General features: G+C 42.6%; 2 protein-coding genes across 5 annotated transcripts; one reads left to right on the top strand and one right to left on the bottom strand.

Annotated features, from left to right (window-relative positions):
• The first annotated feature begins 25,454 nt into the window (after positions 1-25,454).
• Positions 25,455-211,348, top strand: LOC112253060 (inositol polyphosphate-5-phosphatase A-like). Of its 3 annotated transcripts, none has more exons than XM_024424939.2 (16): positions 25,456-25,918; positions 97,698-97,739; positions 108,032-108,132; positions 109,122-109,209; positions 140,397-140,460; positions 142,208-142,311; positions 149,941-149,993; positions 150,873-150,992; positions 159,041-159,125; positions 182,154-182,249; positions 182,624-182,698; positions 197,115-197,188; positions 205,506-205,617; positions 208,548-208,616; positions 209,422-209,458; positions 209,685-211,348. In XM_024424939.2, exons 1-16 carry the CDS (start codon positions 25,847-25,849, stop codon positions 209,720-209,722), a joined length of 1,230 nt encoding a protein of 409 aa, XP_024280707.2. In that variant the 5' UTR covers positions 25,456-25,846; the 3' UTR covers positions 209,723-211,348. The 3 variants fall into 3 exon arrangements, with proteins under 3 accessions (XP_042178993.1, XP_024280707.2, XP_042178989.1); XM_042323055.1 differs by having other exon boundaries at positions 25,458-25,918; positions 209,422-209,509; positions 209,685-209,816; XM_042323059.1 differs by lacking the exons at positions 208,548-208,616; positions 209,422-209,458; positions 209,685-211,348 and adding an exon at positions 206,054-208,444 and having other exon boundaries at positions 25,455-25,918.
• A 2,088-nt stretch (positions 211,349-213,436) lies between these two features.
• nkx6.2 (NK6 homeobox 2) lies at positions 213,437-215,609 on the bottom strand. 2 transcript variants are annotated; one of them, XM_024424918.2, is made up of 3 exons: positions 214,799-215,609; positions 214,263-214,456; positions 213,437-213,888 (listed from the first exon to the last, which is right to left on the bottom strand). In XM_024424918.2, exons 1-3 carry the CDS (start codon positions 215,208-215,210, stop codon positions 213,640-213,642), a joined length of 855 nt encoding a protein of 284 aa, XP_024280686.1. In that variant the 5' UTR covers positions 215,211-215,609; the 3' UTR covers positions 213,437-213,639. The 2 variants fall into 2 exon arrangements, with proteins under 2 accessions (XP_024280686.1, XP_024280694.1); XM_024424926.2 differs by having other exon boundaries at positions 214,263-214,435; positions 214,799-215,608.
• Between the last annotated feature and the right edge of the window lie 34,164 nt (positions 215,610-249,773).

Below are 249,773 nucleotides of genomic sequence, written 5' to 3'. Positions count from 1 at the left end.
GATACGTATACGCCAATAATAGCTATAGGCAGGATTATTGTTGAGAGGGGTGTGTGCGTGGTTTTTCCTTTTCACCACGATACTGGTAGGTAGAGAACCACTCATGTTGTATATCTGACGAAAATCAGTGTGTGTGGGGATTTACTGAATGCTACGAGCTAGGGCAAATGTACCAGCCGATGCAGGCATTCTGAGAATAATATTAGTTGGGCCCAACATAGTGTTATTTCTGTCGATCGCATTCAGAAGCAATTAGACTAGGTCATAAGTCATTTCTAGAGCAGAGGACATATGAGCCGGCCATTACGGAAATTTGAGTAGATATATTTGTGTCACCGAAGCAAAGCATTATCTCTCTACCTCTCGCGTTTTGGTAACGTGAAGAGCTCAAGGGTTGAACGTGAGATGTCCCTTAGTAAGCCTGTTCCCTTGTTGGAGGGACATTTCCTTGTGCTGGGAAAAGGAAATCCCGCACAAGTGATGCTAAGCATTGCACCAGATGCTAAGCTAACAAAGGGGGAGCATCCATTTTTGTTTTCTCCCTTTGTTCAAAGTGAAATCCCCCCGGGGGGATCCCGTGTGATATCAGCTTGTGCTATCAGTGACCTCTGGTGAAGAATTGGCAATAATAGCTTTTAAATAATTTGGGTTACACTGTATGGTATCCAACAAATCTCAACTGATTGGATACCATTGTCTCGTTCAATGTAATACATAAGTTAATTTACCATACTACCTTTTCAGGTCGTTTATTGAGATAATACACAAACTGATGTGTTCCAACCAATGAGACATTGTTAAACTTTTCCACATGAACTTAGAACTTAAAGTTTTCAGGTTAATTAAAGTTTAATCCCCAAATAGCCTAGACAGGTATGATTCATTAATAACATTGATTAATCAATTAAATTTGCATTTACCAGCTCATTGGTGTCTACGACCACATTACTAACAGTACTGTAAAATTCCACCTTTGCTGGTACCAGTAATTGTTTTGAAATAGTACAGGTTACACTATATGGCAGGTATTCCCAAACTGGGGTACGCGTTTCCATCGGGGATACGCCAAATAAAAATATGATTCACATTTAAAAAATGTATAATTTTAAGTAACTTTTCTTGAACATATTTTTTCTTCACATTTTCAAACAGTCCATTTACATTTTCCAACGGGGCTATACATTTTGGTGAGTTTTTTCTCTCGCCTGAGTAGCCTCATTTCACTGCCAAAAAGAAAATTACACCATCTATTGTTCAGCAAAATAACAACACAATGTCAAATACAGGTAGCCTAGTCAAATAATTAACATCCAATCACATTAAGTGTCACTCTCTCACAGGAATTCTACTAACCGTATGTAGCCAAACTTAGCTGCTGCTCATGTTGGTATCTGTACTGATGGTGCAAAAGTGATGACAAGGTGACATAGTGGAGTGGTAACGCGCATGCAAGCAGTTGCTCTCGACGCCACTTGGGTACACTGCAGCATCCACCGGGAGGCTCTTGCTGCCATGGGAATGCCTGACAGCTTGAAAGACGTTTTGGACACTACAGTGAAAACTTTGTTAAAGAAGGCTCCTGACCTCTCGTGTATTTTTTGCACTATGCAATGATATTGGCAGCAACCATGTAAAGCTTTTACAACATACAGAAGTGTGCTGGTTATCAGGGGGCAAAGTATTGACAAGTTTTTTAGAATTGAGAGACGAGCTTAAAGTTTTCTTAGCTGACCATAATTTTCACTTGTCTGACCGCTTGCATGATGACGAGTTTCTCACACGACTGGCCTATCTGGGTGATGTTTTCTCTTGCCTGAATGATCTGAATCTAGGATTACAGGGACTCTCCACAACTACTGGCAGCTTCATTAAATAGTACCCGAAAAACACCCGTCTCAACGTCAACAGTGAGGAGGCGACTCCTGGATGCTGGTCTTCTAGGCAGAGTTCCTCTGTCCAGTGTCTGTGTTCTTTTGCCCATCTTATTATTTTATTTTTATTGGCCAGTCTGAGATATGGCTTTTTCTTTGCAACCCTGCCTAGAAAGCCAGCTTCCCGGAGTCGCCTCTTCACTGTTGACGTTGAGACTGGTGTTTTGCGGGTACCATTTAATGACACTACCAGTTGAGGGCCTGTGAGGCATTTGTTTCTCAAACTAAACACTAATGTACTTGTTCTCTTGCTCAGTTGTGCACCGGGGCCTCCCACTCCTCTTTCTATTCTGGTTAGAGACAGTTTGCGCTGTTCTGTACACAATTTCTTGCATGGAATAGTCTTCATTTTTCAGAACAAGAATAGACTAACGAGTTTCAGAAGAAAGTTATTTGTTTCTGGACATTTTGAGCCTGTAATTGAACCCACAATTGCTGATGCTCCAGATACTCAACTTCTCTAAAGAATCCCAGTTGTATTGCTTATTTCATCAGAACAACACTTTTCAGCTGTGCTAACATAATTCCAAAAGGGTTTCCAATGATCAATTAGCCTTTAAAAATGATTAACTTGGATTGGCTAACACAACGTGCCAATCGACACAGGAGTGTTGGTTGCTGATAATGGGCCTCTGTAAGCCTATGTAGACATTCCATAATATCCAGCTACAATAGTTACAATAGTCATATACAGCATTAACAATGTCTACGCTGATCAATTTGATATTATTTTAATGGACAAAAAATGTGCTTTTATTTAAAAAACAAGGACATTTCTGAGTCACCCCAAAATTTTGAACGGTAGTGTATATTCAATGTGCGGGACAAAATTGAGGCTATGATTAAGAAGTTGGAGCTCTTCTATGTCTGTATTAACAAGGACAACACACAGGTCTTTCCATCATTGTATGATTTTTTTGTGTGCAAATTAACTCAAGCATATGGTCAATGTCAAATGTGATATAGCAAAAAACCTGAATGATGTTGTGTCTTTGTTATGCCGGATTAAGTGAAATGACATGCTATTCTATAAAATAATTTCTCTGTAATTAATATTACCTGATTGAACTAATAATGTAAATGTAATTAACTAGAAAGTTGTGGCACTACAAAATAATGTTTATATAGCTGTTATCTTCCGAATAAACTCTTAAAGACCTGGTAATCTTTTACATCAATAGTAGCCAATTCTTAATCGTCACCTTATTCAGTCTCATCTGAAGTCGTAGAATTCTTGGTTATCTTTACGAACCCTGGCTAAGAAGTTGAATCAGTAATACAAAATTTGGTTTAATGATTTATTTACGAAATACTTTGGTCCTCATCATGTTATGGGTATGCTTGTAATCATTAAGGACTGGGAAGTACAGGCAAAATCCTAGAGGAAACCTGGTTCAGTCTGCTTTCCACCTGACAGTGGGAGATTAATTCACCTTTCAACAGGACAATAACCTAATCTACTCATTCAAGGGTTTTTCTTTGTTTTGACTATTTTCTACATTGTAGAATAATAGTGGAGACATCAACACTATGAAATAACATATGGAATCATGTAGTAACCAAAACATATTTTATATTGAGATCAGAATATATATATATATATATATATATATATATATATATATATATATTGAGATCCTTCAAAGTAGCCACCCTTTGCCTTGATGACAGCTTTGCACACTCTTGGCATTCTCTCAACTAGCTTCACAAGGAATTATTTTCCAACAGTCTTGAAGGATTTCCCACATATGCTGTGCATTCGTTGACTGCTGTCCAAACTTTTGACTGGTACTATATGTAAATTTGATATTTCTGTATTTCATTTCAATACATTTACTAAAATGTCTAAATACATGTTTTCACTTTGTCATTATGTGGTATTGTGTGCAAATTGGTGAGAATATAAATCAATTTAATCCATTTTGAATTTGGCCTGTAACAATAAAACGTGGAATAAGTCACGGGGATTCATTATTTCTGAAGGCACTGTATGTACTGTATGTGTGTGTAGAACCTATTACAGTAATTTACTGTAGCTCATTCAGCCACACTAGTTTGTCCGCTGTAGCCTATGGGCTCTTGAAAACGTTCTAGAACCTGCATCCTCTAGCTAATCTGTACTCTTTTATCAAGGAATTTGACCGGAGCATTGTCCTAGATCAAACAGTCAAACACAATGGGAAACAAGCATAGCATACAAGTCAAGAGATACCACGGAAACTTCACCATGAATCATATAGCCATAGCCAGCCAATCCTAATATTTGATAAAACCTGATATATGAGCATTGCGCATGGGTGTGATGTTAACAAGATCCAGGGGAGGGGGGTGTGTGTCCCTGCATGCGTGTGACATTATGTGACATTATCTTACATATCAACAACCTAAATTGATTTTACCCAGCACCCATTGTGATAAGTTGATACCACCCTGTCTCAACCCAATACACCTGGGGTTAACCAGGTTTGGGAAGCCACTTCCATTGTGTAGGCTACTGTAGGCTAAATAATGTGAAATTCCAGTTTAGTATCTACATCTCTGTCCATCAAGCTACTTTATTGATACACAGCAAATTGTAATGCATGTTATAGGAATACACTTCATATGTTAGCATGGCAGAGGAAAACTCACAAAAACTGAAACAAACAACCCGTAATGCTTTAAGGCTGGGAGCACACAGGTTGAATCAACGTTGTTTCCAGGTCATTTCAATTAAATTACGTTAAACCAACGTGGAATAGATGTTGAATTGACATCTGTGCCCAGTGGGGAGTCTATGGCCTAATGTTATTTAGATTACCTCCTGATTACTCCGTTAGCCAAAGGTTTATTAGAGCCTGTGAAGAGACTGCCACCCAGTGGACATAAAGGGGAAGCGACGTCAAAAAGTAGTCTCGGAAATTGCCGGAAACTTGTTCATGTAGAAGGCAACCCGCATGCCTAGGAAGACGGCCTTTCTAGGGTTGCAAAATGTCATAAATGTTCCCAAAATGTCCAGGTTTTCCAGAAAACAGGGTTGGAAAATTCCAACAATCAAGAGGAAATACGCAGGAAATCCGGAATACTCGAACCAGGATTTCTGGAGAGAAAAAAAATACATTTTGTGGAAAGTTGCCAGACTTTTGCAACGCTATGCCTGTCACTACCACATAATTATCCTCCATTACTATTCCAGTCTTAAATAGATCATAAATCAATTGACTGATCAGATCAAGGGAGAGGGGGCTTTCTTTGATGCTGTCGGGGTATAGAGTTGTCTTGGCTATGATAAAGCACATAGGTGTGGAGTTGAATGGACCAAAATACAGAATGGACCAGTACAGTATAGGGCCTATGATTCTACGATAAATCCTGTGATATACCTAGGATTCCCCAGGTTCTTCCCTTCTCTTTAGGGGCAATATGCACCTCTGTGGCAACATAAACAGCAACAGTATAATGTTTAGGTTGTATCCTTTTGTCTCTACCTCTTGTATTTGGTGAACAATTATAGTTGTAGTTGGTGGCCAACACTGTTGACTGTGTTGTGTGTGTAAATCATTACTGCCATCCCCTGGAACAGTACGGTTATTGCAATGATAAAAATGCTCACTTACTTTGTCTGAAAGTCACAAGCTGTCAAATCTTTGCTTCCTCCATCCTTCATTCCTTAATACTTCTCAAAGCTCGGTGGAGGAGAGGATCAGAGAAGAATGGGATAAACTCTCAAAATACAGGTGTGCCAAGCTTGTAGCGTCATACCAAAGAAGACTCAATGCTGTAATCACTGCCAAAGGTGCGAAAACAAAGTATTGAGTAAAGGGTCTGAATAGCAAGAATGTAAGCTTTTCAGACAAAGCCATTGAGTGTAATAATTGACACAAGTGGCACACTAATGTAATGGACATCTTTCACCGGTATTTGACATGATTGGCTATGATTTGACATTTATGTCACACTGTCTTTCTATACAAATTCAGCTTGTTTATCGTAGCAGTGAAATGTATACCAATTCAATGAAATAAACAGTGTCCTGTGTAAGGATGTTTATAACAGTAAAGACTCAAATCAAATGTTGTCCCTTTTATGATTATCCAGTTTGGTATTGTCTGTGTGTAGTCATAATGCTTTATCTGCCAGAATCAGTTGACGGTTGACTAAAATGAGCTGCAGCGCAAACATCTGTCAGTCACAAGGTGGAACAAGCCCATACATTTTTATCTGGGCAAGGCCATAAGTTAATGTCAATTAAGACTAACTCTGTTGGGCATAAAGGGTCTGAGCAGAGCACAGAGAAGGGTTTGTTTCCAGTTTGGCAATAGTGGTTACCTAGCTACACAAGCCAGTTTTCAACACCTTCACGATCCCTTAGCTAGACAAGCGGCAAAAAGTCTAAATCCTGTAGAGTATATTTAGAACACACCTTCTCATTGCCGGAAACCTTCTCAGGAGAAGGTCGCAAGTCATTTGACAATTGCCAGTTAAGGTTTTGAATGAGGCGGAAAATAAATAAGAGAGTGGGAAGGGGGTGGTCTTGGTCTGAATGCTACCTCCTCTCTGTTTCTTAGTAAGGGTGGCTATTTCTCTAGGGTGGGAATGACAGTGTGAGATTGACTGTTTGCTAATGAAAGCGCACCAAGTGTGAGAAGCTTGTCTGTCCTTTGGTGAAATATATTTTGTACAGTTATAGTTTTGAACAATTCCCACCCCAAATAGTTGTTTACACATTTCTTGCAGCCAAGAATTGGTATGGCAAGACAACAACAGGTCAAGCATGTTCTCTGTGCTCCCAATTACAGTGCATTCGGAAAGTAATCAGACCCCTTGACTTTTTCCACATTTTGTTACGTTAATATTTTGTTACGTTACAACCCAAATCTAAAATTGATTAAATAAAGAATTGTCCTCCATCAATCGACACACAATACCCCATAATGACAAAGTGAAAACAGGTTTATAGAAATGTTTGAAAATGTACACTTAAAAAAAAAAAACTGAAATAACTTATTTACATAGGTGTTCAGACAGTTTGTTATGAGAGTCGAAATTGTGCTCAGGTGCATCCTGTTCCATTGATCATCCTTGAGATGTTTCTACAACTTGATTGGAGTCCACTTGTAGTAAATTCAATTGATTGGACATGATTTATATTGACACCTGTATATATAAGTTCCCACAGTTGACAGTGCAGAGCAAAAACCAAGCCATGAGGTGGAAGGAATTGTCCGTAGAGTTCCGAGACAGGATTGAGTCGAGGCACAGATCTGGGGAAGGGTACCAAAATATTTCTGCAGCATTAAAGGTCCCCAAGAACACAGTGGCCGCATCATTCTTAAATGGAAGACGTTTGGAACCATCAAGACTCCAGCCGCCCGGCCAAACTGAGCAATCAGGGGAGAAGGACCTTGGCCAGGGAGGTGACCAAGAACCCGATGGTCACTCTGTGGAGAACCTTCTAGAAGGACAACCATCTCTGCAGCATTCCACCAATAAGGCCTTTATGGTAGAGCGGCCAGACGGAGGCTGCTCTACCAAGCGGGCACATGACAGCCCGCTTGGAGTTTGCCAAAAGGCCCCTAGACTCTCAGACCATGAGAAACAAGAATCTCTGGTCTGATGAAACCAAGATTGAACTCTTTGGCCTGAATGCCAAGGGTCACGTTTGGAGGAAACCTGGCACCATCCCTACGGTGAAGCATGGTGGTGGCAGAGTCATGCTGTGGTGATGCTTTTCAGCGGCAGGGACTGGGAGACTGAGATCCTTGATAAAAACCTGTTCCAGAGTGCTCAAGACCTCAGACTAGGTCCAAGGTTCACCTTCCAACAGGACAACAACCCTAAGCACACAGCCAAGACAATGCAGGAGTGACTTCGGGACATGTCTCTGAATGTCATTGAGTGGCCCAGCCAGAGCCCGGACTTGAACCTGATCAAACATCTCTGGAGAGACCTGAAAATAGCTGTGCAGCAACGCTCCCCATCCAACCTGACAGCGCTTGAGAGGATCTGCAGAGAAGAATGGGATGAACTCTCAAAATACAGGTGTGCCAAGCTTGTAGCGTCATACCCAAGAAGGCTCGATGCTATAATCACTGCCAAAGGTGCGAAAACAAAGTACTGGGTAAATGGTCTGAATACTTATTTAAATGTTATATTTCAGTATTGATTTTTTTTGCAAAAATGTCCCAAAAAAGTTTTGTTTTTATGGGATATTGTGTGTAGATTGATGAGGGGGAAAAACTATTTTTCCACATTTTGTTACATTACAGCCTTATTCTAAAAATGATTAAAGTCAATGGATCTGAATACTTTCTGAATGCACTGTATAAACTCTTTAGCACAAATGAGGGAGTATCCATAATTTACAAGTGGAAACAAGAGGTTTACACAAGACACAAACTCATGATTTCAAGAGAGTTCAAACCCTCCAAATGTTCCTTCATTGGTTCAGATAATATTCTGGTGAAAGCCATGTGGTGGAGCCCTTGCATTCATCTGTCAAACCATGCTGAATTTGTGAAATTATAAAATAAGTACAGTAGCCACTTTACAGAAGCAAGTACATCTCATTAGTCACAATCCCTCTCGAATTAACCTGATTTAGTCCACCAGCCTCTTTCAGAAAATAACTGACATTTTGTCCCACTAGAATGCAGCGTTCCAAATTAATTGGTGAAAGAGGGTAAATTTGAAGGGGGGATATTATAGACCTCTCCTAAGGGAGCACCAAAATAGGTCGGCCTCACAGTGGGATCCACCCAAGCCAAGAAAGGGAGTAGCAGAAATGTGTCATCAATTTAAGGGTACAGTTCAGGCAGAGAAGGCAGACTTTGTGAACTGCTCAAATTGAAATCATGGATGGGGTTAATTGCCGCCCCCAGCATCAGAAAATAGACTTTGTGGCTATGCTGTGTGGAGCGGGATGGGGGCTGTTTCCAGGTTCCAGATCAGTAGAGGGACCTCCCTAGTCACTCAGAGTACACGTGCTGAATCGTGTGCATAGTGTGTAGGAAAAAGACATGAATAGCCTCAGTGTAGCCTAAGCCATAGATCTACTTCAACAACTATGTGGAGAGTGAGAGAGAGACCTAATTGTTTGCATGAGAAACACACCACATCACAGGCCTTTATTACCTACTACAGTTGAAGTCGGAATTTACATAAACTTCGGTTGGAGTAGTTAAAACTCATTTTTCAACCACTCCACAAATGTATTGTTAACAAACTATAGTTTTGGCAAGTCGGTTAGGACATCTACTTTGTGCATGACACAAGTCATTTTTCCAACAATTGTTTACATACAGATAATTTCACTTATAATTCACTGTATCACAGTTCCAGTGGGTAAGAAGTTCACATACACTGAGTTGACTGTGCCTTTAAATAGCTTGGAAAATTCCAGAAAATTATGTCATGTCTTTAGAAGCTTCTCATAGGCTAATTGACATCATTTGAGTCAATTGGAGGTGTACCTGTGGATGTATTTCAAGGCCTACCTTCAAACTCATGGGAAAATCAAAAGAAATCAGCCAAGACCTCAAAAACAAAATTGTAGACCTCCACAAGTCTGGTTCATCCTTGGGAGCAATTTCCAAACACCTGAAGGTACCACGTTCATCTATACAAACAATAGTACGCAAGTATAAACACCATGGGACCACGCAGCCATCTACCACACAGGAAGGAGACGCGTACTTTGGTGCGAAAAGTTCAAATCAATCCCAGAACAAGAGCAAAGGACCTTGTGAAGATGCTGGAGGAAACAGGTACAGTAAAACGAGTCCAATATCAACATAACCTGAAAGGCCGCTCAGCAAGGAAGAAGCCACTGCTCCAAAACCGCCATAAAAATGCCAGACTACGGTTGGCAACTGCACATGGGGACAAAGATTGTAATTTTGGGAGAAATGTCCTCTGGTCTGTTGAAACAAAAATATAACTATTTGGCCATAATGACCATCGTTATGTTTGGAGGGAAAAGGGCGAGGCAAAGAACACCATCCCAACCGTGAAGCACGGGTATGGCAGCTCATGTTGTGGGGGTGCTTTGCTGCAGGAGGGACTGGTGCACTTCACAAAATAGATGGCATCATGAGGTAGGAAAATTATGTGGAAACATTGAAGCAACATCTCAAGACATCAGTCAGGAAGTTAAAGCTCGGTCGCAAATGGGTCTTCCAAATGGACAATGACCCCAAGCATACTTCCAATGTTGTGGCAAAATGGCTTAAGGACAATAAAATCAAGGTATTGGAGTGGCCATCACAAAGCCCTGACCTCAATCCTATAGAACATTTGTGGGCAGAACTGAAAATGTGTCTGCGAGCAAGGAGGCCTACAAACCTGACTCAGTTACACCAGCTCTGTCAGGAGGAATGGGCCAAAATTCACCCAACTTATTGTGGGAAGCTTGTGGAAGGCTACCTGAAACATTTGACCCAAGTTAAACAATTTAAAGGCAATGCTACCAAATACTAATTGAGTGTATGTAAACTTCTGACCCACTGGGAATGTAATGAAAGAAATTAAAGCTGGAATAAATCATTCCCTCTACTATTATTCTGACATTTCACATTCTTAAAATAAAGTGGGGATCCTAACTGACCTAAAACAGGAAAAACTAGGATTAAATGTCAGGAATTGTGGAAAACTGAGTTTAAATGTATTTGCCTAAGGTGTATGTAAACTTCCAACTTCAACTGCCTCTTATTTACCGTCTTTGTAGTTAGGTGTCAGATGAAGATATACAAGGAATATGCTGCTTAGAACATAATATGTTTATGTAGATTCCCAAGTTGATAAATAATGAGGCACACTGTCTTTATCAGAGAGTTTAAATGATTTTATGCTGCAGGTCATTCCCACGCGATTGAAAAAGTTAATGTCTTGAGACTGGGATTTGGGACTCTGAAGTATAGTGAATTCCAAAATAATATAAATGTACAGATGAGACATTGTTGTCACAGTCTTAAAAGGGCTGAATCACAGCTCTTGAAACCTGAGAAAGTGTTATTATTTCCAGGTTTTTCTATTTTTAGGTGAGTGAATTTTAGCAGTGGAGGGATAGGGGTCAAAGTGCACATATTTGCTCTCAGACTGGAATCCGTACATAATTTTTTCCATTACCCAAGGTGGGGAGGGAGGGGCTGCCTTCAGCCAGTTGGAAGTTGGAGTCCGATATCAGCAAAAGGGACAAAAACACACACACCCACGCACACACAAACACGCAAATGCAAACAACAACCCTACTACCCCCACCCGTCATTCCCCTGTGGGATATCCTGTCCAGGGCTAACAATGTAGTATTTAGTGGGGGGCATGGAAAACATGACAGTACCTGAACCGTTATCACGTTCTACGCAAACCTCCTCACATATCTATACTGTTTTTTTAGGGCCATTTCCACTTGCTTTCCCCCCCTCTCTGTTTGAATAATAAAAGGAAAGAGGCAGAAGGCTATTATAAGCTTTGCAAAGACAACCCTCCTAGCCTCAGCTAATGTAAATGGCAAATCACCAACTTTATTTTCCTCTACTCCTTCTCTCTGCCTCACTCCCTCCTCTTTTCTTCTCCCTATTAAGGGCACTGTTAATGGTCTCTTTTCTACACAAAACTGTTAACTCTCAATCACCCAACCACAGCGCAATTGCAGTGAGTGTGCCGAGTTGCTGACTAAATGTTGCTAACTTTATGAGAAACATCAGTCAGTCTGATTACGAACCCTTCGGTAGAGCATAACCAGTTTCAACAACTGGACTTGTACTTGGCTTCAAAGGAATAGAGATATCAATATCATATACATCAGAACTATGAAAGAACATAGGCTACTTTGTCATGTTCTGTACTGTTTACTAAGTAAAAAGTAAAAACATCTGGTGAATTAATCACTTGAAACAAATAGAAAAACAAATTAAATGAAGAATGATTTGGCAATACTTAATAGGCTACAACACACCCACAACAACCAGCTCTGACTGAGAACAGCAGGATAGTAATGGAGTGTTATTACCCTCCTCATGTCTGTGGTTGAGAGGCCAGCTGCCGGTCACACCTGGTGTGCCATGCCAGCTCCAACACATGCAAAGTAGCTGGAGATCGTGTACACCGTCCCGTCTGCAGCGGCTGTTCTACAGTGTAAGGGCCTGGCACCCAATCTTCTCTCCCTCAACACACACACACACACACACCAGGGGAGAAGGACTGTCGGTAAGACGAGGGGTGGGGGTGTGTGTCTATGTGACAATAACAGCTGGAGAGCAATGTCTAATATTAAGATAGGCTAGCAATACCTTGAGACTGAGGTAGAATACCTCATGATAAGCTGTAAACCTCACTATTACCAAGAGAGTTATCTATATTTTTCGTAGCTGTCTCTTTACCACCACAAACCGACGCTGGCACTAAGACCGCACTCAACGAGCTGTACAAGGCCATAAGCAAACAAGAAAATGCTCATCCAGAATCGGCACTCCTAGTGGCCAGGGACTTTAAAGCAGGCAAACTTAAATCTGTTTCACCTCATTTCTACCAGCATGTCACATGTGCAACCAGAGGGGGAAAAAAACAACTCTAGACCACCTTTACTCCGCACAGAGAGACACGTACAAAGCTCTCCCTTGCCCTCCGACGATACCGGGAGCCGGGGTCCAGTGGTGGTCCACTTGTTGATACCTGGAGGTGGTCTTGAGAAGGGCCAATCGGGCTCTCTTCCAGGTACCACGACAGCGGCGGACAAACATCTGGGTCGAAGGTATTCCAACATCTTCCTCTTGCTCAGGGAAGAGCGGGGGGTTGATAACCCAGGGAACACTCAAAGGGCGAGAGACCCATGGCAAAGCAAGGAAGGGTGTTGCGGGTGTATTCGACCCACTTTGGTTGCTGGCTCTAGGTGGTGGGGTTGGAGGAGACCAGGCAGCGAAGAGTCGTCTCCAGGTCTTGGTTGGCTAACTCCGACTAGCCCTTGGACTGGGGGTGAAACCCGGAGCACAGGCTGGCCGACGACCCAATGAGTGTGCAGAACTCCTTCCAGAACCGGGACGAGAACTGAGGACACAGGTCGGAGACCATGTCCACTGGGAGTCCATGGATCCGTAAGACGTGCTGCACCACGAGTTAAATTAAAGGTTACACTTTTTTTAAATGAGCTGGGCCGGCTCTTTGCCAGAGGGTAGCTTGGGGAGAGGAATGAAGTGGGCGGCTTTGGAAAACCGGTCCACTATTGTCAGGATGGCGGTGTTGCCATCAGATGGGGGGAGACCCGTGACAGGGTTCCAGGGATATGCGAGACCAGGGGCGGTGAAGGACAGGCAGGGGTTGAAGGAGACCAGCCGGAGCTTGCCGAGGAGTCTTGTTCTGCTCACAGATCGTGCAAGCGCAGAGGAACGCAGAGACATCAGGAACGATGGTAGGCCACCAAAAGCGTTGTCGCACAAAGGCTAGGGTCCGACCGGAGACCATATGGCAGGCAAGCCTGAAGGAGTGGGCCCACTCCAGGACCGAGGAGCGGACCATGTCAGAATTTGCATTTCTGTGCTTTCACAAAAAGCTAGTTCTCCAGGATGTGTTGGATAGCACGTATAGCACGTGTTCTTGGGCGGAGGAGGAGAAGACGAGGATGTTGTCGAGGTAGACGAAGATGAACTGGTTCAACATGTCGCAGAGAACATCATTAACCAGAGCCTGGAACACAGCTGGGGCTTTGGGTTAGCCAAATAGTAGTGACCGCTGGCTGTGTTGAAGTCAGTCTTCCACTCGTCTCCTTCCGTATCATCACCAGGAGGCATACGCAGGTCCAGCTTCGAGAACACAGTGACCCCTAGAGTGGAAGGCCGAGGAGATGAGTGGTAGTGGGTATCAGTTCTTCACCGTGATGTCGTTGAGGCCCCGGTAGTTAATGCACGGGCACAGGTTTTTGTCGTTTTTCTCCACAAAGAAGAACCCTGCGCCGGTGGGGGAAGCAGAAAGATGGATGAACCCTGCAGCTAGGGAGTCCTCAATGTAGAGTACAGTCGTCCCGGGGGGGGAGGTCAATCCTGCAGTCATAGGGTCAGTGTGGTGGAAGCCGGAGTGGCCCAGGCCTTACTGAACACGTCCCGGAGGTCCTTGTACTCTGCAGGAAAGGTGGAGAGGTCCGGGCTAACTTCTGAGCCCCCAGGAAGACGCCCCGGGCAGGCTGTGCTGACTTCAGGCAATGAGCATGGCAGAACGGGCTCCAGCTCATGATGGAACCAGCAGACCAGTCAATAAAGGGATTGTGTTGCAGGCACCAGGAGAATCCCAATACCACGGGAACCTGAGGAGACTTAATGAGCAGGAATTGGATCGTCTTGCTGTGGTTGATGGGTTGATAGGTTGATGGGGGTGGTATTGTGGTTGACCCGGCCTATACAGCACCAGTCGAGCGCTCTAAAGTCAATGGGAATGGAGAAGGGCTGAGTGGGGATGACCAGCTCGGACCCAGGGTAACGTCCATAAAGCTCTCATCGGCCCCAGAGTCGATGAGTACCCGGAGAGATTGACTGGTTCCCCCACAGCGAAATGGTATGAAAAGGGGTGGAGTAAGGGGAGAAAAAATCTCCTCTCCTTCCTTATCCGTATGGCCCACCAGAATGGTCGAGATCCGTCGAGATCCGTCGGTAGTTCCCGGGCTACAAGTTTGTCCTTTACTTCCTCCGAAACTCCGTGCAGGAACATGTCGAACAGCGCTTCCGGGTTCCAGGCACTCTCAGCTGCCTATGTGCAGATCAGGGTGTGACATTCATCAATAAATGCATTGACGACGTCGTCCCCACAATAACCGTACATATCCAGAAGCCATGGATTACATGCAACATCTGCACTGAGCTAAAGGCTAGATCTGCCGCTTTCAAGGAGCGGGACACTAATCTGGACGCTTATAAGAAATCCCACTTTGCCCTCAGACAAACCATCAAACAGGCAAAACCTCAATACAGGACTAAGATTGAATCCTACGACACCAGCACTGACACTTGTCGCATGTGGCAGAGCTTGCAAACAATTACGGACTACAAAGGGAAACCCAGCCACGAGCTGCCCAGTGAGGCAGGCCTACTAGACGGGCTAAATCCCTCTTGTTCTCCCTTTTGTGCTCGCACTGAGGTATGCAGGAGAGCACCAGCTGTTTCGGACGAGTGTGTGATCATGCTCTCCGTGGCCGATGTGAGCAAGACCTTTAAACAGGTCAACATTCACAAGCCCGTGGGGCCAGACGGATTACCAGGCGTGAACTCAAAGCATGAGCGGACCAAATGGCAAGTGTCTTCGCTGACATTTTCAACCTCTCCCTGCCCGAGTCTGTAATACCTACAGTACCAGTCAAAAGTTTGGACACACCTATTCATCCAAGGGTTTTCTTTATTTTGTACTATTTTCTACATTATAGCAGTGTTAAACAAATTAAAATATATGTTCTATTTTAGATTCTTCAAAGTAGCCACCCTTTGCCTTGATGACAGTTTTTCCAAGGAGTTCCTACATGTGCTGAGCTCTTGTTGGTTGCTTTTCCTTCACTCTGTGGTCCAACTCATCCCAAACCATCTCAATTGAATGATTGTGGAGGCCAGGTCATCTGATGCAGCACTCCATCACTCTCCTTACTGGTCAAATAGCCCTTACACAGCCTGGAGGTGTGTTTTGGGTCATTGTCCTGTTGAAAAACAAATGATACGCCCACTAAGCGCAAACCACATGGGATGGCGTATTGCTGCAGAATGCTGGGGGAGCCATGCTGGTTAAGTGTGCTTAAATCACCAACAGTGTCACCAGCAAAGCACCCCCACACCTCCTCCATGCTTCACTGTGGGAACCACACATGTGGAGATCTGTTCACATACTCTGTCTCACAAAGACAAGGCGGTTGGTACCAAAAGCCTAACATTTTTACTTTCCACCGGTCTAATGTCCATTGCTCATGTTTCTTGGCCAGAGCATGTCTCTTCTTATTGGTGTCCTTTGTGTGAATTGCTGCAAAGAATCCACTACTAGTCTCCTCTGAACAGTGTCACGAACCGGCTCGCAATTCGTAACAAAAAGGGAGACAACGTGGAGATAAGGAATAACAAAATATATTTATTAACTGAAATAACCTAAATACAATAAACAATGGTGTGTGTATTCAGTAGTGTAAGTGAGTGTTTGCATGCATAGATGTGATAATGAGGGTTGTTGAAAGGTGCCTAAACAAACAAAATGGACAAAAAAATGCCACAACCAAAGTCTATCAGTGTGTCTGCATGGAGAGAGTCCCCTCAATGAATGGGGAAGAGGTGTATTTATCCCGGGAGACACCCGGACCAAGGTGTGTCCCATGTCGCTGACGACCCTCCCAGCTCTGCCCGCCAACACCCTAATAAGGAAAACAAGAGCAAAGAGAAAGAATATGGTAGACAGAGTGGGAGGGTCGTCACAACAGTTAATGTTAAGATGTGTCTGTTATTTAAACTCTGTGAAGCATTTATTTGGGCTGCAATTTATGAGGCTGGTAACTCTAATGAACGTAGCCTCTGTAGCAGAGGTAACTCTCCGTCTTCCATTCCTGTGACAGTCATCCTGACAACCAGTTTCATCATAGTGCTTGATGGTTTTTGCGACTGCACTTGAAGAAACTTTCAAAGCTCTTGAAATATTCCGTATTGACTGACCTTCATGTCTTAAAGCAATGATGGACTGTCGTTTCTCTTTGCTTATTTGAGCTGTTCTTGCCATAATATGAACTTGGTCTTTTACCAAATTGGGCTATCTTCTGTATACCACCCCTACAACACAACTGATTGGCTCAAACACACGAAGAAGGAAATAAATTGCCACAAATTAACTTATAACAAGGCACACCTGTTAATTGAAATGCATTCCAGGTGACTACCTCATGATGATGGTTGAGAGAATGCCAAGAGTGTACAAAGCTGTCATCAAGGCAAAGGGTGGCTACTTTGAAGAATCTAAAACTTGTTTTTATTTGTTTAACACTTTTCTGGTAACTACATGATTCCATGTGTGTTATTTAATAGTTTTGATGTCTTCACTAATTATTCTACAATGTAGAACATTTAAAAAAATAAAGATAAACTCTTGAATGAGTAGGAGTCCAAACCTTTGACTGGTACTGTACATGTTTCAAGAAGACCACCATAGTCCCTGTGCCCAAGAAAGCGAAGGAAACCTGCCTAAATGACTACCGCCCTATAGCACTCACGTCGGTAGCCATGAAGGGCTTTGAAAGGCTAGTCATGGCTCACATCAACACCATCATCCAGGAAACCCCAGACCCACTCCAATTCGTATACCAACACAGATAACGCAATATCAATCGCACTCCACACTGGTCTTTTCCCACCTGGACAAAAGGATGTGAGAATGCTGTTCATTGACTACAGCTCAGCGTTCAACACCATAGTACCCACAAAGCTCATCACTAACCTAAGGACCTTGGGACTAAACACCTCCCTCTGCAACTGGATCCTGGACTTCCTGACGGGCCGCCCACAGGTGGTAAGGGTAAGCAACAACACATCTCCCTCAACGTGAGCGAGACAAAGGAGATAATCGTGGACTACAGAAAAAGGAGGGCCGAACACGCCCCCATTCACATCGACAGGGCTGTAGTGGAGCGGGTCGAGAGTTCCTTGGTGTCCACATCACCAACAAACAATCATGGTCCAAACAGACCAAGAAAGTCGTGAAGAGAGCACGACAATGCCTTTTTCCCCTCAGGAGACTGAAAAGATCCTCAAAAAGAGCTGCACCATGGAGAGCATCCTGACCGGTAGCATCACCGCTTGGTATGGCAACTGCTCGGCATCCGACTGTAAGGCGCTACATAGGGTGGTGCGTACGGCCCAGTATATCACTGAGGCCAAGCTTCCTGCCATCCAGGACCTATATTCTAGGCAGTGTCAGAGGAAGGCCCAAAAAATTGTCAAAGACTTCAGTCACCAAAGTCATAGACTGTTCTCTAGCTACCGCACGGCAAGCCGTGCCGGAGCTTTAAGTCTAGGTCCAAAAGGCTCCTTAACAGCTTCTACCCCCAAGCCATAAGACTGCTGAAAAATTAATCAAATGGCCACCCAGACTGTTTGTATTGACAATCCCTCCCCCCTTTGTTTTTATACTGCTGCTATTCGCCATTTATTATCTATGCATAGTTACTTTACCCCTTCCTACATGTACAAATTACCTCAACTAACCTGTACCCCCACACATTGACTCGGTACTGGTACCCTCTGGTACCCTCGGTACTGGTGCCCTCTCTCACTGAAGCCACGGAAGTTCAAGTCCGACCGCGGTACTGCAGGCATTGTTAGCAGGAAACAGGGGCTGTGTTTCAAACTCATACAAAAATACCCCCCTCCACTTACTCTCGCCTTATGCCCTTGGGGGAATCCCTTTGGCCATCTTTGCCATTGGTCCAAATGATTAGCCAAGCAAGGGAAGTTGGCAATATAAACCCCTTAGCTCTCGTTTTTTGATCGAGTTTGAGAGTGTACAATTATGTTCACTCCGGGCCTGAAATGCCCCATAATTCAATTTGTGATGATTGTTCATCCGCTAAGAAAAGTCAGCCAAAACTTAAAACCAACATTAATATGGAGAAGTCAACATACAAGTGTAAGTAATAACAAATGTAAATAAGTTAGACATTTTGCTACTAATGCACATGACGGCTCAAGCTAGTATCATAAAAATAATGATGTTTTTGTTTATTTAGCTTTTGGAAAAGTTAACTTGTGCACATAACTTTTCCTGACATCACACTTGTACATTGACATTTTCGATTTACCTGATATAGTAGGATGGCTAACATTCTATGTCTTCGGATGCGTTGTCTTCTAGCCAAGATATGAAATGCAATCATAATTGACTGTAGCGCATATAAGGCACACACAACAGTTCCATGATCACTGAAAACACAACCGTGGGATGAACGAGCCACAACTTTCCGGGCAAGAGCGGTCCATTTCAAATGAATTAATTCTTCCCTCGCCCTGCAAATGTCAACTCGTCAGACGTCACGATACATCATCAGAAGTGTTCACTTAATTTGAGGGCTGAGGGGAGAGGGTGTGTCTTTTAAGTGTTTGGAATCCAGACAGGATCCCCCAGTATAATTAATGGAAAAATGTCGATCTTCGTGGTCAATCCTCATGAAAAAAAACAAATCAATGAGAAGACAATCATGGTACTAATAATTGCTTCTAATACACCGGATGTATGTCCTTGAACCGTTTTTATCTCACACAGAAGAAGTTATAAGCATACATTTAGTTGCTAATGGCAGCTGCAGTACTCTGGTCGGCCTTCAATTTGAGTTACTAGCTGCATTTCAAACTCAAAGTAAACAGCCCTTGGCCCTTGGCCCTTTGCCCTTTTTATTTTTTATTTTATTTCACCTTTAACCAGGTAGGCTAGTTGAGAACAAGTTGTCATTTACAACTGCAACCTGGCCAAGATAAAGCAAAGCAGTGTGACACAAACAACAGCACAGAGTTACACATGGAATAAACAAACATACAGTCAATGACACAATAGAAAAGTCTATATACAGTGTGTACAAATGAGGTAGGATAAGGGAGGTAAAGGCAATAAATAGGCCATAGGGGCGAAATAATTACAATATAGCAATTAAACACTGGAGTCATAGATATGCAGAAGATGAGTGTGCAAGTAGAGATACTGGGGTGCAAAGGAGCAAAATAAATAAATAGCAGTATGGGGATGAGGTAGTTGAATGGGCTATTTACAGATGGGCTATGTACAGGTGCAGTGATCTGTGAGCTGCTCTGGCAGCTGGTGCTTAAAGTTAGTGAGGGAGATATGAGTTTCCAGCTTCTGTGATTTATGCAGTTCGTTCCAGTAATTGGCAGCAGAGAGCTGGAAGGAAAGGCGGCCAAAGGGGGAATTGGCTTTGGTGTGACCAGTGAAATATACCTGCTGGAGCACGTGCTACGGGTGGGTGCTGCTATTGTGACCAGTGAGCTGAGATAAGGCTGGGCTTTACCTAGCAAAGACTTATAGATGACCTGGAGCCAGTGGGTTTGGCGACGAATTTGAAGCGAGGGTCTGCCAATGAGAGCATACAGGTCGCAGTGGTGGGTAGTATATGGGGCTTTGGTGACAAAACGGATGGCACTGTGATAGGCTGCATCCAATTTGCTGAGTAGAGTGTTGGAGGCTATTTTTTCAATGACATTGCCAAAGTCAAGAATCGGTAGGATAGTCAGTTTTACGAGGGTATGTTTGGCAGCATGAGTAAAGGATGCTTTGTTGCGAAATAGGAAGCCGATTCTAGATTTAATTTGGATTGGAGATGCTTAATATGAGTCTGGAAGGAGAGTTTACAGTCTAACCAGACACCTAGGTATTTGTAGATGTCCACGTATTCTAAGTCAGAACCGTCCAGAATAGTGATGCTGGACGGGCGGGCAGGTGTGGGCAGCGATCGGTTGAAGAGCATGCATTTAGTTTTACTTGCATTTAATAGCAGTTGGAGGCCACAGAAGGAGAGTTGTATGGCATTGAAGTTTGTCTGGAGGATAGTTAACAAACTGGCCAAAGAAGGGCCAGAAGTATACAGAATGGTGTCGTCTGCATAGAGGTGGATCAGAGAATCACCAGCAGCAAGAGCAACATCATTGATGTATAGAGCGAAAAGAGTCGGTCCGAGAATTGAACCCTGTGGCACCCCCATAGAGACTGCCAGAGGTCCGGACAACAGGCCCTTCGATTTGACACACTGAACTCTGTCTGAGAAGTAGTTGGTGAACCAGGCGAGGCAGTCATTTGAGAAACCAAGGCTGTTGACTCTGCCGATAAGAATGTGGTGATTGACAGAGTTGAAAGCTTTGGCCAGGTCGATGATTATCGTGGATTTATCTGTAGTGACAGTGTTTCCTAGCCTCAGTGCAGTGGGCATCTGGGTGCTCTTATTCTCCATGGACTTTACAGTGTCCCAGAACTTTTTGGAGTTTGTGCTACAGGATGCAAATTTCTGTTTGAAAAAGCTAGCCTTTGCTTTCCTAACTGCCTATGTATATTGGTTCCCAACTTCCCTGAAAAGTTGCATATCGCGGGGGCTATTCAGTGCCAATGCAGAACGCCACAGGATGTTTTTGTGCTGGTCAAGGGCAGTCAGGTCTGGAGTGAACCAAGGGCTATATCTGTTCCTGGTTCTACATTTTTTGAATGGGGCATGCTTATTTAAGATTGTGAGGAAAGCACTTTTAAAGAATAACCAGGCATCCTCTACTGTCAGAATGAGGTCAATATCCTTCCAGGATACCCGGGACAGGTCGATTAGAAAGGCCTGCTCGCTGTATTTTAGGGAGCGTTTGACAGTGATGATGGGTGCTCGGTTGACCACAGACCCATTACAGACGCAGGCAATGAGGCAGTGATCGCTGAGAGGTGTATTTTTTGGAGGGCAGGTTGAAATGCATTGGAATAAATTACCAAACTATAAAACTAGCTAGCCAGCTATGGGTAACTGTAGCTAGCTACCTGACAGGAGTGCTAGCTAGATACGTTAGCTTACTTGGTACATTAATAGCTTTAGGTTGGTTGTTGTTAAGCTCAACTTGAAGATTTCAACCAAGGACGTTGCCTCTCCGATCATCGCTCTCCCAACGCTAAAATCAATGTATATACACTACCGTTCAAAAGTTTGGGGTCACTCAGAAATGTCCTTGTTTTTGAACGAAAAGCTATTTTTTTGTCCATTAAAATAACATCTAATTGATCAGAAATACAGTGTAGGCATTGTTAATGTTGTAAATGACTATTGTAGCTGGAATGTTAATGTTTATGGAATATCAACATAGGCGTACAGAGTTCCATTATCAGCAACCATCACTCCTGTGTTCCAATGGCACTTTGTGTTAGCCAATCCAAGTTTATAATTTTAAAAGGCTAATTGATCATTAGAAACCCCTTTTGCAATTATGTTAGCACAGCTGAAAACTGTTGTCCTGATAAAGAAGCAATGAAACTAGCCTTCTTTAGACTAGTTGAGTATCTGGAGCAACAGCATTTGTGGGTTTGATTACAGGCTCAAAATGGCCAGAAACAAAGCACTTTCTTCTGAAACTCGTCAGTCTATTCTTGTTCTGAGAAATTAAGGCTATTCCATGTAAGAAATTGCCAGGAAACTGAAGATCTCGTACAACGCTGTGTACTACTCCGTTCACAGAACAGTGCAAACTTGCTCTAACCAGAATAGAAAGAGGAGTGGGAGGCCCCAGTGCACAACTGAGCAAGAGGACAAGTACATTAGAGTGTTTAGTTTAAGAAACAGATGCCTCACAAGTCCTCAGCTGGCAGCTTCCTTAAATAGTACCCGCAAAAACACAAGTCTCAACGTCAACAGTGAAGAGGCGACTCCGGGATGCTGGCCTTCTAGGCAGAGTTGCAAAGAAAAAGCCATATCTCAAACTGGCCAATAAAAATAAATGATTAAGATGGGCAAAAGAACACAGACACTGGACAGAGGAACTCTGCCTAGAAGGCCAGCAACCTACAGTTGAAGTCGGAAGTTTACATAAACTTAGGTTGGAGTCATTAAAACTCCTTTTTCAACCACTCCAAAAATGTCTTGTTAACAAACTATAGTTTTGGCAAGTCGGTTAGGAAATCTACTGTGTGCATGACACAAGTAAGTTTTACAACAATCGTTTACAGACAGATTATTTCACTTATAATTCACTGTATCACAATTCCAGTGGGTCAGAAGTTTACATACACTAACTTGACTGTGCCTTTAAACAACTTGGAAAATTCCAGTAAATGATGTCATGGTTTTAGAATCTTCCCATAGGCTAATTGACATCATTTGAGTCAATTGGAGGTGTACCTGTGGATGTATTTCAAGGCCTACCTTCAAACTCAGTGCCTCTTTGCTTGACATCATAGGAAAATCAGCCGAAGAACACCATCCCAACCGTGAAGCACGGGGGTGGCAGCATCATGTTGTGGGGGTGCTTTGCTGCAGGAAGGACTGGTGTACTTTACAAAATAGATGGAATCATGAGGAGGAAATGTATGTGGATATATTGAAGCAACATCTCAAGACATCAGTCAGGAAGTTAAAGCTCGTTCGCAAATGGGTCTTCCAAATGGACAATGACCTCAAGCATACTTCCAATGTTATGGCAAAATGGCTAAAGGACAACAAAATCAAGGTATTGGAGTGGTCATCACAAAGCCCTGACCTCAATCCTATAGAACATTTGTGGGCAGAACTGAAAATGTGTCTGCGAGCAAGGAGGCCTACAAACCTGACTCAGTTACACCAGCTCTGTCAGGAGGAATGGGCCAAAATTCACCCAAGTTATTGTGGGAAGCTTGTGGAAGGTTACCTGAAACATTTGACCCAAGTTAAACAATTTAAAGGCAATGCTACCAAATACTAATTGAGTGTATGTAAACTTCTGACCCACTGGGAATGTGATGAAAGAAATAAAAGCTGGAATAAATCATTCTCTCTATTATTATTCTGACATTTCACATTCTTAAAATAAAGTGGTAATCCTAACTGACCTAAGACAGGGAATTTTTACTAGGATTAAATGTCAGGAATTGTGAAAAGCTGAGTTTAAATGTAATTGGCTAAGGTGTATGTAAACTTCCAACTTCAACTGTATGTAGATATTCCTTTAAAAATCAGCCGTTTACAGCTACAATAGTCATTTACAACATTAACAATATCGACAATGTATTTCTGATCAATTTAATGTTATTTTAATGGACAATTTATTTATTTTTCTTTCAAAAACAAGGACATTTCTAAGTGACCCCAGTATTTTTTTTAGCAAGCTAGCTCCATACTTTTTCTGACATGCTGAAATTGCAGCCTTGTTGATTACATTTGACACTTCACACCCACCAGAGTTTACATGTGACAACAGTTTGCATTGAATTGTGGGTAATATCAACCCCGCTAGTGACCAAAGTTGTTCAATCACTCCCGCGATTCCTAAATTGAGGGCCGAGGGAGCAACGTTAGTGAATTGGACTTAAGATGGCAATCAAACTGTATCCGGTTTCGATGGGGATTCCCTCGAGGGAAAGTGGATAGCGCAAGGGCTGAGGGGGTGTTTGGACTGCAGCCACTCAATGAGAAGCAGCACTGAGCTAGCCTGCAACGTCACTTCCTGGATTAGCTCCATCTGTGCGAGTTCTGTCTCCATTAGACACCATCTGGACAGTTTTAATTTGGCTTCAATGTGCTATTGAGTCTTCACCTAAAAATGAATGGTGTCATGTGATCAGTGGCTTTGTCCATTCATATACAGTCATTGACACACACACACACACACACTGCCAGACACAGCTGTTGACGCTGAACAATTTATGGTGATAATCTTCTTGCTCTCTTCACAAAATCTCAATGAGCCATGTATCCTTCCCCACTATCCCACAACCCCCAAAGTTGGAAACACTCCAAAACATTAAGGAACTTCCACCGTGTCCCCGTTTGCTTATCTCCCCTCCCCTTTGGATCATGCCTCCACCATCTTGTCATCTCCTCACAAAATATGACCCTCCCTGATTGGTTCTTGTATGTTCTCATGTATCTAACCTCTTGCCAGCCGAGAACTATTTGAGCGAAGAGGCCAATTTGTGACCTCACTTGTTCCTCCAGACCATTAGGGGAGGTAATGGCGTGTAACAGGAAAGTCTTATTGGACTACAGCAAATCACTTTTATGTCATGGGCCATTTAGTAAGATGAAGGTTGCAAGGCCTTCACAAACTTGTTGTCTTTTAGGTAAATTTTGAATAAGCATTGAGAAACCATCTTAAAACTGAATGACGATTAGAGATAAAGGCCTCTAACCACTTTGATAACTTTTGAAGAAAAGAAAAAAAGTCAGGTGGGCCCCACCAAATTCATACAATGAAATGGCATGGGAGGCACTGGTCTCTTAAAGAGGTAAACGTTTCTATTTCCCAGCTTGTAGATGTAGAAATGATGGTAGCCTATATACGCTACTCAATGCTATCTAGGCATATATGTAAATTGGAAAACAAACAGTGTATCTATTATCAGGTCAACAATAACTACTGGTTTAGAAAGGAACATTAAAGATAGTGTAATCTGCAATAAAAATGTATGTAGGCCATTCATATCTCCTACACTGAATCAAGCACACTGCAGCTGCAACACCAATTGCTTGCAATTTCTAACAACCCCGTTTTTAGGCAAGGTGTTGACTATAGTGCTTTCATCTTGCTAATTAGCTTACCAGCAGAGTTTTCTATCATGTAGTTTCTGTGTCACTACAGCAGGTCAGTAATAACATGTCTATGTTGTCTTTGTTATGATTGTCATGACAGAAGCTTCATACATAGGGCATTAAATTGTTTAGGTAGGACAGTTATATTCTTCCAATTTTAGGTGAATTGTTTTTATTGAGCAACAACAAGTCAAGTGGCCTATGCAAGCGCTCTGAAAGGCAATCTCTTGCTCGGCGTGTCTAGTGGTGCGTTGCCCTTTTAAAAAAGCTCCATCTTTCCATTCGCTTGGTGACGTCAGGACAGTGAAGGACTCTAGCCTATCCTCTCTAAACAATCAAGGCAATGGTCCTGACTGAGTCGCGGCTTACGAGTGAGACTTTTTCACTGCAAAAGCCAGGGAAAAACACTCCACGTTGAAATGAACCAGAGGCCAGCAGTCGCTATGGATTAAAACGAAAACTTTTACGATGGCTGTTAATGTGAAAAAGTAGGCAAAACATCAGCAGACCTTCAGCAAGCAACTAGATGCACGAGCCTTGCTAGTATGAGCGAGCAGAGCGGTCACAAACCTGGCTGCAGTATTTTCCTCTGTATTTTAACCGAATCAGCCTCCTTAAACCTTTAACGACTTGTGTTACTTTAAATTCTAAAACAGTCAAAGTCCGGTACACTTTTGATTCTGAAAGAGTTATGGCGGGGAAGGTGACAGCAGGCTCGGGAATACTGCTCGTGACAGCCAACGTTGGATCGCTCTTTGAAGATGTGAGTTGCTGCGCCTGCGACAGCTTGAAACATGGTGTCTGCTGCACTATTTCTTTGTAACTAATGTGAATGTTGTCCTCATTTGTTGGTTACAATGTATTCAACAAAGCCGCTTTCAATTTGTTTTCCCTGGGCCCTCGATATGTCAGGTAGTCTTTATTATAGCGTCGTAAGTAACCTACCTTACTTCACGTATGAGCACAACCACAGCGTGGGCCTCTTTAAGCCATCAAGATTGATCATGTTTGTAGCCTCTATCATTGCAGTAACAGTGATTTGGGGAAACCACGATTTGTTCATTCTGTCTTGCAGCTTGCTGTAAAATGGTAGAAGTAGTCTACCATCATGGCCTAGACTACTTGAAAACATTATTGTGACATAGCTAAGGAGTGGAGGCGGAGATTTAGCGTGCCTGTTTTGACTTTCACCTAGGGGCTTTAAATTCTCATAGAAGTCCACTATTTTGTAAAAAAAAAATATATATATATATATATATATTTTTAATACAGATATAGGTTTATTTTTTGTTGTTGTAAATGTTTATCCATAGATAATACATTTTTCTCATGCATTCAGATGGGCAACATATACATTGCCTTCAGAAAGTATTCACACCCATTTACTTTTTCCAAATTGTTGCAGCCTGAATTAAAAATGTATTAAATTGTGTGTCACTGGTCTAAACAATAACCCATAATGTCAAATAATTAAGTTTTTAGAAGTGTTCACAAATTAATTAAATGAAAAGCTGAGATGTCTTGGGTCAATAACTATTCAACCCCTTTGTTAAGACAAACCTAAATACCTTCAGGAGTAAAATTGTGCTTAACAAATCACATAAGTGTGCAATAATATAGTATCTAACATTCGTTTTTTAATGACTACCTCATCTCTGTAGCCCACACATATAATGTATCTATAAGGTTCTTCAGTCGAGCAGTGATTTTAAAACACAGGTTTAACCACAAAGACCAGGGAGTTTTTCCATTACCTTGCAAAAAGGGCACCTATTGGTAGATGTGTAAAAATAATTAAAGCATTGAATATCCCTTTTAGCATGGTGAAGTTGTTATTAATTACACTTTGGATGGTGTATCAATACACCCAGTCACTACAAAGATACAGGCATCCTTCCTAACTCGGTTGCCGGCGAAGAAGGAAACCGGATTTCACCATTAGGCCAATAGTGACCTTGAAATAGAGTTTAATGTCTGTGATAGGAGTGACCTGAAAATAGATCAACAACATTATAGTTACTCCACAATAAAAATATTCCAACATATGCATCCTGTTTACAAAAAATGTGGCAAAGAAATTAACTTGAATACATAGCGTTATGTTTGAGGCAAATCCAACACATCGCAGAGTACCACTTCATAGGACTAGTTTATACTTGTTCAGTCTGCTTTCCAACAGACACTGGGAGACAAAAATCACCTTTCAGCAGGCTAATAACCTAAAACACAAGGAAAAATATACACTGGAGTAAGTTACCAAGAAGACATTGAATGTTCCTGAGGGAATGTTCCTGAGTTTTGAATTAAAATACTTGAAAATGGCTGTCTAGCAATGATCAACAACCAACTTGACAGAGCTTGAAGAATTAAAAAAATGAATAAAGTGAAAATATTGTACAATCCAGGTGTGCAAAGCTCTTGGACTTACCCAGAAAGATTCACAGCTGTAATTGCTGCCAAAGGAGATTCTAACATATTGACTCAGGGCTGTGAATACTTATGTAAATGACATTTCTGTGTTTCATTTTCAATACATTTGCAAAAATGTGTTTTCTCTCAAATTTTGTGCATAAATTTGTTTACATCCCTGTTAGTGAGCATTTCGTCTTTGCCAAGTTAATCCATCTGACAGGTGTGGCATATCAAGAAGCTAAATAAACAGAATGATCATTACACAGGTGCACAAATGTGCAGTTTTGTCACACAACAAACACAATGCCACAGAAGTCTCATGTTTTGAGGGAGTATGCAGGAATGTCCAACAGAGCTGTTGCCAAAGAATTTAATGTTAATTTCTCTACCATAAGCCACCTCCAACATCGAGAATACAACCGCAGACCACGTGTAACTGCGCCAACCCAGGACCTCCACATCAGGGTTCTTCACCTGCAGAATCGTTTGAGACCAGCCACCCATTTGAGACCAGCCACCCAGCTGATGAAACAGTGGGTTTGCAGAACCAAATAGTTTATGACAGTTTGTAGAAATTGTCTCAGGGAATTTCATCTGCTTGCTTGCCATTCTCACCAGGGTCTTGACTTGACTGCAGTTCGGTGTCGTAACCGACTTCAGTGGGCAAATGTTCACCTTCGATGGCCGCTGGCATGTCAGATAAGTGTGCTCTTCACGGATGAATCCCGGTTTCAACTGTACCGGGCATATGGCTTTGTGTGGGTGTGCGGTTTGCTGATGTCAACGTTGAACAGAGTGCCCCATGGTGGGGTTATGGTATGGGCAGGCATAAGCTATGGACAATGAACACAAGTGCACTTTATCAATGACAATTTGAATGCACAGAGATACTGTGATGAGATCCTGAGGCCCATTGACGTGCCATTCATGCGCCGCCATCACCTCCTGTTTCAACATAACGCATGGCCCCATGTCGCAAGGATCTGTAAAATATTTGGAAGCTGATACTGTCCCAGTTCTTCCATGGCCTGCATACTCGCCAGACATGTCACCCGTTGAACATGTTTGGGATGCTCTGGATCAATGTGTACGACAGCATGTTCCAGTTCAAGCCTATATCCAGCAACTTTGCACAGCCTTTGAAGAGGAGTGGGACAACATTCCACAGGCCACAATCAACAGCCTGATCAACTCTATGCGAGGGAGATGTGTTGTGCTGCATGAGTGAAATTGTCACACCAGATACTGACTGGTTTTCTGAGCCACGCCCCTACTTTATTATAATTTTTTGAAGGAATCTGACCAACGGATGCATAGCTGTATTCTCAGTCATGTGAAATCCATAGATTATAGCCTAATGCATTTATTTATATTGACTGATTTCATTATATGAAATTGTTGCGTTTTACATTTGTTGTTCATTTTTATATTTCTTCCATTTTGAATTCCGGCTGTAACACCACACAATGTGGAATATGTCAAGGGCTATGAACACTTTCTGAAGGCACTGTATCTGCTATTCTGTATGGGTCCAGTGAGAAGGATTTGGAATCCTTTTCTTGACAGGTATAGCCTGTAGGCAAATCATAGTGAAGATGTACAAAGTGAAACCGACATGTTGTTGGAGTAGACTGTAGATTATTTGAATTCGAGTTTTGTTGAAGTTTCTCATGCTGTGTTCAATAAACCGGTTTCTATCCTAGTTCCCTTCAAATAGCTGCTGGTTCATCATTTTCACCACCATTTGATGATCATAGAGGCATATTTGGCAAACGACTTGTTATCGTCTTTGCTTCGGCTGCTCCTACAACTTCAGCATTCAATATAATCTTTGTTAACACTTTTTACATTACCATGTTCTTATTACTGTGTATTTCCTTTAAGTAAATTGCAATAACTATGGAGTACCACGGACCCTCGCCCTAACCCTAAGTACAGCGTAAGCAGTGCAATGACAATTGGATGGGTTGGAACAGAATTGCAAAGTAAGCCCAGTTAGGAATAAGAGCTGTATTTAAAAAAAAATCTACTGGTATAATTACTGTGTTAATACTGACCTTTTTATATGAGCGCTACATCTCCAAACACCTTGTATCACTTTCAGTGTTGTCAACATTTTTAAGAGCCTCTCTCCCTCTAAGGGTTTTTTCACTCTGGCTATTATTAGACTGCCTGTCATGACTGCTGAGTTATGGGTGACTTATGGATACTAGGCTATTGTTTTTAGAACATACTTTTAATGTGAGCCATAATGTACATTCAGCTAGTAAACACTGGGCATGTTTTTAGTGGGCGTGCAGTTGTGTGCAGTGACATTGAAACGTTAAATGTTTTTCCAGACTCCAGACGTTGAATTTGGGCATTTGGATGGACTCTTTGACTGTAAGTTGTTCGTGTTGTTTAAAAAAAATGACACACATGAAACAAATACAGGCTTTGTGTTGAGATCACAAGTTATGGTGTTTTGTGACCTATTTGGCAGAATCTAACATTAGGGGATCAGCTGATGTTAAGGCGGTACTGGTGTCAAACGCGCACTCTTTCGAAATTTAGACTTATAAAATCCAGCGCTCTGCTTTTTTCCAACCCTGGTGACAGGATTGGTAATTTACCTGCCTTAGATCAGCTCGCTTGTGCTGAGGGGTGGAAATATTTGAGGTGTGTACTTAATGTGTGCCAATTTCAAGCAGCGCTACTGGTGATATTTAAGACACACCAAAAGCTTGTCTTAGCAGTAACGTAATTGGTTATGGCATCGATTTTTACCAGCGGAGGCGCACGGTAGCCTAATTGGTATTGTTTTATTAAAATAGGAAAATCAGCAAAACTGTCAAGACATTCCTCTTTTTTTTTCTTTATTGGACACTATTTTTGTCCATGCAGCTTCTGTGAAAAGTTTGGACTCAGTAGGCCTATGTACGATTCCCATTGAATGAAAGGTGTCGGTGACTGTAGGAAGTATGTTCAGGGACATCCAGTTATTGTTTTTCCTTGATCATTTTGTAAAATAATAGCATCTTACACTTTCATCTGTTGGACCTAACTGTCAAATCGCAAGAATTCCGATTGCTGTCCTTGGTGCTGAATCCGGCCCGGGCCTAGTCTACACAAGAAAAGGAAAGTAGACCATCAATGTAGGGTGTTCCAGCAAGAGTGGACATCAAAATATTTCTTTATTGAGCATCGCTGTCTTGAAAGACTACAACTTGTCCTGACACTTCCAGACGAAGCATGCAGAGAAATATAGGAATATGTCTTCTGAGCAGAGGGAAAGTGCATCGAAATAGTTGCTTTCTCAGTTGCAAAAGCAGCAAGAACTTTTCACAAAACTGCATTCAGCAAATCATGGAATTGCAAGAGGTAGCTATGTACTGTCCAATAAAATTGCTGAACATAGCAAACCATTCGCTAATTCATGAATGAATACTTAATTGACTCAAGAAACAAGAAAGAGCTGTTTGAAAATGTTTCCCTGTCAAGATGAACAATGACACGGCGTGTTGAGGACATCACAGAGAATATGGAACAACAGGTGAAAGACAAGGTAAAGGATTTCTCCTTGGCCCTGGATGAGAGCAGTGATGCACTTGACTTGGCACAGTTGTTGATATTCTTACGAGGCATAACCCCAGACTTTGAAATTACAGAGGAGCTTGCTTCAATGCAGTCAGACCACAACCACAGGGATATATTTATTGGAGGAGGTTAATAAGAGTGTGGCAAGCTGGGACTGAGTTTTGACAAGTTTATCCAGTGTGACCACTGATGGGTGCCCAAACTTGACAGGAAGAAACGTTGGCCTTTTGCAAAGGATGCAAGATCAAGTAGCTGAGCTGAACATAGATAGGAATGTTTTCCTGCATTGCATTATTGATCAGGAGGTGTTCTGTAAAGGTGTTCTGAAAATGAGCCATGTTGTGGATACAGTCACTAAAGTGGTGAACTTCATAAGAGCAAAATCTTTAAACCACAGGCAGTTTGTCTCACCTTTTGAAGAGACAGAGTTGGGTCATGTAGATCTCCCCATCTACACAAACGAGAGATGGCTGAGTTTCGGAAATGTGCTTAAAAGGGTGTGTGACCTGGAGTCGGAGATTGGTGGGTTTTTACAAGTGAAAGGAAAATATGTGGATTCCCCTCAACAGCAAGAAAGAATGGTTGGCTGATTTTTGCCTTCACCGTGGACATCTTGGCCTCATGAATGAACTGAATTCCAAACTACAAGGGAAGGGCCTTTTTGCATATCAGATGTACAGCCTTGTCAAAGCCACGAGAAAATTACTCCTCCTGACCCGCCAAGTAGAAGCCAAATATCCCACACACCTTCTGACACTACTAGTCTGTTCCCTATCAGATGACCAGTGGGAGAAGTATACATCGCTTCTGTGTGTTCATTTTGAGAATTTCAAAGTGTTAGAAAATGACACGCTGTTGGTTTCCTCTCCTTTCACCTTCAATGTGGATAACGCTCCCACTGACCTGCAACTTGAGCTTATCCATCTTCAGTCTGATGCAGTGATTGGAGAACTATTCAAAACAATGTCACTGACAAGGTTTCATGCATCTCTCGATGAACAGAACAAAGATTAGGAGTCATGCTCCGATGTTTGGGTCAAACTTTGTATGTGAACAGACATTTTCAGTGATGAAATATAACAAGTCAAGGCACAGATAATCTCTTACTGACTCACCTCTCAGCAGTCCTGCGCATAGCGACATCAGAAACTATACCTGACTTCACTGCTCTAGTCAATGCCCATCAGAGGCTTCACTCCTCACACTGATTGAGTAGTTTAAATGTAATGTTGAGCTCTCTTTCTTGTGCTGAATGCAGTGTACTTTTCCCTCCGTGTAGATCATTGCATGTTTAATAATGAAAATACCAATCAAAAGGAGAACATGGATGAGGTTAATTTCTGTGAATGTAAAAAAAAAAAAGTTAAATAGGTAGCATATCTGGATGTGATTTACAGTAGATAGATCTGCCAACACAGTCATACACATTATGTAGAATCCTGTAATATGATTCTGGCCCGCGATGGCTAGAATATATACTAATGTGGCCCGCCATGGAAAATAATTGCCCAGGCCTGCTGTAGATGTTGTTGAAAGACATTTGATTGACTACATGTTTGTTATAACTAGGCCTATTGTAGGGTTAGTGTATACTTTAAAAAATAATTATATGGGCAATTCCACAGTAATGGAATTGCGCTGAGACTCAGATTTGTCACTTGAAATGTATGCCAAACAACCATTGATTTCAAAGTTTAACAAACCATACAACTCTATGCACAAGGACTACATTAAACAATTTACGCAGATTTCTTTTTTACAAAGACACATTTGTTGGAGGAACTTTGCAGGTGCGAAGTTTGGTAACAGGATTTTGGTAAAATCTCTCAATTTGTGACCACGCTTCCAAAACTGTGTTAAAAATCTGCTCCGAATTAGGATTAAATATGTCTGCTGAAAGAATGGGATGTCAGCTATGACGTGACACCTTGAGTTAGATTTTTTTTCTTCTTTTCGTTATTGTAAGTGAAGTGGATTTACTCTCTGTAACAGAATTGCGGTAACAATTTCATCATGGGTCGCTGATCTGTACTACACAGAAATGCAAAAATTATGGATATGAATGTCATTCTCTTCATGGTAATATATCCTAAATAGGTACAAAAGGTAGAAATATGTTATATCCTCCTTTGCATATTTGGGTATTCTTCTACACACTGGCTATTATTTTAATGAGCTCCACAACCAAACAAGACCAAATTTGGTTGTACCGGACCAAATCTGAACCAATCATAGATGTCTGTTTCACAAGTTTGGACATAAAAGAGTACAGTAGTAGGACTGGGAATTGTCAGGGACCTCACAATATGATATTATCAAAATACTTAGGTGCCGATACGATCTGTATTGCAATTCTCACATTTCTATATGTATTGTGATTCGAGGGTCGAAACATATTGCTCACCATATGTCTGCTGCAGAGGAGCAAGAGAGAGCCATGAGAAAATTAATTTTGATCAGTCATGGAAATAAGTGCTGAAAACATATTGCCTACCTAATTTGAAAAGAAGGGAAAATACTGGTATTTTGGTTTAGGTGAAGGCCAACTAATGAATAATATTGAGATATTGTCAAAATGATACAATATGATATCGTCAAGATAATACTCTGACTTCTAACTGTATCAACCCCCCCATTTATAGTGTACTCAACTCTAGTATGAGCTGTGTACTGTACTGAACTATACTCTAGCGTGTTCTAACTGTTCTTTACTGTACTCAACTGGGATCTACTGTACCGCAATGTACTGATCTGAACTATCATACATTGTCTTTACTGTGCTCTACTGTACTGTCCAAACATGTGAAACATATGATTGGTTCAGATGATCCGGCCAAATTAAGGCCTGTCCAGACATCTGTGGTCCAGGTGTCTGTGCGTCTGCGGACTGACCAAATATCAATGTCCACGGACGTCCGGTGCCGGTCAGTCCACAATGAGCAAGAAGAATGGTTGCCTAAAGAAGTGTTAAACAAATCCAAATATATTTTAGATTTTAGATTCTTCAAAGTAGCCACCCTTTGCCTTGATGAAAGCTTTGCACACTCTTGGCATTCTCTCAACCAGCTTCACATGGAATGCTTTTCCAACAGTCTTGAAGGAGTTCCCACATGCTGAGCACTTGATGGCTGCTTTTCCTTCGCTCTGCGGTCCAACTCATCCCAAACCATCTCAATTTGATTGAGGTCGTGATTGTGGAGGCCAGGTCATCTGATGCAGCAATCCATCACTCTCCTTCTTGGTCAAATAGCTCTTACACAGCCTGGAGGTGTGTTGGGTCATTGTCCAGCTGAAAAATGATAGTCCCACTAAGTGCAAACCAGAAGGGATGGCGTATCACTGCAGAATGCTGTGGTAGCCATGCTGGTTAAGTGTGCCTTGAATTAAATAAATAAATCAGTGTTACCAGCAAAGCACCACCACACCATAACATCAACTCCTCCATGCTTTACGGTGGGAAATACACATCTAGAGATGATCCGTTAAACCACACCGTGTCTCACAAAGACGGTGGTTGGAACCAGAAATCTCCAATTTGGACTCCAGACCAAAGGACAAATTTCCACCGATCTAATGTCCATTGCTTGTGTTTCTTGGCCCAAGCAAGTGTCTTCTTCTTATTGGTGTCCTTTTAGTAGTGGGTTCTTTACAGCAATGGACCATGAAGGCCTGATTCACGCAGTGTCCTCTGAACAGTTGATGTTGAGATTAGAGGTCGACCGATTTATGATTTTTCAACGCTGATACCGATTATTGGAGGACCAAAGAAAGCCAATACCGATTAATCGGCCTATTTATTTGTAATAATGACAATTGCAACCATACTGAATGAACACTTATTTTAACTTAATATAATCAATTTAGCCTCGAATAAATAAAGAAACGTTCAATTTGGTTTAAATAATGCAAAAACAAAGTTTTGGAGAAGAAAGTAAAAGTGCAATATGTGCCATGTAAGAAAGCTAACACTTAAGTTCCTTGCTCAGAACATGAGAACATAGGAAAGCTGGTGGTTCCTTTTTAACATGAGTCTTCAATATTCCCAGGTAAGAAGTTTTAGGTTGTAGTTATTATAGAAATTATAGGACTATTTCCCTCTATACCATTTGTATTTCATTAACCTTTGACTATTGGATGTTCTTATAGGCACTTTAGTATTGCCAGTGTAACAGTATAGCTTCCGTCCCTCTCCTCGCTCCTACCTGGGCAAGAACCAGGAACACAAAGACAACAGCCACCCTCGAAGCAGCGTTACCAATCACTCCACAAAGGCCGAGGCCCGAACAACCACTCCAAGTTTCAGAGCGAGTGATGTTTGAAACGCTATTAGCGCTCACCCCGCTAACTGGCTAGCCATTTCACATCGGTTACACCAGCCTAATCTCAGGAGTTGATAGGCTTGAAGTCATAAACCGCTTCTGGCAAACGCACGAAAGTGCTGTTTGAATGAATGCTTACGAGCCTGCTGCTGCCTACCATCGCTCAGTCAGACTGCTCTATCAAATCATAGACTTAGTTATAACATGATAACACACAGAAATACGAGGCTTAGGTCATTAATATGGCCGAATCGGGAAACAATCACCTCGAAAACAAGACGTTTATTCTTTCAGTGAAATACGGAACCGTTCCGGGTGGCATCCATAAGACTAAATATTCCTGTTACATTGCACAACCTTCGATGTTATGTCATAATTACGTAAAATTCTGGCAAATTAGGCAGCCCAAACTGTTGCATATACACTTACTCTGCTTGCAATGAACACGAGAAGTGACACAATTTTCACCTGGTTAATATTGCCTGCTAACCTGGATTTCTTTTAGCTAATTATGCAGGTTTAAACATATACTTCTGTATATTGATTTTAAGAAGGGCATTGATGTTTATGGTTAGGTACACATTGGAGCAACAATACGCACCGCATCGATTATATGCAGCGCAGGACACGCTAGATAAACTAATATCATCAACCATGTGTAGTTTACTAGTGATTATGATGGATTGTTTTTTACAAGTTTAATGCTAGCTAGCAACTTACCTTGGCTTACTGCATTCGCGTAACAGGCAGTCTCCTCGTGGAGTGCAATGAGAGGCAGGTGGTTAGAGCGTTGGACTAGTTAACTGTAAGGTTGCAAGATTGAATCCCCCGAGCTGACAAGGTAAAAGTCTGTCTTTCTGCCCCTGAACGAGGCAATTAACCCACCGTTCCTAGGCCGTCATTGAAAATAAGAATGTGTTCTTAACTGACTTGCCTAGTTAAATAAAGATTAAATAAAGGTGTAAATTTTTTTTTTTATCGGCCAAATCGGTGTCCAAAAATACCGATTTCCGATTGTTATGAAAACTCGGCCATTCCGATTAATCGGTCAACCTCTAGTTGAGATGTCTATTACTTGAACTCTAATGAACTTGAACTTGTCCTCTGCAGCAGAGGTAACTGGGTCTTCCATTCCTGTAGCAGTCCTCATGAGTGCCAGGTTCATCATAGCGCTTGATGGTTTTTGCGACTGCACTTGAAGAAACTTTTAAAATTCTTGAAATGTTCCATATTGACTGACCTTCATATCTTAAGGTAATGATGGACTGACATTTCTCTTTGCTTATTTGAGCTGTTCTTGCTATAATATGGACTTGGTCTTTTACCAAATAGGGCTTTCTTCTGTATTCCACGCCTACCCTGTCACAACATAGTTGATTGGCTCAAATGCATTAAGAAGGAAAGAAATTCCACAAATGAACTTTTTAAGAAGGCACACCTGTTAATTGAAATGCATTCCAGGTGACTACCTCATGAAGCTGGTTGAGAGAATGCTAATAGTGTGCAAAGCTGTCATCAAGGCAAAGGGCGTCTATTTGAAGAATCTCAAATTTAGATTTGTTTAACTTTTTTAATGTTGGTTTCTATGTGATTTCATGCGTAAAATAATAACAGATTTGAGCTAAACTAGGTGACCTGTTACACCAATATGAGGTATTTCATGAGTTGAAACGAAGTAACTAGCCTACTTGACAAATGAGGCCACAAATTGCTGTTCGTTGATAAGATAATTACAATGTAACGTTAGAACTACTGCATCTCCATTGTGAAAGGTTGTCATGGGTTGGCTGATTTGAAATAAAATCTGTTAATTGCCAGTACTAGAAATAACTCATTTTTTAGCTAACATTAGCTACTGTAGCTAGCTAGTTTCTAAACCAAGCTAGCTAGCATACAATGTTATTTATTATTGTCATTACTTAACGTTTTTTAGCCATTATTTGTCCGCTAGCCGCCTGATTATGGCACGTCAAAGCAGTTCAGATTTCTGGGCTGATGGAAGTATTTTGTAACATACTGGAGGATAAAAAGACGGACAACACGACCGTCAAAAAGAAGATCGACACCTGAGACATTTTATGCAACAAATGTAATAGATCAACACAGATTTTAAAGAGAGGAGGGACTCAAATCAGATTAAACAGTGCTGGAAAAAAATGACAAGCGAAAGCCAAAAACAATGCAGCAGAGGAGAAGCATGGGCTATTTCTGACCGGAGCCGGAGGGGGGCCTCCGTCCAAGGGAATTGATCCTATCACCCAGAATAGATGCGAGATTTCCCAGCAGTTTGCTCCTCTCTATAACCCCTATGACGATGACCGACAACTTGACCCACCATTATTTAGTAAGCATAAATAACTGGTAAATATCAATGCCTATAATGCACGTTAAAACTAATGTTAATGCTACTTCACTACAATGTTATCAGGCCTTTTACAGCATGTTGCTTAACATCATAATTCGTACCAAGGCTGGGCATATAATAAGCCCCAATTCAATTGTTTACAAAATGGGCACGCAAATAATTAACTAATTATCAGTAGGCTATCAGAAAACTCAACATGATTCAACTTGTCTAATTATTCTCTTAGGAATTAGTTTTGGTCTCTCCACAGTAAATATTATCAGTTAAACCACCTCAGTTTAGAATTAATCTCCAATCTACATTTATATATTTTTAATTCATGAGCAACAGGCTTAAATTTAATCTAGGTTTAAAGTGAACTAAATGTAGATTAGAGGAAGGATTTCATTTCACTAGGATTCATTTAAAACTAGGTTTAAAATTTGGTGCAACAAGAAAAATAGATAATCCTTTTAACCCAATTTACGAGTTAATCCATATTGGTGCATCCCACCCCATATGTGTTATTTCATAGTTTTGATGACTTTACTATTATTCTACAATGTAGAAAATAAAGAAAAACCCTTGAATAAGTAGGTGTTCTAAAACTTTTGACCGGTAGTGTATGTATGTATGTATGCATACGTATACACATACATACATGCATGCATGCATAAACTCAGCAAAAAAATAAGTTCCTTTTTAAGGACCCTGTCGTTCAAAGATAATTTGTAAAAATCCAAATAACTTCACAGATCTTCATTGTAAAGGGTTTAAACTCGGTTTCCCATGCTTGTTCAACGAACCATGTACAATGAATGAACATGCACCTGTGGAACGGTCGTTAAGACACTAACAGAAGGTAGGCAATTAAGATCAGTCATGAAAACTTAGGACACTAAAGAGGCCTTTCTACTGACTCTGAAAAACACCAAAAGAAAGATCCCCAAGGTCCCTGCTCATCTGCGTGAACATGCCTTAGGCATGCTGCAAGGAGGCATGAGGATTGCAGATGTGGCCAGGGCAATACATTGCAATGTCCGTACTGTAAGATGCCTATGACAGCGCTACAGGGAGACAGGACGGAGAGCTGATCGTCCTCGCAGTGGCAGACCACGTGTAACAACACCTGCACAGGATCTGTATATCCGAACATCACACCTGCAGGACAGGATGGCAACAACTGCCCGAGTTACACCAGAAATGCACAATCCCCCCATCAGTGCTCAGACTGTCCTCAATAGGCTGAGGGAGGCTGGACTGAGGGCTTGTAGGCCTGTTGTAAGGCAGGTTCTCACCAGACATCGCTGGCAACAACGTTGCCTATGGGCACAAACCCACCATCGCTGAACCAGACAGGACTAGCAAAAAGTGCTCTTCACTGACCAGTCACGGTTTTGTCTCACCAGGGGTGATGGTCGGATTCGCGTTTATCGTCGAAGCAATGAGCGTTCCACCGAGGCCTGTACTCTGTAGCGGGATCGATTTGGAGGTGGAGGGACCGTCATGGTCTGGGGCGGTGTGTCACAGTATCATCGGACTGAGCTTGTTGTCATTGCAGGCAATCTCAACGCTGTTCGTTACAGGGAAGACATCCTCCTCCCTCATGTGGTACCTTTCCTGCAGGCTCATCCTGACATGACAATGCCATCAGCCATCCCGCTTGTTCTGTGCATGATTTCCTGCAAGACAGGAATGTCAGTGTTCTGCCACGGCCAGCGGAGAGCCCAGATCTCTATCCCATTTAGCACGTCTGGGACCTGTTGGATCGGAGGGTGAGGGCTAGGTGCCTTGGTGGAAGAGTGGGGTAACATCTCACAGCAAGAACTGGCAAATCTGGTTTAGTCCACGAGGAGGAGATGCACTGCAGTACTTAATGCAGCTGGTGGCCACACCAGATACTGACGGTTACTTTTGATTTTGACCCCCCCCAGTGTTGTTCAGGGACACATTATTCCATTTCTATTAGTCACATGTCTGTGGAACTTGTTCAGTTTGTCTCAGTTGTTGAATCTTATGTACATACAAATATTTACACATGTAAAGTTTGCTGAAAATAAACACAGTTGACAGTGAGAGAACGTTTATTTTTTTTTGCAGAGTTTACATACAGTGCCTTCGGAAAGTATTCAGCCCCCTTGACTTTTTCCACATTTTGTTATGTTACAGCCTTATTCTAAAATTAATTGAAATTTTTATTACAAATAAAAAACCTGAAGTAAGTTATTTCCATAAGTGTTCAGTCCCTTTGATAGGAGACTCGAAATTGAGCTCAGGATCATTCTGTTTCCATTGATCATCATTGAGATGTTTCTACAACTTAATTCAAGGGGACTTTCAATGCTGCAGAAATGTTTTGGTACCTTTCCCCAGATCTGTGCCTCTCGTCTCAGAGATCTACGGACAATTCCTTCAACCTCATGGCTTGTTTTTTTTGGCCTGAAATGCACTGTAAACTGTGGGACCTTTTATATAGACAGGTGTGCCTTTCCAAATCATATCCAATCAGTTGAATTTGCCACAGGTGGACTCCCAAGTTGTAGAAACATCTCAAGCTGGATCATTGGAAACAGGATGCATCCGAGCACAGTTTCGAGTGTCATAGAAAAGGGTTTGAATACTTAAGATATTTCTTTTATTTGTAATTTTTTTTGTAACAATTTCTAAAAACCGGTTTACGTTTTTTCATTATGGGGTATTGTGTGTAGATTGATGTAGAGAATTATTTAATCCATTTTAGAATAAGGCTGTAACGTAACAAAATCTGAAAATATCGAAAGGGGTCTGAATATTTTCCGAATGCACTCTAGGACTAGCTCCTGGTTCTGCTGGATTGGAACCCTGAATGACTCCATAATCATGCACAGCGTGTGTATTTGGAGGTTAAGAGGATTTTTCATGTTGCTACCGTAGGTGGGCCCACTGCTAACACTTTGTTAACAATCGGAGAGGAGGGCCTGTGGCGAGAATTGTGCTTTTCCGGTAAACATATAAGAATGTTATAGTTCAATCTCAGATGGAACAGCAATAGCTTGTGGAAAATCTGTGTTTATATTTAGTCCCAGGTCACATGGTTGATGCTAGGTAATGGTGCAGGCTAAGTGAATAATATGATATAATAGTCTGCAGTAAGTCTTTAGAGTGGTGGAGGGGTATTAGACTGCAATATGTGTGTTTGGTTTATGGTGCTGAGCATTAAATCTGTTGTGAGCATGTTTAGAACATTTTGTTTTGTTTCGTCACGTCTAGAAGGGCTGGGCGATATGGCCTAAAAATCATGTCAATTTTCTTCTTCAAACTTGTGTGATTCAAGATGTACAGTATATTTTCTCTAAATAAGCGTTGTTGTACAATTAAGGATCAAATCTGCATTACAGACAGACAGAAGTAATGTAATGAATTCAGGGCTTGTGAAATTATACCTAGGCATAATATAAGCCTCCAATAACTTAAGACCCATATTTAATTTATAAAAAATATTTTAACCTGCTTTTTTTTGCAATTATCATTGATTTGGCTTTCAAGTCTGAAAATTCCAGTTTTGTTAAACATTTTACCAGAATGCATGCAGAATGCACATTCACCAATAATGATTACCTTCTTCTTGTTGCAGTCGTTATAAAAAATTAACACAGGTCTCATACACTCGCTCAAGCCTAAGCCTACATGCTAGTGTGTAGCCAGCTAATCTTATTTTCCATGTTTAGCAAACCTTTTTGCTAACTAACAATTTAGAACAGTTGAATTGTTTTGAACACACCCTTCTGTCTCCAACTGTTTGAACAGCCTGTCCACTTTGTTCAGATGTTGAAATCAAATGGCTTAACTTATTTCACAGAATGAGAATGAGTAGCCAATTCCTTATGTAATTGTGTTTTTATGCTTCTTGAACATTTATGAAACAGACTAGACAGCTGGTATAACCGTATTTGGCTAAAATGCTGCTAGCCGTGCATGGTACTGCAATGCCGCGCTTGACAAACTATGCCTACATTTTCCAGAATCAATGTTCATTGATTCTCCCATTTTAGTAGTGTCTGCTCTGCCCACAATTTGAGTTGAGACATAAAAAGTGTATCGTTAGAAAGGTTAACTTCTCTATTACACTAAAATAATGTCTCAATGCTTTTCGGTGTCCATATGACCGATTTTCTGTTGAACCAAAGCTCAAATGCAAATATCGAGTTGAAACCACTTGTCAGAGAGGAAGAAGCGATCTCTCGTCTTTGTTGTGAGTGGCAGAGGGAGGAGCTTGGTGTGTGTAAGTGGGAAGGTGCACACAGCCTACAGTCATTGTAAACAGCACAGAACTAGCAAAAGAAACGAGACCAAAGACAACATACACGCTTGTAAAAAGGAGCCAGCCCTAGTGTCTAGCCCAAAGTTCAGTCAGATTGAAGAGAGTTCAAGGCTAGCTAGATATGCTTAATAGTGTATTTGCAGCGAGGAGGTTGACAATGAAAAGTTTTGACAAAAGGGTAGCTAATAATGAACTCTATAATGGGTGAAGAGCTTCATGTGTCCTGACCAATTGACTTCAAATGACTAGGCTAGCTGAATCACTGACCTTACCAGCCAATGGTTGACTTGCCACATTGCAGAGTTCCTGAAAGTTGAGACTTTAAACAATTGCTTTTGATGACACCACCATCTCCTTATGTTTTCAGTCTTAGAGTTCCAGTATGTGTTTAGATGTTGGAATGGAAGGTTTCTGAAAGAAATATCAGATGGTGCTATTTTGGTGCGCTCTCCTCCTGCCCCCTCAGAACATGAAATTAGAAGGGAAGATTGAGTAAGATGAATTGTGCTGGCATCTAGAAGCCAGAATAATCCGTGTCTATTGCCTGAGCCCTCTTTTATTCCTTTCCAATGTTATTTATTTAATAATATGTTGACTTTTTGGGCCTAGATTATGCTGCGGTGATTATACACCATTATAATTTTCCATGAAAGAATACTGAACTCTTACGTCGCTGCATTTGTACAATTCACTTAATAAGGAAAATGGTGAGTTGTCTGGACATTTAGTTGATTCTTCTCTAATTGGTACAGCTGGGAGTTCAGTTACCACCCATACTTTCTTTGGATGAGAATATGAGCTGTTCAGCAGATCTCTTCATATACCTGCCATTACATTGATAAGTACTAGGCCTATATGAAGTTTGTGGTCATATGCACATCCTTAAAACCATAGGTGCTGGGCTAATAAAGACTTCTAGTAAAGAACAAGCCCATGTTGACCTGAACTCCTCTAACAATACCAGCTTTAAAACTGTATAAGATATCCCACTTTGATAACTTCAGGAATTTCAGCAGCATTCAGTAAACTGAGCATTGTTATTGAGGAGTCCACCATTCAAAAGAACCATGAATACATTTTTCTTTCAGGGGGTTCTGCTCTGTATCTGCATGGGAGGTATTCCCTTTCTGTGTCACTTAGTGCTTTCCTGTCATTTCCATGTAGTATGACCCATGATCACCAATGTGAAGTTCATAGGAGCGTATCAAAATGGGTGTCAAATGAATGCTAAGAGTCTATATTTTGGAGAAATGAAGGCACAAACAAGGTTTCCATCCAACCATTTCATGCGGATGAATTATTTGACACATGAAAAAGTCACGACCGGGCTGAGGGAAACGTTTGGTAGACTCGGTGTATATACAGACAGTTTGTGGGCCTGGTAACAGATAAAGACTGACTCTGATGCTGTTGAAATGCAGTTCTTGAGGAGAAACGACCACACAGGATGTGTGTACATCTTGCCAGCCAAAGATGACAAGGCTTGGGTAGCTGTAGGTCAAGTTGTCCAGTCCCTGTGTCCTTTTGTGGACAACGGGGAGGAGGTACCATTTCATAGAGCCTGTACTGGCAGATTAAAAGGTGTGAGATTAATACAAAGCATGAGTTTATAGAAATACTTTCAATTGAGTTTGCATGTTTATTCTGTTATTCAGTAGGTGATTGATAATAACATTTAATATTTAAATAAGACATTTGTCATTAATCTAGAATATCATTTATATGTTTGTGCTTTTCTGTAAACCAATTTCTGTGTTCATGCAAGTGACTGACTGAACACCTCACTTTAGTATCTGCAATTTGGCAGTACGCTCAGACCCTTGTTTTGAGAACAATATCTCAGTTTCAAAGTCTCACCTTGGCGAGAAGAAGCCTCGTGAGGTATTGGTCTGCCACATACATGAACCAGTATTGGCCGGTCATATGAATGAGTTAATTCTGAGTGATGAATAAGCTTAATCATGCAAATATGACTTGTCTGCAGTATGTAAGAGAACTGCCTGAGAGAGCTCCTGACAGACATTCACTGGTGCATTGAGTTTGTTGGAACCTCTCCAGAGCGCTGATAATAAACAATGATTAATTTACTGTTGACTGAGTGTCCCTGGGTAGTATTTCCACGACATTTTGTTGAAGCATCTTTGGCAGCGATTTCAGCCTTGAGTCTTCTTGGTTATGACGTTACAAGCTTGGTACACCTGTATTTGGGCAGTTTCTCCCATTCTTCTCTGCAGAGCCTCTCAGGTTGGATGGGGAGCGTCGCTGCTCCGCTATTTTCAGGTCTCTCCAGAGATGTTCAATCGGGTTCAAGTCCGGGCTCTGGTTGGGCCACTCAAGGACATTGAGACTTGTCCCGAAGCCACTCCTGCATTGTTTTGGCTGTGTGCTTAGGGTTGTTGTCTTGTTGGAATGTGAACCTTCACCCCAGTCTGTGGTCCTGAGCACTCTGGAGCAGGTTTTCATCAAGGATCTATCTGTACTCTTCTCCATTCATCTTTGCCTCGATCCTGACTAGTCTCCCAGTCCCCGCCGCTCAAAAACATCTCCACAGCATGATGCTGCCACCATGCTTCACCGTAGGGATGGTGCCAGGTTTCCTCCGCACGTGACTTTTGGCATTCAGGCCAAAGAGTTCAATCATGGTTTCATCAGCCAAGAGAATCTTGTTTCTCATGGTCTGAGATTCTTTAGGTGCCTTTTGGCAAACTCCAAGCGGGCTGTTGTGCCTGTAACTGAGGAGTGGCTTCTGTCTGGCCACTCTACAATAAAGGCCTGATAGGTGGAGTGCTGCAGAGATGGTTGTCCTTCTGGAAGGTTCTCCCATCTCCACAGAGGATCTCCGAAGCTCTGTCAGTCACCATCAGGTTCTTGGTAACCTCCTTGACCGAGGCCCTTCTCCCCTGATTGCTCAGTTAGGCCGGTTGGCCAGCTCTAGGAAGAGTCTTGGTGGTTCCAAACTTCTTCCATTTAAGAATGATGGAGGCCACTGTGTTCTTGGGCACTTTCAATGCTGCAGGAATGTTTTGGTACCCTTCACCAGATCTGTGCCTTGACACAATCCTGTCTCGGAGCTCTACGGACAATTTCTTCGACCTCATGGCTTGGTTTTTGCTCTGACATGCACATTCCAAATCATGTCCAATCAAATTGAATTTACCACAGGTGGACTCCAAGTTGTAGAAACATCTCATGGATGATCAATGGAAACAACAGGATTCACCTAAGCTCAATTTCGAGTCTCATATCAAAGGGTCTGAATACTTATGTAACTATTTCTGTTTTCGTTTTCATACATTTGCAAATATTTCTACAAACCTGTTTTCGCTATGTCATTATGGGGTGTTGTGTGTAGATTTTTTAAAAACATTTTAGAATAAGGCTATAACGTGATAGTCAGAGGGTCTGAATACTTTTCGAATGCACTGTGTGTGTGTGTGTGTGTGTGTGTGTGTGTGTGTATATATTTATTATTATTATGCTAAACGTTTAAACTTTTTATTTTTAATTTCTCGCACAGAAGGACAGGCTGGCCAATAGAGTAGGTGAACTTTTTTACTAATAGGGAGAGTAGATAGACATAGGCTAGTGCTTATGCTAGTCGTTAGGTCTGCTCATCTTATTGGTTGACGAAAGGGAAATGTGGACAGTTCTAGCATCTTCAATATGTGCCTTCGGAATTCGATAAGACATCCCCGATGTGTCTGTCTTCATTTGTAGCCTACTTCGGAGCTGAGATGCCTGTGAGAAGGACCTGAAAACGTGAGGGGCATTGGCTAATGCCTGTTGGCCACAGCAGGGCTAGTATAGGGACTGTATAGGGCTATGTCCAGTGCAGGTCCAGTGAATAAGCGTCCGCTTAGGCCCCCGCGGCTGCTAGGGGGCCCTGACCAAGAGGTGGGCCACTAAAATGTTTAGCCCGGGAGGTGGTGGGCCCCCCATTAGCCTGGCTGACTCTATCCGTGATTCACAGCTGCAGGGAGAGCTGTGACACACTGGTCCCTCAGAAATGTAGCTACGGGGTTTGATTGGTTTTCTGAATTTTTCATTCTCTTTTTCTCAGGTGTTGAGACCTCCATTGTTTGGATTAGAAAATCCAAGTGTTGTAATGAAGAGGGAAGAGGGCTCTGTGTGGGTGTTTGAGTGAGAAAGACAGAGGAGAGCCAACCAGTAAAAGCACAGCTCCCTTCATTATTAACTCATTGTGTCGACAATATCAAAGAGCCATTCCAGACTCTGAAGTTAAGTGTTAGGTGCAAGCCAGACTAGTGCCCCCCCAACCACATCTAGTTTAGGGCCCCCAAAAGGCTGGGGCGTGCCCTGGCTATGTCCATGCACTCCTATAGACTGCACCGAATCCTGCTTTCTTGTGTCTACTGAACCTTGTGAGAACAGCTTGACTCAGTGCTCCTTTAATGACATGCATGTCGATACTTGCCTTGTCACAAGAATGTCAACATTTTTATTTTTTTACATTTTAAAATATAACTTTTAACTAGGCAAGTCCGTTATGAACAAATTCTTATTTACAATGACGGCCTACCGGGGAACATTGCGTTAACTGCCTTGTTCAGAGGCAGAACGATTCTTACCTCTTTAAATTTTATTTTTATTTTTTAACATGTGTTGCCCATAATAAATAAAGCAGGTAAAATAGAGATTACTTCTGTGGAGGCTTGCTGATTAACCTGACTGGGGCTTGTCACAACTGGAATATAGACTACCCTACTACATGACTAATAGAGTATCGCAGTATGAGTCATAATACCCAAAAAGCCTAGTGGTCAAACAGGGAAATTGTTCCAACTGTTTTTCCACTATTCATAATTCACACAGGGAATTTTAGAAGCAATAACAAATAAGGGCTGTGTTTTGTGTAGGCTTACCATGGCGTAATGTTTTGCTAACTGTAAATATTTCAAGAACAAGGTGACTTTTTAATCAATATATTCGCCTGTATATACCCCAACAATGTGGCTATCATAAAGAACTACAAATGTTTATGCTGGTGCTGGGGACTGCTATAGATAGTTCCGCTAATACAGGACTATTGAAGGCCCAGTGCACTACTTTTGTGATTTAAAAAAAAAAAATTGTGTGTGTATATATGCATGTAAGACACACACACACACACACACACACACACACACACACACACACTCACACACACAGTTGAAGTCAGAAGTTTACACACACTTAGGTTGGAGTCAATAAAACTCGTTTTTCAACCACTCCACAAATGTCTTGTTACCGAACTATAGTTTTGGCAAGTCGGTTAGGACATCTACTTTGTGCATGACACAAGTCATTTTTCCAACAATTGTTTACTGACACAGTGAATTATAAGGGAAAAAGTCTATCACAATTCCAGTGGGTCAGAAGTTAACATAAATTAAGTTGACTGTGCCTTTAAACAGCTTGGAAAATTCCAGAACATGATGTCATGGCGTTAGAAGCTTCTGATAGGCTAATTGATATCATTTTGAGTCAATTGGAGGTGTATCTGTGGATGTATTTCAAGGCCTACCTTCAAACTCAGTGCCTCTTTGCTTGACATCATGGGAAAATCAGAAGAAATCAGCCAAGACCTCAGAAAAAAGTCTGGTTCATCTTTTGTGAGCAATTTCCAAACGCCTGAAGGTTCCACGTACATCTGTACAAACAATAGTACGCAAGTATAAACACCATGGGACCACGCAGCCGTCATACCGCTCAGGAAGGAGACACGTTCTGTCTCCTAGAGATGAATGTACTTTGGTGCGAAAAGTGCAAATCAAAAGCAAAGCACCTTGTGAAGATGCTGGAGGAAACGGGTACAAAAGTATCTATAACCACATTAAAACGAGTCCTATATCGACATAACCTGAAAGGCCGCTCAGCACGGAAGAAGCCACTGTTCCAAAACAGCCATAAAAAAGCAAGACTACGGTTTGCAACTGCACATGGGGACAAAGATCGTACTTTTTGGAGAAATGTCCTCTGGACTGATGAAACAGAAATGAAATATTTGGCCATAATGACCATCGTTATGTTTGGAGGAAGAAGGGGGAAGCTTGCAAGCCGAAGAACACCATCCCAACGGTGAAGCACGGGGATGGAGCATCATGTTGTGGGGGTGCTTTGCTGCAGGAGGTACTGGTGCCATTCACAAAATAGATGGTGTCATGAGGAAGGAAAATTAAGTGGATATTTTGAAGCAACGTCTCAAGACATCAGTCAGGAAGTTGAAGCTTAGTCACAAATGGGTCAGCCAACTGGACAATGACCCCAAGCATACTTCCAAAGTTGTGGCAAAATGGCTTAATTAAGGACAACAAAGTCAAGGTATTGGAGTGGCCATCACAAAGCCCTGACTTCAAAACTAAATAACATTTGTGGGCAGAACTGAAAAAGCGTGTGCGAGCAAGGAGACCTACTGACTCAGTTACACCATCTGTCAGGAGCAATGGGCCAAAATTCACCCAACTTATTGTGAGAAGCTTGTGGAAGGCTACTCGAAACGTTTGACCGAAGTTAAAGAATTTAAAGGCAATGCTACCAAATACTAATTGAGTGTATGTAAACTTCTGTCCCACTGGGAATGTGATGAAAGAAATATAAGCTGAAATACATCACTCTACTATTTTTCTGACATTTCACATTCTTAAAATAAAGTGGTGACCCTAGCTGACCTAAAACAGGTAATTCTTACTCGGATTAAATGTCAGGAATTGTGAAAAACTGAGTTTAAATGTAGTTGGCTAAGGTGTATGTAAACTTCCGGCTTCAACTGTGTGTGTGTGTGTGTGTGTGTGTGTGTGTGTATATATGTATAGATAGATATGTGTGTGTGTGTGTGTATGTATATATATATATATATATATTCAGATTTTTCAGGGGGTGCTGCAGCACCCCTACTTCCCGCTGCAATGAATGTAGTTAATTCATTAATTGGCTAAATGTCTTTTAAATTGGGAATTCTCTTAACTGTCCTGGGCAAGTTCTAAATTGGCTCAATATCTGTCAGCAACTGTGTCAGCTAGAGATGACATGCATGAGCTTGCAGGGATTTGATGTCTTGAATGATGTCTTCTTTGAATGAAATTAGCATTTTTTAAATCAGAGTAAATGGCACCAATTATGTTGACTAAAGTCACATTGTCCGAAATGGTTACATGGTTTTCAAAACGTCATGCCAGGGTTAGCCTACACAAAACACAGCCATTATTTTAAGTATTTCTAAAATCCCTTAAAAAAAAAATGAAAGGTTGAAAAACAATTGGAACAATTTCCCTGCTTGACCGCTAGATTTATGGGTATTTCGACACCTTCACTGTTCGTCTCTATAGCCTGTATTGAAGACCTGTCAGAGGGAAACATGACACATTGTATGTTGGTCTATTCTTCCATGGTATTTTTCTTTCACTTGAAAAATAGAGGTGAGCCGCAGACCCTACGGGCTCAGATGCAAAAATGTTCTTTATTTCACCACCTTTATTCTTCTGTTTGTTAGTAATGAGACCGTGTGGTAATCATGGTGTTTAGCTCAAGAATTAACTTTAGTGTCCACAAACCCCCACCCCCAGTGTGTCTTCAGATTATTAATGGCCTTTAGAATGTGTTGTAATGTTTGTCCGAGGAATTTAGCAACGTCCCCTCATGTAAACTCAATTTGTATATTTGAAAGTGTGACATCCCTGTGTTTTTATGTTTATGAATGTGTATGAACCACGCGCGATGATGCCACTAGTATTGATGTCATACCTGTAAACACACCACCCCATACACGCCAGGATGGACACAACTACAGTGTAATGGCGCCAGAGGGGATGGCTGCCTTTTTACAGGCTCCTAACCAATTGTGCTATTTTGTCTGTTTTTTCGCATTGTTTGTAACTTATTTTGTACATAATGTTGATGCTACCGTCTCTTATGACCATAAAGAGCTTCTGCATATCAGAACAAACACTACACACCTTGAACTGGACAAAGATATTTTTTTCTGGAATGAGTCTGACGTGAAGGATATAATGCTGTTCCCAGACAAGGCCCATATCCCTGTCATTCGCATTAAGGAAATACAGGGAGGGTGGGAGATCAGGGTGCCTTGTGAGAATTTGTCGGCGAGTGGGTAACCCGCCTCAACCATCTGTTCTATTGGCCAATGTGCAATCGCTGGAGAATAAACTGGATGTGCTCCGTTCGAGGCTATCATTAAGTTTGCTGATCACCGACAATGATGAGACCGCTATAGGGAGGCCAGAGACCTGGCAGGGTGGTGCCAGGACAACAAGCTGTCCCTCCAACGTGAGCAAGACAAAGAAGATGATTGTGGACTACAGGAAAAGAAGGCCCGAACACGCCCCCGTTCACATCAACATGGCTGTAGTGGGTCGAGAGTTTGAAGTTCCTTGGTGTCCACATCACCAACAAACTATCATGGTCCAAACACACCAAGAAAGTTGGTAAGAGGGCACGACAACACCTTTCCCCCCTTAGGACACTGAAAAGATTTGGCATGGGTCCCCAGATCCTCGAAGTTCTAAAGCTGCACCATCGATAGCATCTGGAATGGTTGCATCACCGCCTGGTATGACAACTGCTCGGCATCCAACCGTAAGGCGTTATAGAGGGTAGTGTGTACGGCCTAGTACATCACAGGGGCTATTTTATTAGACTTTTTAAAATGTAGATGTTCCAAATGTCTGCATCAGCAGCTTAGAGGCTGTGTGTGGAAGCCAGGAGATGTTAAATGTCTGTTAATGAACTATCAATTACCGTGAGACCATCAGTTATTTGCTTGACAATCACCGGCTGTTGAAATTTCGTGACCGCCACAGCCCTATTTGCACATACACCAAAGTTACCGTATCTAATGAGTAATAGATTCAAATGAACAGGTGGATGGGGTTAGTCCCCTTCACCTGTTACATGCCTCTTTCCTCCACCTCCAGTTTGACTCCTGTTGTATTTCAGGTCTGTTAATGAGAGAGGGAGTGCCCAGGGCCCATGTGCTGCTTCTCTCTCATTCCAACCTGGCCTGGTTTACACGTCTTCAGAGACCGTACAGGGATGTTCAGCCAGCCACTTTCAGTGCCTGTATAATCTGGGCCCACAGCATGTGCACATGTTATGTATGTTTTGTCATTATGGTGCTGAGTTAAAAATAAAAATGTTTTTGCTTGTCCAGCCAACTCATTAAGAAGTAGGCTACTGGTATGCCCCTATGACATACCTTTACTCATATTCAGCCTATTGTTCTGACTCCCTGAACAGAAGTGAAGCGTACTCTGTAGTAGGGCTGCCCCCAAAAAAAAAAATACAATAAGATAAAATGCATCTTAGTCGACCAAGAGTTGTTGTTATATAACATATTTTTTTCCATATACAGTGTATTCAGAAAGTATCCAAACCCCTTGACTTTTTCCACATATTGTTACGTTACAACCTTAATCTAAATGTATTAAATTGGAGTCTTTCCTCATCAATTACCCCATAACGACAAAGCAAAAACAGGTAACTTTTAAATAAAAGAAAAAACAAATTACATTTAAGTATTCAGAACCTTTACTCAGCACTTTGTTGAAGAACCTTTGGCTTCGATTACAGCTTAGTCTTGAGTATGAAGCTACAAGCTTGGCACACCTGTATTCTTCTCTGCAGACTTTCTCAAGCGCTGTCAGGTTGGATGCGGAGTGTCGGTGCACAGCTATTTTTAGGTCTCTCCAGAGATGTTCGATCAGGTTCAAATCGGGGCTCTGGCAGGGTCACTCAAGGACTTGTCCCGAAGCCACTCCTGTGTTATCTTGGCTGTGTGCTTACGGTTGTTGTCCTGTGGGAAGGTTAACCTTCACCCTAGTCTGAGGTCCTAAGCGTTCTGGAGCAGGTTTTCATCAAGGATCTCTCTGTACTTTGCTGTACTTTCATCTTTGCTTCAATCCTAACTAGTCCCCTATTCCCTGCTGTGGAAAAACATCCCCACAGCATGATACTGCCACCACCATGCTTCTGAGAGTCTTTAGGTGCCTTCTACTGAAGAGTGACTTCCGTCTGGCCACTCTACCATAAAGGCCTGAGTGCTGCAGAGATGGTTGTCCTTCTGGAAGGTTCTTCCATCTCCACTAAGGAACTCTAGAGTTCTGTCACAGTGACCATCGGGTTCTTGGTCACCTCCCTGACCAAGGCTCTTCTCCCCCGATTGCTCAGTTTGGCTGGGCGGCCAGCTCTAGGAAGAGTCTTGGTGGTTCCAAACTTCTTCCATTTAAGAATGATGGAGGGCCACTGTGTTCTTGTGGATCTTCAATACGGCAGACATATTTTGTTACCCTAACCAAGATCTGTGCCTCGAAACAATCCTGTCTCGGAGCTCTACGGACAATTCGTTCAAACTCATGGTTTGGTTTTTGGTCTGACATGCACTGTCAACTGTGGGACCTTTTATATAGACAGGTGTGTGCCTTTCCAAATCATGTCCAGTCAATTGAATTTAACACAAGTGGACTCAAATTTGTGGAAACATCTCAAGGATAATCAATGGAAACAGGATGCAGCTGAGATCAATTTCGAGTCACATGGCAAAGGGTCTGAATACGTATGTAAATAAGGTGCTTCTGTTTTTTATTTGAATACATTTGCAATAATGTCTAAACCTATTTTTTCTTTGTCATTATGGGATGTTGAGTGTAGATTGCTTAGATTTGTTTATTTAATCCTTTATATAATAAGGCTGTAATGTAACAAAATACTGAATACTTTTCAAAGGCACTGTACTTAATTGAAATGTAGGCCAAAGTGATGGTATTAAGACTAAACAGGATGTGCTCTTTGTCCTACAGCTTGATGTTTGTTATACAAGGCTGCTATACTAAGCCTGCTAATTATACTGACAGTACTTATTATAATGTGGATCAGTATAAAAATAGTCACAATGAGACTAAGAAAAAGGACAATTATTATTATACATATTATTTTTTGGACAATTTGGAACAGTGTAAACAACACAAAATAAATGATAGACAAACTGTACAAAAATAGTAAGTAAGTAAAACATGCAACAATTTGAAAGATTTTGCTGAGTTACAGTTCATATAATGAAATTAATTCATTAGTCCCTAATCTATGGATTTCACTGGGGTGCAGCCATGGGTGGGCCTTGGAGGGCATAGGCCGATCAGAATGAGTTTTTCTCCACGAAATGGCTTTATTACAGACAAATACTCACTTGGTAGATCATGGGGGACCAGTAAAAAAACAAATGATGTACTTACTACTGTAAGTCGCTCTAGATAAGAGTGTCTGGTAAAATGTAAATATTTTTTTTGCTAAATCTCAGTCGACCAACAGTCTATAGACCAAACAATTGACCAGTCGACTAAATTGGGTCAACCCTACTGAAGTCATAGCCAAACCACCTGCTGGGTGATACTTCATGTCATTTTTTTCTTTACTTTTGCAAACGTCATGTCTGTCTTTTGGTGTGTGTATGGTGCATTTTTAACAGATGTCAAATCTGCATGTTGGAAAAGGTGATGTGTGTGTTTGTGTGTGTGCTGCTGCCGTGCCTGGTTTCCCTCACTAATGAGCAGAACCATAATCTAGATGAACATTATCTCATTGTTTTGATATATACAGGTGCCCATTTTTAAGGAAGAATATACACTTACGTGGCAATACATTTACGCTTGTCTGTGACCACACACACATGACGCATGCTCAAACTTATGCACACAGACACACACACACACTGTTTGTACTCCATCTTATACGTTCTATTACTTTTATTTTGATTTTACCTTTTTTTAACCAGGTAGGCTAGTTGAGAACAACTTCTCATTTGCAACTGCGATCTGGCCGAGATAAAGCAAAGCGGTGTGACATGGACAACGACAGAGTTACACATGGGGTAAACAATAAACAAGCCAATAACACAATAAACAAGTCAATGACGTAGTAGAAAAAGAACGTCTATATACAGTGTGTGCAAAAGGCTTGAGGAGGTAGGCAATAAATAGGCCATAGGAGCGAATATTTACAATTTAGCGATTAACACTGGAGTGATAAATGATAAGTGATGATGATGTGAAAGTAGAGATACTGGTGTGCAAAAGAGCAGAAAAGTAAATAAAATGAAAACAGTGAGGTAGGTAGATTGGGTCTGCTATTTACAGATGGACTATGTACAGCTGCAGCGATCGGTTAGCTGCTCAGATAGTTGGTGAGGGAAATAAGTCTCCAACTTCAGTGATTTTTTTTTTTTTTAAAAAATTTTTGCAATTCGTTCCAGTCACTGGCAGCAGAGAACTGGAAGGAAAGGCAGCCAAATGAGGTGTTGTCTTTGGGGATGATCAGTGAGATATATCTGCTGGAACGTGTGCTACGGGTGGGTGTTGTTATCGTGACCAGTGAACTGAGATAAGGCGGAGCTTTACTTAGCATAGACTTATAGATCACCTGGAGCCAGTGGGTCTGGCGACGAATATGTAGCAAGGGCCAGCCGACTGGAGCATAAAGGTCGCAGTGGTGGGTGGTATAAGGTGATTTGGTAACAAAACGGATGGCACTGTGATAGACTGCATCCAGTTTGCGGAGTAGAGTGTTGGAAGCTATTTTGTAGATGACATCGCTGAAGTCGAGGATCGCTAGGATGGTAAGTTTGGCGGCGTGAGTGAAGGAGGCTTTGTTGCGAAATAGAAAGCCGATTCTAGATTTGATTTTGGTTTGGAGATGTTTAATATGAGTCTGGAAGGAAAGTTTACAGTCTAGCCAGACACCTAGGTATTTATAGGTGTCCACATATTCTAGGTCGGAACCGTCCAGGGTGGTGATGCTAGTCGGGGGGCGGGTGCGGGCAGCAAACGGTTGAAAAGCACGCATTTGGGTTTACGTTTAAGAGCAGTTGGAGGTCACGGAAGGAGTGTTGTATGGCATTGAAGCTCATTTGAAGCTCATATTAATGCCTAGCTGCTGTCACATGCCTGTTTACAAAGTTTGGTATAGTCTGTTGTGCTCAAGAAAGAAAATGGTGTGTTTTGTATGGGTGCAGGTGTTTTTGTGTGTTGATTGTTTGGTGGGGGTTGCCAGTCCTCATGCTGTATCTAATCTGCCAACGCTGTGGCTTTATTCAGGAGTGACACAAATAGAAGGCCAGCTGCAGGAAGAAGGAGGGAGAGAGGCGAGAGAGAAGCAGGGGACAACTAATGGTTCTCTCTATAGTATTACTCACCATGGATGTGGGGCTGTTGTATCCTGGCGCCACGCTTAATTACTGCATCATTACTCCTCCCACTGAATCCTGCAGTCCCTTGTTAAGGCCCCTCCTAAGTGATGTGAATGTGTGTTGTGCATGTACTCAGTCATGAGAGGGCAACTGAAATAGCAGGATGTCTAACTGTAAACCATTCTATGTGCTGATGATGGTCATGTGTAGTAACACAGGCTTACGTCAGTGTGTAAATGTCCCACTAGAAACCTCCCAGTAGTAGAAATACCAGTAGGGGGTTTAAGCCTTCCATCACGCGTCGGTGTGTGTCTGTCTTACTGTGTGTGTGTTTGACTGTGCGTGCCTATGTGTCTGTGTAAGTCCGTATTATGTTTGACTTTGTGTGTCCGTGTCACTCCAAATCAAATTTTATTTGTCACGTGCTTCGGAAACAACAGGTGTGAACTAAAAGTGGAATGCTTACTTACTAGCCCTTCCCAACAATGCAGAGAAACTAAAGAGAAATAATAGAAAAGTAAAACATGTAACAATAAATAAACAATGAGGAACAGTAACTTGGCTATATACACTAGTACCAAAACCGAGTTGATGGGCAGGGCTCGACATTAATGCTTGTCCCCTTCTCCGTAGCAATTAAAATTAATTGCTGGACAAGAAGTTTGTAGATTGTTGTCCAGATGGACAAGCAACAAAAAAAATTGTGTCAAAATCACTATATTTTAATTATTATAATTTTTTTTACCCCCTTTTTCTCCTCAATTTCGTGGTATCCAATTGTTTTTAGTAGCTACTATCTTGTCTCATCATCTCCCGTACGGGCTCGGGAGAGACGAAGATTGAAAGTCATGCGCCCTCCGATACACAACCCAACCAAGCCACACTGCTTCTTAACACACCGCGCATCCAACCCGGAAGCCAGCCGCACCAATGTGTCGGAGGAAACACCGTGCACCTGGCAACCTTGGTTAGCACGCACTGCGCCCGGCCCGCCACAGGAGTCGCTGTTGCGCGATGAGAGAAGTATATCCCTACCGGCCAAACCCTCCCTAATCCTGATGACGCTAGGCCAATTGTGTGTCACGCCACGGACCTCCCAGTCGCGGCCGGTTACGACAGAGCCTGGGTGCGAACCCAGAGTCAAAATCACTATCAAACAATTTGGCTACTCCGATCAGAATTGTATTGAAAGTGTCCTTCGGATGCGATGTGTTACGCACTTAACACCCAATCTCTGCAGACCACATTGGAGTCAGAGTATTTGAGCGGAGCTGGAGCAGAACAAACCAAATTATGCCTGGAGACCCCAGCAAGATTTCCAAAGGCTGGAGCATCTGCCTTTTCGCCCGCTCCAATAGCGCTCACTTCATGAGCTCAGGGCATGCCTGGCCCAGCATGCATTGCATTTGTAGTCTACTTTTGTAGTCTGCTGCTATAGCCCCTTGCTTTAGCTACTGTCATGGAGTTCGTTACATATTTTCATAAAGAAACTGAGAAAACCACAGGTGCGAAATCAAGTTGACTGACAATGTCTTGTCTAAAAACCTTGAGGCCTACACACACACACACACACACACACACACACACACACACACACACACACACACACACACACACACACACACACACTACTGGTCAAAAGTTTTAGAACACCTACTCATTCAATGGTTTTTCTTTATTTTGACTTTTCTACATTGTATAATAATAGCGAAGACATCAAAACTATGAAATAACACATGGAATCATGTAGTAACCAAAAAAGTGTTTTTAAACAAATCAAAATATATTTTATATTTGAGATAATGCAAATAGCCACCTCTTGCCTTGATGACAGCTTTGAACACTCTTGGCATTCTCTCAAACAGCTTCATGAGGTTGTCACCTGGAATGCATTTCAATTTAACAGGTGTGCCTTGTTAACCTCTCTAGGGTATGTGGGACGCTAGCGTCCCATCTGGCCAACATCCAGTGAGGTTGCAGAGCGCCAAATTCAATTACAGAAATGCTCATTATAAATATACATAAAATAAAACATATTTTACATAGGTTTAAAGATGAACTTCTTGTTAAACCAACCACAGTGTCATATTTATAAAATGCTTTTCGGTGAAAGCATACCTAGCCCAGAACATACCTAGCCCAAAACATAGCCCAGTTGACAAATTATTACACACAGTAACCAGCCAAGCAGAAGCGTTACAAAACTCAGAAATAGAGATAAAATGAATCCCTTACCTTTGATGATCTTCATATGGTGGCAATCAGAAGACATTAATTTACTCAATAAATGTTCCTTTTGTTCGATGAAGTCTCTTTATATCCAAAAACCTCTGTTTTGTTAGCGTGTTTTCTTCAGTAATTCACAGGCTCAAACTCAGTCAAAACAATCAGACAAAAAAATCCAAATTGTATCCGTAAAGTTCATAGAAACATGTCAAACGATGTTTATATTCAATCCTCAGGTTGTTTTTTAGCCTAAATGATCTATAATATTTGAACCGGACAATAACGTTGTCAATATAAAAGGTAAACAAGAAATGCACATGCACCTGAAAAAACTCTTGTCACGTTCGGGTCCACTCGTTCAGACTGGTCTTACTCCCTCATTTATAAGAATACAAGCCTGAAATCATTTCTAAAGACTGTTGACATCTAGTGGAAGGTATAGGAACTGCAAATGGAGTCCCAAATCAATGGATACTGTAATGGCATTGAATAGAAAACGACAAAACAAAAACTACTTCCTGAATGGATTTTTCTCAGGTTTTCGCCTGCTAAATCAGTTCTGTTATACTCACAGACACTATTTTAACAGTTTTGGAAAATAGTGTTTTCTATCCAAATCTACCAGTTATATGCATATCATAACTTCTGGGCCCGAGTAGCAGGTTGTTTAATTTGGGCATGCTTTTCATCCAAGATTCCGGACATCCTACCCTAGAGAGGTTAAAAGTTAATTTGTGGATTTTCTTTCTTTCGTTAATAATCTTAGGGCTGCAATCCCATTAACGGGATCGATATGACAACAGCCAGTGACAGTAAAGGGCACCAAATTCAAAACAACAAATCTCATAATTAAAATTTCTCAAACATACATGTATCTTATACCGTTTTAAAGGTCATCTTGTTGTTAATCCCACCACTGTGTCCGATTTCAAATAGACTTTACAGCGAAAGCATCACAAACGATTATGTTAGGTCACCACCAACTCACAGAAAAACCCAGCCATTTTTCCAGCCAAAGAGAGTCACAAAAAGCACAAAGACATAAAATGAATCACTAACCTTTGATGATCTTGATCAGATGACACTCATAGGACTTCATGTTACACAATACATGTATGTTTTGTTTGATAAAGTTCATATTTATATAAAAGCATCTCAGTATACATTGGCGCGTTACGTTCACTAGTTCCAAAAACATCCGGTGATATTTCAGAGAGCCACATCATTTTACAGAAATATTCATTATAAATGTCGATGAATATACAATTGTTAGACATGGAAATAAAGATATACCTCTCCTTAATGCAACCGCTGTGTCAGATTTCATTTTTTTTTTTACGGAAAAAGCAAACCATGGAATAATCTGAGACGGCGCTCAGAAAAAAAAAATATCCGCCATGTTGGAGTCTACAGAAATCAGAAATAACATAAATATTCCCTTAACTTTGATCTTCATCAGAATGCACTCCCAGCAATCCTAGTTCCACAATAAATGTTTGATTTGTTCGATAATGTCCATTTTTTATGTCCAAGTAGCTACTTTTGTTAGGGTGTTTTAGTACACAAATCCAAATGCTCATGCAGGTCCAGTCGGACAAAAAGTTCAAAAAGTTATATTACAGGTCGAAGAAACTTGTCAAACTGCAAGACCCATCCGGTCCCACATCACAGTAGAAGCCTCATTCAAGTTTCTAAAGACGGTTGACATCTAGTGGAAGCCTTAGGAAGTGCAACATAACCAATATCCCACTGTGTATTCAATAGGGGCTGGGTTGAAAATCGACCAACCTCAGATTTCCCACTTCCTGTTTGGATTTCTTCTCAGGTTTTTGCTGCCATATGAGTTCTGTTATACTCACAGACATCATTCAAATAGTTTTAGAAACTTCAGTGTTTTCTGTCCAATACTAATAATAATATGCATATATTAGCAACTGGGACTGAGGAGCAGGCCGTTTACTTTGGGCACCTTTCATCCAAGCTACTCAATACTGCCCCTGAAGCCATAAGAAGTTAATGCGTTTGAGCCAATCAGTTCTGTTGTGACAAGGTAGGGGCGGTATACAGAAGATAGCCCTATTTGGTAAAAGACCAAGTCCATATTATGGCAAGAACAGCTCAATTAAGCAAAGAGAAATTCCAGTCCTTTATTACTTTAAGACCGGTCTGTCAATACGGAACATTTCTAAAACTTTGAAAGTTTCTTCAAACGCAGTCGCAAAAACCATGAAGCGCTATGATGAAACTGGCTCTCATGAGAACCGCCAAAGGAATGGAAGACCAAGTGTTACCTCTGCTGCAGAGGATAAGTTCATTAGAGTTAACAGCCTCCTAAATTGCAGCCCAAATAAATGCTTCACAGAGTTCAAGTAACAGACACATCTGAACATCAACTGTTCAGAGGATACTGTGTGAATCAGGTCTTCATGGTCGATTTTCTTCAAAGTAACCACTACTGAAGGACACCAATAATTTTGCTGACTTGCTGAGGCTAAGAAACACGAGCAATGGACATTAGAACGGTGGAAATCGGTCCTTTGATCTGATAAGTTCAAATTTGAGATTTTTGGTTCCAACCGCCGTGTCTTTGTGAGACGCAGAGTAGGTGAATGAATGATCTCCATGTGTGGTTACCACCGTGAAGCATGTGGTGGTGTGGGGGTGCTTTGCTGGTGACAAAGTCAGTGATTTATGTAGAATTCAAAGCACACTTAACCAGCATGGCTACCACAGCATTCTGCAGCATACGCCATCCCATCTGGTTTGGGCTTAGTGGGACTTTTGTTTTTCAACAGGACAATGACCCAACACACCTCCAGGCTGTGTAAGGGCTATTTAATCAGGAAGCAGAGTGATGGAGTGCTGAATCAGATGACCTGGGTTCCACAATTACCCGACCTCAATCCAATTGAGATGGTTTGGGATGAGTTGGACCGCAGAGTGAAGGAAAAGCAGCCAAAAAGTGCTCAGAATATGTGGGAACTCCTTCAAGACTGTTGGAAAAGCATTCCACGTGAAGTTGTTTGAGAGAATGCCAAGAATGTGCTTAGCTGTCATCAAGGCAAAGGGTGGCTACTTTGAAGAACCTCCAAATATAAAATAGATTTAGATTTGTTTCAACTTTTTTTGGTTACATGATTCTGTATGTGTTATTTCATAGTTTGTCTTCACAATTTTTAGAGAATGTAGAAAATAGTAAAAATAAAGTAGGTGTGTCCAAACTTTTTCCTGGCACTGTATATTATCTATGTCCTTACTCAGCCACGACTCTGTTCTTCAGGTCAGGTTGATAGGATATTCTCAAATGGAGCTCATCCAGTTTGTTCTCCAGTGACTGTACTCGCCAACATAGTTTCGTCAGCGTACCCGCAAGTTGACCTCTTACGCCTCGGGTGTGAGCAGTATGTTCTTGAAGAAGAAATCTTCATCCAAAACAAGGTTAAAACTCTTCTCGGTCATAGGAAACTCTGGCGGAAACCTTATGTACAAAAAATAAATAATTTGAGGAATTTGCCAGGAGCCTGTAAAACAGCTGCTGTGTATGTGTATCCGTGTGCATGTGTATGAGCGTGCGTGTATAGTTTGTCCCCCTCCTGCCCCCTGGCCTGAGGGAGCAGGTAGCTGCCTGGTGTTGGCTATTCAGCAGCCTTATGGCCTAGGGGTAGAAGCTATTGGCCAGTCTGACAGCTTTTGTCATGATGCTCCTATAGTGCATCAAGAGTAATGGAAGCAGGGAGAACGGGCAGTGGCTCGTGTGGCTGAGGTCCTTGATGATCTTCTTGGCTTTCCTGTGACACCTGGTGTTGGTGTCATGGAGGGCATGCAGTGTCCACCCTCTGTAGAGCCTTGTGGCGCTGGAGTTGCCGTAGCAGACTGTGATGCAGCCGATAGTGTGCTCCTGTAGAACTCTGTCACGGCACTCGGGATAGGCCAAATTTCATTGTCATGCTTTTCTCACCACTGTTAGTGTGGTTTGACCCTTTCAACTTCTCGGAGATGTGTTCACCGAGGAACTTGGAAGTTTTTGATTGTCTCCATGGCGGCCCATTGATGAGGATGGGAGGGTGTTCACGAGGCTGGTTCCTCCTGAAGTCCACAATCAGCCCGTTTTTTTGGGGGGGGCTGACGTTGAGGGAGAGGTTGTTTACCAGGCGCCATGGCGTCAGAGTTTCTTCGTTTTCTCTGTAGGCCGTCTAGTCGTTGTTGGTAATCAAGCCAACTATTGTTGTGTAGTCAGTGAACCTGATGGCGCTGAAACTGCGTGAGACCCTCTCTCCCACCTATATCTCCTCAGCTTTTTGGCCCAGAGGGTTTATCCCTTTACTGTTTCACCCAGCCCTGTTTAGTCTGCACGCCAATGTTTCTACTCTGGACCACTCAAACAATACACGACCCCCTCTGAAACTCTTTATCCCCCACCCTTCCTCTCTCTCTCCCTCCCCCTTCTCCTTTGGGTCTATTTAAAGCTTCCACAAGTGTATCTTTGTTGAAGACGTCCTTTTATTGGGCGTTGGCGGCAGCAGACAAGGTCCCTTGGCCCTTGCCCTGGGAAAATTGACTGACAGTGAAGAATTAGTCCCTAATTTCCTCTCGTAGTGAGAGGAGAATAAATAGAAGTTTTGGGGTCATCTGCATTTAGCTGAGATTTGGATTGTACAAAATGTAGCTTCCTTGTTTTCTCTCTTGGTTGGATTTCCCTCTTATACTGTGACATGTTTTCCCCCTTGTGCGTCATGGAGCACAGATGAGCACTTCCTCACAGCTTGGTAGAGTGAGAAGGCCCCATGTGCATTTTTGTTGTTGCTACACAGAATACGGTTACATGCACACAATAATGCGATTATTGTGCATAGTCTGATAATAGTTTGATTAAAACATTTACATGCTTTGCAAGAAGACTTTCCCTTATAATCGATTTCCCTTATAATCCCGTTTACATGGACACATCTGAAATCAGGCTACCTGATGGCACTCTGATTAATGCAGAAAATCGGCAATCAAAAAAAACTTTCTGCCACATCAACATTGATTCTGATTCTGAGTTCGGACGTAGTTCACATGCAAACTTTCTATTTCTAAGACGCATACATTTAGTTGTTCCGAACTCACTTCACTCGTGCTAAAGAGTGAGGCTCGCTCGGATGGTGCAGATGAAATACATAGCTGGAATTCTGATTCAGGTGTTTACAGGTCCTAATAATTTGTAAGATTGCAGAGTAAGGTGTTTTTTTTTATGACTATTGCATAATCTGCCTACTGCCATGATCAGTTTAATATCAAATTATTATTGTGCGTGTAAACATGCTCACTGAGTGGTTCTAAGCAGGACTGTTCCCTCTCTGTGACTTAGTTTAGGGCCCAATATATTGTCCTTTTTTATGGTGTACTGGTATGGATTTTTTAAATACCGTTTATGAAGTTATTTTGATACAGTGCTAAATAAATGAAACGTTGTGCAAATTGGACTACTTTACTGTCAGTTTTGTCCTAGTTTGGTTGAGTATTAAACAATCATAATGGAGAGGAGCCCATTAAAACCACTTACAATTCATTGGTTGTCATCCAAGGGTGATGCTCTACTCATGAAACATATTTAGAACTTTACTATTCAGAAAAAAGAATACTGATATATTTTGGTTATATCTCTCAGCCCTAGCTCAGTTGTCTCATGTAACTTGAGACCTGTCATTGTTGTTTATGTTATATGTAGACCTTTAGTTAATTGGTGTCTGTGAGTGTATAGGCTAGCATCTGTGGTTTGTGAGATGTCTAAGTATGGATTTAGAGAGCAGCTGGTGGCGAAAACCAGTCCCACTGATCAAAGGTGGATGGATTGGACAGATGTTGTCAGGGTTGGGCAGCAGCCACTGGTCACTGTCCTCATAAATCTCCCTTGCGCACACTGACAGACAGATATGCTTCATTCTAGGAAGTGCCCATTTCATCTATCTCAGGGCAGTAGGAGCTCCTCAAACTGTCTAGCTGACTGGAATTTCTGGGTGGGTGAGGGCCAATCTTCATACCTCTTGGCAGATGGTACTCGGCTAGCATTTCTGGTAAACATTGCAGTCATTGGATGGGGATAGTTGGATTGGCTTAAATGCTTTCTGGAACAGTAGTACAACTGAAAATAGTCATGTCAGATGTATCTACTGTTATTTGGGGAGTTGGGCAATTCCAAGCTGACGGAATTATGCAGGAACTCCAATTTTTCATTTTAAAATGTATGTAAAAAAAACTATTGGTTTAGAAGTTGAACAAATGTGTAACTTTATGCACTAGAATGACAGAATAACATAATTATGTTAATCTCCCTCAATCTTTCAAAAAATATCTGCTCTGAATTAAAATGTAAAGATGTCTGCAGAAAGAATGGGGTGTCAGCTATGACATGACACCTTGAGTTTGAAAAAAATATATTTTGGTTATTTAGCTACAGTGAGTGAAGTGGATTTACACCCGGTAACGGAATTGCATCATGGGTCCCTGCTCTGTACTACACGGAAATCCATGTCATTCTCTTCATGGTGATGTGTACCTATTCAAGACAGAAAGGTAGAAATATGCTATATCATCCTTTGCTGAATATGGACATTAGTCTACATCAGTGGTTAGGCAACCCTGTTCCTGGAGTGTCACAGTTACTGCAGGATTTTGTTCCAACTAGGCACCACACCTGGCCAACTGAGCTAGTTCAGTGATTGCCTGAATTCAACACACCTGGTCTTTCAGGTCGGTTAAATCAAAAACCTACAGCAATTTTCGGACCAGGGTTGCCTACCCCTGTTCTACACACTGACTATTATTTTAATGAGCTCTGACCCCAAACAACAATTTTTTACATAGTTTTATTCACCCATCATGGAGAGGAGTAGTTAATTTATTTGCTTATATACCATCAGAATTAGGTTTTTATTCTTTAAAACCCCCTTTACCCCACGTGGCCTTCACATGAACAAAATGGCTAAAAAAGGTCAAATTGGGGAAAAGTCTGGTAAAATGTTTTAATAATTTATTTTCAAAGTTATGTTTAACTCAGGCCTTTTCGTTAGGGGAGCAATGTTCAGTAATGAGAGTGGACACTTGTAAAAGTCACAATAGAAAGAAAACAGTTATGAGCTGAACATAGCAGTATGCCAGTGGAAGGGAGGACAGTAGCAGCTGACCCAACCATGGTTTGTGACTATTATGATTTCCCATTGTAGCCAATTCAATTGCAGTAATTCCGTTAAAGATTTTTCATTAAATCTGTCCCCAATTTAGTAAACAGAATTAAGTTTTAATAACTTCATAATTCATAAACAAATTGATATCAGTAAAAACACTAACTAATTGGTAGGTTTTCCTTTACTTGTTACTTCTGGGAACTCTCATTATCCTCCTTCCTCATGAGCGAGAGAAATTAGAAAATATCTTAAAGGTATGTGGGTTTTTGGTAACGGAATTACAAGGCAAATAACTTGTCAGGGGTTGTTATTTCAACATGATTGTGTTTTGATGCATTTCTAATACCTTTAAGACTTTTACTGGTAGATGTTTTCTAAGACCCCTTTTCTACCTGTTTGACCAGAAATCGAAGCCATTACATATGCCTTGTTTTTAAGATTTGAAAATGGTAGAAACACGTGTCTGACTTTATCTTCCAAAAATGTGGACTCCTCGCTTTTGATATGCTCGTATGAACTTCACGTTGGTACCCGTGGGTCCTTTTACATGGAAATGCCTATTCTGGTTTCTCTCGTTGGAAGAGGCAAAGCAGGTGAAATTCCTCTAGTCCTACTCACCAGCTGCACCAATAAATTTTGACTCTGTGTATGGCTGAAATGGTTTTACTCAGGAAACCTATATAAACCTATATACAGCTGCTTTGTTGTACATTTATATAAGCTAATGTAAATAATAAGTCAGTGAAGCAAGGCAGCCCTGGGCTTTGAGTTTCCACCTCTCTGAGGTGTTGGTGACAGACCTAGTCTTCATGTAGCGACTATTAGGGCAGGCTAATGAAGCAATAACACAGGAGAGGCTTCCATAAGGCTCTCATAAGACCTGGGTCCTATTCATTAGGCACCGATTGGAAGAGAACTGACTGAAACAGGGAAGGGACTCCCTGGCCTAGTCTAAGAGTCACTCATTATTGTTTTCCGTTTGCGAAATGTTTTAGACCGTTTTCCATTGCGTGCTCTAATGAATTAATTTTTTTATTGAACCTTTATTTAACTAGGCAAGTCCGTTAAGAACAAATTCTTATTTACAATAACTGCCTACCAAAAGGCAAAAGGCCTCCTGCGGGGACGAGGGCCTGGGATTAAAAAAATAAATACAATATAAATATAGGACAAAACACTACATAAAGAGAGACCTAAGACAACATAACAAGGCAGCAAAACATGACAACACAGCATGGTAGCAACACAACATGGTAGCAGCACAAAAACATGGTACAAACATTACTGGGCAGTCAACAGCACAAAGGTCAAGAAGGTAGAGACAACAATACATCATACAAAGCAGCCGCAACTGTCAGTAAGTGTCCATGATTTGAGTTTGTGTTTGTTGCAGCTCGTTCCAGTCGCTAGCTGCAGCGAACTGAAAAGAGGAGCGACGCAGGGATGTGTTTTCTTTGGGGACCTTTAACAGAATATGACTGGCAGAACGGGTGTTGTATGTGGAGGATGAGGGCTGCAGTAGATATCGCCGATATAGGGAAAGTGAGGCCTAAGAGGGTTTTATAAATAAGCATCACCAGTGGGTCTTGCGACGGGTATACAGAGATGACCAGTTTGTTTACAGAGGAGTATAGAGTGCAGTGATGCATTGGTGGCAAATCTGATGGCCGAATGGTAAAGAACATCTGGGCCGCTCGAGAGCACCCTTACCTGCCCATCTATAAATGATGATCAGGGATGCATACTGGTGAGGGCCCAAAAAGGTGACACTTTTTGTTGTTGCACTGAAACTGGTCCAAATAATCCCTGCTGGGGGAAATGCAGGTTTTAATGAATTAAACAATGAGTATGATCTAAATGATCAGCCTCTGTATGTAAAATAAAAAAGTGGTTGATGCGAAGCTAACTCACAGCTATACAAATGTAAAGAAAGCAATCCAATGTCATTTGTTGCCTAGACTTTACTGCAAATGACACTCGAGTCTTGAGAAAAAAACGATACTAATATTGCAGTTAGCCATGACAGCCTTTTATAATAGAATGCTTGTTACCACACACATCTAAATATTGTACATGGGGGAAAAAAGTAGAAATAGAATGAAACAAATTGGCATTCTATTTTTGCTCTATTATGGTGGCCACTATAGTAGACATCGATCAAGTGCACATGTGTGCAAAAATAAAATTCACTGAGTAAAAAAATGTAAGCCCCCCTCACTCACACACGTGTTACTGTCAAGTTCAACACAACAAAAGCAATATCTTTGGGCTACACTGCATTGTATACTTTCTGGCTGTGGACATCTGTTCTACAATGTGCCAGCTGAACATGATACCCTTTTGTTAGCATAATTGATCTCGTTCAGGACACCCTTTTTATCCACTGTATTGAAAAGGTTTTGAAGAGGGAAAGTGTGTGTGGGTGTTCCTTTCACCTAGTGGCATCCAGCTTAAGCCAGGCCCAGCTCCAACTACACTTGTTTAACCTTTCTGGCGCAGGCGTTCCGCTAGCAACCCACCTCGACAACATCCGGTGAAATTGCAGAGCGCCAAATTCAAAATACAGAAATAGTCATAATAAACATTCATAAAAAATTGAAGTGTTATACATCAGCTTGAAGACTAATTTCTTGTTAATCCAGCCGCTTTGTCAGATTTCCAAAAAGCTTTACGGCGAAAGCATACCATGCGATTATCTGAGGACAGCGCCCCGCTTACAAAAGCATACAAACATTTTACAACCAAGTAAAGGAATTACAAAAGTCAGAAATAGCGATTACAATTAATCACTTACCTTTGAAGATCTTCATATGGTTGCTGTCACAAGAGGCCCAGCTACACAATAAATGTTTGTTTTGTTCGATAAATTCCCTCTTTATATCCCACTGGGTCGAAGGCGGTCAAAACATGCAGATGAATACATCCTAATAGTATCGGTGATGTTTGTCGAAACATGTCAAACGATGTTTAGAATTAATGCTCAGGTTGTCAATTGTCTAAATAATCAATAATATTTCAACCGGACAATAGCGTATTCAATAGAAAGAAAAAAACAACGAAGGGCACACACTCGGTCACTCGCGCAAACCAGCTCTGCATTCTTCCTCAGTCCACTGACAGAAAGGTCTCATTCTTATTTATTTTTCAGAAAGAAAGCCTGAAACAATGTCTAAAGACTGTTGACATCTAGTGGAAGCCATAGGAATTGCAATCTGGGTCCTAACCCTTAGATGCTCTATAGGCATTCAATTGAAAATACCCACATAAAAAAAACTCAGGTTTTCGCCTGCCATATCGGTTCTGTTAAACTCAGACATTATTATTATAACAGTTTTGGAAACTTTAGAGCATTTTCTATCCAAATCTATAAATGATATGCATATCCTAGCTTCTGGGCCTGAGTAACAGGCAGGTTACTTTGGGCATGCTTCTCATCCAGACGTCAAAATACTGCCCCCAAGCCATAAGAAGTTTTAACAAGCAACATCTAATTTTCACCTAATTCTCTCATTCTGAAAATTAACCACATACTCTATAGGGAAAATATTAGTTCACAGATAGTTCGTTAGCTAGTTAACATGTCACACAGATGGCCAGGGTCCAGTAAGCAACTAACACGTTATAACTTGAGGAACGGCAAGGAGTCGTACAAAGTTACCAGTTAATATTATACCGAATTGGTTAGCTAGCTAATGTTAGCTGTCTGTCTTTGTTAGCCAGCTAATTTTCACACCATGAACTCAATTCTTTGATCAGTAAAGTTGGCTAATGTTCCTCAACATTTACCTTGCTAGCAAACGGGTCATTAACAATGCTAACAATACTTGTTCCACCACACTTTCTCCCTCACCTCAAACTTTCCAAATGCTAGTTGTTTTCCGGTTACAGCTCATGAAGTACGCTTCATCACCTTCTCACCCCCATCTCCGTGGTCAGGCTTCTCACCTACCTCTGAGTTATCGTTCAGGGGACGCGCTGCTTTAAGTTAACTGGTAAACTGCCTTTCAACTCTCCCGCGGTCATTGTGGAGCGAATGCTGATGCTGTAACTAGCCAATCTCTTCTCTCTTCAGTCACGTGCTACATTCTGTTATGTGAACGATTGGCTGAGCCTTGGATACAGCCAGTATTGCTCCAAATGCGCATCACTAGTTCGCATACAGCCAGTTGTCATCCATATTTGTATTAATCAAGCTTTAGAAAACCCTGAGTGTACCTAGCTTGTATCGCACTGTAGTATAACCCTCAAGTCACTTATGAACCGTCTTTGTTTATTGGACAGGATAGAAGTGGAGAGGAAAGATGTAGGAAAGAGTTGCAGAAATAGCAGTGAGCTGTATTCGAACCCATGCTGCAGCAGTGTATGTGCTCCAGAGGCAGAGGCTTAGACTGCGAGACCACCCTAGGCCACAGTTTTGAACCAAGTCAGCTAGTCACTTTAGATACTGTATGTTCTTTACACTCTTTTAGTGTGGCATTTTCATCAGCAGAATTGAATGTAAACCGTAACGTGTACATATTTTTAAAGGGTCAGGCATAGGAGTGGATGACCTCTCAGGAATCCATAGGTTCTTCCTGTTTCATTGTTGGGTCATCATCACGTCTTCCTTGAAATGCGCGAGCACACACACACACACACACACACACACTGTGTGTTATCTCTGACTGGGCATTAGTGCTGGGATGGTTGACTCTGACGATCAGTATTTGTTTACAAAGGCATCTGGAAGATGAGCCGCTTGCCGCCCGGCTCTCCAATCGACCGTGTCATGTTTGTGATAGTTGGGATAAGTGTGTGGAGCGATAGGCTAGCTACTTGAGACTGCCTGACTGAGCTGTGATGTGAGGAGAGCAGCTCACCGTGATGAGAAAATACTCTCTTCTGTGTGTGCTTTCACAGCTCGATAGACTGTAGCCACTTTTGAATTGTTGAAGAGTTCAGCTGAAGTAATAAACAAGGTTAAACCATGCAGTGGTCCTGCTGTGTCAGAAATAGTCTGCCTGCCCATTGGGGTTCAACACGTGTGTGTGTGTGTTTAGTACCTCTAGGAACCCAGCTGTCCCCCTCTCTCTGTCGCCTGGCCTCAGTCAGCACAATGTGTGATACACACCGTAGTGGAGGTTTAGGTGCTTTGAGATTTACATCTGTCGAAATGACTTTATTTGCTTCGTGTGTGTGTGTACACTTGTGCATCTGGAACCCAGAGATTAGACAACACTTTGTCTCTCAGTTCCTGTTTGCGACTCTCTCATGATATTAAGTGTGTACTCCACATCCTGTGTGTGTTTTCCATTTCATTCTGTTTTATTCCTGGTCTAGATGTTGGGATGTCAGTGGAGACCGATAGGGCTGTCAGTGGTGTGGTTAGAGCAGATGAAAGATGGGAGCAGACATCTGCGGTGAATAGGTGGCCGTCTGGTTGGACCTGTGAAATTGATTAGGCTGAATGTGAGCGAAGGCCCACGGCACTGAGCTGAGATGCGAGGTGACCGTCACAAATAGCGTGAAGATGGTTTCGCTAGATCCTGAAGCACAGTTGTAGGGCAGGGATAGAAATGAGCCTCCCCCTAATCCATTCTGTCACATATCTCAAGTGACCAACGGCTATATGAGCCTGTATTTCTAAATGACACGAAACGTCTAGCTCCAAAATAATCCTTTTATTGATGTAAAGTGTCTCAGACAAGACCGTTTCCACAGAAACTTAGACCGCCTAGCACTTTCATGACTGGCTTTCCTGTGATGACAGAGTTGTGACTTGGAATTGCAACATTGCTAAGTTGTGTGTCATCATACACCATTTCATTAAAAGTGGAAACAGCGCACCTTCAAAATATATTTGAAATTGTACTATAAGATTAGGGGTTGTGTTCGACAAGAGGGAGTTCCTCAAGACTCATATCAGACCATTTGCGTACACTCTGAACCACAGCGTAGTTCAGATAAACAACAGCTTACACAACTCCCGCAGATGGGAATTCTCAATATCAAAGAACGGGGCTCACCCCTCTTTTCTAAGTTTGGGCTTCTGAAGCAGTTCAATGTTTTTTTTCTAAATATATTTTATAGGAAATGTCTGAAAATAGCCTGGGAGGGGCCAGTGGGAATGAGTGTGAGAGGAAAGACAGGAATGGGGGAAGAGGGAGGGAGGGCTAGCTAAGTTCAGTGACAGGGCACAGGCCATGGGAAATAACCAGCAGACAAGGACACACGCACAGCCGAGTGAGAATAGAGAGTAGACGCAGCTCACAAGTTCCTTTCCCCTAGCCTCAGTAGCCTGGGCTATACTGAGAACCACAGCTGCTAGACCCATCCATGATCCAGCATGCAGACATCCACACCATAACCACTCCCATCACAGTGGGGGATAGACCCAAGCTGTCTGTCCGGTGTCTTTGCCCAGGTCCCGAGCCCTCTACTGTGGTGGTGTCTTGAGGGCATGACTCATATAAAGGGCGGCAGGGTAGCCTAGTGGTTAGAGCGTTGGACTAGTAACCGGAAGGCTGCAAGTTCAAATCCCCAAGCTGGCAAGGTACAAATCTGTAGTTCTTCCCATGAACAGGCAGTCAACCCACTGTTCCTAGGCCGTCATTGTTCTTAACTGACTTGCCTAGTTAAATAAAGGTAAAAAAAAAGAAGATATACAGTGACATCGGAAAGTATTCAGACGCCTTGACTTTATCCACAATTTGTTACCTTACAGCCTTATTCTAAAATGGTTTTTCCCTCCTTAATCTATACACAATACCCCATAATGACAAAGAAAAAACAGGGTTATAGATTTTTTTTTGCAAATGTATAAAATAAAAACTGAGCACATTTACGTACGTAAGTATTCAGACCCTTTACTCAGTACTTTGTTGATGCACCTTTGGCAGCGATTAGGCCTCAAGTCTTGGATATGATGCTACAAGCTTGGCACACCTGGGGAGTTTCTACATTGTAGAATAATAGTGAAGGCATCACAACTATGAAATAACACACATGGAATCATTTAGTAACCAAAAAAGTGTTAAACAAATATATATTTGAGATTCTTCAAAGTAGCCACCCTTTCCTTTGACAGCTCTGCACACTCTTGGCATTCTTTCAACCTGCTTCAGGATGTAGTCACCTGGAATGCATTTCAATGAACAGGTGTGCCTTGTTAAAAATTGATTTGTGGAATTTATTTCCTCAATACGTTTGAGCCAATCAGTAGGGTTGGTATACAGAAGATAGCCCTGTTTGGTAAAAAAACAAAAACAGGTTCATATTATGGCAAGAACAGCTCAAATAAGCAAAGATAAACTAAACCACTAATAAAGGACACCAATGAGAAGAAGAGACTTGCTTGGGCCAAGAAACACAAGCAATGGACATTAGACCGGTGGACATTTTTGGTTCCAACCGCCTTGTCTTTGTGAGTTGCAGAGTAGGTGAATGGATGATCTCCCAATGTGTAGTTCCCACCGTGCAGCATGGAGGTGTGATGGGGTGGGTGTGGTTTGCTGGTGACACGGTCTGATTTATTTAGAATTCAAGGCACACTTAACCAGCATGCCTACCGCAGCAATATGCCATCCCATCCGGTTTGGGCTTAGTGGGACTTTTGTTTTTCAACAGGACAATGACCCAACACACCTCCAGGCTGTGTAAGGGCTATTTGACCAAGAAGGAGAGTGATGGAGTGCTGCATCAGATGACCTGGCCTCCACAATCACCTGACCTCAACCCAATTGGTATGGTTTTGGATGAGTTGGACCGCAGAGTGAAGGAAAAGCAGCCATCAAGTGCTCAGCAAATGTGGGAACTCCTTCAAAACTGTTGGAAAAGCATTTCAGGTGAAGCTGGTTGAGAGAATGCCAAGAGTGTTCAAAGCTGTAATCAAGGCAGAGGGTGACTACTTTGAAGAAACTCTAATATAAAATATATTTGGATTTGTTTTAACCTTTTTTGGTTACTACATGATTCCATATGTGTTACTTCATAGTTGTTATGTCTTCACTATTATTCTACAAAGTCTACATTTGTAAAAATAAAGAAAAACCCTTGAATGAGTAGGTGTGGCAAACTTTTGACTGGTACTGTTCGTGTGTTTGTGTGTGTGTATGTGGTTACCTAGCCTAGCTCTGGGTGAGGTCTACTAAACCCACTGATTTCTCGTGTTTATTTTGGAAGGCCCTTTATGGCAGGATGTGCCTAGGAGGGTATGAGAGAGATTTGTGGGTGTTTGGACCAGATTTTGACATATTTTGGACATACATGTAGATGGGCTTATTCTTTTCTGTGCTGGTCCTGTTTTGGGTCTTAGGCTCCTCGGGGGGGTAGACGTAGCTATTACCTTATATAATGATATGGAAACAATGTTGATTTTCGTGAGGGTAAGGCCGTGTGTGATGATGGAAAGACTTGTGGAAAATTAATGTCCTTGTCTCCATTTCTGTCCCTCTTCACTCACTCTTTCACACTCTCTCTCATATCCCCCCCCCCGGCCAGCAGGAAGGGCCCAATTATAGAGATATCAGGCCAATGCAGAAAACCTGATACCCTGTGAAATGTCTTCCGCGCCACAGAGACGATGTTTGTCCTGCTCCAGTGCAAACAGGATACAGTGTGCAGGAGAGCAGCACCAGATAAGAACAACGGACAGTCAACTTAAGGACGGAAAAAGGGAGGAGACTGCGGAATGGGACAGAGAGAAAAAGTAGTGGAAAACAGGGGTAGTGACAGATAGCTGAATCCACTAATTTGAAGGGGTGTCCTCTCGCTTTAATGCTATTCTAGCCACACCCATTGGTGACGGATGTATAAAATCGAGCACACAGCCATGCAATCTCATAGATAAACATTGGCAGGAGAATGGCCTTACTAAAGAGCTCAGTGACTTTCAACATAGTTCCGTCATATGATGCCACCATTTCCAATAAGTCAGTTCATCAAATTTCTGCCCTGCTAGAGCTGCCCCGTCAACTGTAAGTGCTGTTATTGTGAAATTGAAATTTCTAGGAGCAACAACGGCTCAGCGGTGAAGTGGTAGGCCACACAAGCTCACAGAACGGGGACCGCCCGAGTCCCCGGTTGCAACACACAATACCGAGTTCCAAACTGCTTCTGGAAGCAACGTCGGCACAAGGGAGCTTCATGAAATGTGTTAACATGGCCTTACAGCCACACACAAGGGCCCCTTAGTTCCAGTGAAGGGAAATCTTAGCGCTACAGTATACAATGACTATTAGTTTTGTGTGTACAGAAAACTGAGTAGCATATTTGAGTTACTTGTATAGTTTGTCAGAAACTGTACAAAATGTTTGCAATGCACTCGTTCCTGTTTCAGCATGACAATGCCCCCGTGCACAAAGCAAGGTCCAAACAGAAATGGTTTGTTGAGATCAGTGTGGAAGAACTTGACTGGCCTGCACAGAGCCCTGACCTCAACCCCATCAAATACCTTTTGGATGAATTGGAGTGCCGACTGTGAGCCAGGCCTAATCGCCCAACATCAGTGCCTGACCTCACTAATGCTCTTGTAGCTGAATGGAAGCATGTCCCCGCATTAATGTTGCAACATCTAGTGGAAAGCCTAACCAGAAGAGTGGAGGCTGTTATCGCAGCAATGGAGGGGACCAACTCCATATTAATGCCCATGATTTTGGAATGAGATGTATGACAAACAGGTGTCTGCATACTTTTGGTCATGTAGTGTATCTCCCATCTATGAATTATGCATGGACTGCTAAGTATAGCCATGTTTGAAACAATTTCCACTTTGAACATAGAGGACTACTTTTGGTAGAATCTGGATTTGACACTTACTGCACCTCATTGATTTTGGAGACTGAAGTGCCTTCTTGAGAGAAGTTTTTTGATGGGCCTTGTAATTTGAGGACATTGGAGGTCAGATGGTATCTGTCCTGACCTGGGGTTACTAGAGGTAAAATGATTAGGGGGTGAAGGCCCTGCACTCTCCAAATGCATTTTAAAAATACAATGACCTGGTTGTGGCTTAGGTAATAAGATTCATATGGGTAATTCCATTTGAATTCAAGCACTTTTTGCCAGCACCCCTTTTTGATTTGAACTAAACATACATATTTGCACATTGTAGAAAACGTTGAAGAGATAAAGGCGCTCAAAGACGACCCATTTTTCATATCCCACCATACCATGAGACATCCCTGTCTTCATCACTGAAAAAGGTAAATGGTTTGAGATTGATATCATTTAAAAGCTTACAAACAGTTATATGAAATGGGGACAAATTTGTACTCACTAAATATGATATTTTTTATTTTACAGTTTATTAAAACCTCAGCAATTTATTAAAAAAATTACTAGAAAGGTGATTTCCAGATCTTTTTAGAATTATGGTTGCTGGTCATTGTTCATGGCCATCTCAGGAAAAATAAAGCCGGCTGTAAAGCTTGGCTTGCGTGGTTACATACACGTGGTCTGCGGTTGTGAGGCCGGTTGGACGTACTGCCAAATTCTATAAAAAAGAATTTGGAGGTGGCTTATGGTAGACAAATGAACATTACATTCTCTGGCAACAGCTCCTGCAGTCAGCATGCCATTTGCACATTCAAAACATGAAACATCTGTGGCATTGTGTGACAAAACGGCATTTTAAAGTGGCCTTTTATTGTCACCAGCACAAGGTGCACCTGTGTAAAGATCATGCTGTTTAATCAGCTTCTTGATATGCCACACCTTTCAGGTGGATGATTTATCTTGGCAAATGAACACTACCAGGGATGTAAATACATCTGTACACAACATTTGAGAAGAATAAGCTTTTTGTGTGTATGGAATAATCCTGGGATATTTTATTTCAGCTCATGAAACATGGGATCAACACTTTACATGTTGCGTTTTATTTTTATTCAGTAAAGTTCTCTATGGGTCTGCAGTTTTGATTTAGGACTGTAATTGCATAGCCTACTACTTTGGGGGGGGCGTCCCGTCCCACCTCGCCAACAGCCAGTGAAAGTGCAGGGCGCCAAATTCAAAACAACAAAAATCTCATATCTCAAGTATTTTACACCATTTTAAAGATAAAATTCTCGTTAATCCAGCCACTGTGTCTGATTTCAGAAATGCTTTACAGCGAAAGCACCACAAATGATTGTTTGGTCACCACCAACTCACAGAAAAACCCAGCCATTTTTCCAGCCAAAGAGAGGAGTCACAAAAAGCACAAATAGAGATATAATTAATCACTAACATTTGATGATCTTCATCAGATGACACTCATAGGACTTCATGTTACACAATACATGTATGTTTTATTCGATAAAGTGCATATTTATATCAAATCTCATTTTACATTGGCGCGTTATGTTCAGTAGTTCTAAAACATGCGGTGATTGTGCAGAGAGCCACATCAATTCACAGAAATACTCATCATAAATGTTAATGAAAATACAAGTGTTATACATGGAATTAGAGAGATTCTTCTCCTTAATGCAACCGCTGTGTCAGATTTAAAAAAAAACTTTACCGAAAAAGCAAACCATGCGATCTGAGTACAGCGTTCAGACAACAAAGGAGCCAAAAAGATATCCGCCATATTGTGTAGTCAAAAACAGTCAGAAATTGCACTATAAATATTCACTTACCTTTGATGATCTTCATCAGAATGCACTGCCAGGAATCCCAGTTCCACAATAAATGTTTGATTTGTTCGATAAAATTCATAATTTATGTTAGCGCGTTTGGTAAACAAATCCAAACGTGCGTTCAGGTCCAGCCGAACGTCGGACGAAGCGTTCAAAAAGTTATATTACAGCCCGTAGAAACTTGTCAAACTAAGTATAGAATCAATCTTTAGGATGATTTTATCATAAATGTTCAATAATGTTCCAACCGGAGAATTCCTATATCTGTAGAAAAGCAATGGAACGAGAGCTAACTCTCTCGTGACGCGCCTCAGAGCCTGTGGCACTCTGCCAGACACCTGGCTCAATCAGCTCTCATTCTCTCCCCCTTCATAGTAGAAGCCTGAAACAAAGTTCTAAAGACTGTTGACATCTAGTGGACGCCTTGGGAAGTGCAATATGACCTAATTTACACTATATTGGAATGGCAAAGAGTTGAAAAACTACAAACCTCAGATTTCCCACTTCCTGTTAGGATTTTTCTCAGGTTTTTGCCTGCCATATGAGTTCTGTTTATACTCACAGACATCATTCAAACAGTTTTAGAAACAGTGTTTTCTATCCAATACTACTAATAATATGCATATATTATCATCTGGGACAGAGTAGCAGGCAGTTTACTCTGGGCACCTTATTCATCCAAGCTACTCAATACTGCCCCCCTGTCACCAAGAACTTAACAGAATGTGACTGGCAGAATGGGTGTTGTATGTGGAGGATGAGGGCTGCAGTAGATATCTCAGATGGGGGGAGTGAGGCCTAAGAGGGTTTTATAAATAAGCATCAACCAGTGGGTCTTGCAGCGGGTGTACAGAGGTGACCAGTTTACAGAGGAGTATAGAGTGCAGGGATATATCCTGTAAGGAGCTTTGGTGGCAAATCTGATGGTTGAATGGTAAAGAACATCTAGCTGCTCGAGAGCACCCTTACCTGTCGATCTATAAATTATGTCTCCGTAATCTAGCCTCTAAGTCTAGATGTAACTTTAGCCTGCAGCTTTGATATGTGCTGAGAGAAGGACAGTGTACCGTCTAGCCATACTACCAAGTACTTGTATGAGGTGACTACCTCAAGCTCTAAACCCTCAGAGGTAGAAATAACACATGTGGCAAGAGGGGCATTCTTCTTACCAAACCACATGACCTTTTGTTTTGGATGTGTTCAGAACAAGGCTAAGGGTAGAGAGAGCTTGTTGGACACTAAGAAATCTTTGTTGTGGAGCATTTAACACAAAATCCAGGGAGGGGCTAGCTGAGTATAAGACTGTATCTACATACAAACGGATGAGAGAGCTTCTTTCTGCCTGAGCTATGTTGTTGATGTAAATTGAGAAGAGCGTTGGGCCTAGGATTGAGCCTTGGGGTACTCCCTTGGTGACAGGCAGTGGCTGAGATGGCAGATTTTGTGAATTTTTTTACACTGCACTCTTTGAGAGGGGTAGTTAGCAAACCAGCCCAAGACCCCTCAGCGACACCAATACTCCTTAGCCGGCCCACAAGAATGGAATGGTTTACCGTATCAAAAGCTTTGGCCAAGTCAATAAAAATAGCAGCACAGCATTTCCTAGATTCAACGGCAATGGTGACATCATTACCAGATTGCATACCAGAGAGAATACTATAGACATCAAGAAAGCCAAGTTGATTATTGTCAAGTTTTTACAACACTTGATAAACATGGCAAAATAGAAATAGGCCTACAACAGTTAGGATCGGCTTGATCTCTCCCTTTAAATAAAGGATGAACCGTGGCTGCCTTCCAAGCAATGGGAACCTCCCCAGAATGGAGAGGCAGGTTAAAAAGGTAGGCGATAGGGGCTGCAACCTTAACCTCACTCAGGGACGTGGGACGGTAGCGTCCCACCTGGCCAACATCCAGTGAAATTGCAGAGTTCCAAATTCAAAAACAGAAATACTCATTATAAAAATTCATGAAGCATACAAGTGTTATACATGGGTTTAAAGAAACTTCTTGTTAATCCAACCACGGTGTCAGATTTCAAAAAGGCTTTACGGTGAAAGCATACCATGCGATTATCTGAGAACAGCGCCCAGCAAACAAATCATTACAAACAGTAACCAGACATGTAGAGGAGTTACACAAGTCAGTCACTTACCTTTGATGATCTTCACATGGTTGCACTCAGAAGACCTTAATTTACTCAATAAATGTTTGTTTTGGTCGATAAAGTCTCTTTATATCCAAAAACCTCCGTTTCGTTTGCACGTTTTCTTCAGTAATCCACAGGCTCAAACGCAGTCACAACAGGCAGACGAAAAATCCAAATAGTATCCGTAAAGTTCTTAGAAACATGTCAAACGATGTTTATAATTAATCCTAAAGTCGTTTTTAGCCTAAATAACCGGACAATAATGTTGTCAATATAAAAGGTAAACAAGAAAGGCGCGCTCTCGGTCTCGCGCATGAAAAAGCTCTGGGACACTGTAGGGTCCACTCATTCAAGGTGCTCTTACTCCGTCATTTTTCAGAATTACAAGCTTGAAACTATTTCTAAAGACTGTTGACATCTAGTGGAAGGCATAGGAAGTGCAATTTGAGTCTTAAGTCAATAGATACTGTAAAGACATTCAATAGAAAACTACAAAAAATAAAAATAAATCCTACTTCCAAAGATGGATTTTTCTCTGTTTTTCGCCTGCCAAATCAGTTCTGTTATACTCAGACATTATTTTAACAGTTTTGGAAACTTTGGAGTGTTTTCTATCCAACTCTACCAATTATATGCATATCCTAGCTTCTGGGCCTGAGTAGCAGACAGTTTGCTGTGGGTGCGCTTTTCATCCAAAATTCAGAATGCTGCCCCCTACCCTAGAGAAGTTAAAGAAGAAGGGGTCTAAACCATCTGACCCAGATGTTTTTTTGGGTTCAAGTTTCCGGAGCTCCTTTTAGCACCTCGGACTCAGTGACTGTCTGCAGGGATAAACTTTGTTGTGGGGCGGTGGAAAAAGAGGATAGTCACATTAGAAGGGGTGGGTGATGAGGAAATGTTGGACGGGCAAGGAAGCATGGCTGAGTCAAATAGGAATCCTGACTTATTGAAGTGGTGATTAGAGCTCAGCCATGTACTTCTTGTCTGCTACCATAAGCTACATAATAATGTGACAGGTGAAATGAAGAATGCAATGTTCTTTGTCTCCTAACATATTGCACAATTTCACTGCAGGTATTTACTTAAACATTAACTACAAATATTCACATTTATTTAAACTTCAAAGAAATGGTTTCAACATCCTGGGGCTTTTTCCAAATACCCTGGTATACGGTATACCGCCCAAGCTTAAACCACACCTTTGTTTTAAGATGCTTACTTTTTTTACCAGGACATTTGACTGATAATGATCATGGCCTGGTTCGGTTGGGCAATGCTTGCAGGATAACTATTTCAACATGGACCCCCTTTTAAGAATGAAGGCCTATTTGTTGTTGAGCCCTGAACCCTATCTCTGAAGTATAGTTAATATGAAAAGACAAGAGGGGATTCTAAAAACAAATGGTCCGGGAAGACTTAAGAATAATGGGTAAATTTAGTAAAGACAAGTGTAATCCGATTTCGTTACATTAGACACAGCTTGCTAAAGAATGAGTCACCTAAGCATGCCGCCTTCTGAATGGTTTTATTGATGTATTGTTTTATTCGGCTCCCTGGGGTTCACACAAAAACAACGACAAGTAACAAAACCCTGATAGACGAGAACAGTCACTCAAATTTAAAATACGATATACAAACAGTACAACTAAAGAACGTTCGTGTAGATTGTGTGCATGTTTGAGTGTAATTTCAGTCCCTGTTGCTCTTGAGCAGTGTGCGGGTTTCTTCTAATTTCTCATCTTATTCAACTGTTACCATGCATCCGCAAAGAAGATAAGCACTCGCACATCTGAGCTTTTTGAATTACATTCCCTGTTGTGCCATGGAATGTTTTATCCATTTTCTTTAAAGGTAATTTTGCTGTTTGCTCGAGTAATTGAAGATGGGAGTTCCATGTGATCATGGTACTGTATAAAAGTACCATTGCCGTTCATTTTTGGGGGGACTTGGACCGCGAAGAGACCTCTGGTGGGTTTTGTGGGGTATGTATGGGTGTCTGAGCTATTTGATTTGAGCTTAGTCAGTAAAGTTCTCTACTTTTTATAGATAGTCAACTCCATCTGCTAGATTAAGATGTAACATATTTGAACCAAAAGGCATATTCTATTTAATTAGGTTTTAAGTTTAAGAACAAAACAAAATTGCTACTTTGTACAACACTTGAATTAAGAAGAAAACTTGCATTTTTAGTCAACTCAGTAAAATGTAAACCGTGTCAAATTTTTGTGGAACGTCAACTCCGTCAGTGCTGAAAGTTCTAATAGAATGGTTGTTTTTATTGCTTATTTTCAAATTAATACTAATACTAATACAAATTAATATCACTGTTTGAAGCATTTTCTCTGTTTGACTTAAGGGATAATGTTTGCTTTATACATTTTTTAATGTTCGAAATCTACATGGAGTTGACAAATCCAGTTAGTTTCATTTTATGACAGAGGCCTGTGAAATGGTGTGATAGCTGATACTTTGGTCTAACAAAATATATAGTTCAAATTTTGTTAATATTAAGAAAAATGTTTGTGGAAAAAAACTGAGATTGTTCTGTTTTTCACGAGTCCCTGTAAGAGCAGATCTAAAAACCAAGCAGCTCTCCTGTCAGCTGTACAGTCTGTCGCAGTGACACCCTTTAATTACACAATCCTCCCATACATTGTGTGTATAGGATAATGAATGGGCTTGTGAGCTTCCAGACACTGCGGAGACCTCGACTGACCTCACATCCTCAGTACTTTCTCACAGGCTCTTGTCTTATGTGCTATCTATGGTTGTCTTAGACCCTCCTAGGAGACAGACCTGGGTTCAAATACTATTTGAAATCACTTCAAATACTTTAGCTGTGCTCGATTAAGCATGCCTGTTGCAATGGGACCAATTGACAAGTCCCAAAATTGCAAACCCCGCCCACCGGGCACTCCAGTTAGGCTAAAGCAAACACTCAATGTATTTAAAGGATTTTAAGTTGTTTGAACCCAGGTCTTTTGGAAGAGTTGTGCTTATTCTTTAGATGTCTCTTGTGCCCAGAGCTGAGTGGTATGCACATGCCTGCTCCTCAAGCTCTCATAAGCTAAATGACACACACCATTCATTTGGACTTTCACAGGCCTCTGTCATATTTTTAAACTCATGGGTCTCCATGTGTAAAGCTTCTGATTGAAGCATTTATTTACTGTAAGACTAAATGCATGTCTGATAGATGCTGTATGACAGGGTTTCCTGTTGCTTGTTTGTTTAATGTGGGCATAGAGAGTGAAACTACTGACAATTCAGGCACTTATTTACTGTGAGGAAAAATGCTCATTGATGCCTTGTATGTCTTTAAATCTTTGTTTTGACGTCTTCGTTTCCACCTTACTGTGGTTGGCAGAGGTGATTTCTTAGATACAGTAGCTGCAGCATATTGATTGTGGGAGACCTAGCATCTGTGTTGAATCACAAGTGGCTAGCAGTGTCATTCTCTGGTCTAGTGTTTTTTTTTGTGCTGTGATGGCTATTGTATTCATTTTTGGCAAAAAAAACAGGGGAAGTCTTCCTGCTGCTGTAGAGACGATGTTGTGAGACTGAGCCTGTATCCGCCTTCACCAGTCACCACACAGCTGTTGTTGTTCTCTTTGCTGTAATTTCCTGTTCGCATGACACTCACCTACTCAGCCTAGCTAATTGCACTATTGATTCTCTCTGAGGTCTACAGTGGGAGTCTCTCTACTGAAAGGATGTACACTAGTACTCCACCTCCCGGGATACAGTACAGGGGCCAAGGGCTCTTTTTCAATTAACAAAAATCTATTCTCTTCTACAATGCGCTGATATTTAAAGAACTGACCAGATGAAAGCCAGCCTAATGATGAGTTTACACCATCACTTGTCTGTCTTTTTTCAATAAGTGCAGATGAAGGGTTTGAGACGACGAGACCATTTGAGCTAGACCCATGCTCTACCCTCTTCCATACTGTCTACCTCCAGACCCCTAGTCCCCCACCCTGTCAGTTGGGTGGGGAGACCCCGGAGGAGGCGGGCTCATTGAGGTTAATTCCGAATGGTCTCCGAGTGGCTCTGTTCTAATTAATTCTATAATGAGCTGCTCTATAACGATAGCTAATGATTATGCAACATTGTGAAGGAAACCCCTAGTCACTCGGCCTTTACGGTTACATTAGAACCGCTAAAGCACTGATTTGGACTGCTCCTAACATTTTAATTATCGGACATTTTTAAAGTTATACCCCCATCCGACAGAACTGTAATTCTAACCAATTTTAGGAGGGCATGGCATTTTTTGGAATGGTTTTCCCCTCCCGACAGTAGGGCCTGCTCCTCTCCTTCTCCTGACAGCTGGGGGTACCCTGCCCAGTTTATAATCATCCCGATAATTGCCTCAACTGAACATAAACTATTCCAAAACTAATTTCACAAATATAACGGATGATGTAAAGTATGATATGGGGGAATGGGTGAGTTGATGAACGAGGGAAAGCGAACAATGCATAATTATGTAATCACCAATTGTGAATGATGAACAGGGCGGGCCATTCTGTTGTTTTGATGTATTCCTATTCCAGTCCACCGAATCCAAGCAGTCTTATAAGTCTACTCTCACAGTGAGTGTCTGTCTAATTTACAATGGCAAGAAGACAAATGGATGCACATGCTGCGTTAGCGTTGCTACAAAATCTGAATGAAAATGTTTCAGATGGTGGGAAGAAATTAATCATGACATTTCTGATTATTCTTCTGTTTCTGAGCCTCTGTCTGAACCTACACCTCTGTGATCTAAGCAACAAAAAAAGCCAGAACGATGCATACTAAGCAGGTGCCCACGCCACCAAATTCAATGATGAGACCGGAGAGAGGAAGGGACCGCCCCATTTGGATAGAACAAGCTGGTGACAATACTACGTACCTATTATCGCTTAAAATTATGTTTAGGTTACTGATGTTTTCATAATTTGACACAAGTCTTGCTGACCATCCGTCTTGGTGGTAGGGGTATTATATTTTGTCGTTATTAAAAAGCAGTTACCGTGTTCCAACATATATGCTTTCTGTTTAATAGTTGTAACAAAGGCACTCCACAAATAAAGCTGATTGAACACTTAGATTTTTTGTTTTGTTTTTACATTCAGTTAAGTCGGAAGTTTACATACACCTTAGCTAAATATATTTAAACTCAGTTTTCACAATTCCTGACATTTAATCCGAGTAAAAATGCCCTGTTTTTGGTCAGTTAGGATCACCACTTTATTTTAAGAATGTGAAATGTCAGAATAATAGAGCGATTTATTTCATCACATTCCCAGTGGGTCAGAAGTTTACATACACTCAATTAATATTTGGTAGCATTGCCTTAAACAATTTAAACTTGGGTCACAATAAATTGGGTGAATTTTTGCCCATTCCACCTGACAGAGCTGGTGTAACTGAGTCAGGTTTGTTGGCCTCCTTGCTCGCAGACACTTTGTTCTGCCCACAAATGTTCTATAGGATTGAGGTCAGGGCTTTGTGATGGCCACTCCAATACCTTGACTTTGTTGTCCTTAAGCCATTTTGCCACAACTTTGGAAGTATGCTTGGGGTCATTGTCCATTTGGAAGACCCATTTGCGACCAAGCTTTAACGACCATCCTGACTGATGTCTTGAGATGTTGCTTCAATGTATCCACCTAAATTTCCCCCTCATGATGCCATCTATTTTGTGAAGTGCACCAGTCCCTCCTGCAGCAAAGCACTCCCACTACATGATGCTGCCACCCCTGTGCTTCATGTTTGGGATGGTGTTCTTCTACCTGCAAGCCTCCCCCTTTTTCCTCCAAACATAACGATGGTCATTATGGCCAAACAGTTCTATTTTTGTTTCATCAGACCAGAGGACATTTCTCCAAAAAGTACGATCTTTGTCCCCATGTGCAGTTGCAAACCGTAGTCATTTTTTATGGCGGTTTTGGAGCAGTGGCTTCTTCCTTGCGACATAGGACTCATTTTACTGTGGATATAGATACTTTTGTACCTGTCTCCTCCAGCGTCTTCACACGGTCCTTTGCTGCTGTTCTGGGATTGATTTGAACTTTTCGCACCATTCATCTCTAGGAGACAGAACGCATCTCCTTCCTGAGCGGTATGACGGCTGCGTCGTCCCATGGTGTTTATACTTGCGTACTGTTGTTTGTACAGACGAACGTGGTACCTTCAGGCATTTGGAAATTGCTCCCAAGGATGAACCAGACTTGTGGAGGTCTATAATTTATTTTCTGAGGTCTTGACTGATTTCTTTAGATTTTCCCATGATGTCAAGCAAAGAGGCACTGAGTTTGAAGGTAGGCCTTGAAATACATCCACAGGTACACCTCCAATTGACTCAAATGATGTCAATTAGCCTATCAGAAGCTTCTAAAGCCATGACATCATTTTCTGGAATTTTCCAAGCTGTTTAGAGGCACAGTCAACTTAGTGTATGTAAACTTCTGACCCACTGGAATTGTGATACAGTGAATTATAAGTGAAATAATCTGTCTGTAAATAATTGTTGGAAAAATTACGTGTCATGCACAAAGTAGATGTCCTAACCGACTTGCCAAAACTATAGTTTGTTAGCAAGATATTTGCGGAGTGGTTGAAAAAGGAGTTATAATGACTCCAACCTAAGTGTATGTAAACCTCCGACTTCAACTGTATGTTTCAAGAAGCTAGGCGTATGTCGCATGTCACTATTTCACAGGAGAGGCATTTGAACGTTATTTAATTAAAAAAAATATTCAAAATGCTTTTTTTTGCAGAAATTACTTCACGAACATGTGACATTTCATGTGTCTTAATAATGAATGTATGCCATCTGTAAACATGAATTCAATTGTTAAATTATGAGCCTAGTTGGTTTAGCCATGGAAGAAGGCAGGAACCTTCCCACAAGCTATGATTGGCTGAGATAATGGATGTGCTGGACACGCCGAGAGATGAGTTCTGATTGGTCTGCCATGTAGTATGCTTCTGTCTATAACGTGAGCTGCTCAGTATGTGAAGAGGATCCTTGCTCCCGTGGCTTTTTGGAAAGATATAACGTTAGCCATGGAGAACTGCAAAAGTGTTGCTGCTGCTCTCAATAACATTGCTGCCCAGAATTTAGCAGGCACTATCGACAAAGATCAGTAGGAAAAAGTTGACTTTCTGCACATGGTCAGTGTGAACCGGAGTGACTTCACATAATGGGCTAAACAAGCTGTAGTTTGCTACGAACCAAACGTAAAAGACACGCTGCCGTGAAGCGGTCATCCATGTATACGGGTGAGAGTCTAGCTAAATGTTCAGATATTATACGTTACTAATTTAGTTTTCATTATAAGTTAAAGTGTACTGTTAGCTCGCTAGCTACCATTATGATCTGTGTAGTAATATTATTTGTATCTCAGAAAGCCGTTTGGATTGCTAGTTAGTTATAGCCTAATGCTTGCTAGCTAGCTAACATTGACCCTAGTTGGTTAGCTTTAGCTTCCTGCAGATTCATAGCCACCATGCATGAAATGCTGTACTAACTATGACAATCTGTTTGTACTGTAGTTATGGGTTAGTATTATAATACATTTTTTAGCTAGCAATGTTTTAGCTACAAGTCTAAACAAAAGACTCCACTTCGCTCAATGTTAGTCAGGTGTGATATAGGGCTCCAGAATTATATATATTTTTCAATAGACATACATTTCCCTTCATCTTTATTTGCGCTAATATTCTATTTAGGCCTGTATCAATTGGTGCTAATTCACCACCTGAGGAAGTGGAAACTCAAAACACATTAGCTAAATCTCAAACTTTAAATATAACACCTCCTACTGCTAGTAGGCATTTATTAATCTAATAGTACATGTAATGTTGCTATGAGGTCTAGTGCACTTGCAATGGCCGATGCGCAAACAATTAACACTGTTTGCCAACATTTCTTGACACAGGCTATATACAATGGGTGTTGAGTGTTCGTAACTCGTCAAATGTTCTTTGCTCTGGCACACACAGATGAGAGTCCTCTGAAATTGGAGTAGACAGCCAGAGCAAATTTACCAGCCACGTCTATCAACAGTTGTCGAAGTGACATTCTATTGAAATGGATACTTGCATAGTGGAGTCTTTTGTTAAGACATATGGCTTGCTTTCTGTCAAAATTCAAAATGTGTAATATCTTAAAATGTAGCTAGCTAGACTATGGATGGATGCTTCTCGCTGTCACGGGTGCCATGGTTGCCCTTAGTTTGAAGATGTAATCCGGAGACAGGTGTTTTCTCAATCTCCTTAGCTATCATACTCTAATTCCACTGATTTCAAAACTCGGTCCTCCAGAAAGAGGATTTCAAAACTCAGTCCTCCAGAAAGTGGAGACCAACACCTATGCAGTTCTGCTACGCAAAATATTTTTTTATTTAAAGCCTCGTTAGACAGGATTACCTACACATACGGACCAGCTCATATTATAGACCGATGTGTGCTACATGGCAGACCAATCCAAGTTCATCTCTCAACATTTCCAGCCCACTCATTATCTCAGCCAATCTTGACAAAGGGGGAAGATTGCTGACTTTTTCCAACTAGGCTCATAATTTAACAATTGTATTTGTATTTACAGATGGCATACAACTGTGTTATTAAGGCATATGAAAGTTCACGTGCCAGAAGGCATTTCTGCCAATAAAACGCATTTTGAGAAAAAAAGAAGTTTATGTTCAAATGGCTCTCCTGTGTAGTAGTGACCCACGACATAAGCCTAGTTTCCTGAAACGAGTCACATATCAGATATCTGGATTGTAAAACAGTGCTTTGAGCTCAATAATTATTGTTAAAAAATAGAAATTATACCAACAAAGTTAAGACCATCCTCTCTTTAGTATGGACAACTTGTCTTCCAAAATTGTGTATCCAAGCAGATGTGGCCTATTGCTTGGATTCCTGTACTGTACTCCTATCCCATTGCTGTGGTTGTATTCTACAGTGGTTGATGCAAAGGGGTGAATGCGGGGCTACGGTTGTCGGGGTAGGGGGGGGGGGCGAAGAATGGGGTTTGGGGAGTCGTGAATGGATTTGAGACTCAAAGATTATGGCCTTGTCGAGCCTGTACTCTTTTATAGCGGAAAGTGCAAAAATAACTCCAGTCATGGTTTTATTGCATGTCTCTCACCTCTTCCTGACACATGGACGTAAACAACTCCTCCGACCCTCACGTTCTCACCCGGTGACGTGAAGAAAAGAGGAAAGAACACAGAGAGCAAGAGTGATGGGAATAAGAGAGTTAGACGATTATCAAGAAAGATGGCGCAAAGTACGGGGGAAGAAGTAGAGGGATCGTCAACATGCCCAGATTTGACAAAAGTGATAAGAGGTGAGAAATGGAGTGAGGGAGAGGAAAATAGGAAAATAAACCTGGGAGAAAGGATGATTGAGTGACCTAATGAGGCTCATGTGGTGACCATGTGTTCCCAGCTGATCAGCGTGTCGGTCTTTGATGGGCAGAACCATGCCGTAATTTCCCATCTCCACAAATCTCAAATTACATGCTTTATGTCCGAGCCAGGCACGTCATGCATGGAAACATAGAGGAGGGCCTCAGCGGGAAGCAGCATGAGAAGGCTCTGTTATACCTGGAACAGGGGGTCATGACCTCTGGTTGACTTGTTGGGCTCAAAATGTCATGGTCAAGTTTATTATTTATTATATACAGTATGTACAGTAAGTTACATGCGGTGACGAGCTCGTATAGATGACCTCTTTTGACTTGTTTAATAATGAAGCTTTAGATAGCTACTCCGTGGAAAAGCTCAGCGCAAACCCAAGAAAGTAAAAAAAAAAAAGTTCACCCAAGAATTTAAAAAAAAAAATGCTTTCGCTTACTGTAGCCTCTGATGTTCTTTGTGGACTGAACCCAACAAGTTCCTACAAACTTGCTTATATTCTGCTGAATTATGTACTCGTCTTTTGCGTCACCATTGTGCTGCTGAGCTCAGTTCAAGGTTGCCTGTCAGTGCTCTTGACCACTGCCTCTCTCTCTCTCTGTGAGGATAGTTTCACGCTTGACAACACTGAGCATCTAGTACTTTTATAGTCGCTTTAAGAATTTACCACTTTGACGACAACCGAAGAAGATTTTCACTAAAACCAGAGTGGAATATTTAATTCCCCGTGCTGTCTTGGAGGCAGGCCATCGGCCGAGAGAACGGAAGAGATGGGCAAAGAAAGAAAGAGAGGGAGAAGGTAGGAGAAAGAGAGGGGGTTGTAAAAAAAGATAAATAAAAATAGATCTTCCTTTCCCTCTGTCTGCCAGTGTAGCCCGTCTCTAATTAACTGCCAATTAACTTTTGATAAGCTGTGGGAGGGTACCGAGGTGCAGGGCTCACATTTAGATATCACCTAGGAGAAGCCCAAAATGTTCCTACTTTAGCCCTGTTCTCTTTCTTTTACATTGCAGAGGGAGGGGCTGGCTCTCCTTAGGGCCGGCTCTCCTTAGGGCCAACATGCCAAGGTCATTGTCTGTTCCTCAGGACCATCACAGCCATCAGAGATGGTTCATCATCCTAGTTGCCTCAAGCTAGGAAAGAGTTCCTGCCCGGCCACCTGAAATTAGTTGGGCTTTGTTTTCTCTTTCCTCTAGATCACTAGGATGGGTACTTTCAAGTCCTGATTTACTCTAGGGTTTGTTTGGAGGACTGTCAACAGTTGAGGTTTTATTGTCTCATTAGTGTGTTATGCCAGAGCTGGCTCATTGTGAACACACTGCAGATGTACCAAGTGGGACGGCTCATGCAAGGTTTTTTTTAAGCTGTAGAGTTTTAATAGACAGACTCGCATTGATTAGCCCAGTATAACTACTGCGGTGGACTATTTGTGTGTACATGGTTGTTATACACAGATGGAACCCTTTGAAATGGCAGATCGGTCCACTATTTTAGATCCTAGAGGGAACTAAACAATAGAAAGACTTATAAATAGAGAATAAGCCCTAGTTAGTAATGGACCGGATGACCATGGTGTACACACAATGGATGGTGGTATTAGGGGAGATGAAGTGAAGAGAGGGGTGACTTTGTTAAAACCAGTCAAACATGTAACTACACACACACACACACACACACACACACGTGCGAACACACTATACTGTACATGGGTGACAATTGGTCCACCTGACCTGTCCACACACAGGGGTCACTGCGTTTAATCCAAACACCATAAACAGACAGTCAGGTGGCTTTAGACACTTGTTCACTGTGAGACCCCCACTACTTCTGTGTTTCTATGTTTTTCTCTCTTTTTTTCTTTCTTTCTCTCTCCTTTTTTCTCTCATTCTCTTCCTCTGTGACTAATGACAGGGTCCAGTGCTCATGTCCTTATATAGCCCTATGTTGTGATCTGGCTGGGTCCGGGACCACGGCTCTCACCCTGGCACCTGTGGGACACAGATGGCGCTCAGGCTCTCTCCAAACACACACACACACCAAACATACGGCCCTGTAGTGGCCATGATGCTGATGCTAGCTTGCCAGGCCACTTTCTCTCCCTCAGTGGCCAGTGTACTCTGTCTGGCTCTGGAGAGGCTCTGGTACTCCCTGAAACATCAACAGACCGACGGACCCCCTAGTGACGGTCCGCTAGTTCACGTGTAGGGAAATGCTAGCCTCCGATCAAATTTGACAGTAGGTTCAAGGATAAGCAAAGTGTGTTTTTAACGGGAAAACAAAGGCCTCATGGATGGTTACAGTGGGCCGATGTTGCATAAGATAATGTTTTTAATTTGGATTTAAGATGGTTGCCATGGTGACATTTTTGTTGTCTTTAAGATTTAAGAATGTAAAGGTATGCTTTATCCCCTGTTGATGTTTTCCAGGGGTATTGCACCACAGCCTACTACTTACTGTACAGTACTCTGAAGTCACCAGTTGCAGGGCTTGACTTTTCTCCAGCATTCTTAATATAGTCTCTCTGCTGCAGAATGAACTCACAACACACCAGTTCATCAGAGCCCAGTTATCGACATGGGGAGATCTTTCCTTAAATGGTAGACTGCCCTGGGCTTTATTTCCACCACAGCACAAATGAAATGAAGTCCAGGTTCCTGGGAATGGCCTTTTAGAGTGGAGAGGCAGAGTGAATGGGAATCTGTTTGAAAGATGGACAGTAGAGCCAGAGCAGCAGACTGCATGGATATTGCCTTCCCATGGAGAAAGGCAGTTGATTGGATGTGGGGCGGCTCTGTTAAAACAGATTATAGGTCTAATAGATTTATACTGTGTATGGGCGATTTCCGGCATTATGGACATCATATATGCATGTACAATTCCAACTTTAATGTCTCTCAAAATGGACAAACAAAATATAAATTAAACTGTTGGTGTGTGTGTGTGGGGGGGGGGGGACTTCAAAATAGTGACATGTTTGAAACATAAAGCAAATAAGAAGCATTATGGATGTTACATGAACATATCAAAACTCTTGAGTTTGTAGTTTAAGTCTTAGGTCAACACATGGATAGCCATTTCAAAGGAAATGTGTATTTACAGATGGCATACAAGTTTGTTATCAAGGCACATGAATGTTCACATGTTTCAGAAGGAATTTCTGCCCCAAACCTTATTTTGCTCAAATTAAAATAATGACATTCAAATGCCTTTCCTGTAAAGTAGTGACGTGCGACATACGCCTAGCTTCCTGAAACAAGTCACAAATTTCTTGGTACTTGGTAAAGTTCAAGATGCTGGTAACCGTAACAATGGTCCCAGGACCAGAGGAAGCAAAATACCACAATAACATCAGATTTGTCACCATATTATACATTAGGGATGAGGTATTTTCTGCATATGCATTGCTCTTTTAAAGGCCTAACCCACCGCTGGTGTGCATGTCCAAATACCTCTCTCTTCGTGTCATATGACCATAAAGTATTACTAGTATTACTATTAGCAAAATCTCATATGTGTGTGTGTGTGTGTGTATTTTTTTTTAAAGCACACAATATAGCTCAGTATTAGAATTATTTATTTTATACTGTCGTTTTTGCAAATCTTTTCAAGGGTGTCAATCATTTCGGACCCCACTGTGTGTTCTAAGATGATCTTAGCTATAAAACATAACAATTTTCAAGATATCAACAATGGCTTCAGTTAGTCTGAAAAATAAATCTCAGAGCAAGCACACACAATTTGGTCAATGCACAAGCTTCTGAAGCTAAGATATGATACATCAATATCTCTCACATTGACGACCGTTACGGATTTAACTGATATCATGATGCTGAACACAATACTGACAATGAAAAGAGAAACAATTATAGACCGTATTAAACTTGGATGGTAATTAGCTCTACGTGAGAGAGTTTTAATATGCTCCAGTGGAAGGTCTATGTTTTACAACAACAAAAAATCTTTAAAAATGATGTACAGTATGTTACATTGCCTGTCCTGGTCACCACCTATACTCCAGAGAAATGTAGAACTCACAAAGGCACTTTAATTTTGTCTGTGTTGCTTCATTAACATCTCAACTTCATAACTAACATGACAGTTGTGAATGGAAAAACAAGCTCTGTGAGCCATTTCTAAAAGCCATGAAATTTGATTGACTGAAAAGTATTTTTTTAGACTTTGCATCCTGCTCTGTAATGGTTAAAAGTCATACAATTTCCTATTTAAACTTTTCAAATAAAGTCTACACGGCAACATATGTGACTCGTTTCAGGAAACTATGCGTATGTCGCGCGTCACTACAAATTGCGTTTTTTGCCAGATATGCCTTCTAGAACGTGAACTTTCATGTGCCTTAATAACAAACTTGTATTCCATCTGTAAATATGAATACAAAATGTACATTTCGAGCCTAGTTGGTTTAGCCATAGAAAAAAAGAGCAACCTTCCTGCTAGCCATGATTGGCTGAGATAATGAGTGGGCTGGACATGCCGGGAGATTACTGGATTGGTCTGCCATGTAGCACTCTTCTGTCTAATTGAGCTGGTCAGTATGTGTAGGTAATCCTTTCTAGCACAGCTTTTTTTGAAAGATATCACGTAGTAGAAATGTAGAAGTGTTGCTCTCCACATTCTGGAGGTCCGAGTTTTGAAATAAGTGGAATTAGAGTATGATAGCTAAGGGGATGGAGAATATGATTGCAAATATGCAAACGGAGTCGAAAAGAGAACACACAGAAGGCTGTTGTATAAAACACCCGGATTACATCTTCAAACTAAGGGCAACCATGGCATCCGTATAAGAGGGGGAGAAGTGTCCATCCAAGTAAGATAGTCTAGCTAACTAATATTTTCAGATATTACACGTTTCCAATTTTGTCAGAATGTTGTTTTTATTTTTGAATTAATACGTACTGTTAGGCAGTTAGCTAATGTTACGTGCATGATATGTGTAGTAATATTATTCGTATTTCAGAGCCATTTGCTATTGCTAGTTATAGTCTAATGTTAGCTAGCTAACATTGAACCTGGTTGATTAACTACCTGCAGATTCATGCAGGGTAATAACGTAATGAGTTGGGATTATGGTTCATTGTTTAGCTAGCTAGCTACATGACTTAACAAAACTCCACTATGCAAGTAACCATTTCGATAGAATGTTCATGATGTCACTGTGACAACTGTTGAATTTGTTCTCAGAATAACTGACACATTTATGAACGCTCAACACCTGTTGAATATGGCCGGTGTCAGTAAACGTTGGCAAAAAGCATAATTACATTTTTGCCTGCATCACAGTTGCAGTCACCATCACCCTGGATAACATAGACAAAGCCTAACCATCTCTGCTAGGGAAAGTAAAATGATCAGTGAACTGTTCTCTCATTTGTCTCTGAAAGTAGCTAGCCAGCATTAGCCGACGGTGCTGCTGTTAGGACAGAACGCTTGGATCAACCCTACTCCTCTGCCAGAGCGTCCAGTGAGCACTTCAAGAGTGAAACACTCTGAATTTACAAACAGACAATCTGACAGCGCTCTGAGTTTTCGAATGCCCAGAGCACACTTTTAAATTGACAAAAACACCCATAGTATATACCAGCCTTTAGACTTGAAGTCTTTGGTTGTTTAGTACATGGCCTCATGTGCAAATCCTTAAAGAGATGAGTGGGGCTAAAGCATAAGAGGGTGTGAATGATGCTGAATGGGTATAGACATAGAAGAGCTCTCTAGTAGGTGAACCAAAACATTCAAAAGCAGAATTACTTTCCCATTGTTCCTCAACTGTAGTGTACGAATACACACTTTTCTAGCTCGGAGTCTCTACTTTTATCCAATGTAAAATACACCATTTCAAATTTTGCTACATAAGACCAAATCGAGTTGGTTGGTACATATAGACCTTCAGGATGATTATGAACATGGTTTTATTTGGAAATGACTCACTTTATTTGGACATGCTCAGGTTGACTTTTCCATGGAATCGGCCGCATGCCACTAGGCTATTGTCCTGTGTATTACCATGATATGACTGAATGCTAACCGTCCCCTCATTTGTTAGACGTGTGTGTGTGTCAAGAAAAATAAAAGAGATGTGTTATTATCACAAACACCATATAGGTGCAGTGAAATATGTTGTTTTACAGGGTCAGCCATAATAGTATGGCGCCCCTGGAGTAAATTAGGGTTAAGTGCCTTGCTCAAAGGCACATTGACATATTTTTCCGCCTTGTCTGCTGGGGTATTCGAACCAGCGACCTTTTGGTTACTGGTTCAATGCTCTAAGCGCTAGGCTACCTGCCTCCCGCCCGTCTGTGTGAGAGAAGTATATGAGAGTGTATTTGCAACAGTGAGAAAAAGGGAGGAGAACAGAACGCTTCTCAACAATGTGTCATTTAACCCTATTCTCAACCAGCTGGTAGAGCATGTTTTAAAATGGATTTTGAAAAACATTTTCACTTGACCTTGATTGGTCAACTCCTCCAGCCCTCCTGCATCAATTAGTATAATTTCTACCCGATCGGTTACTGCAGTTCTGTGTCATGGCACTTTAACTTTGCCCACTCAGAGGGCAGTAAGAAATCTCAATCATCACCAATGGGATAAAAAGGCAGGAATTCAGATGGTGAGGGATTAATATTGCACCATTCCTGTTAGTAGTGACCTTGAAGAGTAGGAATATTACAATAAATAGTTAATGTAAAAATGTGCTTAACCATATGTGACTGACGATTTGGTCTTATGTAGCAAAATTTGAAATGGTGTGTTTTTACATTGGATAAAAGTAGATACTCGGCTAGAAAATTGTATATCATACACTGCAGTTGAGGAACAATGGGAAAGTAATTCTGCTTTGGAAGTTGATAAACTTGTAACCCCACTTTTGAGAAAATGGCTCTTGAATGTTTTGGTACACCTACTGGAGAGCTCTTCTTTGTCAACACCCATTCGGCATGGTTCACACCCTCTTAAGTGTTATCCCCACCCATCTCTTTAAGGATTCACATGTGAGGCCATGTGCTAAACAGAGTGTGTATGGTAGTGTACTAAACAACCAAAGATTTCAAGACTAAAGACTGTTTAATACTACGTCTATCTACATGTCTGTAGACAGTTGTCGCAGGGACATCGTGAACATTCTACTGTCTACGTCAAACTTGTCGTTATGAAAAAGCATAAACACAAAAACAATATAGCATACCTGGTGTATTTTAACACCAATAAACCCATCAATTTAAAAATGAATTTACTATGTCAATCTAACAAACCAGGCAACTAAAATAAACTTTCTAAACAATGTTTAGGTTTGTTTATAGTTTAAGTTAGCTGATTAGCCAGTTCAAATAATGACCTTACCATATAGCTGACATCATCTTAACTTTAGCTCATTTTTATTCATTATTACATTAAAATGAACTCACAAGATCATTACTTACAAGTTAATGGCGAGCTAATTACAGAAAATATTTTACCGTTCTGAGTGTGACGAAATAAAAGCAGAGCATTCTACCGGAGAATCTTAGAACTTGGACACTATCGTTGGCCTAACGTTATATCCTTATTTGACTTTGATGCAGGTCATGTTGTTATTCACATTACCCTCTCTGGTAAACACACACTGTATCAACATTTATTTGTCATGTGCACAGGATACAGAAGGTGTAAACGGTACAGTGAAATGGTTACTTGCATATTGGAGACTTTTGTTTAGACAGCTAGCTAGCTAAAGAAGAAACCATATACCTATCTCATAACGTTACTACCCTGCAGGTAGCTAACGCTATCCAACTACGTACAGTGTTAGTTAGCTAGCTAACATTAGACTATAACTAGCAATGCAAATGGCTCTGAGATATGAATAATATTACTACACAGTTTATACATGTAACTTTAGCTAGCTAGCTATCAGTATGCTTTAACTTGCAACAAAACAACTTTCTGACAATTAGAAATGTATAATAAAAGTATAACATTTCGCTATCTAGACTCTCTTCTTACCTGTTTATATGGATGAACTCATCTCCCTCTCTGTCACAGAGGCCATGGTTGCACTTAGTTTGAAGATGTAATCCGGAGACGTGTTTTATACAACAGCCTTTCTGTCTGTTCTCTTTTCGTCTCCCTCCACACATTTGCAATCAAATGCCAGAATTGTCTTTACTATCATACTCTGCTTCCACTGGACGTTCCACTGATTTCAAAACTCGGTCTTCCAGAAAGTGGAGAATAGAAGTGGGATGCCCCGGTGCACAACTGAGCAAGAGGACAAGTACATTAGAATGTCTAGTTCGAGAAACAGACACCTCACAAGTCCTCAACTAGCAGCTTCATTCAAAACTACCCACAAAACACCAGTCTCAATGTCAACAGTGAAGAGGCGACTCCAGGATGCTGGCCTTCTAGGCAGAGTTGCAAAGAAAAAGACATGTCTCAGACTGGCCAATATAAAGAAAAGTTTAAGATGGGCAAAAGAACACTGGACAGAGGATGATTGAAAAAAGTGTTATGGACTGACAAATCTAAGTTTGAGGTGTTCGGATCACAAAGAAGAACATTTGTGAGATGCAGAAAAAATGAAAATATGCTGGAGGAGTGCTTGACACCATCTGTCAAGCATGGTGGAGGCAATGTGATGGTCTGGGGGTGCTTTGGTGGTGGTAAAGTGGGAGATTTGTACAGGGTAAAAGGGACCTTGAAGAAGGATGGCTGTCACTCCATTTTGCAACACCATGCCATACCCTGGCTTAATTAGAGCCAATTTCCTCCTACAACAGGACAATGACCCAGAGCACAGCTCCAAACTATGCAATAACTATTTAGGGAAGAAGCAGTCAGCTGGTATTCGATCTATAATGGAGTGGCAAGCACAGTCACCGGATCTCAACCCTATTGAGCTGTTGTGGGAGCAGCTTGACTGTATGGTACGTAAGAAGTGCCCATCAAGCCAATCCAACTTGTGGGAGGTGTGCTTCAGGAAGCATAGGCTGAAATCTCTTCACATTACCGCAACAAAATTGAAACTAGAATGCCAAAGGTCTGCAAGGCTGTAATTGCTGCAAATGGCGAATTCTTTGACGAAAGCAAAGTTTTAAGGACACTTATTATTTCAATTAAAAATCATTATTTCTAACCTCAATGTCTTGACTATATTTCCTATTCATTTTGCAACTCATTTCATGTATGTTTTCATGGAAACAAGGACATTTCTAAGTGACCCCAAACTTTTGAATGTTAGTGTATGTCAGTAAAAAGTATGGGTTAAATCTGGTGAAAAATATAATTTGAATTGTTGACAACACACTATATTAGTAACAAATTGGTTAAACCACATTTCATGACCCATGTGGTCAATTAATCAATATTCAGATGAAGAGGCCTATAAAATAATGCCTATAATAGTAAAAAAAACACAAAAAAACACATGTATTGTCTGAAAATGTAGAAACATGGTGGAAGAACCTCAATCGTTTGAAAGTTAAGGACATTACACTATACACCATCTGAAAACACATTCATTTCAATGTAATTGAATATTCATGTTTAGACATACTACATTTGCATAATATGTTACAATTTGAAATCAGTTCTCATTTAACAATACTTACCTACCTGTAAAAGCCGTTGAAGCAGACCCAAAGTAATTTTTGTAATATTGTTGAGATCTATTCTATTTTGATCAAGAGGAATTCTTTTTTTATACTGGAAGTTCTTATTTGAGTCACTAGTAATAGGAATTTAAGGTTGAAATCATGTTTTTCAAGAATAGACAAAGTAATTTTTTCTAGAGTCATAAAATACATGTCAAAATGACCTGACTGACAGAGTTTATCTTGTGTTTTCAGCCTGATAACCTACAGAAGACATGGCTGCGGGAATTCTACCAGGTACGTTGAACCTATCGTCTTCATATTGACACAGTGCTGAATACAGACATGTACAACTCTTCTCTAGGCCCATCTGCTCTTTGCATTTCTAGCCCTCTATCGTAGACATGTGGCTGTGTTTGACTCATTGAGTGATAGTTGCTTTAAGGAGAAAAGAGCACAGGCTGTGTCATATCTTACCTTTGATCTACATAGGAACATCTGAGAAACCACAACTTTTTCCACTCTAGCAGGGGAAGTCAATTCAGATAGATAGACAGGCAGACAGCTGTTGCACCAGCCTGGTCTCATAGACTATACGTAACATAGTATAAGTCAATTCGGGGCACGCAAATTAGTATAATATGTTATGGTTGGTATGGTTACTTAAGACCGATGGTTACTTAAGGCAAAAAACAAAAGTAGGGTGGTTAGTCGGGGTGGATGGGAACCCAAAGGTTGCAAGTTGGAATCTCATCACGGGCAACTTTAGCATTTCAGCTAATTAGCAACTTTTTAACAACTTACAACTTTTTAGCTACTTTGCAACTACTTAGCATGTTAGGTAATCCTTCCCCTAACCCGAACCTTAACACTTTTAGCCACCGTAACCCTAACCCCTAGCCTAGTTAACATTACCCAACTAGCTAATGTTAGCCACCTAGCTAGTTACCATACAAAACTTAACATATACTAAATGGAATGTCTTGGATTTAAATTTTTCTCGTATATTTTCTTTACATATTTTCCTCACCAGCACCATTCCAGCAACTGTAGCAGATGCGTAACCAAGCGAGTGCAGTACAGCTCAGCTTGATCTGGCTTAATTTGGCTCAGTAGTGTGAAGAGGGTACTCCTGTTCTGTATTCCATTAGGAAGATGGACCATTGCCTTATATGCCAATAAGAGTAGCATGAGTTTAGTTGTCAGGTGTGTATTAGAATTATGCATTTTTGTGCCTACTGGTTATGTGCCAAGCCAAGGTTGTGGAAGCACAGAGAGCAGCTACAGGTCAGCTGTTTAATGGTAAGAGGATTAGACCTAGGCTTAGTTCAGGTTAACTGCACACACACACACACAAACTACACTGCATTACACCAAAGACCTTGCCATGTAACTTACAGTAGTACGCCACAGGTTAATGTCTTGGAACAGTGCACTTCAAGGTGTGCGATTTCTCCCTTAGTACTGTGTTTAAACTTAGACACAGCTGGGCTGTAGTATCACTATGACCGACACAGTGGAGAAGTCATGGTGGCGATGAGTGAGTAGAGATGGTGTACTCTACAGTGGTGTGCAGTGAGGGGTGACTCTGACTAGAAAGGGAGGGCTTCAGTCGGCCCATGTCTCTCCTAGCTTGTGGAACGGAATCACTGCGGTAGCAAGTGGCAGTGAGCGAGTAGAGATGGTATCCATGCGCAGTGGTGTGCAGTGCGCGTATCCAATGAGTGATTCAGTGGGCCCTGCGTCTCTCTTGATCTCCTATCTGGTGGAAGTAAGGGATTAGAGACCGCATGCTGCCTCTCCTTATCGTCCCTGGTCGCCATCTGGCCATGGTGTGTGTGATAGTTATGTCTCTGGGCTGCTGAGGGCCCTGCTGCTGCCTCGCATCTATGGATACATACTCAGTCACACACAGCCAGAGAGAAACGTTGATGGCGCTACCCGTACTGTTCACTGAGTCATGAGACGCTGATACACACGTTCACAGACAACCGTAGAAACACGTTGATAATGATATGCATCCATTCGCACAGAGCCATAGAGACGTGTGGATACAAGCACAGCCGTAGACACAAGGATAAGCACACAGTCACATTCACAGTGAGAGATGTGGATTTACACAGAGCCAGAAAGACCAGGATATATATAGTTACACATGCAGACAAACAGCCCGAGAGATACACTGATACACGTGGAATGTTAGACGTCACACACCGTATACATGTTTTACACAGGAGATCTGTGTGTAATGGCTGGTGATGCATTTTTATCAGCCTTTTTGAAGTCCTTTTAGAACAAGCAAGCATAGATGGTCTGCCATCGGATCAGCCTCATTTTAATTTTAATTTTTAATTTTTTTAAATACACTGTCGCCTGCTTTAAACAGGTGTTTGTGCTGACAGAAGTATTTTCTCCCTAATGCTTTCTGTAGTCATCATTCAAGTCACCTGTTCTTTGATTTAAACTGAGTAGGTCAAAAAAAAAGAGGTTACTGTATGGCTTATTTAAGACTCAGGTAAATCAACTTTTTTGTTGGTTCAACACACATATATACAGTGGGGCAAAAAAGTATTTAGTTTGTACATTATGGTGGAAAATAAGTATTTGGTCAATAACAAAAGTTTATCTCAATACTTTGTTATATACCCTTTGTTGGCAATGACAGAGGTCAAACGTTTTCTGTAAGTCTTCACAAGGTTTTCACACACTGTTGCTGGTATTTTGGCCCATTCCTCCATGCAGATCTCCTCTAGAGCAGTGATGTTTTGGGGCTGTTGCTGGGCAACACGGACTTTCAACTCCCTCCAAAGATTTTCTACGGGGTTGAGATCTGGAGACTGTCTAGGCCACTCCAGGACCTTAAAATGCTTCTTACGAAGCCACTCCTTTGTTGCCCGGGCGGTGTGTTTGGGATCATTGTCATTCTGAAAGACCCAGCCACGGTTCCTCTTCAATGCCTTTGCTGATAGGAGGTTTTCACTCAAAATCTCACAATACATGGCCCCATTTATTCTTTCCTTTACACGGATCAGTCATCCTGGTCCCTTTGCAGAAAAACAGCCCCAAAGCATGATGTTTCCACCCCCATGCTTCACAGTAGGTATGGTGTTCTTTTGGATGCAACTCAGCATTCTTTGTCCTCCAAAGACGACGAGTTGAGTTTTTACCAAAAAGTTATATTTTGGTTTCATCTGACCATATGACATTCTCCCAATATTCTTCTGGATCATCCAAATGCTCTCTAGCAAACTTCAAACGGGCCTGTACATGTACTGGCTAAAGCAGGGGGACACGTCTGGCACTGCAGGATTTGAGTCCCTGGCGGCGTAGTGTGTAAATGTTACTTTGGTCCCAGCACTCTGCAGGCCATTCACTAGGTCCCCCCGTGTGGTTCTGGGATTTTTGTTCATCGTTCTTGTGATGATTTTGACCCCACAGGGTGAGATCTTGCGTGGAGCCCCAGATCGAGGGATATTATCAGTGGTCTTGTATGTCTTCCATTTCCTAATAATTGCTCCCACAGTTCATGTCTTCGTACCAAGCTGCTTACTTATTGCAGATTCAGTCTTCCCAGCCTGGTGCAGGTCTACAATTTTGTTTCTGGTGTCCTTTGACAGCTCTTTGGTCTTGGCCATGAGGTTGTGGACAGGTGTCTTTTATACTGATAACAAGTTCAAACAGGTGCCATTAATACAGGTAACGAGTGGAGGACAGAGGAGCCTCTTAAAGAAGTTGTTACAGGTCTGTGAGAGCCAGAAATCTTGCTTGTTTGTAGGTGACCAAATACTTATTTTCCACCATAATTAGCAAATAAATTCATTAAAAATCCTACAATGTGATTTTCCTCTCTCATCTTTTTAAGTGGGAGAACTTGCACAATTGGTGGCTGACTAAATACTTTTTCGCCCCACTGGACGGACACACACACACACACACACACACACACACACACACACACACACACACACACACCCACACACACTGAGTGTGGTGACAGAAGTGACTGTTCTTAGAAAACACTGTGGATGTGTCAAAATCAAGCCTGCCCCCCCGTCTTTCACACGTCACACACATAAACCAATGCTAACACCACCTGAACACTGTTTGACAGTCAACACATTTTCGTTTTACTTTCAGATGCACAAAAACACAGCCAAAATCAAATGTGAACATTTGCACATTGTTCTGAATTTGCATATTATTTTCTTAACTATTTTTTGCGGTGCTTTGGTTTTGAAGTGAAGCAAATGCAGATGAGCTCAAGATGATCACAAACACAGAATTTCCTATTGGTCTCTCCCCTTCATACATTAGATATAGTAGTCGAGAAGTCATGGTGTCAGCTGGGTTCTTCATTTGCGCCTTAGTTTGTCAGTTGTTCACCATGCTCTCGCTGTGTGCGATTATGACAGTGAATTAACCCTGAGGCATGCGTGGACAGGTTGATTGCCTCAGGATTGAAGTGTTTTTGTGTGTGTGTGTGTGTGTGGGGGGGGGTGGTGTCTTGCGTGTGTGTCTGTGTGTGAGAGAGCGAGAGAAAGGAAGAGTGAATGAGATAGAAAGAGGTGTGCCCCTGCTGTGTGAGCTAGGCAGGCCTGCAGGCTCATGCCAGCTATGTGGTGTGCTGCTGGGTGACGTCATGGAAAGCAGCACCATACTGTGTACTCCTAGGGCAACTGGGACAGAACAGCACCAGTGTATGCTAGAGCTCATAGTGTAGCGTTGCAAGGCTCACGACTATGTTAGCCTGCCCCTACTCACACGGCTCTCTAAGTTACTTGTATATCAGCTTAGCACACATATTGTAATCTCTCTCATTCACACACACTATCAACAGATGCGAGAAGACCGGTGTCTGTTGTAAGGAAGTTTGTGTGGTAAGGAAAAGATGATGCAAGCAAATGTTTAAATTGCAGCATCAATATTATCAACAAGTGATCTTTGCCCCGTTGGTATACATTCTTTAAAACAGTTGACTTTGTGGTTGGAAGTGGTACAGTTTAGACAGTGGGTCAAAAAGAGTTCATATTGAGAAATAGTCCAATGTCCCACTATACTTGATAGTGTTGGAATGTAATTCGCACTGCAGCAAACCACATCTGGAATGACTATTTTGTTAAGATTGCTTATGTTTTTATGGAGGGTAGTTTGAAGGTCCTTGTGAAATCGGGCCATCAGATACAGAGAGGTGGCAACGGCAACATCCTGAACAAAGCTGTTTAACTGCTTTTTCGGTTGTTACAATCAGAAGGACATCCTGCAAGTTTGCCCTGCTGTGTGTGTCCCACTCAATGAACTAGCTTACTGTTGATACAAGCCCTTGCTTCAGGGTGTTCCTCGAAAGGCAGCTTCAGGAAATAAAATGTGGTCTTTGGACAACGCTCGATTAGTATCAGAGACATACATTCTGTTCAAACACTCCCAAAGCAGGCATGCGGTCAACCTCCCTGCCTGCAGATGAGACCAGAGTATACAAATGACAAGTGTATACCATCATGCAAGGCTAGGCATTAATAATTTTAATAATATGAAGGATTTAATCATGTGTGTTACTGTTTGTTCAGTAAGCGTGGATCTGATGGGCATCCAGGCAGCTTTCACTAGTCCACTGGGCTGGCACACAGCAGAGTGGCACCGACTGACTGGAGTAATCTTCAGGCAAAGCAGGGCATTTGCCTGCTCCACATGTGCAATGGAGTGAAATGGTATCCCGGCACTAGAGTGCAGTATAAACAATGCTTTGAGTTGCGTTATGCTGAGTTGATTGATCCCTCAATCTATTTGCATTGGAAACCTTACCCGGCTGTCACGGGCCACTGGCCTCACAGGATTCGCCCGGGCTCATCCAAACACGTGACTTGTTAGATCTATTAAATAGGAGTTATTTCTAGGGTAATTAGTACATTGCTAATTTATTATAAGTTATGACAATATAATTAAATCTTCAACATAATGTGTTTCTTCTGATTTACTGTGTGTATGTGTGTGTGTGTGTGTGTGTGTGTGTGTGTGTGTGCGCACTTTCTCACATGTGAGGGGAGAGTGACTCAAAATGTATTAAAAGACTGTCTGTGTGTGTGAGCCTGTCTGTGAGCGATTGTGAGTGTGATTTGTAGATGGAATCAGTGTTGTAAAGACTGTTGATTGAATGTACAGCAACAGGTGGACAGAGTTCAGTGTCTAGGAAAGACTTCTCATCACATCACGTGCCCGTTCAGAAGCCCATTTTATCCCCCCTCCGCACACTCTGTCACACTCTCCAGGCATGTTATTTTCCACCTCCTAATCAGTACCATGAAGTAGTACTCAGCCTCCCTAGATCCAGAGAAAAGTGGGCTTTTTTTGTTGCCATATGCATCGTGAGTCTTTAAAAAACATCTGGCATGGTATTCACTTGTAAAAACATTCAATGATGTGTGTGTCTTGTGCCATAATTGATAGGATACACACTACATGACAAAAGTATGTGGACAACTGCTAGTCATACATCCCCTTTGCTACTATAACAGTGAAGACACTTGCCAGTCGGTCAGCGCATGCTTGGAGTACATGTCCTGGTAATCCGTCTGGGACTGCGACTTTGTGAATGTTGACCTGTTTAAAGGTCTTGCGTTGGCTGCGGAAAGCGTGATTACGCAGTTTCCCCGGAACAGCTGGTGCTTTAATGCATGTTTCAGTGTTTTATGCCTCGAAGCGAGCATGGAAGTAGTTTAGCTCGTCTGGTAGGCTTGTGTCACTGGGCAGCTCTCGGCTGTGGTTCCCTTTGTAGTCTGTAATGGTTTGCAAGCCCTGCCACATCCGACGAGTATCAGCCGGTGTAGTACGATTTCATCTTAGTCCTGTATTGACGCTTTGCCTGTTTGATGGTTCATCGGAGGGCAGAGCGGGATTTCTTATAAGCTTCCGTGTTAGTCCCTCTCCTTGAAAGCGCAGATCTAGCCTTTAACTCAGTGCAGATGATGCCTGTAATCCATGGCTTCTGGTTGGGGTATGTACGTGCAGTCACTGGGGGGGTGACGTCATCGATGCACTTATTGATGAAGCCAATGACTGATCTGGTGTACTCCTCAATGCCATCGGAGGAATCCCGGAACATATTCCAGTCTGTGCTAGCAAAACAGTCCTGTAGCTTAGCATCTGCTGCAACTGACCACATTTTTATTGATCTAGTCACTGGTGTGTTCTGCTTTAATTTTTGCTTGTAAGCAGGAATCAGGAGGATAGAATTGTGGTCAGATTTACCAAATGGAGGGCGAGAGAGAACTTTGTACGCATCTCTGTGTGTGGAGTGAAGATGGTCTAGAGATTTTTTTCCCTCTGGTTGCACATTTAACATGCTGATAGAAATGTGGTAAAATGGATTTAAGTTTCCCTGCATTAAAGTCCCCGGCCACTAGGAGCGCTGCCTCTGCCTGAGCGTTTACCTGTTTGCTTAGGGCGGAATACAGCTCATTGAGTGCGGTCTTAGTGCCAGCATCGGTCTGTGATGGTATGTTGACAGCTACGAAAAATACAGATGAAAATTCACGAGGTAGATAGTGTGGTCTACAGCTTATCATGAGATAAGTGTATAATTGCACTTCTGATGTCCAGCAACATTATGTACAAAATAAGTTACAAACAACGCAAAGAAGCGAACAAAGAAACCACAATTGGATAGGGACACGTAAAACATCAGCCTTCTTCTCTGGCTCCATCTTATGCAGAACCCAGGCTCCTGTGGCGACACACATTGGACAATTTGGTCTGATAGCAGCCAAGTTAGGCTAACTGTGAACCTGGTGTGCTTGAAACATTGAGCCAGTGGTAACTTAAGTTCTGTGGATCTTATACCCTTTTTACACTGCTAAGCCAAAACTGTGCCAAGCCACCGAGCCAAGCTGTACTGGGCTTGCAAAGAAAATATCAGACCCAATAAACGGCGCTTTGTTCAACCCCGTAGTGTGAATCGGCATGAGCTTAGATGTAGGCTACTATACATGGATTTGGACTGGTGGAGGTCAATGATGTGTGTTGTGTTCCAGTTAGGTATTGGTCGAAATGTAAAATGTTTCCAAACTGAGAACCAGAATAATGGGCTAAGCCTAATGATTATTTTATATTGTGCTCAATGGTAATGGCATATATGACATTGTTTGGCCGTCAAAGAAATCCAGTGCCTTCCGTGGTTTGCAATTTTAGATGATGGTGATATGTTATTGCCATTATTAAGGGAACCTCCCAGGAATCAGGATGGAGGGGGAGAGCGGACGACTGGACGCACCCCTTTGACAAACAAGATGGATAGATTATCCCCGTTTTGGTACCCGTGTCCATCACCACTGTGTGGTCTAAAGGCATCACCATATAGCAACTGTCTCGCTACCAAGGGAGTTCCTTGCATCTGATCGATCTTTACTGCTCTTAAAAGGGATGGTTCACCCAAATTACATATTGGTTTCCTCACCCTGTAAGCAGTCTATGGACATGATTTGGTTTAGTTTCCCTGGCATTGTTTCATCATGCTAACATTTTAGCATTTGGCACAAATCCCGTTCAAATCATGGGACCAATATTTGAATTTTTCGCACATGTTTAATAGTCTATAATTGACTTAGTTGAGCTTCAAAATACATTTTAAGTACTTTTGGATGACTTGGACATGATGTGCGAAAAAGTGCTAATATCGGTCCCCATGACTCAAATAGGATTTGTGCCACAAAAGCCAAAACATTAGCATGGGGAAACCGTACCAGGGGAACTTAACCTAAAGCATTAATTGCTGTCATACCTTTTTCCATAGACTGCTTGCAGAGTAAACCAATGTATAATTTTGTAATTTGGGGGAACTATCCCTTTAAGGCTGACAAGACTGTACACAAAGTGTGTTTTATTGCCCTCATATTGAAAATCAATCTGTCAACTATAACTCTTAGTCTGAAATCAAAATGAACCGATAGAGTAAAAAGTGCTGCTGAGGGTTGTTTGGTTGGTTTTCAGAAAGATGGAGGAAACTTGAATGGTCTTGTTTGACCTTTTCTATCAATAGCATTTCTGATTAAAGTAGTAGGATTAAATTAGTCTTCAGGATTATGAGTCTGCATGGGAATCGAGAGCTGGAGTTACACTGCCTGGAAAAACAAACAGAAAACCCACACTTGGACAGATGCAAAACACAAAATACACACAGTCTTGCATTCTCCCTCTCACATGCCCACAGGCTCACACACAATGTAACTTCTAGCTAAAGCTCCTTGAGAGTCTGACCTTTTCAGTGGGAGCTGATAGGTCCACTAATCTTTCTAAGTTTGAGAACCCTGGTTCTTAGGGGCCCAGTCTCTGGGTCATCCAGCTAAGTGACAAGCCATAGGTGGATGGAAAATCCATAGTGCTATTGCCATACATTACTTTTATTAGATTTTGCATTTAGTGAGAATAATGCAGGCGGGGGAGTGAAGTAGGGCCAGACTAGGCCTTCAGGCCTGGAGCTGTCCCAGGCTTAACGCTGTCCCAAGCCACATATCCTGGGTGATGGTGATCTATGGCCTGCCCACCATCCATAGCTCGACCCTGTGAGTGCCTCTGAGCACTGTAATTCACTCAGCAATGGATTTTCCGTTACGGGTCAGCACCCCTGAACACTCTGGGCTTGGTGGCAGTGCACTCACAAACACCTCTTAGTGTTAGGGGAGGGTGGGGGCATGGGAGAGGTCATGTGACTGGAGTGGAAATGACTGTGTAACGTCTCTCCCTCTGCTCTGAGTGCTCTCCTTCTATGACCAGGTATTTGTTAGCCTGATCCCAGATCTGTTTGTGCTGTTTACCAATGACTATAGATATTGCCGAGACGACCCCAACAGATCCGGAACAAGGTGTTTGTGTAGCGGAGTGTAGATCGCCAACATCTCTTCATTCATGTACCTTATATTTTATGACAGGGCTATGTTCTGGAACATGTATTTTCTGTAATGTTTCCCGTATTCTGACACAACGTTTCCCAATAGCGAGAGACTCGTTATTGATCTAGTGAGACGTCTAAAACTCCCGACGTTGTCTGTCACACCCTGCACACAGACACATCTGTCTGATACTATACTGTACAGTAGCTGGGATGATTTTTCCCTGTCGGCTGTAATGTATCTTGGCCTCTGCTAGTTGTTTGTCCCCCAGTCTTGGGTGTTACCCAGCTTCTGTCAAACTCCAAAACCACCAGACCTTATTATAGGGTTCCAATGGGTGCTTTTGGGGTTTTTGGTTAGGCTTGTTGCCTGGTTGTGACTTTAAAATCCCCTTTCAACTATTTGTGGAGATCTGACTCTGTAGAATGTTTAGAGAACAGTGTTCTCTTGAGAAAGGCAGTATCATTTCTGTTCACAAACTTAAGTTCAGAATGATAGATCATTTGGGTGGGAAGTTCCTTGTGTTGTAAACGATGATCAAATCCAAGTGTATTTGTCACGTGCGCCGAATACAACAGGTGTAGACCTTACAGTGAAATGCTTACTTACAGGCTTTAACCAATAGTGCATGAAATGATCTTTTTCATACTGAAACCATCACGTAGTGGTCTAGACAGTTGTTAACTCCATGCCTTGTTCTCTTTTTTGCAGACTGTTCAATCACACAGGCCCCACTTCATCGCAGTGCACTGTCAAGAGGTGGGCGGGAAGAACTACGAAGCGTCCATGTCACACGTGGATTGTTTTGTCAAGTAAGTGGCCTCGCAACCTCCACTCGATGGTCCCACTTCAAATTGCCCTTCACTGAAGAGGTGCAGCCAACTCTAGTGTTCATACCCCAAAATCATCACTAAAGTTGGCTATTTTTCTGTCAAGGAAACACCCACTACCTTGGTCCACAGGAAAACTATGTCCAAAAACTCTGTGAAAATGAGTGAACACCTCCACCTTCTGGTGACATACCTTATTTGGTTTCATTTTTTCATTTTTTCATTTATTTTTTATTTTAAGGTCAGAAGGTTATGAATTTAATATAATTAAACGGATGTACTAGAATACCATAAGCATATTTGCATGGCCTGTTTATGTAGTCTATCTTGTTTATTCATAGGATGGAATAACAAAGTTTTATGTCAATGGGGATTTGGAAAGATTCTCTTGATGAATCTTTTTTCAACCAATTTAGGGTGTCCAGGTGTGCACTGCATCTCAATGCTAGAGGTGTCACTACAGACCCTGGTTCGATTCCAGGCTGTATCACAACTTGCTGTGATTGGGAGTCCCATATGGTGGTGCACAGATGGCCCAGCGTCGTTAGAGTTTGGCCAGGTAGCCGGTCATGGTAAATAAGAATTTGGTCATGGTAAATTTGGTCATGGTAAATTAGAATTTGTTCCTAACTGGCTTGCCTGGTTAAATAAAAAAAACTTTAAAATAAGCAGAAGACTGTCTGAGGCCTCAACAGATTTAGCAGAATATCCCAATACTCTCAAAATATCCTCTTCCTCATCTCTTCTCCCTTAAAGGGATAGTGTGAGATTTTGTCAATTAAGCCCTGCCCAGAGTCAGAGGAAGTCATGGACACCATTTGTATTTCTCTGCGTGCCGTTTGAAGGAAGTTGAAGGTAGTTTCGTGAGCCATTGCTAACTAGCGTTAGCGCAATGACTGGAAGTCTACCGGAAACAACGAACACAAAATAACTACATTTTCATATTGTGACGTGTGTCCCCTGTCTTCTAGGGAGCTGCTGTCCAGTGATGCCATGAAGGAGTACAACAGAGTCCGTGTCTACCTCGACGAGAACTACAAATCCCAGGAGCATTTCACAGTAAGTGCGGCTGGTCCATTTGCCCTTGCTAAGTGGTCCTCTTCCTTTCAGTCTCAGGAGAGCTTTGTTTACTGCACACAGTCTTGACTCGCAACAGACCGGCTGTATTCGCCTGGGTGTGTTGCACAGCAGAACGCTCTACACACATCGGTGACATTTAGTTAAGATGGCAGAGGAAAGATGGAAGCTGAAGCTGGGGAAGCTCCGATGGTAGTAAGACATGAATTAAGAAATTCAATCAAGTAATTATTTGAGGGACTTCAACCCTCAGACTCATTTTCCTCAGCTTCGTGGACCCCAGTATTTTATTAGAATGCGCAATAATGGTAGACCGCCACAAGGCGGTGCTAGATGGTATGGAATGTCTTGTGGATCTGCAAACCAGCTGCAACTTTTCAAGTGTTATCAAATTGTATTTGTCAAATTGTATTTGTCACATGCTTCGTAAACAACCGGTGTAGGCTTACTTACGGGCCCTTCCCAACAGTGCAGAGAGAAAAATATTCTGAAAAATTGTAACAAGGAATAAATACACAGTGAGTAACAATAACTTGGCTACATACACAGGGTACCAGTACCGAGTCAATGTACACAGGGGTACGAGGTAATTGAGGTAGATATGTACATATAGGTCTGGATAAAGTGACTAGGCAACAGGGTGGATAGTAAACAGTAGCAGCAGCGTATGTGATGAGTCAGAGTTAGTGCAAAAAGGGTCAAAATGCAGATTGTCCATGCAGCTATTTGGTTCACTATTTAGCAGTCTTCTAGCTTGGGGGTAGAAGCTGTTCAGGGTCTTATTGGTTCCAGACTTGATGCATCGGTAGCAGAGAGAACAGTCTATGACTTGGGTGGCTGGAGTCTGACAATCTTTAGGGCCCTCCTCTGACACTGCCTGCCATAGAGGTCCTGGATGGCAGGGAACCTCGGGCCCCAGTGATGTAATTATCACAAAGATGTGCAATGCTTGGGCCAAATTGTTGCTCGGTTAATTTTGTGGCCTGTTCCCTCTATAGATTATGCGCAACTACAGGTCAGTTGCATTGCATGGCCTCTAGGTGGAGCCAGATACTCAGTGTTGACGATACCAGTTGAAAGTTTCATCCGGACACCAGTGGCCCTTTCCCCCACGTTGGGGACACACACATTTAATGCTGCTAACGTTGCACTCCCAACAGTACATTTGGAAGAAGTGAAGTGATGGTTAATTCTCTGGCTCTGGAGCCCATAAAGAGAAGGGAATAGATGTGGTTTAAGGAACCCGCTAACAATCAGTGTGGGCTTGACTGCTGAGCCGTGTCTGTCATGATTTTCCTTTCTATCCCAGGAGGTATTATTACCACGGTACACTGCTCTCCCTCCCTAACAGCAAACAATGGTAAATCACACCACCACCACCAGTCAAAAATGCTCTTTTCATAAACCTATTATGAACGTATTGGAACCATTTGCCCTATTGCTAAAATAATGAACTGCCATTTCGGTTAGGTGATGATGACTATATCCACTTGTTTTTTATTTTAATTCTCCCAAGTTTATTTAAGGCTCCGACACGCCAATAGCGTTTGCCGGGCCGAGAGTACTTAGCACTTCTGAACGGAGTGCCGGCTGTAATTTGCGATTTTGAAGGTTGAATCGCATGAAGATGTTGGCAGTCAGACATCCACCAGCGGGTGGTCCTTAAAACACAGCGTGCTGAATGGTCGGCAGACGAACCGAAGATCAACATTTGGTGTGCTGTGTGTGGTCCTTTTTTACACTCTCATATCTTGAATAAGTGTATGTATGTATGTATGTATGTATGTATGTATGTATGTATGTATGTATGTATGTATGTATGTATGTATGCATGCATGCATGTATGTATGTATGTATGCATGCATGCATGTATACAAACCACAAAATTAATATGTTTATAGATATTCAAATCGGGGCGACAGTAAGGATACAGACTCTCTCCAGTGCGCTTCACACAGGGCTCGCCATTTAGTCCGGATGACATCACTCCTATTTGTTTACTCAAACTTCGATTTCTGCTCGTGGGTAATTGTTAGTTGTCCGCTCTGCCTGTCAATTTCCAGATAATGTAAGTGGCAACCCCGGTGTGGCTCCCTGAGCCTACCAATAATGGCAGCCGGTGTGTGTTTTCCTTCGGGGATATCTATGTGAGTGCGGCAGCGAGCGGGTGTGCTATAATGTAGTGAAAGTGTATGGTAATGACCCGAGGGAGTGTTTACTTGACCTGTCTGTCTCTGTCGGGTACACTGGCTGGATGGCGGTGCCATATGCTTCCCTCTCGCCACAGCCAGCCTCACCATACCTAATGAAGCACACGGCTGAGTGTGTGCGAGCTGTGTCAGCGAGGTGCATCTCTGTTTGGGTCATTTGAGCACACCTCTTAATTTACCAAGAAAGCACTGGCTGATTCTTCTGATTTGTGATGAGACGAATATGTCAACAGGCTAATATGGTCAAAGAGGCGGCTGGTTTTTGAGGGTAGGGTTTTTGTTAGTATGACAGGCTATACTGTAGGACCTAGTAGGACACTGTATAATATAACATTTTTGATCCCCCCCCCTGTGTGATAACCTGGACTAAGATTTATGTCCAACTTAGCACACGGTGGTCCTAACTCCATACCAGAGTAAGTCTGTCAATCAGGCATTGAGGCCGTGTTGGATGCAGACCGACAGTGAGGGATGCAGGCCAGCCTTAACCTCCACATCTTTCCTGTGTGTGTGCTGTGCAGTGTTGGGGGGGGCTTGAGTGACACATCCTCCTCAGGCCGAGGCCTGGTGTTTTACGGGGCTGTTAAGGTATACAGCAGGTAAAATGTCAATTAGGAAAGCCCGCCCTGATAACTCAACTCCCAATCCACTTGTTCCAGGCCATTAATATTTATCACGGGCCCGGCCCTTTGGGCTGCTGGGGTGTCATGTGGAATGATGTTCACTAATGCCTTGCCTTTATTACCTAGGCTAGCATTCCTCACAGACTGACTGGGGGGTGTGTGTGTGTGTGTGTGTGTAGGCAAATACACACCACCCTCACAGTTTTTGTCACAGCACTCACTCTGTTTTTCTATGCGTCATCGCAGAATTATGAAAAAAGTATAACAGTATTTACTACACACACACCTTCTGCGTCGTGTCAATGGCTACAAGTGACCTACAAATGAACACACACACACACCAACACACACAACCCTCCATTGTTCCAGAGCATTTTAATGGGAAATTAAATGCGTCCTTCCCTGCTCTGGTCCACAAGACGGGAGTGAGAGGCCAGAGGATAAATCAGGCTCTTTGCTCTGACAGGAATCGCACTCCGTTCCTGCGTCCGCGTCTGTTCTCAACCCAGCTGTCACATTGGCTTAATCTGTTTAGCTGCTATTTGTGCTGGGTGCCATCTTTTTGACACCTCCTCTGGATGTTTTTGATTGGATTTCCCCTGTGGTGTCCTTTGGTGTGGAGACTAGAGTGTTGTCACCCTGAGAGACACTAGGAGCACTCCCATCAGCTTCCCGTTCCGTCTATCCAGTTAGCTCTGTCTGTGCTGTGTGTGTGCGCACACGTACATGCAGCTACGTTCTGTATACACACTGAGACCCACATACAGACTCAACGGAAGGTATGCATTCCTAAGCTTTCAAATTAGGAAGTTCAATCTAAGGTTTTTGTTTTCTTCCTATCAAGGTTTCGCCTACTTTGAGACTTTAGTCGGTTCACATGATTATTTCCCAGCTCTTTTCTTTTCAAACCTAATGGTGCCTCCCTGTGTAGCTCAGCTCTGTCTCCCTGGTTGGGATGATGGAATAGCTGCTGAGGGCTGGGCCCCATTTGGAGGCATGTCAGAAACTGCCAGCAGCACCCTAGCCTGCTCCAGCGGTGAGACCTTAAAGGTGCAATATGCAGAAATCGCTCCGCCATTTCCTGGTTGCTAAAATTCTAATAGTTTGTCTAATTTCAGTTTATGTGATAAAACAAGTGGTCATTGTGTCGAGAATCATTGTACCACCTAAACCACTGCAAAATATATTTTCCATAATCAAACATATTGTATTTTCAGCTGTTTTGAAGCTGGTGTTCAAAACCAAAAGGTTTTTAAAAAATGGCTAAAACGTAAGAATGGGAAGCATAGAAATAGTGCACACAGAACATATATACCACTTCTTAGACTTGCTTTTAATGAGAATTGCAGATCTATAACTCACATTTCTATGTGAATTTGGTCGGGTCGTCCAAAATGTGACACATTGCATCTTTAACAGCTGCCTCCAGCAGGCCACAGTAATGCAATCATCCAAACTGCACCCAGGAATTTATGAACACTTAGTGGCCCACTGCGGTGACGGGGGTTGGGACTGTGTGTGTTCACTTGCGTTGTACTCATCACCTATTTTCACGGTGCACCACCATCTCCCCTCCCCCTTTAAGACCAGATAATGGGGGATCGTTTCATCCTTTACCCCTTAAGCATCCCCTGCTCTGCATTTACAGAGCGAGAGAGAACGACAGGGTGGTCGCTACGCTGGTTTACAAACACAGGTTCAACAAGGAGGACCAACCCCCACCTACACACAAACCCCTCCACCCTCATGGTCAGGGAGATGGCATTGTGAGGATAAGCAGGTTAAAATATTGAAAACTAAATCTCTGGGCTCTTATTTCGGTATGGTGAGAAGTACAGTGCAGGCGAGGCAATTTGAATGGAGTAGATGTCATCATTGTTGGGCCGTAACTCTCCTTGACCATCAGTCATGCACTCAGGGCATTCAAGTAAGCGCATACTGTACACACACACACACACACACACACACACACACACACACACACACACACACACACCACACATACACAGGACGTGTTGAGCGACAATCAATGAATCTGCCATCAGAAGTGAATTATGAGGGAGAGAAAGCAGGCTGTGCCTCCCTGGAAAAATGTAGGTTGAAAATGTGTATATAATTAATTGAAAGGAGATGCCGAAAAATGTATGCATTTAATACAAGGAGCCTAATCTATGGAACTTGGTCTATGCCCTCCTCTGGACCAGCACAAAAATGAGCATCTGACACAAGCACACATTCAAGCGCACGTACACACAGTCCGTCCCCTTCACCCTCATAAACAGAGCTCTGATTAAGTGTTTGTGTGTGGTGGGATTGGTTTAGTGGGGGCTGCAGGCAGGACCTGGGCGGGGAGTAAATCAGGACTGTCTGGGGGTGGTGGGGTGGGGGGTGGGGTGGGGGATCTCCAGCACAGATAATGATGTGATTCCAGCATGTGGCGGCCAGGTGCACCTTGCCACCATACATTATGATGTGCGGACCCCAGCCGGCGAGGGGCAGAGTGAAGGTGAGCCTGTCATATCGATCTTTTTAGCGCTAAAATATGAGCCACTTTACTCAGCTCCCCGGCGCAGTGATGTGAAAAATAATAACTCGGACCCAAATTAAAAATATTGATCGCTTAGGAGGTGTTGAGCGCAAATAAACATCCCCCTCACTCCCCCTTCCTACACCCCGACTCCCACTTCTCTCCCACCCTTACGCCAGCAGCAGGGTTGGGTCAGGGATGTTGGTGTGCTGGACTGTAAATATATCTGGCCGTCTCTACTCCTCTACCAGCAAATTACAGTATTATACTGCATTGCCAGGTTGTAGTCTGTGTATTTCTTCGACCCAAACGAACAGGCCTAGGAAGTTGCTCTGTCCCCATCCAGTCTGGCATTGATAGATCTGGTCTTAACTCCATAATCTGGCATTAGCCATGCTTTATTGATGGCCCTTAGTCATCATTTTTTGCACATTGGAGCTTGACCATTTTTACATTTCCTGGCCCGTAACGGATGAGCTGACACCCTGCTATCAAATGTGTGGTAAAACAATTGCCACAAGGTTAATTTTATTGGCTGCTCCATGCATTTGTGAGTAGGCAGGCAAGTGTCCTCTGCCCGGGTCCTGATGAATGGTTGTGCCAAGTGGGTGGGAATGAAAATGAGAGGGGAGAGGCCATGCATGGGGGAACAGAGTTAGACCGCCTGCCGCAAATCTAAATTAAAAACCCTCTGACGTTCAAAAAAAAAACAAACTGATGCGTGTGAAATGATGTTCCATTGCTTTCATGATGAGGCCGGTCAAGTGTCCTTATACTCCGGATGTTTCCCCGCCTCATCTCATATTGAATCAGGGTTAAGCTATGTCCCTAACACACAACATACAATATGTCACAAGTCAAAAACAAATGTAAACCACTTAACATCCAAAACCTCATACTTGAAGTTGATAAATTGTGAAATTCCCCTTAATCTCCAGCACCACCCCAGCATATGTGAAAATTGCACATTTCTACATTTTGTAATAAAACATTTGGAGGAGGATGTGTTTCCAATGACATCATTGGTGTGCCACATGTGAATTTAACCAATAATGAGTTGGCATAGCCTACTAATTGGTTGATATCATTGGGAAACACTTATCTTCAAAACATAGAAACGTGCCATTTTCACATGTGTTGATGTTGTGGTGGTGCTGGAGATGACTATTCTTTATGCAACCTTACTTTAACTAGGCAAGTCGGTTAAGAACAAATTCTTATTTACAATGACTGCCTACCCCGGCCAAACCTGGACGACGCTTGGCCAATTGTACGCCACCCTATGGGACTCCAAATCACAGCCAGATGTGATACAGCCTGGATTCGAACCAGGGACTCTAGTGGCACCTCTTGCACTGAGATGCAGTGCCTATGACCGCTGCGCCACTTGGGAGCCCGAGTGAAGTTCGAAATGTAAAAAAAATGACCCTTTAACTTTCCTACCCGACAACTGCTATCGATTGAATACAAGTACATTTGTTTCCCTGTATCCTACAAGCGAGAGTGAATGAATAGAGATTTTATGAGCAGGGAGAGATAGAGTGGGTCGGTGTTTCAGTGGAGACGAGGCATTGGGATCACATGCTGAGTGTTGACGTCAATGAGGGCACTATCTGGCGACGTCTCCTCTGCTCCATTGCTCTCCTCTCCACTCCTGGTGAAAGCTGCCCTCTGTGCCTGGCGTCAGTCCGTGGCCCTGCCCCATAGCTACTAGCTGATCTGATTCCCATGGGTATTAATTCTCCCATGCAGCAGCACTTGATTTGCATGGCCCAGTTGACCCAGGCAGACACTGGCCATTACTTCCCCATTAGCTAATCTCTCTGGTTTGATTTCCATAATCCTCCCGCAATTGAGGGCCCTCACATGCCCATAATCCCCCCCCCCATGCACACACAGACACACACGTATTCCCATGCACTAATGAGTTCTTACAACACACTAAGCTCTGAAACAATTCTCATTAGAACAAAAGTACATCAAATACACAAATGTGTACTGAGTGAACAAAACATTAAGAACACCTGCTCTGAAAGCTATCATCCCTTATTGATGTCACTGGTTAAATCCACTTTAATCCGTGTAGATGAAAGGGAGGAGGCAGGTTAAATAAGGATTTGTTTTTTAAATCTTTGAGACAATTGAGACATGGATTGTGTATGTGTGCCATTCCGAGGATGAGTGTGCAAGACAAAATATTTAAGTGCCTTTTGAACGGGGTATGGTAGTAGGTGCCAGGCGCATCATTTTGAGTGTGTCAACCGCTTCCCGTGTGAATCAGGAATGGTCCACCACCCATAGGACATCAAGCCGACTTGACGCAATTGTGGGAAGCATTGGAGTCAACATGGGCCAGCATCTCTTTGGAACGCTTTTGACACCTTGTGGAGTCCATGCCCCGACAAATTGAGTCTGTTCTGAGGGCAAAGGAGGGCGCAACTCGATATTAGGATTTGGTTCCTGATGTTTTGTGCTCTGTGTAGGTATGCCACGTCACTTTCTAAGAGATATTTCTCCCGTAATGTACTACAAATCATAGAAAATGTCTCCACCCTAGTCAAAACTGCTACTCTCCTCATCAGAACCATTAGGTGAATACAGTGGGATGGTGGCATGACATCCCTGTAAGTGGCACTTGCCGCTGAGAGTGTGCGCTCTTAAGATTTGTGGTGTATGTGTGTGTGTTGGGGTGTCAGGGGAGGCGTTGCTAAATTGCTCCCGGCGTCTCTTGAAAACCCCCCTTTATATTAACATGAGTGTCAGAGCGATGCTTATCTGTCTATGCAACAGATTAAGCCCCCAGGAACATGATCGTATTTGAGCTCCACTCCAGTCCCTCTCAAGTGCTCCCTTTTCCTCTCAGAGCAGAGAGGCCTTCACGAGATAATGTGAGGGTATTATCATTGACCCAAAGACAGGGGTTATATGGAGAGATGTTTACCCGTCTAACCCGATTTATCGTTTGCGTTAAGACTTCAATATGCTGTAGATGTTTGATCAAATAGAATCGGTGGTCTTCTTTTCAAATCTGGATGTCCTCAGTCTGTGTACTTCTATACCGATCCTATACATATCACTCAAGACAGTGCATTTAAAAAAATAATAATTCTGCCATGCAATCCTGTATGGTATATTCTGTACAGCAAGTATGCATTCCCTGTGTATGTGTGCTATAGACCGCTTGCGTTCTCTAAGAGGTTTGCTTTAATGACATGAAACTGACTTCGGCTACCCTTGATTTGGGAGCTTGTCTGTGTGTGAGGGCGCCGGTATCTAGGTCATGTATGTACGAGTACTTGAATACTGAGACTGAGTCGTTACTTCTGCCTGTGTGTAGATGGCTTGCATCTGTTTATTGGCTAACTCATGTTTTGCTGATGTCTACAACTTAGACTTACTAATAGTTTGTTGATATTATTCCAGGTGGGACAATTTATAGATCTGCTAATGATGTAATTTCTGGACAATATTTCTGTCTCTATTTTTGTCTGTTTTTGTAATCATCACTATGTCTAATGAATTACTCTGTTTATTTTATAAAAATAACTCCAAATATATTTAATTCCCTGAGCCTCCTTTTGCCATTGAAATGCTCCATCTGATCATGTGGGTGTTGATACAAATTGAAATATATTTGCCTACACAGCCCGGATTGGCGCATAAAGTAGGAGGCTATATATATATGCAAATAAAAGATGACTGGTCATTGATCAGAATAATCAGATCAGATTGTGATGTCATGATCTGGGCTAAAAACTCCATCCCACATGAACAAGCTGAAATTCCAGGCATTTTTTTTCAAACAACTCTTACATGAAAATGGCATTATCATAATTTTCAATGTCATAAAAATACATGTTAAATCACATTTTTGACTGCACTGCTCCTTTAAGGGACACCTTTTGGCTCAAGAGCACCCCCAGAGGCAAACGTTTTGTGTAGCTTATTTAACTCTAATACACCAGAGGAAACAGTGATATGGATTATCTATCTATAAAGACAAGATCCACCACCTTCCACAGCTCCATCCCAGGAGCTTTCCCACTTGTCCTGTCGTGTTCGGAGGGGAAAAGACCCATCATGTCAGCCCAGTCCGATTGATCTTAATCGCCTTCCGCAGGAATTCTCATGGAGCGACAGTTTGCATTGATTGCAGAGGAGCTCTTACCACCCCCACCGCTCCAAACGAGCTGATAATTAATAAGGCCAGCTTCCACAAACAGCCAGTCAACAGGCGACGTGATGGATCGGACTGCCTGGAAGCTGACCAACGCAACGCCCCCTTCGGGAAGAGTGGGTCCTCAGCTGCCAGGTGTCCATTACCATGGCCTGATCAGAAATGCAGAGCAACACCCACTGCTAATTAAACACCCAGAGGTTGCCTTTGTTTTTCAGCCCACTGTTGTCTATCTATTCATTATTGGCACGCATTTAATAATTCATGAAGCAGTGGCATTGAGGGGTTGGGGGGGGGCAGCCCTCAGCAGTGGACACAGATCAGTCCTGAGCCGGAACAAAGAGACACAGGTCACTATGGTAATGGGGACTGGGGCACAAAATAACACTGGGTACAAAGTAACAACCAAATAACTCAAATTAGAAACCACTGAGAAAGCTGTTATTCAATGTACTAATGCTTGGTTAGTGTATCTACCTGCCTATTACGTTTTGCTTAAATCCATAATTTTTATTTAAATATTCTAAATATTCTTGCTGTCTCTTTTTATTATTGACCTGTGGAACATTCCCCATGTAACTAATCATTATATACTTTTTATCAGTAAGAAGAGGCCTTTTATGCAAGTTCATGACAATAATTGTTGTATTTTTTGTGGTAAATTGTAACATGTAAATTCTATGGTGTTTTATAAGGTATTTATACATATAAACCGTAATGAATATATGTGTCTAAATATAACTTTGCCAGTACAACTAAGATGATACCTTTAAAAGGCAAGCTTAAAAGTCATGCTTGAATGCTTAAAGTATCTTCTATAAAATATATACCTTTTGGCTACTCTGTTTTTGGTCGTTATGATATGCCTAAAAGATATGAAAATATTGTTGGACAATTTAGTGCATCTTCATTGAAATATTGGTTTCAAATCAGAACATTTTCCAATTACCCCTAATTTTTACCATTGAAAACAGTGTTACATTTAACCCCGCAGCCTGTTACAATTAACCCTGCCTACTTCCGCCACTTTCTGATGAATTGTGAAAGACTGGTATGTCCTAGAAACATAGTTACAGTATGTAATGCTAGCTGATATATGTCTGTTTGTATAAAAAATGTTTTTTAATCTACTGGAACTCAAATAATATTTTCATAAATAAGTGAGAGACTGAATGTGCTGCTTTGTGCTCCGGTCTCCCCTAGTCGGTTGCTTTTTTATGTCTTAATAATGACACGTTAGCCATGATATTGTGACTAATTTAAATGGCAACACATTTTTACTGCTCTGTAAGGTTGTGTGTCAAGGCAATTATTTTGATTCCTGTTTTTAATTTATTAATTGAACTTCCATGTTTTCTTTAGTAGCGTACCATTGTCAGTGAACAAAAATATGAACGCAATATGTAAAGTGTTGGTTCCATGTTTCATGAGCTGAAGAAAAAATCCCCAAAATGTGTCAATTTTGTGGACAAATTTGTTTACATCCCTGTTAGTGGGAATTTCTCCTTTGCCAATATAATCCATCCACCTGACAGGTGTTGCATATCAAGAAGCTGAGTAAACATTATTACACAGGTGCACCTTGTGCTGGGGACAATAAAAGGCCACTCTAAAATGTGCAGTTTTGTCACACAACACAATGCCACAGATGTTTCAGGTTTTGAGGGAGTGTGCAGGAATGTCCAGCAGAGCTGTTGCCAAAGAATTTGTTAATTTCTCTGTACGTCCAACTGGCGGCACAAACGTAGACCACATGTAACTACATGCCAGCCCATGACCTCCACATCCGGTTTCTTCACCTGTGGGACCATCTGAGACCAGCCACACGGACAGCTGATGAAACTGTAGGTTGGCACAACCGAAGAATTTCTGCACAAACTCTCAGAAACCGTCTCGGGGAAGCTCAAATGCGTTCTCATCGTCCTCACCAGGGTCTTACCCTGACTAGTTCGGCATCATAACCAATTTCAGTGGGCAAATGCTCACCTTCGATGGCCACTAGTACACTGGAGAAGTGTGCTCTTCATGGATACATCCTGGTTTCAACTGTACCGGGCAGATGACAGACAGCGTGTATGGCGTTGTGGGCGAGGGGTTTGCTGATGTCAACGTTGTGAACAGAGTGCCTAATGGTGGTGGTGGGGTTATGGTATGGGCAGGCAGGCATAAGCTAAGAACAATGAACACAATTGTGTTTGATCGATGGCAATTTGAATGCACAGAGATACCGTGACAAAAACCTGAGACTCATTTTCATGCCATTCATCTGCTGCCATCACATGTTTCAGCATGATAATGCACGGCCCCACGTTGCAAGGAGCTGTACACAATTCCTGGGAGCTGAAAATGTCCCAGTTCTTCCATGGCCTGCATACTCACCAGACATGTCTCCCGTTGACCATGATTGGGATGCTCTGGATCAACCTGTATGACAGTGTTTTCCAGTTCTTGCCAATATCCAGCAAATTCGCACACAGACATTTAAAGGGGAGTGGGACAACATTCCACAGGCCACAGCTTGATAACTCTATGCGAATAAGATGTATTGTGCTGCAGGAGGCAAATGGTGATCACACCAGATACTGACTGGTTTTCTGATCCACGCCACTACCTTTTAAGTTATCTGTGACTAACAGATATCTGTATTCCCAGTCATGTGAAATCCATAGATTAGGGCCGAATGACTGATTTCCCTACAAACTGTAACATCTTTGAAATGGTTGCGTTTTTATATAGTTGGGCTTTAATATGACACGTTTGCCATGATATTATGACTATTTTATTTATCCGTTATTTTACCAGGTAAGTTGACTGAGAACACGTTCTCATTTGCAGCAACGTCCTTGGGAATAGTTACAGGGGAGAGGAGGGGGATGAATGAGCCAATTGTAAACTGGGGATTATTAGGTGACCGTGATGGTTTGAGGGCCAGATTGGGAATTTAGCCAGGACACCGGGGTTAACACCCCTACAATAAGTGCCATGGGATCTTTAATGATCTCAGAGAGTCAGGACACCCGTTTAACTTCCCATCCGAAAGACCACACCCTACACAGGGCAGTGTCCTCAATCATGCCGTGGGGCATTAGGATACATATATTTTTATTTATTTTTTGGCCAGAGGAAAGAGTGCTTCCTACTGGCCCTTCAACACCACTTCCAGCAGCATCTGGTCTCCCATCCAGGGACTGACGAGGACCAACCCTGCTTAGCTTCAGAAGCAAGCCAGCAGTGGTATGCAGGGTGGTAATGCTGCTGGAAATTTAAATGGCGAGACATTTTTACTGCTCCATAAGGTCGTGTGTGTCAATGCAATTGTTTTGATTCCTGTTTTGAATGTATTCTTACTTACTCTGTTAAATGCATAGTTTACACATTTCACCAAAAAATGTAATTTTGAGAAACGGGAGGTATAGAAAAGGACTGGATTAACAGTCGAGCAGTACAGGACCTTTTTTTTATTTCTAGATTATTTGACATTTATGTAGTTCTTTCCTTGAGCTGCTCTTGTTTATTATTGTGATGTATTATGCCATGTTTTGTGTGGACCACAGGAAGAATCGTTGCTGCTTTTGCAACTGCTAGTGGGGATTTTAATCAAATAACAAATGATACCAACCACTGTATGTCCAGGACACTGGTCTTATCGTCTAACACAGACAGGTCAGATGTACGACACGGTTTCCATGGCAATGGTATCGCTGAGCAACAGTGGACCGGACTGATCCCCGAGTGATCCATGGGCCTTCAGGAACAAATGGCCTCTTTTAATCAGGACATCCCTCCACTGTTTGTCAGCACATTCCTCGTTGGCAACTAATTGTGAGATATGGACGTTTCCCGAGAAGCAGGGAAATTCTGTTAGCCACTAGCATCCAGCTATCCATAGGACACCCTCTACAGGTTGACACTGTATGGGTATTTGGAGAATGGAGACGGCTATGACCTCAGTGTGTGTTGGTTGCAGCGCCACTCCAGTGGGAGTAATGATGCCTGTGTGTGTCATAAGGAAGGTAAATAAATAAAAAAATGCCGATCCATGGTTCTAATGGCATTAGAGTCCGTCAGGGCGTGTCAGCCGTAGCAGGAGTGTGTTTGGTGGTCCCCGTGTGGCCCCTAACCGGTCTGATTGGGGTAATTGGTAGATCTGCTGGTCTCCGTGGCTGTCAGCTTTGTTGGTTAATAAGACACAACAATGTGATCATCTCATTTCCGTCCTCACTTACACAGCACCTCACATGGGATAGGATGGCGGCTTTAGACAGTCCTCCAACCACACACACACACACCAGGTTAACGTAGGAGCCCATTTATTTCACTCCAACCATCACAATGACTCTAAATGGCCTTTCAAAATCAGAGAGAGGAGGGGGACCAAAATAATCTAATAACACAATTACTGCTGGGCTTCATTCTGGAGTTAAGTGCATTTTTATTGTGTAACTTTTCTCTTTTCTCTTCTACTCTCTTAGCCTACAACCCTTTATTTTTTTTTATTATTCTTCAGCAAACGCTCCCTCCCTGCCACTTCTCATCTAATATCGCCATAATTGGGTTTGGTTCTACAAATCAAATTTCTCCAATTGGGTTATCATGCTCTGAAATTGGAGAGGTCCCTTGGCCGGTATGGGCGGGGAGTTAATCTGCTTTTGTTAAGCCCCCTCGGTGGCAGTGCCGGCAACAGGGGCCACCGCACCAGTTAAAGCATTCGCCTGTCACTGTGGACACGCTCATAATTCACCCACCCCACCACACACCCCCCACACACACACACACACACACACACACCGCCATACCCTGATTCCCCTTGTGCAAATAATGACATTTTGAATCGAGCATTAACAGGCTTAATTACTTTTAAATTGTCATTTTAATTTACACTGATATAGTATTGATCACACAAGCAGAGATTAAGGCCCTCACTGGAGCGGATGATGTGGAATTAAACAGAGCCGGGTCCTCCTGGGGCCCGCCTGGCCTGTCCCGCCGCAGCCAGAAGAGGAATGATATTTCTTCGTAATGAACTGGCAGCATGCGCAGACATGAATCTCTGGCCCGCTGGAAAAGGAGGGAAATGATGGGGTTTGGGGAGCCATGGAGGGTTATTCATTCACTGCCATGCACCAATTCTCCTGTGATTCATCCGAGGGGGCCCGGTGCTTCGTGTTTGCCTGCCAAGGTCTGGCTGACCTTTCCGGGCTAAGTGTATATATATCCCCCTCCGTAGGGAGACGCCCAGGGCCAGGCAGGTGCCACGCCACGGCCGGGGGGTGCGGGGGTGAGGAGGGGGAGGGAGCATCTTCAGGGAGCCATCAGCCTCTAATCCAAACATCCGCAACAGGGAAAGTGTCTGTCCGTGATCCCCCCTCTCATCCTCACTCATCAGCCCTGTCGGAAAACAGGACACTTCCCTGGTGGAATTGATCTGGGCTCTCCAGCCACGTGTCACGTACAGCTGGTTAATATCAGAGAGAAATCGTTACTTCGAATCCAAGCAATTTCTCTCCAGGACAAAAAAAGGTTTCTCTTCTAAACCGGCCTGTTTTGGCGTAATTATAGCTGTGGAACTTACCGTATTGACACCTGTCTCTGAAGAGACGACTCAAACAATCTCTCCACACACAAGTGCATTTTAGGTCAAGGTAGCACTTAAACCTATAGATCTGACAGGAATTAAACCATAGTTGTCTGTAAATATATCAAGAAGGGCTGATTATATTGCAACGGCAATCTCAGAAGCTGATCCCCCACAGTCTTGATATGTGTAGTCTTGCTCCAATAAAGCTGTCGATGTATGTTTTGTAAAACAACGATTATCTTAACATTTTTGTGCTTGAGAAACACAATCCTGAACTGAATAATAGTCTTGTGTGGGCTGCGCGTGAACATTCTGTTTTTGTTTTATGTTTATTTACAATTCATTGAACTGTGTGGGGGGAGGGGGGGTGCAGCAAAGTCAAAACGTCCTTGAGCCAGCGTAGGTTCTTAAAACAGTCCAAAAGCACCAAAGCAGATTGAAAAAGGTTGTGAAGGTCCCAGGCTCTCTGCTCATTGCATTACCAACACCTAGATGTCGTGGGGTGGAAGCCATTCCAGCAATGAGGCACTTGTTGTGCAACACCTTTTACCCCTGCCTGGCAAATCTCCCCATGCTGGATCCTCATGGATGTCTCCAATACACATAATGGACTTGGCAAGGCCTGGGGTGGCCCAGCTTAGGCCTTCTACTCCACACTGTCATCCAATCACCTTATTCTTATGCTCTTGGATTGTTTAGTCACACAGCCGTCCATTTACATCAACCAATAACCAAACCGCCACACCACCTCACACACCGCATGCACCACAGAGGCACCTCTCTCACCACAGAGGCACTTAAAAGAATTAGCAGGTGTTGTGCGGCATATTTTAAACACAAAAAACCGACTGCGCTCTCCCTCACTCCCTCCCCTACTCCCTCTGCATATAGCAGTCCAGTCCTCTTACTTCCGTAGTCCTTCTTGGTGGTGCAGTCTCTTTCTCCTGTTTTTTGTCCTTTTTGTTGCCTCCTCTACTGGTTATATACTGTAGGTGTGTACCTCGCTCTCCTCTCTGACAATTATAGATCTATTTTATTTTATTTTAATGGCGTGGTCTTCCTGGCTTTGTTGTGACACAGATGTGTGTTTATGGTTGATAAAATCACATCTGGCATTTGTGCCGCAATTGTACCTAGGCCCAATCTCTTTTACTCTACACTGAAATAGAATCGGTTCATTCTTGTCACACACACAGTTTCCTAATCTGATTTTGGATCATGTTTTGCATCTCTGCTTCGGTGGTAGTAGTAGTGCATAAATAGACCAATTTGAACAAATTGAAACATCCACATGCTTGAAATGTGCAGTTGTATGCCCCCCATCTCACATCTCAACACTTCAATACTATCTTTTAAAAACAATTGTTTTTTTTTAAAAATTGTACGACTCCAGCCACCCAAGCCACAGACTGTTTTTCTTGCTACCACATTGCAAGCGGAACCAACAGGACCCTGAACAACATCTACCCCCAGGCCATAAGACTTCTAAAGAAGACTGCTCAGTAGCTTATCAAATGACCACCCGGACGACCTGCATTGAACCTTTTTTTTGCACCAACTCTCTTGCACAGACTCTATACGCACACACTCTATACGCACACACTCTATACGCACACACTCACACATACTTACACACTCATCACATATGCTGCTGCTAGTCACTTCGACCAATTTGTACAGTACATAGCTACCTCCATTACCTCGTACCCCTGCACATCGACTCGGTACTGGTACTCGCTGTATATAGCCATGTTATTTTCTACTCCCTATATATTCTATAGCCATGTTATTTTTGACTCAATCTTTTTTATTCGTTGTTCACTGTCACTATTTATTTAAATCTTTAACTCTGCATTGTTGGAAAAGTAAGTGAGCATTTTTTTTACTGTTAGTCTACACCTGTTGTCTATGAAGTATGTGACGAATAAAATGTGATTATTATTTTGATATATATTTTTATGGTCCATAAAAGAGGGGGTGGGTTTACTTCTCCTTCTGCGGGTCCAATAATGAGCCCTTTCTTCCTCGTTCCCAACCTTCTCCAATTGATTTTTGTCAGGAAAATGAATACAGTCTCCAAGGTGCTGGGGGTCAGAGGCAGAGCGCATCCCTGCAGAAGAGGGGCGGCGCTGGGTAGAAATGAACAGTGGTAGCCCTACCATGGGACCTCTGGAGCTCCCTGATGAAATCTGCTATTGGCTTCCGAGGAGGGCGGATGCCGCTGCTTTATGATCCATTGTCAGTTTTGTTTTTGTCGAACACCAAACATCGGGGAAGATATTTGATGTTCACCATGCCAGACCGTGTGATTCGCATCAAATAGGTCTGCCTGGGCAAAGTAGGGATTTTTACATGCGGTCGGGAATTGGTTGAAATTAATAATCTGGCTATAACGATGTAAAACTTGATTTGAACCCCTCGAGGACACAGAATTTGTCTTTTTATAAAGGAATAAAGTAACTGTAACCATATTTCTGTAAGTCATTTTCTCCAAGTGGGGTTTAATCACAGTCTTCCCCAGTCAGCAGGGCTGCTGCACACGTTCAAGCCCACAGTGGCATCCTGTGTGTGAGGCACTCCTCCGCTAATTACTAACTCATTAAAGAGCTGGCTAATTAGATTGGATGTGATGCTCTTTTAAACAGATTCAACCTCCTTCATTTTAACGGCCTAATTGCATTTCTACGCTTCTTGCGGGGAACACCTTTCAAAGCCATCCCGTTGGGCCCTGAGATTGAGGGTTTCCACAGTGGTCGCGGAGCACGGAGGTCTCGTGTCCTGGAACCCTCAGCTGTATGCCTCACTTGTTCCTCTGTGGAAGATATATCTGTGGAACTCTGTGTAAACCGTGGGTTTAACGAATATGTCACGCGCACAATTACAGGAGCGTTTTGTTTAGTATGTTTGTGACTGGGACGAGCTTTTGGGCCAAATGACGAGGAAATGCAGGAATCTTTAGAACGTAAACGACCAGAGTCCAATCAACGCACATTTATATCCAGATGATTTGAAACGTGGCTTGTTGATTTTGAGTAGTTCTAAGGACATTCTGATCTTACTGAACAGAGCCTCTTTTTTTTTCCGGCCCTCTACTCTTCTCACATGACCTAATGATATACAGTGCTTCTCTGTCATTTGGAGAGCTTTGAAAGGAGCACACAGAGGGCCCAGGAGACAGCTTACAGGCTTACGTGGGCCCAAAAATCCCATTTTCCCTGGATGTTGTATTTACAGGAGCACTGGTCCTCAGCTCACTTACATCTCAATGCTTCCTTTTAAGGGGGCTAGTAAAGGGTCTGATTGATGCGGCGATTGTACGCATAAGAAAGGACATCTGAAAAGTCCCCCTCACTCTGTTCCGGTTTTATATTTATTATTATTAAAGCATGCCATAATTTTTGTTATCTGAGAGGCTGAGGCTCCCATTTACATTTGGCTTTTCATGCTGCAGCCATGTGCTCTTGGGTCGATGCACTGGAGTATAACTAAGCTAGCATGGAGGATATCCAACCATTTAAATAAAGCGCCGGGAATTTTACATAACACATCATCGGCAAGCATTGGTTTTTTACATAAAGACAAAGAGACCACAAAGAAGGACCAGACCCGGGTGTTAGCCGAGCCAACCGACTGCGTGTGTTTTGCTGGGTCCTCTAAAGCTTCACGGTCCTGTGCTCACTGTTTGTGCTCTGAGAACGCCTCTGCCAGTACCAAGGAGAAAGCTGCTTATTTTCTTACCCTGAGAAATAATTTTTGTCTCTGCCCTCAAAACTGAAACCTGTCCTCCAACGTTTTTGTGCCCCTCGGCTGTCCCGGCTCGGAGAGGGACAAGACCTCATGTCCAAGGAGTTGACACACACGGCCGCCATATTAAAGTCCATGAATTGTCCCTTTGACGTGTCACCCTCAACCACCATATGAATGGTTTATGAAGAGTTGTGTCCGTATGGAAGGAGTAGGAGAGGTTGTTGATGCAGAGATATGGAGTACATTCTGATCAATCCCTCTCGGAGCGGACTGACGGATTCCGCAAAGATGCCCCAAACTAATATATTTAATTGTGGGCCCTGGCAATAAAGCTGTATCTCATTGGACAGCCAAGGAGGCCACTTCGTCAATGCAAGGCCACATCCTGTAGCCACTGGCAGCATGGGACAGGGAAAAAAATCAAAGTTGCTGCCTATGGCCCCGTGCTGACTGACTGACCTGCCATCACGTCACTGATAATTTATTGACATGGAGAGCTGCCACTGTCAGTGGTTGCTCTGCCATGGTGATGTGGACGTGAATTAACCTACATATTGTTAAAAAGTGCAAGTGCAACATAGCTAAGTCATTGCAAACTTCCTCCCTCTGTTGAACACACTTAAAATTAGATTTGTTTCCTTCTCTGCCTGTATGATCCTAATCCAATTAGGAATAACACAAATGAACCAATAGGAATAGGCTAGATATTAAATCAGATAACAATCTAGATTGATGAACAGTCCATGACAACATTAGCGGCATTCTCCCAAAGCTGAGGGAAAATCAATAGGCTCAAAGACCTTGCATTTGCATGAGCGTATAACCCCCCCTAATGGGACTACTTTCTGATGAGAAAAAAATTACAAGTTGAAATATTATTTTGGATTATTGGACATCCATAGCAAAATATGATTTACATTAATGAGAAGAAGTATATTAAAGGCATTTTATCCCCAGCTTCCATAACTATTGAATAATGGCCTTGGCAGCCATGTATGGGTTCGAACGCAAGAGAGGAGGAGGTAATGTCATATTAATTACTAATGGATGCCTCCATTGTTCAACCTTTTTTTAGGCCAATCTAATAATGCAGATAATATTCATCATCTGCGTATCTTAAAAAAAATAATAATAATCTCGTTAGCCCCTTAACCGCATATTTACTTAAAGAAAGTGGTTATTCACCACACTGGCCTTTTTAAATCACCGGTTTATTTGAAGATAGGTTTCAAAGGAAGATTAGATTTCGGAGAAAGACGTCCTTTCATGTCGCCGTACAGATGTCTGTCTGCTGCAGTTAGAAACTAGGACTTTGACCTCGTCTGGGCAACAGATATCGAGCAATTTCCTCGAAGCCATGTCATGTTGTCTGAGTTACTATGCTATTCAGTTTGTCACCAAATTAGTGTTGCATCCTGTTGTCATATAGCTATATAGGTTATGGGATCTTCTTAATTAGTATATACTCTGCTCTGTCGTGTCATGAATTCTATTCTATATAATTCTATTCATCACATTCTAGCGAGTGGTACAGCTGCTAAGGAGTTGTCTGGCCTTATCAAACCTTTTTATAGCGCTCTCTGCTACTTCATGGCCAGGTAAAATCATTTTAAAGGCCCCACATATCCTCAACATTAAGTTTAGTTCCCAACATTTGAATCCAAAACAGTATGATGCGAAAAGTACTGCACCATTACAGGCTGTTCATGGCCCCACTCCAAAACAAGCCACATTGCCCGGCGCTACACGCTCTTAGCCAGCCCTTTTCATTTGAGGTGAATAACTCATCCCAGCTTGATCACTTACACATGCTTTGTGTATTTAGATGCTACAATACAAACAAGAACGGCAATTGTAAGACTGAAGGGATTTGCACCTTAGCATAGCAGTTTAGAACTGGATTATGTCGTTGTTTTAACATTTTTAATAAAGTAGCTCACCCAAATGTTTCCATCTGCTGTCGAGCTTGGCTTGCACACTCCACAGCCATTAAGCAGGTCAGCGGCATAACAGGCACCACAGGTGTAATTTTCATTTGCTTTGATGTCCTGATTTTATACCCTCGTTAAAATGTGCTGAAGTTGCAGCACAGTATTAGCAAATATGCAGTTGGAATATACAAACATGAATCATTCGTTCCTTTTTAACGGGCTTCTGCTCCTGCACTGAAAATTGGGCTTCTTCTAAAACCAATTTATTGAGTGCAATTTGGAGATCTAATATTCTAATTGATATTTGTGTTATAGGTACCTTGAATACCTTTTGGTATGCCTTGGGTTCAAGGATACAGCAAGGGGTTTCATAGAAAATGTCAATTCATTAAAATAGCTACGGATGTACTATCTTAATTTGAACATTTTCTCACAGCAGGGAAAATAAACCTGCAGCAAGCGGTAATGTGAATTATTATGTGGATTATAATTAATGGACATTATTGTAAGTCTGACGTTTTAAGTTGAAATGAAACACTTTAGAAGCATTTTTAACATTGAATACACTAGAAGTTTGCATTTCCTAATTATCTGCGACATCAAATGAAGATAGTGTGTCACGTTTCAGGTATATCTTTAGCTCCCTGTGAATTCTTCTTTATTTCGCGGAATTAAAATGTATTAAAAGAACCTCCTTTGAAAATGGAACCTGCTATTATGTACTCTATATCGAACCTTTTTAATGAAGTTATTCAACTCTTCAATCTATATCACCCGAAGAAACCAGTGATATTATACAGAGCAAAATCCCAAGGCATTAGAAGGCCTCTTTTTAAAGTCTGAATCATATTAGGTAGAGACAACATATTCTGGTTTCTTGTTTTTTGTTGAACGTCATTCCCGTGATGGTTTTATTGCTTTAGAGCCCCCCGGCGGGCAGGTTAGGGGAGCGACTGCTACGACTGATGAGCGTGGCAGGAAATTGGCAGATGGAAGCATCCATTTCAGCGCTAATTAGAAGGTCCACCAGCCCGAGGACTGACAAGGTTCAACTGGCCAATGTAGTGCCTGCCAGCTCCCATCCCTTGCGTTTTATAAAATGCTCTTTAATTCCCAGGCACAATATCATTAACTTTGGAAGTGGATGAACACAATGGACAAGCAATTGAATTAACTTCAACCATTGGATGTTGGAGGGGAGACTAAATGAAATGAATGCACAATATTTCCTAGGGAGGCAGCCAACCTTGGGATCGGGGCCTGATTGTTGGCAGGTCAGGCCGTCGCTGTGGGTTTGGCCCAATTACGTCCTTGTTTAGACCCATCCAGAATATTTTCTTCGAAAGAAAATAAAATCAGTGGATTTGGAGATCAATCATGTGTGCATGTCACTCCAATTTCCGGGTTGGATCTTAGAATAATGAGCAGGAGCTGCTTTCTGCTTTCCAGAAGTTACCCAGCTCAGTTCCCTTCAAAGCATAGAGGTCTAGACTCTTGCCTTATAAGAATGGCACCTTTGTATTCCTTTGCTAGATCCCCCTGTGAGGTCTGTGTGCACGTACCACGTGCCCAATACCTATGGCACCACCGTCTTCTAAACACCCCCCATTGACAAGGGCTCCTTGATCGATGGCTAAACATTCAGCCTGTTTTTCAAGTAAGAGGAAGTGACAGAATAACTTTTAATGAGAGTTTTGTCTGTGTATCCAGTCGGGCCTTCCACCAGACGATGAATAATAGACACTGTGGCTCAATACTCTGAATACTCAATCAATTGGACTGTGAGTGGTGCTTCGCAAACACGTATGGCAGTGCCGGGTGGGGAGGGGGAGGGGGGGTAAAAGTACTAAAGCGCTCTCGATCTGTATTTCTCTGCTGAAAAGCAAGCCTTCTCTATTGACGCTTTTTCCTGCCCGGGGTGTTTTCATTGCAGAGGATGACAAACAGCTTGTTTGTGCAGTATTGGAGATTTGTGCAGAGCTTCCCCTCCACACAAGGCGCACAAGTAAGCCTGGTCCTTGAATATCAAGTGGTCTAGCTCTCTCATTGCGCCCTGTCTGGTCGGGATAACCGTTGAAGTAACGCCATAGAATGTATTGCTTGTTCAAAGTAGGACTTACGTGTAAAACTGCGACACTAAGTCTTCATTATAGACATGATGCATTGAGTAACTATCGTTGTGGTGCAATCTTGTTTAATTTACAGTGTCTTTGGGGTGTTGGATAATGTAGTGTGAGGTTGGTTGAAGACTGTCTGCATGGCAACCAATGAGGGAATTGTGTACCCTTTAGATTAGTCCGTATCCATGTTCAGGCAACACCGTTCCATCATGACAGCATATCTCACTGACCTTTTACATCTAAAGACTCTATTTATGTGTACGTGTTGTCGTTGTGCATGCACATGTATGTTGCGTAAGCTACAGTTGAAGTCAGAAGTTTACATACACTTAGGTTGGAGTCATTAAAACTCGTTTTTCAACCACTCCACAAATTTCTTGTTAACAAAATATTGTTTTGGCAAGTTGGTTAGGACATCTACTTTGTGTATGACACAAGTCATTTTTCCAACAATTGTTTACAGACAGATTATTTCACTTATAATTCACTGTATCACAATTCCAGTGCATCAGAAGTTTACATACACTAAGTTGACAGTGCCTTGAAACAGCTTGGAAAATTCAAAAAAATGATGTCATGGCTTTAGAAGCTTCTGATAGGCTAATTGACATCATTTGAGTCAATTGGAAATGTACCTGCGGATGTATTTCAAGGCCTCCCTTCAAACTCACTGCCTCTTTGCTTGACATCATGGGGAAATCAAAAGAAATCAGCCAAGACCTCAGAAAAAAAATTGTAGACCTTCAAGTCTGGTTCATCCTTGGGAGCAATTTCCAAACGCCTGAAGGTACCACGTTCATCTGTACAAACAACAGTAATCAAGTATAAACACCATGGGACCACGCAGCCGTCATACCTCTCAGGAAGGAGACGCGTTCTTCCAAAGTTGTGACAAAATGGTTTAAGGACAACCTATTCAAGGTATTGAAGTGGCCATCACAAAGCCCTACCCTCAATCCTATAGAACATTTGTGGGCAGAACTGAGAAAGTGTGTGCGAGCAAGGAGGCCTACAAACCTGACTCAGTTACACCAACTCTATCAGGAGGAATGGGCCAAAATTCAACCAACTTATTGTGGGAAGCTTGTGGAAGGCTACCTGAAATGTTTGACCCAGGCTAAACAATTTAAAGGCAATGCTACCAAATACTAATTGAGTGCATGTAAACTTCTGACCCACTGGGGTGTGATGAAACAAATCATTCTCTCTTCTATTATTCTGACATTTCTCATTCTTAAAATAAAGGTGTGATCCTGACTGACCAAAGACAGGGAATTTTTACTAGGATTAAATGTCAGGAATTGTGAAAAACTGAGTTTAAATGTATTTGGCTAAGGTGTATGTAAACTTCCGACTTCAACTGTATATGATGTGAGTGTGTGTGTATTCACGTGACTTGACAGATGAGGGGACTCCAGGGATTTATTTGCGAGGAGACTGACACAGCTGCTGTTGGGTAGCTGAATAGCCCATTTCCACATTTCATTTGGCCCTGCCTGGACCGAGAGGGCACAATATTTTAGGCCGGAAAAATCAAATGTTATAGAAACCCCATGGAGATAAGCCATCCTTAGCTCCCAGAGCAGGTACACTACAGCCATCCACTGCCTTAGATAACACTGGTCCCATTTTAACTGTCCCTCTGACGGTAGTGAGCACTATCCATGCTGTCCCTGTTTGGAACTCTCCTTATCTGACTTAATTTATAACGGGCTCCTGAAATAGTTGTGTGTGTCTCTCTCTCTCTGTCACTGTCTCAAAATGCTCCTCGGGATATTCAGTGCATTGCATCGCTGGTGGCTTGAGGATATTATGGTATTTGCCCCCCAGAAGTGCACAGTGACACTGGTGACACGGGAGTGTGTTGAGGATACTCTCTTGGGACAGACTGTGCTCCTCAGGGCGGAATGGAGAAAAATTATTACTTTTATGTTTGCTTTATGGCTCATTTTTCACATTAAATGCAGAAAATCCATTAGAGGTCACTGATTCCGTACTACTTTTCATATACTATAACTAATTTCTGCAGCACAGTATCGATATAGCACTCAGTGAAACAGACTACGCAGGCTTCTGGATCTCTCAACTCTCCAGCCCTTATCTACTGGGGTTTTTGGAAATGTCAACTGTCTGTGTACTGCGCTCTTGCTCTCTTTCTCTCTGTCATACACACAGGGCCGTGACTACATATGTGACCGACCGGCTCCATTTAGTCTTATGTAGCAAACTTTTTTACATTGGATAAAAGTAGAGACTCCGAGATTGACAATTGTGTATCATACACTACAGTTGAGGAACAAAGGGAAAGTAATTCTGCTTTAACTGGTGTGTGTGTGTGTGTGTGTGTGTGTGTGTGTGTGTGTGTGTGTGTGTGTGTGTGTGTGTGTGTGTGTGTATATATATATATACACACCAACTCATTCCAGGGTTTTTCTTGATTTTTTAAAACTATTTTCTACATTGTAGAATAATAGTGTCGACATCAAAACTATGAAATAACACATATGGAATCATATAGTAACCATAGAAGTGTTAAACAAATCACCCTTTGCCTTGATGACAGCTTGGCATTCTCTTTTTTTAATATTCTGAAATACTCCCCAGTCCTTAATGATAGCATTCACACCCATAAACATTATGCAGCCACCACTATGCTTGGAAATATGGAGAGTGGTACTCAGTAATGTGTTGTATTGGATTTGCCCCAAACATAACACTTTGGATTCAGGACAAAATGTTAATTGCTTTGCCACATTTTTTACAGTATTACTTTTGTGCCTTATTGCAAGCAGGATATATATTTTGGAGATATTTTATTCTGTACAGGTTTTCCTTTTCACTCTGTCAATTAGTTTAGTATTGTGGAGTAACTTCAATGTTATCCATCCTCAGTTTCTCCTATCACAGCCATTAAACTCTGTAACTGTTTTAAAGTCACCATTGGCCTCATTGTGAAATCCCTGAGTGGTTTCCTTCCTCTCCGGCAACTGGATTAGGAAGGACACCTGTTTCTTTGTAGTGACTGGGTGTATTGATACACCATCCAAAGTAGAATAACTTTACCATGCTCAAAGGGATATTCAAAAGGATAGCAAAACATTCACTACTAAGTTCTCATAACTTTGCTTTACAGAGAGGAGGCTACTGAGATAGACAGGGATGTGGCGCACAGTGGTGAGGCTGAGGTAGGCTGCAATGTATGCAGGAGGAAGCAGAGGAGTACAGTGGTTCCCAAACTTGTGGTTGGGCCCCATGTGCGGTCCCCTGAGAAAGTCAGCACTAATCTTATCAAACACGTTAGGAACTTAGAAAAAAGGTATGTCTCAATATGAACATTTCCACGTGTCCTATGTTCCCTATAGGCCTACATTGAAATGCAATCAAAATACAAATAATAAAATGTCATGTTTTGTCTTTTATATCGATGGTTGTTCGTCTCATCTCAATCGCCCACTGGAGTCTTAATGGGCCATGTGTTTGTATATTGACTGAGGTGAATTAACCTAAAACCGCCACGGTGATAATGGCTGGGGTCATTTTTGTTAATTTTTGCTGTTCTTCAAATTAGTATATACATTTTTAAAAAATTGAATAGAAATGCAGTAAATGAGCTTTGACTTCAAAATAAAAAAAAATGGTTCGGAGACGACCCCCCTCTTCCGGACCTCACTAAAACCCTGATTATGTCCCTACATACACACACACCGATACCGCTTCCGTTGTGTAAGTGTGCTTATCTAGTCACAGCGGTGTGGCCTATACGACTCCCGATAAGAGAGAGCATTGCCCGTTTGGGCAATAAAACCTGGCTTTTATGGAGCGGTCATTGTCTTTCTGTCTACAATTATGGCGATTACTCTTTTCTCCGAGCTCCCCCTGGCCCTTGCCAGTCACACTTAGAGTACATTTTACTAATGGAAAATTAAGTAGCGGTCGTGACAGTGGGGTTTATAAATATGTAAAATATACTTTTAATTATTTCAAGTGAATCTGGCAGCTAATCAATGAAGTGGGACGTGACAAACGTACGCTTGACACAGGCCATTGTAAAGCCACTGGTAAAAAGATAAGCATATCCTGTCGGCGCAGTCAGTCTCTAATTAATATTTTCAACCTGTCATGTCCAGAGACAAATGGATTAATTGCAGCCCACTAATAATAGGTTCTTCATGAAGAGTGCCTGAGGCTGGGGGGGAGCATTAAACCAGCCTGTCGGTGTTTTGAACCCTGATGCCAAATAAATATTTATTAGGCTAGAGGTTAAGTAGATTTTTCGTGATTACACAGATAGCCACTTAGGCACAATTGTTTATCATTTATTTGAAGTTTGATTCATTGCGATTTGTTTAAAGTCATCGTATCAATTCTATTTTGGACGGTCGCATTCGCTGAGTTTTGTGGAGTAATCGATGTCCACTGAGTATTTATGAGCGTGCAGCAACCCATGGCTGCAACTAGTTGGCCTATGAGTTATTATGTTGCTTTGGCCCATACCTGTGCAGTAAACAAGCAAATCCAGTCCTTTTTCGATTCCATTTCGATTCTCTGTTGACGATAGGCTAGACCTACATAATGTTATAATGTTTGCGTATTTGAACATAAATCGGGTGGTTTAGAAATTGTGGATGGTTCGGGTGGTTTAGTTTAATTGAGTGGAAGTCATATATTTTAGACTAGTCTTTTTCTGTTTTAGCTTAATTACTAGGGTGGTGTGGAATCCAGGTCATACCGTTTCTGTACCATACCGGGATATACGCTATTACCTCGTGCACACAAGTACCGCTATTTAAAAAATATATGTACAGTGGGGCAAAAAAGTATTTAGTCAGCCACCAATTGTGCAAGTTCTCCCACTTAAAAAGATGAGAGAGGCCTGTAATTTTCATCATAGGTACACTTCAACTATGACAGACAAAATGAGAAAAAAAATCCAGAAAATCACATTGTAGGATTTTTAATGAATTTATTTGCAAATTATGGTGGAAAATAAGTATTTGGTCACCTACAAACAAGCAAGATTTCTGGCTCTCACAGACCTGTAACTTCTTCTTTAAGAGGCTCCTCTGTCCTCCACTCATTACCTACCTCATTACCACTCATTACTCCACTATGGCCAAGACCAAAGAGCTGTCAAAGGACACCAGAAACAAAATTGTAGACCTGCACCAGGCTGGGAAGACTGAATATGCAATAGGTAAGCAGCTGGGTTTGAAGAAATCAACTGTGGGAGCAATTATTAGGAAATGGAAGACATACAAGACCACTGATAATCTCCCTCGATCTGGGGCTCCATGCAAGATCTCACCCCGTGGGGTCAAAATGATCACAAGAATGGTGAGCAAAAATCCCAGAACCACACGGGGGAACCTAGTGAATTACCTGCAGAGAGCTGGGTCCAAAGTAACAAAGCCTACCATCAGTAACACACTACGCCGCCAGGGACTCAAATCCTGCAGTGCCAGACGTGTCCCCCTGCTTTAGCCAGTACATGTCCAGGCCCGTCTGAAGTTTGCTAGAGAGCATTTGGATGATCCAGAAGAAGATTGGGAGAATGTCATATGGTCAGATGAAACCAAAATATAACTTTTTGGTAAAAACTCAACTCGTCGTGTTTGGAGGACAAAGAATGCTGAGTTGCATCCAAAGAACACCATACCTACTGTGAAGCATGGGGGTGGAAACATGCTTTCGGGCTGTTTTTCTGCAAAGGGAACAGGACGACTGAATGGGGCCATGTATCATGAGATTTTGAGTGAAAACCTCCTTCCATCAGCAAGGGCATTGAAGATGAAACGTGGCTGGGTCTTTCAGCATGACAATGATCCCAAACACACCACCCGGGCAACGAAGGAGTGGCTTCGTAAGAAGCATTTTAATGTCCTGGAGTGGCCTAGCCAGTCTCCAGATCTCAACCCCATAGAAAATCTTTGGAGGGAGTTGAAAGTCCGCGTTGCCCAGCAACAGCCCCAAAACATTACTGCTCTAGAGGAGATCTGCATGGAGGAATGGGCCAAAATACCAGCAACCGTGTGTGAAAACCTTGTGAAGACTTACAGAAAATGTTTGACCTCTGTCATTGCCAACAAAGGGTATATAACAAAGTATTGAGATCAACTTTTGTTATTGACCAAATACTTATTTTCCACCATAATTTGCAAATAAATTCATTAAAAGTCCTACAATGTGATTTTCTGGATTTTTTTTCTCATTTTGTCTGTCATAGTTGAAGTGTACCTATGATGAAAATTACAGGCCTCTCATCTTTTTAAGTGGGAGAACTTGCACAATTGGTGGCTGACTAAATACTTTTTTGCCCCACTGTATATGTTGACGCACGAAACAATTTAGGTACAGGGATCTTCCTCCAGGAGGGGATTGAATTTCTCTGCTGTAAGCAAGAAGCTTGATCTGGACATCTAGCCACAGTTAGCAAGCTAGGAAACCAAATGCATAGCTGGACTTGTTAGCTGGATATAATTGATTTGACACATCTTTGATATCTTATAGTTATACTTAACTTATAGTTGTAAGCAGTGGTATAGCACTATTTTTGGGGAACGGTATTCAAAATCGGACCATCTGTGTTATGAATTACCCCAGTGTACGGTATATCGCCCGAGCCTATTTATTACTATTTATTCTGGATCCATACCAAATAAAAAATGAGCAGCAGCAACAACAAAAACAATAACAGAAGTATCCTTTTGACTTCTAGCACAGTTTTTCCCCCTCATGTCCCCCCCCCCCTCTCACTCTGTCAGTGGCAGTTTGAGGTGAAAAATAACAAAGAAAAGCGAAGACAAATAAACGGGGCCCGTCATGGAAGTCGTCCTGCTGCTGTGGAGAAAGTTGACCTCGAGTCCACCCGCTTTTCCTCCATCCCTCACTTTTCTGTCCTTCAGAAAAAGGAGGGAGGAAGGTGGAAGGAGCAGTGTGCAGTGGTGGGCCTGGGTCACCAGCCACTGTTCTCGTCAGTTAAATGTGCGACAGTGTTTTCCGTTGGATGAACCTCCGTGTCAAGGAGATGGGCAGGACCTCATGTTTGTGCTTTTGACAAATCAGCCTATGTTTAATCTCAAGATGTCCCGGCGCTCATAAATAATGCAGGGCCGTCCCGGCGAGCCCCCAAACTCTCCCCCCCTGCCAGAGAGGGCGTCTGCTCCGCGCCTCAAAGGACAACGGCACAAAATCGGACTATCCTCGCTCTCTCTCTCTCCCGCTGGTGTCCGTCTTCTCCCCTCTAGGGAGACGTATGCCTCTCTCTTTCCCTCTCTCTCTCTGCATCTCATGCGCCCTTCCTTGTCCCACCACTACCCAGTCCACTACCTGCACATGACTTAACTGGTCTACTGCAGTATTTTGGGAGTTTCTCCCTCTGTTGCGCTCTCTCTCTGACACACACACACTCTCGCTCTCACATGTTTGTGTTTTCATTCTCTCACTCTCTCCTTCTCTCCCTAATATCTCTTTCTAACCTCTCTTTTCCTCTCTGTGCTTTGTGTGCTGCAATGTAGGAAGAGAAAGGAGGGATGTGGGCAGCAGGAACAATGACTAAATAACCCTCAAGCAAGGGCTGAGGGCTCACTATCTCAAAGACCCAGAGGACCAAGAGCAGTCTTTTCCTCTACTGCACGGATGTGAAGAGGACAGTAAAAAGCACGGAGAAAGCATGTTGTGGTGTAGTGGACTGTGAACTGCATCAAATCCCCTGCATTGTATTTTTTTCCCCTCAGTGAGTTTGTTTGGGTTGTCTACAGACTGGGGAAGCTTTTGTGTTTTGATTGTTCTTTTCAGAAATGACGATTTTAATCCTATTGAAGTAGGTCTTTGGATGTTCCAAAGTCCATCTGAATGTGTCTTTTGATCAACTGGAATGATTTATTCTTCACATCAGGAGGCCTTGTACCAAGTGTAGGGTCTGAGGACTCTGTATTGAATGCACTGCACTGTGCTGATAGTTCCCTACACTGATAGTATACGACACACTACTTATATTGCTTGTATATTCCATTGACGGGATTTTCATTCGATATCTGCTGTGGGGAATAGTGGCGTGATCTGTTGCCTGGGATGGTTAGTGTTATACCTTGTTGCTCTCCACATCAAAACTCTACAAATGAATGGAGCTTCGTACTACCTGGAACCAATCTTTATTTCTATTGCGCATTTTGTGGTTCGTTATTTTCCAATCATCTCTGACTGAATGGTGGGGGAACAATTCTCCCACATCTCACACCCTTTCTTTTTCTTTTCCAGGCACTAGGAAGTTGCTACTTCCTTCACGAATCATTGAAAAACATCCAGCAGTTTGATTTCAAAGGTGAGTCGCCCCCCTCCCCCAATGAAATCTCCACTCCTGCTCTCTCACAGTCCCCCTCTGTATAACACCCTACACGGCCAATCACCACTTCCATCAAAACCAGTACAGTTGACATTGACTGGGGAAGATAACGTAAAGTGAGCGATAGAATGGTAATGCTTGTTAATATTAGGATTTAATTCATGAGATTTCGGGCTCCACGGTAATTGTGTACAGAGGTTATTGGACAGTTACGGCGCTCTCATCAGCCCGGGGTGTCAGAGGGCCAGGGGCCCGGCGGCCAGGCTAATTAAAAGAGGGGATATAGATGTGGAGCCACAACGTCGTTCCCATTACACCAGAGTCAGCATTAGCACCATGCACTCACCCCCAGTGAAGGACGGGGCGATGGGGGGGGAGGTGAGAGGACACACACACATGCATGCGGACATGGATACACACACGCACACACATCAGCAGGCATATACGCGCGCACACACCCTCACCTTCACCCATCAAACCCCCTCGGAAAACAACATGCTTCTCTTACATGGGATTAGGATATGTCCAGAATGAGCTCATTCACACTGTACAAGATGTTACTGGACTGAATAAAAATGTTAACTTTGTAGCCTACATCAATCGTTTCGCCTGCTTCCTTGGTAAAGAACTATGCCGCATTTGCCAGGATCCATATTAATCCATTAAGCGTCTGAGTAGGATTGCTGATCAGGTACCCCCTGTCCATTCATTATAACCTAGTCCAAACGGATCCTAGATAAGCCCTGCTACTCTGAAACTCTTCATGGAAACGGTTCCAGGTGTCACGTGACTGTGGAAGACGTTTTTAGGCTCTGACCCCAGTTCAGGTTATGTTTTGCACTTACGCAGAGGCCATGACCCATACTCATAGGATCAGTGTCAGATCTTTGCCATGCCAAACCGTTTTGACCGCTGAGATATTTTCCACCTTTTGAATGTTTGTAACTTTGTGTAACTGAAGGGCATAGCGCCATGTAAAACATACTCCCCTTTGATCCGAGAGGAACACCCTTTAGTTCTAGGAACCTTCATTTAGTTCAAGATCTCTGATACTGATCTTATGAGTATAGGTCACGGCATCACGCTGTTTCATGGATTGGGGGTGCCCCCCGTTTTTTAGGCCCGCGGATCAATCACCCACAGAAAACTTTTTTTATTTTTTATATATATATCTCAACTTCCTGTTGTTAGAATATACAGAATACACAAGGTGCAATTTCCACAGCAAATTGCCCCAACAAAATGTAACGGAAGGCCCCCAAAAGTCTGGTGCCTGCTCTGGCTGCGTGTTTGGGTATGGATGTGGGTACACAGACCCGCGAGCCACTGCTGCCCCTCATGATGAGTTCAGTTTTGTGGTCCCCCCCACACACACACACACTCATCAAAGTTGCCCATCCCGGTGCTATTTGGATCGCCTCAACAACAGATCATCTAAGGCCTCCGTGGAAGTACAACACGCAACCTGATCTTAGACAGGGTAGGCGTGGAGAATCTGTGCAGGAGAACCTCTATAGATACTTCCACTTACAACCAGCAGGTGGAGTAGTAGCCTGATGAAGCCCTGGATTTATGCACGCATGACTACATCTAGATCTACAAAACTGCTTAGTAGGTTAAACTACATTAGTAGGTTTGGACTGCGAATCATAGCCTCTTAAACGACTAGCTTGTCTTGTATTAATACGTCCTCTTTGGCTTTCTTTGTCTGTGTTTTTCCCCTTAGCCAAGAAATTCAAGAAGGTGGTTGGGAAAGAGATCTACTCAGACACACTAGAGAGCACACCCATGTTGGAGAAGGAGAAGTTTCCTCAGGACTACTTCCCTGAGGTGTGTATCACTTCACTGTTGCTGTAGTGACTGAGTGGGACTGTCTCTCGGCCTCTACTGCATCCTGAAGTGCTGGGACTTTGATTGATAAACAGTAGTGCCGTCAGTAATGTACACCACACAGCAATGTGACTTGACTTCGCAATCTTAAAAAAAGATAACTTATGACTTAGGCAAGGCATGGAGCTTGACAATACATTTTGGGTGGTTGCATTTAGTCCCCATAATGCAGTAGGTATTGCAAGAGCTGAAAACATATTGGTGATAGCTTATACTTAAAAAAAACAAAAAACATTTACTTTCTAAATTTCACAATGCACAATTTTTGGGACTTTCAACACTTTTTGCATAGCATAGTTTTTGACATTTTTTCATATCAAAATGATTTATGTTGCGTAATATTTAAAAAGAAATAGGTACAGTTGAAGTCCATGTTCAGGCACCTAGCGTATGAGCGACTGTGGCTTGCCTGTGCTTTTGATGCATGGCAACACCGTTCCATCATGACAGCATGTCTCACTGACCTTTTACATCTAAAGACTCTATTTATGTGTACGTGTTGTCATTGTGCGTGCACATGTATGTGCGTAAGCTACAGTTGAAGTCAGAAGTTTACATACACTTAGGTTGGAGTCATTAAAACCCGTTTTTCAACCACTCCACAAATTTCTTGTTAACAAACTATAGTTTTGGCAAGTCGGTTAGGACATCTACTTTGTGCATGACACAAGTCATTTTTCCAACAATTGTTTACAGACAGATTATTTCACTTGTAACTCAATGTATCACAATTCAAGTGGGTCAGACGTTTACATACACTAAGTTGACTGTGCCTCTAAACAGCTTGGAAAATTCCAGAAAATGATGTCATGGCAATAAGAAGCTTCTGATAGGCTAACTTACAGAATTTGAATCAATTGGAGGTGTACTTGTGGATGTATTTCAAGGCCTACCTTCAAACTCAGTGCCTCTTTGCTTGACATCATGGGAAAATCAAAAGAAATCAGCCAAGACCTCAGAAAAAAAATTGTAGACCTCCACAAGTCTGGTTCATCCTTGGGAACAATTTCCAAATGCCTGAAGGTACCACGTTCATATGTACAAACAATAGTACGCAAGTATAAACACCATGGGACCACGCAGCCGTAATACCGCTCAGGAAGGAGACGCGTTCTGTCTCCTAGAGATGAACGTTCTTTGGTACGAAAAGTGTAAATCAATCCCAGAACAACAGCAAAGGACCTTGTGAAGATGCTGGAGGAAACAGGTACAAAAGTATCTATATCCACAGTAAAACGAGTCCTATATCAACATAACCTGAAAGGCCGCTCAGCAAGGAAGAAGCCACTCCTCCAAACCCGCCATAAAAATGACTACGGTTTGCAACTGCACATGGGGACAAAGATCGTATATTCTGATGAAACAAAAATAGAACTGTTTGGCCATAATGACCATCGTTATGTTTGGAGGAGGGGGAGACTTGGGGAGGCTTGCAAGCCAAAGAACACCATCCCAACTGTGAAGCACGGGGGTGGCAGCATCATGTTGTGGAGGTGCTTTGCTGCAGGAGGGACTGGCATCATGAGGTAGGAAAATTATGTGGATACATTGAAGCAACATCTCAAGACATCAGTCAGGAAGTTAAAGCTTAGTCGCAAATGGGTCTTCCAAATGGACAATGACCCCAAGCATACTTCCAAAGTTGTGGCAAAATGGCTCAAGGACATCAAAGTCAAGGTATTGAAGTGGCCATCACAAAGCCCTGACCTCAATCCTGTAGAAAGTATGTGGGCAGAACTGAGAAAGCGTGTGTTCCGAGCAAGGAGGCTCAGTTACACCAGCTCTGTCAGGAGGAATGGGCCAAAATTCATCCGACTTATTGTGGGAAGCGTGTGGAAGGTTACCCGGGAACGTTTGACCCAAGTTAAACAATTTAAAGGCAATGCTGCCAAATACTAATTGAGTGTATGTACATTTCTGACCAACTGGGAATGTGATGAAAGAAATAAAAGCTGAAATAAATAATTCTCTCTACTATTATTCTGACATTTCGCATTCTTAAAATAATGGTGTGATCCTACCTGACCGAAGACAGGGAATTTTTACTAGGATTAAATGTCAGGATTTGTGGCAAACTGAGTTTAAATGTACATGGCTAAGGTGTATGTAATCCTCCAACTTCAACTCTTCAACAACTATATGTTTTATAAAATAAGTAAAACATATGACTATTGGTACCATTACACATTTATGGCAGTGTATTTTATCTATGGAGTACTTTCCTTTAATCTTTAGCATTTTCACAAAAGACTGTTATTTCGGTTTCAGAATTTTTTCTTTAGTTTACGTTCCCTCAAAAAGCTAATTTATTACAAGGCTCAGTTGAACAGTGAAAGATTGAGATGGCAGCATTGCAAAGTCTTTCATTTGGTTGCTCGCCATGCTTTGTAATGCAGCCTGTGTCTGTCTGTTCGTTCTGTGGGTTCCTCTGCTTGGTCCACATCATAAGGTAGCGTCGCGCTGTGCTGATATAGTAATAAAGAGCGTGACCGCCCGCGTGTCATCCCCATACTCCCCGCTCATCTGTCAACCGCGCTCCACCGGCCGCCTCCTCAAATATATGCAAAGGAGATGGATACGGCCTTTCACAGACGCAGTCTCCTAATTTCTGCCTCTTTCTCACACACACACACACACACACACACACACACACACACACACACACACACACACTCTCTTTCTCTTCCACCCCACCTTGGAGTTCCCCAGTTTGCCATTTTCGCAGATGATCTAAAACCAATTACGTCGATTGAGGCGTGAAGTCGTTTACAATTATGACAAGAAAGCGGTGTTCGGTAAGTTACGAAGACGAGTGGCAAAACCAAACAACACCGGGAGCGGCGCTAAAAGCGAGCGCATGGAAGAGAAAAGTTTGCTCCCTGATTTATTCCTCTTTATTTCTCTTTATTCCTCTTTCGCGGCTGGGTTATGAATCTTGGATGATGCTTCCGAGAGCAGCACTCCAGATAATGTTAGCCCATTTAAAAAGAGCAGATTTGTGTAGTCTATCAGGGCTGACTATTTTTTTCTTGTCCCCCCGCCCGGCTAGTGAGAAATTGGTTGTTATCATAGATCACAAATACTGCTCAAACCTCTTATGAAAGATGAATTAATTTCACTAATGGTTTAATGCAGAGATCTCATGAGGAAGTCAGGCGCGCGATAACCCCTGCCTCGTCCCCGGCTTCTTCCCATGGTGATTTATGCTGTCTTTTAGTAGATGAAACCGCCTGGATTTGCCATCCATCTACAGCCTTAAGGAATCCTATTAACATGGGATCTGGGACAAGAAGGACCGCCACGGGCCCCGCAATGTGGTCCCAACTGGGTTCTGCAGGGTACCGCTCTGGGTCTGAGTGTTGTGGAACCAAATCCTAGGACATGCATACACACATGGACCGTGATAATCAAGAAAAAAGGCCTCGCCAGGAGCTTAGAATATGTGCGTTACAGAGAGCATGGGTTAAGACATGTTATTTTCCATTGGAATCTATATGATTTACTTTTTTACATTTTTTATTTTTTACATCCCATAGAGGTGATGCAGTAGAATGTAGCAGCAGACAGTTTAGGCGGCTCGTCGGAGACGTAACACCTCTCTTTCTCCACTTGAGCGTTACCTTTACAGTCCACCATTAATAAACTGTCACTCGTAGATGGCCTGCTGACATCATGGTGGGAGGGGTTTGGTCGGTACAGTCCCTGTTTGAGTGGCAGCGCTGGTTAAATACCAGCAATGCAACCGAGACAAAATGACATTTCCTGGCTTCTCTTAGATTTGAGTGCACTTGGGTTGGTCGGTGTGGGTGGGTGTGTCAGACCTTGTGTCACACACATACCCTCCCTTGCTGTCCCATGTAGACCTCCATGTCCCCAATTGAGGTGAACAGGACCCTACTGTGACCCCAAGTCCCTTAGGTTGAGTCTGCTGAAATGACAACCTCTCCCTCCCTGTATGCAAAACACACTGCCTTCATACTCCCCAGACTGTGAGTTATGGCTTCAAGTGGAGGAGAAAGGAGAGGGGGGGACATTCAATGAAAAGCTGAATAAGAAGGAACTGGACAAAATAACAGGCACATTTCTTCTTGAAAAATTGATGTGATGGATTTGGCAAGCTGTCATTTCTTGTTGTTTCGTCAAACCTTTCAACTTGCCCAAGTATGTATGTATGTATGTATGTATGTATGTATGTATGTATGTATGTATGTATGTATGTATGTATGTATGTATGTATGTATGTATGTATGTATGTATGTATGTATGTATGTATGTATGTATGCATCTTTGTACAGTGGGGCAAAAAAGTATTTAGCCAGCCACAGTTGATTTCTCACTACTTTGTTATATACCCTTTGTTGGCAATGACAGAGGTCAAATGTTTTCTGTAAGTCTCATTTTGTCTGTCATAGTTGAAGTGTACCTAGGATGAAAATTACAGGCCTCTCTCATCTTTTTAAGTGGGAGAACTTGCACAATTGGTGGCTGACTAAATACTTTTTTGCCCCACTGTATGTATTTTTTGTTTGGTGCAGTAATGCATGCTTCCCCCCCAAAAATGCCATCATAAGGATTTGTCATTTGCTTATACAAATAAAGTACACGACCGAGACCTTAAAGTCCCCTTCCCATTGGACGGAAGTGATCATTGTCCATATAAGTTTGTATTTCTTGTTCTCTACCACACATCTGCTCATTAAAGCATTGGTTGTGGACTACAGTCAGACACCCTTTTAGTACCCTTTTGTAAACTCTTATATTATGGTTATGTGGCAGCCATGGAATTCCAATTTTCATGGCAAGTCACCGTCCCTTTAAATGGGAAAGTGGTATTGTTTCTGTCCGTGGTCCAGAGACAATCCAAGACTTAGCTGCTAGGATCCATTTTGAGAGAAATAGGTAGGCTAGAGAATCCAGCTATATTTGTCCCCTTGGCTACCTATCCCTTTCCCAAGCCTCTGTTATGGGGCGGCAGGGTAGCCTAGTGGTTAGAGCGTTGGACTAGTAACCTAAAGGTTGCAAGTTCAAATCCCTGAGCTGACAAGGTACAAATCTGTCGTTCTGCCCCTGAACAGGCAGTTAACCCACTGTTCCTAGGCCGTCATTGAAAATAAGAGTTTGTTCTTAACTGACTTGCCTAGTAAAATTTAAAAAATAAATGTCCCCCCCTCGGTCTCTATAAAGGACTTGTCCTTCCCTTCACCCTCTACACATCACTGGTTTGGGACATTTTAATCAGAGACCCCCCTCAATCCCACCACACACACAGTCTTGTTTTACTAACACAATTGATTCCCATACAAAATGTCCCTTACCTTTAACCACTAAACCTAAATCGAACACTAATTCTAACCCGAAAAAGCTTTTTTCCTTGTGGGGACTGGCAAAATGTCCCCAGTTGGTCAGATTATTTTTCCCATTTACATCTCTCTTATCTTTCCAGTCCTGTAAAACCCTAGTCCTAAAGACCCCTCTTTCTTATTTGATGGGATCCCTGTCTGAGTGGGGGTGGGGGGGGTCTCAGCTGAAATATAGGAAAGGTCAACAAATACATTTAAAAAAGGACTGGGGAGATGGGAGTGTGTGTGCCACCGTGACACGCGTGACATTTGATAGTGGAACTGAAAACTTCCAATGGACACAAGTGGGGAGTTTATGGTGCCGCTTCCTGTAATGGGGAATCCATTTGATGGCCCCATAGCCCGCTCTCCACTACTCGCCTCTCCGTCCCGTGTCGGCTGGGAGCCTGGCTGTCATGGCTGACCCCCACTCTACAGCCGTTCATCACTGTCACAGTCTGGGGACCCCATCACTGGCCATGGAAGGTCAGCCTCAATCCTTTACTGCCTTCACCCTCAGCCTGTGTCACCCCCCCCAGCTTTTCAACTTGTCTTACCTAGAGCAATAGGGCATGTACATCTTAATCACTAGGACCCAGGTGTTTTCCTGGCCCTGTAACACATACTGTAGTCATTTAGGCAGACATTACACCCTTGTATTTGATTGGGTACATGGTAGTTGGTTGTCACTCTGTCTGTGAATTTCCCAGGCCCGTGTGACAACACTGTGTGTTGATGAATGGAGGGGTGTGTGTGCGTGTGTGCGTGGTGCCATAGCCAAACAAGGCGACAAGGGTCAATCAGTCATAGGAGGAGGAAGCGGGGCAATCTGAGGTTGCACGACAGGAAGTGATGGATTTAAATGTTATGATTGTAGTTAATGGCTCTTTAAATGACATTTTAGATGAAATGTATTTCGCGCTGCATTAAGAGTGCAGGTTTGGAGCCCATCCTCTCCTTGCCTCCTCACTCCCCTCCCCGTCATCCTCTTCCGCATCCTCTCTTTAATAAAGTAATTTAAATGTTACATATATCACACATCACATATATACAGTGAACATGAATCTCCCTCAGGAAGTCGGGTTAATATGATGCATAAAAACCTCTTCTTAGCACCTAAATGTCACAATGTGATTACTGAATCAATATCCTTGAAACATCTGTTTGTTTTGTTGAAGGTAGAAGTACTTCCTGTGTATTTTATTTTCGACGACAACATCGTGTAAACTATTCGTTTTATTATTTTGTCTTTTAAAATGATCACAAAATATTTGAGTGCAATTCGTTCATGGAAAAACGATCTAGATTTACCTCAAACACACACAATATTGGACAGTGGGGTATAATTGGGCCCATACATTCTGCCAGGCGGTATAGATTAATTCAAGTATGCTAATGTAATTCAATTTGATACAGTTAATCTTGTACTAATGCAGATTGAAGGATGTGAGATGCAATCAAATAGCTCTCAGGCCTTTAAAATTGCATCTAAGTTTTTAAATAAAATGAGTCAATTTGTAATTATGTGACCTGGGCCATAATTAGTTTATTCATCACCACGGTTAACTCCCCATTAGGATGCTCAGAAAGCCCCTGGAATATTTATTTATTTATGCGTTCAAAATTAGGACGGTTGCAAGCGTCAATTTTTCTCTCGTTCAATAACGAGCTTCATGGTAAATCATATGCTGTGTGAGAGCTGGGACTCCTGACCGGGTAATTCCCTCAGTTAGTAGCACTATGGGGTGAGGCTATAGGAGGTTGACCAGGTGGCTTTAGGTCAGGCCACTAGAACACTTTGGAAGTCATACTGTTTTCCCATTGTCATGACAGTGCTGGTCCTCTGTAGCTCAGTTGGTAGAGCATGGTACTTGCAACCACGGTATAGTGGGCTAAATTCCCGTGACCACCCATACATAAACAATGTATGCACGCATGACTGTAAGTCGCTTAGGATCAAAGTGTCTGCTAAATGGCTTATGTTACATATTATGAGGCTCAGGTTAGACAAATATGTAAATATAGGGAAAATTGATATGCTGTATAGTAATGATACGAATCCTACTGAAATGAAGAAAGAAAACTCTCAGAAGAGAGTTTGTCTTTGCATTTGCATAGCCCACACTGGCTATGTATGCCAGTTGAGATTGTTGGTGCACTGCAGTACGTTTCAATTCCATGCTATCAATGCTAACGTTCAGTCTGCATGTGTATCCTCCCTATGTTGCAGTGCAAGTGGTCCAGAAAAGGCTTTATCAGGACTCGATGGGCTCTGGCTGACTGGTGAGTTTAGCACATCTCATGTTACATCTCACGCTACACTTAGGATCAAATTGAATATCAGCTTTTCCTCCAGGTGCACTTCAGCGTCACGTCCAACTGTGACTACCTGTAAAGCCTAGCAGTATCACTCGCAGTATCTGTCACTTTGGCTTTACCCCTCTATCCATAGGGTATATCCCATGGGGCTTTGCAGGTCCGTTCTTCATAGACAGAGGAGAGGTAGAGTCAGTCTTCCCTAGAGAGAGAGAGACTTTACTTCGCTCCCTCTCCCAACTGACAGCGAGCTAGGAACGGGCCAGGATTGGATTAGGTATAATCGTGTTAGTCAGCAGTTGCATATGACAGATGACAGAAAACATTACATACAATTGAACCTGTGCGAGATGAATACAAACGTTTGGGCAGGGCGGGTGGGGGGGGGGGTCGTAATCTAATAGAAGGATGACGTGAGAACAAAAGGGCTGAAACGGTAACATTCTAAATGAGGCAGGCATGACTCGAGACAGGCACTTGGAGGAAGAGACAGAGAGAGAGGGACAGGGATGACCGAGAGGGACACGGGTGAGGGGGACATTTTGCGTATTTATTTAGAAGTTTGTCAACAGCATAAGCGTCTTGAGGTGAGATGTTCTGAGAAAAACAGTTACAGAGATTGATATAGTAGATCGATGAGACGGGCTTAGCAACAGTAGCACTACCAGGAGGGAAATGGACATGTCAGTCTGCCTGTAGTGCGGCGAGACAAATTCATCTCACTGCTCCATTCACACAACCATACCCATGGTCCACAGGCCAAGAGGTCAGTCATGTAGTTCAGGGGTCTCAAACTGAAATTACCTGGGGTCCAACTAACATACGTCTCTCTCTGTCCCCTCCCAGTGCTTTTGACCTGGTCAACATCCACTTGTTCCACGATGCCTCCAACATACTGGCTTGGGAGAAGAGCCCCTCAGTCTACTCCGGGACGAGACAGAAGGCCCTGGGCTTCGTCTTAGATAGGTGACTGGCACGCTCCTCCTTATTCTCGCCATCTCATCTATGCAACTATTTTCTCTGTCCCTTCTCCATCTAGCCTCTCGCCGTTATTTCCATCTCTCCACCCACTCCTCTTTCCACATCTCATCTCCCTATATTCTCTCCACCTAAATCAAATCAAATGTATTTCTATAGCCCTTCGTACATCAGCTGATATCTCAGTGCTGTACAGAAACCCAGCCTAAAACCCCAAACAGCAAGCAATGCAGGTTGTAGAAGCACCGTGGCTAGGAAAAACTCCCTAGAAAGGCCAAAACCTAGGAAGAAACCTAGAGAAGAACCAGGCTATGTGGGGTGCCCAGTCCTCTTCTGGCTGTACCAGGTGGAGATTATAACAGAACATGGCCAAGATCTTCAAATGTTCATAAATGACCAGCATGGTCAAATAATAATAATCACAGGCAGAACAGTTGAAACTGGAGCAGCAGCATGGCCAGGTGGACTGGGGACAGCAAGGAGTCATCATGTCAGGTAGTCCTGAGGCATGGTCCTAGGGCTCAGGTCCTCCGAGAGAGAGAAAGATAGAATTAGAGAGAGCATACTTAAATTCACATAGGACACCGGATAGGACAGGAGAAGTACTCCAGATATAACAAACTGACCCTAGCCCCCCGACACATAAACTACTGCAGCATAAATACTGGAGGCTGAGACAGGAGGGGTCAGGAGACACTGTGGCCCCATTCGCTGACACCCCCGGACAGAGCCAAACAGGAAGGATATAACCTATAACCTCTCCACCTATTCTCTTCATCTTTCCTCTCCGTATCCTCTCCATCTCTACGTTCACCATTCTCTCCATATCGCCTCTCACCGTTCTCTCCTCCTTTGCATTCGACCCCGAGCAACACGCTCACCTCTCTACCAGCAGAGAATCCTTCGTCCTGCACCCAAAGACCCCTCGAAGAAAACATGAGAGCCGTTCCCGCTAATGTGATTTATGTGACGTCCATTGACAGTGGAGAGGGATGATGTAGTGTTCTAGTGGCCCTTTGCTCTTTACCTGGTCATGCTAACACCAAATAAAAGCTATGTGGCAGCCCTGCATTACGTGCCCCACCCCCCCCACCACCATTTGAAATGGAGTCTGAATGCACAGCGTCTTTCATCTCCTTCCACTTTGAATAACTGCATGCATATGGCCGCCATGTATTATCAAAGGTTTTGGCACCTCGTGAATTAGCGTTTTATGTAGTGTTTTATGTATTTCCAAGATAATAATTTTCCCCCTCCTTCATGCTTTCGTTTTGATGAAAGAATGCTTTGCGTTTAATGGACAGGGAAGTGGGGGGTGTTTTGGGAAAATGGTTAGCTTTAAAAAATATATATATCAATGTAAACAACAAGTTACTTCATTATGCCCATAAATCCAGGTAAATTATGGTTCATATATATATATTTATATATTTATATAAAAATATGAACCATAATTTACCTGGATTTATGGGCATAATGAAGTAACTTGTTGTTTACATTGAGGGTTTTGACCGTATTTTCTACGTTTTCGTCATGTTCTTGAAGTTGATTTATTTGTAAAAAGTCCCCTCATAAATACGACTAAATGGCGTGTTTTCTGGTGGAGAGTGAATAGCACTGGGCTGGTGAGTGGCAGTTTCCACGCTCCCCTCCTCTAAGTCCCCTTGTGCTCAGAAGGTATCCTTCACTGTTAATTCCTGGGACATGTCATTAAAAGGTGACAATGGCAGGGGATTTTTGCCCTTTTTCGGGAGGTGGGAGGAGTAACCTAAGGGGTATGGGAGGTGTAGGCCTATGTTCGGACTAGGCTGGTATCCCATGCAGGGGGTGAAGGGGGGCATCGCGCCTCAATCGCTCACTTTGGGGAAACACTTGGGCACAGATCCGGCCTGCCTGAGAGTGAAAAAGCTGGCTGGGCCGGGCGGGGGGCTGGGGGGGACAAAAGACCCTGGGCTCTGTTAGGGGCAGTGCATAATGGGCTGCTCCTTTCACAGGAGCTGCTAACCTTTTGGCAGCCACCAGCGAACTCCATTCTCCTCCGCCGATCGGGGAGGACAATGTGCCCAGGCCGGCTTTGAATGAAGTGCTACCTCCAACAGTGTTCCCATTCAGCGGCCGGTTGGGAACCGTCATTTTGGCCATTGTCCTAACTCTGACTCCTACCTCAGAAAGAGAGCAGGAAAAGGGAGAGGGTGAATATCTATAGCCAAAGCCTCCTCTCTCCCCCTTCTCTCTCTTTCTGAGCTCTAATCTCTCATTGTGGGGAGGGGGGAAGGAGGGGAAGTGGACACCACCAGCTGAGATCCAGAGGGGCTGCTGGTGCAGGAGCCTGGTCAGTGAGACAGTCTAGGGAGTGAGCTCCGTGGCTGGGCCCAACCTCAGCCCCTTCCCTTATCTAGCGCCCTGGCTAATAATGCAGCTTACGGCCCTTTGAGAACACATCTGATAAGCCCCTTCCTCTGTGGCCCTTTTAACTGCTAAGCAGTGTTTATTTCCAAAGCGCTTCAAGGCCTCCGGGGAACAATACTGAGAAGGAACAGCGTTTAGCCAGCCAAACCTCTCCATTGAGTCACATCAAAAAAGCACTTCTCCGGTCTCTGGCTGATGTGTGGCCGGCAGCTTCATGAGAGAAGGGAAAGTCCTGTTTGAAATGTATACCCTCCTTGCCTGTTTTAATTCCCCTATGCCTTCGCCTCACTGAGATGTGAGCCTCAAACGGCATCTAAAGTTATTAACCCTTTATATTCATATTTCCCTTGACGCCATTGCTTCATTACATAAGACATTTGTTTTTGTGGAGCGCGGGAATATACAAAAATGATGCTATGTTCTTAATATCGGAAATATACATTTGATTTATGATCCTGAAATTGGTTTGGGAATTGTGTTTTTGAGAACAACCACTGCATTAGAACATTTTATCTGTAGATATCAATGCTTCCTTATGAGACTCGTTACGGACCCTTTTTCCTGTAAGGAAGCATTGATATATATGACTCTGTATCTAGTAAAATGCCCTCTAGTTTGCTTAGTTCCGCCAAGGACTGGTGATGTAAGGAGGACGCCGAGTCTGTGCTAATTCAGAATTCAGGGCTCTGGCCAAGAGGATGGGAAAGCAGGCAGCCAAGAAACCATGTGAAATGATAGCTATGAGATCAAATCAACACCATTTTTTTTCTTTAGCTAAAAATCTTTTGTTTTTATTGGAGTTGTGTTCCTTTTTATTCTCTCCCTTTGAGTGGCTGGTCCGGTTCAGGAGAGAACAGTTTTACATTACAACCGTGAAATCTCGGTGTAAAGACCCCCTTTGTCCCCCGCCGTTATTTTCACACAAATATAGTCCATTGTCACACAGCTGAAGTTAATTTGATCAACATTGGAGACATTTAACTGTTTTGTTCGCTGAAAAGGCTCGTTTCATGCTCATTTTCGAGGCATTGAAAAGCAATGATTGGCAAAAAAAAAAATGATGTTGCCGTTAACAATTCGGGGCAATTAGTTTCCCAGGGGGAAGCAGTGGGCCGTACTGGCCACCATACAGCAATTCTTTGTCATTTTATGGACGGTCATCAGTCAACTGTCAGAGCATCTCAAAGAGCCCTCCAATCTAAACGTTTCCTTTAAGGCTTTTCCCAGAACAACAGGCTGAAAGAGAAGAGAAAGGAGAGCCTGTTTCCAGGCAATAGACATGTTCAGCTGGAAGAAGGACTGAATAATTGCAGAGAGATCCTCAATAAAAGCCGGATAAATTGATTAGACAGGGTGGTAGTAGTGTGGTGCGCGTACGTGTTTATACATAATGTATAACTTAGTGTTTTAGTGGAGGTGTGGTGAATAATGTGATAGTAGAATATATATATATTTTTTAAGAGCATCGGATTGACTCAATGTGTGTGCTTATGCTTATTTGGGTTTGCATGCAAGCTCCTGCTATGACCTATGTGTTTGTGTGGGCACAGGGAATACTGTGGTTGCTGCCTTATGTCATTCAGTAGTAGGGTTGAAACATTTCAGGAACTTTCGATACGTCTTTCCCAGTTGGGAAATCCCAGTTGGCTGATTACCTAAATCAGGAGGGAATAAGCAGGAACCAGAATTTTATTGAAGGTTCCTGGAATTTTGAAACACAATTCATTAGAGGCTGAAGGGGAGCATAGGCTTTAGGTGGCTAGTTGTGTTTAGGGGCTAGCATAGGGACCAAATACAGTATAGCCCTTCATGGGGGTAGTGGTGTGCAGAGGGGTGTCAGTGCGTGACTGTGAACTGCCTCCTCACCCTGGGAGGCCTGGGGGCAGCAGGGGGTTAGTCCCCCCCAGTCAGTCTCTACTGTATAGAATCAGTTCATTAGCAAGTAGCCACCATTCACTCTTAGCTCTGCAGCCATGGGGATTGAAGAACCGTAAATTAGTATATTGTACTGTATATTGTCTACAACCGTTTTACCTAGTTATGTATCTGCGGAATAGAGATCTGCCGAAATGAGTCGATATGATGGGTTCACAGGCTGTAAGATGTGGCTCCCATGCATGTTGGATTTGGCAGATGGGAGTTACTGCTGAGAAGAGGTTGGACCGGCTTGCATCGCCACCTATACCAGTCCACCCAACACCACCAGATCCAGTGGCTGACATCCTTCCTCCCTGGGTTTGTTTGCGTCCCTATTAGAAATGCTGTGGGATTTGACCAGTCGTTGGGTTTGACGTTGTTGGGTTGGTTTATCCTCTAACCTCTGTGTGACCGCGACACCCCACAACCACCCTTTTGGCATGACTCAACTGGGAGAGCTGGGTAGGTTGGGAGAAGGGGATTCTGGGTGGGATGGGCGCTGGTAGCGGGTGGCCAACCCTGGGTGTCACAGGTCACATCAGGGTTCCTCCCCTGGCCCATTGAGCCAGACGTCAAGAAGCAAATTCTTCACGATGTTAACATTCTCCAAAATTCTCAAAATCACACTCCCAATGGATGACTCTGCATTGGCTTTTGTAGTGTGCCGCTGAGTTGAATTTGAATGAAGCATTCATTTTTGATAGGCTAACGTAACGTTACTTGATGAAGGCGTGTTAGCGTTAGCTAGCAGTAACTGCTTTTGTCTTGAAGCTAAAATGTAATGAGAGTACGGAAGAGAAAATAAACCCTTTAATTGTCTGCACACGTTTGTGAATTGTTGAATAATGCAAGAGTGTAATATGGTTAAGACGAAAAGTTCCTTGCATGGTTGAACCGTTTTTTGTAAGCACGATTACTGGCTAGTGGATGTGCTATAGGCTAATGTGACTGGGATATTTAAGCTGCAGTGCAATAATGTCTGTTGCCAAGCCCACAAATTCTTTCTCGGCACATGGCAGTCCGTTGCTAATGTAAACTGAAACGTTTATGTACATATTATGTCAGTTGAAGTCTCGTCGCGGTGCTTCTGCTGCAACTCTCTTCAATCTGAATAAGCCCGAAGCCATTTATGTGTGTGAGCAGTGAATGTGTCAGGAATGTGCTCCCTGTGCTTTGTGCGGCTGCGGTAGGGGGCCTGGGAGCAGAGTTGGGGGGCCATGTTATAAATTAGCGGCTGACCCTGTCTTTGTGTGGCCCCAGGAAGGCCTGACTGATAGGCCCCCTCAGTGAGAACGGCCCCTGTAAAGAGCCTCTTTCAGAGGTGTCACCGTGCGATGAATTGGCCAGGGGGGAAGCATGTTTATAGACTGTGTAAAGAAGTGCGTCTTTGTGTGGAAATATCGCTGACACTGTTACAGTTTGCTTGAATGAACTGTGATGACGAGACTAATGGGGCCCTCGCTGGGGGGCCTGCAGGGGGCCCTCAGGACCCCCCACCACCACCCCATTCACAACCAGTCCGCTGTGGCTAATGTCAATTCTTAGGGACGCCATAAAGGCCAAGCAAAAGTCAACTTTCACACCAGCGGGTCACCACAAGTGCTTTAGGAAATGACAATGTAAACAGAGCGTTACCTTCTGACCTGCGGCTGATACCTTAGCCCTACAGACAGAACATCCAGGGCTACGGCATTAGACATGGCTATTAGAGGGATGAAGCTGGGAACAGGCTCGGCCCAGCACTGGGCCCTGGGGAAACGCACACGCTCTCCGGGGAGAGTGGCATGGTCTGAATCGTCCCTTTGTTTTCTCTCTTGTCCCTTTCGCCTCTCCTCGCTCTCTCTGCTCTCTCCCTCCACACTCACTCTCTCCTCTATTTTAGCCCCCCCGTCCCCTACTTTTTTCACTCTCTCTGTTCTCCCTTTCTCTGCTCTATGCAAATGTACTTTATTTGCTTTTTGGAGTGAGCTCATTTCTTTTTTTTAAAGAATAAAGCCACCTTAAAGCTGTCTGTCTACAAATGTTCATAATGTTTCATGTCGGCAAGCCTCCGTTGTACAAGTTACATGCTCAGCATACACAGATAATATCCTTATTTGAAAAGGCAATACCATTATTTGAATACTCTTCTCATCCTAATCGTCACTATAACCTTGAACTTTTATTAGGCCTATATTTATTTTTACAGAGAACTTGGTCCATTTAACCCCGGGACACTGTGAGTCGTGGGTTTGCAAACACATCGATTTAAGGGATGCGCGAGGAATGTGTTGAAGTGGCCGTTCCATTGGCCACTTGCACATTTACATTTGAGTCATTTAGTTGAGTCATTTAGCAGATGCTCTCATCCAGAATGACTTACATGAGCAATTAGGGTTAAGTGCCTTGCTCAAGGGCACATTGGCAGATTTTTTCACCTAGTCTGCTCTGGGATTTGAACCAGCGACCTTTTCGGTTGCTGGCCCAACACTCTTATCTGCTAGGCTACCTGCCGCCAGGCTACAGCAAGTGTGAACTATCCTTGTATTTGAATAGAGTGCTCTTCCAGTCCCCATGGCTGGGGAAGGTCAGTGATGACATCACCCAGTCTATGTGTTACCCCCATCCCTTCCCCGACCCCGAGCACCCACGACTGGTAGTCTGAGGTGCAGGTGTCCGCCAGTCTCCCCACAACAAGCAACCCCCCTCCTCCTTAAAGAAACACTGGCTGGGCTGTGGTGATAGTATACGACACAGGACCCACCACAGAGTGCCTTCTCTTTTTATGGCCTCATAAATATATTGTTATCAGGGGGCCGGGAGAGAGTCCGCCCTCTGCCCGGCGATTTATCCCCCCCGCGATTAGCAAAGCGCTAGCATTCTGAATCATTAATTACAAGTAGGCTAGCAGCGCTAACTCTGTCGTCTTAATTTCTTATCTCTCCCCTGTAAGAGGGAGCCTCTTTTTAAGTCAATGATTAGGTATAGGAAGTTAATTATACGTCGCTTAGGTGCGTTTTAAATGCGCTCAGATGCCAGTGCTGCTGTAGATCTGGAAGCATTCCATGAACCTGGTTCCTGGACTCCATGAATCCTCCCTACCTCACACAGTTCTATATATTGGATTGAATTAGATACTGTGGGTGATTTCTCTCTCTGTTACTGTTCAATGATCATGTCCCTATATTTATTTCACCTTTTATTCCATGGATAGATGGTCAATACATCAACACATACTAGGTAGTATTCAAGTGTGGATATTGGGACAGAGTTCATGACTGCTTACCTTCCATGCAAAGTATAGCAGCTTCCCATAGAATGGAGATCATACTGTCCACACAGACTCAATCTAATTTGCTCATACACGATTTGGAACAGCATGCTCAAGTCAGCTCAGTCACATTACTAGAACATAATTTGAAACTTGCACAGCTAATTTCACTTTATACTAGAGGTGAACAATATTTTAAGGGCCCCGATTTTACTCAAGCCAATTCATGTTAACTGCTGGGATTGGGATTTTGTCATGTTGAATATTATTCTCCACGGGGGTGAAACACTTCTGACCAATGTGTTTGTGCCACCAGGTGGTGCTGTGCACCTCGTAAATTAAATTAAATGCCCTAAGGCAACCAACCACCAAGGCCCACCTGAGAGGCCCATCAACAGTATAGGCCTACTCCACTTGAAGCAATTCACTGTTGATGGCAAATTGTTTTCATGTTTTTCAGGATCACTGACCAGAGGTTTGAAAAGGTGCCATATTTTGTCTTCGGAGACTTCAACTTCAGGTTGGATACAAGGCAGGTTGTTGAGGTAAGCACTGATGCATGTATTGCAAGCATATCAGTTACAGAGTCTACAATGGTGTGTGTGTGTGTGTGGGTTCATGAACATAGTTTGCCAGGGTTTACAGGGGACACCAAACACCAGCCCCTCACAGTTATGGCTCATTATCACCCCTCTACTGTGGCTGGCCCAGCTGTGTTTGCCAACCAACCCTCCAAGTGCATTGTTAGGTTCCCCTCTCTATCTCTTCCTCCCACTCTCCCTCCCCTTCTCTTGGTGCAAATAAGGCTACATTGGAGAGTCAGTGTAGAGTAGTCATTCAGCAATCCTCATCAGGAGATGGGGGAGGGGTTGTTGGATAACAAGCCATAAAGTTCCACACAGACCGTGGAGCTCCATGATAACAGAGACTAGACACTTGTGGGGCAAACCCTGCTTTCACCACACAATGGCCCCTCAAATCAGTGCCTCTGTTCAAGGTGTGGGCATTGTTCATTTAGGAGAAGCCCCGCTCTCTCAAAAGGGAAGGGGAATAGGAGTGGGGAGGAGGGAGGTGGGCGGTTGTTGAATGGAGGGGTTTTGCTCAAATGGTTCAGGAAAGACTTCATCCTGTGAGGTGAAGTGAGAATGGCCTTTTGAGTGGGGAATGTGGTTTAACCATCCAACCACTAGGGGAGGAATTAAATAGAATACTTTATTGAGTGCAGCAACCAACTAGTCCTGTGCCAATGGGACTGGGAGAGCTCATGTTTTTCCTCAAGAGATTCATTGAATGAGGATGTGGTTTCAGACTGCTGAGTTGTGTGTGACCATATGATGTACTGTATATATCACATTGATATATTGCATTTTCTAATTCTCCGGTGGTACATTGGATTCCACAGAAGTAATTGGTGCACATTAGAGCTGCTGATCATGTGAGAATATTATAAGTTGCTTTGGAGATAATACAGTAAGCCAAGGTCCCAAGTCCACAGCAGCCACAGTCTGAGAGGGAGGAGGGAAGAGTAGATGCCTGAAGAATTATCAGAGAACACTGAGACTATTGAGAAAAACTGTGAATCAAAGTCACTCGACCCAACATCTAGTTTACCTCGATTGAGGAATATGATGTGGTTAGCATGACTGTGATCATGAAATGCAAATATCGGGCGTTAGTTTGATATTACAGCTACCGCTGAGACATAGTCATTGTTTAAATTTATTTTTTGGCAAGTCAGTTAAGAACAAAGTTTTATTTACAATGACGGCCTACCACAGCCAAACCCGGACGACGCTGGGCCAATTGTGCGCCACCCTACAGGACTCCCAATCACGGCCGGATGTGATACAGCCCGGATTCGAACCAGGGACTGTAGTGATGCCTCTTGCACTGAGATGCAGTGCCTTAGACCGCTGCACCACTCGGGAGCCCATTGTGACCATAGGTCCACACAATAAGTGACGTTTTCAACGAAAATCACAAAAGTAGGATACGGAAGCAATCTTTCCACATTGAAAGCAGTTCAGCCAAGTCTAAATTCAAGCATCAACGATACACGTAGTTTACTTTTTTTTTATTGTAACTGTCCAATTGTTGTGAAGGATGAATATTCATGTCAGAGGAGGCTGATGGGGAGGAGCTATAGGAGGACAGGTTCATTGTAATGGCTGGAATGGAATAGATGGAACGGTATCAAACACATAATACATATGGAAACCACATGTTTGACTCCGTTCCATTGATTCCATTCCAGCCATCGCAATGAGCTGGTCCTCCTATAGTTCCTCCCACCAACCTCCTCTGATTAATGTCATAAACCATGTTTCCATCTGACATTTTTATGCGAGGGAAAGTACGTTGGGTAAAGAATGTCACAACAGTCCAGATGGAAAAGCTATTTTGTTGACAAAACAAAATACACTAGACAAGGTGGGATATTTTTGTGTCTAATTATGAGAGAAATGCCGCTGGACACCCTTTTATGCGCAAATATTGATATAATAATCATCCGATCGAAGTGAACTTGGAGTCTCGAGATTATATGTTGTGTGGTCCACCCACTACGACTTCGGGAAAGCAATGCAGTTTATTAGGCTACAGATGAAATAAGTTACGATGAACATGCACGGTGATGAGCTTGATGCTCCTTTCCAATAACTATAGAGGGTCTTATTCTGGTGACATGATTGATGCTTGGCTGCTGTTTGACAATAAAAAATGGTCTTGCTCTTTTGTCCATAATAATCTCATCATGTAGGCTATTCCCGAAATGTATCTGCAAGCTGTTGGCTAGAGCGCACGTGCCAAGACCATAGTGGGTACATTCACTATATAACAACAACAAAAAATGTAATATATATTTATTTAGCAATCGGGCCTGCGTCCTCCAAAACGTGACCCGGCAAACCGCACTTCTTAACACCTGCTCGCTTAACCCAGAAGCCAACTGCACCAATGTGTCGGAGGAAACACAGTTCAACGAACGACCGAAGTCAGCCTGTAGACGCCCGAGCTGCCACAAGGAGTCACTAGAGTGTGATGAGCCAAGTAAACCACCCCCAAACCCTCCCCTAACCCGGACGACGCTTGGCCAATTGTGCGCCTCACTATGGGATCGAACCCCAGGCTATAGTGATGCCACAACACTGCGATGCAGGGCCTTAGACCGCTGCGCCACTCGGGAGGCCATAAAAAACCTTTAGTAGAGTTGAAAACGCAAAGGAAACCCAAGGTAATTTGACCGTAAAAGTTATTTTTATGTGCACTTTTTCATCACACCCTGCACACCGAAATGTATATTTTTAACTAGTATGCAGTAGGTTGATAATGATTTCACCAAAGTATGTTGTATCAGACATTTCAAACAACATTCCCAGCTAATGAGAAAACAGTCACGGTATTTAATTTAAGGGAATGAACAAGATTTAACAATGCAACCGTGAGGCTAATTTTAAGTGTTTGTTTAAAAATAAATAAATAAATACATCTATACCCCAGTACGACCTACGTGACCACAGTGAAATGGGGGTCTAAAGTACAAAGAGTACCTCAGGAAGTCAGATCTGTGGTCCGTGAAGTCCCTTCCACCACCACTCTCTATTCACTCACTCACTCACTCACTCTCACACACACACACACACACACACTTTCTCCTCGCACACACTTACTCATAAGCCCCTCTACTTTCTTTTACTCCTTCCTAAGAGGTCCTCACACTCACCCTTTTAACGGGATAACACCAAATGCTGATGACATCATCCAAGGGGCTCGGCTTGTTAAAAAGGCAGCATTCTACTCATATAAACCCGTCCAGTGCGGAGCTCACCGGTTTGATTTAATGGTGACCTGTACTATATGTGGTTGTGGAGGGCCGCTGTGATGTCACCAGTAAACAGATGAGTGTAGTCTCCATGTGGCTCTCTAACTCCCAGCCAGCGGCTATGTCAACCCTATAATGACAATTAATGTCAGCTGGACAATTAGTGCACATTGGGACTATGCTTTACTGTAGATTGGCCCTGGTGGATCGATCGGCCCTGCTTATCTGGAGATTGATTCAGATGTAGGCTCTCTCTCTCTCTAACACACACGCATGCACTCACATATACACTACCGGTCAAAAGTTTTAGAACACCTACTCATTCAAGGGTTTTTCTTTATTTGGACTATTTTCTACATTGTAGAATAATAGTGAATACAAAATAACTATGAAATAACACATATGGAATCATGTAGTAACCAAAAAAGTGTTAAACAAATCAAAATATTGTTTATATTTCAGATTCTTCAAATAGCCACCCTTTACCTTGATGACAGTTTTGCACACTCTTGGCATTCTCTCAACCAGCTTCACCTGGAATGCTTTTCCAATAGTCTTGAAGGAGTTCCCACATTCCCACGAACACTTGTTGGCGGCTTTTCCTTCACTCTGCGGTTCGACTCATCCCAAACCATCTCAATTTGGTTGAGGACCTGGCCACCACAAATCACCCAACATCTGATGCAGCACTCCATCACTCCCCTTCTTGGTAAAATAGCTCTTACACAGCCTGGATGTCTGTTGGGTCATTGTCCTTTTGAAAAAAAAATGATAGCCCGAACCAGATGGGATGGCGTATCACTGCAGAATACTGAGGTAGCCATGCTGGTTAAGTGTGCCTTCAATTCTAAATAAATCAGATTGTGTCACCAGCGAAGCACCATCACACCTTCTCCTCCATGCTTTATCACACCTTCTCCTCCAAGTCTCTTCTTCTTATTGGTGTCCTTTATTAGTGGTTTCTTTGCAACAATTCGACCATGAAGGCCTGATTCTCTTCTGAATAGTTGATGTTGTCTGTTACTTAAACTCTGTAAAGCATTTATTTGGGTTGCAATTTCTGATGCTGGTAACTCTAATGACCTTATCCTCTGCAGCAGAGGGAATTCTGGGTCTTCCATTCCTGTAGCGGTCCTCATGAGAGCCAGTTTCATCATAGCGCTTGATGGTTTTTGCGACTGCACTTGAAGAAACTTTCGAATTTCTTGTAAATTTTTGGCATTGACTGACCTTCATGTCTTAAAGTAATGACTGACTGTCATTTCACTTTGCTTATTTGAGTTGTTCTTGCCATAATATGGACTTGGACTTTTACCAAATAGGGCTATCTTCTGTATACCAACCCTACCTTGTCACAACACAACTGATTGATTGGCTCAAACGTATTAAGAAGGAAAGAAATTCCACAAATGAATTTTTAAGAAGGCCCACCTGTTAAATGAAATGCATTCCAGATGACTACCTTGTGAAGCTGGTTGAGAGAATGCCAAAAGTGTGCAAAGCTGTCAAGGCAAAGGGTAGCTATTTGAAGAATCTCAAATATAAAGCTTTAGAACAAGGGTTTTTCTTTAATTTTACTATTTTCTACATTGTAGAATAATAGTGAAGACAAACTATGAAATAACACATATGGAATCATGTAGTAACCAAAAAAAATGTTATTAAACAAATCAAAATATATGTTATATTTGAGATTCTTCAAAGTAGTCACCCAAGACCTACCTTCAAGTGCAGTCGCAAAAACCATCAAGCGCTATGATGAAACCTGCTCTCATGAGGACCGACACAGGAACGGAAGACCCAGAATTACCTCTGCTGCAGAGGATAAGGTCATTCGAGTTAACTGCACCTCAAATTGCAGCCCAAATAAATGCTTCACAGAGTTCAAGTAACAGACACATCTCAACATCAACAGTTCAGAGGAGACTTTCTGCAAAGAATCCACTACTGAAGGATACCAATAAGAAGAGACTTGCTTGGACCAAGATACGCGAGCAGTTGACATTAGACCGGTGGAAATTGTCCTTTTGGTCTGATGAGTCCAAATTTGAGATTTTTGGCTCCAACCGCTGTGTGTTTGTGAGACACAGATATGGTGAACGGATTATCTCCACATGTGTGGCTCCCACCGTGAAGCATGGAGGAGGTGGTGTGGGTTTGCTCTGCTGGTGACACTGTCAGTGATTTATTTAGAATTCAAGGCACACTTAACCAGTATGGCTACCACAGCATTCTGCAGCGATATGCCATCCCATCTGGTTTGCGCTTAGTGGGAGTATAATTTGTTTTTCAACAGGACAATGACCTAACACACCTCCAGGCTGTGTAAGTGCTATTTGACCAAGAAGGAGAGTGATGGAGTGCTGTGTCAGATGACCTGGCCTCCACAATCACCCAACCTCAACCCAGTTGAGATGGTTTGGAATGAGTTGGACTGCAGAGTGAAGGAAAAGCAGCCAACAAGTGCTCAGCATATGTGGGTGGCTACTTTGAAGAATCTCAAATCTCAAATATATTTGTTTATTACTTTTTTGGTTACTATATGATTCCAAATGTGTTATTTCATGGTTTTGATGTCTTCAGTATTATTCTACAAGGTAGAAAATAGTTTAAAAAATAAAGAAAAACCCTTGAATGAATAGGTTTGTCCAATCTTTTGACTGTTACTGTATTTCTCTCTAGTTGCAATACACAGCTACACTGCTTCGCTCTGTCTGAGTGTAATCATGGACACCCGCTGCAATGAGAATAGCCACCAGACCCTCCCCTTTACCCATCATGCCCTGCGGGTGGTTGTGGTTGAGTCTCCTGTGTGTGTGGTGTTCTACACTCCAGGCCCAATGTCCTATACCCCATTGTCCCAGGGTTGGACACAGGTGCCGGATTCCTGTCATGCTTGTGCGGCAGGATCAGTAACCAGAGGCTGTTGCCAGCTCCCCTCCCAACTGGGCTCTCCATGAATTGTGTCCGACAGAGGGAATTGGCTTCAATTGACCCCCATTCACTGGGCCTTTCACTGGGGGACAAAGGACACAGCCAAGTGGAGACTAATGCTGGGGTTGAGCTCCCTGGAGGTGGTCTCCCCAGTGTCATCGCTCTGTCCCTGGTCCTTTTCTCCTGCTCTGACTGGCCAGGAGAGGTGCAGGGAGAGGTGGGCCCAGCCAGGGAGATATGGAGGAATGAGGCTGCCCAAGCACTCGTGGGTGGATGTGGTAGTGGGTGCCCATTTTCCAATTGTATGCCATTTCACTCTGTTTACTGCTTGAAGTCTAACCACTGCATTCTTAATGGTGCACTGGGCTTTATGTTTTATTTTACCTTCATTTAACTAGGCAAGTCAGGTAAGAACAAATTCTTATTTACAATGACTGCCTACCCCGGCCAAACCCTAACCCGGACGACACTGGGCCAATTGTGCGCCGCCCTATGGGACTCCCAATCGCGGCCGGTTGTGATACAGCCTGGAATCGAACCAGGGTCTGTAGTAATGCCTCAGCACTGAGATGCAGTGAGCTCAAAGTTGTCATGGTTCCAAGGAGAAAAGTGCCTATGTTCCTATATTACTGCTGTTTTAAGTAGATACTGTCCTGAGTGTGTACAGTATGTTTGAGAGAAGGTATTTGGAGCAGAGGAACCACCTGTGTGTTGAGACGGTCCGGCAGAGACGAGGAAGAAGAGATGCATGGGATGTACGGGACCCCTGGGGACCAGTGGCGGTGAATCACAGAGGCTCAGTGACAGGCCCAGGCTCCGTGCCTGGACTCTCAGTATATTTAAAATCCCTCCTAATTAAACTTTATAGAATGTAAATTTAATATCTGCAGAAATTGTGCGCTTCTGGCCGGCCCCTCCAATTTAAGGATTGATGGAGGTCAGCGCGGAGGTTAATTGCTGACTTGATCTACTGTCCCCATGACATAGCTTGTGCCTGTTTTTAATTGGAGTTTATCTGGCCGCTACATGGGCAGATTTCATTAGGCTTGCGGCCTCTCACCGCGCCACAGCTCCCTCTGTGATGGAGATCCCGGTTTGGAGGATCTGTGGAAGTGTTCGGTAGAGCCCCCTACCTGTGGCTAGAGAGAAGAGCAGGAGGGTGGCAGGGGTCGGCTCAGGCATCAATCTTCCTGCTTTGTCCTGGGCCTTTCCCTCACTTGAGCAGCATGACATTTAAGGTGGGTCTGTTGACTAGGACCCACTCCAAATGAATGTTGTAAAATTCTCATTAATGACAAGCAGGGTAATAAATATTACATACAGTCGTGGTGCTTTACAGCATATGGCCCATGCCAGGGAAAAGTGTGACGGGGGTGTGATTGTATGTGTGATTCTGTTTTGCATATTCTAAACATATTCTCAATACAGTGTGCCTCTACACTAGCCTATGTTGAGGTGTGTGTGTGTGTGTGTGTGTGTGTGTGTGTGTGTGTGTGTGTGTGTGTGTGTGTGTGTGTGGGCATACATGGGTGTGTGTGTTAGTGATGCGCGGGTCAGCTGTTTGTACACCTGTACCCAATTGCTCATAACCAATCCGCATGGACTCCAGTCGCAAATTTGATGATGTGAGACTCGACTTGATAGAAAAGAACTTGACACTGATGACTTGAAATGATCTGGTCAGATTTTGTAACGTTTTGTCACTCATTTGAATTATGAATTACTCTCCATGCAGTCATAGATAGTAGCAGCAGCACACTCGGCCCTCTGATTGGACCAGCAAACTGCCGTTCAACACGTCAGGAGAGCTAGCGCAGTGTTTCTCAGTTGGGAGAAGGTTTTGTGGGGTTGCAACTCACCAGTGTGAAACTGAATGGGAAAATATATTTTTTAGAAATATTTTAATAGGCTACAAATAGTCTACCATTTGTAGTTTATACAGTTGAAGTCGGAAGTTTACATACACTTAAGTTGGGGTCATTAAAACTCGTTTTTCAACCACTCCACAAATTTCTTGTTAACAAACTATAGTTTTGGCAAGTCGGTTAGGACATCTACTTTGTGCATGACACAAGTAATTTTTCCAACAATTGTTTACAGACAGATTATTTCACTTATAATTCACAATTCCAGTGCGTCAGAAGTTTACATACACTAAGTTGACTGTGCCTTGAAACAGCTTGGCAAATTCCAGAAAATTGTGTTATGGCTTTAGAAGCTTCTGATAGGCTAATTGACATCATTTGAGTCAATTAGAGTTGTACCTGTGGATGTATTTCAAGGCCTACCTTCAAACTCAGTGCCTCTTTGCTTGACATCATGGGAAAATCTAAAGAAATCAGCCAAGACCTCAGAAAAACAATTGTAGACCTCCACAAGTCTGGTTCATCCTTGGGAGCAATTTCCAAACGCCTGAAGGTACCACGTTCATCTGTACAAACAATAGTACGCAAGTATAAACATCATGGGACCATGCAGCCGTCAATCCGCTCAGGAAGGAGACGTATTCTGTCTCCTAGAGATGAATGTACTTTGGTGCGAAAAGTGCAAATCAATCCCAGAACAACAGCAAACAACCTTTTGAAGATGCTGGAGGAAACCAGTACAAAATATTTTGACCCCTGTGAATGTGATGAAAGAAATAAAAGCTGAAATAAAAAATTCTCTCTACTATTCCTGACATTTCCTGACATTTCACATTCTTACAATAAAGTGGTGATTCTAACTCACCTAAGACAGGGAATTTTTACTAGGATGAAATGTCAGGAATTGTGAAAACTGAGTTTGAATGTATTTGGCTAAGGTGTATGTAAAGCTTGCAGTCATCAAGAATCAAGTCGACAATCTACTTGCAAATCTACTAGCTCAGACTGGGAAAATACGTTTTGAATGGTCATCCAACTCGGAATTCCAAGTCGGGAACTCTGTTCTCTTTCTAGAACTACGACCTGAAGAACACTAATGTCATGATTCGACCTTGTTTTTGCCGAGTTCCCAGTTGTCTTGAAAGCCCCATAAATCCAGAGGATGCCAGACTTTGACAAAATTTCCCAACAAAGGACCTGTTCAGGTGAGCACAGCACACCGAGTCCAAATATGTATTGTATGCTGCGGCGTAAATGATGTAATATGCCACGGAGATATGAATACTGTTGCTAAGAAAGTAATACTATGTTGTGTAGTAAGCTGTTAGTAGCCCATGTGCCTCACCCTAATAATTTTGTCCCTTTTCCACTCATAATTTAGCCTACTGTTCTGACTTGGTGGTGCACATGTAGCCTATAGCCTGTTTTAGAGAGATGTCATCAAATATTGTAAGAGCTTTCATTGTCTGCTTATATGCCCCCTTTATTTATCCTACGGTTCTGACTTTGTGTACAGGGAGAATACGGTAAGAACAGCCCATGTTCTGAATTCTGTCGCTGTACATTTCAAAAGCGCTGAACAAATAGTTAAATTGACTGCGTCCGTCCTAGCCAGCCATATCAACTATGTTTTTTTTTAAAGGTAGTAAATGAGGCTGAATGAACTGTTTCGCTGCCAGACAAAGGCTCTGCTGATCGCCAGGTGTAACAGTGGTAAAGTGTTGGGACTCTGCTGTTGAGACAGCTTTATGTAGACCCTAACAGTTTGTGGGCACCATTTGTCACCATTATAGTCCAATTAATGTATTGTTTAGTGTTGTGTTGTGGCTTTGCTGGCATGCATCTAAAATATTTTTTTGAGAGTGCCCCACCAAGATTTACACGCTAAAATCGCCACTGGATCGGCCTAGATTTATATTATCCATATAAAATACAGTTTAGAAATCTACTACAGAGGCATCTTTGCCCGAACAATAATAGACTACCTGACAATTTTATTGATGATTTTCATATTTTTAATAGGCCTAGTTTAGGTGGCTACTGGCCATATAAGATAGCTGTAACATCGCACTGCCTTCAATATTATGGGATGAAGATCTTACACATTCTGATGAATTAAATACAGTATTTGTGAGGAAGAACTTGGCAACGAGTGTTCCGCGGACATGCAGCCCTCCATGGTGATAGTGTGTGGTGCAGAAAGACCATGCTTTCCATCCCATCCTCTGCTGCATACAGGTTGGTAGGCCGTATGATTCTGCTTGCTCTGAAATCCAAAGAAGTGCCATTGTATCCCTACCTGATATTGGCTGCTAACATGAATGACTTTCTGCTCAAAATGCAGGTGTAAAACGCAGTTTATTTCTGTATCTGAAGTTTTGAAAATGCTTTGCCGTTTATGGCTGTAATGATAGGCTACATTTGCGCAGCCGCTGCTTTTTGGGGTTTGTGTGTCAAGAAGTTCAAGAACCACTGAGTTAGCGAACAGATTGCTGATTTGCTTGTGCATCTATTGGATCAGGTGCAGCTCAAATGTCAAATTGTTGGGATAAAGGATTGCCATACTCCTAAAATGGTTTGCTCCTAAAATGGTTTGCTCCTAAAAATGGTTTGGTGATCAAGAATATTAACTGTTTACCTTGCAAGCTCACCAGCAATGGGGCATCGAGCACCAATTACTAGCATTGGCCTACTTGTCTTTTGTTATGTCAAAATAGCTTGAAGTGTATCATTTAGTTATGAAGCTTGCATTTGGAATTTGTTCAAATGAATTATTACTTAATCAAAATATGTTGTAGAAAAAAATAATGAAAAGGGCAGTGTGGTAGACTCGATAAATATACAAATATTTGTAGTTGAACAAATCATAGCATTTGTTTTTTAAACTTGTGACTCGACTTTATCTTGGAATGCACGACTTGGATTTGACTCAACCCGTTCGTTCTACTTGGGGCTCAGACTTAAGAGTCGGACCTTGTGACTTGAGACTTGCTTGTGGCTTGATTAATAGGGACTTGATCCCACGTCTGATATGTGGTAAATGAAAATTAGGCCCACACTCGACCCTAACCCGCAATTATAGAAAATGTGCTGTACAGTCAGAGGGCTGAACGATTTTTTGACAGGCCTTTGTTTCTGCTTAGAATTTCCGACATTTTGTTTGGCTATTTGTTAGTCAACTCGTCTATAATTAGATACATGCAGCATCTCTTCTGTCATTACTTGTTGCATTGGAAGACTATGTAAACCCTTGCTCACCAGAATGTCATAAATCGATTGAACGAATGCGTCAATGTAGTTAACATCGGTGAAGTTTGTTTTCTCTTTCTGCTTTAAATTAAAAGCTGTTAAAATGACCCAAAATGTTTTTTTTTCTTCAGTTCGGCTTGGATGCATATTTTATGTGGTTGAAATACTATCTGTTTTTATGATGCTGATAAAGATAGCACCGCCACCTTTACAGATGGCCTGGAACTGCACATTCATTCTCTCAAGATGCTGAAAGATAGAAATCATATTTCTCCACTCCGAGTCAGAATTTTTGGTGTATCATTTTACTGCAAGAAATGCTTAATTCTGCAGGAGTTAATATTGTATTAGGATATGTCAGAGGTAAGTTACAGGTTTTAACTGCACAAGTACAGTGAAATGCCTTACTTGCAATAGACCTACAGTATTCAGATTTCAGTTAGGCTACTATTCCATTTAACCCATCTGAACAGTAAGTACAATTCCCTTGACGTGCCATTTTGAAGTCCCCATCTTGTGACTGTCAAATTTTTATAACACATAGCCAGCACTGCTATCCTCCCCATTTACCACATAGCCAGCACTGCTATCCTCCCCATTTACCACATAGCCAGCACTGCTATCCTCCCCATTTACCACATAGCCAGCACTGCTATCCTCCCCATTTACCACATAGCCAGCACTGCTATCCTCCCCATTTACCACATAGCCAGCACTGCTATCCTCCCCATTTACCACATAGCCAGCACTGCTATCCTCCCCATTTACCACATAGCCAGCACTGCTATCCTCCCCATTTACCACATAGCCAGCACTGCTATCCTCCCCATTTACGACATAGCCAGCACTGCTATCCTCCCCATTTACCACATAGCCAGCACTGCTATCCTCCCCATTTACCACATAGCCAGTACTGCTGTCCTCCGCCTTTTACCACATAGCCAGCACTGCTGTCCTCCCCATTTACCACATAGCCAGCACTGCTGTCCTCCCCATTTACCACATAGCCAGCACTGCTATCCTCCCCATTTACCACATAGCCAGCACTGCTATCCTCCCCATTTACCACATAGCCAGCACTGCTATCCTCCCCATTTACCACATAGCCAGCACTGCTATCCTCCCCATTTACCACATAGCCAAACCTTTCCCCAACATTACCACTACTGTTCTGGCCTTCCCTTCTATTTATTTTTAACTCTCCATTTCACATCTTTTCTCTTATTGAATTAAACTTGTCCTTTTTTTGTCCTCAGTGCATTGATAACTTTTTCTGCTCAAGTTATTGAAAGCATTTTAAGCGTTTGCCAATTGGCGTGTATTTCACACGTTACGGTTAGGCCCTAAAGCTTAGGCTTGCTACACACTAACAGCAGTAAAATAATGAAAGAAAAACCTCAAATGTATGTAGTCTATAGATATGAACTGCACAAGAATTATACATTTGTGCATTGTTTTCTCTTCATTCAACCCGCCCGCCCCCACCCACCCTCCCACAATATTTCATGACCCTAAACCCGCCCGCCCTGCGGATATAACCGCAGGGACTATGGGTTATAAGTCAACCCGCGCATCACTAGTGTTTGTGTGATTGCTTGCATGTGTTCTTCCATGACTGTAATAATGTATTTATGCCTTCGTGTGATACATACACATTACTCTTCAAATTGGCTGGAAAGAGTCATTTAGGGTTGTTGATGCATACTGTCTTTTGATGCATACTGCCTGTTTCTGGGTAAATAATATTCACTGCCTTGTCCCTTTTTGCCACTCCCTTTGATTAGCGTGTGTGCTAACGTGGGCCCTGCTATTAATCAAAACCGAGGGAGTGTAATTAAGTGTACACTACATTAGTCAGGCTAATTAATTTTGGGGGCCATCCATCCGTTAGCCACTGGGCTAGCACTGATTGGGCCTCTGTTCCGGGGGACCCTGGACACCAGGGACTGTGGGGACTGTGACCCTCCTTGGCTGCCGTCACACACATGCACATGTGTACCCACACACATGCATATTTAAGTGATTGAGCACACACACGCATTTTCACGTCTTTGATCACACACACACACTACTGCCTACTATGTCCCCAAATCCCACAGCAGGTGGGAGTTTCCTACTTAACCAAACTTAACAAAATCTCATCACATACACAATGTTGTGATACATTGAGAATCTCATTGTATCTTTTAGCAGCACCATCTTAGGTTTTTTAACCCATGTTATCACTGACAATGAGGACTGCAGTAATCCAAAAATAGGGATTACGAGATACATTTGTGAGGTCGTCATGATACAGCCTCACCTTGTCACGTGACTAAATGTTGATTCTCGATCAAGTTTTATCAGCTCGTATCTCAGACAAAGATGTGTCTATATGAAGATAAACCTTCATGATCTGGGTAATTCATCACAGAGGCCCCATTATATGAGAGAGAGCCCATCTGGATAGAGTGAGATTATTCCCCCTGGGACAAAAGAGCCTGTTTTCTCCTCTCCTTCTTATTCCTCTGTTTGCTTGCCATGCTAATGGAAACACAGAGCGAGAGTTCAGTGACGAGGGAGGAACTTGAGCGATGTCGCTTTGATCAGGACGCCATTCCGCAATAAAAAACACTCTGCAAATGAAGAACAAGCAGTGGCTTCTGTTGGTCCTCCTCATCAACAACCGCCTCATCATCAACAAGAGCTGCAGCCATTGTGTTACTGGCTGGAGCTGCTGGCAGCTGGGCCGGCCATGCCAGGGGTAAATGACATGGTGTGACAGGGGGTGAGGGCAGCGCCTGGCACCAGTGGTCACCCACCGCACCCCTCAGACCGTAGCGTTGTGGCCTCTCTGGTCCTTGGTTGGCCTGGGCCGTAGCCCCATTGAACCCTCAGTCAATGATGCCACACCTGCTAGTCACTCGGGCTACCCCACCTTCTTAGTCTCTAGTGGGGCTTTAGTTCTCTCATTCGCATTTGATCATTTATGTCCTCACACACTTCTCTCACACTTTTTTTTTCTCTCATCCCAAGTTTCTGCTGGCTCACTCACTCACCCTCTTTCACTCTCTGGCTGTCTTTCTCGATCATCTCCCTGTCACCCCCCCCCCACCACCACCACCACCACCAATCTCCATCTCGCTCTCTTTCTGAATGCAGGACTTTTTTGTCCTCATTCTTGGACTTTTTTCTCCATCCTCCTCTCCTTTCTCCTGACAAGGCCCCCAACATTCCGGAGCACTGATCATTCATCTTTAACGGCTCAGGAAGCTTTTCACTCTGGGAGGGGGGGAGGGGGGGGGGTGCGAAGAAAAGGAACAAGCCGATTTGTCTAGCGGAGGGGACTCTAGTCTCACTGAAAGGTTTGGTGTTAAATTGGGTCAGGAAGGCAGGTTACGCCACAATGGGGATATGAGGATATTAGCTAAACGCACATGGCCAGGCAGACAGACAAGCATGTTCTAATATAGTCTTGTCATATGAGCTTAGAGCTGCCTAGCTGCCACCCCCTAGGATGTGTGTGTGTGTGGCGATATTAGGCAGTCCGAGTGTACATGGTTGTAGACAAGATGAGCGCTATTATGTTGAATTATGAGATGAATGCTTTAGTTTGAGTTTCCCTATGGATCTTATCGGTTTTATCTCGTCTCCCAACGCGCTAGATAGACACTTTTTCCACAGAGTCATCCTCGCCTCTATCATAGTCAAAAATGGAGCCCGTCCATGCAGCCCAGCAACTGCTAACAGTGGGTTTTTATTTAGTCCCAAATGAAATGTGGCATAAACTGTTGAGGATAAGGTCGTCTTTGTGCCTGGTTCATAGTGCCTTGCTTGTATGATGTGAATCTATGTTTGACTAATGCAATGCTTGAGGGGGTTACACACACACACACACAGAGAGATACACACACAGCCATTCCATTTCCTCCACCCTGTGATGGAGTTTACATAAGGTTCTACCCCCCCGGGAAAGTTCTCCAAGTCATCTCTGTTCCAGCTCAAAATAAGTCAAACGTAATTTGCGAGTTAACGTTGTTAACATTTATACCATTCTATTTTATATCAATCATATCAAGCAAGTCCTACTTTCATGGGCAGTTTCTCGATAGCACAACGTATTCATTACGTATCAACATCTGGGAAAGATATCCAATTAGAAGTTAATGCTGTTTGAACGGAGAATGTAAAGAATGCAGTATCCATCCAAAGGAGATGGAGAGATCTGATTCATGGGGTTGGATAGGCTATAGATACTGTCAGTCACAGAGAGGTGGTCCCACAGAGTGTCTCTTTGTAGCACAGCTGTAAACCCAGCGTTGGCACCTCGGGCTTTTAAACAACTCTGCTCAGTGACATGAGGAGTCTCTCAGCTCTTTTCACAGCCCTCCGACAAATACCCCATATTTAAGAGGCCCCATTTTTAAGTGGCACAGTGAGAAATCACGGGCCTCTTTCTACAATTCCCCTCCCCCCAGTGATTTATCTATGACGGCCATATTGGCCTGGCTCTTTGAGGAGGTGCTCGTCTTTGTCTTAGAGGAGGCCCGAGACAATCCATTTCAGGCCCATTTCACCTACAAGACTTTCCTTTCAGGGGACTGTTAGGCTGAGAGGCACTGGGCTGTCCTAACATCTGTTTGTGTCCAGATCTAGGCGGGGCCCGGAGCACAGTGCGCCTCGGCCAGCCCCCTTCTCCTCTCCCCGGGGGCCTTTGTTCCCTGATTTCATGCTATCAGAGAAGCAGCATGTTTTCCTGCGCAGAGCTGTCAGGGGCATAAAGGGACCCCGAGTGGGGTCACATCTAGAGGGATGGTCATGAAAAATGTGTAAAATGTATCACAAAGCCCACCCACAAGATGGTTGCCTAGCGCGTCGCGGGGTAGCAGGGCTACTCTGTATACCTTTCTTTCCCCTTCGCCAGGCTGAATTACACCACAGGGCTCCCCTGTCGCCCTGCCGGACAAGCCGCATCGTTTAGATGCACCTAAACAAATGAAAGGGTGGCGCTAGCTTCCAAATGAATCCTTGTTCTTTGTCTCCGGGGAGGCATTGTGACGGGGTCCTTTTTAAAATAAATAAAATACATTTAAAAAAAAGATTGAGTACAGTATTATAAACTCTTACGTTTCTTTACTTACGTGCAGGTCTCATTTAGTTTCCTGACTGCATTACTTAGTACCTACTTAGATAAACCCAGGGCCCTACTTATAATCCTGTATTAAGTTTTAGTTAAAGCCTAATAGTAATTCTCTGGGCCCTCATGCTGAAGGATAAAGCCCTGCCCTCTTCATTAGGGTACGCAACGGAAAACATTTGAAACATTGTTGTTTTTTTTTGCACCGGAAAACATAAAGGAGTGTTTCCTTTTGGACAATTTCAGCTTAGTCCCTCCCTGTGTCAGTCGGTTTTCCATTGCGTTTGGTGCCTACTGAACACAGCCCAGGTCTCACCCTCCAGAGGGGACAGGAGGATTAGAGCTTCATTAATTGTTCAGCCAGGATCGCTATTGATCAGTGCAGTAATGAACTCCATGCAGAGCCTCTGGTCTCTTTTTAATAGAGCACCAGTTGATCACCTCTCCAATATTCTCTAATTGAACCTTCCAACAACAAACCCCCTTCCACACACACAACCTCACTCTCTAGGCTAACTTAAATCAGTCACTAGCTAGTGTGGAATGAGCAAAATGTTTTTGGATTATATGCGAGTAAATACAACTCCCAACAGTGCTGAGTGAGTGTGTACGATCTGTAATGGCCACAAAGCTGCGTCTTTGTTGTTTTTTTTTAAACGTTTTTTTTTTTAACGTTGTACCACACGGTAATCATCACCTGATGTTTCAATTTCCCTTTCATGTTGTATTTTGTCATTGGGAGGACAGGTTTTCTTCTGAGATGTGAAAAAGTATTAATTGCACAAACACTGACGTCCATTCCAAAACGTGTATCGAACAACGTTCAAATGAGGCATCATCCCAATAAGGGAGGCGAGCTGTTGAAAGGAAGGGTTTGACTGTAAGGACTGACTATAGGCCTATTGCGTTTCGGAGAGTAACTCCTGTGCGTTAAACAGCCTTGCGGACATCTGCCGTGATTGGTTTCAAACTGCTGACTTAAAGTGTCAGAGGGGAGGTGGGCCGGCCGAGGTTTTCAGATGAAATCTTTCATTAGGCTTTCTTTGTACAGGTGGCAGTAACGTGGCAGTAGCCAGGCCTGAGACAATGACTCCTCTTACTTTCCCTAATACGCTGAGGAGTTCCCAACCTCCTTTACTGCCACCACTTTATACACACACAATGAAGCATCTGGTGGCTTTTTCCTGTTGAGAAGTCTATCGTCAGCCATTGTGGTGGTAAAATGTGCGTGATTGGGGAGGTTTTGTCTGTTTCATTGCTTTCGCAAGTGTGTATGAGATAATGTTGAGTGTGGAATGAGTGTATGTTTGGAAGGTTGGTGAAGTTGGCTATATTAACAATTTGTGTGTGTTGGTGTGATTGGGGGGGGGTACTGCTGTGTGCCTGCTCCCAGCTCCAGGGGTGAGTCTACTCTGGAACCCCCAGAAGGGTGAGGTCGTGGGGTCAAAGTGATGAATTTTTATGGGGCTGTTCCCTGTGTTTCAGCCCTGTCCCTTTCTCTACGCGCTGCACTGCCTCTCAAAGACAACTAAGCAGGGCAATTTGTCCTGCGGGGGCCCCTGGAGAATGGGCGTGCAGAGGAGTTAAATACCAGGGGGGCGCACACACACACACACACACACACACACACACACACACACACACACACACACACATACCCCACCCCACCATCCTGTTGTCCTGAATGATTTGTGGCCTGTCCATTATGCTTAGGAAAGGACAAATACATTCGGCAGGGCCCTGAAGGAAGGACAGGGGCAAGAATGGCACCCCTCCTAATGCCACCCGTTGTTTTAGAGAAGTTTCCCAGATGTTATAATGCACAAGATAAATAGGGCACATTATCATTACCTCGCGCACCCCTTTTACCTCACTTCGTTTGAGAGGGGGTGTTTCACACTTGGAGACCCCCCAGTGCGGCTTGCTATCACCGTACCTCAGCTCTCACACTCTGTGGCTCATGGGAAGCAATGAGAGTGTATTTATGTGTCAGTGTGTGTGTTGGGGGATGCTCAGGCGAGACAGTGAGGAGGGTCGACCATTCTTACGACCAGAAAGACACCCGTGCATGGTCCCTGCTGAGTTACCTCTAGCCTAGTGTGAGTCTAGGTCAGAAATAGGGTAACGCGCTAACTGTGAGGGTAGCAGGATAAAGCCACAGTCAGGGTCCATAATAAATAGTCTCAGGGTAGGACTGCTGATCTCTGATCAGGTCCACCTGTCCTGTCCATATAATCGTATCCATTATGATATAAAAGGCTAAACTGATTCTAGATCAGCACTTCTACTCCTACTGAGATAGTACACAAAACCACCCCCCCTAGTTCTTCATCCATGGCATTGATGAATCCACTGTGTTTAGTGGGATTAATTAGCAACCCGCAGGGAGAGTGTGTGGAGCACACTGGCTGGTCTCCAGGCAGGCTGGGCGGGGAGGGTCAGCCCTGATTTAAAGGCTCCCTGGGTAATGGGTGGCAGGTGGGGAGGACATTTGTTTTTGCCCACTTTGGATCTGAGTGCCTCACCGGTAGGGCAGATGTCTCAATCATGCATGTAGTGCAGGCTGATTAGGAGAGGGAAGAGAGGAGGAGCGCGTTAAGCCAAACCTGCCAACCGTTGGCACCACTCAGGAGCGGGTTGGCAAGTCTCCTCACGCAGCGGTGGGAAAATAATGGCACGCCGTGACAATGACACCCTCCCCACCCCCACCCGGTGACACAAAGGCCAGCCCTGCCCCGTCCCCCCTCGGCGTAATGGAGAATGATCTCTTTAAGCAACAGCGGCCCGAGGGCCATATTCCAACTCATTGTCGCTTCTCTCTCTCTCGCTCTCTCCTCAACAATCGAGATTTAATCGCACTCAATGGGTTATTATATTGGGCGGAATGGGGGTGGTGGGAGAGTGAACAGTAGGCATGGGAAATTATTGCATGGGAATCACCCAGTGGTGGGGTTGAGTGTCCAGGCTCTTTGGCGTAAATCCGATAAAACCACCATTGCGCATTGCTATGCCAGGGCAGTCACCTGGCACACGGTCATGCCCGTGGACCCCTGGGACGTTACAAGCCTTGGACTGGGCCGTGGTGGAGAGGACGAGACATATTACCTCAGATACAGGGGGATGTGCTATCTTGAAACCAATACAGCAGTGTTTCCCAAACCTCTCCTTGAGCACCCCCAGTTGTTCCACCTAATTGACGTATTCCAGAAACAGCACACTTGTTTTAATGAAGGGCTTGGCGATTAGTTGGATCGGGTGTGCTTGTATGACAATACGTCTGTGCATTTGGAGGGGTTGGTCGAGAAGAGGTTTGGGTAACACTGCCATATCCGCATGCACAGAGATTTGTTATGCATGTCTACACGCGGTATTGGATGTGCTGCATGGAAGGTATATTGGGGCAAGAGGGGGGATACTGGCTTTGAGTATACAGTAGGTTGTCTTAGGTGTGGGAATGGCGTGTCAGATGGGTTGTGGCTGGGTTGAATGGGGGTTGCGGCATGGTTTTGTTGGTTGTGTCAGTGTTGTGTTTGCGTTGGGCTCAGCAGAGCTCCTCCATCTGTTTGAAGGGCTGGATCAGGAGCAGAAGGGGAGAGACGGTCGGTGTGCCTGTGCTTTGAAGTGGGACAGATTGCTTTAACCTTGTCTCTTAAAAAGAGCAGCTGGAATAGAGAGGTCTTTTCACCACCCATTTCCTTCTCGGACACTGATGAGATTATTCCATTGAAGCCCAAAGCAAGCGCCATCCCCCAAGATTCACCTGGGCAACCTCTTATCTAACCCCTCCACAAACAGGCCCTCTGTCTCCTGTGTTGACCTGTGACCCACGATGCAAAGCTTTGCCGGGCCGGGGACTCTCTTTCTATGGGCTGTTGGAGATTATTGGCGTTCCGAAGCAGTGAAGACATCCCACTGTACATACTTGTTTACCTTCCAAACTTCTCATCCCTGACAGCTGTCCTGTCTATTTTTCTTCTTTTCCCCCACATCCTCATGTATCAAATTAAAAGCCTATTGCTTAACTCAAATTAGTTACGTTAATATCATTTGGGGAGTCAATGAGAGCATGTTTAGATGTAATATGTTTAAAAGACAGGCGCTTTGATCGGCCAAGCCACCGGCCCTACTTGAAGAGAGAGCTCTGTTCAGGAGCCTCACTCTTGCCCTCTCGTCGCTTACCCAGGGTGCCTATTACCAGATGCATGATCCACAATTAGCGGCAGTGAGCTTGGGTTAACTCGTGGTCAACATCTGTCCTCGGTTATCTTTTCTTCGCTTGAGGATATTTTTTTTCCATTGAATTTCTTATATCTGAGAACACCTGGTCTCTCCTTTCAGTCCCGTCCTGCATTTATCTATAAGACTTAAGCGACGGCATGGCGTTCCCATTTACCCTGCCTCTTCGTTAGGTTAGGGGGGAATCTCATGACTAAGGTCCCTGAAATGGTCAAAGGGCTGGTGGGTCGGTAGGCTAGGCTGATCTAAATTAGGGATGTGGGGGAGTTATAGAGCGTATGTAGGAGGTGTAGGAGAGGGAGGTTGTTTTTCTCCGAGGCCAAAGGAGCGCACTGTGATCAATGGCGTACAATCAGCCGCCTCAGACTCCCATGACTCACTGATCAGTCATAGTCAATGAACACATAAATGAATCAATCAATAACGTCAGGCCTGGCCACGGAACTGCTTAACCTGAACCACTGTGAGGACAGACCACCACCAAACTGCTGGGTGTGTAGGGGACGCAGATTGTAGACTAAACAAGTTGCATAATTTGTTCTGCATAATTAGGCAGATTTTCACTGTAGGCGCACTATTCTGAAAAACGTATTTGTTTCTCAAAAACACTTCCTCTCAGATGAACTGGTTTTCTCTAAAATGGTATAGTTTCACCCAGAGAAATGTAAGCCAAGTGAAATAATTTCCCCTCGATACATGGCACTGTGTCAATTGTTGATTTTTCTTGTTTGTACCTTCGGTTGAGAGTCAAACAGTTTGCGAAAGGTGTGATAGAAAAGCTACAGCATTGTGGACCTATGATCTCATGGCGCTACGCTCTCAGAAGAAATTAGTACAAAAAACTGTGCGCAGGTGTGCTTTTCACTTGCGACGGGGACATATTGATGTGTAGTGATAAGCAACATTGACCCTTTCTTGGTCGAGGCCAACGCTCACTGGATTACAGAAATAATTTGAACGCGAATGGAGAGGCCATTTCTGTCCTTCAAATATCTTTTTTTTTTGTTTTGTTTTTTGTCCAATAAGCTGTGTGGGTTTCTGGCAGTGCTGCTGGCCCTGAAGTGAACAGGGATTTCTGCTTGGCTGGGTTTTGGATTTGCAAAGCTGACAGAAGGACTTCAGTTGGGAAGAAGGAGAGCCAAACACTGCTACCAAGTCACTAACCTGAAAGGCTCATTTGAATAAGATACCTTTTTCCCCAAAAATAAATACACATATTTGCTTAAATGTCCTGAGGTTCACTTAATGGCTCCATTTTGTTTTCTGATTGGCTTGATTTCGATACGTTTTGAAGTCGTTCGTTCTAAGTAAACAATGAAAGATGCCAAAAGAGACCCATCTTGGTACGTTTTTGTAATAATCGTAGAAGTGCATGAAAAATGACATTTGCGGATTGTCTTTTGCTGGTGTGGCTACAATTACTTTTTAACAGGGAAAGTATCTCTGCCTTGCCCTTCTCCAGCTTCTTTGGCCTATTCATTGAACAAAGCTGCTTAAGCGCACTTAAGCGCATTAGCATTTGGATGACAGGGGACCATATTGACCCTGCATTTGGAGGGCCTAAATGAGTGAAAGATGGAGCGATTTGTTAGGGCTTTAGAAACCAGCTTTGTTTAACTAATTGGGGGGGACCGGGAACTTCACTTACTGCTCGGTGTTTGTTCTAATCTGGTGTGCCGTTTCGAGCAAGCAAGACTGATTTGTGACATTTCAGTCTAAAGGCCCTTTTTCTGCCCGTTATATTGGCTTGACCTGATTAACTAATCTGTGCTTTGAATTTCAATCAGGCTGCTGTCCCTGCAGTGTGGTATGGGAACCACTGGCTGAGGGATTACCTCATTCAACTGTCTTCAAACACAGATGGTCGAATGTTTAACTAATTGTTAAAAGAGTCCACAAAGGGGAATTTAACCATGCACACGGTCCACAGGGTCAATACATACGAGGGGGACAGTAAAATTGAGCTTTTTTTAGGTTTTGGGGGGGGGTGTCTTAAAGAATAATTCAAATGCGTAGTGGTGTGCATGTGTTCTGTGTGTGGAATATAGAATGGGCATCAGTAATGTGATACAGTATAGCCTTCTGTACTGTAGGCTGTACCTCTTTTCAAGTGTGTGTGTGTACGCGGGCGCGCATATGTGTGTGAGAGATGGACTGTTTTGTCGTCTTTTGTTGCTGTACCTTGATAAATTGCCATCCTTTGACACCACACCACACTACACATTTACATTTGTTTTGTCCAAGCCTATCTTAATCTACCTCAGTATGATATTTTGCTCCATCCTATGAGAAGTAGTGAATCCTGCCACTAACCCCCCCCCACGTCTCCCTTCCTTCCTCTCTCCCACTACAGAGTCTGTGCTCCACTGCCACCATGCAGACGGTCAGACTAGGTGACACCAATGAAGTTGACAAGCTAATATTCAGAGAATCTGAGAACGATCGCAAGGTATGCTACATTATTGAAAATGCACTGTATCTGACATTTCAACGTTTTACCAGAATTACTCATGTGTAGCATCTCACCTGAACATAGAATAGCTTCTTTGTAATAAGAGAAAAATGACACAACCTTTCCCATACGTTAGAATCTACAGCCTAGTACAGCTTTACAAGGCTTTGCTCAGTTTGGCCCTATGGCGAGAATTAAGCATAAGTGAACAGGTGGTGTTTATATTACACTTCTGATCGAATGAATGCTGCCCCTAACATCACAGCACATTACCCTTCATGAAATTAGTTGAAGCTCTAATTAGGGCTGGTTCAGATGAGGATCACTATTAATCGGCCCTGTATTCTGCTCCCCTCCTCTGCCCCTTTTAGGTTGTACTTCAACTTGAAAAGAAGCTTTTCAATTATATTAACCAGGATGTTTTCCGGGAAAACAATGGGACCCTGGTAAGTTATTCATTTTGTTTTGTAACTCTGGGAGGTTTATTCAATTTGGGGTTTTTTTGCGGACGTTATGATAGTCAAAGTAACAGGAATGTGCTACATTTACAAAATGTCAAAATTCACTGCAAAAACAAGTAAATTAAAGACATTGATGTGATGCAGAATTTGATTTGAGGCTTTGAGGGTTTTTTGGGATGTGGGGTTAGGTAAAACGATTAGGCCACACAGTGGGTGTCATTGTGACAGGACAGAAGCGAGTGGTGCAGATGTTCTGACGGAGGCCCTCACACCTTCCTGCCTCATATGAACACTGATTTCAAACATCCTCGCCGTCCTACCTGAGAGGTCAAATACCTCATGAATGCCTCCAGAATTCACAATCTCCTTGCCTCAGCTCCACCCCTCCCTCTTCCCTCCTCATCCCTCTCTTCCTCCACCCTCTCCTCCTCTGCCCCTTCCTCACTCCTCCTCCGCCCCTCCCTCACACCTCATCCCTCTCCTCCTCCACCCCTCCCTCACGCCTCTTCCCTCTCCTCCTCCACCCCTCCCTCACGCCTCATCCCTCTCCTCCTCCACCCCTCACTCACGCCTCATCCCTCTCCTCCTCCACCCCTCCCTCACGCCTCTTCCCTCTCCTCCTCCACCCCTCCCTCACGCCTCATCCCTCTCCTCCTCCACCCCTCCCTCACTCCTCTTCCCTCTCCTCCTCCACCCCTCCCTCACACCTCTTCCCTCTCCTCCTCCACCCCTCCCTCACGCCTCATCCCTCTCCTTCCCCACCCCTCCCTGACGCCTCATCCCTCTCCTCCTCCACCCCTCCCTCACGCCTCATCCCTCTCCTCCTCCACCCCTCCCTGACGCCTCTTCCCTCTCCTCTTCCACCCCTCCCTCACTCCTCTTCCCTCTCCTCCTCCACCCCTCCCTCACGCCTCATCCCTCTCCTCCTCCACCCCTCCCTCACGCCTCATCCCTCTCCTTCCCCACCCCTCCCTCACGCCTCATCCCTCTCCTTCCCCACCCCTCCCTGACGCCTCATCCCTCTCCTCCATTCATTCATGATTGTCTGTTATCATGCTAGCATCCACATTAATGTAGAAGTGTTCAGAAATGTATTCTATTCTTATTCCCGAAAAAAGTAAATATCAAATACTGTACGTAGGGGAGTGTATGTCCTCTTTAATAAGTGATTCAGAAATATCCATATTAAGATTCCCATAGAGGTGAGGAGACACACATAGTACATACCAACTTATGGTTCTTCAATCCTTGGACATATTCATTGGGCACCAAATGGAAGAAAACAGATTGAATCGCAGAGGGACTACCCGGATCTGGTTCAATAATAAAATAATTTTCGTTTTCCATTGCAAAACACTTTGAAATGTTTTCTGTTGTGTGTGTGTGTGCCCTAATGAATACAACCCTGATTCTTAGCATCCTGACCCATCCTCTTAGGACACAATACTCTGAGTGTATGCACAGTGGCAAGAAAAAGTACCCTTGCAATTAGCTGGACTTCTGCATAAATTGATCATAAAATTTGATCAGATCGTCATCTAAGTCATAACAATAGACAAACAGTCTGCTTAAACTAATAACACACAAACAATTATACGCTTTCATGTCTTTATTGATCACACTGTGTAAACATTCACTGTGGAGGGTGTAAAAAGTATGTGAACCCTTGGATTTAATAACTGGTTGACCCCTCTTTGGCAGCAATAACCTCAACCAGATGTTTTCTGTAGATGCGGATCAGACCTGCACAACGGTCAGGAGGAATTTTAGACCATTCCTCTTCACAAAACTGTTTCAGTTCATCAATATTCTTGGGATGTCTGGTGTGAACGGCTCTCTTGAGATCATGCCACAGCATCTCAATCTGGTTGAGGTCAGGACTCTGACTGGTCCACTCCAGAAGGTGTATTTTTTTTCTGTTGAAGACATTCTGTTGTTGATTTACTTCTGCGTTTTGGGTCATTGTGCTGATGCATCACCCATCTTCTGTTGAGCTTCAATTGGAGGAAAGATAGCCTTACATTGTCCTGTAAAATGTATCGATAAACTTGGGAATTCATTTTTCCATCGATGATAGCAAGCTGTCCAGGCCCTGAGACAGCGAAGCAGCTCCAAACCATGATGCTCCCTCCACTGTACTTTACAGTTGGGATGAGGTTGTGTTGGTGTGCTGTGCTGTGCCTTTTTTCTCTCCACACATAGTGTTGTGTGTTCCTTCCAAACAACTCAACTTTGCTTTTCATCTGTCCACAGAATATTTTGCCAGAAGTGCTGTGGAACATCCAGATGCTCTTTTGCGAACTTCAGACGTGCAGCAATGTTTTGTTGGACAGCAGTGGCTTCTTCCGTGGTGTCCTCCAATGAACCCCATTATTGTTTAGTGTTTTACGTGTTATAGACTCGTCAACAGAGATGTTAGCATGTTCCAGAGACTTCTGTAAATCTTTAGCTGACACTCCAGGATTATTCTTAACCTCAGTCATCTTTGCAGGACGGCCACTCCTAAGGAGAGTAGCAACAGTGCTGAACTTTCTCCATTTATAAACTATTTGTCTTACCGTGGACTGATGAACATCAAGGCTTTTAGACGTACTTTTGTAACCCTTTCCAGCTTTATGCAAGTCAACCATTCTTAATCTTGGGTCTTCCGAGATCTCTTTTGTTCGAGACATGGTTCACATCAGGCAACGCTTCTTGTGAATAGCAAACTCAAATTTTGTGAGTGTTTTTTATAGGGCAGGGCAGCTCTAACCAACGTCTCCAAACTTGTCTCAATGATTGGACTCCAGGTTAGCTGATTCCTGACTCCAATTAGCTTTTGGAGAAGTCATTAGCCTAGGGGTTCACATACTTTTTCCAACCTACACCGTGAATGTTTAAATAATATATTCGATATAGACAACACACAAATTATTCTTATTAGTTTAAGCACACTGTGTTTGTCTGTTGTGATTTATCTAATTTTAATTTTATGACCAAAAAATATCCAGAAATCCAGATAATTCCAAAGGGTTCACATACTTTTCTTGCCACTGTATGTTCAAGCAATTGGACATATATTGCATTCGGGAAGTATTCAGACCCCTTGACTTTTTCCACATTTATCATGGTTTGAACAATGTGCGTAATTCCAGTCCACATAATACAGTACAATACAATAGTTATACAGTTCACACCAAAAAAGATTAGCCTACTGGAGCTAGTTAAATGTATTTACCCAAGACAGCATATACTGTAGCTGGCTACATCTATGGCCTTTTATGTTTTTCTGTTGTGCGTAATGTGCAGTAACCTATATAATTTATTGGATAACGGCACAATCATTTGGGCTTTTTTGGGCTTGGGCTCATTAAATGTATGGCTCATCAGGCTCTGGTATCATCAGACTTGAATTTTAGAACAAATCTCAAATAAAATCCAGACATAGGCATATTTATATGCTTTATAATGCTTTTAAATAACATCTGGTTTTGGCGGGAAATACCGGATTACCCGTGTGAGAACTGATATACTCTCGGTATGGAACATTTGTCAAATATCGGGAAAATATTAAACCCTTGGCTGTGTTGTGTTTCGGAGGACGCACGACTCGCAACCTTCGCCTCTTCCGAGTTCGTACGGGAGTTGCAGCAATGAGACAAGACTGTAACTACCAATTGGATGCTAGGAAAGTTGGGAGGAAAAGGGATAAAAGTAAAATACAAAATAAGAGTTCAATCTTGGTTTCATCAGACCAGAGAATCTTGTTTCTCATTGTTTGAGAGTCTTTTGGCAAACTCCAAGTGGGCTGTCATGTGCCTTTTACTGAGGAGTGGCTTCCGTCTGGCCAATCTACCATAAAGGCCTGTTTTGGTGGAGTGCTGCAGAGATGGTTGTCCTTCTGGAAGGTTCTCCCATCTCCACAGAGGAACTCTGTCAGAGAGACCATCATGTTCTTGGTCAACTCCCTGACCAAGGCCCTTCTCCCCCGATTGCTCAGTTTGGCCGGGCGGCCAGATCTAGGAAGAGTCTTGGGGGTTCCAAACTTCTTCCATTTAAGAATGATGAAGGCCACTGTGTTCTCAGGGACCTTCAATGTTGCGGAAATGTTTTGCTACCCTTCCCCAGATCTGTGCCTCGACACAATCCTGTCTCGGAGCTCTATGGACAATTCCTTCGACCTGAAGGCTGGTTTTGTGCTCTAACATGCACTGTCAACTGTGGGACCTTATATAGACAGGTGTGGGCCTTCCCGAATCATGTCCAATCAATTGAATTGACCACAGGTAGACGCCAATCTAGTTGTAGAAACATGTCAAGGGTGATCAATGGAAACAGGATGCCAATTTGAGAGAGAACGCCTACACTGATTTAAAGCAGCAATATTTGAGTGATAGGTTTTAAAACTCTGCAGCTGCAATTAGAAAAAATTATAATCTGTGCAATAAAAAAATAAGGAGATCCCCGAAAGCCAGATGGAGATGGGTAAATTAGATGCGCATTCTGTCTTTATATTACTATAGCATAGGCTATGCTGCAGCAAATGCAGGTCTACCTGTCACAAGAAAAAAAGTTACCATGATGAGATGATAGGTCTACATGCATTGTGAACTGCGCTCCATACTGAGATGGACTGTCTGTCCCCACCCTGAGTGTTGATGATTCATCATGCAGAGGCCGTAGAGAAGCCACATTTAGACATCGCATTCAATTTCACTCCATGCTGTTCATATAAATAATTTATCATAGTTTACCGGTTTCTCAGTTATTTATCCTGGGAAAAGGGAGTGGTTTTGGGCGGTAAATCTCCTTTCCCACCATTCAACACTAGTAGGTGCACAGGTCAAGAGACAAATTGGCGTAATCGGGGAAAGGCGGACACCTAGTCAGTTGTACAACTGAATGCCTTCAACTGAAATGTGTCTTCTACATTTCACCCAACCCCTCTGAATTAGAGAGGTGCGGGGGGCTGCCATTATCGACATCCACATTTTCGGCGCCCGGGGAACAATAGGTTAACTGCCTTGCTCGGGGGCAGAATGACAGATTTTTACCTTGTCAGCTCGGGGATTTGATCCAGCAACCTTTCGGTTACTGGCCCAACGCTCTAACCAATCAAGGTGACAGACAGTGCCAATATCGCCTTACCTGGGGTGTGTAATCATTAGTCCATCATTAGCAGTTTAACAGTTACACCGATGGGCCCCGGTGGCAATAAATGAATCAAATCAAAAGCTTACCTTGACTTAAAAGAGTTGCGGTGTTGGATAGCCTTATCCAGCTAGCTAACATACATAGCATTCGTCTTTGTTTGAGTCGGGTTGTTGAGCATGCTAAATTAGCTGTATTAGCTAAGTAAGCCAAATGTAAACTAAGAAGAAGAAGAAAAAGAATCCAATAATTCATGTGACACGTATGACTCTTCAAGTGGTGTCTGTCTGTGTGTATCTACTGTAAGTGTATGTGGGGCTGTATGTCTGTGTCTCTTTTAGTATTGGTGTGTGTGTTTATGTGGTGTGTGTGTTGGGCCTCAGGAGGCCCCCACTTCCTTCTTTCCCTCTCCCGTGCAGAGCTCAGCAAGATAAATGGCGTAATGGGGGATCAGAGATAATCTGATGGTCATGGTCTAGTTAAACACACCGTGTTATGATCCTTATAAAACAAACTACCTTCCCAAAAGGATAAATGTTCCCCCCTGCAACCCTCGGAGGCGGAAAAAAAATCCATTGCATCTTTCATCAACTACTAGACTTGTACCAGCTTGACAGAAATTTAATTCGAGGCAGCTCTCAAAAATAATTATTGTATTTTGAGGAGTAATCATTGGTCGGGACATGATTGAATGTGTCCATGCCTATTGACTTTTGCTATGATTAATAGGATTGTTTAATCAATATTCCCATCGAAATTGTATAATTAATTATCCTGAACGCTGTCAGGCCGGGACGATGGAGAGCCCTGATGAGTATTTGGGAAGATTACATTTTCCGGGAGTGGTGGCGTCGAGCGGCACAGGGGCTAGCTCCTCAGCGGCGGGGCAGAGGTAAAGGGGGCGGGCGGTGGGGGGATATATGTCCCTGTGGACACGGATTCTGTGGAGACGCGTGCCCCCCTCTACCTCCTATTTATCTAGTAGTGCATCCTCCATCCAGTCACCTCCCTCCCCTCTCCATCATTGATTTTGTTTCAGTATCTTTTTATTCTAACTTTATCAGTTGTGGTATCAGCTGATGTCCGGGGGAAAGAGGGGGGTGTTTTTGGAGTCCTGTTGCGAGTGATGAACTTTTCTGTCAGGGCCGCTCTTCTTTGTCATGCTCCCTGCGTACTCGCGACATTACTCAAGCCGGAAGAGTTTTCCAAATGAACTAAATAAATATATAAATAAGGATCAATCACCTTCCCGGCTAAACTTCTTTCATATTTTACCTGTCAGTTTCCTTGAGTGGTAATACAGCAGAATGCTAAATAATGTGTGACCTTAGCTGGGAAGATAAACATGGAAGGCCAGGGAGAATGGGCTCCTGTGCTGTCTCTTATACCTGAATGCCTTGCTACACTGAAAGGCTCATTGTGCTTTTACTAGTATTGATCTGTTCCTCGGTCTGATCATGAGGTATACAGCATATATACTACTGTATGTACATACTGTACTGTATGTTGATGTCCATGTATGGCTCGTCCTATAAATGTCTCCCAGTCAATGTTTTGGTCTGTAAACGAGCAAAATGTGGATTATAGGAAAATGCACTTTTGTGTTTTTTGCCCTTGATACAGGTCTGGGAATACGCACTTGGCGTATGTGGACACCTGCTCGTCGAACATCTCATTCCAAAATCATGGGCATTAAGGTGGAGTTGTTTCCGCCTTTGCTGCTATAACAGCCTCTACTCTTCTGTTTCCCCTAGATGTTGGAATATTACTGCGGGGACTTGCTTCCATTTAGCCACAAGAGCATTAGTGAGGTCGAGCACCGATGTTGGGCGATTAGGCCTGGTTCACAGTCAGTTCCAATTAATCCCGAAGGTGTACGATGCGGTTAAGGTCAGGGCTCTGTGCAGGCCAGTCAAGTTCTTCCACACCGATCTCGACAAACCATTTCTGTATGGACCTCACTTTTTGCACAGGGGCATTGTCAGGCTGAAACAGGAAAATTCCTTCCCCAAACTGTTGCCACAGTTGGAAGCACAGAATCGTCTAAAATGTCACTGTATGCTGTCGACTGGCCCGAACGATGAAAAACAGCCCCAGACCATTATTCCTTCTCCACAAAACTTTACAGTTGGCACTATGCATTTGGGCAGGTAGCTTTCTCCTGGCATCCGCCAAACCCAGATTCGTCCGTTGGACAGCCAGATGGTGAAGCTGGATTCATCACTCGAGAGAACGCGTTTCCACTGCTCCAGAGTCCAATGGGGGTGAGCTTTATACCACTTCAGCCGAACGCTTGTCATTGCACAACGTGATCGTAGGCTTGTGCGCGGCTGCTCTGGCCATGGAAACCCATTTCATGAAGCTCCCGAAGAACAGTTCTTGTGCTTCCAGAGGCAGTTTGGAACTTGGTAGTGAGTGTTGCAACCAAGGACAGATGATTTTTACGTACTTCAGCACTCGGCGGTCCCGTTCTGTGAGCTTGTGTGGCATACCACTTCGCGGCTGAGCCTTAGACATTTCCACTTCATAGTAACAGCACTTACAGTTGACCGGGGAAGCTCTAGCAGGGCCGAAATTTGGCGAACTGACTTGTTGAAAAGGTGGCATTCTATGACGGTGCCACGTTTACAGTCACTAAGCTCTTCAGTAAGGCCATTCCACTGCCAATGTTTGTCTATGGAGACAATACCTTAGTGTCTATAGTGTAAGTAAATGAATGAATAAACAATCCCCCTAGAGTTTTAAGGTATTATGCAATTGTTATAACCTTAACTATGATAAGAGGGAGCATAATAGGACTGTAGCCTCTAGCCGGCTGGCTGTTTAGGTTGACCCTCTCAAGGCGCTCGGCCATTCCCTATCAGCGACAGTTTATTGATTCCACACCAAGTAATGAAGATTTCATAAAACTAAGAAAAAATATGGCCTGGCAATATAAGCCAAATGTGTGCCGTAAAAATTAAATTAAATGACCTTTCACCTCTGTGTGTACTGATGTCTTTTAATGGCAGCAGGTGTTGTCAGAGGGATAGTTTGACACGGTGTAAATCAAAGCACAATTATGAGCTTGGACAACCACTGGCCGGGTTGGAGGGACAGTCAGCCCAGAGACCTTTTATTTCCCTCTGTTCCTGCAACTTCTCCCTCTTATAACAATCACAGCTAGCGTGATTTAGGTGTGTGTTGCTCATCGAGGAGAAGCAAGAAATCTGGACCCTGCACTTCCTCATCTTTCTCCTTGTCCACAATATTGCCCGAGCCGTATTGGCTAGCAGCCCTCTCCAACAACTCCAAGGTCATTTCGGTCTGACAAACTACTGGGCCAGCTTTATAATGCAACGAGGCCTTGAACCAATATAAACTGGGATTTTTTTTTACTGCTGACCTACCAGACCAGCAAATCATTATGCTTAATTGACCCGGGATGAAATGTAGTGTGAAATTTCAGCCCTTGGGTTTTCCAGTCAACCTAAATGAATTACTCAACATTCACTTAAAAGCTCTGTGCACACATACACACACATCATGGAAACACAATGTGCTTCATCACCCCCAACATTGCTCATCTGCTGCCTTTTAAAGGTGTCACTTCTCATCTCGGCTGCACTAACTCTCCATGGAGACAAGAACACCTGTCCACACACACTCACAGAAACAGACCAGTGTACACATACACAGGTACTCTATTAGGGTAAGAATAACAAAGATCTGAGGCACTATAACGCACACAGGGACAATTACGCACTGCACCTCTATAAACTTATATGCTGGCACACTCTTCCACACAAGGTCTCTCTGCACGCACACACACACACACCCTTGGAGCAATGTGTGTCATTGGGAGAACGGTGTTGGTGGTGCACAGTGAAGCGTATCCTCTGGGCTCTATTCCTCATTCAGTGTGTGAGCTCTCCTGTGACCCTGTCTCTGTGAGTTTGATGAATGCCGCACATCTGCCCTCCTGAACCACAGAGACTCTGTCTGAGGGCCCCACTGCCTGGCAAGTAATGGCCACTGTTCTACACCACTGGCGCACACACACACACAAACACAGAAATGCACAGATGCTCACACTTTACACATAAGCATGCATAAAGTATGGAGTAGGCTACTCGCGCTTACCCACAAGCAGTCGCTCATACACACTTGCACAGGCTCCAGGCATACACACACGCATGTACATTTATCCCACATACAGTATGTATGTAAAAATGCCAATAAAGTTTTAATCTGGTTTACAAACGTGTTGGGTTTGTGAATTGATGGCTGTTATTGTACTCCACTGATGTGGTTAACGCTGCTCTTCTGCCTGTCTTGGCCTCCGCTTGGTTAGATGTCTCCTCTAAATATTATTGCTGTTGTCATTTCACCTAGATGGAGAGTACATTATCATGTAGGTGGAGAGGACATTATCATCTAGGTGGGGATTACATTCCATTCACTCCATTTTTACATGCCGTACAGCAATATAATGTCATTATTGTTTGAACCTGCGTTAAATGTACTTGACAGCCTTACACAGGCAGTGTATAGGAACTCATCAGACACTGAGATCTATTTTTGGCTGGCGTTAAGCTAGCGCAATTGTCAAACGCATGCTCGTTTGCAATTTTTGTTTTCAAACCCTAGTTGCAGGATTGGTAATTTACCTGTTTTTATATGAGGTTGCTTGCTCTGAGGTGGGACGGGTGGCAAACTGACCATTTCAGTAAGACTAACCAAAAGTTGGTGTTAGCAGTAATGCGGTTGGTTATGGCATGGAATTTGACAGCGGAAGTGCAACCTATCCAGCCATGACGAACAGTGCCCATATGCACATGGAACAAGAGATGTTTGCTTTTTGTGCACGTAAATTTCGTATTTAGAAACGTCAATCTTCACCCCCCCGTTTCATTTTATGAAAAACCAAGCATAACCGAGAGGAGGGGAGGCTAAGGTTGTTGTTTTTTGTCATACTCAGTACATTCGCCAAGTAATCAAGACTATAAAGGGTTTGGCTCATGAGACCACTTTGAAATCAATCTTAAGCCAAAGCCTAAAAGATCACGTAGGCTATATGCCCATCATGGAATGAGAGATGAGGTAATCCGGTGACACTCGTATTTTGAAACGTTTAAGTTATTTTCCTGTAACAACTGCTTGTTTTTCGTCTTATTAAAAAACAAGCCCTTATAGTATATCCCTTTTGAGCATGGTGAAGTTATTAATTACACTTTGGATGGTGTATCAATACACCCAGTCACTACAAAGATACAAGCATCCCAAAGATACAGGCGTCCTTCCTAACTGTAGTTCCTCAGGGATTTCACCATGGTGACTTTTTTTTAAAAAAGAAGAGTTTTATGGCTGTGAAATTGAGAAAACTGAGGATGAATCAACAACATTGTAGTTACTCCACAATACTAACCTAAATGACAGAGTGAAAAGAAGGAAGCCTGTGCAGAATAAAAAATATTCCAGAACATGCATCAAATCAAAGCAAATGTATTTATGAAGCCCTTTTTACATTGGCAGGTGTCACAAAGTGCTTATACAGACACTCGACCTAAAACAGCGATCAATGCCGATGCCGAAGCACGGTGGCTAGGGAAAAACTCCTTAGAAAGGCAGGAACCCTATTACCCTCAGTAATACTGAAAAAAAATGTTGCAAAGAAATTAACTTTATGTCCTGAAATCAAAGCGTTATGTTTGGGGCAAATCCAACACAACACATCGCTGAGTGCCACTGCATATTTTCAAGGATATTGGTGGCTGCATCATGTTATGGGTATGCTTTTTGGGGGGGATTGAAAGAAATGCAATAGAGCTACGAGGAAAACCTGGTTCAGTCTGCTTTCCAACAGACACTGGGAGACAAATCCACCTTTCAGCAGGACTATTTTTTTAACCTTTAGTTAACTAGGCAAGAACAAATTCTTATTTTCAATGAAGGCAGTTAACAGTGGGTTAACTGCCTTGTTCAGGGGCAGAATGACAGATTTTTGCCTTGTCAGCTCGGGGATTTGATCTTGCAACCCTCCGGTTACTAGTCCAACGCTCTAACTACTAGGCTACCTGCCACCCCAATAACCTAAAAACACAAGGCCAAATTTACACTGGAGTTGCTTACCATGTTCCTGAGTACCTAGTTACAGTTTTGACTTAAATCAGCTTGAAAATCTATGGCAAGACTTGAAAATGGCTGTCTAGCAATGATCAACAAGATAGTGTTTTACTTTATTATTATTTTTTACAAATGCTATTTTTTTCCACACTTTGACATTACAGTATTTGGTTTAGATTGTTGACAAAAAATGACAAATGTATTTTAAACCCACCATGTAGCACAACAAAATGTGGAAAAGGGGTGTGAATACTTTCTGAAGGCACAGTATAAAGCGATCTGTGCATCAGAATAACAGCATTAAAAAAATGATTTAAATTTTACATATCAAAGTACTTAAGTAAAATTACTTTGAACTATGGGAGTAAAAAGTACTACTATGTTTTAAACCAGATACTTTTAGACATTTACTGAAGTATTATTTTACTGGGTGACTTTCACCTTTTACTTGAGTCATTTTCTATTAAGGTATTTTTACTTTTACTCAAGTATAACAATTAAATACTTTTCCCACCACTGACAAAACTGAATGACCACTTCTGCACAAGCTGCCACTGTTTTGAACAGATTTGATTATACTATTTAGAATGAGTAGAATGCAACACGCATGAAAATGCAATAAGTGAAAACACATTATCTAACTGGGGATAGCTAGCTAACATAATGTTACAAAGTGTGGTGCGCTTGTCAGTTAACTTTAGTTCTGAAATAACTTCATATTTCCAAGTTAGTCAGATATTAGTTTAGAAAGACGTGAAACTGGCATGGGAGCTAGCAAGCTACCAGCTAGCTATAGCTGCTTGCCAAAGGTAGAAAACGGTTTGATTTGACCCAAAAATCGACCAAACTGTTTCTCAAAATTACTGTTGCTGGCTAAATAATTTCATCATGCTTTGTGATGGACCCTTTTTTTATGCTGTTTTGGTCCACACAACATGTCTGTCACCTACAGTAGAACCTGATGAACAATATGGGGGGAAACAATAAGCCACTGTCATGCTTTTGTGTCCTACCAGATCCACGGTGAGAAGGTTCTAGCTATTGTATCCCTCTGTCCTTCAACTCTTGTTGGATGTTGATGTCTGGTTTATCAGGTCCCAGGCTCCCATGACTGTTATGATCATTTTTGACAAGTTAATTACAATTAGCTTTTTGCTTTAGCGCCATCTGTACCTGATAGAGCAGATCTAGTCGCACGTGCGGAAGTAAGTCATCTAGCGCGAGAAACATATTGGGAGGGAGAATAGAGCAGACCCAGAAGTTCTGACTGAACACACATTTGAGCGGCCCAGGTCCATTTACTTTGTGCTGTTGCCATTTATGCTTTGATATCCTGCGATTTTCATTGGAGCAGTTCCCCCCTCATAGCATATCTGGCAAATCAATCCAAGCAATGTTCACACGGCCTATGCGCCCGTGGAGGCAGAGCTGCTGCTGCTGGCAGTCATTGAAGGGCAGAGTAGTAACAATATATTTTTCAAACAGGAAAACATACACATTTAGCTCACTTTTATGAGCATTTAAAACATAATACATGAATTATATTTTTAAAGTAATGTTTTGACCAATCACGTGTTTCTTCTTTTTTTACCAATTACAAGTGGGGTGCCGCCCCTAACGTCTTAATGGGCGGTCCGCTGCCCAGCCGAATTGGAGTTGATGACAATGCAAAGACTGTCAATAACCGACAGAACTTGAGAGAAACGCATGCACTGTGTGGCCAAGCCCTCGTCACACCTACAACTTGTTTATTATTCAAAACCCAGCCCTTTCGCACTAACATCAGCTATTGCGTTCATAATAAAAATTGTGAAAATAGCAAAAATATCTCTCATACACCTCCAGTCCTACAGCGCTACTGTCAGTGCTTAGATATACCATTGTATTAGATTTGTTCAAATAGAGCCCACTATCACAGGGGTTGCCGGATATCTATCCGTCGCTCAGGGAGTCAGCAATTTAGGTGCCCCTGCTACCTGCTGATCTCCCAGATAATTAGTGTGTATAAGGAGCTGCTAATTGCACTTCTCACTAATGATTTATGGGATTTGGAAAGAGAGGGGGGTTGTAAGTCGGGGCTGGTGCAGTCAGAGGTTGTTCGGCTGGGGGAGGGGACATGATTGATGAAGACTGTTTGGATCCACTGTCAGCTTAGAGAGACAGACCTCCACCATCAGCAGCAGACTGGGGGCTGTGGTAGGACAGGACAGGTATGGCTCTGGAACAGCCAGGCCAGGGACACACACATCAACACTGGTCGGCTGTTCTCACACACATGCCTTTATGTACCACCACAGTGTTCATGACACGTATACAGTATGGTGGTAAAGGCACAAATCCACACGTCAAAAAAGAAGAGAAAGGAAGCTAACACAATTATCTGACACTTACTCTTGCACGCAGGAGCCACACACTCATAGTTATTCACTCAGTGAGTGATGACTCAGTAATGTGTTGTATTGGATTTGCCCCAAATATAACACTTTGTATTCAGGACAGAAAGTTCATTCCTTTGCCACATCTTTGGCAGTTTTACTTTAGTGCCTTGTGGAGTAACTACAATGTTGTTCATCCATCCTCAGTTTTCTCCTATCAGAGCCAATCAACTTTTTTAAGGTCACTATTGGCCTCATGGTAAAATCCCTGAGCGGTTTCCTTCCTCTCCGGCAACTGAGTTAGGAAGAACACCTGTATCTTTGTAGTGATTGGGTGTATTGATACACCATCCAAAGTGTAATTAATAACTTCACCATGCTCAAAGGGATATTCACGGTCGGCTTTTTGACATTTTATACCCATCTACCAATAGGTGCCCTTCTTTGCGAAGCATTGGAAAACCTTCCTAGTCTTTGTGGTTGAATCTGTGTTTGAAATTCACTACTCGACTGAGGGACCTTACAGATAATTGTATGTGTAAGGTACAGAGTTTGAATACTTATTGAGTCAAGACATTTCAGCTTTTCATTTTTTATTAATTAGTATAAAAAATTAACATAAAAGGCTGACATTATGGAGTGTATAGGCCAGTGACACAAAATCTCAATTTTAAATTCAGGCTGTAATACAACAAAGTTTTGAAAAAGCCTAGGGGTGTGAATACTTCCTGTGTGCACTGTATCTCTTTCTTCCTCCTTTCATCCCCCTCCACCCCTCTCTCTCTTCACAGTTTTTACAGTTTGACAGTGAGCTGTCCTGTTTCAAGGAACGGCTGCACGAGCTGGAGATATCCTTTCCTCCCAGGTATGGAATCCTCTGTTTCCTTGTGAATCAATGTCTAAATGAACCATACCTATTCAACTCAAGTCACTCCTGTTATTTAGGAAAATACTTGTATATTATATTGTGCGTTTCTTCCATATTGGCATGGTACAAAGCACAATCAACACCAATTAAAACGATTGAGGTCTTCCAGAGCTGACACCATCTATTACCCTGGACATTAATTGGTATCTGTATTGGTACCTACCTGTAACTATCTAAACTCAGCTAAAAAATGAACGCCCCTTTTTCAAGACCCTGTCTTTCAAAGATAATTCGTACAAATCCAAATAACTTCACAGATCTTCATTGTAAAGGGTTTAAACACTGTTTCCCATGCTTGTTCAATGAACCATAAACAATTCATGAACATGCACCTGTGGAACGGTCGTTAAGACACTGACAGCTTACAGACGGTAGGCAATTAAGGTCACAGTCATGAAAACGTAGGACACTAAAGAGGCCTTTCTACTGACTCTGAAAAACACCAAAAGAAAGATGCTCAAGGTCCCTGCTCATCTGTGTGAACGTGCCTTAGGCATGCTGCAAGGAGACATGAGGACTGCAGATGTGGCCAGGGCAATAAATTGCTATGTCCGTACTGTGAGACGCCTAAGACAGCGCTACAGGGAGACAGGATGGACAGCTGATCATCCTCGCAGGAATGTCAGTGTTCTGCCATGGCCAGCGAAGAGCCCGGATCTCTATCCCATTGAGCACGTCTGGGACCTGTTGGATCGGAGGGTGAGGGCTAGGGCCATTCCCCCCAGAAATGTCTGGGAACTTGCAGGTGCCTTGGTGGAAGGGTGGGGTAACATCTCACAGCAAGAACGGGCAAATCTGGTGCAGTCCACGAGGAGGAGATGCACTACAGTACTTAATGCAGCTGGTGGCCACACCAGATACTGACTGTTACTTTTGACCCCCCTTTGTTCAGGGACACATTATTACATTTATGTTAGTCGCATGTCTGTGGAACTTGTTCAGTTTATGTCTCAGTTGTTGAATCTTATGTTTATACAAATATCTACATTAAGTTTGCTGAAAATACATGCAGTTGACAGTGCGAGGACGTTTCTTTTTTTGCTGAATTTATTACCCTGCACATTAATTGGTACCTGTATTGGTACCTACTAGTAACTATCTATTGTCCTGTATATTACCTACTACCCCTGTCTATTACCCCATAAAGGGCCTACTCTCTGCCCTTCACGATCATTGGCCATGAAATGGTGTGCCTACCCCTCATACCCTTCATCTTGCATTCTAACCATGTGTTTAGTCACAGTAGGTATTCACTTAGTTATCCAGGATTCAGTTAACGGTGTACAAATCATTACTTTTTGGAAGGACTCATTCTATCCATGGGTAAGAATGTGTTGTAAAAAGAAGTGGACCTTACTACTAACCTTACTAAAGCACCACGTCACTGACGAGCAGAGTAAATCAGCAGTGCACAAACAGGCTGATGTTTTGCTCCATTAATGGTATGGGGCCTTAACATTACTCAATCAACCCTCTTGGGCCAAATGGCTTTGTTTGTGCCAAATATATGTTTGATGGTTATCAATTGTTTAGTATGATTGGATGTGCTTCTAAACTGCTCCCCTGGGTAGGTGGGTGTGTGTGTGTGCGCATGTGCGTGTGCGCGTGTATTTGTGTGTATGTGTGTGTCTGTTCTTGCTTGTGTGTGTGAAGAGCACTGCATTGATATTCCGTCGCGGTGGGAGTTGGGGGACCATGGAGAGGGGGGTCCTTCTCGTCTCCTCTTCCTCAAACAAATGCATTTGCAATTAGCCCTTTTCAGAGCAGAGGGAGGGCAAGCACACACACCGGCCTGTGTGGGAATATGTTTTGGCGGTGGCGCGATAATGGCGCTTGACCTTTCACTCGTGACTCAATCAGTGCAGATAATGAAATGCTGTAATCAAACAATAATTACTTGATAAACTGCTCTGGTGGCGGGTGTGGAGCCGGACCGGTGGAGAGTGTGTGTGTGTCAAGGTCCTGCCAGTCACTGTTTTTAAATTACTCTGTGTCTTAATCAGGGACCCCATTTACATCGCTTTGCATAAGTGACATCTGGATTTATTGTCCTTTTACACTCGGTGACATTTGCACCTATCTATCCATAATATAATATTGAATCATCGTCTCCCTGCCGAGTCAATGAACAGGCTTGCTGTGAAAGAATACGAATGATGTTCACCTAATGGGGACATGATGAATCAAATTGCTAAAACCTGGGCATAGCGTATGAAATTTGATTTAATCCACTCAGCGTCTGATACAAGCCACTTCCTTGTCAGCGGTTAATGAGTAGAAATGGCCTAGTTAAACTTAAACAACCTTCTCCCATTCACATAACACACACTTGCACTAACACATACACACACCGCATACATACTTGTCCCCCTCCCCCTGTCAGATCATCCTTGTGCTCCATGAGCAATCAAGCACACAATGATTGTTCTCGATCACATAGCCTGCTCCGGAACAGCCCCTCACCATCTGTGAGGTTATTACTCCCCTTATCACAAGCCGCAGAGGCCCCCTGCACGCACGCACATACACACATGCTTGCTTACATTCAATCTAGAAATCAATACTGTTCAATATGGTTTATTCTATGAATTAATCCTGCATGTGGAAGTCTTTGTCCACCTATGTAATTGGATAACCATAGCCTAGTTGCTGTAGGTCAGTTAGCATGGTGCCGGGGATAAAGATGTCATCAAACCCTCACTTATTTTAGTTTTGGGATCAGGGTCTGTATTCTCAACGCGTCTCAGCGGAGGAGTGCTGGTACAGGATCAGTTTTGCCTGTTTAGATAATAATGAGTGCGATTGTATGGACGGTGGGGGACTGAGCTAAGATCAGCACTACTACTCTGAGACCGTTTATGAATACAGGGCCAGAGCTGTGTGTATGAGCTTGTGAAAATATGTAGCAGCGAGAGAGAGGAAAAAAATGATGATCCTCTTTCACCTCCACCAGGCTGCAGTAAAAGCTCAACCACCCCAAACTGGAGGTTCCATTCCATTTTTAGAATAAGACACTATAGTGTTATTGAGACTGTACATTATTTCAGTGTCTGTCCCGCACGTTCTGGTGCATCATGTTTGCATTTCTGGAATGTGCTACAAGCTGTAGATATAATATCGCTCCAGCTTCAAGAAGCCGTCTGTCAAAGTTGGCCCGTGACATGTCTAAGCACTCGGCCACTGGGGTGTGGAATTTCGCCGTAGCCCGCGAGAGTTGTACCTGGTGCCAGCCGGCTGCCGCACGCTGATAGGCTGCGGGGTATCCCCATTCACACAGAAGCACACACACTCGTACACACAAGTATGCTCAAATGCGATATCGGTAAGACGGGTTTATCAATTGGAAACGAACCTTGTGATAAAAATAGTTAGAGCCCCCCAAAAAGATGATATTACAAAGACTATCATCTTTGTAACAAACGACAGCATGGACCCAAGACACAAAATAACTGAATGGTGTACTTGAAATGGTACAATTCTGATTATGTTTGCTGGAATAGCATAACTAAGGTAATCTCCCCAAAACATCTGAGGAGGCTGAGTAACTTATGTTATTCATATATTTTGATTGATTTTAGGAGAATGCTTTTAGTACTGCCCGTTATCTGATTTATTTGCTCTTTTTTGGGGGGGGGGTCTAAGATCGATGCAAAAATGTAATCTAAACCTGGAGCGGGTGGAAATTCAGTGAACAATGAGAGAGTAGGGGAAGAATGTATTCCTGCTTTAACCAGATTACCCTGAATGGGCTCGGAGGGAGCTTTTGAGCGACATCAGACAGACTGGCGTTCTAACTCTATCAGTGTACAGCCCCAGTGAGTCGACTACTCCGAGAGGGAGGAGGAAAGAGGGATAGTGAGAGTGGAACAAGAGAAGGAGGGGAAGACACTTGAGCTAGGAAGGATGGCTCCAGTCCCATGAGTCTGTGTTTGCCAAGTCTAGACAGGCCAGGGGCGAGAGGGGCGAGAGGAGCAAAGTGGCCAGGGGATTGCGAGGCGAGGAGGGCCAGGGTGTGCGAGGAGGAGGGCTGATAAACAGTTGTCTCTTCACCGTTTGGTGTTTAACAGGAAGCCGGGAGCGCCCCGGGACCAACCTTGGCATGTTAGCATACATTTTCCAAACATGGCAGGTCTATGACGATGGGCCAAAGACTGTGTGTGTGTGTGTGGTTGTGTGTGTGTGTGTGTGTGTGTGTGTGTGTGTGTGTGTGCCCTTGTGCATCTGATGGCCAGTGCAAGCCAAGTGAAGTCCTGTCTACTGCGGTGGAGGCGCTTGACTGTTTATGGGGTACCAGAGATGTCCGTTAGCAACTGTTTCCTTTAGCGCCGCAAAAGAGAGATTCTAAGGCACGCACACAGCTGATATTGTTTGCTGGAGTGTCAATGAGATTGTGCGTTATCACACACAATCAGCTGAAGAGGAACATTGTTTCACACTCTCAACACATCCATCGTTCTAACTGCTGGGGATCCATTGAAAATGTGGAAGGGGCTATTGTAGGATATATATGTACAATGGCCGTGTGTCTGTGTGCTTCTTCCCTGGGCTGATGCTTCGCTGGGATGAGAGGGAGCCTTTTGTTTAAATGGCTCTGGTACAGAGAGGGTTAAACAGACGCTCAAGACTTCCTCCTGAGTGGAAAGGGGGCTGCTGAATAGTTGCAGCTCTTCACCGATACAGAAACTCTTGCACAGAGTGTAGCAGTCTGTCCAACACACACACCACCTCTGAGTAACCTGTGGCATTTGACACTGTGTTTGTATTGGGCCAATGTTGTGACGGAGAGCTCTCCAACCCTGAAATGTGGAGCAAACATTCAGGGAGTTTTATTGATAGCCGTTTGTGCGGCTGATCTTTGTGAATGAAAATTGAGGTGTGTCGCTCCTCGTTTCCGTCTTTGCTTTGCCAAGCCTCCCCTGGTAACGGTAAACAAATATGGCGGAGCGGGAGAGGTGAGTCATTTGGGAGGGAAAAAAGTTTACTTTACCGTAAAAAGAAAATAACCTGACGGCTAAGCCAATCCCTGCGTCTGTACAGCCCCATCGACACTGAGTCATGTGACATTAGCCCCATGATGCCCCTCCTTACCTCTGCCCGTGTGTCATTCATACTTTAACCAATCTTATCTCTGGCTCCCTGCCCTGCCCATATTAACTAGTTTATATTCCCTTCGTTAAATACGGGCACACTCAATTGGCCCCTGTTTGGCTTGTCACTTATTTGTCATTATGTAAAACAAGATAACGGAATTTGGCCAGGAGATAGGTAATGTTGGACACAACAGAGCGGGGATGGTGCTCGACAGTGCTGGGTGACTACAGCTTGGGGACAAAAGCTCCCAACTGGCCTGGCCCGGCCCATTTCCGCTCTCTCTCTCTGGATGGTGAGGCTGAGTGATACCAGACCTGGGTTCAAATAATTGAACTTCCTTGTGCAATGGAACCAGTAGGATAGCTGCAAAAGGGCAAATGCAAACCCCACCCATCTGGCAGGTTTAGAGCCAACTCTAAAAGTTTTTGAACCCAGGTCTGACTGACACACAGTAGGGCTGGGTTTCACGTCGCCGATGCTTGGTACTGCTCAAACACACGACTGACCAGGCTTTTCACACTCACCAGAAAAAAAACCTATGAGTGATGTTGCAGCAGGAAGTCGAACATTAAACACCCACATGAAGAATGAGTAATGGTGTGGTGGCTTTGAGAGACATGTTGGATATGTGGAAGTTCCCCGTGTTAAAGTCTGTGAACTTTACACTAGAGGTTATAACCCAACAAAAGAGGACGTTTTCAATTGTGTGCAGGTGCACATTTTGACTTCCTCATTTCCAATGCTTCCTGTCATCCCATAGTGATTATTGGTTGCAATATAAGCATTGGCAACAGCTCACGGCTCCTTATAACCACCTTTAGGAATGCATGTGAATATATTCACAGTGCACTATGCATTACCTACAGGTGGTTCATAGAAGCTGTTAGCAGATCTGCTGGTGAACCTCTGGTCTAGGTAGTTAAGCCAGTTGCAGCAGCACCACAGTAGCCTACCTGAGGGACCGAAGTTGGGCCAGCGGATTGTGTGTGTGTGGGTCTCCGTCTCACAGCGAACATGGCAGACTCATACACACAGGTGGGCGATTGTTGAGTTTATCAGCTCGGCCCCATTTAATTAGTGTAATTAGTCTTGCTGCGGGCAATAAGAGACCGATAGGAGCTGACGGGCTCCGGCCGCGCACACCCACTAGCCCCGTTTGCTTTCAGATACGTTTGTATCTGCGCTAATCGGACACATTAATCACACAGGGCTCCCCAAAGCCGCCACTGATGTTTGCTGTTGCATTAGGACCTGTTATCTCAATTGGAGCCATTGGAGGGTGCGGTGAGAAGGGGAGGAGGAGTGTAGGGTAAGACTGCCTGCAGATAGACATTATCGTTCAATTGCCATTGTTGAGTATCGCTAATCCCCTTATACGGTGATTAATAACCTTTTTCCCGATTTGTTATTTCATTGTCAAAAACAGTTAGGTAATAGTGGTTTTGTTTTTTGTTAATGTGCTCCACAGCAATTTGCTACGATAGGTTGATACTCCCTTTATTTCCCTTACGATAGAGAGATCGCGTAGTCATTTAGGGCCAGTTCCCTGTATGGACTGGAGAGTCTGTAGCTAGGCCAGCCACTGAAGATCGAGCCACTTTGATGACGCTGCTCTTTTCCTCCCGCACTCTCGCTTTACTGTCTGAGCCCTCTCTATCCCCTCTCCTCTCTCTGCCGCTCGGCATCCCTCGTCCTATTCTTCCTCTCGTCTTTGAAAGACTTTCATCCGGAGGATCCCTCCAACAACCCTTCTTTAGCATACCAAAACCTGCTGCATTTCCACATGCTTTAACGTGCCGTTAATGCTAAATGGAGGCTGGAGGCTCTGTAAAGGAGCCCTCTCTGCAGGCCTGTTTGTTCACCCAGCAGGGGGGTGCTGTGCGCTGACCGGATGTGGGTACCTCTCGTCCCCTATTCCTCCGCCCGCCCCGGTCCGCCCTCCCGTAGTCCCCAGTCTGTGGTCGTACTGGTCGCCATGGCACAACTGTAGCATCCCCCCTTGTGCTGTGGCAGCTGTGTGTGTATGTGCGTGTGTGTGTACGTGCGCGTACGTGCGCACCTCTGGAGGTGTTTACCAGGCCTCTGTTTGCGCAGTTGGTTTCCTGCCTGGCTGCCTGAGAGTGACACAATCACCCTTCATGGCTTCAATGTGACAGTGTATGGCCTGCCATGCACAGCATGGCTGGTTGGTTGGCCTAAAGAGGTGCCTGTGTGTGTCGTAGCAGCCACTAGTTAGCTAGGTGAATGTATCCGATAGCTGTGTGCTAGCAGCCTCTCATTCGGACCTATGGACCCATCTGACTGACTGGAGAATACTGGGAGTGGGGGGTGGGGTGGGGGTCACGTCACATTATGGTGTAAAACACACGTGCATACACAGGAAGATGTGTGCGCACACAAACATACATACAGGGAAACATAATAATCGCACTGTTACTTTCAAGTCTTCTAACGTCGTCACCTGAGCGTCTCGACAATGGAGAATAATATCGGACGGCTGGGGTTATTTTGTCATTCGTTTATTACTGGCCTCGGGGGGAAACGTGTGTTGCGTTACGCCACGGTGAGCCCTGTGTGTAGCACTGAAGGAGCAAATTGGATTGGTATTACAGTATGTAAACCCGGTCCTATCCTGATGAGCCGCACAAACAAATTGGATTGGTGGCATGTAAATCTAATGCAGTTTGATGAGCTGTAGGGCTAAATTGAATTCTCAACAATGTAAATCTGCATCGGCTCGATGAGGTTCCCGGCGGGCCCGGGCTACTTAAATCATCCGATTGTTCCTCCTGTTACCAGATACAATCTCACTTGGCCATTTGCCACAGCCCTAATCTCTTTTTGATGGCTGCATAGGGATGTAGCGGGGGAGGAGGGGGGAGAGTGGGGGAGATCCACTGAGCCTGTAAACATTTCTCTGATTGAGCCATCCATGTGTGTTTAATCAAAAGATGATTTCCAGACAGTCAAAGCTGTGTATCTGATTTAGATTCAGTGTTCTCTCCTTTTCTGTGCTCTAGCCCCTAACTAAGAATCCCTTTAACAATCTAATTTAGAATACACAGAATTGTCTTTTTGTATTTCTTCCTCTTTATTAACACAGAAGTCTTGATTATTGTATGATGATGGTGTGTTTTTTTGGGGGGGGGGTTTGTTTCCACAGTTATCCGTACAGTGAAGACAGCAGTCAGGGAAAGCAGTACATGAACACTAGATGCCCTGCCTGGTGTGACCGCGTCCTTATGTCTGCCACAGCTAAAGACCTGGTCTTAAAGGTGAGTTTTTAAGAAGCCTAAGACACATACACACGGCAATCTGCCAAAAACAGTCATTAGCAGACCATCACCCCGTGGTGTATCCCAGATTCATGTAGAATCTTGGATTGCCAATCGGGGATAGCGTCACACCCTTGGTCTATGGCATCTGCTCTTCCTCTTTCCTTCACATTCCGTCTCAACTTCTTCACCTCTCCTCCATTCTCTCTCTTTCTTCAACCCGCTCTGTTACTCTCACTTCTTCTCTCTCTGCTCTGCTCTGCTCTGCCAGACTCCCAGATGGAGGGATTTACTGTGTGTGAATATTCATACGGTGAGTTTAAGCCCAGGGTCCACACAGACAGTATATATGTCCCCTATCTTCTAGCTTGCCAGCGAGCCATAATGGCCCTGTAAAGACAGAGATCTTGTGCTCCCTCTGTCTGCTCTTTCTCAGAGTCAACACAGTGGCAGAACCCAAAGCTGTGGCCCACCACCCTGCCTAAATCCAGAAGAGGCATTGTAAACTCTCAACCAATCTGCCACCACTCCCCTCCCTTCCCCGTCATCACGGCACCAGTTTGGGCTCCAGACTGTTGTCTTTCCCCTGTTGTTTGCTGGATTACTTGAAATATCTACCATGCTAGTCTCTCAAAGTTGTTCACGTCTGACTGTGATGTTTAGAGAACAAGGCGGATCTGGGGTTGGATAATGCAAAACTGTTTCTAAGACCTCTTCAGCACTTGGCATCTTCGCAAAGTGCATCTCTTAACATGTTTACAATCAGCCTAACTTACCATTTTCCATGTAACCACGACTTTAAGAACTGCATCCTTTTTTAGTAAGTTTTCCCTGTTGGTGGCGACTGTTGTCGTAAAAAAAAAAAAATGTTGGTAAATCTGTCATTTCAGTTTATGCGGAGGTGTCCCATTTTTTTGTTTGTTGCTTTAATCAGCCCAATGAATAGATTGAGTTTGTCCACCTATTTGATTACTATGCTTTTTAAGGTGACAAGAGGAGAAATGTATTGTGTCTGAAAGTGCATACTCACCCTTGATTAAGCTGGAGATGGTCCATGACAATAGAGCTGTTGGAAGGCATCTGGTGTGATAAATGAGACTAGATTACACCGGCGAGGCCAGCTGTAAATTTAAGTGAAGGCAGCCACCTTGACATGGCAGATGTTCAGTAGGCACAAAATTGTCCGAAATGGGGTGAAACCGAGAGAAACAGCCTGAACATGTCCACTGCAAAACATTTTGCTACGGTGTGCCCTATTGAACATGTCCCTGTACGGGGAGGAACTTGCCATCCATGGCGACGAGCGAATCTTTGATGAACACAACACCAGAGCATCCCTTCCTCCACAGGAGCACCTCTCTTCTGTACTACTGTAGTTGTGCCTGCCGTTTATCTGATGGTCTGGGGGTGTGCAGGAGTCTCTAGGATAAAAGCCTGGTCCACTTCACAGTGGGAGTCTGCACACAACCACACTCACATCTCTGAGCTCCAGAACACAGAAGGGAGGAGAGGAAGGAAGTTGGCTTTCTAAAATATAACAAATCCATACTAGCCTTTCTTCTCATCTGCTGTGGCTTTAGGAGAAGGTTTGGCTAACCCCCCTTTCCAAAACACTTGCCCTCATCATTAGTTTTAAAAAAGAGACAAAAAGGCTATAAATTGTCCATAAATAGTAGTTCTACAATTATTTATTTTCTCAATTACAGGTTAATTGCTTGTAATGTAGAGGGAGCCTAATGTTAAAATGTTCACAGATTGGCTGATGATGCACTGAGCATACGCACGTGTGCACACACAAACACACACACACTCAGTCACTCCAAGACAGCGTTACAGATTGTAGAGACATGGGCCTGAAAAACAGGCGTCCACGTGGCATCGTCTATCATGGCATGGTCGGTTAACTCGCCGCCATGTTATTTTCTGCTTGCCGAGCCCTAACACACCAAAGGTTGCCCGCTGCCTGCGCGGCACAGCGCCGGAGGGTGGATGTGCGGTAATGAATGCTCAGCGGAGCGAGCGCTCTGTTTCTGCCGGAGGGCCCCCGGTAATTTGTTTATCTGTCTAAAGATTATGCAGCTCGAAAATCCACAATTTGATGCTGTCTTTGTAAATGATCAAGTCTCTATGTGATGAATGTATCCCGGGCTCCAGGAGTCAGCGACTTGTGCGTTTGGCAGGCGGTTGGGGAAAGTGCCGGTGCGTGGCCCTATAGAAAGGTAGAGTGAGGTACCCGGTGCACGCCAGCGCACCAGTGACCTTAGACTAGCAGGATAGGTTTGAAGTTAATTTGGATTTAAGTTTCTGGTCCATTCTGAAGCTACTCGTTGTTTCTTCTCAAGTGGAAGCGCTGCGCTCACCTAGTCACAACTGACGGCTCTCAGGCTCTTTAAAAAGTATTCAGTTCTACCAGAGAAATGATTTATTATAGTCTAGGCCTGAGGTTTATGTCTGTGTTTTGACACTTCCTTTGTGTGAAATATGGAAACATGATTCATTCATATGCTGTGTGAGCTCATTTGTTTGGGAGGTAAATATGGTCTTGGTAACTGGTTTCCTTAGTTCCTGTCCATTCACTGTATTCAATCTTCAAGTACAATGTGCAATATTGACTTTCTGAAGTTGTATTAACTCTGTTAAAACTCTGCTGTTAGTTATAAATCAGTCATATGTAATCAACTGTAGGCTCCTTCAGGATCAGGTTTAATGACACCGCTTGAAATGTCTAAGATAAGAATTTACTTGTAATAACATTGTTAAAATGAAATCCGAATAATGCTTATTTGACCTCGAAATGGCAACAAATAAAATTATTTGGCAAACTTGGGAGGAACATTTTTCTCTTTCGATTATGTTTTAGTTATTTGTTTACATTTTTATAGTACTGTTAATATAATTATTTTCATGTATTTTTTTATTTTTTTTCTCAGCCTGAAAATGAGGAGAAGAACTTGGTCTATGACAATATAGGGCCCAACGTCTGCATGGGGGACCATAAGGTAACATCACAGGCCTATCCCACTTCTGGGTTGTGTTGGGTTGTTTTGCCTGTTTGCGTTTATGGGTGGTTGTCTGTCTGTGTATGGATCTGTATGTGTGAAATTGAGTACATTATTTTACCATGTTCTATTGTTTCAATTGAAAACTAAGTTTGCACTTTGTTGGAATTTGGGATTTCCAGACATTTTCAATGAATGGAATTCAGTATAGTCCTTGATTTTTAAAGAATATGACTAGTACCAACTACCTTACCTTATCATAACCAAAAACTAGTACTCCACTGGCCTATTACTGCAATTGCCTATGCAGGTGCCTATAATGAAACCAAAAGTTGGCTGTGAACAGTCATATTGTGATCAGAGGCTATTTTGTCATGCTGACTTTATGGATAGTATTTAACACAGTCCCTCGAGTCTGTAGTGTCAGACAGTGGCTGTTAGGCTGACAGAGAGAGAGGCGCCTTAAAGCTGAACTCCTCAGTCTTTCATCATTACTTACTGTGGACTGGACAGTAGTGTATGTGTGTGTGTGAGGGGACCTGGGTACAGAGAGATACTCCACCAGACCTAGGCCAAGAACCACATGCACCCGCTAAAATCACATTCTGCTATGTTTACATTTTTTCCAATGTAGTTAGCACGCAGGTGAAAATATGTGCCCCCCGGTATGAGTTTAGGGTGTGTGTCTTTGTGTGTGTTTGAGAGCTTTAAACTTGTATTGGCCCCATTTGCCTTTGACCCTTCACACTCAGGGCAGGACTGCTGCTAACTGGCTCATTTGTCTCTGTGTCCCTCTGTCTGGCAGCCTGTCTACCTGTCCTTTCGTTTAACAACCGGGGCAGGTAAAGCTAATGCAAATAAGCACAAGTGTTGTAACGTGCAGTGATGTCTTGGTAAATATTTTTATTTATTATTAATAAATTATAGATTTTTACCGTCGTTATTATTAATTAGGCTTTGGTTTCCTACATTTTTTGCATTGCATTTTTTTAGTTGTTTGTATAATACATGCCTGACGCTGAGGCATAATTCTCATTGCGTCTGTTTTTTTCTTCTTTATTTTGTCAGGGAAGTGGTGCCAAAGGGTGGAAAAGATATCTGCGTGAAGCGCCTCTGTGAGAAGAACACGAGAGTTGGACACAGGATACACACAAACGCCACACACACACACACACACACATACACACACATACACTGAAGACCTTATACAGACTTTTCAGCAGTGCTGACCAGTTGCAGTCGTTCTAACACCTCATTCATACAAGCTGTTGTTTTTCCACACAACACGTCAGTATCTGGACTACCCACCTGAGACATGTTTGCGATAAGACACATCTTACTGACCTCACAATTGCGACGCACCCTATTCCCCCAGAGAAAGGAAGGACAACTATTTTCCATGTCACAGCCTTGTTGCCAAAACTCTAATAGAAATGAGTCATAACTACATTATTTTAGATACCATATTTGCAATTTTAGGTACGCCTCTAACATAGAAGCTACTTCCATACAGTATGTAAGATGTTTTTAAAAAGTGCAATGCAAAAAAAATTGTATATCTATATTGTTAGGCTTATTTGTACATTGGACAGTATAACATAGAGTTGTTGATGGTTTTAGTGCTGTTCTCTCTCTTCTGACCAAACTGTGTGGTCCCACTGTTTTAGAATAGATAAATATTTTCACTTAATTTCATTTTTATTTTATTTTATTGTTGGTTTTTTTATTTGTCATTGCTGACTTGTGTGCATAACACTGCCATGCCTCACATCAGCTGAATCTCATTTTATATACTGTACTTTTTAAAGAGATAATTTATCATTCTTACCACAATTGTTATGCTGAAGTATATGGAGACAATATGGCTGCTGGGTGTTTCATCAGCCATGACCTTTGAATCTAACATTACAATGGAGAGAAGAAGAAAAGAAAAAAAACTTTTCAGCCAACATGATTTATATAGCCTATCCAAGGATCTTTTAAGCAGTGCCATAGACCATGTAAGTATATAAGATATTGTTTCATATATAGCAGTCCCACATTATTTCATTATTATTATTCTAACTTATTTCTATGTAATAATATTATGGTTCTGAATGTGATGTTTTTAGATAGGCTTGGGTATCTATTTTTGTTACTGCATTATGGTGCCAAGTATTGTACAAAGAAATGAATTGTGTAAGAGTTAACATAAAATAGTTAAGTACCAACTGATAGATAAAGGTATTGATTATACATTGTAAAAAAAAACATACAACAACAAAAAAAAAAACGCTAAAGTCGGTAAAGACCAGGAAGAATTGCTTTTGTATGTAGCCTTCAACAGCCTTCACAGCAATGTTGCAAATTAAGGTCCTCTCATCGCTCGTTCGAGCGTTAAAAAGCGATTAGGGGAGGCTGTTGATGAAACGCGAAGGTTTCCTTTTATTGATTTAATTTACTACACTACAGAGTTCAGACTGTGTGAAGCCGTTAGATTGATCCAGGATTTTATTTTTTTTCTTCATCTAAATCACCGCAAGTGGAAATGATTTTGTGACTGCCGCTGAATTTTTGTCGTCTTAGCAGTGTGATTTGATTCGTAGGCAAAAACTGCTTGTTTTTCCCGCTGGTCACGTGATGAGAAGCTGCAGCTCACTTCTTTCAGCAGATAGAGATTCTATACCCCATTGACGTCATGGCCTCTAGTGTTGGTTATGCGGTTCTCAAGCAATAAAACCATTAGAACTCAATGGGTGTTTTGTCATCATTCCACCGCATCTATCACTTCAGCATTGCCTACCGCACAACAAGATTTATTAGGTCTTGTTATTTGTAAAAACTTGCTCAACATGCATGCGTGGCCACAATCGTACAGAGGCTAGGTGCAAGTAGAGATGACCGTTTTCAAAGATGTTCGTGGTATCACATCAAGTTAAACCATGCAGCTTTAACGCCTCGATCACACATACAGAGTCATTGCGCAAAATGAACGCAGCATCATCTGGACATGTGTGCAACAAAATTTCAACGTTCACCTTCTGCTACCATTTCTGTCAAGCCGTTCGATACATCCAATTTGTGCTCCACAGAACGAACTGCATCTGTAATACAATGGTGCAAGGCAAACGCGGCGTTCCATTGGAAATGGGTGTATTTTTTTTTTTTACCAAAATGCCAAGACGTTATCGGTGTGATCGAGGTGTAAGTCTCCACTTTGGTAATTCTAGTCCTATGGATATTGCATATGGATATGGATACTGGCCTTCTTGGCCTATTATGCTGCGTTTACACAGGCAGCCCAATTCTGATCATTTTTCGGTCTTTTGACCAATCACATCAGATCTTTTTCAGAGCTGATCTGATTGGCCAAAAAGACCAATTAGTGGAGGAAAGAAGGTCAGAATTGGGCTGCCTGTGTGGACGCCGAAAACATTTTCCCGTGTTAGACATATATAGAAAACAGTTATGGATTAATGAAAAATGGAAATTTCTATATTTCAAGTAAGTTAGAACCAGTGCATTTATATTCTAACCAATAAATGTAATAGGGCAATAGTGAAACGTGGTATCATATATCTGAAATGCATACAAAATACAGTACAATATGCAGTTTAATTAATTAGCCTGTAGGGGCATAGCACTATGGACATTTTATATATTTTTTCTGAAAATGTGTTGATTTGTGCTTTAAATATAGCCTACATTGTAGAGTAGTCATTCTCTCTCCTATTTAAGCATGCATGAGCCCGAATCAATCAATATAACCAAAAGTCCAAACTACACTTCTGAGCGTTAGCTCCAAAGAAAATCACTATTTCAAAATAAACTGTTCTGAGATGTGTGAAGTCTATATACTTTAAAAGGGATAACGTAGTCTACACACTTCAAACTCTAATAATTGCAAACAAAGTAGACTATAATTTGGGGTTGTAACGCAAACATATGGAGGCTATAACCTATAAACAACTCTCCATTCCAATGACCATATCTGGGTTTGTGAATGTAGACAATTTCGTTTTTGAAATGTTGAGAAAATTGGAAAAAAAAATACGGATTTTATATGTAGCCTATATATTCATGGACTCCCTGTATAGACATTGCATTGTTTAGGCCTAATCAACACCATCATTCACAACACCGTTGTAAAAAAGAAAAGTATAATATTGAGATTAACATTTACAAGTAGTCTAATGTCAAGTGTAATTTATAGTTTGTCCTTGTTGGCCAATTTCACAAGACCTAGGCCTATTAGTTTAGTATAGGCCTATACTTTCACCAACGCATCTAACATTGAGCTATTCCATCTTGCGTAAGCAAGGTTTACAAAAGTGATCCAAATCATCTCAGACTGTCTTGGATAGAAGAAGCAAACAGGTTTCCGTTAATTATAATTTATTAGACCCGTCTTTCTCAGTATTTGAGTGGGTCCCGATCAATGTCAAAATACGTGGTTATTCAATTAAGAGTCATTTCAGTGAAGATAAACTGTTCAAAAACAAAAGCTTGTTAAATAATTTATTCATAATACGTTTTTCTTCCATCTTCGCAGAAGTAATAATACTCTTATTCCAACATAAACGATGGTCCAGTTCTCTATCTTTGTTTGATGAGGTAAAACATAAATTCCTTCAAATTATAGAACGGAGTTGAAATCGTTAAAACAAGCTTTTTACATTATAATTTACAACATTTGCATTCATACATTATGTACCTGTATTGAATTTAGAATGGTAAAAGGTGGAGAGATGGGTAACATTATTCGGCAATAATATAACAAAATGAAGCTATAATATTGCGAGGGTATATGCTTATCGGGATTTGCGGGAAAGGCTGCCATGTCTTGTTTACATTGGTTTAATAACATAACTTACTCAGTAAAAAATATATACATCTCACTTACATTTTCGTTTGTACAACATAAATCATTCACACCACCCATCAGCACCCTTTCTTTCCATTTGAACAATTTATACCCTGGTTAAATTAGCTTTAGAAGCACCATGGAGTGTTTCAGTCTCTTCACGACAAGTCGTCACTGTCATCACAAGGTGTCCGAGCTATTGCTGCATGGACTGATCAGGGAAAGGTTTGTAGCCTTGTGCTTTTTCAGAAGTCTTGTGATTTTTTCGTCGTCTGAATTAGGGTCCAGAGGTTTGTTGTACTCGTCATCATCCTCATTGTCCGAGCTTTCCTTCATCTTCTCAGTTTCAGAATCATGTTTCTTTTTGGCTGTTGCCATTTCCGCTGCGTGTCTCTTTCGCCATTTGGTTCTCCTGTTTTGAAACCATACCTATTGGGAGAAGCAATAACATACAATTAAACACTTAATAAATGCAATTATAAGGCATATTTAGTGGGTAGTAATTATTCTTCCAACATAAAAGTTATTACTATCTGAGTTGGAGCCAAAAAAAACATGATGTTACTAATAGCTCCAATTGCATAATAATGAAAACATAATAACAGCATAGGCAAATACCACCAATGTTAACAATATTCGCAATAATAATAAGCCTGCTAATAATAATAATAACTGAGAAAAACACACATTACACACATAACTGCCACATACCAATTTTAATTTTAAAACGATGAACATTTAGGCTTATAAATGAATTAATGTTAAAAAAAAAAAAAATTAAAGACTCAAGTAATGATACACACCTTGACTTGACTTTCAGTCATTCCTAAAGAGTACGCCAGTCGAGCTCTCTCTGGGCCAGCAAGGTATTTCGTCTGTTCAAAGGTTTTCTCCAATGCAAAAATTTGCTGTCCAGAAAAAGTTGGTCTGGAGTGTTTTTTCTTTCCATCCTTGTCGAGCATCATGTTTGCTTGAGCTACAAAAAAGATTGAAGAGTCTAGTCAAAAATATGTAAACACAACAGTGATTAGTATTTCATCATCAGTAGTAAACAGTTGTCACGAGTTTACTCCTGGAGAGAGACATCGTGTTGACTATCATAGCTAGGCTTAGAATATGAATTAAAACGGAAACCAATATAAATGGATAGCCCATCGAATTCGTTATGTATAGGTAGTTTTTATAAGTTATTTACAAGGAGAACCAAAACATAGGTTACCGAACAAGTAAACAAGTATCCTAGGCTATTCAAGAGATGTCTACATTCAAAAAGTAATATATATTGTATAGCTGCATTTAAACATTTTTGCACTTATACACAGCCAGATAACAAGCGTACCAGGACAGGGCACTCGTGGATCCCTCCAAGGGGAGCTCTGCATCACTCCAGGCCAGAATATGGGTGCTCTTCCTGGGAGATCCGTCAGGGGCTTCGGGTACCGAGAAACGGCTGCTGGGTTAAAGTACATTCCTGCGGTGGCCAAGCCGTTTATCCTTGGAAAGCCCGAGAGCAGCTGTCCAGCTGAGTTGATAGGTCTACCCAAGATATCGCTAATTCCATGTGGTGTCCCCAGGGCAAGCTGTGTGCTCAAATTATTGAGAGAAGGCGCCTTGAAGCCCGCATGATTCTGCAAAGTGTAGGGAAATAAAGACGTCTTCATCTCGGTCATGTTGTGCAATGCTGCCAGCGGTGTACTGCCTAGGACGAAAGCACTCTGCCTGTTAGCATCCATCTGCCCAACAGCTAACATTTGGGAGCATGAACCACCAAATTTGCTCGCGTAAATATAATAATAAACCGGAGAAAGTAATAAATATAAAGGCACTGAACTGGTCGATAAGCAAAGGCCACTCACTACAGGAGCTTCTGAAGTATATCCTGGATACCGCAGCCACTGAAGGTTGAAACTTCAGAAAACAAAAACACTTCTTTAGGAGAGAAATTATCTTGCGTTGTCGGACAAGAGTTAGATTTTTTTTGTAAATGTCTCTCCGGTTCAGACTGTCAATGGTGAGTTTGCCGCATGCGTCCACATCGAGAATCCTCTAGCAAGTCGAAGGATCTGATTATGTTTTTTAGTTGTTTTGATGGTGACCATAAGGGTCGGCTTTCTTCGTAAATTGACTCGAACTATGGCGTGAGTGAAGCGGGATGCACTGATAACCGTGCAGCAACCTGCATGCACATATTTCCCATTGGATAATATTGAGGGAGAGAGCGCTCTGATTGGAGGGAACACACTCGGGTACTTTGCATGTGCGTCCCTTGGACAAAGCCACACTCTATCAAGATCGTCTTGTACTGCTATTAATGATGCATCATACGGTAGAAATCATTGTTTCAAGATTTGACAAATACGATTTATTTACAATATAACCCATTACCGATGACAATGTAAGTACATTAAACTCAATGCAACTATGCTGTATGGTGATTTCATTGTTACCAGTGATTTGCAGGAGGTTCAAGATGCGATTATAGCCTTTGCATTTCTAGAAGAGGCATCCAGTATTTATTGAAAAGCATTCTTTATGTTTTTGGATTGTGGATGTATAACAAGAATATAGACTAGGCATACTTCACTAAGGTTTACATTTTAGAAAAGTATTAATCAAATCTATTTCAGCGCAATATAAAATTAACTGACCACAATAATGGATTATTTTGCAGCCAAGTATCATCTTAACTTGAAAACTAAATTCCTATTTTTGCTATTATTCGTAGCTTACATGGTCTGTTTTAGAAGTCGAAATTAATAACGGATTCATTGGGCTGTTTAGTTGTTGTGGGGTTATCTTGATATGGTCTGTAAATGCTGTAAACAAATGTTTTAGACCTATATACAATTGTTATATACATTTTTTTAGATATATAGAAATGACCGTTATTTTGGTTTCGTGTTATCGGGTCAAGACAAACATAGTGAGTCTTAAAGATGGTATCACTTGGCCTACTCAATAGAAAATCAGATAAGCGATTGTATCTGTATCACTGTCACTGGTCAGAGGCACCGATATCTTTACCCTGGTAGCCTTCATCGTGTCCAAACTGACAACTAAACCGTGTAACAGATAGACCTGTCTTTTTTTTTCATTACTCAAATGATCATTGTTGTTTTTGCATTACTTCCGTCATGAGATAGGACCTGGACTGAGGAAACCGCGTGGCTCTAGACGTCATCAAATTGAGTGCTGCTTCAAGCCTCCGCGCTAATATTTTATGGAGATGTATGAATGTTGTTAGAGTGAAATATGGCCACGTTAGCATTTGAAGGGTTCAGCAAATGCACCTTGGACCTTTAATAAACACAGTATGTTCATTCTAAAGGGTTTGAAAAAGTAAAGGTTTTCCAATTTTGCACAGCATTTCTTTAAGGCAATTTAGTTAACAATAGGTCTATAAATTATATAGGGGCAGAGAGATAAAACGAGTCTATAGTTAAGTGACATTTTCAAACGCGTTTAAAAACATTAATAATACTATAAATGGATTTCACATATTTGTTTGTTCATTGTCATTATTTTAGGTCATATTATCCACAGTCAATATAATGTTATTGACGACCTGTTATGTAACTATTTAATCGGAAAGGACAGGTTATGAAAACAATCTTCATCCGTCAATTCACTCATTCGTTTTCACAGTCATTGGAAAGTTCAATACACCAGACACTGTTTGACTATTAGGCAATAATCAATCCGGGGAAAAAAACGTAAATTTCACCTGCAACGACTGGATAACTGCAATTGCACAGAGAATAATGTAAGAAAAGACAATCTACTTTTTAAAAAACATATTGTGAAATGATCAATACTTTGTGATTGAATAATCCTTTGCCCACTGGTAGCCTATGCATGTTCCGGCTTGATGCATCAGCCTATGCCAGATAGTGGCACATTTACAGGCCATAACTAAATGGGGCTATAGTTTCGTTTAAATTCATCATTAACAAATGTTTTGTATCTATTATTTATCAACCAACTTTTTGGAATGCATTCTCCACCCCAGTATTTCTATTACTAGTGTGCACATCAGTCTGTGCATTTGTAGGCCTACTAAGCAGCACGGTCAATTCAAAATCTGCTCGAACTATCTATATCTTGACTTTAACATAAACGTATTATATTTGCACTAATAACAGGAGGCCTTTATTATGGAGTTGAATTATAGGTGCCTTACAACTTATTCATTGTAAAAACTCGATATTATATCAGATATTTGAATTATATCCCCCTGTACATGCATTAGTTTGTTATTACAAGTATTACAAGTATTGAAGGTAGGCCTATTACAAATATATATATATTTCTTATTATTATTATTAATCATCAATATAAGTCATTGACTGTTGTTTACAGCGGGAACGGTAACCTGTACGCAATAGGCAAGTGTGCCCATCACATTACATGTAAAACAAAAAACGAAATATACTAATTCAAATTATAATCGAACATTTTAATGTTCAATTTAATGAATTCGTTGTTATAATTGTTTTATATCTCATGATTGAATTAAATGGAAGTTTAAAGCTAATGCCAATCAGAAAAAAAGCTGACGTCAACTATAACATTGAAGTAAATAAACCATTTTACAAAAATGCCTGAGGCACGAATCACAGATTTTAGTTTCGAAGAGCCCCCTCTTGGCGTCAAGAAGAGTTGTTTATCAGAGACTATTTCATAATTTTCTCCAAACTAAATCCAAGTAAGGCTAAAATAAAAAAGCCTAGGCTAAAATAAAAAAGCCTAGCCTAGACCCACTAAACTCATAGCACACACCCTTGAGCAGAGGTGTAAAATAACTAAGTCAAAATATTTTTAAGTAGGTTACTACTAAGGTTACTTAGGTTACTACTAAGGCCCAGTGCAGTCAAAAACGTGATTTCCTGGGTTTTATCGTTTATATACATTTCCACACTATGAGGTTGGAATAATACTGTGAAATTGTGAAAATTATGATAATGCCATTTTAATGTAAGAGCTGTTTGAAAAGATCACCTGAAATGTCAGCCTGATTTGGCTGAAGGGAGTTTTGGCCTTCCATGGATTGGATGCATCACCATGCAATAAATTAGTTAATAGACCAATAAGAAAGAGACTTCCAAACCTCTTTACCAAAAACAGCTAATTCATTTCCAGTTTTCCCCTCCCTACTCAAACCTCTCCCAGACAGTTCTAGCTAAATTATTTGAGAAATTGCTGTCTGCAATAAATTATTTTTGTTTCTTTTTGACCATTTTAATTGAACACAATCACAGTAAGGTATACTTCATTGTTAACCAGAAATTATTTGATATTGATATACCTTTAAGTATTTTTGGGGCGTATCTGTACTTTACTATTTATATTTTAAACAGCTTTGACTTCACTACATTCCACAAGAAAATATGTACTTTTTACTCCCATACATTTTTCCTGACACCCAAAAGTACTCGTTACATTTCGAATGCTCAGGCAGGACAGCAACTGAGCAATACAGTCCAATTCGCGCACCTTGTATTTAACTCGTAATTTCTACTGCCTCTATTTTCGAGGACTCACTAAACACAAATACTGCGTATGTAAATTCTGTCGATATGAGGTTCTGTTGAGTCAGTTACATCATAACTCTCTACCTTTGTTTCAAATTAGACAACGTCCTATACAATCCTGTGCAACAGAGCAGCCGTCAGCCATCAGTTTACAATGCCTTCAGAAACTATTCACACCCCTTGAATTTTTCCACATTTTGTTGTGTTAATGCCTGCATTTAAAATGGTTTACATTGAGATGTTGTGTCACTGGCCTACACACAATACTCCATAATGTCAAAGTGGAATTAGGTTTTTCGATTTCTAAATTAACTAAAAATTAAAAGCTTAAATGTCTTGATTCAATAAGTATTCAGCCCCTTATGGCAAGTTGAAATAAGTCCACGACTAAAAATCTGCGTAACAAGTCAGATAATAAGTTGCGTGGACACTAATAGTGTTTAACATGCTTTTTGAATGACTGCCTCATCTCTGTTTCCCACACGTACAGTTATCTGTAAAATCCCTCAGTCGAGTAGTGAATTTCAACCATAGATTCAACCACAAAGACCAGCGAGGTTTTCCAATGCCTCGCAAAGAAGGACACCTATTGGTAGAAGGGTACAAATAAATAAATAAATACTTTTAATATCCTTTTGAGCATGGTGTTATTACACTTTGTATCAAAACACCCAGTCACTACAAAGATACAGGCGTCCTTCTTTACTCCTTACCTTCCTTACCTTCCTTACTCCTTACCTTCCTTACTCCTTACCTTCCTTACCTTCCTTACTACTTACCTTCCCTACTCCTCACTTTCCTTACCTTCCTTACTCCTTACCTTCCTTACTCCTTACCTTCCTTACTCCTTACCTTCCTCACTTTCCTTACCTTCCTTACTCCTTACTCAGCCGAAGAGAAAGGAAACCGCTCAGGGATTTCACCATGAGGCCAATGGTGACTTTAAAACATTTACAGAAAATTGTAGTTACTCCACAACATCAACGTAATTGACAGAGTGAAAAGGAGGAAGCTTGTACAGAATAAAAATATTAAAAAATCATGCATCATGTGTGCAACAAGGCACTAGAGTAATACTGCAAAACAATTGGCAAATAAATTAAAGTTTTGTCATGAATACAAGGTGTTATGTTTGGGGCAAATCCAATACAACACATTACTGAGTACAACTCCATATTTTCAAGCATCGTGGTGGCTGCCTCATGTCATGGGCATGCTTGTAATCGTTAAGGACTGGGGAGTTTTCAGGATAAAAAAGCTCCCGTTGGGTTTATAAGCACAGGACAAATCCTAGAGGAAAACCTGGTTCAGTCTGCTTTCCACCAGATAGTGGGCGATGATTTCACCTTTCAGCAGGACAATAACCTAATACAGACGGCCAAATCTACTCTGGAGTTGCTTACCAAAAAGGCAGTGCATGTTTCAGAGTGGCTGAGTTACAGTTTTGAATCTGCTTGAAAATTGATGACAAGAACTGAAAATGGTTGTCTAGCAATGATCAACAACCAATTTGACAAAGCTGGAAGAATAAAAAATAAAAATAGGCAAAAGTTGCACAATCCAGGTGTGGAACGCTCTTAGAGACTTACCAAGAAAGACAGCTGTAATCGCTGCCAAATGTGCTTCTACAAAGTATTGACTCAGGGGTGCGAATACTTATGTCAATTGGATATTTATGTATTTCCTTTTCAATAAATTTGCAAACATTTCTAAAACCTGCTTTCACTTTGTCATTATGGGGTATTGCGGCATATGTCAGACCCCCATAATACGTCCCAAAAATTGTTCTCCTCGTGAAAATGTCTTTAGTGTCAAGCCTTACAAGACTCGTCTGAATGAAACCTGGTACCAGTTTAAAAAAATAATGGAATTATGGCAGTACCTTTGGCCCCAAAAACGGGTTAAATAAGGGTAAAAAATGTATCACCATAATTTCCTTAGCTTTCTTATATCTCTCAGATATACAGTAGGACAAACACTTCCAAACATACTTCCTTTTGATTTATTTTTTGACAGTGTTTTGCCATGCATGAATATTTTTTTCAGTCTACATGGGGCAGAATTAGAGTCAACTTGGGTTAGCATCCCTGTGGAACGCTTTCAACACCTTGTAAAGTCCATGCGCCAACTGATTAAGGCTTATTGATGTCACATGTTAAATCCACTTAAATCAGTGTATAGATGACGGGGAGGAAATGTGTTAAATGATTTTTAATCCTTGAGACATGGAGGTGTATGTGTGCCATTCAGAGGGTGATTGGGCAAGACAACATATTTAAGTGCCTTTCAATGGGGTATGGTAGTAGGTGCCAGGTGTACTGGTTTGAGTGTGTCAAGAACTGTAACACTGCTGGGTTTTTCACACTCAGCAATGTCCTGTGTGTATCAAGAATGGTCCGCCACCCAAAAGGACATCCAGCCAACTTGACACAACTGTGGGAATCATTGGCGTCAACATGGGCCAGCATCCGTGTGGAACGCTTTCGAGACCATGAAGAGTCTATGCCCCGACAAATTGAGGCTGCTCTGTAGCCAAGGCTAAAGTAGAGATATTGAAGATTACAGTATTATTATTGCAAAATTATAGACAAAAAACTCAGTATCATCGGAAGTATTATCGTTTACGGCATTAAATAAAGGATATAAATCAAACCAATAAACAGAACACAACATGAGGTCAATAACAGCCCAGACTCCTATCCAGGTATCTATCACATTTGAGAATGAGGCTCCTAATTTGATTGGATCATATATGATTTAGATACCGGGGCTACTGTCGAGAAATACCAATCACTTTTTTTTATATACACCCCAGAGAGATGAAGAGCAGACCCCATTATTTGATGCTCAGCATCGCATCTGATCCAGACACGTAACAGGGTTGAGTGCGCACTCTAGTGACACAAACTTTGTCCTACAATACAAACGTGGGTTATCGTCGCGTTATTGTCAGACCTTGGCTCACGTGGGTCAATTCACTTGATTTCATATGGTTTACTAAGAGAACCATCTTCAAAGCAATCAAGGGGGAGACGATTGGTCTTTTGATTATATACTGGACATCATAAAGAACCACACATGAAGGACAGTGTGAGCCTCCATGTTGTACACCGTTGGAGCAGCGAGGACACATGAGATGCTGTCTGGTTTATAGCGCAAATCCATCATGAGTTGCGTTGCTCCTGAATTCTCAAGGGTCGAAAGTTCCATTAGACCATAGCTTGTATGACATAAGTGAAAAACATAACTTACAAAGCTCTTCGGGAGCTGTACAACACTTGACATCCCCTGGTAACAGCGTATCAGGCTACTGGCGTTCAGTACTTTATTAAAAATGAACAAATATTGGTGCAGTATAAGATACTGAAAACTTGAATGTAAAGGCACTGAAAAGGAATACTGAGAGAGAATTATGGGAATACACAATTCAATGTGCTATTTTGCATCCGCAGGGAATTGGGATGGCCACCATTGTTCTGATCAACTCTAACATGTGGTGAGGTCAATGAGCAGGGAGGTAAAATGGCTGTCAGTATCAAGACTACACGTTGTCATTAGCATTGCAGTGACCTTCGTACACCACCTTGCAACCGTATGAAGAGGTTTGTACCTCTTAGACTTAGGTGTTGGACTGACAGTTGCAGGGATCTGTGTTCGATCCCCAGTTAGAATGAGCTCTTCTGTTGTGAGAAGTGGTATGGTGTTATGAAGGTATGTCCAGCTGTAAGAGAGGGCACGGGGCCACGCTTTCCAAAAGGAAGGGGACAGCGACCTTATAGTGACCTGTTGATGTTATGGCTAAAGTGTTGGACTGACAGTTACAGGGCCTGTGTTTAAGTCCCACAGCAGTATTGTTTTTCAGATGTACTTTGACAGTAGAATTTTAATTCAAGTGTTTTCACCATTCATTTATGTTAAGTATAATAAGCCTGAATACTATGCTGATTTGGTTTGTGTCATTTTCCTGGTTCAACAATAATAGAGATAAACACTTTTCTATATCTCCACTAGATGGCAATAAATACTAAATAGAGAGCACAGCCACACACCCATGAAGCAAATATCAAATCAAATATTATTTGTCACATGCGCCGCCAGGTACAACAGGTGGAGACTTTACAGTGAAGCGCTTACCTATGAGCCCTATCCCAACAATGCAGAGTTAAAAATAAGATTGATTTTTTAAATAAAATCGGCAATAGTAACCGAATAAAATCGCAATGATGAGACTATATACAAGTACTGGTACCGAGTTAATGTACAGGGGTACGAGGTAGTTGAGGTAATATGGACATTCCATGTAGGGATTTTGGAATCTGGGCAAGTTGATTTATCAGGATATTACTGCTCAGCCTTTGAAGACATAGCAATACATATTTTTCTACTTTTACTGTACCTTTGGAACTGTATCAGTTTTTTAAATACATTTTTAAACATTTAAATAGGCAAGTCAGTTAAGAACAAATTCTTAATTACAATGACAGCCTACCCCGGGCCAAACCTGGACGACGCTGGGCCAATTGCGCGCCACTCTATGGGACTCTCAATCACGGCCAGTTGTGATACAGCCTGGAATCAAACCAGGGTCTGTAATGATGCCTCTTGCACGGAGATGCAGTGCCTTAGACCGCTGTGTCACCCAGGAGCCCCATTTGGAATAATGACAGGATATGAAAAGTGATGAAAAATATCCCACTGGATACACTACATCATTTCAACGTGGATAATTGAGTAATATTTGATTGACACATTGATTTTCTTCATGTATTTAACCAGGCAAGTCAATTAAGAACAAAAATTTTATTTACAATCAAGGTCGACCAAGTGGTAAAATGCCTCCTGCAGGGACGGGGGCTTGGATTTAAAATAATCATCTGGGAGTCTCTTGGAAATTCTGTGAGGAAGATTAAGGTTTTGCTTTATGGAGCTGATAAAGTTAAATTGTTAACTATTCAGAGCCTGTGCATCTGTTGTTGACAGACAGTGCATTCGGAAAGTTTTCAGACCCCTGTACTTTTTCCACATTTTGTTTTCTTACAGCCCTATTCTAAATTGTATTAAATCTTTTTTCCCCCTCATCAATTTACACACAGTACACCATAATGACAAAGCGAAAACAGGTTATCAAATGTTGCACATTTATTAAAATAGAAATATTATTTTACATAAGTATTCAGACCCTTTACTATGAGACTCGAAATTGAGCTTATAAGCATCCTGCTTCCATTGATAATCCTGGAGATGTTTCTACAACTTGATTGGGGTCCACCTGTGGTAAATTCAATTGATTGGACATGATTTGGAAAGGCACACCTGTCTGTTTAAGGTCCCAGGGGAGCAACTTTCACTGGGGACGTGGGGGACATGTCCCCTCCACATTCTGTAAGGGCATTTTTGTCCTCCCCAGTTTTATCATTGGGATGTGACACAAAAAAAGGCAAAAGTGTGCTTTAGGACCATTCGGACGCCTCCGAGCGTTCGGGGAGGCTGTTTGGAGTGTTTATTTGACTGGATATATATATACACAGTACCAGTCAAAAGGTTGGACATCTACTCATTCAAGGGCTTTTCTTTATTATTCCATCTTCTACATTGTAGACATCAAAACTATAAAATAACACATATGGAATCATGTATTGACCAAAAAAAGTGTTAAACAAATCAAGATATGTTTTATATTTGAGAGTCTTCAAAGTAGCCATCCTTTGCCTTGATAACAGTTGTACACACTCTTGGCATTCTCTCAACCAGATTCATGAGGTAGTCACCTGAAATGCATTTCAATTAACCAGGTGTGCCTCGTTAAAGTTCATTTGCGGAATTTCTTTCCTTCTTAATGCGTAGAAAATAATACAAATAAAGAAAAACCCTTGAATGAGTAGGTGTCCAAACCTTTGACTGGCACTGTATATCTTTTTTTTAACAGGACAAATCTGAGGGGGAATGTTCCCCTGTGCCCCCTATGGACATGACACTTCTGTATATATACACATGTTCACAGATGACAGGGCTGGAACATAAAGGATTGTCAAAAAATGACCCAATTAGGGTTTCAAGGTGCTTCAAGCCATCAAAATGAACCAAACTTGCTCTAGTCAGCCTGATTATGCAACAACAACACAGAGTCTTTAAAAAATGTCATGTGGCTTGCCAGACCTAATTTTTACCTTGGGAATCAGATAAAGAACATTCAACTTTACTCAGAACTTCGGTTTGATTTTTTTGACAGGAGGATTCCAACCTCTAATGTTGAGACGAGATAACAATGATAAGAACAGAATAATCATCCAGTCTCTGACAAAATATTCTCAAATAATATTCAAACAAATAATCTTACAGACAATAAAATAATCACACACATCTAGGAATAAAGCTTACACTGTAGGAGTTCTGACGTTGCAGTTATTTATTTTTAGATCACTGAAATTAAACATGTCAATCAAGAAACATGAACCTTTTGCGGAAATGTTAACGTCTTAAAAAAAGAGACAGTTGGGGGTATTTGGAAAGTTCATTTGTTAGTGGTTTTTACCCAAATGATGTCTGTGTTCTTTTGGGTGACTCACTTTTTCTGAAACCAAGTTCAGCGGAAAGACAGTTCCTCTCTCTCTCCTGCTTCATTTAAAGGGAATTAATTCAATAATAGTATGCTGTTTGCTAAGATGTATTAACTCACAATCTAGCCACCTGCTAGTTTCCAAATGTGCTTGTAGTTTTTTGGTCAGAAATGTGCACTCTTACCCTGCAGCACAACATTAGCACACTAACAAGCTTATTTGTAGGGGGTAGGAGACAGATGAAGTACAGTAAGTCATATTATGTGCCATTATGGCTCTCTTTATGTCCTCCTGTCTCGCCTCTCTCCATGATCTGCTTTGAGCATTCACAGATGCCTCAAGAAATTAAATACATTTGCAGTGTCCTTGTTAAAAGCCAAACTACAGTATAAATCTGTCAGCTGTCAAATAGACCGTTTTTTCAGCTGTACCCGCTTTCCCCTAAACCTGCCATACATTTACCAGCATGTCACATGTGCAACCAGGGGGGAAATGATCCTAGACAACCTTTATTCCACACAGAGAGATGCATACAAAGCTCTCCCCTGCCCTCCATTTGGCAAATCTGACCACAATTCTATCCTCCTGATTCCTGCTTACAAGCAAAAACTAAAGGAGGAAGAACCAGTGACTCGCTCAATACGGAAGTGGTCAGATGACACGGATGCTACACTACAGGACTCTGGGACTAAACAACTCCGTCTGCAACTGGATCCTGGACTTCCTGACAGGCTGCCCCCATGTGGCAACAGTAGGCAACAACACGTCCGCCACGCTGATCCTTAACACTGGGGCCCCTCAGGGGTGGGTACTTAGTCCCCTCCTGTATTCCCTGTTCACCCACGACTGCGTGGCCAAACACGACTCCAACACCATCATTAAGTTTACTGACAACACAGTGGTAGGCCCCGTCACCGACAATGATGAGACGGCCTATAGGGAGGCGGTCAAAGAACTGGCCGTGTGGTGCAAGGACAACCTCTCCCTCAATGTGAGCAAGACAAAGGAGCTGATCGTGGACTACAGGAAAAGGAGCGCCGAACTTGCCCCCATTAACATCAACGGGGCTGTAGTGGAGCGGGTTGAGAGTTTCAAGTTCCTTGGTGTCCACATCACCAACGAACTATCATGGTCCAAACATACCAAGACAGTCGTGAAGAGGGCACAACAAAACCTTTTCCCCCTCAGGAGACTGAAAAGATTTGGCATGGGTCCCCAGATCCTCAAAAGGTTCTACAGCGGCGCCATCGAGAGCATCCTGACCCGGTGCATCGCCACCTGGTATGGCAACTACTCGGCATCTGACCGTAAGGCGCTACAGGGGTAGTGTGAACGACCCAGTACATCACTGGGGCCAAGGTTCCTGCCATCCAGGACCTGTATGATAGGCCGTGTCAGAGGAAAGCCCATAAAATTGTCAGAGACTCCAGTCACCCAAGTCACCCGCATGGAAAGCGGTACCGGAGCGCCAAGTCTAGGACCAAAAGGTTTCTACCCCCAAGCCATTAGACTGCTGAACAATTCATAAAAATCACCACCGGACAATTTACATTGACACCCCCCCCTCTTGTACACTGCTGCTACTTGCTGTTTGTTTGTTACCTATGCATAGTCACTTCGCCCCCACCTACATGTACAGATTACCTCAACTAGCCTGTACCCCTGCACACTGACTCGGTACCGGTGCCCCATGTACATAGCCTTGTTGTGTTACTTTTTATTTTTTAGCCTGCTTGGTAAATATTTTCTTCTTCTTGAACTGCACTGTTGATTAAGGGCTTGTAAGCATTTCACGGTAAAGTCTACACTTGTTGTATTCGGTGCATGTGGCAAATAAAGTTTGATTCGATGTTACGTTAACATACTATAAAGTGTAACTAAAGCAACATACAGGGGGCCAAATATATTGACACCCTTGTACTTTTCTTCCTTATTTCTTATCAAATAAGCTGAAATAAAAAACCGTTTGGGGCTTGATTCAGATCAGATATGCTTTAGCCGACATCCGCATATATAGCGATTGTTTTGACGGTGTCGGAGGTGGAACTGCGTTAGAGCTGTCAATCCACAAGCAGCTCCCGGTATTATACTAAAGCGGACAATGCCAAGTCGCATTAAGAGAAATTCCATGCAGCCTTGTTTACAAGTTTGAACACTGGAATGTGAGATGTAATCTACACCATGATTAGGCTGATAGAAATCCTCATTTCATTTAATGATTTTCATTTTGAGCATCATTATTTTTATATAGCCTACACTTTCTCATTCTGAACTTCTAAAGCAGTTGCACCTCCCAACACTGCCAAAACATCAGCTATGCTGGTGTCAGCTATCACCAGTTAACGCTTGATCTGATTGAATCCAGGCTTTGGTCTCCACACCTTATAACCGGATTTTCAACAGAACCAATTACATTTTTGTAAACTTAATTTTACGATTTTAATTGAGAAAATAAAAGGCATGGACAAAATGATTGGCACCCTGGAGCTCGTATTTGTTTATACAGCCTTTGGCCAAGATTGCTGCACATTTCTACTGGCAATTTGGCCCACTCTCCAGCAGCAAACGGCTCTTTCTTCAATGTTTTAGGGGTTCCCTCCACCAACAGTTGTTTTCAGATCTCGCCATAGGTTTTGGATGTGATTCTTCTGGAACCCTTCCAGGATGCCTTTAATGTGTGTTTTTGTCTCTGTCCTGCTGAAAGACCCACAATCTTCAATGGAGGGCAAGCTCATTGATGACTACAAGATGCATTTGTCTGCAGTTATCTTGGCCAACGGCTGTGCAACCAAGTACTAGCTCTGGGGTGCAAATCACTTTGTCCATGACATGTCTTTATTTTCCGAATTCAAATTGTACATTTACTTTACACAAATCAAATTGATGCTGCAATGCTGAAAATCCAATTGCAAGGTGTGGAGACAAAGTTTTCAATAAGGGCTGTTCTTGAATTGCTGTAGCATTTGCGTCCCTCGTCTTTGCAACCATGGAAAACACTAAAAGTGTTACGGTTTTCTTCCGTCGAAGGAGAGTCGGACCAAAATGCAGCGTGGTTAATTCGATACATCTTTAATGAAGAAAAAACGAACAATACAAAAACAACAAACGTAACGTGAAAACCGAAACAGCCTAAACTGGTGCTAACTAACACTGAGACAGGAACAATCACCCACGAAACACTCAAAGAATATGGCTGCCTAAATATGGTTCCCAATCAGAGACAATGATAATCACCTGCCTCTGATTGAGAACCGCCTCAGGCAACCATAGACTTTGCTAGAAAACCCCACTAAGCCACAATCCCAAAACCTACTAAAACCCCAATACAAAACACACCACAAAATAAACCCATGTCTCACCCTGGCCTGACCAAATAAATAAAGAAAACACAAAATACTAAGACCAGGGCGTGACAAAAAGGATAGAAGCTTTTACTCACCAAAGTAACAATGCAGTGTGGTCAAAGACATAGTAACTTATCTGTAGTCACGATTTGGTTACCTATAACAACAAGCAGTGGGGAACCGTCAGGGCCCTCTACACCCTCAGAGAGGCCCTAAAGATAGATACAAATCTGTATATATTTTAATATATTATAATTTGTCATTTTGTTTTCATTGATTTCATCTTTGTCTTAATTGTAGTGATCTTCCTATTGAATTTCTTCAGTTTGTGTTGGAAAAAGGGTAAATATCCAAGAGAAAAAAATATCCAAATCAGAATTTTTCTTTGGTGTAGTCTCTTGGTAGAAATAATCTCTGGGCTCCACATTCATTGGCTAGGCCCTCAGGCTTTGAATAGAAGTCACCAGCCAACTTCATTGACATTGACGTCAGTTAGAGCATCATTTTGGAATGACGGTAGAATCAACCAATCACAAATTGTCTTATAATAGGTGGGACAATTGTATGATGCCTCAAGGCCCTCTAGAGGGCCTAAGTATACGTCAGTAATTCAGAGCCAATAGCGAGCCTTATCTTGTTTTCTCAAGCTTTAGCCTAGCTAGCTGGCTAGCTTTTTGCAGTGAGTGTACATAACGATGGCGGTGGCAATTGCAGAGAGAGTAACCGAGGACGATGTGGTGGCTAAATTGTTAGTATTGCCCTTTGCAAGACAACTTTTCATTCAAAGTTAAATATTTTACAGACCGGGAGACCAACTCCTGCACTGTCTGATTTGGTGGAACGAGGAAAGAGTTTTGAAAGGCATTTTCATGTTAATAATTATGATTTCTATCCGTGGATAACCGGCTGTGAGCTGAGAAAAAAGCTTTACCGTTGGAATTGCCTACTCTTCAGCACCGATAATAGCTCAACCTGGACAACTGGTTTCAAATATTTAGCCTGTTCGACAAAGTCAGCATTTTCGACACCAAAACTCAATATCACAACTGCGAGCTACAGCGACTTTAAAAACATTCGGGGAAACAAGAGTAGACCTTCTTCTTAATGAGCAGCGGCACAATGAGAAACTTGCTCACAATGACAAAGTCAGGCACAACAGGGAGATTCTGAAGCGCCTTATTCATATATGGTTGTGTTTTTAGGCAAGCAAGAATTAACATTCAGAGGATGTGATGAGGGTAAAGAATCAGCTAATAAGGGAAACTACTTGGAAATACTGGATTTCTTTGCTGAGTATGACAGCCCGTTAAACTGCCATTTGGCTACGGCTACCGTGTTCACAGGCACTTCCAGCCAAATCCAAAATGACCTGATACACGCGGTCGCGAATGTAATGACAGATGTCATGAAGGACGAAAACCCCCTTTGTAACCATCATGGTTGACGAGACGACAGACATTAGCAATGTCGCCCAAATGTCTTATATGTTGCGTTACACTACCAATGGTGGTGTGAAGGAAAGGTTTTTCAAATTTGAGGATAAACGGGCAGAAGTGGTTGCTGACCGAATTAGCAGCTTTTTAGAGGAGTGTGAATGCGTGGCCAAAGTTGTGGCACAGTGTTACGATGGGGCCGCAGTCATGGCCTCTGGTAGAAATGGAGTACAAGCCAAGGTGAAAGAAACTATCCCGCAAGCTCTGTTCGTTTATTGCCATGTGCACACTCTTAATCTGGTGATGTCACAAGGTGCTGGTAAACTAAAAGAATGCACCATTTTTTTTCTCATCTTGGTGGCCTAGCAGCGTTTTTCTCAAGATCTGTCAAACGAACAAAACTACTGGATGAAATATGCCAGCGAAGACTACCCAGAGTGGTGCCAACATGATGGAACTTCTCCTCAAGCTTAGTTGGCACTGTGTATGAAAAAAAGGCAGAACTCATTGGACTCTTTGAATACATAGTGGACCATCACAATGACTCTGATGAAGACACCGTTCACAGCACAGATGGATACATGATGCACCTGACAAGCTTCGAGTTCTACTTCCTGCTTATCCACATTCTACTCCATATTTGCGTACTCCAACGTGCTGTTTGGAATATTGCAGAACAGGCAGTTTGACATGAAGTTCTGCTTGTCCAGGGTGGACGACTTCTGCAACACCACAGAGAGGGAAAAAGGAAAATTCGATTCCATCTTTGAGGACACTGAAGGAGAACGGGGTTCCAAGGGGGCGCAGGACACATATACAAGGAGACGTTCGCGGGCAGTACCAACAGCTACACAGTGCGATCATCGACAACAATGTCACTCAGCTAAGAAGCAGGTTCAATGACCATGAAAGGCTCATGTTCAATGCCCTCCTTGACCCACAAAAGTTCCCAATATAAAGGGAAACACCAAACGCTGCATTCTCAAGTCTCGAGGAAAGCTATGGCCCTAATTGTGATTTGCCGCGAGGGTAAGACTTTGAGGGTAAGAGCCCGGCTGATCTGCTCCACCTTCTCCAGCAGAAGAGACTAATTGATAGTATGCACCAATTGTATCTGCTTACCTATCTAGTTTTGACCATTCCAGTGTCCACTGCATCAGTAGAAAGAACATTTTCTGCACTAAAAAGGATCAAGACATATTCCAGGAACACCACTGGACAGGCCCGACTGTCAGCACGGTCTTTGACCTCAATCAAAATAGAACTTCTTTCGGATTTAAAATGATAAACAGCTGCCTCTGATTGAGAACCAATCTAGGCAACCATAGACATATAAAACCCCCCCCCAAAGGTGCGGACTCCCGGCCGCAAACCTAAACCTATATGGGAGGGTCTGGGTGGGCATCTTACCTTGGTGGCGGCTTTGGTTCTGGACGCCGCCCCCCTTCTTTACACTGAGGGCTGGGTACCGTCGCCGGACGCTCTGGACTGGGTACCGTCGCCGGACGCTCTGGACTGGGTACCGTCGCCGGACGCTCTAGACTGGGTACCGTCGCCGGACGCTCTGGACTGGGTACCGTCGCCGGACGCTCTGGACTGGCGAGGCGCACTGTAGGCCTGGTGCGTGGTGCTGGCACTGGTGGTACCGGGCTGGGGACACGCACCTCAGAGCGAGTGCAGGGAGGAGGAACAGGGCGTACTGGACTGCCAAGGCGCACTATAGGTCTGGTGCGTGGTGCCGGCACTGGTGGTACCGCGCTGGGTACACACACCTCAGGGCGAGTGCGAGGAGCAGGAACAGGGAGTACTGGACCCTGGAGGCACACTGGAGGCCTGGTGCGTGGTGCCGGCAGTGGTGGTACCGGGGACACGCACCTCAGGGCGAGTGCGGGGGGGAGGAACAGGGTGTACTGGGCTCTGGAGATACACAGGAAGCCTGGTGCGTGGTGTTGGCACTGGTGGTACTGGGCTGGGGACACGCACCTCAGGGCAAGTGTGGGGAGCAGGCACAGGACGTACTGGACTGTGGAGGCGCACTGAAGGTCTGGAGTGTGGAGCTGACACAACCCGTCCTGGCTGGATGTTTATTTTCGGGGCACTGGCACAGGACGCACTGGGCTGTGCAGACTCACCAGAGACACAGTACACAGAGCCGGCGCAGGAAATCCTGGTCCAAGGAGGTGTACTGGAGACCAGGAGCGCTGAACTGGCACCCTCCTTCCTGGCTGGATGCCCATTCTAGCCCGGCCAATGCGAGGAGCAGGAATGGAACGCACCGGGCTAGAATAGCGCACTGCACGGGGAGTTGGCTCAGGTCTCCTACCTGACTCAGCCAATCTCCTCGTGTGCCACCCCTCAAAAAATCTTGGGGCTGCCCCTCGGGCTTCCGTGCTAGTCGTGTACCCTTATATCGTCGCCATTCCTCCATTCTCCTGTATCCCTCCTCGCACTGTTCCATTGAATCCCGGGCGGGCTCTGGCACTCTCCCTGGATCGATCGACCACCTCTCTATCTCCTCCCAGTTTGTCATCCACTCATACTTCTCCCGGGTCCATTTTTCCACCAAGCGCTGTTCCTCCCTTTCACGCTGCTTGGTCCTTGTTTGGTGGGTTATTCTGTCACATTCATCGTAATGAGGAGACCAAGGCGCAGTGTGATATGAATACATATTCTTTTAATAAAAAAAGAACACTTAACAAACTATACAAAACAACAACACGAACGTGACGCTAATACAACGAGTGTTGACATGCAACTACACATAGACAATAACCCACAGATAAACCAAGGAATATGGCGACCTAAATATGGTTCCCAATCAGAGACAACGATAAACAGCTGCCCCTGATTGAAAACCAATCTAGGCAACCATAGACATATAAACCCCTAGACTAGCAAAACCCCTAGACAATACAAAAACCAAACACACCACCCTTGTCACACCCTGACCTAACCAAATAATAAAGAAAACAAAGATAGCTTTTCTGTCACACCCTGACCTTAGTTATCTTTGTTTTCTTTATTATTTGGTTTGTGACAGAAAAGCTATTTGAACCTGCCATTGACCATTTCATAAAGGACAGGAGAATGGACATTTTTAAATGATAATCATAAATGGTGAGTGGACTTTTTGTTTTCATCTACAGCTTGCTTTTTGTTGCTCTCTCGTTCATATCATTTTGAATACAATGTGTAAAATGTTATTTCAACTTTAGATCGCTGGTTGTGTGGTAAAAACAAAGGTAATGACGTTGCAATAGGTACATGACATTTCGTGTTGTGGTGCATTCTTTTATTGTTGCATGCTTGAGAATACAGCGCCACTTTTTTTCTCTCTGACAGCATATACTGTCTGTGGTCTTGAAACAATGTGAGTAGTTGTGTGGTTGAATTTATTCCACCACTATATGAGTGACTGTTTGTTTTGGCAAATGTTTCTTTGAAACGATGTGTGGTTCCTGCTATCGATATTTACAACCGTTGTGTACGTGTGCTACATCCTAAAGCCACGCAACAGCCGATGCCTGGCTTAGGACCGTTTGACTCTGTCATCAAAGAAGTATAATTGTCTCTGCATTAATGTCGCTAGAATCTATCTACTTTGTCTTTACCTCACTATATTGAAACTGCTGAAACTTTTTCCGGCATGACTTCGGCATTCTGATCGGTTTCATGTAATAACTCAAAACATTTAAAAGTGAGTTGTAACTTTGCATTGGTACTTTTTATGCGTATACTAATGCAAATACATATCTTACATGTGGTTATTTTATGACCCAGTAGATTTATTGTGACATGTTTTTAGGAATTAGGGATATCTACAGTTGAAGTCGGAAGTTTACATACGCTTAGGTTGGAGTCATTAAAACTCGTTTTTCAACCACTCCACAAATTTCTTGTTAACAAACTATAGTTTTGGCAAGTCGGTTAGGACATGTGCCTTGTGCATGACACAGGTCATTTTCCAACAATTGTTTACAGACAGATTATTTCTCTGTATCACACTTCCAGTGGGTCAGACGTTTACATACACTAAGTTGACTGTGCCTTTAAACAGCTTGTAAAATTCCAGAAAATGATATCATGGCTTTTGAAGCTTCTGATAGGCCAATTGACATAATTTTAGTCAATTGGAGGGGTACCTGCGGATGTATTTCAAGGCCTACCTTCAAACTCACTGCCTCTTAGCTTGAGATCATGGGAAAATCAAAAGAATTCAGCCAAGATCTCAGAAAAAAACATTGTAGACCTCCACAAGTCTGGTTCATCCTTGGGAGCAATTTCCAAACGCCTGAAGGTACCACGTTCATCTGTACAAACAATAGTACGCAAGTATAAACACCATGGGACCACGCAGCCGTCAAACCGCTCAGGAAGGAGACGCTTTCTGTCTCCTAGAGATGAACGTACTTTGGTGCGAAAAGTGCAACTTAATCCCAGAACAACAGCAAAGGACCCTGTGAAGATGCTGGAGGAAGCAGGTACAAAAGTATCTATATCCACAGTAAAACAAGTCCTATATCGACGTAACCTGAAAGGCCGCTCAGCAAGGAAGAAGCCACTGCTCCAAAAACACCATAAAAAGCAAGACTACGGTTTGCAACTGCACATGGGGACAAAGATTGTACTTTTTGTAGAAATGTCCTCTGGTCTGATGAAATAAAAATAGAACTGTTTGGCCAAAATGACCACCGTTATGTTTGGAGGAAAAAGGGGGAGGCTTGCAAGCCAAAGAATACCATCCCAATCATGAAGCACGGGGGTGGCAGCATCATGTTGTGGGGGTGCTTTGCTGCAGGAGGGACTGGTGCACTTCACAAAATAGATGCCATCATGAGGCAGGAATATTATGTGGATATATTGAAGCAACATCAAGACATCAGTCAGGAAGTTAAAGCTTTTGGCAGAGTATAAAGACTCCGGGAGTCTGAGAGTTTCAATACAATGTTTAAACATCCTCAACATAGGAACGTACTGCAGAGACAACTTCTTCTAAAGTTACACTATATATACACTTGGTTGTTCCAAACTTCTTCCATTTAGTAATTAAGGAGGCCACTGTGTTCTTGGGGACCTTCAACGCTGCAGAAATGTTTTGGTACCCTTCCTCAGATCTGTGCCTCAACATAATCCTGTCTTGGAGCTCAACGAACAATTCCTTCAACCTCATGGCTTGTTTTTTTTTTCTCTGACATTCACTGTCAACTTTCGGTACTTATATAGACAGGTGTGTGCCTTTCCAATCATGTCCAATCAATTGAAACATGTCAAGGATGATAGAAACAGGATGCATCTGAGCTCAATTTCGAGTCTCATACCAAAGGGTCTGAATACTTTTGTACAGTGCCTTGCGAAAGTATTCGGCCCCCTTGAACTTTGCGACCTTTTGCCACATTTCAGGCTTCAAACATAAAGATGTAAAACTGTATTTTTTTGTGAAGAATCAACAACAAGTGGGACACAATCATGAAGTGGAACGACATTTATTGGATATTTCAAACTTTTTTAACAAATCAAAAACTGAAAAATTGGGCGTGCAAAATTATTCAGCCCCTTTACTTTCAGTGCAGCAAACTCTCTCCAGAAGTTCAGTGAGGATCTCAGAATGATCCAATGTTGACCTAAATGACTAATGATGATAAATACAATCCACCTGTGTGTAATCAAGTGTCCGTATAAATGCACCTGCACTGTGATAGTCTCAGAGGTCCGTTAAAAGCGCAGAGAGCATCATGAAGAACAAGGAACACACCAGGTAGGTCCGAGATACTGTTGTGAAGAAGTTTAAAGCTGGATTTGTATACAAAAAGATTTCCCAAGCTTTAAACATCCCAAGGAGCACTGTGCAAGCGATAATATTGAAATGGAAGGAGTATCAGACCACTGCAAATCTACCAAGACCTGGCCGTCCCTCTAAACTTTCAGCTCATACAAGGAGAAGACTGATCAGAGATGCAGCCAAGAGGCCCATGATCACTCTGGATGAACTGCAGAGATCTACAGCTGAGGTGGGAGACTCTGTCCATAGGACAACAATCAGTTGTATATTGCACAAATCTGGCCTTTATGGAAGAGTGGCAAGAAGAAAGCCATTTCTTAAAGATATCCATAAAAAGTGTCGTTTAAAGTTTGCCACAAGCCACCTGGGAGACACACCAAACATGTGGAAGAAGGTGCACTGGTCAGATGAAACCAAAATTGAACTTTTTGGCAACAATGCAAAACGTTATGTTTGGCGTAAAAGCAACACAGCTCATCACCCTGAACACACCATCCCCACTGTCAAACATGGTGGTGGCAGCATCATGGTTTGGGCCTGCTTTTCTTCAGCAGGGACAGGGAAGATGGTTAAAATTGATGGGAAGATGGATGGAGCCAAATACAGGACCATTCTGGAAGAAAACCTGATGGAGTCTGCAAAAGACCTGAGACTGGGACGGAGATTTGTCTTCCAACAAGACAATGATCCAAAACATAAAGCAAAATCTACAATGGAATGGTTCAAAAATAAACATATCCAGGTGTTAGAATGGCCAAGTCAAAGTCCAGACCTGAATCCAATAGAGAATCTGTGGAAAGAACTGAAAACTGCTGTTCACAAATGCTCTCCATCCAACCTCACTGAGCTCGAGCTGTTTTGCAAGGAGGAATGGGAAAAAATGTCAGTCTCTTGATGTGCAAAACTGATAGAGACATACCCCAAGCGACTTACAGCTGTAATCGCAGCAAAAGGTGGCGCTACAAAGTATTAACTTAAGGGGGCTGAATAATTTTGCACGCCCAATTTTTCAGTTTTTGATTTGTTAAAAAAGTTTGAAATATCCAATAAATGTCGTTCCACTTCATGATTGTGTCCCACTTGTTGTTGATTCTTCACAAAAAAATACAGTTTTATATCTTTATGTTTGAAGCCTGAAATGTGGCAAAAGGTCGCAAAGTTCAAGGTGGCCGAATACTTTCGCAAGGCACTGTAAGTAAGTTATATCGTTTAAAAAAATATAATACATATGCAAAAATGTCTAAAAACCTGTTTTCACTTTTGTCATTATGGGGTAGTGCGTGTAGATTGATGAGGATTAGTTATTTATTTCATCCATTTTAGGATAAGCCTGTAACATAACATTTCGAAAAAGGGAAGGGCTCTCAATACTTTCCGAATGGTTAACTGTAAGTGCTGTTATTGTGAAGTGGAAACGTCTACAACAACAATGGCTCAGCCGCAAAGTAGTAGCCCACACAAGCTCACAGAAAGAGACCGCCGAGTGTTGAAGCGCATAGCACGTTAAAATCGTCCAACTCCATGTTAATGCCCATGATTTTGGAATGAGATTTTCGACAAGCAGGTGTCCACATACTTTTGTATATACAGTATGTACATATAACTAGGAATGCAGTGACTAGGCAGCAGGATAGATAATGAACAGTAGCAGCAGCGTAGTGATGAGTCAAAAAATCTTTGTGCAAAAAGGGTCCATGAAGATAGTCCGGGTAGCTATTTGGTTAACTATTGAACGAACTATTTAGTAGTCTTATAGTTTGGGGGTAGAAGCTGTGGTAACAGAGAGAACAGTCTACGACTTGCGGTCGGATGCCAAAGCAGTTGCCATACCAAGCAGTGATGCACCCAGTCAAGATGCTCTCAAATGGTGCAGCTGTAGAACTTTTGGATCTTTTGAGGATCTGAGGATGTCATGGCCGCTAGCATTTTTTAATGACCAAGCTTCAAAACGAGGCCATATCAGGAAGTTCAGTCCCCCTTTAAAGTCTCCAGGCTAACAGCTGGGACTGCCCTGATTTTCTGGAATCTGTCTCCACTTTCCCCCTCCTATTCCCTCTGTGACATCGCTTGTGTAGAATATCAAGTTGTGTTTTCTATATAGTTTGTCAACCGAATGCATTTTAGAATAACGTTCAGTTTCTGAAGTTGAATGGTACACAACGCAGCATCAATATGTATCAGAAGTTAAAATATGTCATCAAGTAGAAGCATATGATGTGTTTGCTGCTATTCAAAGTCACAGGCAAAGTACAATAATATACATTTCAGTGGATTGTGTCCTTAATAGCACAAACAGTACACACACACACCACACGCACGCACGCGCACACACACATCTCTTTCAGGGAAATGTTTGTGGGCTGTATATGCATCCGAGGACATATGGCTGTGTTTCCAGCGGCGGTGAAGGTCCCCACAGACAGCCATCTGCTCCTCAGCCTCACCCAAGGCAATTCTCATTTACCAACAATTAGAGCTGACCCAGACGCCTCCCAACCAAAAACAAGGCCATTATGAAACGACAGACAGAACTTCAACATCTATACTGACACTTATGCATCCTCAACGGGATTGTGATGGGTCACCTAGACCCAGGCACGTGCACAGACAGAGCCCGGATGCTGGAGCACCTGCCCTTTTGCCATCTAATGAAAAAAGTGCCCTTTTGATTGTTGGTGTTTTTTTTAAACAAATGACTTTTTCTTAAGTGTTTTGTCTCTTTTCTCTCTTGTAACTTTAAATGCAACTAATTGCCTATCAAACTAGATAATTTCTCATAAATGTATGAATCTTGAAAAAAAGTCCCCTTTCCCGCTTTTCGCCTGCACGACCTACCCATCGGCGCAAGGCCCGGGTGGAGAGTTTGAAATGAATATCGCCAGTTGGTTACTTTGGAGTTGCTAGCACGTGTTGTCTCACAGTCAGGAACAGGGAATGAGGCAACTGCAGTTCAACTGTCAGTAGCAGAATAAATTCAAATCAAGTAAAGACTAGTTAGCTTGTTTTGACAGAATGGCCTCGCTAACTAGCTGATTCATTTAGCCTATATTAGCAATGACAATAGCCCAATAGCCCACCCTAGAAGTGGTTTAAGTAAAGATATCCAACTCCCCTTCAACCCCGTTCAGGCCTATGTTTTAAAAAAGTAGGGATAATATGGCTATAGGAACAGTAGAAAAGTATGAATGGAATTATGGTCATATTTTTTTCTCATTTTGAGCACCTGTCCCACCAAAGGGCTGTGATGTCCCATGGCTCTGACTAGATCCGGTATCCAGGTCACCTAGATTACAAGATAATTTTCTACAGAATATTTACCTGTCAATCGGAGCTCTTTCTTTACCCTTATTTTACCAGGTAAGTGACTGAGAACATATTCTCTTTTTGAGCAACTCTCCCAAACTCCAAAAAGTTAAACTAACCATGGGTGAAAAAAGTATTAAATCGTCATACTTGAGTAAAAGTAAAGATATCTTAATAGAAAATGACTCAAGTAAAAGTCACCCAGTAAAATACTACTTGAGTAAAAGTCCAGAAGTATCTGGTTGTAAGTGAACTCAAGTGAAGTAGTGCAAAAATAACTGAATTGGTATACTAAAAACTTAAATGTAAATGCTATACATCAAATTCCTTATATTAAGCAAACCAGAAGGTGCAATCGTTTAATTTTTTTTAATTTTTTTACAGACAACCAGGGGCATCATTTACAAAATGCAGTTTGCATGTTTAGTGAGTTCGCCAGATAAGAGTCAGTAGGGCTGACAATGCGTTATATGGATAGGTGTGTGAATTGGATTATATTGCTGTCTTGCCTGAGCATTCAAAATGTAATGAGTACTTTTGGGTGTCAGGGACAATGTATGGGAGTAAAAAGTACATATTTTATTTAGGAATGTAGTACTTCAAATGTACTTCAAAGTATTTTTGCAAGTTACATTACACTACTGCAACTAACACCGACAAAAAGTTCAGTAAAGGTGCAAGATTAAGTCAAGTCTGCAACAATGTGTGATATGAAACTCATTTCCGAAATGCAATGAAATAGATGGTAGAGATGAATAAGATACTTTCTTCCTCATAAAAGGAACCGATGGCGACATTTGCTGTGGTACAAGCAGCACAGAGCTCTTTGGAAAGGTTAAGCCACTGCGGATGTCAGAGCTGCATTCCCATGAGAAAGGCTGTGCGATTGACATTTTATACCAAATGAACAGTTTAACACCGAAGGATCCATTCCAGCATGATCATTAAAGGTTACAATAAATGAACAGTTTAACACCAATGCTCCAGTCCAGTGTGCTCATAAAGGTTACTACAGCTTCTACGGGATGTTGGCATGTTATCAGTATGTCAAGGCATGTCGAGTTATATGTGATTACAAATAAGTAATTAGCATCCATATAGGACATGTACAATGCCTTCAAAAAGTATTCACACCCCTTGACCTTTTCCACATTTTGTTGTGTTACAGCCTGAGTTCAAAATGGATTAAATTGAGTTTTGTTTGTCATTGGCCTACACACAATGTCCCATAATGTCAAAGTGGAATAATGTTTTTAGACATTTTTACTAATGAATTAAAAGTTCAAAGTTGAAATGTCTTGAGTCAATAAGTACTCGACCCCTTTGTTATGGAAAGCCCAAATAAGTTTAGGAGTAAATATATGCTTAACAAGTCACATAATAAGTTGCATGGACTCTGCGCATTAATAGTGTTTAAAAATGTTTTATGACCACAGCATTTCTGTACCCCACACATACAGATAATTGTAAGGTCCCTCAGCCGAGCAGTGCATTTCAAACACAGATTCAACCACAAAGACCAGGGAAGTTTTCCATGTTATGGGTATGCTTGTAATCGTTAAGGACGGGGGAGTTTTTCAGGATAAGAATAAACGGATTGAAGCTAAGCACAGGTAAAATCCTAAGAAAAACCTGGTTCAGTCTTCTTTCAACCAAACAATGGGAGATGAATTCACCTTTCAGCAGGACAATAACCTAAAACACAAGACCAAATCTACGCTGGAGTGGCCGAGTTACAGTTTTGACTTAAATCTACTTGAAGAAACTTGAAAATGGTTGTCTAGCAATGATCAACAACCAATTTTGAAAAGAATAAATGGGCAAATACTGCACAATCCATGTGTGGAAAGCTCTTAGAGACTTACCCAAAAAGCTGTAAATCGCTGCCAAAGGGTATTCTAACATGTTTTGACGTAGGGCTGTGAAAGTTATGTAAATGAGACATTTCTGTATTTCTCCTTTAAAATACATTTGCACAAATTTATAAAATCATGTTTTCACTTGTTTTCATGTTTTCACTTTGTCATTATAAGGTATTGTGTGTAGATGAGTGAGGAAAAAGCATCAATCTAATACATTTTTGTAACAACAAAATGTGGAATAAGTAAAGGGGTATGAATTGTTTCTGGAGGCACTGTATAGGATGGAATAGCATTCAGATGAGTTCCACTGAAACACAATCTTTACTAGATAGTGTGAAGACAGACCTATGCTTATTTCTGGCCAGGGTGACTCATGGGGTGGGTCACAATTATCTCTTATTTTTCCTGAAGTGTGCACTTGTTCACTTCCATTCATTGACTTAAAAGAAAATGACTAGTACTGTATATTGAAACTTCCTTTAGCACATGCCAACACAAATCCAAATATTTTAAAATTTGAGGAGAGAAGTGAATGAGTGCACACTTCAGAAGAAAAGAGAGATTATTGGGACGCACCCAAGAAAGCATCTAATTATCATCCATTTTGTCCATGATCTCTCATTTGAAAATAATCGGATATGTTAGGGAGCATTATAAGATACATGGATAAATAGGAAGTAATGGCAGGGATTTTTTTTCCCTACTTTCCTGCTTTTGTGACTTTTCCGATTATATTCATAAAATAGTTTACAATGTAAAAATTAAAGGGTAATGGTGCACTCTTGTAGTCTATAGTAATGGTACCATCAGAGGGTTGTGTTACTATCCTATTACCACCCAGGCCCTGATTCTGCTTCCTTTTCTGGCACTACCATGAAACAAATGCCAGTCCATTTCCCTCCCTGTGCTTCCTTGAAAGATGTTGCTGATGATTATCTCGATCTCATGATGGGGGGGGCAGACAACTAATGTGGGGCAGATAACAGAAATGCAAATAAGCTGAACAAGCATCTGCTGCCCAGAGAAAGGGAGATATTTAATGCCAACTAGAGATTGGCATAAAAAGGTTCTGGGATGAGTATCAACCAAACTACTAACACAAACCTTATCCTCCAATGCCACCCACACACGGGCGCACACACACCAGTGGCGGCTGGTGAGAGGAGCTATAGGAGGACGGCATCATTGTAATGGCTGGAATGGTATCAAACACATCATACATATGGAAACCACGTTTGACTTGGTTACATTATTCCATTCCAGGCATTACAATGAGCGTGTCCTCGTATAGCTCCTCTCACCAGCCTCCAGTGACACAAACACACACGTGAGGGAACGCACATGCACACACACCCACAGCCTCCCCCAGGCAGTTTGATTTTCAAAGGTCCACAGAGCAGGAGAACATTTGCTAGGGTTGGAGGTGGAGGGAGGACGTTGATGTTCTGTCATAGGACATCTCTCTGTTACACACCTGAAGGATGGAATTCAACAGGCATTTATTCAAAAAGGAAAGTTAGACTGCTTTGCCTCAGCACAAACTCAATTCTAAATCCAATTTTACTAATGCACCAAGCATAAACAGAGAGAAACTATTTCAGTTTATTAAACAACATGTAAGAAGAAAGTCTAAATTGACGTCAACTCTATCTGGGTTAAAGGCCCATTGAGATGACTGCAGTCGGTATGATGAGAAACAAAGAGATGCACACAAAAGGAGCCCACACACACGCGCACACACCTACGCAGGCAGACATGCACGCCAGACTCACACACACTTTATGTTCAAAAATTCCTACGGCTACATTTATTATCGTGTCAGCAACCCCTGAGCCCCAGATATGAAATGAAGATGCTGTCAGGATGTACAACTCTATTTAATTTATTGGGCCAAGACAAACTCGTGTGGCTCAGTTGGTAGAGTACTGCGCTTACAATGCCAGGGTTGTGGTGGGTTTGATTACCATGGGGGACCAGTATGAAAATATATGCACTCACTACTGTAAGTTGCTCTTGATAAGAGCATCTGCTAAATGACAACAGAAACTAAACAAATGAACACCGATGTGAGAATTCCAGGATACACCATTCTACGCTTGATCAGTTTTCTTCATGTTCTGTGCACTTTTTGTCCATTATTCTTTTCCAGTGCTGTATCCATGTTATTGTTGACTTGCCATGTATTTAATGTAAATTATGTTGTAGTTTCCTCTTACCACAGATGGGTGCTGAATAGGCCATACATCACCACCATTGTTGTCAGCAGCATATCACCCTCCATCCCATTGCTGGCTTGCCTCTGAAGCTAAGCAGGGTTGGTCCTTGGATGTGATTGCCCTGTGTAGATTGGGGTCTTTCATATGGGACATTAAACGGGTGTCCTGACTCTCTGTGGTCGCTAAAGATCCCTTGGCACTCGTAGGGGTGGGGGTGTTAACCCTGTTGTCCTTGCTAAATTCCCAATCTGGCCCTCATACCATCATGGCCACCTAGTCATCCCCAGCTTCCAATTGGCTGATTAATTCCCCCTCCAACTATTCCCCAAGTCGTTGCTGTAAATGAGTATGTATTCTGTCAACTTATCTGGTAAAATAAGGGTTAAATAAAAATAAATCAAATGTGTGTGTCTGTACAGGAGACTCCACTTTTTTGTCATGGGACGAGGCCGGTTTCAGGCTGGCTTTTTTTGGCCTATGGTCTTTTAAATCAGTGCTCTTGTCTTTTTGCCATGAACCTACAGACTTGTATTGCTTCAATAATACCAACAGGCAACAGATATCTGTTTAAAGTGCAGACGCACAACAAAACATTTGTGAATTACTACTGACAAATTGTTTTGTTGGAGAAAAATAGACCCGAAGGCATCAGACCCAAGTATCTAACCATGACACGTTCCTTTTCTAGCAGCTTAGATATTTCTGAATTAGTAAATTAATTTGCAGTTTCATGTTCATAAAATGGCCATGTTGTCTAGCACAATTTTATTCACAGAAATCTTTAAGATTAAGAATTTGCTAGTTATGTTATTCTCACTACATGATAGTGACGATGCTGCAGCCTCATAAGACAGATTCAAGTAACGTACTGAACATGAATGTACACGTTCATGAATGAATCAGTAAAAACGAACATCAAAATCTATAATGACAGTACTGTAATAAAAATAATTCTGACTGACCTCTTTTCCATCACTTGGGTGTTTACTGAATCATAATGTTGTTGTTGCGAATGTCCTTTCAGTTAGATATGTTTTCCCAAGGATCTCATCTAATAATAGCGCAATCCTGGGGAAATTATGGAACCTTGCCCCTCTTTCCAAAAAAACTAAGAAATCACCTTTTGGACTCAATCACTATGCTGTGTAAAGAAATGAGGTAGTGCTTGGAAGACTCTGTTGAAGGGTACTTGCCAGTAATAAAACATTTTGCTATGCCTCAGGGTGTAATACATTTCCCATCCGAGTCCCCCTGGGCCTCTCCTCTCCCACCCTATTCAACAGCAGCCTGCCCTCCTGTCATTACTCAACACTCACCACTGTTTTTCGTGGAACGGTGCAAACAAGGGAAAAGGTTGACAGGGGCATTTCAGTCTGTGGTGCTGTGCCTGGTGAGAAATATTGATCAACTTTTTGGATTCCAGTACAAATGAATCAACATGACATCTGTCCGACAGGTGTGTCCCCGAGGGAGTAAGAAGATGACAGTGGAAGATCTGGTGGTGGGGGAAGGGAGGAGGCAGTCTGTAATGACTTCTAGGTATTTTTTTGTTTGTTTATTGGACAGAGAAAGTCAAAGAGTCAGGAAAGTAAGGAAGAGCGATGGTGTGCTTGAAGGGCGTAGGTCAGATTCAAACCCACGCCTGTACTGGCATACATGTGTGCTCAGAAGGCAGCGGCAGTAACCACTGTAACCTCGATGCCAAACACCCGTTTCTTTTCAGAAACATATACTAAGTCGTGAGCAACCTTAAATGGAGTCAGGATGGGTAGGAATATCATAGTGTTTGGATTCAAATACAATCTCCAACAGTGTCTCCAAGGAGGTTTAAGGTCTTTAAATTGTTGCACATAACACCATCACCACCTCTTGACCATCTTTTCCTTTTCTGAACAGGTCTCAAAATCACAAGCCAGTGTAATTGCATGGTTGTCATGCCAGTAAAACAATCTCAATGTAATTGTCACAGTGAGAGAGGAAATCAGTGAGTAAGTGTGCGTGTGTGAGGATTTGTGTGCGTCTGTCTACGTGTGTGTCTGCTCCTGCGTGTGTGTGGTGTAGGAGGGTAAGGTTTGACTTGTTTTGATGACACTCCTCCCAGGACCTTTTTTTATGCCCGCCTCTGGCATAAAAAAAAAACATTTATCTTATCTATCACATAGTGATAGTGGTCATGTATACAGTGATAGTGGTCACAAATATAACTAGGAGACCAAACCTATCAAATACCTCAGAGGCAGTTGTACTTCAGTGTGTTATCATATACACTATATCTACAAAAGTATGTGGACACCCCTTCAAATTAGTGGATTCTGCTTTTTCAGCCACACCCATTGCTGACAGGTGTATAAAATTGAGCACACAGCCACGCAATCTCCATAGACAAGCATTGGCAATAGGATGGCCTTAATGAAGAGGTCAGTGACTTTCGGTCCACTGGAAATGCTGTTATTGTGAAGTGGAAACGTCTAGGAGCAACAACGGATCAGCGGCGAAATGGTAGGCCATACAAGCTCACAGAACGGGACCGTTGAGTGCTGAAGTGCGTAGCGTGTAAGAATCGTCTGGTGTAAAGCTCGCCCCCATTGGACTCAGAAGCAGTGGAAACGCATTCTCTGGAGTGATGAATCACGCTTCACTATCTGGCGGTTCGACGGACGAATCTGGGTTTGGCGGCTACAAGGAGAACGCTACCTGCCCCAATGCATAGTGTCAACTGTTTGATGGAGGAATAATTGTCTGGGGCTGTTCTTCATGGTTCGGGCTTGGCCCCTTAGTTCAAATGAAGGGAAATCTTAACACTACAGCATACAATGATAACCTAGACCATTCTGTGCTTCCAACTTTGTGGCTACAGTTTGGGGAAGGCCCTTTCCTGTTTTTTTTTATTTTCCTTTTTCTCCCCAATTTCGTGGTGTCCAATTGTTGTAGTAGCTACTATCTTGTCTCGTCGCTACAACTCCCGTACGGGCTCGGGAGAGACGAAGGTTGAAAGTCATGCGTCCTCCGATACACAACCCAACCTAGCCGCACTGCTTCTTAACACAGCGCGCATCCAACCCGGAAGCCAGCCGCACCAATGTGTCCGAGGAAACACTGTGCACCTGACAACCTTGGTTAGCGCGCACTGCGCCCGGCCCGCCACAGGAGTCGCTGGTGCGCAATGAGACAAGGACATCCCTACCGACCAAGCCCTCCCTAACCCGGACGACGCTAGGCCAATTGTGCGTCGCCCCATGGACCTTCCGGTCGCGGCCGGTTACGACAGAGCCTGGGCGCGAACCGAGTCTCTGATGGCACAGCTGGCGCTGCAGTACAGCGCCCTTAACCACTGCGCCACCCGGGAGGCCACCCTTTCCTGTTTGAGCATGACAATACCCCGTGCACAAAGCGAGATCCATACAGAAAGGGTTTGTCGAGATCGGTGTGGAAGAACTTGACTGGGGTGCACAGAGCCCTGACCTCAACCCCAAAGAACACCTTTGGGATGAAATGGAATGCCCACTGAGTGCCGGACCTCACTAATGCTTGTGGCTGAATGGATGCAAGTCCCTGTAGCAATGTTCCAACATCTAGTGGAAAGCCTTCCCAGAAGAGTGGAGGCTGTTATAGCAGCAAAGGGGGGACTATTAATGCCCATGATTTTGGAATGAGATGTTCGATGAGAAGGTGTCGACATACCTTTGGTCATGTAGTGTATATCTACAGTCTGAATTTCAAATCAAATCGAATTTATTTGTCACATACACATGGTTAGCAGATGTTAATGCGAGTGTAGCGAAATGCTTGTGCTTCTAGTTCTGACAATGCAGTAATAACCAACGAGTAATCTAACTAACAATTCCAAAACTACTACCGATAAAGTATATGTACATAAAGATATATGAATGAGTGATGGTACAGAGCGGCATAGGCAAGATGCAGTAGATGGTATCGAGTACAGTATATACATATGAGATGAGTATGTAAACAAAGAGGCATAGTTTTAATTCATGCCTAACAATGCATGGCATATGAAGATGGCGCTGCAGTGGATAGCAACCGTCTTACGGGCTACTGACCAATTATATTCGTGTGTTTTATTTAGGTGGATCGTAACTTTTTTTTTTACATAATGTTTCTGCCATCATTTCCCATGAACGAAAAATGACCGAAAACAGCTTCTGAACATTAGAACAGCGATCACTAACCTCAATTTGGACGAAAATGTGTACTTCATTTATTCGGCAGCTCTGGACTTTCCGGTTACTCTGGACCAGGCCATAATCCCCAGGACTTGAAAGAGGAAACAGAGGAGAAATAGTGGCAGGCGAGCCGGAACCCTGACAAGACTGCGTCGGCGAGCAAATAGACCGCCATTGCCCTCTGTTCTATTGTCGAACATGCAATCAATGGAGAACAAACTTACAGTTTTTCCCAATTGCTAAAACACAATTTTGCAAACTAGGCAGGTTTTATAAAAATACTTAACACAATTCACAAAACCACACACCCAAACTGCAAAATACCTCATATATCCTGCAAAATGAAGCACTGCAACCAAAACTACATATAGCATTATCAAAATCAAACGTTTGCACAAAATGGCACACACTTCATTCATATTACCAGATTTTTGTCTAACCAACTACACACTGTTGGGCATAATGAAAAGCGCTCTCATCTTTGATATGCTTTGCCGTAATACTAAAATAGTTCAAATTGTAGAAAATTCTTCAGATGCACAGAAATATTTGCAGATACACACACATGCTGTTGAAACATTTTATTTTTCATCAAACAAGTCAGTGCAACATATGCACAGCAGATATATTTACATTGGACTGAACAAAAATATGCTCACAAAAAAACATTAAACTGAAAAAGAAAATGACGTTTCTCCCCCTTCTTCTGGTCTTTGCTAGGTTGAACCCAGCCTCATCTATAAAGATGAACTCATGTGGGATTGCATGAGCATCCATTTCCAGTACTCCCTGAAAACAAAGAACAAAAGCAGTCAATATGGTGTTATCCAGTACACTGGGAAACAATGTTGCGTGTAGTGTACTGCAGTCAATATTGTACTTACATCCACATATGCTCGTCTGACCTCTTTGTTTCTTTGAGAGTTTCTCTCAAACGGCACCTTATAAAGTTGTTTCATTCTGATTTGGTTTTGCTTGAGAATGCGAGTCAATGTGGACAGACTGACTCATTGAATGTTGTTGAATATGGTGTTGTCTTGGATGATGTGGCTTTGAATTTCTCGTAATCTGATTTCATTATTTTCCAAAACCAAGTTTGCAATGTTAGCTTCCTGTACCCCGGTGAACATTTGGCCCCTTCCTCCACCATGGTTGCGTCTCTCAGTCCTTTAGAAAAACAAAAAAACAAAAATATAGGGCTTGGACAATGCAGCCTAAAGATATTTCCCCCACAGTAGAGTAAATTCTACAGGAAATTTGTGCAGTTAGTGTATGACATCAGCCATTCATAAAGTAAACAGGTGTCACCCAACTGATACACTATGACATAGGGTGTACTACATAGTGTGAAAGAAGTTTTGGTTACATACCTGTACTCCAGTCTAAATGTCCGGATGACACAGGCGACAGTGAAACGGCTCAAGTTGGGCTGCACTCTCTGTCCAGCCTCTCGCATTGTCAGCCCATGGTTGATGACATGATCAACTAAGGTTGCTCTGATTTCATTTGAAAGTTGTCTTCTTTGGCCATGAACTCCTCTACCAGCTCTACCCCTTCCTCTCACTCTTCCTCTCATTCTCACCCTCCCTCTTCCTCTCTCTGCAACGGCTTCCATTGTTGTTGTAAAACAAAAGGTGCTCACCTGTGGTCTTTTCATAGTGCTTACTTCCTGATTTGAAGTGGTAACAATTAACCATTGAGGTGTTTGGCCGAGTGGCACATGTATTGGCCAATAGCTCATGTAGTGTCATTTTGAATGGCAGTGTTTTGAAATGGCAAACATGTGACTTTATGTCAGATTGTTGTGTCTTATGCAGAGAACCGTGTCCAGTGCATTTAAAAAGTGCCATTTTGAATTGCAAAATGTGTGTAAAGCAGAAAATGTGTTTAGACTTTTGGAGACTTGAGAAGAGGTTTTGCTCTCTGTGTGTCAGTTTAAATAATTGTGCTGTGCATGTCATTTTAGTGTGTTAGCAATTGGAAAAAACTGTAATGAGCATCATCAAGCCTGGATGGCGGACTTGGGTAAGACGAAGGGAGGAGGGATGTTTCTCTTTGTTAATAAGAGCTGGTGCGTAATATCTAATGTTAAGGAAGTCTTAAGT

This window comes from Oncorhynchus tshawytscha, linkage group LG01 (assembly GCF_018296145.1).
Source record: "Oncorhynchus tshawytscha isolate Ot180627B linkage group LG01, Otsh_v2.0, whole genome shotgun sequence".
NCBI lineage: Eukaryota > Metazoa > Chordata > Actinopteri > Salmoniformes > Salmonidae > Oncorhynchus > Oncorhynchus tshawytscha.
This window is presented reverse-complemented; position numbering and strand designations above follow the sequence as displayed.

Excerpts from the sequence above, each read along its gene's own strand:
- nkx6.2 (XM_024424918.2), bottom strand. The coding sequence starts at position 215,210 with ATGTTAGCTGTTGGGCAGATGGATGCTAACAGGCAGAGTGCTTTCGTC. Across the intron at positions 214,457-214,798 it reads TCCACGAGTGCCCTGTCCTG|ACTCTTCAATCTTTTTTGTA; the intron begins GTACGCTTGTTA and ends ATTTTTGACTAG. Across the intron at positions 213,889-214,262 it reads TGACTGAAAGTCAAGTCAAG|GTATGGTTTCAAAACAGGAG; the intron begins GTGTGTATCATT and ends TTCTCCCAATAG.
- LOC112253060 (XM_042323055.1), top strand. The coding sequence starts at position 25,847 with ATGGCGGGGAAGGTGACAGCAGGCTCGGGAATACTGCTCGTGACAGCC. Across the intron at positions 140,461-142,207 it reads CCAGCAGTTTGATTTCAAAG|CCAAGAAATTCAAGAAGGTG; the intron begins GTGAGTCGCCCC and ends TTTTCCCCTTAG. Across the intron at positions 197,189-205,505 it reads GAGATATCCTTTCCTCCCAG|TTATCCGTACAGTGAAGACA; the intron begins GTATGGAATCCT and ends TTGTTTCCACAG.